This window comes from Mus caroli, unplaced genomic scaffold, assembly GCF_978045245.1.
Source record: "Mus caroli unplaced genomic scaffold, Mus_caroli_1 scaffold_5, whole genome shotgun sequence".
Classification (NCBI taxonomy): Eukaryota; Metazoa; Chordata; class Mammalia; order Rodentia; family Muridae; genus Mus; species Mus caroli.
Window position 1 is genome coordinate 11,018,016 of NW_028227260.1, and position 282,192 is coordinate 11,300,207.

At 40.0% G+C, this 282,192-nt stretch overlaps 3 protein-coding genes and 1 non-coding gene across 5 annotated transcripts; 2 read left to right on the top strand and 2 right to left on the bottom strand.

Annotated features, from left to right (window-relative positions):
- Nucleotides 1-34,748: 34,748 nt before the first annotated feature.
- Cdkl5 (cyclin dependent kinase like 5) lies at nucleotides 34,749-228,201 on the top strand. Of its 2 annotated transcripts, XM_085837929.1 has the most exons (19): nucleotides 34,749-34,845; nucleotides 107,040-107,270; nucleotides 110,646-110,680; nucleotides 159,895-159,940; nucleotides 170,327-170,463; nucleotides 175,372-175,492; nucleotides 177,541-177,600; nucleotides 179,944-180,034; nucleotides 184,077-184,266; nucleotides 189,465-189,545; nucleotides 192,985-193,136; nucleotides 198,459-199,425; nucleotides 203,222-203,323; nucleotides 204,779-204,884; nucleotides 210,347-210,470; nucleotides 219,583-219,682; nucleotides 223,370-223,492; nucleotides 224,699-224,818; nucleotides 227,800-228,201. In XM_085837929.1, the coding sequence occupies exons 2-19, from the start codon at nucleotides 107,207-107,209 to the stop codon at nucleotides 228,184-228,186; spliced, it is 3,006 nt and encodes a 1,001-aa protein (XP_085694055.1). In that variant the 5' UTR covers nucleotides 34,749-34,845; nucleotides 107,040-107,206; the 3' UTR covers nucleotides 228,187-228,201. The 2 variants fall into 2 exon arrangements, with proteins under 2 accessions (XP_085694055.1, XP_021009263.1); XM_021153604.3 differs by lacking the exon at nucleotides 223,370-223,492.
- On the top strand, nucleotides 130,924-132,172 carry LOC110286931 (gap junction alpha-6 protein). The gene has a single exon (XM_021153602.3). The coding sequence runs from the start codon at nucleotides 130,987-130,989 to the stop codon at nucleotides 131,836-131,838; it is 852 nt and encodes a 283-aa protein (XP_021009261.1). The 5' UTR covers nucleotides 130,924-130,986; the 3' UTR covers nucleotides 131,839-132,172.
- A 13,712-nt stretch (nucleotides 228,202-241,913) lies between the features above and the next one.
- Nucleotides 241,914-260,030, bottom strand: Rs1 (retinoschisin 1). Its single transcript, XM_085838336.1, has 6 exons — nucleotides 259,949-260,030; nucleotides 256,536-256,561; nucleotides 254,047-254,152; nucleotides 245,674-245,815; nucleotides 245,002-245,197; nucleotides 241,914-242,066 (listed from the first exon to the last, which is right to left on the bottom strand). Exons 1-6 carry the CDS (start codon nucleotides 260,028-260,030, stop codon nucleotides 241,914-241,916), a joined length of 705 nt encoding a protein of 234 aa, XP_085694462.1.
- A 9,696-nt stretch (nucleotides 260,031-269,726) lies between these two features.
- Nucleotides 269,727-269,799, bottom strand: Trnav-uac (transfer RNA valine (anticodon UAC)). The gene has a single exon. It is a non-coding gene; the product is annotated as a tRNA-Val (tRNA).
- Nucleotides 269,800-282,192: the final 12,393 nt, after the last annotated feature.

Genomic DNA, 282,192 nt, shown 5'->3' on the forward strand with positions numbered 1-282,192 from the left:
GTCCTAGGAATAAAACTCAGATCCTCTGGAAGAGCAGCAAGCACTCTTGATGGTGGAGCTATCTCTCCAGTTCCATCGGGTTTTCTTTGGTGAGGACTGTTTTTGCATTTGTTTGTTTGTTTGTCCTAGGCTGGTCTTGAACTCCTGATCCTTCTGACTCTGCCTCCCCAGTGTTGGGATTTATAGGCTTTTGCAATCTCACTCAGCCTGCCTTATACCCTTTGCAAGGTTGGTGGCTATATGAAAGCAGAATTCTTCTGTGTAACAGCAAAGCAAGACAAATGCAAAACAAATCTGACCTTAACCAAGGAAATACATGGTTTCTTTCCCCTTTAAGGAAGAAACAATTACCCTTGTAAACTACACTGAAAAACTTGAAGATGCCTGCTGCTTTATCAGTAGATGGCACTATGGAACAACTAAACACAGTTCTGCTGTGTTTGGGCAGTGTTGGCAGAAGCTGGAGAAATAGCTCAATCTAGACTTTTTAAAAAAATCTTCATCTCCAGTGAATTTTTCTGGATGATGAAAAATGATATAAGCTCTTGGGAACATGGATCCATGAAGAAAACAAATAATTCTCCGGAAGGAGAAGAAGTTGCATTTGCCTCTGTTAAGTGCTAGAAAGGTCTTTTGAGCTTTCTATTTAAAACAAAAATGATCCCCCAAAGCAACCTATTTCACCATCATTAGTGCCTTTCCAGGCATCTGTATCCTTGTATTTTACATCATCTGTAACCTTGCTTTGGAATGCCCTAACAGCCAAGAATCTGTCCCCAAATAGGCAAAACTTGCCAGGAGATCAAGTATGATGCTCCATGTGGGGTGAGGATAAGCCTCGGATGGAATCTTAAGCAAAGTCTCTAGGCACTGGATCCCAGGAGGGAGCTCTGGACAGGTAATCACTTGGATTCAAAAGGCAATTTTCCATTGAGAGGCTCAGAGGCATTTCCCACAGTTAGGATTCATTGAAGATGAGACACTGATATGCTGAGTTTGAGACTGGAACAAATTCCTCAAGCTCCTCTAGACATGCCTCTGGAACAGCTGCTAAGAGTCTCAGAAAATCAGTTTTTACATTGTCATCCCACAGCCAAGCCTTGGTCTTGACTGACTGTCCCAAGAGAGGTCACTGATGGCTGAAAACTAGATTGAGGGGCATCTTACAAAATGAAACTAGGATCTGGAGAGATGATTCAGAATTCAAGAGTACTGGACTCTTCTAGAACACCTAGGTTTTATTCCCAGAACCCACATGGTAGCTCACAACCATCTGTAACTCTAGTTTAAGAGGATCCAATGCGTTCTTCTGGATACCGGGCATATATGTAGTATACAAGCATACATGTAGGGCAAACACCCATATACATCAATTTAAATACAAAAAAAAAGAACATAAAACTAACTGGGCATGGTGGCACATGACTATAAACCCAGAACTTGAGAGGCAGAAGCAATAGTATTGACACAAGCTTGAGGCCATCCAGGGGGCTATGTAGTGAATGTCAAGCTAGCCATGGCCATATAATGAGGCCATGTCTTAAAAACACATTAACATGAAACCAAATTATCATGTAAAACTTACATTCTAACCAGGAATGGTGTCCTCCCCGTAGGAGCACTCCAGAGTAGAGGCTGGAAGATGGGGAGCTCAAAGTCAGTTTTGACCAAAGAGTTCACAGCCAACCTAGGCTATATGAAAACCTGTCTCAACAAACAAACAAACAAACAAACAACAGATAAACCAAATCACAGCATCCAAGATAAGACATGCTAGAGGCATGACTTTCATATCAGCAATGAATGAAAATTTAAATATAAATGTGTCTAATAAACATATACTTGAAACATCATTTACTGTTTATGTGAAACTCAAATTTGGTCACTTTGGCTACTGTCCTATCAGCAGGGCAATCATGCAAGTCTTCCAGCAATGACAGCAGGTCTGAATGCCACAAGTCACAGGAGCCTGGAAGTTGCAGTCTTTACGGTGTGAGATATATGTGTGTGTGTATATATATATATATATATATATATGTGTGTGTGTATATATATATATATGTATATATATATATATATATATATATATATCACCAAAATGACAGACAGCCCTAGTTCCAATTCCTACTTTAACAGAAACGAAATATTTAACTAAATTTGGCTTAGAAATCTGGAGGCTGGGCATAGTCTCAAATACCTTTTATCCCAGCACTTGGTAGGCAGAGAGGTAGGTAGATTTCTGTGAGTCTGATGCCAGACTGGTCTGCATAAAGAGTTCTAGATCATCCAGGACTGCATAGTGAGGCCTTGTTTAAAAACAGGACAAAACACACACACACTCACTCATGCACACACTAATTAACTAAAATAATAAAAACTAACAAATTTTGGTTAGAAATTTTTAAGAAAAGGAAAATAAAAGCATCACAGAAAGCAATTAAATACCATTTTTTATTTTTTAAATTTTTATTAGATAATCTCTTTATTTACAATTCAAGTGTTACCTCCTTCCCTCATTTCCCCTCTTAAAACCCCCTATCCCATCCCCCTCCCCCTGCTCCCCAAACCACCCACTCCTGCTTCCTGGCCCTGGCATTCTCCTACACTGGGGCATAGAGCCTTTACAGGACCAAGGGCCTCTCCTCCCATTGATGACCCACAAGGCCATCCTCTGCTACATATGCAGCTGGAACCATGGGTCCCACCATGTGTACTCTTTGGTTGGTGGTTTAGTCCCAAGGAGCTCTGGGGGTACTGGTCAGTTCATATTGTTGTTCCTCCTAGGGGGCTGCAAACCCTGTCAGATCCTTGGATACTTTCTCTAGCTCCTTCACTGGGGACCCTGTGCTCTGTCCAATGGATGGCTGCAAGCATCTGCCTCTGTTTTAGTCAGGCACTGGCAGAGCCTCTCAGGAGACAGCTATATCAGGCTCCTGTCAGAAAGCACTTGTTGACATCCACAATAGTGTCTGGGTTTGGTGGTTGTTTATGGGATTGATCCTCAGGTGGGACAGTCTCTGGATGGCCTTTCCTTCTGTCTCTGCTCCACACTTTGTCTCTGTACCTCCTGTATTTTGATCTAAAGTATCCACTCTGTGGTTTTCCTTCTTCTTGAGATTCATGTGGTTTGTGAATTGAATCTTGGGTATTCCAAACTTCTGGGCTAATAGCCACTTATCAGTGAGTACATATCATGTGAGTTCTTTTGTGATTGAGTTACCTCACTCAGGATGATACCCTCCAGGTCCATCCATTTGCCTAAGAGTTTCATGAATTCATCGTTTTTTTAATAGCTGAGTAGTACTCCATTGTGTAAATGTACCACATTTTCTGTATCCATTCCTCTGTTGAGGGGCATCTGGGTTCTTTCCAGCTTCTGGCTATTCTATGCCCCCAGCTAAAGTATCTAATTTGCTTTTTCCTATCTTTCTCCAGAGACCCCCGGCACATGGAGGAAGTTGACTCCCAAAGACTGCAACTTCCTGTGACTTGTGGCGTCCAGACCTGCTGTCATTGCAGGAAGACTTGCATGATTGCCCTGCTTACAGGACAGTAGCCAAAGTGGCCAAATTTGTGTGTGTGTGTACATATACATATATATCTGATATACAGATATACTGGATGTACAGAAATGTAGAGAAAACTGACAGTTTTACATAGTAGGACAAAATCTAGTGATAACACTAGAGTGGAACTTCTTAGATTTTTCTTATTCTCAGTACCTTTTATCCACGAAATATTCATGCTCCTCCTGGTGTATAATTATACAAAACAGAAATGCAAATCTAACACTGATTATATATCATAAATAAATGTATTTTGAAGCAAATATTTGGTTCTACACAACTGATCATTTATCAAAGATGAAAGGAAATTTATATACTAATCAGATGAATGTGCATATTTATTTTTATATAAAAATGAAATCGTGGCTGAATAGCTAATGCTGTAGGACATGGAGTATCTTCTATACTTTTCGGAGTTGGCTGATATTTTGATTTTATAATTGTTAATATGGAGAATGCTACTTCATATAAATACATAGTACAAGGTTACAGAAGTATGCTTAGGATATTTTCAAATATTGTTGGAAATTCTATCCTACTACCAAGGTAAAAATCACTTAAAGATTTTTAAAAACGGTTGAAGCTGGATGACGGTGGTGCACACCTTTAATCCAGGAAGCAGAGGTAGGAGGATCTCTGTGAGTTCGAGGCCAGTCTGGTCTACAGAGTAAGTTCTAGGACAGCCAGGGCTACACAGAGAAACCCTGTCTCAAAAAAAAAAAAAAAAAAAAAAGAGTGAAAGAAAGAAAGAAAGAAAGACCCCACCACCACCACCACCAAAAAAAAAAAAATCAACAAACAAAAAAGACTTTTGTTGCATTTCCATTTATTATTTTGGGGACCTGCTTATGGCTCTATGGCATCTGGTATATGTGTGTTGTGGTGCAAGTCAGCTCCCTCCTTCCTCCACCATGTGGGTTTCCAGGGACTGAACTCAGATAGGTCTTTGGCTTATAGAGGCAGAGGTGCCTTTACATGTTGAGCCATTTTGCCAGCCCATGATTTCATTTTTATTAAACTCAAGTCAGCAAATTAAATAGCATTTTTAAAATCAAACATTCTAACAATGTAGTACAAATATAGATTAATTTGATACTTTAATGTTGAAGAATGCCAATAGGAAAATACTAAAAGTCTTTCTTTTCTGCAAATTATGGGGGGTTTTAAATATAAAAGTAGAAAAGTTTGTGTATACAGTAATAACTGTATAACGTTCAACAACTTGGAGTCTGAGTCAAGGTATTTTAGGCAGGTTTATTGACGCTGTGTGTCATAATGGCATGTGCAGTACAAAGTGTGCATGTAGTTCTTTTAGAACCAAGTCTTCAGGAACATCATGCAATTTCTTCAAGGACTGCCAAGGTCACCTCAGATTCATTATGCTTTTGACTTGGAGTTAAGTGTTAGCCATTGCCCATTTAGAAACCTTTTTATCACTCACGCATTTTCAACAAACCCCACATTAGGACCCGGGGAGCTAGCTCAGTCATTAGTGGTTGCATCACAAGCATAAGGATCTGAATTCAATCCTCAGAACACACATAAAAATGCTGATTGTGTCAGCAAATATTTGAGCCAATACTTGGGGCTTATTGATCAACCTCATCTAATCGGAGAGTCCCAAGTCTCAGTTACTGACCCTTTCTCAAAATAAATAGGGATGAATGGCTCCTGGAGAATGACACACAAGGGCTGAAATATGGCCTCTACATCTACATTCTCTCTCTCTCTCTCTCTCTCTCTCTCTCTCTCTCTCTCTCTCTCTCTCTCTCTCTCTCTCTCTCCAATATATACATATGTACATACATACATACATACATACATACATACATACATACATACATAAAATGTTAAACTGGGCCTAATGGTACAGGCCTGTAATCTCAGAAAACTCAGACCAGAAAATCACAGGTTCAAAGCCAGCCTGGGTTACAGAGTGAGTAGAATGCCAGCCTGGGCAAGTTACTGAAGCCCTGATTTAAAATAAAAAGTTAAAAGTGGGCTGATGGCTAAAACTCAGAATAATTGGCTAGCATTTGTGAAGCCCTGTGCTCAACATCTGGAGAGAGAGAGAGAGAGAGAGAGAGAGAGAGAGAGAGAGAGAGAGAGAGAGAGAGAGAGAGAGAGAGAGAAGCAATCTATAAAGACATTCAGATCCAGAAGAGGGAGGGAACCCTGGATAAAGAGCTGAGAAAGACTCAAAGAAGAGTTGGGATAGAAGAGAGTCTTGAAAGCTGTCTAGAACTTGCATAGTGGCTGTGGAAGAGGTTTAGCATTCTATACATAAACAAATGTGAAACACAATAAAATCCACAGTGCAGGACCCTAAATGCTCAGCAGAGTATTTGAGGTCTACAGAAATGGCTAAGGATGGAGAAAAGGTTGGATCAGGAATCCATAAAAACTGAAACACCCTTCCCCAACCACCATCCAAGCTTATTCTGGCACATGCCTTGGTCTACTAGGCAAAAATTATCCCTTGAAAGTCCCTCAGAGTCCCATGAAGAGCCTGCATCTTTCTTTGTAGAGTGTGGGCAGTCATAAAGCTTTTCATAGCTAGGCAGTGGCACGATCCAATCTGTGATGTAGGCAGATTCACTTGGCAACTCCACACTTGAAAGACTGAAGAAGAGAGAGAACTAGAGATGGAAGAAACATTCAGAGACCAAAAAGCCTTTGTTGGAAGACACATGGAGGTAACAGTCTAAAGAAGACCAAGACCCCAGAACTGCAAATAAGAGAAGAAATGAAAAAAAAAAACCCAAAAACGGGAAATTGGTAGCAAAATTCAACAACTGTTACATCCAAAGGACTAAAAGAAATTAAGGAGGGATTCAAAGTTTCAGAGAACAGTGATGTTCTTAAGGACAATAGCCTTTAAACTGGCAAGTTGCTCTGAGATTAGAGGTGCATTTGAGTAGAGGATGGAGCACAGTTGGCGCACTGCTTGCTGAGCATAAATAAAGCTCGGCTTCAGTTCCCAGCACTGCATAAATCACAGGAACTGGACACGGATGGAATACACAGCTGGAGCTGTACACAGTTGGAAGGCAGAGGAAGTTTAAGACAACCATCTAGGGCTGGAGAGACGGCTCAGTGGTTAAGAGCACCGACTGCTCTTCTGAAGGTCCTGAGTTCAAATCTCAGCAACCACATGGTGGCTCACAACCATCCATAATGAGATCTGATGCCCTCTCCTAGGGTTTCTGAAGACAGCTACAGTGTACTTACATATAATAAATAAATCTTTTTAAATGACAATCATTTATCTACACAGTAAATTTGAAACCAGCCTGGTCAATGTAAGGAGATCCCATCCCAAAATAAAAGGATGGAGAAAAGGAAGGGTAAGAGAGAGAGAGAGAGAGAGAGAGAGAGAGAGAGAGAGAGAGAGAGAGAGAGAGAGAGAGATCATTAGGATACGTTTTGAGCCAAAAGACTAATAAATAGATTAGCTGAACTGGTTAGTCTAATCAGCTTTGAGACCATGGGATTGCAGGCAAATCAGAGCTGCCCATTCAGATTCACACTTGAGTGCTGGGTGCCTTTTTAGACAAGTAATTAAGAGAGAAAAAGGTATACTGTGGCCCTATTCTTGAGAATAAAGAGCAAGAAGCTAAAAGAAACCAAAGAAAAGAGAAAGCAGTAGATGTTGGGTGGCTTAGTGACTCACTCCTATAATCCCAGCACTTAGGAGATGAAGGCAGGAGGATCAGGAGATCAAGGTGGGGAACCAGAGAAGTTGCTCAGTGGTTAAGAGCTCTTGCTGCTTGAGGTGGTTTTTAAAGAAAATGGCCCCCACAGGCTTATAGGGAATGGCAGTACCAGGAAGTGTAGTCTTGTTGGAGTTGGTGTGGCCATGTTGGGGGAACTGTGTCATGTACAAGGCTTTGAGGTCTCTGGAGCTCAGCTAGGCTCAGTGGCTCACAGTCAGAGGAAGATCTGCTGCCTGGGGATCCAGATGTAGAACCCTCATCTTCCTTTCCAGCACCATGTCTGCCTGCATGCCACGAAGCTTCCAGCCATGGTGATAATGGACTAAACCTCTGAACTGTAAGCCAGCCCCAATTAAATGTTTCATTCTTGAGAGTTTCTGTGACCATGGTGTCTCTCGTAAGCAATAAAACCCTAATTAGGACACTGCTCTTCGGGAGGACCTGAATTTGATTTCCAGCACTATCATGGTGTCTCTTGAACATCTCTCACTCCAGTTCCATGCAACAAAATGCTGTTTTCTGGTCTCCATGGGCGCAAGACACAGTCAAGACACAGGTAGGGAAAATGCCCATGCATTTAAAATTAAAATTAAATTAAAAAAGAAGAAGAAGAATTTGAAGCTAAAGTTGATTAGATACTGAGTCAGCCTGGACTATAGGAGACTCTGTATTAAAAAAAAAATCCTGGCTTGGTGCAAATGCCATTAATCCCAGTTTATGCGACAGTGCTCCCACTGTTCATCTCTGAATTCAGGTTCAGCCTGATTCACTTGGTGAGTTCTAGATCAGCCAGAGCTACACAGTAATTTTTTTTCTCAAAACAAAACAAACAGACAAAAAGAACAATAACAAAACCCAAAGAGGCCTGTGGATGTGTCTCAGGTGACAAAGTGTTTTCCTAGCAAGTCTCAGCACTGCATAATCAAAACTTGAAGGTCATCCTTTGCTGCTGCATAGTGAATTTAAGGTCAGCCTGGATTATGAGAGACTCTGTCTCAAGAACAAAACCAAACTAGAGAGAGAAGGAGAGGGAAAGGGAGGCAGGAGAAGAAGGAAGGAGAGACAGAGACAGAGAGAAAAAGAGCAGAGAGAGAGAGAGAGAGAGAGAGATACAGAGAGAGAGAGAGAGAGAGACAGACAGACAGACAGAGACAGAGAGAGACAGAGAGAGAGAGATGGGAGGGGGCTACTAACTGCATGAACTGAGCCTATGCTGGCTCACACAGGAGAGCCAGCTTTCTATGGGCCACAGACAAGTGTTTGCCTACCCGATACCCCTTGAACAGAGCAGCATCGTGCCTTGAAGAATCCCTTTGTCTCATTTTAAATCACACTGTAAATATTATTCACTTGTGTGTGCACAGTGCTCAGTAACAGTGGGTGTGGTTCACACCAGTGCCATGGCCTACATGCAGAGACGAGAATCAACCCAGTGGGAATCAGTTCTCTCTTGCTACCTTTTACCTGGAGAGCAAACTCAGGTTGGCACATTTGCCAACAAGCACAGTTACTGAGCCATCGTACTTGCCCAGGACTGAAGAGCCTCTTCTCAGCTCCAGTCACTGTCACAGATACTCAGGGCTTGGCATGTTTGCCAGTCTTTGTCCCATGAAGCTCTCATTTTGCCGGTTGTCTCATTCCTCATTTGTCTTGAAGTGACTCAATTACACACATCCCGCTCTGCGCCCTCATAGGACACTTCTCGACCTTCCATTGGCCCTCCAATAATTCAGCCAAAGGACATTCTGATGTCACTGACTTTCAACAAAGGCTGTGCCATTTACTGTCTGTGACTTGAAGTTGATTAATGAACCTGCCACATTTGATTCAATTCGGCTAGCAGGGGCCTAGAACAGTGACAACTGGAATTCATAGTCACTCGGTTGAATCAGATTTTGCAAAGTGCCTGGGTGCTACATGTTACTAGTGTGTATTGTACTGCCTTCATGTTTTCATTTCGTCTGCACCATGATGTTTTTAGCTGAAAAGGAAGTATATACTGGCCATGTACTCAAGAGATGGGGCAGTGGAGAGCAGAGGAATAGCATGCTAATGGGGGGAAACAGTGAAAGGCTTTTCCCGAACAGTGAAGACCTTTGTGTAACTGAGGAACAATGGAAAGGACTGAAATCAGTTCAAAAGCAGGAGATGGACTTTGTAGGGTTGATGGGATCTGAAGCAGGCAGGAAGAACTTAAATCATGACTGCCAGGGACTAAAGAGAGGGCTCAGCAGTTAAAAGCATTGGCTGCTCTGGAGGACCCAGGTTTGATTCCCAGCACCCACATGGGATTTCACAACAGTTTGAAACTCTTGTCCCAGGAGAATCAGTCCTCTCTTCTGGATCTGTGCTGAACAGACATACTGGCACACTCTCATACATATAAAATAAATAAATAAAATACCCAAAAACAAATCACAAGCACCAAGACAAAGAAATTCTTGTCTCTGTTTCTCTCTCTCTCTCTCTCTCTCTCTCTCTCTCTCTCTCTCTCTCTCTCTCCCTCCCTCCCTCCCTTCCTTCTCTTTTGTGAGTACAGTCTCTCAGGCTGACCTTGAATTTCCTTTGTAACTAAGAAGGAGGATAGTCTTGAACTCGTGACTTCAATCCCCAGGTGCTAGGATTACTTGTATACCATCATACCCATTCTCCCTTTATTTTGCTTAAAAACCCATTTTCAAAGATTTATTTATTTATGTATTTTATGTATATGAGTGCTCTGTCTTTATGTACACCAGAACAGGGCAGCAGATCCCATTACAGATGGTTGTGAGCCACCATGTGTGCGCTGCAAATTGAACTCAGGACCTATAGAAGAGCAGTCGGTGCTCTTAACCACCGAGCCATCTCTCCAGTCCCCTAAAAATCCATTTTTAAAAACTTCTGTCAAAGCAATAAGAATCTCTCTAAATAGAAATTTATCAGTAGTTAGCTGAGAAAGCCATCATGCCAAATGTATCATTATTTATTCACTGAAATCTTGAAATTTTCATGCATGGACTGATAAAAACAATATGCAATATATTTAACAGTTTAAAAATCAATATGGTCAAATGTATTAAATAAAAATGGAGGTAAACAGTTATGGCACCAAATACAATCAAAATCCCCTATGCTACATGCTACCAATTAAAATTTGAACTAGGCCTAGGGATTATAACTCAGTGGTAGAGTGTTTGCCTATTATGCTCAAGACCCATGGGTTCTATCCCCAGCACCTAAGAAAATAATAAATAAATAAATAAATTAATTAATTAATTAATCTCAGGACTGAGGCTGTATATAGTTCTGTTGGCAGAGAACTTGCTAGGCGCCCTGGCTTTGAACCCCAGCACCAAATAAACTGGCAATAATAGCATATGACTATAATGCCAGTATTCTGAAGGTGGAGGTAGGAGGATCATGAATTCAAGGTCATTTCCAGCGGCATTGGAAGTTTGTTTGAGGCCAGTCTAGGATTCATGAGGCCCTATCTCAAATAATGGAAAATAAATAAATTAAGCTATATTGATCTCTATAGCTCAGGAACCTAGGTCAGACTACAACTTGTTTGTTCTCCCTTGCTTTAGCCTCCTGAGGCCTTCATCCTTAACCTCCCTCCACAGCTTTGCTCAATTCTCAATATGAGAGGTTATAAAAAGGCTCAGAAATGAGACACACTGCACCCCTGCTCCCCGCACACCATCACACACTCTGATGTGTAATAGACATTTTGTAGTCTTGGGGAACTGGTGTCCTGGAAGATGCAGGTTTCAACCAAAGCTAGTAGTTATAGATAAGGAGAAAGCAATAATTCAGTCCACACTAAACAGGAAGTGACCCAGAAAGACACAGGAACCCATGGAGCCACATAAGGTCACCTCAGGGACAAGAGTGGGGAGTGGACCAAGCTGAGTGAGGCCAAAGTTAGGATTAAAGCACAAGTAGTGACAAGAGGGAAAAGTCAAGTTAGGGAGCCCCATTCTTAGAAATGGTGGTGGATGACTGTGGTAGGCCTCAGGCCACTGCCTGCTTACAGGAGGTACTTGCCGTTCACTATTCTGGTGAACACAAGAGTCTTTTAGTCTCTTGAATAGAATGTACATCTCTAGGGAGGTATGGTCTCTTTGGAAATTGAGTGGAAAACATGTATTGCTCCCTAAAAGGCATAGGTGTACACAAAACCTCCACATTTTGCAAAGGGTTTGAGAGAATTGTGGACCCGTTGGGAATAAATACTCCCAGGATAAGAGAATAAACATCCTGGGATCAGAATTTCTACTCTAGATTGTTTTCCCTTTGTGATGCTGGGGACGGACCTCAGGGCTTTTGCACATGCTAAGCATGTGCTCTATCACTGAGCTATATACCTCTAGCACCTACTCTCGGATGTTTAGGTGCACTCTGGCCCATTACTGAAATGAAAGTATTTCATTCTCATACATTGAAGAAAGTTTGTCTTAAAGGTTCTTGGCAACCTACTCTCCCTAGCTCCTTCCCAGCACAATTGGGAAAGCTGAGCTGCAGGGCCAATGTGCCTGCAAATCCTTGGCATGGTGGCTCACACCTAGAATCCCAGCACTTGAGAAGTGGAGGCAAGAGAACCAGGAAGACCAGCCTAGGCTACAGGAGACGGTTTAAAACAAGCAAGCAAACAAAACCATAGTGAAACTGAGAAAAAATGCTGATCGTGACGGCTTACGCCTGTAATCCTAGCACATGGGAGCCTGAGACAAGCTCACCTCACCACAGATTTGATGCCTGGGCTCCATTACATTCTGAGATGAAGGCTAGACTTGGCTATGTGAGGCTTGAACAAAATAGAATACTCCAAAGTAACAGCAGCAAAATAAATGCTATGGCTTCTTTACCACTGTTTTTCTGCCCCACCCCCAACCCCCGTTTCATCTTCCTCTCCTGTGAAGGAACAGTGAGAAGCAGATGGGTTGAGAGTGCTCTGGGAACCTTTGAGTATATTTTTTGCATGAGGTGGGAGTTATGGGTTGAATTATGTTGCCTAAAATTCATAGACTGAAACCTTAGTCTCCACCCCCCTGGAAATGAAGAAATGGGGTCATTGCCGATGCAGTTATGTAGAATGAGATCATCAAGGAGTAGAGGGGATCCTAATTCAGTAGGACTGCTGCCTTTATTAAAAGGGGAAATTTGGACACAGGAACTCAGAGAGAACATCTTGTCAAGATGAAGGCAGAGGTAAAGTGCTCATATGCCAAGAACTGCTGGGTTGCCAGCAAGCCACCAGAAACTATGAGAGAGGCATAGAACAGGTTCTCCCCAATGACCTTGGAAGAAATCAATGCTGCCCTTCACCTTCATGCCAGAATTTGGCCTCCAGAACTGAAAGATAGTGTTAGGGTTTTATTTCTGTAGTACAGTGCTTGCCTGGTATACATGAACCCCAGGTTCAATTTTCAGCAACATAAAAGAGAAAACATTCCCAGGGGCTGTTGAGATGGTAAAGGGGAGTTCCATCAACACTAAGGATCTGAGTTCAATCCCTGGGGAGCCACATGATGGAAGAAGTCATCTGACTCCTACAACTTGTCCTCCAAACTCCACATGCTTACCCTGGTATGCGCTTTTACACACGTAATTTTTTTTAATTTACTTTAAAAGTACCCTGTGAGTAGTAGGTACTTTGCTACAGTAACCTAAAAGGGTAAGTAATATGGCGAGTGTTCCTACCCTTGTTTGGGCTGAGCACTGTCAGAACATAAAGAGGGATTGCTGAGTTTTACAGGGAAATGCCCTTCCTGTGCAAGTATTTCTTTGATGAAAGGCAGGAAACAAGAAGTGCATGGAAATAGAGCAGTTCAGGCCAGCTGGATCTGACCAAAGGGAGCAGGCAGTAGGTTTGTTTGGTTTTAGGACCGAGCAGGCTTCAGAGCAGGAAAAAGACGAGAAATGAGGTCAGAGAATGGAACAGGAAAGTAGCTTAAAGTAAATGAAACTGGCTTCACATGGATTTAGTTATGGAGAAAGGACTGTGGGGACAGAGAAGACTAGTGAATCGCATGTAACCTCATCAGCAATCGCCTCCCTAGCATCCACCTTCAATTGCCATGCATTGTAAGCAAAATCTTAATAGAAGAGTCAACTAGCTCGTTGCCCTAAGTCCCTTACACTCTTGGTCTGCTGGTGTCATGGAAAGAAAGTACCATGGACTGGGTACTTTCCAGCAAAAGTACATTTTCTCAAAGCTCTGGAAGCTTGAAACTTGAGATCAAGGTGTATCAAGTTTCATGTGTCTTGAGACCTCTACACTTGGTTTTTGGATGACTACTCTCTTACTACGTTCTTACATGGCCTTCTATATGATAGCACATCCCTGGGGCTGTCTGTCTATTGACAAGGATGCCAGTCATATCTGATGAGCAATCTACCATAAAAGACTCATTGAATCATTGTTACTTTCTTTGTAAAAAAAATTAGATTTATTTTATGTGTATGAATATTTTGCCTGAAACACATGTGCTGGTTCCCCCAGATGTCAGAAAAGAATATCAGATCCCCTGGAATTGGAGTTATAGATAGATGCCTGTAAATACCATGTGAATTCAGGGAATTCAGCCCAGGTTCCCTGTGAGAGCAAAAGGGGAGGATGGGAGGAAAGGATTGTGTGTGTGGTGGGTTGACTGGGGAGAGGGGCAGTGAGCAGGATATAAAATGAATTTTAAAAAGTACTTTTAAACCAATGTGCCATCTTGCCAGCTCCTTGGTTATTTTTAAAAAAGGCTCAGTCTCCACATTACATTGAGGATAAAGGCATCGACATATACATTTCAGGATAACACCATATGACCTAAAACCCCACCTTTGTAGTAAAGTATGGAAAATCAAGAGGAACATACCTGGTCTAATAGAAGAGCCAGGGAAGGAGAGCAAAAGCTACTACTGTGGGGTACAGTTTCAAAGGGAGAACACCAGGCAGAAGGGATGCTACTAAATTGGTGGAATGCTTGCCTAGCATGCACAAGGCTCACAAGTTGATCCACAGCCACATAGACTGTACACAGTGACTCATTCCTGTAAGTCTGGCACCAGGAGGTGGAGACAGTAGGATCATGTGGTCAAGCTCATCCATCCTTAGCTACATAGAGACCACCCTGAGCTGAAGAAAGAGGAGAGAGGGAGAGGGGAAGGGGGAGGGGAGGGGCAGATGGGGGGAAGGGGAGGGGAGGAGGGTAAAGGGAGAGGGAGATTAATTGAGAGCTTGTTACTGGTTGCAGTTTCTAAGAATGCAGACCCTAAGATATAAGCACAGGATGTTTATAATTAGAGGGACCCTTAGGGTCAACCCCTGTGGACCAATGATGAGTACTGCAGGGTGGGATGCTGCCCTGCAGGTCCAACTACAGCCACCAGGAAGTTAGCTTTTCCGCTTGAGTTGGCCTTTATGACCTTTATCACCGCTTATCTCAATTATCAAGGATACAGGTCTACTGGGTCCAGCTGCTCTCTGCAGCTAAGCCACCTCTTGAAAGGACTCCATGCTGGTGGAGAAACAAGCCTTTCCCCAAACATGGCTCAAAGTTGTGCATCAAAAAAATCTAAAAAAAAAACGCCTTAAGCTTATATATAGTAAGACTATGACTATTTAGTGAGGGCTTCTTTAAATTTTTATCCCTAGAATCTCTGATTCTTACTCAGCAGGATTTCAAAAAGTACCCCAAATTCATCACCGGTCACTGATCTCCCAACCCCAAGAAACTATCACTTCACTCTCTTATATTTGTTTTCATTGCCTAGTGGTATTTCATTGAAGGGATATACCACATTTTGTTTAGCTGTCCATTTATAGACATTTGAGTTGTTTCTGCTATTTTTTACTATCATGAATAAATGCTATTACTCTCAGTAATATTGGATTTTTATACTGGGATTTTGCTAGTTTTACTAATTGATTGGTCACTTTGCTGTTAAAGTGTCAACTGTCAGGGAAAAAATACACCTATCACATCAATACTATCAGATGGCTTCAAAGAATCTTTTAAGTGTTTTTCTGAGAACTACTTTTGAAAGGGAAAATAGCAAATCAAGAATGATATGAGGTCCAGGAAAGTGGATAGAAGGGGAGACTGGGATCCCCAAATAAACAGTATTGCCTAGACCTTCCCTAGTATCAGTGAATCCATGGGTAAGATTTCTAAAGGCTTCTAATATATTGCAATCATTTAGTCTTTGTTTCTAGTTAGGTATTCCTTTACTCGGTCGCTGGTGAATAAATATGAATCTCTGAAATCTATTATCCGAATTCTCCTTTGCTCTGTTTTGTGTTTTCTATTATTTGGGGTTGTTGTGACAGGCTTGTACTATGCAACCCTGACTGGCCTGGGCTTTTCTGTGTGAACCAGACTGTTGTCCAAATTTTGTTTATTTTCCTGTGCCTGCCTCCTCCAAAGTGCTAGGATTAAAGGCATGAGCCACCATGCCAGACTTGTATCCACAAAGTCTAGAAGTTATATATACACATACATATACATATACATACATATATATATATACACACACATATATACATACATACACATATATATGCATATATACATATATATGCATACACACATGTATATTGCCATTAATTTCTAAGAAATCAAACTTCTGTTTTTATTTGGTTAGTCTATATAATGTTTCATGAGATGATTGCCCTATTTACAAATTATAAAGTAACAGGGTTCCATCACCCCTTGGTGTTTCATGATTACTTTTTGATTATGTCTATGCATATGAGCAGTTTAGAAGAGAAATAATCAGGAAAATATAACTTAAGATGATTGGCTGCTCCTTTTATTTATCTCCACTGTGATAAATTCAATGTTTTCTATGTAAATAGTGCTCATTAGTCTTTGTTACACGGATGAACTCAAGCCAACCTGGCCATTTGCTAGAAATTCTTGTGGGAGATGAAACATTTAATATGCAAGAGACTAACAAAATTGGTTTTAGTTAAATGGTTATATTGTTGATGTCAATTGGTTTTAAATTCTTTGTTTCCTACTTGGACGATAAACATGGCTTTTCTTTTGATTTTGGAAACTGGCATGTGCAAATGAAAGGTTTTGTTCTAAAGACGGCTAGCAGTTACCTTTAAAAAACAATTCGTGTATGGGTGTATGCAAGTTCAACTGGGTAAGTGCAGGTGCCTTCCTGTGGAGGTGTGAGCACAATCCTGGGTTTCTGCCTTTGCTTTCCATCCTGTTTGAGACAGGGTGTCTTTGTTGTTCACTGATGCATATGCCAGACTAACTGGCCCATGAGCTTCCAGGAATTCTCACTTCTCATCTCACTATAGAAGCTCCAGCAGCAGGCACAAGGGGGTGGAATGAGGTGGGGGGTAGAGTACATATGTGTGCTACTGTGTCCAGTTTTACATGGGTTCCGGAGATCTGAGTACGGGTCCTCATTCTTGTGTAGCAAGTGCTTTATTCCCAGAACCAGCTCACCAGTCCTTGAAACAGTTATTACTGAATAATAAACTCCTCCTACAGCCACTACTTTACTAGTGGCTTCCAATTGTTTAATTAGGAACCTACCATTTGAACAGGGTGTATATATAGAGCTAATTCTATTCTAGGCAGTACCAGCTAGGGTGCCTTGACTAGGGCTGGAGGATACACTTCCAGAAGTGGCTCTCCTGCCTGGCTGGTAAGTTGGGAGGAGTAGTAGTAAGTTGACTCCTCTCTTTATGGTAGCTTGAGCTTCCTCAAAAAGGTGACTTCATAAACCATAGGGCACCGCAAGAGAAGCAAGTGAAAGTTAGGCTGTCTGTTAGAACTTAGACTTGAAAGCCAATGTTATTTTCACATCGGGCACAACATCATCTGATGCAAGACGAAGGAATATAGGTACTCATCAGTAGATGGAAGTGGTTTAGAAGTCATTGTACAAAGGACTTGTGTGATGAAATACATAGTTCTGGCTATTTTGGTGAAAATATAGTCTGTCCTAGGTCTTAACAATAATTTCCCCATGTCCTAATTTGCCTAGTTGGTCCTATAACGTGTTTTGTATTTTTTTGTTTGTTTGGTTGGTTTGGTTTGGCTTTGTTTTTGGTTTGTTTTTAGACAAGATTTCACATATTCCTGGCTGGCCTCAAACAACTTGTGGTCTTCCTGCCTCTATCACCCATGTGTTGGGATCGATCGCCAGTGTGTGCTACCATGTTGGGGTGATACAGCACTGGGGATCAAACCCAGGTCCTCATTTCTGCCAAACAAGCACTCTACCAACATTCCTCAGCCTCATAAAGATGTTGGCTTTCATTTTTGTGAGTTTTCTTTGCATTGGTCATTTAATTAGTTTTTTCTTAGCATATAAGGAAACTCATTTTGTTGTGATATTTTCATTAATATAATTGTCTTGGTGATAATTTTTCTAAGTTGTCCTAAAACTTGTTAGTTATAATATTTGAGAAGTATTTATTTATTGATGAATTTGTTTATTACAGAACTAGGGATTGGATATAGGGCCTGTGAATTGTAGGTAACTTCAATTACAGGGCTACCTCTCCAGCTCTGAAGCTAATGTTCTTTAAAATAATTTTTGTTTAGCAGATTGTTCTTACAGTGCACTAAAAAGGAGGGGGAAGTATGTCTTTCTAGGGTTATCTATTTATTTATACATCCACTAATTTATTTATGAAACAGAATCACATATATACTGGCTGGCCTCAAACTTACTATACAGTCATGTGACAAAGGATGATAATCCTAAACATTTGGTTCCACCTCTACCTCCCAAGTGCTGGGATTGAAGATATGTACCTCCATGCCCTGCACCTACTAGGTTTCTTAATCCATATATGTCTAGTTCCTCTGTGATATGGAAAAGAGAACAGCATATAGCTAAGCATAGATAGAAATAGAATACATGAGAAAAAGTCTGTAAGTATATACATATGCCTAGAGGTATCTTCAAGTTAGTTATGGGAAAATTCTATTTTATAGGTGATGATGAATACAATGGTGAAATCAGATAGGATACAAAGACTCAGAGCAAAGTATTACAGACATCTGGAGAATAGTAAGTTATTTCTATTCAGAATAAATTATCATGGTAAATTATAAAAATTTTCTAACTATTGGAAATTGTGTTATGGCCAGAGTAACCAGGAACTGCCCATCCAGGTCCTATGATTGTCATTTTATTTGCTGGATCATTTGTCTATTCATTCATCTAACTCTCTACCTGTCAATCAATCAGTATGTGTGTGTGTGTGTTTCAATGTATCTTGTAGTCATTGATAGGAGTGTATTTTTTTTTTTTGGTTTTACAATATGGAGAGTCTTTTATTACAACCTATGTCTTAAAAATATATTTAACAATTCATAAAGTCAGGTATCAGGTGGACTCAGTATTTTCTTATTATATTAAAAACAAACTGAGAACTTAGTGGAAAATTCCTGAAGAAGCTCATTTGGTCAAGATTATTCTGTTGTCATGCCTGATGTGCTTCAGACCACAGCTTTATGAGGATTTCTTTTTTATGATTTAAATAGATTTTTTCATATATTCTGATCACAGTTCCCTCTCCCCTACCCCTACTAAGATCTTCCTTATCCATCCAATTCCATGCCTTCCTACTCTCTCTTTTTAGAAAATAAACAGGCAAATAAAAACAGAATAAACTAGGGTAGAACAAAACAAACAAATGAACAAACAAAAAAGCCACGGAAATGAAAAACAAAGGCAAAGCAAGAGAAGCACATACACATGTAGAAACACATGCACACACAGATAGACAACCCATAAAACCACAAAACCAGAAGCCATCATATATAAGCAAAAGACAAGTAAGGTAAAAATGCTCAGATAAAGCATTATTTGACAAAAATATCTGCAAAAATACTATTGAGTTCATTTTGTATTGGTCACTACTACTGGACATTGGGTCTACTCTTAAGTGTGGTTTGCACCCAGTGAGACTGCTTTGGAGGGGTTGTCAATTTGAGATATCTTCTTGGTTAGGGATGGGAGATCATGTCTACTCCCTTCTCTCAGTTCTGGAACCCCATCTGGCAGGCCCTGTACATTCTGCCACAGTCTCTGTGAGTTCATATGATCTAAGTCCTGTTGTATCTGGAAGACACAAAAAAGACAAATATGGTATGTAGTCTCAGAGGTAGTTTATAGAGTGAGGGACTGGGAAGAAGGGAAGTTATTTCCCAGAGAAGGAGAAACAGAATGTATAGTTTTAAAGGAGTTCTTGATGTGCATGTTTGATGCCTGAGCAGGGGCTCCTCCTATCTGTATCTATTGAGAGACCACAGGAGGGTGACCATCCCTCCGGGTTGGAGTTACAGGCTTTTCCAAGACAGTTGGATTGTCACAGGGGTACTGAAATCTGAACTCTGACCCTCGTGATTGCACAGCAAGCAGTCAACTTCAGAGCCCTCTCTCCAACCCTACATCACATCTTGTGTATGTGTGTGTATACATAATTTCTGGAGATTATAACTATAACATTTACCCCTTCCTTTCCCTCCCTCTAATCCCTCCCATATACTCCCCTTTGCTCTCTTTCAAAAATCACAGCTTCTTTTTTTTCATTGCTTGTTTTTACATACCTATGTTTGTGCATATACATATATACTCCTAAATGCAACCTGCTTAGTCTGTATCATGTTACTTGTGTGTGTTCTCAGGGTTGATCATTTGGTATTGGATATCAATTGCTGTGCTTTTCCTCAGGAAAGCCATTTCTTTTGCTGTCAGCATTCCTTAGTTATCTGTGTTCCTCTGTGTAGGGTTGAGATCTCCTGGGTGTTCCCTTTATACTTTCCCATGCCTGTTGTTGATGTCCTTGTTCAATCCACGTTTAGGTAGTTATGTTGGTGAGACTTGATGAGTGTAGTTCTAGGAGAAACAATCTCAGAAAACTCCCTGATCCTCAGCTTCTTACAATCTTTCCATCCACACTTCCACAATGATCCCTGAGCTTCAGGTGTGGAAGTTGTAGTGCAGATGTATTTGTTGGGATTGGACTCCACACCTCTACATTTTCATTTGTTTTGGTTTTCTGTAGTGGTCTCTGCTGTCAAGTGAAGTTTCTGTGATCAGGGTTGAGGACTACACTTATCTGTGAGTATAAGGACAAATATTTAGAATGTACTTAGGGACCATGCTGGTTTAGTAAGGTGGAGGTGATAGATTTATTTATAGGTTTCTTTTTTTTTTTAAGTTTCCACACTGATTCCATAGAGACTGAAGTCGTTTTCAGTCCTACCAACAGTGAGTAAGTGTTGCCTTTCCCTACATCCATCCCAGTATTTGTTGTCAGTTGTTTTGTTGATCTTTGCCATTCTAAGTGGGTAAGATGAACCCCCAAAGATGTTTTAATTCTCATTTCCCTAAGCTATGGAGGATGAACAAATTTTTTGAGGTATTTCTTAGCCATTTTTTCTTCTTTTGAAGATACTCTCTTCAGGTCCCAAGATCATTTTCTTTTAAATGAGTCCTTTGCTTTTTTGAGATTCTTATACAGATATAAATATGAATCCTTACTCAGATATATACCTGGAAAAGATTGTCTCCCATTCTGTGGGCTTCCTCTTCACCCTGTTGATTGTTTCCATTTTCATGGACTGAAGAATTAAAAAGGATTTATTTATTTTATGTATGTGAGTCTTCAGACACACCAGAAGAGGGCATCAGATCCCATTACAGATGGCTGTGATTGCTGGGAATAGAACTCAGGACCTCTGGAAGAGCAATCAGTGTCCTTAACCACTGAGCCAACTCTCTGGCCCTTTCATCAGAGATTTAAAGGGTATTTTTTGTCTTTTCATAATTTATTGTGTAACAATAAATTCATAATAATCTATTGTCTTAACTAGAGCAGTTTTCCATATAATCTAGCTGAATGTGAATATTTGGCTGGGACAAATGAAGGCTAATCTCTCGCTCTTGCTCTCTCTCTCTCTCTCTCTCTCTCTCTCTGTTTCTTATTTTTATTCACTTTCCATCCCAATATCAGCTTCCCCTCTCCTCCCAGTACCCCTTTCACACAGATCCTCCCCCATTCCCCCATTCCTTTCTCCTCTGAGACAGTGGAGGACCCCCTGGCACATCAAGTCACTGCAGAACTAGGTGCATCCTCTCCCATTAAATCCAGACAACCTGGCCCAGTTAGGGGAACAGGAGCCACAGGCAGTCAACAGTCAGTAACAGGTCCTGCTTCAGTTGTTGGGGACCTGCATGAAGACTAAGCTGCACATCTGTGCACATGTGCGGAGAGGTCTAGTTCCAGCCCAGGCTCACTCTATGGTTGGTGGTTCAGTCTCTTGGAGTCCCCAAGGGTCCAGGTTAGTTGACTCTGTTGGTCTTCCCCTGGGGTTCCTTTCCCATTAGGGGCCTTCAATCCTTCCTTCAACTATTCCACAAGACTACTGGAGCTCCATCCAATGTTTGGCTGTGGGTGTCTGCATCTGTTTCCATTGGTAGCTGGGTGCAGCCTCTTAGAGGACAGTTATGCTAGGATACTGTCTGCAAGCGTAACAGAGTATCATTACTAGTGTGTCAGGGATTGGTGCTTGCCAATGGGATAGGTCTCAATTTGGAGCAGTCATTGGTTGGCCATTCTCTCTGTCTTTGTCCCTGTAAATCTTGTAGACAGGACACATTTTGGGTCAAAGATTTGTGGGTGAGTTGTGTTCCTTATCCTTCCCCTGGGAGTCTTGCCTGGCTACAGGAGGTGGCCACTTCAGGATCCATATTCCCCACTGCTAGGAGTCTCAGCTAGTGTTGTCCCATAGACACCCTAGGACCTCTTCCAGTCCCAGGTCTCTATCCTAGAGATGTTCCTCACCACCAATTTCTGTTATCTCCCCTCCTCTCGAGATTTAAAGGAGAAGCCCTTTACTCACTTGGTTGGACTTATTCATAGATATTTTATTTTCTTTGAGGCTATTGTGAATGGGGGCATGTCCAAGTCTCTTTCTCTGTATGTTTGTTTGTGGCATATAGAAAAGCTATTGATTCATGCAAGTTGATTCTGTATCCTACCACTTGGATGAAATTGTTGATCATTTCTAGAAGTTTCTGGGATCTCTATTGTATAATTTCATGTCTCTTTCCAAATAGGGATAGACTTCATCTTTATCTATATGAATCCCTTTAATTTCCTTCTCTTGCCATATTAATCCAGCTAGTGCCTCAAGCACAATATTGAAAAGTAGTGGGGATAGTGATTCTCCCTGTTTCATTCATCACTTCAGTGGGATTGCTTCAAGTTTTTCTCTGTTTCAGATGACGCTGGCTGCGCATTTCTCCTATATTACTTGTATTGTATTGAAGCACATTCCTTGTATTCCTACTCTATCTAGGACTCTTATTATGAAGACATGTTAGATTTTTGTCAATGTTTTTATTGTTCTGCATTGTTGAGATGATCATGTGATTAAGTTCATTCATGTGGTTTATTGCATTTATCGACTTTCATATGTTGCATTTTGGTCATGGTGGGAAATCTTTTTGATGCATGTCTGTATTGTGTTTATAAACATTTTATTGAGTATTTTTGAGTCTATGTTTATCAGAAATATTTGTCTATAACCTTCTTTTCTGATTGTTGTTGTATCTTTTCCTGGTTTTGGTATTAGAATAATACTGGTTTCATAGGAATTTGAAAGTGCTCCTTCCGTTTCTATTTTTCAAAATAGCTTTAAAAGGATTGGCTGTAGCACTTCTTTGAAAGTCTGGTAGAATTTTGCAGTGAATCCATCTGGCCCATCTGGCACTGGACTTTTTTTTTAGTTGGAAAGCTTTTTATTACTATTTCAATCTCCTCATTTGTTATGGGTCTGCTTAAGTTGTTGATTTCTTTTTGCTTTAGTTTTCATGGTTTGGCTAAATCTAGTTAGTTTTTGGGTTTTTTTTTTTTTTTTTTGCTAGTGGAATGGAGTTTTGTTTTTGTTTTTTAAATTCACTTATAATATTCTCAATTTCTTTGGGGTCTATTGTACTGATTTCCTATTTATTTCTGATTTGGTTAACTTGGGTTCTTTCTCTCTCTTTCTTTTCTTTCTTTCTTTCTTTCTTTCTTTCTTTCTTTCTTTCTTTCTTTCTTTCTTTCTTTCGGTTAGTTGGGCCAAGAGTCTGTCAATCTTATCATCTCAAAGAATCAGCTCTCAGATTTGTTGATATATCACACTGTTTTCTTTTTATTCTATTTCATTAATTTTGGCTCTGATTTTTATTATTTCTTGCTACCTACTGGGTGTGGATTTGTTCTGTTCTTGTTTTTCCACCTTTTAGATTTGCATCATTAAGTCATTTATTTGAGCTCTTTATGATTTGTTCATGTAGGCACTTAGTGCTGTACATCTCCTCATAGGGCTGCTTGCTGCTGTCTCAGAGGCTTTTTGTGTTGTCTTTTCATTTTCATTTAGTTCCAGGACATTTTTAAAAATTTTCTTTCTTGATTTCTTCTTGGACTCATTCATCATTCAATAGTGAGTTGTTTAATCTTCATATATTGGTATTTATTTGTTGTCAGTTCTGAGTTTTATTGCTTTGTGGTCAGGGAGGATATGAGGAGTTATTTCCATCTTTTTGTATTCATAAAGATTTGTTTTGTATCCCAGTATGTTGTATTTTTTAGGTAAACTTTTGTGTGCTGCTGAGTAGAATGTTTGTTCTTTGGTGTTTTTATTTTGTAGGTATCTGTTAAGTCCATTGGATGTATAATGCCAATTAATTCTGATGTTTGTCTGTTTGTCTTCTGTTTTTGCAGAGGACCTGTCTATTGGAAAAAGTGGTATGTTGAAATCACCTAGTATTAATAGCTTGATGTTGTTCTGTGTCTTTATATCCAGTAATATTAGTTCTAGAGAGATGACTCAGCAGTTAAGAAAATTGGCTACTTTTCCAGAGGACTTAGGTACAATTCTAAGCACCCACACATAGACACATAGCTTACACCTGCCTATAACTCTTGTTTTAGGGATCCAACACCCTCACACAAAATATATGCAGTCAAAAGATCAATACACATATAACAAAAATAAAAAGATTTGAAAACATAATAATTTAAAAATCCAGTAGTCCATTTTTAATGAAATTAGGTGCAACAAAGTTTGGTGCATATGTCTAGGATAGTTATGTCTTCTTAGTTAGCCATTCCCTTGATTAGAACTAAGTGATTCCTTTTTATGTCTTCTGATTAGTTTTAGTTTGAAATCTGTTTTGTCAAACGTTGAAATAGTGATACCTCCTTACTTTCTGGTTCCATTTGATTAAGTACTTCTGTACATCCTTTTACTCTAAGGTGGTGCTTATCTTTAATGCTAAGATGTGTTTCTTGTAGACACCAGATAGAGAGATTTTGATTCTTGATCTATTTAGTCAGCCTGTGTCTTTTGATGGCGAATTGAGTTTACGAATACTGTTATTGTTGAAATGTGTGTTTAGTGTGGTCATCATGTAGATTTTTGGTGCTGTTGTTAGTGTTCTCAGTGTTAATTTAGTAATTATAGCTTCTTATTTCTTTCCACAGTCTCCTGGCTATGCTCATTGTTTGTCTTCATCCTGATATATCGCTTCCTGTATTTTCTTTAGGTTTTGTTTGTTGGATACAAATAATTTTAGGTTGTTTGATAATGGGGAGTTTTTATTTCTCTTTTGATTATGGTGGCTAGTTTTTCTGGTATGTTCATCTAGATTGCCTGGTGTCTTCTGACTTTCCAAGTTTCTACTGAGAAACCAGCTGTTAGTTTCATGGCTTTTCCTTTAAATGTGACTTATGTTTATTGTGTCTTTCTTCTTGTAGCTATTGATATACTTTCGCTGTTCTGTATACTTGATGTTTTAACTAGGATATGCTGGGGGCAGTTCTTTTCTGGTATTGTCTATTTTGTGTTCTGTGTGCTTTTTGTATCTGAATGAGTATATCTTTCCTGAGTTTGGGGAAAGTCTTCAACGTACTTGTTGAAGATCTTGTCTGTACCATTGACTTAGGACTTTTCTCCCTTATGTATGCCTGTAATTCAAAGGTTTTGTCTTTTTATATTGTCCCATATTTCCTGTGGGTTTCTTTCCTGTGTGCTTTTAATTTTATATATTCCTGGATCATTTGGTCTATATTCTCTTGCTTATTTGGTCAGGAGTCCTGATACATTTTCTGCTTGATCGTTCTGCATTTGAGTTTTCCTTTGATTTTTCTAGTGAAGTTATTTGCTTTTTCAATTCCATTTTCACTTCTACTTGAATCCTCTTCAAGGTTTCTACCTTGATTTCAAGTCCTGGATTATCTGCATCATTTCCATCAGCCTTATGTTTGTTTTTTCTTGGTCATCAATCGGATATTTATTTTCCTTAAGTTCTTTCTCCTTAATTTAATTGAGCTTTCTGTTTGTGTCTTCTTTAAACTCCTTATATTTTTATGAAGTTTATGATTGTTCTTTTAAATCTGTGTCCTGGAGTTCATCTAGGTAATTCTTATAGACAATATTTCTACAGAATTGGTAGATTTGGGGTAGGAGATAGTGGCTTGATCTTCCACGTTGTTTGTATTTTTTCAATGAGATCTGGACGTGTGGAGTTCTTTTGTTACTTCTCAGTCGGATATGGACAAAACAGCCAAAAGGTCTGCCAAATGAATAAAAGTAAGCATCATTCTTTTTCATCCCTTTAAGCATTTTAGAGCATGCATTGGATTTTCTATCTGTAAACTTGGCCAAAAATTTATCTTCAAAGTCAGTGAAATAAAGCCTCTGGTCAGGGCTCTTGAGATAAACAGAAGTAAAAGGACAGCTATAGCTACAGGTAAATAAACGGGAACTTATGGAAATCAGTTCACCCAAATTTGGAAGCTGAGAATTTCTGACATATGCCATCTACAATGGGGAAGCAGGAATAGTGGCAGTGTAATTCAGTCAGGGCCAACGTGTGTGTGTGTGTGTGTGTGTGTGTGTGTAAGAGTCCACAGGACCAAGGTCCAGTATCTGAGAGCAAAACATGAGTGTTCCAACCAGGGACAGAGACAGCAAGTTCACCCTTCCTCTCTCACTGTATTTTATCTGGGTCCTCAACAGATTAGCTGTTCCCCACTCCCACTGGGGAGGATGGGCCTTCTTCATTCAGTCTGGTGATTCCAAATGCTAATCTTAGCTGGAAACACCCTTACAGACAGTCCCACAGATATTGTTTTCACCAACTATCTGGGCATTCCTTAGCCCATTCAAATTGACAAATGATAAAAGTCATCACACTTGAGGGAATTGCACAGAAGGGTCAGGAGCCTTCCACATCTCTCATCCCTTCTGTTAATAGTTTGCTTTCTGTTGCTGTGATAAACAAAGCGAGTACAAAGAATGTGAGGAGGAAAGAGTTTCTTTCGTTTTACACTTCTAGGTAACAGTTTATCATGGAGGGAAATCAGGGCAGGAACCTGGAATCAGGAACTGAGGCAGAGGCTGAGGAGGAATGCTGCTTCTGGGCTTGCTTCCAGGCCCCTATTCAGCTCTTAGACAGCCTGGGCTCGCCAGCTTAGGAATGGAACTGTGCACTTAACTGGTCCTTCCTACATCAATTAACAATCAAGAAAATGCCCCAAAGACATGTCCCCAGGAAACTATTCAAATTGAATTTCCCTTTCCCCCCTGGGGATGTCAAAGGTGACAAGCCAGTTCAGCCATTGCACCTTTTCATTCCAATCCACCTCAAATGGGATGACCCCCCCCTCCCGCCCCAAATTGTGTTCATCCTCTTTTTACAGTTCCAGTCTGTTAACATCTATTTCTCAGCCCATTGTCTGGATTCTTGATTTCCCTCTGTGTGTGTCAACAGAGCCTGCAATGAGGGAATGTGTGGGAATACAGATGAGCTAATTAATGGATTAATTCAGCAAATGCTTATTGATTGTCATGCCCCATGCTAGGCATCAGGAAAACAACTCAAAATGGATAAAGCTCAATCCATACTCCCCCCTTTCTCTTGTTGCTATTGGTTAGAAAGGATTTCCCTGACTGGCCCAGAACTCATGGACATTCCTCCTGCCTCTGCCTCTGCCTCTGCAAACTGGTATACAGGAGAGCACCACTATATAGGCTACAGGCTACTTTTTCTTTTATGTTGTTTTTCTTCTTTTTGTTTTATGTAGTCCAGGATGGCTTCTCACTTGTTATGTAGCTGAGAAGGATTTTTGAACTTCAGATCATTCTGCCCCCTACCTGCCCCTTCCTGAGGGTTAAAATTACAGGAGCATGGTACCATGTTCAGTTTGGGCAGTTCTGGAGATTGAACTAAGAGCTTTGTGTGTAGTAAGCAAACACTATACCAACCGAGCTACATTGCCAGCCCCACCCACTCTGTGTGCTTTTATATAACTGTCCTAGAATTCTAACATGCCTTGTAAAATTGCATTGAATCAGATCTGTTATTAAATCTAGAAAATGAAAAGCACAACCATTTTATTACTTTTAGCACTTATATTCTGTGAGCTCATTTATTTCTGTAAAAATTAAATGTTGTTTTAAAAATGTTTTCCCATTTTTAATTAAAATCTTGGGATATGATAAATATGTTATATATGGTCTATCTTCCATTACCTGTAAATATTCAGGGGAAAGGCATTATTTGGAATCACTTTACACTCTCAGAATCCCGTAAGAGACTGACATTAGTAGGGCGCTAATTAAGACACCTTGCATTTGAGCTAAGTAAGTAAGCAATGAAACGGAAATCAAACAGAAAGCTCGGGCACAGTGGAACATGCCTGTGATCTCAGTAGCCAGGAGGTTGAGTCAGGAGAATGCCAGACTTGGCGTCATAGTGAGACCTTGTCTGATGTGGGAGGATAAGAGTAATACAGAGGTCACTGACCCACCTTTACGCACATCATTATCATTTGACTTGATTTGGTAACTTGTAAAAGGCAGAAAGGAATTTTCCATGTACAGTTGTTTTGGGAGTAAAGGACACAATAGCATTTACATTGTATCTACTGACAATGGGGTATAGCCTAATGATTAAGGGGTTCAGCTCCTTGGGTCAGTCACTTGGGGCTTGTTTCAACTGCTTACTGTATTAGTAAGACTGGACAGGTTACTAAAACCTCACCTGTAAAATGAAGATAGGAACCATATACACGACTCAGGACTGTAGCATTACTAATTAGCACAAAATGGGTGGCTTCAAACAACAAATGTGTGTCATTTTGTAGTTTCTAAGGGTTACAAATTCTTAAGTGGCTTAGTGGAATGATTCTGGCCTGGGTGTTTCATCAGGTTGAAATCAGAATGTCAGCTAGGACTGAGACCATGAAGGAATAAACAGACTGGAACATCTGCTTCCAAGATGACTCTCACATCCTCTGGCAAAGGTCTTCAGTTTCTAACTCCATGGGTATCTTGAATGTCTTACATATACCTATATTCCCCCATGGTGAGCAATTTAGCAAAGAGAATGAAATGGAACACTATGACCTAATGTTACATCAGGACCACTTGTGATCATCACTTTTGCCCATGTTTTATTAGACGAGAGCAAGTGTATAGCCCGACCAAAGGTGTTTCCATGGATTACTTTTACAGTAATAAAACAGTGTGTGTGTGTGTGTGTGTGTGTGTGTGTGTGTGTGTGTGTGTGTAGGAAGGTAGGTTATAAGGGTATCTAGTGGAAATTGGTTCTTTTCTTCTACCATGTGGATCCTGGGGATTGAATTCAGGCTTCCTAGTCAATGCCTTACCAGCTGAGTCATTTTACCAAGACTTTTTTTGTGTTTTCTTAAGATAAAGGTCAATGAGTCTTTCTCCCTTATGCTTGTTACAAACTCTATGGTAAGAGACATTAGGTTTGGTGAGTGAACTGGTATACAAAGGAAGCACTTCGTTTGCCTTTATTCACATGCCTGATGGGATGGTGACAGTAACGCAAGAAAAGGAGAATTTTTGTTGTTTATTTGGGACTGTAAAAGTGTTTATACATACTTGATTTTTTGAAGCAGGGTCTCTTGTGTTATTATGCTCAAACTTGATGTGTAGCAAAGGATAAACTTGAATTTCTGATCCCCCTGCCTTCATTTCTGAGTAGTGGGATTACAGCTGTATGCCACTACACTCCAGTTGTGCTATACCATGCTAGGGATCAAATACAAGGTTTCACGAATTCTAGGCAAGTATTCCACCAAGTGAGGGATATCTCTGGCTCCTAAAGATTACTTTCACAACAATGACTTTATAAATGAATGGATTTTATTCATTATGGCATTTTTATAATATGTGTATAGTTTGTTCTAATGTCCCCTTCTCCAACTGTCTCCACCACCTTCATCTGCTACCATAAGCCCTGTCTTCCTCTAGCTGGTTCTCTTCCTTCCTCCAGATAACTCCAGATAGTTTCTCTTTCTGCATTCATGTCACATTCATTCAATTACCCTCTGGAATTGGGGATTTTGATCAAATGCAGCATTCTAGTATTAAACTGGATTAATTTTTAATAGCTGAAAAAGACCCCAAAGTCAGAAGCATCAGCCAAGATGTAAGAAAACATGAGAGGCAAACTTTCCATAAAATAGGACTCAAAGTATTGATCACAGGGAAAAAGTGCTTCAAGCTGCCGTTAGTCCACAGAATGGAGGCTGTTGAATAACAACTAAAGCTTCCAAAGTCCTGACTATAACAGGTCAGTCAGTCGGGTTTTTAGGGCACTTCCTAATCACCTACTTACCTGTGAGGTAAGCACTACTGAGGTTGTCTTCATTTTATATAAGAAGAAACGGAGGCACATGGAAGCTCAGCAATTTATGCAAGGCCATAATTGAAGCTAGCATTTGAACCTAGAGAGCTGCCCTTCCGTAGTTTTGGCTAGGGTAGCTTTCATGTGACACTCTACTCTGTGGTTTGCTGTCACTCTCTCCAGTCATTCCTTCCTTCCTTTTTGTTTTAATCAATGTAGTCCAGGCAGGCCTGAAACTAGCTATGTAGCCAAGGATGACTTTCAACTTCTGAACCTCTGGCCTTTACCTCCAGGGTGCTAGAATTACAGGTACTAATTTGTCTGGTGCTGAGGATTCAGCCCAGGACTTCATATATGACAGGCAAATGCACTATCAACTGCATCATATTCCCAGACATTTATTTATTTATTTATTTATTTATTTATTTATTTATTTATTTATCTGAGGCAAGCTCTCACTCTATAGCCCAGGTTGGCCTCAAATTATTACGTCCTGCCCAATCCTCATAAGGGAAGGTATTATAGGCATAAGTCAACAAGGGTCACTTTTCATGTTTCATTTTAGAATAGGTGACAATGTTTTTACTTCCTTTGATAGTAGGGTAACTCTCCTGTCAACTTTCATTGTCTACAGTGGTGTAGTTAAAACAGAGTATACAGACACGGCTCATGTGGTCAGCTCATGTGGTCAGAAAAACTGTAGTCCTTTTTTTTTTTCTGAGACAGGGTTTCTCTGTGTATCCTTGGCTGTCCAGGAACTCACTCTGTAGACCAGGCTGGCCTCAAACTGAGAGGTCCACCTGCCTCTGCCTCCTGAGATCCTGAGTGCTGGCATTAAAGGTGTGTGGCACCACTGTTCAGCTGGAAAAGCTGCATCTTAAAACAATTTTTGTTGTTGTTTTACTTTGGTTTTGGTTTCTTGAGCCAAGTGTCTTAACTATAGAGCTTTAGCTCTCCTGGTATTTACTATGTAGACTAGGCTGGCCTTAAAAAGCCTAGAGATCAGCCTGCTTCTGTCACTCAAGTTCTGTGATTAAAGGCATCCCTGCCTGTTTTGTTTTGGAAACAGAGCTGGAGTTTATTAAAAGAGGCTTTTTTTTAGTGTGAGTATGTGTGCATGTTTGCCTGTGCACAGAGAAAAGTGTTGGTACATGTATGTGCCCACATATGTAGTGGCCACAAGTATTGTTAATCAGGAGATATGTACTATTATTTGAGTCTGGAACTTGCTAATTAGGTTAGGCTGACTGGCCAATGAACCCAAAGATCCAGGGATTGCTGCCTCTCCAGCCCTGGATTACAAACCCTTAAGCAAACCTTTGTCAACAGGCTTGGCTTTTCATGTAGGCCCTGGGAAGTAACTCAGATCCTCATGCTTTAGCAGCTAGCACCTTAGCTACTGAGACACCTTCCCAGCCCCAAAAAGAGATTTGAAAGATGGATTTAAACACAGACTTTAACAGAAACAGAGAAAGAATAAGGCACACTACCAAATCATAGACTTGAGCTTCTCAGAGGAAAGTCACTTCTTGGCTTTTTAAAATTTTTTTTGAAGACATGACCACAGTTTAAGATACATTAAATGTGTAGAAAGAGCAGCAGTGTGCTAAGGAAGACACTATTTGTGCCTAAACTCAGGGCCTTGAAGAGTAAAGCACTGAACTTGAATTTGTAAAATAACATTTCCTCAAATAGCATAAACCTTACTGGTAGTTCTTGCTTTGTTTGTTGACAAGGTGTCATTAGGTAGCCATGGTTGGCCTGGACCTTGCTGTGTAGATGTGTGTGGCCTTGAAATTGTTGTGATCCTCCTACTTCTGCCTTTCAAGTGCTGGTGTTGCAAAGTGGTGCCACCACATCCTAATTGTTTATTTATTCATCTTCTTTTTTTGTTTTTGTTTTTTCTTTGTTTGTTTTCATGTGTCATAAACTTTGAATGAAGTCATGTAAGACGTGGCTTGATTTGAACTCTGAACAGGGCAAAACAATTACTGATGCTCCTGTCTGCCTACAAGCACTACCAATTCATTCATCAGGTTGATTCTTCTGCCTTGTCAAGGACCCAGGTTGTATCATGAAGTTAAGATCCAGATGGTTGTCAAGAACCTACTTTTTATTTTCTCTTTCTGTTTCTTTAAAATTTTAGTTAGTAGGTAGGCTTTGACTTAAGGCTGGCTTTCTTCTCAGTTACAAAGTGGCTGTCTGTGGCATTTGGGATATTTAACTTCTTGTTCATCCAGAAGGTGTGTGTGTGTGTGGGGGGGTCTTTCTTTCAAACCATGGAATGCTAAGTTTTTTCTTTTAGTCTAATCAAGCCACATAGGATTGACTGAGACTAAATTAGATTCAGCCTCTTGATGTGTGAAGGGCCTGGATATCTGAAAACAGTGGGGGGTTCCATTAGGGGAGAAGGAGGCTCTGAGGCTGGTTCTCCATCTGGAAGTGGCTAGACTCTTGCTGAGACATGTGAGGATTAGAGATAATGTGTGTAACAGTATCAGGTTGTGCAAAGAGGCAAATAAAAGCAGAGGACCCCCAGTTAAATGTGAATTTCACATAAATAGCAACTCATTTTTCAGTATGTGTATCTCTTTCTACAAATACTACAGATTTATTTAGTTTGCCCAGAAGGGCGGTTCATGAAATTCTTTTTAGACAGTGATTAAAAGACTTAATCAGTCTTCTAGCTTTGTCCTGAATGTATTTGGATACGACACATGTATTACAAGCTATTATTTGTTTATGTAAAACTCAAATTTATGGAGGAAACCTGTGTTTTCTCTGTCAGCCCTAAATATCTGTAGAATTGCTATGGAGTAGGCATTTGCAGGGAACTATTAGTGCTCTTTTTACAGAAGAAAGGACCTCAGGTAAATGAAAGCGTGGTATTTTTTTAAAACACTTAGAATGTCTTGTCTTCTCTCAAAAAGAGAATTAACTGAACTGGATGTGGCTCCAATAAACCAGTACTAAAAACCAGATCAAAGCAAACGTCCTTCAGTGAAAGGCTGTGCTTGTCCATGGTATGGCTCCTTGGAAAACATCTAATACAGCGACTTAAAACGACATTGAACTTACATCTGTGGCCATTCTGTTACTGTTTTTTTCCTTACCTTCTTCTCAGAGTGTTCAGATAAACCATCCTTCCTTTGACTCCAAGGCAATGCGGCTGAAATTTCTAGTACAAAGGCACTGACAGGGGGTGATAATGCAGCGATTGTCCCAGGAATTCTGGCTCCACGTGGGTGAAGCATGAGGTCACAGCACTGTGATTTTGCAACTGGAAGAGGCAGGAGCCTCTGCAAAGCCTGACTCCATTTTCCCTCACTGTTAATTCCCTGCTCCTACCTGGAAATTTCTCTAATATGCTTCCTGAGAAAGTGGGTGCCTTCAATTGCTTATGAAATACTCACCACGTTATGAAAAAGAATAATCTTATTAGCTTGGTTTCAAGTAGACAAACCCATTGTATAGCTATCAGATTGAAGACAGGAGTAGATTAAATGGATTTTATCCAAGATATCTATTTTCTATTACAAAAAAAATTAATTTCTGACTTGGTGGCATCTTCGATGTCATGCACTGCTTATTTTCTGTCCCTAAAACCAGAAAAAAAAAAACCAAAAAACCCTTTTCTTCCTCTCTGCTTTCTTTTTTAAGGTGGAAATCATGCAGCTTTTCATAGATTTGTCTGCAAGGTCTTTCATAAAAGATTTTTTTTTCTTAGTTAAAAAAAGTGCACTGGAACTATATTGTATGCACTAGTCATCCTCATTGGAAGCTCGATTCGCGCTGGGACTTAAGATCTTTTTATTTCTACTGGTGCGGCGATGACTTCATTGCTTTTTTTTTTTTTTTTTTTTAAACCAGCTGGGGAATCGTGTAAAGCAGAGCAGCGTCGGACTGGAGTAGAGTTGTGGTTTGCTGCTGCAGCCCCGGCCGCCGCGGTTTGCACGCGTCCAGCTGCTGTGTAAGGAATCCTCGGGCTGCCAGTTCTTTGCTCTTAAGTCACCCCAGGGAATCGCAGGCTGCGAGATGAACGTGCATATGAATGTGTTTGCGCGCTCGTGCACGCACAGCTGCAACAGTTAGGAGCAGCAATGGACTTCAATATCTTTAAAAAAAAAAAAAAAACCTACGACCGAGATGAGCCATCCTTCGTCCTTTATTTTCAAGTAGTGCCCGGGCTCCCGCCCGAAATGTGGTCCCCGCCCTCCACCCACTCCGCTCACTGGTCCCCAGAGAGGGAGGCTAGGATAGCTGCGTTGCAGGCAGGATTCCCCCCTTTTTTTTTCTACCGCAGTGACAGGTGGATTCCCGGGCCTCCTCACCCCCCTCAACCCCCGCATCCACCCCTCTCTCAGTCACGATCTCTCCCTCCCCTTATCCTACTCCTCCCTCACTTCCCCCTCCCCACGTAGGCTCGCAGCCTGAGCCCCGCCCCTCCCAGCCTAGCAGCCCAGGTTGCTAGGGCCTGGCAGGGCAACCAAACCTGGTGCCCCAGGAGGAGCATCGTGAGCGCGCATAAGCGCGTTCGTGTAGTAGAAGGCTAGTACAAGAAATCCTGGTTCTAGGATTTTGGGGGACTCGAGAACGAGCGGCGTGGGCGGGGCGCGCGAGCCCGAACTCGAGCACGAGCGCTTTCTCTTCATTGGCGCCTATTGGTGGGCGGGGCTAAGGCGGGACCTAGCGGAATGAGAGGAGTTTGCCGATTGGGCCAAATGGGCAGACGGGGGCGGTGCGATCATCAAATTAGGCTGCGCGTTCGCTCCGGCGAGAGGGCGGGGCCGGAGGTTTCGATTACTTGTCGCTGCCGCTAGGGAAGGTAAAGCGGTGACGGCGGCCGCGAGAGTGGAGGCTTCCCCGATAGAGGTGGGGGACTCGGCTGGGTGAGTAGTTGCGTCCGCCCGTCAGGCCGTCTCATGTTGGCCGTGTGTCCACTAGCTCGTCTTTAGAGAGGGAACCCAGTCGATCCACTTAGGAGGGAAACAGAAGGGGTAGCAGCGCCGGTCCCTGCACAACGGGGAGACACGGTGAGGGAGTCCCAAGCTGGAGTCTCCCTCGGCGACCCACCACGAGTCTCTAGGGTCTTCCCGGAAGGGCTGGGACTGGAATTTTTGGTGCCAGGAGACAGAGGGGGCTGTGCTAGACGTAAGGTAGGTCGAGGTCGGACCCCGCGGGGCTCCCCTTTGCTGCAGGTCTGCGGTGTCCCCACCCCGCTGCCCCCGTGGCCAGGGCTCTCCGGGCTTGCAGCAAGGGAAGCCCTTTTCCGCTAGCGCCGAGGAGGGCCCCCCGAAACCCCCGCCCAAGTTCCCAGAGAGCCCGGGACTCGCTGGCAGCTATGATTCTCAGCCCCGGTCCTTCTGACCTTGGCTGCCCGGGAGGGTGGGCGAGCGCCCCGCCTGCAACCCCGCAGGTTTCTGCCACCTTCCACAGGACAAGTTTCAGGCGTTACTGTGAAGTTCACGGCTGGCGTGCTGGCAGAGAAGCAGAAATTGACCTCTTCTCAGACCTTCCTACCCTTTGGACCTTCATAGAAATTGAATCCTGGGGTTTGGAACCATCTGCCAGAACGAACAGGTCCTTCTCGCACTGACACGTTTTTTTCTTTTCTCTTCTCTTCTCTTCTTTTCTTTCTTTCTTTCTTTTTCTTTTGTGCCCACGTTGGGGTAAAAAATAACCTGGGCATATTTCAGTGTAAAAGCAGATCTTTCTTGGGGGTTTTGATTTTTCGCTTCACTTGAGTTAGGCATGGCACAGATGCTTGGATAAGAAAAGCCTGACCTTAGTATCTCTATAGACAGACTAGAAGGATGCTGTGATATTTAAATAGTTGCAGATCAGTATTCTGTTAACACAATTATTTTTAATTGGCTGAAATTTAAGCTGATTTTAGAAAGTATTGACACAGAATAATTTCTTTCCGCGCATCTGATTTAGGCTTGTTTGAACGTAATGGTTATGTAGGCAGTATAAAAGATTACACAAATTAATTTGTCTGAGAGTATTTGACTGGAAAAAAGAGGCATAAATATGTATAGAATATAGGATTAGGGTTTTAGGTAACATCTGCTGGAACACTTCCAGCTTGTTTGTTTCTTGCTGTAGGGTTACAAAAAAGACATTTTGACTGAGAGACACTTTGGAATTTACAGACTGCATAACATTTAGATGTAAATTCGTTTTTAATTCCTTTAAGTGTATTAAAATGTTTCAGTAAAATGCAGAACGGGTGTGTTTTCTTATCCCTGTATATCTGGCTTTGAAGGGGGAGTATGATCTTACATTTAATAACCCAACTAGGATTCATTAATAATAAAAACGTAAAAGGCCTCCCTCCATCTTTCCGAGAATGAAGATTTAAGTACCCAACAAGCCTTTTCCTTATTAAAAGTACTATTTTGGGTTGGAGCTTTTTTGGCGTTGACGCTGAAATGGGAGTAAGGAAGCCTGCAGCAGTATTACCAGTTTGACACCACCAGTGGGTGTTTCTGTTGACAAATGCCTAGAGGAGAACAGTTGAAAAGGAAATCTTTTTTGGGTGGTGGGATGGGGTGGGGTAAGGAGGGGAGGTGAGGGGAGAAGGAGCCAGAAGAGAGAAGCTGTAAAACTAAAGCTGCCAACACTGTGTGTGCTGGGCTTTGCACAAGTACAGGGCAACCTAATTAGGGAGAAGAATACCATTTGGCTGCATTAAAGACTAGAACTCCAAAAGAGGCATACTAAATAAAGTTAACCATTCCAAGAGTGTTTACTAGTCCGCCATTTCTGAGTACTTGGGAAGAGGGCTTCTCTTTTTGGAAAGAGCATCAAATTCTTTGGAATTGGCTTGTCTTTTGAACATAGTCAGTGCAGTGGTTCATTTGTTAGGTAGAAATAGAAAGAGTTTACTGTCCTCATTGTATGGATTTAGCAGAGCTCCTAAGCCTATTTTTTTTTAAATATAATAAAAAAGAACTTAGTATGTTAGAAAAAATATTCAGAAATAAAATTTCTTCCCTAGGGAGGCATTACTTTTATCACTGCTTAGTCTTATATTAATGCCTTAGGGACTCCTTAAGCACCCCTGTCAGGGTTCTGATTTTGTTGTTTATGCAAGGGTCTTGGAGTTACTTAAATCAGAGATACAGCTAGTATGCTCCCTGAGGTGTTTTTTTTTTTTAAAGGTTTCCATTGAGAGAAATTGCAGGGCCATCTCATATAAATGAAGAATAGAAGGTTGACTGATTGAATTAAATGCATTCTGTTCCAGATAGTCTACATCTAAGAAGAACCAGACTTTACATGGCATTTTCTGTTTTGAAGGTGTAATATTCTTACACTACAAACCTTCAATACAGAGGTGGAAAAATCCCTCTAAGTATGCATTTTCCCCCAACCTGTTTCTCCACACTGGCTCGGAATCTATGAGAGACTCTCAGCCACAGTTGCATTGTTGAAAACGACAGCAGCTCCTTTTGCAGGATGGTTTACATTTCCATTTACTTTATAATAGAACATTGAGCTATAGCTAAGATATACGCTTGTAGGAAATTTGTACAGAAGTGAGCTGGGGAATATTTTCTTATCTGTTAACATTTTCACCCTTTTCTTCCATTTTCACAGCATTGGTGGTGATCTCCTTTATTTTAATAGGATTTTAATGTTTGGCTGTTTGAAAGTGTGCTAATATGAAATTTTATTTTTGGCAGTTAGTGTGAGAGTATGATACTCTAGTATAACAAATTGATGTCAAATAATAACATGAGTCATTTAAAGTGAGCAAAGCAGTCCACTTGCCTACATCTGAAATAGGAGGAAGATCTTTTATATAACTCTCTAGTACAACACCAGCAAGATTTGAGATATTTAGTTGTTTTCTGATTCAAAAAGATTTTTTTATTCAGAATCAGATAACTTTAGATCTTAAAGTTTTATTTTTGGCAACATCAAATTTCTTGACAGGAGGAGATAAAATGTCAAAGGTTGCACACCAGCTGATAATTGTGTCAGGACCACTTATTCAAATTAAAAAAATAAGGCAAAATCAAGACAATTAGAACTGGAGCTGTAACTCAGGCAGAGTACGTGGCTTTGAATTGGCTCCTTACAGAGGCGAGTGGGAGGGTAGTCTGCATTTAAGCTCTCTGTATGAGGATCCACTTTGCTTTCAATCTTAAAATCTTTCCTTTTTGTTTTTTTTTTTTCATTTTTTTGATAATTCATTTTTTTAGCATTCGGATTTTTGCTTTTTATTTTCTTGAGATAGGGTCTCATTTTTAATTCAGGCTTCCTTGGAACTAACAGTGTAGCCCAAGGTGGCCTGGAACTTGTGGCAATCCTCCTGCCTCGGCTTCCCAGGTGCTGGGATATGTTTGGTCTAGATTTAACATTTTGATATCATTTATTTTTAGAAATTTTCCTTTATATGGAGCAGTGCATGCATTAGTGAATTATTTAAATGTCGAGTCTCATTTCTCATTTAAGTTTATACACTTCTTCATATGGAGATATGAATTTGGGAAGCATTTCCATCAGTGGATATGAAAACTGAGACAGAGGATTTTCTACCTACAGAGATATTTAACATTTAAATATTTCAGATTTGGGAATTAACAGAAAGCTATTTATTAGATTAAAAGGACCAGGCTCTTGGAAATTTGTTGTCAATACATTGAATTAAGCCATTTCACTTAAAGATATTTGTTTTGGGGGTAGTTCTCATCAGACGTTTTAGGTACAGCCTCTCTTTTGTATATAGTCTGCTCTGTAATTTTCATAATCCATTGACCACTATTGAATACCAGATGCTATGGCAAATTATTTATTCACGTGCATGCATGTGTGCTCACAGCCTTTCTCCAAGGTAGATATTCCTTATATCTCATATACATGTCAGACGGGCTCAGAAATAATTTGCACATATTAGCTAGCTAGTCAGCAGAAGAGGCAAAATTGCCATACAAACCGGTCTGACTTGAAATTGTGCTTTTTCCAAGCCCTGCTTTCTGCTTCTTTTAAAGAGTGTGGTTCCTTAAGCCTGTTTTGAATTCATTGTGTACATTGTGCCTGGGGAGACCTGGAGGTATACATTTGCTTTCTGGGTTGATGGGCCTCATTGGCAAGGCTGCCTAGACTCTTGCGACATGGTGGACTAGACTAGATCCATCAAGACTGCTGGTTAGGACAACCAGAAGTATAGACTTTTTGCAAATACCTTGGTTTGAGTATTTCATAAATGAAAGTTGTACATATAATCATGTATGTCCAAAATGAGATAATTGTTTCAATCATGTGCGTCCAAAATGAGATAATTGTTTCTAGTTAAACACTTGGTGCTTCATGTTTCTGCATATTCATTATAGGCTTACATTGGCTGATTAAATTTACTAATAAAGATTATGTAGATAAAGTAATAAATAAAGATTATGAAGATATCCTTTGAATTCAGTTTTGTCTTTGTAGATATGTGTTGCTAGGGTATTGCACATTCTAGGCAAGTCCTCTACTATTAGTTACATTCCTAATAGTATCCTCCTAATCCCACTTTTCTTCCCCAGTAAAGGAACTCACCTTTTGTATTCCAGACAAGACTTGAGCAATCTTTTCCTGTCTTGATGAAGAATTCTGCCTGGAGCTGCAATTTACAGGCCTGAACTTCCAGGCCTGGCTAGGTATATGCTTGAAGTGGCAGCTATTACGATTTCCAGATGGATATCTTTTCAGTAATTATAATGACTTAAGTAAAATAAAACTGAGAGGTAAAGTTTAAAGAGGTACATTGTTCTTGTTTCTTTGTTAAAAAAATTATTTATCTTATGTATTTGAGTACACTGTAGCTGTCTTCAGACACACCAGAAGAGGGCATCGGATCCCATTACAGATGGTTGTGAGCCACCATGTGGTTGCTGGGAATTGAACTCAGGAGCTCTGGAAAAGCAGTCAGTGTTCTTAACCACTGAGCCATCTCTCCAGCCCTTGTTCTTATTCTTTAAATTTTTTTTTTTATTTTTGTGTATATGTGTGTAGGTATCCAAGAGGCTGGAAGAGGGCATCTAGTTAGTTTCTCTGGAGCTGAAGTTATAGGAAGTTTTAACTGCCTGGTATGGTGCTGGGAATTGAACTCTGGCCTTCTGGAAGAACAGCGCAGCAAGCCCTCCCACCCCCTGAGCCATTTCTCTGCCCCTCCCCCGTTCTGGTATCTTAATACATAGAGATTGACCTCTAATGAAATGTTTGCTCTTGAAAGCAGAATTGTGGGGCTGAGTTGTAGGCCTTTCAGTGGGGTGCTTGTCTAACTTCCACAAAGCCCTGAGTTGGATCCTTAGCACCACAGACACCGGAGGTGGAAGAGAGATCTGTAATCTCTAGCATTCAGGAGGCACCAAGCTCTAGCCCTCCGTAAACTGTGTGTGGTGGCATATGCCTAGAATCCTAGTACTTGGGAAGATTAGATAATCAAAGTCATTCTTGGCTACGCAGTGAGTTTAAAGCCAGCCCTAAGATGCTATTATTATTATTATTATTATTATTATTATTATTATTATAATTATAGAAAAGGTAGTTTTCTAGGTAATACTTTGTGGTGGTTGTCGTAGTAGTAGTGATGATGATGATGAAGAGGAGAAGGATGTTGATTTCTCTTCACATTTTTATTACATTTGTTTCTTTTGTGTGTAGGTGTGGCTGGTCATCCAATTGCCATGGCACTTGTGTGGAGGTCAGAGTATAAATGCAGGAGTCTGTTCTCTCCCTCCACCATATGGGGCTCAGGGATTGAACTCAGGTGATAAGGCTTGGCGGCCAGTATCTTTACAGGCTGAGCCATATTGCCAGCCATATTATTTTTAAAGCAAGACAGCCAAACTGTTAAAGATTAGTTTGAAAGAACACTTACAGGTTCCTGTGAAAGAAGAGAAGAAGAGAAGGACATGTCATCTTTGCTTTTCAGTTGATAAAAATCATTTTTGTCATTTAGTGATGGGTATTATAGAGCCTTGGGACCAGAAATCTTTTTGGCCAGATCAGAGAGATGTTGTGCATAGATGGAGCCTTGAAAATATTTGTTGATTTCTGTACAAAGTACAGCTTTCCAACATACAATTTAACACTTGTTTTAGAACAACCATCTCAATATGTAGCTCTGGTTTGCCTGGAATTCACTGTGCAGACCAGGCTGGCCTTGAACTCAAAAAGATCCACCTGCTTCTGCCTCTCTAGTCCTGGGATTAAAGATGTGCAGTTCCACCCCCCCCCCCCCAGCAAAAGTATCTCTTATTAAAAAAGTATGCTAATCATTCTTTAATAAATTTATGGAGATTTATAGCCACTACTGTCAATTTTCAGAATATTTCAATCATTTAAAAAAATTCTCCTTGAAACATAGTTTTTGAAACTCAGTTTATCTGTTACAACTAGGCCACAGACTCCAGTGATATCGTAAATGATGTATTTAAAATATAATTTCTTTTTTAAAAAAGATTTATCTATTTATTTCATGTATGTGGGTATACTGTCACTGTCTTCAAACATACCAGAATTTGGCATCAGATGCCCATTACAGATAGTTGTAGCCATCATGTGGTTGCTGGGAATTGAACTCAGGACTTCTGGAAGAGCGGTCAGTGCTCTTAACCACTGAGCCATCTCTCCAGCCCTAAGATATATTTTCTTTTCTTTTTCTTTCTTTCTTTCTTTCTTTTTTTTTTTTTTTTTTTTTTTTGAGACAGGGTTTCTCTGTATAGCCCTGGCTGTCCTGGAACTCACTTTGTAGACCAGGCTAGCCTTGAACTCAGAAATCCACCTGCCTCTGCCTCCTGAGTGCTGAGATTAAAGGTGTGCACTACCACCGCCCGGCTTAATATATAATTTCTTATACATGTCATAATGTTTGTGTCTCATTTTTATCTATCTGGTGTGTGTGCGTGCATCTGTGTGCCTGTGTGTCTGTGTCTGTCTCTACGTGGGTATGTGAACATGCAAATGAAGGGCAGAGGACAACTTTCAGGAATCAGTTCTCTCCTTCCACTATGTAGGACTTGAGGAATAAACTCATTAAGCTTACTGGCAAATACCTTTCTTACAGAGCCACCTTTCAGACCAGTTTCAAGTTTTTACCTAAGCACAATTCTTAGTAGACTATGAAGAATCATACTACAAATAGCTCAAGTTACCTTGTGTTTATGGTTTTATTTTATTTAATTAGTAATGTTTGGGGAATGAGTCTCATGTAGCCCAGGCTGATCAAAAACCTCTGTGTAGCCAAAGCTGGCCTTTAAGTCCATCTCTCCCCTGAGTGTTGGGAGTAGAATTGTGTGCCATCCTATTTATGTGGTGCTGGGGATCAAATCCTGGGCCTCAATCAAGCCAGGCAAGCCTTCTACCAAATGAGTCACATTCCCAGTCCTGGCTTCATCTTTTTGCAAAGCTAGCAAATAAAATAGCATCATTCTTTTTTTTAAAAATTTTAATATTTTTTATTACATATTTTCCTCAATTACATTTCCAATGCTATCCCAAAAGTCCCCCATAGCGCCCCCCACTTCCCTACCCACCCATTCCCATTCTTTTTGGCCCTGGCATTCCCCTATATTGGGGCATATAAAGTTTGCAAGTCCAATGGGCCTTAGTGATATGTGAGAAACGTATAGAAAAGAAATTGAGGGAAAAATTATACAATCATTGTATAAGGAAAACTCACTTTCTGATATAAGACTATGGGCAGAATAATTGGTTTTCTTTATACTGAACCAGTGCTGTTGTGCTGTTTACTCTTTGATCTCTTATTTGAGCTCTGATTGTCCTAGACAGATCATCTCTGCTGTGCATGTTATAGGACACCCTTCAATGTATTCAGATACCCAAATATTTTGAACTTTGTGTTGCTTCAGACTGGATGGTGGTGGGATTTAGACATGGTTTTCTTACATCATTTTTCTTCTTAGTTATCATTTATGTGGACTGGAGAATAAAGCAAAAATTCTGCCATATTACACTATCTTGGTCTTTGCCTAGTGTGTTGATGATGTAGGTAGGGAGTGCTTATAGTATATAGCTTGTACATGATATCCTTACATAATAAAGGATAATGATTTGGTTGGAAGTGATTGGAAAATTGTGCCTAAATTTTAGATAAACAATTCTTGTGGGAAAGTGACTCTTAAAAGTGCTAGGTAGAGGGCTGGAGAGATGGCTCCGTGGTTAAGAGCAGTGACTGCTCTTCTAGAGCTCCTGTGTTCAATTCCCAGCAGCCACATGGTGGCTCACAACCATCTGTAATAGCATCTGATGTCCTCTTCTGATGTGTGTCTGAAGACAGCTACAGTGTACGCATATACATAAAATAAATAAATCCTTTTTATTTTATTTTTTTTGTTTTTTTGTTTTTTTGTTTTTATTTGTTTTTTTAATTTTTAATATTTTTATTACATATTTTCCTCAATTACATTTCCAATGCTATCCCAAAAGTCCCCCATAGCGCCCCCCACTTCCCTACCCACCCATTCCCATTCTTTTGGCCCTGGCATTCCCCTATATTGGGGCATATAAAGTTTGCAAGTCCAATGGGCCTCTCTTTCCAGTGATGGCCGACTAGGCCATCTTTCGATACATATGCAGCTAGAGACAAGAGCTCCGGGGTTCTAGTTAGTACATCATGTTGTTCCAACAGTAGGGTTGCAGATCCCTTTAGCTCCTTGGGTACTTTCTCTAGCTTCTCCATTGGGAGCCCTGTGATACATCCAATAGCTGACTGTGAACATCCACTCCTGTGTTTGGTAGGCCCCTGCATCGTCTCACAAGAGACAGCTATATTTGGGTCCTTTCAGCAAAATCTTGCTAGTGTATGTAATGGTGTCAGCGTTTAGAAGCTGCTTATGGGATGGATCCCTGGATACGGCAGTCTCTAAATGGTCCATCCTTTCATCACAGCTACGAACTTTGTCTCTGTAACTCCTTCCCTGGGTGTTTTGTTCCCAATTCTAAGAAGGGGCACAGTGTCCACACTTTGGTCTTCATTCTTCTTGAGTTTCATGCGTTTAGCAAATTGTGTCTCATATCTTGGGTATCCTAAGTTTTGGGCTAATATCCATTTATCAGTGAATACATATTGTGTGAGTTCTTTTGTGATTGTGTTACTTCACTCAAGATGATGCCCTCCAGGTCCATCCATTTGGCTAGGAATTTCATAAATTCATTCTTTTTAATAGCTGAGTAGTACTCCATTGTGTAAATGTATCATAATTTCTGTATCCATTCCTCTGTTGAGGGACATCTGGGTTCTTTCCAGCTTCTGGCTATTATAAATAGGGCTGCTATGAACATAGTGGAGCATGTGTCCTTTTTACCGGTTGGGACATCTTCTGGGTATATGCCCAGGAGAGGTATTGCTGGATCCTCCGGTAGTACTATGTCCAATTTTCTGAGGAACCGCCAAACTGATTTCCAGAGTGGTTGTACAAGCTTGCAATCCCACCAACAATGGAGGAGTGTTCCTCTTTCTCCACATCCTCGCCAGCATCTGCTGTCACCTGAATTTTTGATCTTAGCCATTCTGACTGGTGTGAGGTGAAATCTCAGGGTTGTTTTGATTTGCATTTCCCTGATGATTAAGGATGTTGAACATTTTTTCAGGTGCTTCTCTGCCATTCGGTATTCCTCAGGTGAGAATTCTTTGTTCAGTTCTGAGCCCCATTTTTTAATGGGGTTATTTGACTTTCTGGAGTCCACCTTCTTGAGTTCTTTATATATATTGGATATTAGTCCCTTATCTGATTTAGGATAGGTGAAGATCCTTTCCCAATCTGTTGGTGGTTTTTTTGTCTTATTGATGGAGTCTTTAGCCTTGCAGAAGCTTTGCAGTTTCATGAGGTCCCACTTGTCAATTCTCGATCTTACAGCACAAGCCATTACTGTTCTATTCAGGAATTTTTCCCCTGTGCCCATATCTTCAAGGCTTTTCCCCACTTTCTCCTCTATAAATTTCACTGTCTCTGGTTTTATGTGAAGTTCCTTGATCCACTTAGACTTGACCTTAGTACAAGGAGATAGGAATGGATTGATTCGCATTCTTCTACATGTTAACAACCAGTTGTGCCAGCACCATTTGTTGAAAATGCTGTCTTTCTTCCACTGGATGTTTTTAGCTCCCTTGTTGAAGATCAAGTGACCGTAGGTGTGTGGGTTCATTTCTGGGTCTTCAATTCTATTCCATTGGTCTATTTGTCTGTCACTATACCAGTACCATGCAGTTTTTATCACAATTGCTCTGTAGTAAAGCTTTAGGTCCGGCATGGTGATTCCACCAGAGGTTCTTCTATCCTTGAGAAGAGTTTTTGCTATCCTAGGTTTTTTGTTATTCCAGATGAATTTGCAGATTGCACTTTCTAATTCGTTGAAGAATTGAGTTGGAATTTTGATGGGGATTGCATTGAATCTGTAGATTGCTTTTGGCAAGATAGCCATTTTTAAAATGTTGATCCTGCCAATCCATGAGCATGGGAGATCTTTCCATCTTCTGAGATCTTCTAGAATTTCTTTCTTCAGAGACTTGAAGTTTTTATTATACAGATCTTTCACTTCCTTAGTTAGAGTCACGCCAAGATATTTTATATTATTTGTGACTATTGAGAAGGGTGTTGTTTCCCTAATTTCTTTCTCAGCCTGTTTATTCTTTGTGTAGAGAAAGGCCATTGATTTGTTTGAGTTAATTTTATATCCAGCTACTTCACCGAAGCTGTTTATCAGGCTTAGGAGTTCTCTGGTGGAATTTTTAGGGTCACTTATATATACTATCATATCATCTGCAAAAAGTGATATTTTGACTTCATCTTTTCCAATTTGTATCCCTTTGATCTCCTTTTGTTGTCGAATTGCTCTGGCTAGGACTTCAAGTACAATGTTGAATAGGTATGGAGAAAGTGGACAGCCTTGTCTAGTCCCTGATTTTAGAGGGATTGCTTCAAGCTTCTCACCATTTACTTTGATGTTGGCTATTGGTTTGCTGTAGATTGCTTTTATCATGTTTAGGTATGGGCTTTGAATTCCTGATCTTTCCAAGACTTTTATCATGAATGGGTGTTGGATCTTGTCAAATGCTTTTTCCCCATCTAACGAGATGACCATGTGGTTTTTGTCTTTGAGTTTGTTTATATACTGGATTACGTTGATGGATTTCCGTATATTGAACCATCCCTGCATCCCTGGGATGAAACCTACTTGGTCAGGATGGATGATTGTTTTGATGTGTTCTTGGATTCGGTTAGCAAGAACTTTATTGAGGATTTTTGCATCAATATTCATAAGGGATATTGGTCTGAAGTTTTCTATCTTTGTTGGGTCTTTTTGTGGTTTAGGTATCAGAGTAATTGTGGCTTCATAGAATGAGTTGGGTAGAGTACCTTCTGTTTCTATTTTGTGGAATAGTTTGTGAAGAACTGGGATTAGATCTTCTTTGAAGGTCTGATAGAACTCTGCACTAAACCCATCTGGTCCTGGGCTTTTTTTAGTTGGGAGACTATTAATGACTGCTTCTATTTCTTTGGGGGATATAGGGCTGTTTAGATCATTAACCTGATCTTGATTCAACTTTGGTACCTGGTATCTGTCTAGGAACTTCTCCACTTCATCCAGGTTCTCCAGTTTTGTTGAGTATAGCCTTTGGTAGAAGGATCTGATGGTGTTTTGGATGTCTTCAGGATCTGTTGTTATGTCTCCTTTTTCATTTCTGATTTTGTTAATTAGGATGCTTTCCCTGTGCCCTCTAGTGAGTCTGGCTAAGGGTTTATCTATCTTGTTGATTTTCTCAAAGAACCAGCTCCTTGATTGGTTGATTCTTTGAATAGTTTTTCTTGTTTCCACTTGGTTGATTTCGCCCCTGAGTTTGATTATTTCCTGCCGTCTACTCCTCTTGGGTGAATTTGCTTCCTTTTGTTCTAGTGCTTTTAGGTATGTTGTCAAGCTGCTAATGTGTGCTCTCTCCAGTTTCCTTTTGGAGGCACTCAGAGCTATGAGTTTTCCTCTTAGAAATGCTTTCATTGCGTCCCATAAGTTTGGGTATGTTGTGGCTTCATTTTCATTGAACTCTAAAAAGTCCTTAATTTCTTTCTTTATTCCTTCCTTGACCAAGGTATCATTGAGAAGAGTGTTGTTCAGTTTCCACGTGAAGGTTGGCTTTCTATTATTTATTTTGTTATTGAAGATCAGCCTTAGTCCATGGTGATCTGATAGGATGCATGGGACAATTTCAATATTTTTGTATCTGTTGAGGCGTGTTTTGTGACCAATTATGTGGTCAATTTTGGAGAAGGTACCATGAGGTGCTGAGAAGAAGGTATATCCTTTTGTTTTTGGATAGAATGTTCTGTAGATATCTGCCAGATCCATTTGATTCATAATTTCTCTTAGTTTCTCTGTGTCCCTGTTTAGTTTCTGTTTCCATGATCTGTCCATTGGTGAAAGTGGTGTGTTGAAGTCTCCCACTATTATTGTATGAGGTGCAATGTGTGCTTTGAGATTTACTAAAGTTTCTTTAATGAATGTGGCTGCCTTTGTATTTGGAGCATAGATATTCAGGATTGATAGTTCCTCTTGGAGGATTTTACCTTTGATGAGTATGAAGTGTCCCTCCCTGTCTTTTTTAATGACTTTGGGTTGGAAGTCAATCTTATCAGATATTAGAATGGCTACTCCAGCTTGTTTCTTCATACCATTTGCTTGGAAAATTGTTTTCCAGCCTTTCATTCTGAGGTAGTGTCTATCTTTTTCTCTGAGATGAGTTTCCTGTAAACAGCAAAATGTTGGGTCTTGTTTGTGTAGCCAGTTTGTTAGTCTATGTCTTTTTATCGGGGAGTTGAGTCCATTGATATTAAGAGATATTAAGGAAAAGTAATTGTTGTTTCCTGTTATTTTTGTTGTTAAAGTTGGCATTCTGTTCTTGTGGCTGTCTTCTTTTAGGTTTGTTGATGGATTACCTTCTTGTAGTTTCTAGGGCGTGGTTCCTGTCCTTGTATTGGTTTTTTTCTGTTATTATCCTTTGAAGGGCTGGATTCGTGGAGAGATAATGTGTGAATTTGGTTTTGTTGTGGAATACTTTGGTTTCTCCATCTATGTTAATTGAGAGTTTGGCTGGGTATAGTAGCCTGAGCTGGAATTTGTGTTCTTTTAGTGTCTGTATAACATCCGTCCAGAATCTTCTGGCTTTCATAGTCTCTGGTGAAAAATCTGGTGTAATTCTGATAGGCTTGCCTTTATATGTTACTTGGCCTTTTTCTCTTACTGCTTTTAGTATTCTATCTTTATTTAGAGCATTTGTTGTTCTGATTATTATGTGTCGGGAGGTATTTCTTTTCTGGTCCAGTCTATTTGGAGTTCTGTAGGCTTCTTGTATGTTCATGGGCATCTCTTTCTTTAGATTTGGGAAGTTTTCTTCTATAATTTTGTTGAAGATGTTTGCTGGTCCTTTGAGTTGAAAATCTTCACTCTCATCCACTCCTATTATCCGTAGGTTTGGTCTTCTCATTGTGTCCTGTATTTCTTGGATGTTTTGAGTTAGGATCTTTTTGCATTTTACATTTTCCTTGATTGTTGTGCCGATGTTCTCTATGGAATCTTCTGCACCTGAGATTCTCTCTTCCATCTCTTGTATTCTGTTGCTGATGCTGGTATCTATGATTCCAGGATTTCTTTCCTAGGGTTTCTATCTCCAGTGTTGCCTCATTTTGGGTTTTCTTTATTGTGTCTACTTCCCTTTTTAGGTCTAGTATGGTTTTGTTCATTTCCACCATCTGTTTGGATGTGTTTTCCTGTTTTTCATTAAGGACTTCTACCTGTTTGATTAGGTTATCCTGTTTGTCTTTAAGGATTTGTAACTCTTTAGCAGTGTTCTCCTGCAATTCTTTAAGGGATTTTTGTGCTTCCTCTTTAATGTCTTCTACCTGTTTAGCAGTGTTCTCCTGTATTTCTTCAAGTGTGTTATTAAAGTCCTTCTTGAAGTCCTCTACCATCATCAGGAGATATGCTTTTAGATTCATGTCTAGCTTTTCCGGTGTGTTGGGGTGCCCTGGACTGGGCGAAGTGGGAGTGCTGGGTTCTGATGATGGTGAGTGGTCTTGGTTTCTGTTAGTAAGATTATTACGTTTACCTTTCGCCATCTGGTAATCTCTGGGGTTAGTTGTTGTCGTTGTCACTGTTTAAAGATTGGAGCAGAAGCTGTGTTCCACTCACCAGCAGTCTCAAAATCCTCTGGCGGGGGTCGTGGGTAGCTGGCGGTACCCCGGTGCTGGTCCAGCCGGAAGAGGCCTGTGGTCCTACTCAGACCGGTTTTCTGCTTCCCTAACTAACGCAGTCTCTGGTCCCGCGCACAATTGGATTGGAGCAGAAGCTGTGTTCCACTCACCAGAAGTCTTAAGATCCTGTGGCGGGTGTTGTGGGTAGCTGGCGAGTGTCAGCCGACCCTGCGCCCTAGCTACTCCGGTGCTTTTCTGACCGGAAGAGGCTTGTGGCCCTACCAAATAAATCCTTTTTAAAAAGTGCTAGGCAGGTAAATCATTTACTCTGTATGGTAGCTTGTATCTGGATTTGTAATAACAAATTAGACAAATACTGCTGGATCGATATTAATAAATTATTGTCAATTTAGTCATAATTCTTTGAAATAGTTTCTAATCTTTAACAGTTATGAATGTTTCTTTTGTTATTTTTATATCCTTTCTAAGAGAGAGACCTAATATCAAATAGTAATATCTGGAAATAACTTGTTTGTTTTGTGTATATGTGGGTTCTTAAGTGTACGCTATTTGTACAGTGGCTGCAGAATCCAGAAGAGGGCATCAGATCCCCTAGAACTAGAGTTGCAAGCAGCTGTGAGTTGCCTGATGTCGGTGGTGGAAATGGAACCTGGGTCCTCTGTAAGGGTATTAAATATTCTTAACCACTGAGCCATTTCTTCAGCACTGCAATAACTTTAGATAGATGGTGGGTTTTGACAGCAAGAAAACAGGTTTCTGGGAGCTAATAAAGCATGGATGAATACATTTAAATTTTAAAAACAATATTTATTTTTTAAAATTTATGTTTTACTTTTTAATTGTGTGTATGCAAGTGAGTGTGTGAGTGTGTGTGTGTTGGTATATGAGTATAGATGCCCAAGAAAACCAGAGGAATTGGATCCCTTAGAGCTAGAATGTAGGTGCAAGGAATTGAACTCATGTTCTGTGTAAGATTATACTCTCTCTTAGTGACTAAGCTGCCTCTCCAGGCCTTGTCTCTCTGTCTGTCTGTCTGTCTGTCTGTCTGTCTATCTATTATAAGTACATTAATATTTATAAATATTCTGTGTGCCTGTGTGTATTCATGTACATGTATATGGAATGAGTAAGAGATCAAAGGACAGTTTTTAGGGATTGGTTCTTCATTCTACTGTGTGGGTTCCTGGGATTGCAGTTAGGTTGTCAGACTTGGCCAAAAGCACTTTTTATCTACTGAACCATCTCATCGGGCCATTTTTTTTTAAAGATTGACTTAAATTATTTCATGTAAGTTGCAGTTACAGATCTTTGTACTATGTCTAGAGATTAGATTCTTGGCAAAATGAGATTAAGTTTCATATTAAACGTATAGGAAGATATGGCAAATAAAAACTGGTGCTAAGTAGGGCTAAGGAGCTGGGTTAGTTGGTAAAATACTTGCCATGTGTGCATGAGGACCTGAGATCAGTCCCTACCACTCATGTTTAAAAAAAAGAATGAATTCAATTGTATTTTTTTTGTTGTTCTCATAATGCTTTATGTGGGTTTATTTATATATGTATTTATTTGTTTTTACTATGCAGGTCTTGATTTCTGATTTTGTTCTTAGGGGTTTTCTGTGTGTTCAAGTGTGCATGTCTCTGTATGACTATGTGTGTGTGTGTCTATGTGACTATGTAGATGTTTTGGCTCTTTTTTTCTGTTTATTTTGCCCTACTCTGGATTTTATTTTATTGTTATTTTTACCTGCCTATTTTCTAATGCATGAGAGAAAGAAAGACGTCGAGTGGTTTAGAGTTGGAGAGGAGACTATAATCAGAATATATTGTGTGAAAACAAATCTGTTTTTCCTTTTCCCCTTTACTTATTACTTATTCACTCTACATCATGATTGCAGTCCCCTCCCTCCTCTCCTTTCAGTTTCACCCTCACACCCTCTCTCCTCATTCTCCTCTCCCCTTCTCAGAGATGATATGAACCCATCCTGGCACATCAAGAGCATCCTCTCCCACTGAGGCCCGACAAGGCAGCCCAGTTAGGAGAAAGGGATCCAAAGGGAGGCAACAGAGTCAAGTCCCTTCTCTAATAGTTAGGGGGCCCACATGGAGACCATGCTGCACATCTGTTACATATGTGTAGGGGGCCTAGGTCCAGCCCCTGCACACTCTTTGTTTGGTGGTTCAGTTACTGTGAGCCTGCATTGGTCTAGGTTAGTTTACTCTGTAGGTCTCCTTTTGGTGTCTTTGACCTCTCTAGCTCCCAAAATCCCTCCTCCCACTCTTCCACAAGCCTTCCGGAACTCCCGAGTAATGTTTGGCTGTGGGTTTCTGCATCTATTTCCATCTGTTGCTGCATGAAGCCTCTCAGAGGACAGTTCTGCTGGGCTCCTGTCTGCAAGCACAGCAGAGGATCATTAATAGTGTCACAGGTTGGCTCCTCCCATGGGATGGGCTTCAAGTTGGGCCAGGTATTGGTTGGCTGTTCCCTCAATCTCTGCTCCATCTTCATCCCTGTGCATCTTGTAGGCAGGACAGATTTGGGGTTGAAGGTTAGTGGATGGTTTGGTGTCCCCCTCCCTCTACTGGAAGTCCTCCTGGCTACAGGAGGTGGCCACATCAGCCTCTATATCCTAGGCTGCTAGTAGTCTCAATTGGGGACACCCACATAAACTCCCAGGAGCCTTCTGTCTCCCACATTTCAGTTTCATCCCAGAGGTGCCCCCCACTGATTTCCCTTCTCTCTCCCACCCTACACCTCCGATGTCTATTTTATTTCCCCTTCTGAGTGACATTAAAATAAAATACATTTAATGAAGAGTAGGGGTGACAAACACACACTTGTAACCCCAGAGGTGATGGTGGTGAGATGGAGACAGGTCAATCCCAGACGGTTTTGGGACAGCTAGTATGACTGAATCAGTGCCTCCAAGTTCCTTGAGAGACTTTGTTAAGTGCAGAATGGTAGAGAAAGTCACCAGATATTGACCTCTGGTTTCCATACAAATGTGAATACCCAAGTACACACATGTGCATATAAGAACATGTACATATGCATACATCCCACCCTCCACAACATGATGATGAATGATAGCTGAAGAAAACTTGTTGGATTGGATTTGCTGAATTACCCTGATGTTGGCCAGTTGTAGAAACTAGTTTCCTGAGAAGTAGAATCTTAAAGAGATCTTCAGAGTTGGTTCAGAAAGGAATACCCTAGAATTAATCCACATTCCCATTCTTGTGGGACATACAGACTTTAATTGCTAGTAATAATTAATAATATTTCAACTAAATTCAAATTTCAAGTCATACAATACATACACAGAAAAGGTTTTCTTTATTTTCTTTTGAAGCGGAGTTGGAGTTTATTAAAGGGGATTTATTTTTATGTGTAAGGTTGTTTTATTTACTGCTGTGTCTGTACACTGCATGCATATTTGTGGAGACCAGAAGAGGATGACAGATCTCCTGAAACTGGAGTTGCAGATGCCCTGAGGCAAGATGGGAGTTAGAGGCTTGTGAGAAACAAGACCTTTGGATTCTAGCTTGTGAGTGTGTGTGTGTGTGTGTGTGTGTGTGTGTGTGTGTGTCTATGTCTGTGTCTGTGTCTGTGTCTGTGTGTGTAATGGTTAAATGGGTAAAACTAGAAAGGAGACCCAGAGATCAAAAGAGGTGTTGAGGAACAGGCCATGGAAGGCAAAAGAACACATGTGACATGAGATCTGAAAGGAGAGTAGGGGAAATGTACGAAAAGGGGGAGAGGGACGAGAGAAGATAGAGGGAGAAGAGAATATCCTTTAAAAAACCACATTGCTTTGAAAATACCGTAAACTGAGGGACTGGAGAGATGGTTCAGTGGTTAAGAGTACACACTGCTCACATTCAGTCCCCAGCATCCATGCCAGGTGGCTCACAACAACCTGTGACTCTAGCTCCAGGGATCCCGTCTTTTCTTCTGGAGTCCCGGGGACTCATGTTCACACACCGCCTTGTACATAATTAAAAAATAAAATTAAAAACATCTCAAAAGAAAATGCCATAATGCTATCTAATGCCCTTGTATGGTAATTTTTGTTGGATTTATTTTATATGTATGTTTGTTTTTGCCTGCATGTCTGCCTGGTGCCAGCAGAGGTCAGAAAAGGGAGTCAGATCCCCTGGAACTGGACTTACAGATGGTTTTGAGCCACCATGTTGGTACTAGGGATAAAATCCAGGTCATCTGCAAGAAAACAGGTGCCCTTAACTGTTGTGTCATCTCTCCTGCCCCCTTGTATGCTATTTACAGATAAGGTTAAGAAGGAAGATTTTACAATGGCTAGAAAGGAGGAAAGACAAAGAAGAAGGCAGTGGTCAGTAGTAGCCCAGTAGCCCCACCTGGTTTCCCACCTGGCTCCTGGGGGACTGTTGGAGACTTTAAGCAGGAGTACACTGTGAAATGCAGGGCTGCAATCAAGCCAAGAGTTTCAGCTTAGTGGAATCTTGGTAGTTTGTCAAAAAGGTCATATTCTCTGCAAGGTAAAATATTCTTCTCATCACATTACAATTTTTGCAACTGCTTCCTGGATTGATTATAATCTGTAGTACTCTTCTCATTGTTTTCCTAGAAACTACCTTTACTTTTCCTAAGATTCCTTTTCTCTTTTACCATTCTGTTAACCTTATATAGCAATGCCATTTCTATTTATAACTGAATTAAAATATTTTTCTAATGGTTTCATTTTTTCTCTTCCTTATTTAAACTTAAAACTCTGCTGGTTCCCCCTCATCCCATTTATCTGCTGAAGTTATTTAATGTCTTGATAAAACATTTTATTAAATATCAACATTATGTTTGAATTATTCATTTGTCTCTCCAAATACATTTCAGATCTGGTCTAATATTTCTCAACATGTATGCTGTTTCTTTCCTGATTTCTAATCTTTTTTGTGTACTTACAGTGTCTTTAGGTAATTTTGCTAATACTGTTTAAGGGCATCAGACTCCAGGAAGTGTAGCATTTCAAATCTCATTTTTTGTGACCTTGTCTTTTATATTAAACTATTCTGTGTTAGACTTCTATTCTTCTTTTCTTTCTCATTGTATACACATGTGTCACTGTGTGATATAAGCCAGAGGAGAATGTCTTGAATCCTGCTCTGTCACTTTCTACCTTAACCTTGTGTGGCTGGCCAGTACCCCTAAACCAATCCTCTTGTCTGATCCCAGATCCCTATCGACAAGGAAGTTAGAGACAGGAAAGGTAACACCTGGCTTTTTTACACAAGTCCTGGGTTTCTGAACTTAGGCTTTATGCTCTTAACGCACTTAGCCCTCCAGCCCATGTGTTCAGATTAATTTACGTGTGCTCATGCTATGCAGAGGTGCCTATTTTAAATATCCAGGTTATTTATTTCATTCTCCTACAGTCCTATGCAGTCCACCTTTTGATGTAGCTTTTCACTTAGCTTACTTTCAGCATTGGTTCTTAGGCTTTATTGAACTGTCCCTGTATCTGTGCAGTTTGCCTGCCTGCCCTCACTCCCTTCCTCCCCACTTGATTGGTGGCTCTCCCTTGCTACCTTTCATGGTGGTTAAGAGTTTGAAAATGGTATATGTCAATTTTTTTTTTCAGTTTCATCCAGACCAGGGTATGTACTTGAAAATAATTGCCTCTCTTCCAAATTAAGAGCATGAAGCCAATACTTTTATCCTAGTGGTTTTCCAGTCTCCAGAGTTAATGCCCCTGATTTAGAGGTGTGTTTTTGAAGTCTGTCTGTCTCTATGTGTGCAGTGTTGGTAAAGGAAATCGACACTTTCTTGGCTAACCTTGTGCTAGGGTAACAGTTTGAGTAGTAGAGTGTCATTGTTATTTTTTTCAGGCAACTGAGAGAATGTTGACATCAATATAAGCAATGGTGATGTTCTGTAAGCCAGCAGAGAGGCCAAATGCAGGACTAAAGCACTGGGTAATAGCACATTCAACTGGGGAAGCAGGGGACAAGTGGCTGAGGCAGACTTAAGGCAAAAGAAGGGCAAAGAGTGCTTTGGGAGTGGGTGAAGAGAATCTTAAGAGAGGCCTAGAAATGTCAGGTAAAAGGAATGGGCCTTAAAAGGGTATTTTCAAGACATGGGTCCACAAATAGGCATGTAAACCTAGGAGAATTGTAAAACTAACAATAACAAAGAAGTGAATTTGTGTATTGTGTGCTTCACATTGTCCTGGGATTTTGGCTTTCCTTCATTATGGCCCATAAGAGTGTATGAATATCAAAACTAGTAGTTTAAATAGTGGTGTGTCTAGGGAAACGGACGAGTATATGGTATTTGTTATGAGCTATAAACTCTGTGATGGTATGGTGCAGGCTCAGCATGTGGCACATAGGAAATGCTCAGTAGACATTTCTCCGGTGAAAGGTGTCCCTTTTCTGCCACAAAAAAATTGGGAGTCTCGTGCCAGTACCTTCTTTTTGGGTGTTTGTCTATATTAGGTACCTATCTAGTGAATTCCCCTTTCAGTTCAGTCCTTGGCCCCACATTGGTACATGAATAGGTGGATGATTGAGCATGGGGGGACATACTGTTGGAGTAGGATAACGGGGAGGCAGGACAGCGATCAGGATGTAAAGTGAATATAAAAACTAATGTCGTATTTTCAGATGACCTGGATAGACAGCAAAGGAATCAAATTCCTTAAATAAAAATGTATTTACTTAATACAATAAATAATTTTATACATTAAAAAGAAAACCATTTACACAGTTTAAAAAAAAATATAGTATACGAGAAGGCCAAAGCTGAAATGAAGTTTTTTTTAAATAATGTATTCTAGTAGTTAATGTAATTGCAGAGTCATTGTTCATAATAATCTCTCTTTGACTTGATCTCTTTCTCTCTCTCTTTCTCTCCTTCCCTCCTTCCTCTGCCTTTATCGTCCATTACCTTCCCCTTCCTCCTCCTTTACCATCAAGCAAAACTGTCAGTTTTGGGACATGTTTCTTATTTATCATATGCCTTCACACACCCCTAGGCTACTACTTAGGTCTTTTAGACTGGCAAACTACCTTTAAATGTGTTACCACACTGAGGTAAAATAAATACTGTCACATAAAACCCTTCTGGGAATGCAGTAAGTTAACCAAAGAATTAATTTGCCATGATATAAATTAGGTAGATGACTTTTGCCATTTTTGGATTGTCCAGTAGTTTTAAACATCCTTTCTACCTTTGAATTAATTTATGGCCCCTACTTTACTGGAAGATGTGTACCCCAGCCTCTCTTACTGGGGTACCATGGTTGTGACATAAGTTTGACCAAGTACGTTACACAATAGAAACTTGGACCCAGAGTGAGCATTGTATAATGGTGATCATACTGAATAAATAATCTGTAAATCATGTTGATAGAGGGCTTTGCTTTTTAAAAAATACTGATTTTAAAAAGTTGTATGTATACATGTGTGCCGTGAAAGCCTGTGTGTATAGTGTGCCTGCAGGAGCCAGTGGAGGTCAGCAGAGTATATCAAATCCCTTGGCACTGGAATTATAGGCCACCATAAACTATCGTGTCTGTCCTGGCAACCCAACCCAGGTGGTTTGCAGGAGCAGCAAGTGCTTTTATAATCACTGAGCTGTCATCTCTCCAGTGCCAGGTTTTGAAGGAGTGGCAATGGCAGGGCCTTGGAAATGTAGCCTTTTGTGTTACTAAGCAATGATGGTAACAAAGAAGGAGTATGTGTTTTATTACAATTTTTTGTGGTTTATCTTCCTTTTTTTTGAATTATCTAGCATTTGTGGTTAGATGTCTTATGATCAATTGGGGGATAATTTTAGCCATTATTTCTTCAGGGTCTTTAGTCCTATTCTCTTTTCTTTTCATGGATCCTAATTATATCAGGACCTTTGATATTGCCCCACTGCCCCTTTGATACTGCCCTACTGCCCATTAGGCTCCCCCCACCACCGCCACCGTGTTACTCACCCACTTTCAAGGTCACTAGTTGCCTCCCTTGGTTGAATTGTGTCTACTGGGGAACCCGTTGAAGTGGCCATCTCTCTTAAATTATAACATTCCATTGGCGGCAGTTTGTTTTTGTTTTTGTTTTTGTTTTTTTGACAGGGTTTCTCTGTAAAGCCCTGACTGTCCTGGAACTCACTCTGTATGTAGACCAGGCTGGCCTTGAATTTAGCAATCTGCCTGTCTCTGCCTCCCAAGTGCTGGGATTAAAGGCGTGCGCTACCACTGCCCGGCCATTGGTGGCAGTTTTATTTGATTTGTCTTTACAGTTTCCATTTCTTTGCTGGAATTACCCATCTGATTTTTTATGCTGTTCTTTTTTGGGGTCAGAGCCACCAACATACTGCTTAACAGTATTTAAACTATTCTAGTATCTCTTTGTGTCTGACTCTTTTTTGGTTTTGTTTTTCTTTGAGCATTTGTTTCTTTGTGTTCTTGTTTGCCTTGTGGTTTAACTTTCTTACAGTCATTGGAAGGCTGACTTACTGTGTATGTGCTAGAGATGGAGGTACATAATTTCTATGATTTGCATGGGCATGCTTTTGTTTCTGCTAGGCCTTTCATGTTGGGATTTGAGTTAATCTATTTAAGAGTTGAGCTCCCCCCCCCGCCCCCCTGCCTGCCACCCCATCATTATAGTTTCTCTCAGACTACCTTAGGCTTCAAATTTTCTTAGTGATACTTTGTATTAGTGTGGTAGTTAGTACCAGTTCCATTCAAAAATTTTGAATCTCCCATTTGATTAATGCTTTGGTAAGTTGTTTTTGTTTTTATTGTTGTTGTTGTTTTTTAATAGGCTCTTGTTCTTTCTTTCTGTTGAATTTTGCGTTAGTGTTCCTAGAAGCTCTTTAGCTTGTTGAAATATGATCTCTGTTTTTTCTGATTAAACCTTGGATTTAGGTTGAAGTCCCAGGGCTCTGCCCCTCTGACTGGCCTCTTTGTGGAAGACTGTCCCACTCTCAGAAGAAGTATTCCTCCACCCTCTTTCATGGAGCTTTAACCCAGGTCCTAAGGATAGAAGTGGATAGGGGCAGTACCTGCTTTTCTTTCTTTGTTGGATATGGGAATGATAGGGAGGGGGGTGCCTTACTCCTCTAGCACTGCTGTTGTACAGACTACATCACAGGACTGCATCACAATGGGTACCCTCAAGGCTCTTTCCTTTGCCTCAGTGCCTATGGGGTATATGGGCAGGGGTTAGTGGCTGGAGGGGGAAGATCCTGCAGAAGATTGGGCTCCCCAAACTCTGTAGCCCCCAGAAGTTTCACAGTGCCCTTCACCAAGCTACGCCAAGCTCTCACCACTTTGCCACCTGTTTCAAACCGTCCCTTTTTTCCGTTGACTCATAGTCTATTCCAGGTAAGCACCAGATTGTCTCCTGTCTCTCTGCTTCTTTACTTTTTGAGCCAACTGTTTGCCCTCTGTTGGGTTAGAAATCTGGTTACTCTTAAGATTTTCACATACGTGTATTGTTAAACCTGAATTTAGTTATTATTCATATTCTCTTAAATGAGACTGAGATTTTAGAATGGTTATTCTTAGCCATGGTGGCCTTTTCCATGATAATGTTTCTTGTATGTTAATCTTGCTTTAATTAAACTACCTTAGCCTATAAAATAGTGAATATTTTCTTTAAATTTCTTTGCTCACCATTCTTCATTCACACCCTTTCTTCCTTGTTGTCTCAGTTCCCTTCTGTCAATACATACATGCCAACTCTGCTTTAAGGAAAAGAGCCAAATATGAGTAAGCATGACCTGAGACCATGAATCCAAGTTACTTTGAATGGTCTGTTCTGCCATGGGAGAAGACTCACGAGCTTTTATAGTCATAGAAAAGGAGCGTATGAATTGACTGCTTACAGAAACATGTAGGTGGGGGGGGGGTCCCCAGGTAAGTGGGGGGAAATTGTAAGCCTTGAATATCGGCGTTAGGGTTGAGGGGATGAGGCATGGCAAGCTTAGTGATGAATTCCAAGAGCTTTATCTGAAAGTCAAGACGTTTTAGATCACAAGCAGGCTATTAAAAAGGGACAACTAGTAACCCAAAATAATTTTGTTCTTGACCTGAAAGATCCAATTACACTATAATCCCAGTGTTCTCCTCAACCAAGGTCAAGCTGTCTGCAAGCTCCCTAATGCACATGCGGCTCCTTCAGAGAACTTTAGATTCTGTCTAAATAGTATTCTTAAGTAGTTCTTTCAGTAACTGTCCATTAGTAGTAAATCTGTTCTTAATGTGTCTGAAAATGTCCTGACTTAATGTTTCTCTTAAATGATTGCTAAATGGCACATAGAATTTCAGGTTGACTGTGACAAGCTTCGTTAATGAAAAGTTTGTAGTTAGTTCACTTGTAGTTTTCCTAGCAGACACATCAATATCTTCTCTTGGACCTCCTTTGAAGACCTTTTTTGCTTTTGGTTGGTAGTTTCTCTGCACTATCTTTCTTTTTGTTGTTGTTGGTTGGCTGGTTGGTTGGTTTTGAGACAGGGTTTCTCTGTAACATAACCCTGTAAACTCAGTCTGTAGACCAGGCTGGCCTTGAACTCACATAGATCTGTCTGCCCGGACCTCCGGAGTGCTGTGAGTAAAGACACGCCTGACTCTCTGCACTATCGTTAGCCGTGGATTTACTCTTATTTATCTTGCATTTATTTTGTATATTCCATCAGGAGACTCCTGATAGTCTCAGTTGTATTTGTGGTCTTTAGAAATATTGTTTCTCTTTCATTTTCACTTTCTGGAGCTATTACTTATATATTGGAACTTCATTGTTCTCTGTGTATGTGGGGGAGTGTATTTGGGTACAGTTGGGGATATGTGTAGAGGCAAGAGGACAATGTTGGATATCATTTCCTCATTACCTGTTCACCCTGACTTTTAAAATCAATTCTATTTATTTTATTTTAGCTATATAGTATGTGTGTGTGTATAAGCACATGTGTGCAATCAGCTGTGTGTGCAAGTACATGTCAGCCTGTACACATGTGGAGGTCAGAGGACAACTTTATGGAGGAAGTTTTCTCCATCTATCTTTATGTGTGTTCTGGGGTATTGAACTTAGATTGTCAGGCTTTGTGACAAGTAGTTTTACTCTTTTATCATTCCTCCTTCTCTCCCAGACACAGCTTTTTCATCCCCAAGATAGATTTCTTCTTGGCATGGAGCTTGGCTAGGCTGAGTGGCTAGATAGCCAGCAAGTCCTAAGGATCCATTCTAGGGCAAGCAACACCTATGTTTCTTTCAGTTGGGTTCTTGGGTTCTGGGGATTGAACTCAGTCCCTCATGCTTAGGAGGAAAGTGTTTTCCCAATTGAGCTATCACTGCAGCCAAGATATTCTTTACTATTTTAATATTTAAATTGTGGTATTTCTAATGACTTCTTGGCATCTTTTTAGAAATGAAAATAAAAGTTTATTTAGTGTATACTAAGAGGGGCAGTGGGATAGGCAGTCACAAGAGTACTGGCTGTAACAAATTTCTTTTACAACTCACCAATTTGTTTTCTTTTTTTTTTTTTTTTGTTTTTTTTTTTTTTGTTTTTCGAGACAGGGTTTCTCTGTGTAGCCCTGGCTGTCCTGGAACTCACTTTGTAGACCAGGCTGGCCTCGAACTCAGAAATCCGCCTGCCTCTGCCTCCCGAGTGCTGGGATTAAAGGCGCGCGCCACCACGCCCGGCTTGTTTTCTTTAACATATAGTTATCTTGATTCTTTTCTTAAGGGGTTCTTGAAGAAGGAAGACTCTCACTTCCTGTTTTCCCTTGAGCCCTTTTGCTTGTTTCTGTGTGTTCATTACTTAGAAAGCATCTGCCTATGCCTAGGTTCTGAAGTGTGATTAGTATTCCTTAACCATTCTTTTTTCTTTGGTTTGGTTTCGTTGTTTTGTTTTTTGAGTCAGGGTTTCTCTTTGTACCTTTGGCTGTCCTGGAGCCCAATCTGTGGGCCAAGCTGGCCTGAAACTCACAGAGATCTACTTGTCTCTGCCTTCTAAGTGCTGGAATTAAAGGTGTGTGCCACCACTGCCCAGGCTCCTTAATTGTTCTTCATATTGTTTGAGGTATTACTCAGAAGAATAAGTGTGAATTCAGATGGTATCTGAAGATCATCTTGCAGCCTTTTGGTCACTTGGGAGATTTGTTACTCGTAGCCAGTGAGAAGTATAAGTCAGGTTTTTAAGAGGAGGAGACTTTTTTTTTTTCATTGCCTAGTGCTTTGGTCACTTTTTCTTGGCACAGTCTCGGACTGATGTGTGAAGATATTCTTTTTCACCGATCTGTGTACTTATGGTGGTTCACATCCAGTTTCTCCCCATGCATAGACTTGAAACATTTTCAGCTTCTTGACTTTATAGTCATTTGAGTTGCAGTTCTTGGTTTAGGAGGTAGAAAGGAGCAGGTCTTTGTCCTGTGGTAAATTGTGTACAATATACTGTCTGTATTTTTATCACTTGTTCCAATTATTATTTTCTTCCCGTGCCACCAAGTAGTTCAGCCAGTTAAAAACCAGGAAGAATGTACAACCACAGACATTTTTAACTTTGCACTGGTTATATGATTGTTTAAATATAGCTCATGGCATCTGATAGTAATTTTTATTTTTTAAAGGGCTTTTTAAATTTTCCAAATTATAAAACTTAGGAGTCTGTTCTTTCTACTATATGGATCAAATTCATAGATTTTTTTTTGCAGACTACAATCGATAAATAAAGATAACTTCTGTTGGAAAATGAAATTTAAGATTCTCAGAAGGGAATATGTAGTGGTGCCCAACCCCACTCAGTCCATTTTATGCTGCTATAACACACTCCTATATTATTCAACTCATGTTTTTGAAGGCCAAAAAGTCTAAAAGCATGGTGCCAGTGTGTGTTGAGATCATTAATGTGATGTGACCCCATGGCAGAAGACAGGTAAACAAAATATTGAGACAGGAAATTGGGTCAAAGTAATCCTTTTTATCAGTAAGTACTCTCTTACTAATGATATCAATTCATTCTTGAAGGAGAGTCCTCATGACCTAATCAGTTCTTTAAGACTTCACATTAGTTTTTGAAACAGAATCTATGTAGGTGTGCTTGTCCCATAGCACACTATGTAAACCAGGCTAGCTTTGAACTCATAGAGTTCCACTGGCCTCTGTCTCCATAATGTTGGGAAGAAAGGCAGAGGCTACCATACTCAGCAAGGCTCCACCTATTAATGTTGCTATCATGCCAACTACATATTGACATGAATCTTGGAGTGGTCATTCAGACAATCCTGGTTGTTTCCCACTGGTTGTTACAAATCCTCCCCATTGGTTTCATTCTTGCTATGAAGGCGTTACCATTCATGATGAGTTAGTGGTAATCTTGCCTTCTCTCCACTGAGAAACTTCAGTGTTCTGATTTTCTCCAGCTCCTGGAACCGCCTGCAAATAAATCAGCTTCTAGCCTTAGACCTTTTCTTTTCATCTTTCCCAGATGACATACTGCTCAGTGCTTCAGTGCGGTTGGAAACTAGGCCCTTGCCGGAGAGCCTCGACTTCACTGCATCTATTTGAATAGTCTTCTTTCCATTGCCTATTCCCTCTTTTTCTCCCTAGCTTGTTCTCAGAGAGTTCTCAATGGGGAGGAACAGTTTTGTTTTTTGTTTTTTTTGGTTTTTTTTTGCTCTCAGGACATCTTGTGGGTAGAGACCAAGGAAGCTGGCAAGTATCCTAGGATGTACAAGCTCTCTGCCCATAACAGAATTACCTTGCCTTAAAAATGTCAGCAGTGCCGAGGTTGAGTAAACTTGTTGAATCCTTAGTTTTCCTTTTGCTTCTTCTGTTTGCTCTGTCTGTATTCTTTTTATTTTCATTTTTTTGAAAAAATATGTATTTTTACTTTATGTACATTGGTGTTTTGCCTGTATTTGTCTGTGTGAGGGTATCAGACCTTAGAGTTACAGACAGTTGTGAGCTGCCATGTGGGAACCTGAGTCCTGTGGAAGAACAGTCAGTGCTCTTAACTGCTGAGGCGTCTCTCCAGCCCCCTCCCCCTCCCATCCATATTCTTACTGCTAAGGTTCTCATCCTAGAAAACCTTTCTTGAGAGCTGTGGAGATGGTTCAGTAGTTACAAACACCTACTGCTCTTGGAGAGGTTTCCAGGGTCCACATGATTAACTTAAAACTGCCTGTAGCTCCAGCTCTGGGGAATCTGATGTCTTCTTCTGGCTTCTGTATATACCTATACTCATGTGAATGTAGACACACACACACACACACACACACACACACAAAATAGTTTTTTTAAAAGATTCTATTTCTTAAAAGAAAATAAAAACTTGTGTGAGCCACCTATCAACTTCTCTTCTAGCTTCCTAACCTTCTTATCTAAATGGCTTCAAGTGCTCAGGACACAGTCTGTCCATTTTTCATCACTCTTCAAGCTTGAACTGTTGCTTTCTATCTTCCCACCTTTATTACCACTTATATTATTTTTTTCTGAGCTCACTAGTGACTTCTTGTATGGTTCATTTAGTCAATGCATTTAATCCTAATTTTACTTGGCATTTCAGTTGCATTTGACTAGTGAATGTATACTCAAAAGACTGGCATCTGTGTTTTCTGTGTCCTTTTATATTTATTTTTCTGACTCCCATGTGAGTACTTATTCGACCCTTTCCCACGTTGTACTTTTTTGAAACAGGCTTTGAATGTGTTTCCTTGGCTGATCTGGAGCTCATAGTATAGACCAGGCTAGCCTCAAACTCACAGAGATTCACTTGCCTCCCTCTCCTTAGTGTTTGTCTGAAACAGAGTCTCATATGGTCTGTGTGGATCAGGCTAGTCTTAAAGTCATGAGTGCTAGGTTCATAGACAAGTACCACCATGCCTTGAGCAAAGTTGTTTCTCCTAGTAGTCTCCCTTGCTTGTTTCTGTTGAGTGTGTGGGTTGCTTCCTTGACTCCCATTCCTCAGGGCACGTACAGTTGATTGGTGCCTTGATCCATTTCTCAGGCATTACCATTACTGAGGATTCCTGGTCTCCATTGGCATTTTAGAGAAGCAGGCCTGGGTAGCATCAGTCCTACTGAAAGAGACTAGGGAAGGAAGGATACTGGCAATAGTGTTCCCTGCTCTGCAGTCATGTAGCTTGCTGGCATCTTTCCTTTTCTTATTTCCTACTGCTTCTAATTGTATTATTTTTCAAAGGTTCTTTTGGAAAAATATGTCTTTTGAGAGCATGCCTCTCTCCTCTCCTCTCCTCTCCTCTCCTCTCCTCTCCTCTCCTCTCCTCTCCTCTCCTCTCCTCTCCTCTCCTCTCCTCTCCTCTCCTCTCCTCTTCTCTTCTTTTCTTTTCTTTGCAACAAAGCTTTGGGTTCTTCAGATTTGTGGCCAAGGATGATGAGCTTCTAAGCTTCCAGCTTTCATGTCCTCAGTGCTCCGATTACAGGCTTGAGTTCCTATACCTGATTGCTAGTCAACCATTTTAAAGTACACCTTCTGGGCCCCATACCTCAATGAATTCCCTCATTTTCTCTGTTGTGGACGTCATGGCAGAAGATGCCTTTTAAAGCAAATTCTTGTGTATACTTATTTTTCTTGTTTATACTTTAATTTTTTAAAAAAAATCATGTCCTTGTGTCCTTCCTTAGTTTTGCTATGGGCAACAGTACATGATTCCTATGGGATTGTGCCACACCTATGAAAAGTCAGGGAGAAAAGTTCAGTCACCTGAACAAAAGTTGCTTGTTAAAAACGTGTGTCATAAGCTGGGCTTGGTGGCACACACCTTTAATCCCAGAACTCGGGAGGCAGAGGCAGGCGGATTTCTGAGTTTGAGGCCAGCCTGGTCTACAGAGTGAGTTCCAGGACAGCCAAGGCTACACAAAGAAACCCTGTCTCAAAAAACCAAAAGAAAAAAAATGTGTATGTCATGTTGGGCTGAATTGTTTTTGTTGTATTTTCAGAACTACTAAGAGGGAATGGGCATTTATAAGGTTCATTCATTGGCTGTTTATATATTTTCTTTTTGTATTTTCTCTTCATGTTAATGAAAGACTTTTCCTCTTTAGTACCCTTTTTCAGGGTTTTGTTAATTCTGTCAATAGAAAATAAGCAAGCATTTAAGTTATCAATCAGTTTACTTTTCAGTTTATCTTTATTATCTTATTTGTAAAAGATCATAAAGCACCAACAACCTTAAAAATAATGCATATTTCACTGGACATGATGGCACAGATCTATAATCTTAGTACTCAAGAAGCAGGGGATTGCTACAAGTTTGAGACTGTTTTTGTTTTCTTTCCAGCACTGGCTACACCCACTTTCCAGACCTGGTTCAAATCCTGTCTCTAGTGTAAAATATGGCCTTCCAGTCTGAAATAAACACTCTCCTTTGAGTATTCATAGTTATTTTATTTGTATAGCTCATTTGGTAATTATAAATCTGAATTATCTCATTTTGCTTGCTGTCCTCCATTATCCTAGGATCTTGAGATATTTCCGTGTTTGTTCAAGCCAGCAAAAATTTATTGAGTACTTGCATTGTCCTAATGGCAGAGTAAAGTTTTCAGATATTCCAATTCTTACAACTGGGCCATATGATAGTTTAAGGAAGACTTTTATGGATGTCTTGAGTTTAATGAATGAGTCTTTTATATGTAATAGAGTGTGACTGGTGATGTCTTGATGTGTCATTAATGTGAAAATCAACTTTAAACATTATTTCATCTTTATTATTTATCTTTCCTTAAACTGCTTAGCCTTTTCACAGATCTTTTAGAAAACTCTACCATTTCCAATGCTGGCTGTCTTTGTAAGTTGTATAGTTGCAGTGCTTTATTGATATCCTTGTGTTGTAGCCCCTTAACTTCATGGTGGCCATCAGACCCAGGGACCTGGACATTTACATGAGTGCGTATCCCTGAGGAACAATCTATAGGTCAGATTTGTTTGGGAATCAATATCAAAAGAAGAAAATAATAATAGACTTATTTTCTATAACGGATTTGTTTTCTAAAAGTGGTTTGAGCTTAAAAGCTGTTACAGTCTAGCATCAGCTGGGGGCTTTTCTTAGGAGAATAACCTTTGTGTATAGACTTGAAGGAATGAGCACAAGGATGTAGAATGGTTCTTGTGAGAATCCTGTTCATTTGATGGATTGTAGTCAATAATTGAATTTTTTTTAAAGAATGACAAGGTCTTGCCTTGTAGCCTACAAAGGCAAGTCTTCCGAGAACTGAGATTCAAGATGTGCACCCCCACACCTTGCTAAATTAATCTTTAAAGTTGGATATGTTCTATATAACTAAGAACACATGTATAACTGTATAACTATATTGCTATAAGCATGTGTTTTTATTTTTACTTATGTGACTGCGACTGTGATGGGAGAAGAAGGGAAAGGGAAGGGAGAAGGAGGAAGGGAGGGAGGGAGAAAGAAAGAGAGAAAGTGTGTGCATCTCACACACACACACACACACACACACACACACACACACACACACACACACACACAAATTGCAGGTTCCCTGGAGGCCAAAAGAGGGTATTGCATCCTCTGAACCTGGAATTACAGGTGATTGTGACCTGCCTGACTTGGGTTCTCGGGAATTAAATTCGGATCTTTAAGAACAGTGTATGCTTTTTATTGCCGAGCAATCTCCCCAGCCCCCTAAAACATGTTTCTTCACCAAAGCTCTGTGACATCTTTATTATATGAACTATGTTCATAATCTGTCCTGTTGCAGCAGTATACAGTTTTAATTTGTGAACATGAAACAGTAATTTAGACAGTTGGAAAAACCATCTAGTACAGAATGATGTTTCTATAGCTCTGTCTCTTTTTTTTAATATTATCTAACCCATATCTAATTTGACAGCAACATTTTCAAAGTGATTCATCACCTTTGTTGAATCTTGCCAAAGCATCCAATGTAAATTTTCCTTACAATGCAACTCTCTTTCAGTTGCTTTGTCATGGTACTTAATTGAAAACCATGCAATGATTAGTATAAGAAGCCGGAACCGTTTTAGGGAAGAAATGCAACTGACTTGGATGTTAACCATATAGCTCAATGTAAGGGACCAGAAATGTGAGGTGAAGCTGAGAGTTGTGGCTCAAGTTTGTAATCCCAGGACCAGTGAGGCTGAGGCAGGAGGATCACTGCAAGTTCCAGGCTAGCTTGAGCTACAAAGTGGGCTCCAGGACATTTTCTGCTACAGAGTGAGACTCTGACTCAAAGAACAAAGAAGGGTTCCAAATCGTCTGAGGGTCAGTTAACTTTTAGTGGAAACACATTGGTTATCTTGGTGTTAACCTGTCTGTTTTATAGAGGTTGGTGGGGGGTGGGAAGTAGTCAGGTTAGGTCTGTTAGACCTGCTGAACACCAGTATGGCTTGAATGCACAGTGTAAATTGGCGTTTGTAATGGACTTTATTCTTTTCAAAAGGTCCATTAACCATGAATAACATGCTTAAAAGAATCTTGCTGAAGATAACTGGAATTCAGACTGCCTGGAGAAAATCACTGTGTTCACTTGAGACTTCACCATGACGCCTTTCCCCCCGCAGAAAAGTTAGCTCTTCCTCAACCATGTATGCTTTCTTCCTTATCTAGATATGGGAAACAGCTTAGATAGTCCTTGATTTTTTAGCACTTTTCACAGAGGGTTCACTAAATCTTTGGTTCTTTTTGTGAATTCTTTCTTTCTGTAATTTTTATACCTAATGTTTCATACACAGTTGGTCTAGCCCAGTGAATGGAATGAAATATACTTTTGGGGGGAGGGGCATGTGTCACAACTTAACTTTGCTCAGATAGAGCTTTCATTGATGGGCTTTAGAAAAATTTGTTGCTACATATACAGTCAGGTCAAGAAATACTTTGATGTAGTTATACTTAATCGAATATATTCTGTATGTCTAAGATACCCCACTGCCTCTAAAGCCCTGACTTGGATCTTGTCTGCAAACACAGTTCTTACTAAGTCAGTGGGACTGTATGAAGAGGAGAGGTTAGAGCCTGGGGGAAAACAAAAGACTTAGCATGGATAGGACCTCAACTGGCCTGAGAAGAGTAATGGCACTTTTGGTAGGTAGCTGCTCAGATCCTGGCTGCTTTGTGACACTCAGGAGTTGCTATCTCTTTCAAAGGTGTTTTCCATTCCATCACACATTCCTACTATTGCACTATCCATTCCTAGCTTCCTTCCCCTGCCATGGTTCTCTTTTCTTTAACCTTATTCTTTCTGTTCTTGGTAGAGTACTTCATTGCTCTAACCTTATGCTTCTGGAAGTACACTTTTATCATTTTTGCATGGTACAACTCTTCATTGATAGACCTCTTACAATACTCTGGTCAAGCACATAACGTATCTTTACTGGACTGCAACTTTTGGAGGGCAAGTCCCATCTTTGTAGGTCTTAAAATAGTCTTTCATTTTCTAAGTAGCAGGATATCTATATCTATATCTATATCTATATCTATATCTATATCTATATCTATATCTATCTATCTTCATTCTCCAAATTTGGCTTATCTTCCAGACTTTCCACTTTCTGTTCATAGCACTAGAGCTTTTCCTCCAAGGCCATATTTTGTTGGCAAGTTTTGCTTTGTCTTGATAATGTATTTGTAGCCATACTGTTTTCTCCACCCTCATCAAACTCAAGGATTTAGTGCACAGTGTGTTCTCAGCATTCAATAGGGGTTAGAAATACAAATAATGAGATCCAAGCTCTTGTTCTAAGAACAATAGGTGAGGTGGGCAGAGATGGGGAAAGATTGAAAGACACCAAGACTGACGTATTTTGGCATTTTAGTGACTGATTTGTCTATGTGCTATCATAGGCAAGGACAAGCTATAGTCAGTCATTTCCTATAGGCTACTTACTTAGCTTTAGGAAGAAGCTTTAGAAAACAGATGCTGGGTTTCTTTTGTCTGAAGGAGTATTTTCTTCCCTATGTTTTTAGCATTTATGAAATCCAGAAGAATCCAAATCCTGGCATGTATGTTTTATGGAGTTTTCAATTCTCCCTTCAAGTGTTGTTAAATTAATTGTGCTTATAACTAGTAGAACCTCATAACTGGGGAGCTGTACTATATATTCAAACAAGTATTACAGTGGAAGTATGTATAATAATGCATTGTCAAATATGGTAGCTGTAGCCACATATGGCTGCGTAACATAACTAGACTTTAAATTTAAGCTTAAATTAAAGTTAAAAGATTTAATTCCTCGGAAAAATGAGGAACACTTCATGTTGCCAATTTGACTAGTGGTATTGGACAATATAGACAGTAAAGCACTTCCATTATTATAAAATGTCCTTTTGGAGCAGTGGTTCTCACTTTTCCTAATGCTGAGACCCTTTAATAACAGTTCCTCATGTTGCAGTGTCCCTCAACCATGCAATTATTTTCATTACTACTTCATAACTGTGATTTTGCTACTGTTACAAGTCATAATGTAAAAATCTAATATCCAGGATACCTGTCATGTAACCCCATGTGAAAATGTCATTTGACCCACCAAGGGGGTTGCAGCCCATAGGGGGAGAACCATGCTTTTAGATCATGCTTTATAATGTGGTTCTATAGTTGGATCTGGAGGGTTAGAAAAAGCGTTAGCTCTTTGTTCCCTGGTGTTATTACTACATGCATTTCTTCTTTTAAGCATACAAGGGACTTATTTTTGGTTTTAACAGTGCATAGAACAATGTGAGGGTACCAGGGGTGGGGAAGAAAGATGGAGTATAAATGAGCTCAGATGGAAGTGAGGAAATCTCATTTCATAGCTTAGCCAATATTTAGTCAATGTGTAACGGAGTGCCTTTTCCCCCCTTTGTTTCTTTTTTATAGTTTTTTTTTTGAAATTACAATATATCAGTCAAAGCACTCTTCCTTCCTTTCCCCCTTCCATCCCCTGCCATGTATCTACCTCTCTTTGTTCTGAATTTGTGAATTAAAAAAAAAAATGTTACTAACAGATGCAGGACTTGCGCACTCTGTATAATGTTACTTGTGCTTTTTCCAGTTTGTTTTGGAGACAGGTCTCTGTAGCATGAAGTCTTTGCCTCAGCTTTCTGAGTGTTGAGAATGCCAGTGTGTGCCAGAGGTTATTTTTAAACAACAAATTGGATTGCATTGACTATTTAAGTATTTTTGCATAGATTCTTATCATGTATGAAGTGTGGTTCAAGGAAGCTTTTTATGTTAGAAGGTTATGATTTAATGGGATGTATACCACAGTGGAAATTTCTGAATTAGATATTTGTAGTACTATTTGTATTTTCTCAGAGAAGATATAGTTGGGATTGATAGATGGAAATAATTACATAAACTATTAATTCCCATGGCTTTATTTTTGCATTTAGTGAGTCTGGTTTGCAAGGACTTGAGGCAAAGTGTTCCTAAATCTTTTTCTTGTTCCTATTTTATTACATGAAGGCAGTCTATACATCCTCCCATTAATGATCATCTAGATAGTTTCTTTCATTTGGCTAGCAAAACGTGGGCAGATGCTTTCATTTCTCCATGTTACATACCCTAGGGAAGTTGCTTAGCTATAACAAAGATGTAATAATGCCCAACAGTTTTCTAAGGTAGCTGGAGTAATTCATGTTGCTTTCTTTTTGATTCTAAGAGATTAAGGTTTAGTCATGTTTGGATTTTTATATCTATTTATTTCCATTTATTTCTATTTATGTCTCCAGCCTGTGAAATCACAAATAAACCTAAAAATAGTACAGATCTGTACTGCTGTCCAAATTACCTTTAAACAGTACAGGCACCAAGGACATTCTTTTTTCTATTGGCAATTGACTAATTTTGTTTTTTTTGTTTGTTTGTTTATTTGTTTTTTTTCATTTTTAAATTTTATTTTAATTAGGTGTTTTCTTCATTTACATTTCCAATGCTACCCCAAAAGTCCCCCATACCATACCCTCCCCCCACCACACACTCCCACTTCTTGGCCCTGGCATTCCCCTGTACTGAGGCATATAAAGTTTGCAAGACCAATGGGCCTCTCTTTCCAGTGATGGCCGACTAGGCCATCTTCTGATACATATGCAGCTAGAGTCAAGAGCTCTGGGGTACTGGTTAGTTCATATCGTTGTTCCACCTATAGGGTTGCAGACCCCTTTAGCTCCTTGGGTACTTTCTCTAGCTCCTCCATTGGGAGCCCTGTGATCCATCCAATAGCTGACTGTGAGCATCCACTTCTGTGTTTGCTAGGCCCCTGCATAGCCTCACAAGAGACAGCTATATCAGGGTCCTTTCAGCAAAATCTTCCTAGTGTGTGCAATGGTGTCAGCATTTGGAGGCTGATTATGGAATGGATCCCCGGGTATGGCAGTCTCTAGATGGTCCATCCTTTCATCTCAGCTCCAAACTTTGTCTCTGTAACTCCTTCCATGGGTGTTTTGTTCCCAATTCTAAGAAGGGACAAAGTGTCCACACTTTCATATTCGTTGTTCTTGAGTTTCATGTGTTTTGCAAATTGTATCTTGTATCTTGGGTATCCTAAGTTTTGGGCTAATATCCACTTATCAGTGAATACATATTGTGTGAGTTCCTTTGTGATTGTGTTACCTCACTCAAGATGATGCCCTCCAGGTCCATCCATTTGGCTAGGAATTTCATAAATTCATTCTTTTTAATAGCTGAGTAGTACTCCATTGTGTAAATGTACCATAATTTCTGTATCCATTCCTCTGTTGAGGGACATCTGGGTTCTTTCCAGCTTCTGGCTATTACAAATAGGGCTGCTATGAACATAGTGGAACATGTGTCCTTCTTACCAGTTGGAACATCATCTGGATATATGCCCTGGAGAGGTATTGCGGGATCCTCCGGTAGTACTATGTCCAATTTTCTGAGGAACCGCCAGACTGATTTCCAGAGTGCTTGTACAAGCTCGCAATCCCACCAACAATGGAGGAGTGTTCCTCTTTCTCCACATCCTCGCCAGCATCTGCTGTCACCTGAAGTTTTGATCTTAGCCATTCTGACTGGTGTGAGGTGGAATCTCAGGGTTGTTTTGATTTGCATTTCCCTGATGATTAAGGATGCTGAACATTCTTTTCAGGTGCTTCTCAGCCATTCTGTATTCCTCAGGTGAGAATTCTTTGTTTAACTCTGAGCCCCATTTTTAATGGGGTTATTTGATTTTCTGGAGTCCAACATCTTGAGTTCTTTATATATATTGGATATTAGTTCCCTGTCTGATTTAGGATAGGAAAATATCCTTTCCCAATCTGTTGGTGGTCTTTTTGTCTTATTGACAGTGTCTTTTGCAGTACAGAAGCTTTGCAATTTTATGAGGTCCCATTTGTTGATTTTTGACCTTACTGCACAAGCCATTGCTGTTCTATTCAGGAATTTTTTTTCCCTGTGCCCATATCTTCTAGGCTTTTCCCCACTTTCTCCTCTATAAGTTTCAGTGTCTCTGGTTTTATGTGAAGTTCCTTGATCCACTTAGACTTGACCTTAGTACAAGGAGATAGGAATGGATCGATTCGCATTCTTCTACATGTTAACAACCAGTTGTGCCAGCACCATTTGTTGAAAATGCTGTCTTTCTTCCACTGGATGTTTTTAGCTCCCTTGTCGAAGATCAAGTGACCATAGGTGTGTGGGTTCATTTCTGGGTCTTCAATTCTATTCCATTGGTCTATTTGTCTGTCACTATACCAGTACCATGCAGTTTTTATCACTATTGCTCTGTAGTACAGCTTTAGGTCAGGCATGGTGATTCCACCAGAGGTTCTTTTATCCTTGAGAAGAGTTTTTGCTATCCTAGGTTTTTTGTTATTCCAGATGAATTTGCAGACTGCCCTTTCTAATTTGTTGAAGAATTGAGTTGGAATTTTGATGGGGATTGCATTGAATGTGTAGATTGCTTTTGGCAAGATAGCCATTTTTACAATGTTGATCCTGCCAATCCATGAGCATGGGAGATCTTTCCATCTTCTGAGATCTTCTTTAATTTCTTTCTTCAGAGACTTGAATTTCTTATCATACAGGTCTTTCATTTCCTTAGAGTCATGCCAAGGTATTTTATATTATTTATGACTATTGAGAAGGGTGTTGTTTCCCTAATTTCTTTCTCAGCCTGTTTATCCTTTGTGTAGAGAAAGGCCATTGACTTGTTTGAGTTAATTTTATATCCAGCTACTTCACTGAAGCTGTTTATCAGGTTTAGGAGTTCTCTAGTGGAATTTTTAGGGTCACTTATATATACTATCATATCATGTGCAAAAAGTGATATTTTGACTTCTTCCTTTCCAATTTGTATCCCCTTGATCTCCTTTTGTTGTCAAATTGCTCTGTCTAGGACTTCAAGTACACTGTTGAATACGTAGGGAGAAAGTGGACAGCCTTGTCTAGTCCCTGATTTTAGTGGGATTTCTTCCAGCTTCTCACCATTTACTTTGATGTTGGCTACTGGTTTGCTGTAGATTGCTTTTATCATGTTTAGGTATGGGCCTTGAATTCCTGATCTTTCCAAGACTTTTATCATGAATGGGTGTTGGATCTTGTCAAATGCTTTTTCTGCATCTAACGAGATGACCATGTGGTTTTTGTCTTTGAGTTTGTTTATATAATGGATTACATTGATAGATTTCCATATCTTAAACCATCCCTGCATCCCTGGCATGAAACCTACTTGGTCAGGATGGATGATTGTTTTGATGTGTTCTTGGATTCTGTTAGCGAGAATTTTATTGAGTATTTTTGCATCGATATTCATAAGGGAAATTGGTCTGAAGTTCTCTATCTTTGTTGGATCTTTCTGTGGTTTAGGTATCAGAGTAATTGTGGCTTCATAGAATGAGTTGGGTAGAGTACCTTCTGCTTCTATTTTGTGGAATAGTTTGTGAAGAACTGTAATTAGATCTTCTTTGAAGGTCTGGTAGAACTCTGCACTAAACCCATCTGGTCCTGGACTTTTTTTGGCTGGGATACTATTAATGAATGCTTCTATTTCTTTAGGGGATATAGGACTGTTTAGACCATTAACCTGATCCTGATTTAACTTTGTTATCTGGTATCTGTCTAGAAATTTGTCCATTTCATCCAGGTTTTCCAGTTTTGTTGAGTATAGCCTTTTGTAGAAGGATCTGATGGTGTTTTGTTTTTCTTCATGATCTGTTGTTATGTCTCCCTTTTCATTTCTGATTTTGTTAATTAGGATGCTGGGCAATTGAGTAATTTTGAACCACATGCTCTTGTTCTTCCTTCCTTTGTAATTTGATTGCATTGAATGTTGAATTCCTATTGCTTTCTGTGATAGGAGGGAGTGATGTAATGAACTCTGTGTATCACTGGTATGACTGTTAAGTGTTTGGAAACTTATGAATTGAAGTATATAAGAAAACAAAGAAAAAAGTATTCTGAATTTTTTTAAAATTAATTTCGTGGTGTTAGGACCAAACCCAGAGTCTTACATATGCTAGGTAAGGGCTCTACCACTGAACTATTTCTTCAACCTGTTATGTATGTTTCATTCAGTCAAGTTCAGTATAGTAAATTGGTAAGCTTCAAGCTGAATTCTTGGTATTTGTGAGGTTCTGTTTTAGACATTTCCACATCTAAAGACTGATAAGAATAAGTCTCCTAACCTTATAATCTCATCTAATGAGGATAGACACATAATGCTTAGAAGAACAGCAATCATCGTCACTAGGATTACAAGTAAAGTGCCCTGTGGCATCTGTATTTTATCCGATTTGAGTTGTAGAGAGGGGATGGTATCCTGTAAGAATTCATGGGCGAGTAATAGTTTATGATGTGAAATTTGAGAGGATTTTGGTTAAGGCTGTGTTCTACGTGAGGTGAAGGGAATTGCTTGATGAAGTCATGAAACTAGAAAGTATGGTCTATACTAAGTTCTTCTCTCAAGATTGGAAGGATCAGCAACGCCCCACAGACTTATTAGAAAGGCAGATTCTTGGTACCTACCAAAAAAACCCAAAAAACCAAAAAAACCCAAAAAACAAAAAACCAAACAAACAAAACCAAAACCAAAAAGCCAGAATCTGGGTTCTAACAACTCCTTTTGTTAATTGTGATACACTAAAATTTGAGAACCATTACCATTGATCTGTACTTACCTGCTAAGAGAATAGTAAACTGCTTTTGGTTGGAGAGTAAAGATTGATGCAGGAAGAGATCAAAGGAAAGGGAAAAGCTTAACTGGGGGTTCCGAGTCTTAGGGTTTAAGTATATAGGTATCAGGAAAGGAAGGGCCAGTCCAGGAGATACTTTAGGAACAGTAAGCTGAGACTTTGCTAAATAGAGTCAGAACTAAAGGCTATTAAACTGGTCATGCCAGTGGTGCATGCCTATAATCCAGAGCTGAGGGAGCTGAGGCAGGGGTGACAGAGACAAATAAAATTGTCTCCCAAACCAACCCAACCAATGAAATAAACAGAACACCTGAGGCATATTGTGCGCAGTGAAGGTAAATTGGTGGCACAGGATATCTGGGACTTCTAAGGAGACCACTACAAAGGAGCAGCAAAGCTGGGATGGGCCAGCCTTGACACAATACTGGCTCAGTGGCAGGAAAACAAGGCAACTGAGAATCTTAGAAGTAGCTGAGGCCTTGGACCTGGGTGTTGACACAGGACTGTGGGACTTGCAGAAGCTACCCAGGCATAGGCCACATATTACATGGTTCAGAATGTGGGCTATGGAAGACAAAACTGTTTTCTATAAGTAAAGATACCTCCATGACACAACCTCAGTGTAGGAAATGTAGGGACTTGAAAGAAGGTGAAGAGGGAAGCAGAATTGCCTTAAATCCCACTTTACTGAGATAAGCAAAGCACGTTCTGTTTAAATATTTATGAGTTCACATTTGTTTATTTAAATTCAGTCGGTATGCATGGAATTATACAGTTCTACAACCAAAATTTCTTAGACAAGTGATCTTAAACGCATGTCAGTGTTCCACACGTGAGAGTATACCCAGGTCAATGTGTGTTTGAAAATTGGTGGATTTTATGTTTGAGAGACAGAATGTTTATACAAGCAGCTAATTGGTAAAGATTGCAATTTCATTTGGCATGATTACAAAAACGTCCTGTCTGCATCTATTTTACACAAAATCTGGAGCAAGACAGTCTGAGATGCATGGTGTGCTAGCTATTGGGCTGGAAAAAAACCCTCCCAACTGTAAAAAAGGAAGAGATTTATGTCTTTTATTAGAATTTCAAGGTTATTCTTCTGTTTTATAAGAACCAATTAAAGCAGGTGTGGTGGTCGAGTACACCTATAATCCCAGTACCAGGGAGGCAGAGGTGGAGATGTCGACAAATTTGAGGACATTCTGGTCTGTATATGAGTGCCAAACCAGCCAAGGTTTCGTAGAAAACCTGTTTTTTCTCCTTTGTTTTCTTTTGTCTTGTCTTCTCTTTTCTCTCCTTCCTTCCTTCCTTCCTTCCTTCCTTCCTTCCTTCCTTCCTTCCTTCCTTCCTTCCTTCCTCTCTCTTTTCCTTCCTTCCTGTGCTATGGGTTATTTGTTCTTGTTGTTGTTTTCACTTTTTGAGACAGGATTTCTGTGTGTACCCTGGCCGTCTTGGAACTCACTATGTAGTACCGGTTGGCCTCAAACTCATAGAGATTCACCTGCCTTTACCTCCCCAGTGCTCGGATTAAAGGTGTGTGCCACCACACCTGGCAGAGAAACCCTTTCTTAAAGGAAAGATGGAAAAAACAAAACAAACAAAAACCCAATTAATGCTGGGCTTAATACCATCTGCCAAGTTTTAAAACTCTGCATTTAAATAGGCAGTTGCTAGTGGGAATTATTATTTTTTTTTGTAAAAAAGAAAAACAGCAAAATGTGGAATAGTTTGTACATTTCTTAAGTTTTGTAAGACTTTTTATTCATTGATAGAATATATCATCTTCTGTAACAAGATTCCCCCCCCCCCTTTAAGATACAGGGCCACTTCTCTGTCCCTTCTTTTGAAACACTCTTCCTTCCTCAGCCTCTCAAGTGCTAGTATTGCTTACAGGCCTAGACTAGCTGTGGCCATTCTTCCATAGCAGTAAATACAGATTAATGCTTGTCTGGTGTTTGAGACAAGTTCTCACTCTGTAGCCCAGTCTGGCCTTGGTATTGACCAACTGTAATGATCCTCCTGTCTCTGCCTCAAATGGTGAGATTACAGAGGTAAGCCACCTGGTCAGGCTCAGTCATGAGAATGCATTTATTTCTATGACATTAATCAAGTTTATATTAACTGGTAATAGGTTCGTTTTTGTTGTTGATTTTATAAGCAGCACTGTACTATCAATCTTTGGCCATTTGTCAGATAATCTCCTAAGGACAAATCTCTAAAAGTACAAAAAATAGGATTTTTATCCAGGGGTGATGAAGCATACCTATAATTCCAGGTATAGGCAGGTGTAGCTCTGAGTTCAAGGCCAGCCTGGTGTACAGAGTGAGTTTTAGGACATCTAGGGCTACACAGCAACCCTGTCTTGAAAAACAAACAAAAATATCATTTTTAAATTAAAAATAAATCTATGTGTGTGGACATTTTGCCTATGTGTGTGTCTAAATCACAAGTGTTGGTGCTTGGGGAGACCAGAAAAGGGCATCAGATCTCCTGGAACTAGAGTTAACAGGCAGTTGTGGGCTATCATATGGGTGCTGGGAATTGAACCCAAGTCCTCTAGAAGAGCAGCCACTTCGCTTAACTGCTGAGCCATCTCTCTAGCCCAGTGGAAATGCACGGTTTAAAAAGCAGGTATACAGTTAAAATGCTTAATACCCGTTGCAGGGTTGTTCTTCAGGATCCTTTATATTTCTACTGTGAGTGTGAACTCAAGTTCTCTGGTACTTACAAGGGTACTAGATATTCTTCATTGAACTTTAATCATTATGTTTGATAAGTTAAGAAGGGTTTCTTTGAAAACTTATTTAGACAAGCATGGTAGCACACACCTTTAATCCTAACACCAGGAATGGGTGGGGCTGTGGGGGCAGAGGCAGGCAGATCTTTGTGAGTTTAAGGCTAGCTTGGTCCTCATACTAAATTCCAGGACAATTGTAATAAATAGTAAGTAGTAAAATAAATAGTAAATAGACAAGGTACATAGTAAAAGCCTGTCTCAAACATTACATGATATTTTTGCTATTGTGGGTAAGTGTGCAGGTATGCCACGGTGTCTATGTGTTATAGTGTACATGTGGAGGGCAGAGGGACATTTTGCGGGAGTCAGTTATGTCTTTGAACTCAATGTTCTACGAATTGGGTTCAGGTCATTTGTCAGGCTTTTGTTGCAAGCATTTTAGCAGCTGTGCCATCTTGTCTACCCAGGTTAAACACACCTTCTTATTTGTATCTTGTTTATTTTTCTTTTTATGAGGCAGTTTCATGTAGCCTGAGTGGGGTTTGAATCAGAGTTCGGATACTTGTACTTTACTCTCCTAAGTTCTCGGGTTATACCTTGTTGATCTTGTATATAAATGACTACTCGTGAGATTAGACAACTGTTCGTTCATTTCAAAGAAAACCATTGCTTTTTTAAGATAGGCCGGTTCCTATAGCTGTTCTTTACCTGCTTCCTTTTGGGTTGTTTAAATCATACTAATTTGTAAGGTGCTAACATGTTAAGGATATTCAGTCTGTCTCTTATTTCATAAATCATTTGTTGAATTTCTAAACTTCTTTATAGTGATATACGAGGAGAGGAAAACATCAAGCTATATGAGACATTAGTGAATTATCACAAAGCCAACACTAATGTCACTTTACCCACCTGAGACATAAACATTGGCAAACTTCCCAAATCTGTGGATGTGATTTTGAATGACCATTGATGGCTGAGATCACAGTAGATTCAGGTGACACGAGTACATTTTATAAATAGAATTAAAATCAATATAATTATTGAATAACAGTTGGTATTCTTTTTATTATTACCATCACCATATGGAGGTCATTTAAAAATATCATCATCCATAATGTCTACTTTCTTTGTGGCTTACCAATTCATTCTTTTGATAAACAAATGTTCATAATTAATGTCATTCAGTTTATCTATCTTTGATATTGTTGCTCATGGTATTACAATGAGTTATTCTTCTGTATTATCTTAAGAACTGCTTTTTCATTTACATTCAGAAAATTAATATTAATGCTTTGTACAAATTGGAAGTCGTTTAATTTCACTTTCCCTTATGGACATCCAAATGCTAGTATCGTTTATTGGAAAGATCTGCTCTGCAGTGCCAGCATCCATCTCATATGTGATCTATTTCTGGTCTTTCCTTTCTGTTCTTTCATCTGCTTGTCTCCATGACTGAGCTTCATAATACATCTTGATAATCTAGGGAGAAAAGTCTTTTTGTTCTTCTACAAGGGTGTCTTCTTTGCCATGACAATCTGTTCCCTGTATACATTTTCAATTTAACCTGTAAATTTCCATAACAAATTGTTACTGTTGATTGGGATTATATTGGGTCTGTAGGTCTCCTTTGACATCTTAAACATGGTAAGCTTTAGTATGGAAAATCCTTTTATTTTTAAGGCTCCTTTAATTTTTAAAACTTGTTTTCATTTTATTTACCTTTACTTACTTAATTTTAAAATTCATTTAGTTTGAAAAAATGTGTGGGTGTTTTGCTTGCCAATATGTATACCACTTGTGTGCTTCACATCCCTAGCTGTCAGAACAAGGAGTCAGAGCCCTTTGGACTGGAGTTACAGAAAGTTGTAAGCCACCATGTAGGTTCTGGGAATAGAACCTCTGGAAGAGCAGCCAATGTTCTTAATCACTGAGTCATCTCCCTAGCTCCTTGTTTAGTGTGTATGTGTGATGATCAAAGAGCAACTTGTAGGAGTCCTTTCCTTCCACCATGTAGGTCCCAGGGATCAAATTCAGGGTTTTTTGCTTGATGGCAAGATACCTGAGCCATCTCCACCCCCAAATAGTATTTAAGACTGAGCTTTACTGTGTATTCCTGACTGGCCTGGTATTTGATATGCAGCCCAGTCTAGCCTCAAGCTCGCAATTGTCCTTATGCTTCAGGTTAGATTACAGGCATGTGCCACCATAAATGGTGTGTTTGGTCTTTTAAAAAATTAATTGATTTTTTTCTTTGACAGTTTTATGCATATATATGATGAATTTTCGTCTTTTTTCACATGTAGCTCAGGCTGGCCTTGAACTTTTTGTATGGCTAAGAATGATTTTGAATTTCTAATTAGCCTGCCTTCCCTTCCAGAATTCTTAGATTGCAAATGTGTTTTACTTTGTCTACTTAAAATTCTAGTGTTGCTTAGCAGTGGTGGCGCATGCCTTTAATCCTAGCACTTGGGAGGCAGAGGCAGGTAGATTTCTGAGTTCGAGGCCAGCCTGGTCTACAAAGTGAGTTCCAGGACAACCAGAGCTACACAGAGAAACCCTGTCTCTAAAAACCAAAACAAAAAACAAAAAAGCAAAAAACCAAAACAACAACAAAAAACTATTGTTTAATGTTATCACTGGCTTATAGATATTTTATAGAAATTAATACTAACTTATATGTCCCTTATGTTGATAACATTCATTTTCCCCTAATTTGTAAACTAGGGAATTTTTTTTTTTTTAGTTTTTTTATCTGTATAATTTGTCAGTAATGATAGGATTTTTTTTTCTCCATAGTTTATATCTTTTATTTTCCTTCCAGGCATTATTCTAGAGGAAGGAAAATGTCTTTCTTATAATAAAAATGTACCCAGTTCATATCCTTTTCCTTTGCAAAGCAGACATTAAATAAATGAAGGTAAGAAAAATGTCAGCAATATTATGCTGACCCCATCCCCAAAAGGCATCCTGCTGGGGCTGCCACTTTCCTAGGACTCTTGAGGTGTTTTAACAGATCTAAGCATGGGGGAATGGTGTAGACTCCCAGTGAAGCTATGCCAGCCTGGGCTAAACCTCTCTGCATCTTGCTCAGTGGTTCCATGGTTAGCTGAACAACCAGAGGACACTGTCACCTCTCGAGATCTCTGGTATTGATTTTGTTTTGTTTTTTATGAGCCAAGGTGTTGACTATGCTTATATAACTAATACTGGCCTGGAACTTGCTATATGGCCCAGGCTGGCATTGAACATGTGCTCCTATTGCTAAATTCAGCCTCCTGAGTGCTGGGATTATAGGCCTCTGCTGCCATGCTCAGCTATGTAGCTTTTTCTTCATTCTGTGCACAGTCTTTTGCTTATCTGGATTACTTAGCATTAGTAGAAACTTAAATTCTTTCTGAATGAAAAACTAAAACTGCAATCTATTTTCATTTCTGAATTATTTCAGGTTATAAACCAAATTCTGTTGGGACCTCAGTGGCCATGAGACTCAGTTAAAACTCATAATGCCACCAATGTTAATAATAATGCCACAAATATTCCTAGAGGCTGTTTAAACAAATCACTTAAAATATTTTTAATGCTTGAAGTTTCATTTTGAGAGCAATGTGAAGGTAAAGGAGTTAGAGATAAAGGCTTGCTAGTGGTTACAAAACTTCCTCCAAATAATGGAGTCACTAGTGAAGCCACAGGGCATCCCTGGTGAATTCTTTCTTAGTCATTATTCTTAATACTCTCCCACAGGAGGTAGCCCAGGGAGGTTTCCATGTTTGCAGGAGACCTTGCCTTGCTCTTGTGATGCTGCATGCTGCCAATAGAGATAGGAATTTCGGGAACTCTAGAAACGGCACGGGAGAAAAGTAGTGAATGTGTATCCGTGTGGGCAATGTCAGGGTCTGTTAGCCGAGGAAAATTCCAAGTTGGCTAGTAATGTATTTAGTTACAGCTGAAGGATTAATTAAGTATTGCTATAGGTTGTCCTCTGGCAATGTCATAGTAGTGACAAAAGTGAGCAAAAGAAGTCTCCATTGTGGCCTGCCAAAGTCAAGTCAATGGAGCATGCATCCCATAACTGTAAATGTACAGTTGGAAGGCTGAAGTTGGAAAATTGCTGTGAGTTTCACACAAGCTTGGGCTATACAGTGAGTTACGGGCTAGCAAGGAGTTACAGAGGGAGAGGTAGAGAAAAATCAGTGGCTGTTAGGCAGCCTCAAGAACTAGATGGGAGCTGAAGAAATTATTGCTGCAGGGTCCCCTCCATGGGAAGAACTCCTGGTCATCATGACTGTGGCCTTTCAGCAAAAACCATAATGGACGTGGGTGGCACAAGTCATGAGACTGATGGGCTACTACTGCACTAAACGGTGCTTATGTGACAGTTTTATTTTGGGGTCATATGGCGCTTTTGATGAGTAAGGGTTTCATTCATTGGCTATTTGGGGGTTATAAGAGTGGGCAAGCCAAAACTAACCATAGGTTTGTGGAAGGACAATAATGTTTTTTCCCTTGTATTTTTCGTCTTTGCCAGCCTCTTTTACGTGGTAGGTGTTTGATGACTGTCAGAGGTATGTGTGTATCATCATTAAGACCTCAGATGAGCTCAGTTTAAAAAAAAAAAAAAAGGTTTATCTTTGACCAAACTAGCTGATTAAGTAATTTCATTCCCCTAGATTAAAATATTTTAATAACAAGTTTAGAGGAAAATCTTATTCTAATTTTAGAAAATGATATATTTGAATTCAATTTGCAGATTTCAAGTTTGAAGGAAAAAATAGTGATGGCTGTAATTATAATCAGCAGATGAATGGGATGTGAGACCCATTTAAGTACAAAATATGACCTTAAATTAATTAATTCAGAACGTTCTGGATGCTCTTCAGACTGTGATGATGTTTTAAGTAGAAATTTCCTTTATAGGAAATATAAATGGAATCTATGCTATAGTATAGTAAGGATTCTTAAGGAAGCCATGTGGAGTAAAGAGGTTTTTGTTTGCCCATCATGTCTTGCTGGACCATTTTTATGAGTTTGTGTGTGCCTTTCTTGAGTTTTGAATTTATGCGGTTAGTAAATGATTTTTCCCTGTCCTAAACATACATTTTCTGCTGTCTACAGGGAGGGATCTAGAAGTAGAACTTCAGAAAGCACAGCTGCCTGTACAATTTAAACATATTTCTATCGAATAGCATCATCTTTGAAAATGGTTTCTTCTTAGCTTCTCTATATGGAGTAAATTCAAATATATCACAGGACTGTTTCTTTTAAATAGAGCATGAAAGTAATTCTTCTGTTTATTTATTAGCATGAATAGCTTCCAATCTTCTTCTCCCCTACCCTGAACACATATTTTGGTCTTTATAGGGAGGGACTTTAATATATAATAAGTTTTTCAATTACAAGTAGTATGTTAGAGATTATTATCTGAATCTGGTACTTAATAATTGTTCGTAGTCTTGGTAGACTGTCTTTTCAATTTTGAATTGTTTTTTATGTTCTTGAATGTGATAATCTAACTATAGTATTCATACTGTCACAGTGATGGAAGAAATAGTTGATAATTTAATGTTTAGGGAGATATATTAGGCTGTTATGATTGTTAAATCACAAATAGAAGGACTGGGGAGATCACTGGAAGGAGCACTGGTGAGAGCACTGGAGGGAGCACTGGTGAGAGCACTGGAGGGAGCACTGGTGAGAGCACTGGAGGGAGCACTGGTGAGAGCACTGGAGGGAGGATTGGTGAGAGCATTTGCTGTTCTCCTTGAGGACCTGGGTTCAATCCCAGTACCCACGTGGTGCTCACAACCATTCATAACTCTGTCTACTAGGAATCCAATGGCTTCTTCTGTCCTTGGGCACCAGCATACATGTACACACACACACACACACACACACACACACACAGGCAAAACATTCATACACATAAAATAAAATCAGTAAATCTAAAAGAATCCAAATAGACATTGAGGAATTTTTGGAAAAGCTGAGGCTGTGGAAGGGGCTCAGTTGCTAAAGCACTTGCCATGGAAACCTGGAGTTGGGAGTTTGGATCCTGGGAACCCACATAAAGAGTGAGGCAGCTGTGGCAGCCACCTGTAATTCCAGCACTCGGGAGGCAGAGAAGGACTCCCTGGGGCAAGGTAGCTAGCTAAACTCTTATTGGCTAGTTCTGAGGTCGGTGAGAAACCCTGCCTTAAGGAGTTATCAAGCAAGACACTTGAGGTCAGCTTTAATCCTCTACAGATGATTACTCACACATACACCGTTTACATCCACACACATACATTTGGCTGTGCATAACACACACACACACACACACACACACCACACCTACCACACCACACCACACCTACCACACCACACTGAAAATAAGTGAAGCAGACATTTCAGTGTCTAGTTTGGATTTTGGTTCTTCAGTCGGTACTCATTTCATTTAGAGAGAGAAGATATTTCCTATGGCTTCATGTTTAACTGATCTTGAACTCATGATCTTCCTGCTTCAACCTTCTGAGTACTTCTGCATTTTTTATAATTTTAGAGTTAGAATTCATAAACTCACTTTAGGGAACACTTATTTATACCTATTAATTTTTAATCCATTTCTTGTAGCAAGTCCTTAAAAGAAAATTTGGTTAAAATATCACTTAAAAACTGAAATGTTAACACATTAGTTTTGTTAGGATAACTTAGATTAAATATGGTTAGATTATATAATAGGTATTTTATGTGCTATATGTGGAGAAATAATTAAAGATGATAATAGAGCAGGCATGATCTGATGGCACAGTGGGTAAGGATGCTTGCTACCAAACTTGATTACCCAAATTTGATCCTTGGAACACTCACTTATACAAGTAAATACATGTTAAAATGAAGTAAATGGATAAAGTGAAACTGGTTCTTTCTGAAAAAAATTCAGCTTAGTAGTAATAGAAAAGGGCCTTTCAGTGCTTAAACTCATTCTGTCAGTGTGGCTGGATTACAAATTAATTGCTAACTATTGAGTATATGGGGATCCAGTGAGATAAATGGAACGGCTGTGAGCATTGTGGGAGAAGGCTATTTATTACTGTAATCTGCCATTATCATCATCATTACCATCAATCGGCTAGGTTGGGAATAGATGGAAAACAGATAGTCACTAATAGATCCTCTAATAGCGCTGGTAAAGGTTGATAAGTGGTGGGTTACTCAGAAAATTTTTAGAAACCAAATGTGTACAGCCACGAAAGTGCTATTGCAATGTATCTTTTTACAGAGATGTCTGTGGGAGGTATTGCCTCTCTGAGTCCACAGCCCACAGCTAAGCATATGTTGTTGGGTGCTTGGCTTCTGTTGGCCAGCTCAGAGGAAGGACTCTGAGCTGGGACTCAGAGTGGGACAAGAGGGGAAATCAGGAGGATATGGAAGATGCTATGTACCTCTCCATTTGATTTTACTGTGTTTAATGATGAAGGTTTTCCAAGACTGGTTATTTGTCTCTCCATATATATCATATACTTTTGGAAATATTTGAGGAAATAGTTGACAGTTTGATAACCTTTCCATAAAATGATTCAATATGTTGAGCTTCTTATTTTGAGCATATCTTTTGGTTTCCTCTCATCAAAAGATGAAAATGGTTTCCATTTCTGGCTCCAGGGGCAGTTGGAACACTTGACTAGCATTGACTAAGCCATGAATTATATCCCCAGCAACATCCTAACTTTTTTTTTAATGTTGTTATTTGTTTGAGTAAATGTTCATAAACTGTCGTCATCACTGGAGAATTTAAAACGCTGTATTTTACATAGCTTTTCTTTCGTTTCTTTTTTTCCACCCCCCAAAAAACCCCCAAACCAAACCAACCAACCAACCAAACAACAACAAAAACCCCAACACTGATCTTTCTTTAACGCACTTCATTATATAATAATTTAATCCATTTATGTACTGATTTCCCTTTCATTGTTATTGAGGCTTTTCAGTGCCACCAAGGAATTTCCACACAGGTAATAACATTCTAATTTTGGAGAGAAATTGGGTACAAAATTGAAACACGATTATCTTTGCATAGTCTTTGGTGGGTTTGGGGTTAAAAATAACAAAGCAACCCTTCTATAATGTTAAACATTAGCAGTTGTGAATCAAAGGAGACGGCCTTTTGTAGAAGATTTTAATTTGAGGACATTGGGGCTCTCCGAATTACAGAATCATGTCATTTTTCACATTGTATGTATTTATATATTCAGCAAGCAAAATTAAGTACTTGTCGGTTATTGGATACTTACAATATGGTTCATGATCTGGGTCAGCCTTCTATCTTCTCCAGCATGAATATAATATACATTCCTACTAATTTTTTTAATTGGGTAGCTGATAAAGGAGTGGTAAGTGTAAGATAAAATAGAAAGCTCTGCCATTGCAGTCATTTATTACCTTCCTGCAGTGCATACTGGGTAAATATGTTTCCTTTTCATTTACTCTTATACCCCCTCCCCCTCCAGAAAATCCTTTCTAATTTTTAAAGGCTTGTTTATTGACACTGACTGAAATATTCTAGAGAGTTACATCTCAGGCATGGTTTTAGAATATTTAGTGTGTTTTAAGTTGGTTTCCAGGGTCTGTTTGCAGTAAGATATATAGTAACTGACAAGCAGACATTTGTCATCCAGGTTAAAAAACATCATTTCTTGCTTTACTTTGTGTTCAGGTACAGGTATAGGAGTAAATGTTAGCCAGTGGAATATGAATGGAAGTGTTGGGGACATCTTTTGTGTTTCCCCTAAAGAGAAATGAGTTTGGCTCTCCCTACATCCCACTTTCTCCTTTTTTTTCTGTGACTGGAATGCAGTCAAAATGGTGAATGTTTGTTTTTTTTTTATTATTATTATTATTATTTCCACTCTGAAGTGGAAAACTCTGGAACATGTTCCCCAGATATTTACATGAAAGAGATATAGATTTCTGTTTTATTTAAGCCACTGTTGTTTTGAGCTTAATATTAGATTACCTAAATTGATATCCCAATTCAAGTATTAGTATGCAGTGATTCATGGCTGTAATCACATCACCAAGTAGGCTCAGGCAGGATTGCTGCCAATTTGAGGCCAGCCTGGACTATTGTCTTAACTTCTTTCCTGTTGTTGTGACAAAATACCCTAAGAAAAAGCAATTTAAGAAAGGGTTTGTTTTAGCTTACAGTTCCAGAGAGATAACAGTCACTATGGCAGGGAAGAAAGGGATCAGGAGGGTAGATCAGCATGTCACATTGCATCAGGAAGCAGATGAATGCATGCTAATGCTCAGCTTGCTTTCTCTGTTCTGAGAATATTCTGTCTAGGCTCCTCTACTTGGGGGAACAGCCTTGCCCATAGTTAAGATGGATCTTCTCATAGCAGTCAGGATAATCCCCCATGGACAGGTCATTCTAGAGCTGCCAGATTGACTGTTAACACTAATTATCACAGCTGTATAGTGACCTTTAGGCCACCCTGAGCTACAATGTAAGACTCGCTCCCAAAAGCAAAACAAAACAACCCCTGTCAAATATCATATACTTCATAATATGATTAGGCATTGGCTGAAAGAATAGACATTTTCTCAAAAACAAAACAAAACAAAACAAAACTTAAGGGCAACAAGATTTTGTACTAACTCAGTTTATCATCTGAAAGCAATTCAGAAAATAACCAGGCAGCTTTTACCTTTAAGATTTGCCCTTCTCCAGGTAATTTCTAAGTTTCTAACTCAGCTAGTTGCAGGTCTTTTGTCACTACCTCCTCAAAATCACAACCCAAAGCCCCATATCTGTTGGATCTTCTAGTGAGCTCTCAAGATAATTACTGTCTTGGTCTAGGAGTTAAGTCCCCATCTCCCAGGAAGGAGAATATTCTCTTTCCATCTTTGGCCAGGGCTTTGTCTCTAGTCCGATAAATTATGGCCCAGGGCAGTGGCGTATGATATTGTTTAACTGGCATCTAAAGACTGTGACTGGCATCTTTGTGTTTTTCCTAAGTGTGACTAGGATGGAAATGATGGGTGTCTTCTCTGAGCAAAAGTTTATGACAAAGGTTTTTGAAACGTGTTAATATTTTCTTACTGTTAAAGTGGTTCTTTAAAATATGCAACAGTTGAAAAGCCAAAGGAGAGGCTGAGGATGCAGCTAAGTTGGAAAAATGCTTGCCTAACATGCACAAAGCGCTGTGCTCAAAGTCCAGAACTTCATAAAGCAAGTATTGTTGGCATACATGCCTATAATTGCAGAAGGCATGGAGGTGGAGGCAGGAGGATCAGAGGTTCACATAGAAAGCTCTGATATAGCAAGTCTTGACTGGCCTATGTCCTCTCACCAAACGTGTAAATTAAGAAAAGGCAAAACACTTGAAATATTTCAGGAGGTCTCTTTGTTTATGCTAGGTTGTAAGACCTAAAGTAAAATGCTAACATTACTCAGAACAACAACAACAACAACAAAAAAAGAGTATCGTGTAAATCTATAAATTAGAATATGTAATTTGGAAATTGTAAGTTTATTATTGGCTAAAAACCCAATAATACATACTGGAGGATGAGTAGTTCATTCTTTTAATAGTACTTATCTCATTATAAAATGTAGGTTTGTTCTGTTTGATACCTTAGTTTGAAGTCATTTGGATAGAGTTGCAATAATGTATGCTTCCATATTAAATTTGATATCTGAATTTTGGAATCTTATTTGGTCTATGGCTTTGTACATATTGACTAAGATTAAGGTTGTTTATTTGGAGGTATAGTTATTATAATAATGAATATTATTCATTTTTCTAGAAGATTTAAAAAATGCAGATTGAAATAGAATTGATGTTTTCATGATAAAATGAAAAAAAAAAACCTGAGGCATATATATAGTATACATAGACCTCTTTTGTGTGTGTATGATCAGACATGTGCTCCTCAACATACTCTAGCTCAATGGCAAGTTCCAGGCCAAATGAAAAATCTTGTTTCAAAAAACAAGGTCAGGCTGGGCATGGTGGTATAAGTCTTTAATCCCAATATTCAAGAATTAATGGCAGGTGTCTTTTTGAGTTTGAAGCTGGCCTGATCTACACAGCAGGTTCTAGGCCATCCAGGACTGCATAATGAAATCATGTCTTTAAAAAAAACTGAATGGCACACATGAAGAAAAACACAAGAGTTTGACTTCTGACCTCCCAATGCATGCAAGCCCACAAACATGCTCACACACACACACACACACACACATAGACATACACACAAAGAAGCAGAGAGAATAAAGTTTAAGTATATATTTGCATATACATGTATCTGTATTTATTGGTTTTGCCTTTCTTCATGTCTTCCTTTCTTTATTACAATACAGCTTTGCCCCTATCCACCTTCCTTGTGCTTTACTAGCCCTTTAATAAGTGTGTGGACTCAACATTACTGTCCTGTGCCATTTACTTGAGTACAATTTCTTAAATATGTCTTGTATGTTACATCATCTGAATGTCCATTACCTTGTTTTTACTTTTTAAAATACATTTATTTTGCCTTTATGCTTGAAACAGTAGACAGGTTTCAGTTTGTTTGTTTGTTTTTGTCAGTAGTTTGAATGTTGAATTGTCACGATGCTGCCTCCTTTGCTTCCCTTCCTCTCTGTCTCCCTACTTCTTTGTCTTGCTATGTGGCCTCAACTGGTTTGGAAGTCACTTATGTAGCCCAGGTTGGCCTTGCTCATGGAGTGGTTCCTGCTTTTAGCCTCCTGTAGTGCCAGCACTCTGCCTATATGCTACCAAGTCTTGATTTCTATCTTTTCTAACCAGAAACCCGCTATTGACCTGGCTAAGTCTGCCTTGTATGTGACAAGCTCATTTTACATCTTTTACCATTTTCCTAGTTTTCCAGTTTGAGTGTGTGTCTTAGCATGGATCTTCTTGTGTTTATTCTATTTGAGGTGTGCCGAGGTCCTTAGATGGTGTGCTAATTACTGTTCCATTGCTGAGAAGAGACACCATGACTAAAGGAACTCTTGTATAAGAGCATTTAACTGGGGGCTGGCTTAGAGTTCTAGAGGTTTCGTCATTATCATCATGGTCGGGAGCATGGTGACTTTCGTGGCTCTGGAGTAGTAGTTCACATGGCCAGAATGTTTGAACACATATCTAGAATTTTTGAAACATGGCCAGAATAATGTTTAAACAAATAGCTGGGATTTTTGTGGTCCAGTGAAGTTGACACATGCAATTAACTAATGCAGTATGCTCAAAGGTAGCTCCTGTTTTCCTGAGGACTGCATATTTCTCTTCATTCTGTTTTCTTCTTCAGATTGCATGATCTTTGTCAGTACAGTCTACAAGTTCATTGATTCTTCTGCCAGCTAAATATCTGGAGCCTCTTTAATGAGTTCTTCAAATAATTAAGTCCAAAGTTTAGGATACTTTTCAGTGTAGAGAAATATGTGAAGGTACTGGAGTTTCCATCGGCTTCTCCCTTTACCATCTTACTTTAGTAGTATATATTCATTACAGTTTATGAGTCGGTGATTCATAAATTATTGATTTATTGATTATTGATACTGCTAATAAAGTTTCCAGACTTCATTCAGGCCTCATTTGTAATCTGACGTGAGAATTCAGGAGAGGTAATAGCCAAATCCCATTAAGCAAAACGATTTTGCTAACATTTCTATAAAGCTCAACCTGTCTTTTTATTGAAGGAACCCATTGGAACTCTGTTCTGTGTTTTTCTTTTACTTTACACTCATTTAATGTGTGTGTGTGTGTGTGTGTGTGTGTGTGTGTGTGTGTGTGTGTGTGTGTGTAGGGGGACAGGGAGCACATGGATGCATGTAGAAGTCGAAGGACAACTTCTGGATATGGATTCTTCTCTTTGACCACGTGGGTTCCAGTGGTGGACTCAGGTTGCTAGGTGTGGCAAGCAAGAAATGCCTTTACCTGCTGGGTCATCTCACCATCTCTCCATTTTGTGTCATACATTGGATGTGGCCTAGGTCATAAATAACTAATAACTAAGTGACAGTGAAATAATAAGAGTAAATTATAATATCTCTGCTCTGTTCAATTATAAATGGTTCTCTCAAAACCTGATTTCTTTCTTTATTAAGTTTCTCAAGTTTTATTAATTCTGATGATTTTTAAGGGGGGACTATAAATTCTTACCCCCCACCCCGCTCTTACAGGGTTTCCCTCATATACTTACTTAACTGATTATTGCTTGTCTACATATCTGTTTCCTTTAGGCAAATTATAATTTCCTGAGAAATAGATATCATACCTCCGAACCTAGCGTATGCATATAACATAGGTACTACATTAATGAAAACACACAAAAAGATAAGAACTATATCAAGAATTTCTAAGATTTTGTCATAGGGTAGAGAGATCTGTTTCATTATCTTTCCTGTCAAAATTCTCTCTGAAGTACTAAAAAAAAATCATTTTAGCTTTTTTCTACCTGTTAACTGAAGAATTTAATAACAGCTCATATTTATGAAGGAAAGATAAAAATCAAAGAAAAGCAATGTGCTTGGAATAAGCTGTCCTAACAATTCATAAATAAGAATTGACCATGTATGTTTATAACAACTGTCAGGGAATGAATTCTTACTTGTTCTGTAGATTATCCATAATATGTTTTACAGTTCCACAAATTTAATTATTTGTGGGTTGGATTTTTGTTTTTTTTTGTTTTGTTTTGTTTTTTGTTTTTGTTTGTTTTGGTTTTTTTTTCAAGACAGGGTTTCTCTGTGTAGTCCTGAGTTTCCTGGAACTCGTTTTGTAGACCAGGCTGGCCTGGAACTCACAGAGATCTGCCTACCTCTGCCTCCCAGTGCTGGGATTAAAGACCCATGCCACCACTCCTGGCTATTATTTGTGTCTTTAATTCCATGCAGAAAACATTGTAAAGCCCTTTGAAATAGTAATCATCACATTCCTGTTTGGGGACTAACAGAATCTGAAAGCTGGAACAAATCTTATATGTTCATTGCAGAAGAGAGAACATTCCTATGCAGGTCCTGTGAGCAGCTTTTGAAAGGGTGCTTCACAGCAGAGTAGGTGAAGAGTGGCGTAGCTTCCCGATGACCATGGAGCCAGTCTCATGGGATCATCATTTATTTCAAAATAACTACTACTTAACTTTAGGTGCAAGATCCAGTCCTTTAAAAAGACCCACACTCAATGTAAATATTATCTTATCCGCTGTTTCGGTTAGTCAGGTTAGCATAGCCTAATTTTAAATATCACAAGTGACTTTTTAGTTCCTGGCATTGATATGTCTTTCCTTCGAAGATGAGACATCATTATCTCAACAATTGAAGCCCTATTAAAATGACGAACAGTCAGTTCCCACGCACTTCTTGTTGGCACAAACTCTTCCTGCCAGAACTCCAATTTCTATTTTTCAGAGAATACTGATAAATTTGAGCGCCATGTTTCACTAAATATGTGACCAAAACCAAGTCATTTTTACATCTTTCAGCCTGTGTTTTCATTCATTAAGAGGAAATAATACTATCTAAACAAAAATAGGCTAATAAGGAAGGCTGGATATATATATAAAGAACAATCATCACTAATTGTATAATGACAGCAGTATAACAGTAAATGACAGAAATAAAGCAAATACTTCTACTAAGTGGAATTTATCATCTTAATTAGAAACTTGTACTTAAAGGGGTTCCCCAAATGACACAAGCAATTTATGTCAATTTACCAAAAGAAATGGTAAATTCATAAAATATCATTAGCACTTTTTAGGGGATGCAGGCAGGAGCCAGTCTTGCTATGTAACCCCCAGGCTGTCCTCGAACTTTGTGCTAAATGTGGGGATTGCAGACTTATATGACCCTGTCAATCTCATTTTAGTCTTGCCACTTGTTACTCATTAAGTTGTTTACAAAGCACGGTTATTAAATTGAACAATATTATTGAAAAATTTGAGGCTGGAGAGATGATAGCTTAGTGGTTAAGAAACTTGCTGTTCTTCCAGGGGACCTGGCTTCAATTCCCAGCACCCACACAGTGTGTCACAATTTAGTATAATGATTAATGCTTCATTCATCATTTCTGTATCATTTCTCCACACTTGTGTGTGTGTGTGTCTGTGTGTGTGTGTAGGCCAGAGGCCAACCTCAAGTGTCATTAGTGCCATCCACATTTTTTTGATTGAGACAGAATCTCTCATTGGCCTGGAACTGGTGCGATTTCTACGATCTTGTAGATTTTACATTTCCAAGGCAAGTGGTTTACTGACTAGACCTCACCTGAGTTTACAATGAACATACAGATAAGCATTACTTTGATGTATACAGAGGTGTTTTGCCCACTTGTGTGCCTGTGCATAAGTGTGCAGTGCTCTCGGAGGCTAGAACAGGAATTGCATCTCCCTGGAATTGGAGTTGCTGATTGTTTCGAACGACCATGTAGGTGCTGGGAATTGAACCCAAGTCCTCTGCAAGAGCAGCCAATGCTTTTAAATTCCTAAATGACATGCTTGGAAGTTTCTAGCTTGGTAACCACACAGAAGTTCTAAGAAGAAGCGTGCCATGAGAAGTCGTTAGAGAACCTGAGTCGTGGGAAACGTGCAGTTCCCCACCCCACATTCTTTGCCTCGTGAAGACCTTCCTTCAAGCTGTTTCATCACTATAGAACCTCTAATAAGGAAGCAGTGACTATAAGTAGCATTTTCTCATGATCTGGAGCAAAGTTTGAACCTGAGGAGACCGTATGGAAACCCCTGAATTTGTCCTCATGGCATATAACTACTCTGGGGCTAGAGCTTTGTGGCTAATGTTTTAAATGGGGCAGTCTTGTTGGACTAAGCCCTTCAATCTGTGTGGATTGAATCATAGGGCAGCCAGCTGGGGTGTAGTATCAGAGAACTGTTATTGGAAGGAGCAGGGCAGGGGTTGAGATGCCCTGCAGATACAAACTGTCAGGGAAACCCCACAGGTCCTCACAGGTATTTCCAGTTTACAAAAGAAAACAAATGCAATCTTTCAGAGACTGCACTGCTCCGCATCAAGTTAATATGTGGTAAGATGGGAACTCCAAGCTGCTCTTAGCCATTTTGTCCTTTCTTGAAATTGTAATCTGCTTAAGGGAAAGAGCCAATCATTTCTCTTACTTAGGTTTTATCTTTTCAATTTGATTACTTACATCATTTATTGATCTTAAAGAAACTGTAAGTTTTACTATTTGCCCTTCAAAAGTTAGTAGCACAGACAGCTGAGAAAGTGTAAGGGTTTTTTTGTTTTGTTTTGTTTTTTCTTGATTTTCTTCTAAAATTTTTAAATTTTTTTTAAAATAGGACACACGAATCTTTAAGTAAAAATAACTCAGTCAATTTGGAAACTACCCCCAGGCTTCCTTTGATGCCTTACAGAGTTGCTGCTGTCTAGTTATTACCACTTGGTTTTCATCTTTAACATAACTCTCACAGGGCTCGAGCTTAACCACCAGCTATTTGGCAGGCAGTGTTCTATTTGTTCTGGTTTTGCTATTTTTTGGAAACCTTCTGAATTGTACTCATTCACTCCATAGACTTACCTTTCAAGTGATTTGGAATCATAATGAGAAAATGGGATAGACTTTACAGATTTCATATTGATCCCCTGTGAACTGATCTTTATTATTGAGAATTTTAGCATCCATTCTCAGTTTGCAAGGCTTCGAGTGCTTAGAAATGAATTTGTGGACTTGAAAATAATAAGGAACCTCAGAGATCATCTAGCAGAGGGATCTCAGAGTTCAGCTAAGAGGTTAAAATGAGTCAAGGTCAGGCATCTACCGGGACATTTCTCTTGGTGAGAGAAATCTAGGTTTCAGGGTGTATTATACTTTCCAGTGTGGGACTATGAGGACCAGGAGTCTGGAGATCAGATGACAATGTCAGTTTGTCAATGTATTAACACTGTAGTCTGGAAGCTTTTGGAATTTTCTATGTTGTTGACTTTGAGATTTTATGGTGCCTTCAAGACTAGTAACTTCTACTATGTTGTTTTAAAAGATGTGTGTGTGTGTGTGTGTGTGTGTGTGTGTGTATAGGTGCCTGTCAAGGCCAAGTGATCAGATCCCATGTAGCTGGAGTTACAGACAGTTGTGAACTACTGGATGTGGGTGATCCAAACTTAAGTGTCCTCTATAAGAACAGCAAGCTATCCCAGACATCTGTCCAGCCCTCTTCATCTTCCACTATGTAGGTTTTTTTGCTTGTTGGTTAGTAGATTTTGAGAGATTTAAAATCAGCAATAATATCATAATATGATTGCTATTATGTTCTTAGGTAGAACTGTACAAAACAAAAATGGCATTTAATTAGAACACAGCTTTTTACATTTATTGTTGTGTATGTGTGCAGGGCACATGCATGTTATAGCAAGCAAGTCTAGATCAGAGGTCAGCTTATAAGAGTTGGCTCTTTCCTTTTGCTGTGTGAGTCTGGGGGATCAGATTCAGGTTTTTAGGCTTGGTGACAGGACCCTTTACTCACTAAGCCTTCTTATTTGCCCTAGAATAGAGTATTGAGTATAATTCAAGATTATTCAAAACTAAGATAAAACATTATGAAATATTTTCTTAGCGTATGTATGTATTTCACTTTTGACTCTCACTTAAAATAATTGAATGACTGTAGACAGGCTCCTATGGTGTGTTTAGGCTGCTTGCTCTGTGTGAGTGGGGGAGGGGTAGATGCTGCTGATGGAATGCAGGGCCTCCATGCATGGTAAACAAGTGCTTCTACTGAGCTAGACTCCCAACCTCATTCTCTTGTTCTTGCTAACAGTACTGTGATGGTTAATTTGTGTGTGCATCATATGTGTGTCTTTGTGTACAGATTCCTAAAAATGTTATTCCTGTGTCAAAATGTTTGTCTTTAATTTTGGTTTTGTCAAAAATTGTGTCAATATGATTTCCTACTAGCATTGAATGAGCAGGCTTAATTTCCTCAGGTTCTCAATATGGTATGTTTACTCTTGGGTGTTGCCAATCTGAAAAATCGTATCTCAGTATGATTATTTTTACATCTCTCTGTCTATTGTGAGTGTACGTGTGTGTGTGTGTGTGTGTCCCTCTGCCTGTGCACATGCATGCACATTGAATGGTTAGAGGACAACTATTGGGTTTCGTCTCCAGGACTCACTCAGTTTGTCAGCCTTGGCAGCAAGCACCTTTACCCACTTATTTTTCTGGCCCCAATTTTCAGTCTTTAATATATGTATAGCCAAGTAACATTGTATATTCTTTCCATTTATTTATTTAACATCCCAATCACTGCCCCTCTCTCGGTCTCCCATCACAGTCCCTACCCCCATCCTCCCTTTCCTCCTCTGAGAGAGTGGAGGGCCCCCTCCTGGGTATCTCCCCACCCTGGCCCATCAAGTCATTACAGAAAGAGCTCCATCCTCTTCTACTGAGGCCAGACAAGGCCTAGCACAGTTGGAGGAATGGATGGATTCCACAGACAGGCTACAGCTTTAGGGATAGCCCCCATTTCAGTTGTTGGGGGACCTACATGAAGATCTAGCTGCACATCTGCTACATATGTGCAGAGGGCCTAGGTCCAGCCCATGTATGTTATTTGGTTGGTGGTTCTGTCTCTAGGATCCAGGATCCAGGTTAGTTGATTCTGTTGGTCTTACTGTGGAGTTCATATCTTATATATCCAAGAGTCAATTTTGTTTTTCTTTCTATGACTTTGGGTTTTTTTAAATTATTTTAACTGATCTTAAACATTTATTTTGTGTGTGTGTATGCATGAATATGCATGTAAAAAAAAAACAAAGGAAAACTTTGAGTAGTTGTTTCTATCCTTCTACTATGTGGGTTGAATTTAGGTCATCAGACTTAACAACTAGTGCCTTTACCTGAAGAGCCTTCTCACAGGCTCCACACTAGTTGCACACTAATTGGTTATCCAATACCAAATGGTGAGCGCTGAAAACATACATACAAGTAACATTATACAGCCTAAAAACACAAACACAAGTAACATTATACGGCCTGAAAACATACATACAGGTAACATTATACAGCCTGAAAGCAGGCGTACAGGTAATTTTATACAGCCTGAGCAGATTTTACAAGTGTGTGTGAGTGTCTGTGTGGTGTGTGTGTGTGTGTGTGTGTGTGTGTGTGTGTGAGTGAGAGAGAGAGAGAGAGAGAACAGTTAATGAAAAAGGGGCCATGAATTTGAACGAGAGCAAGGGAAAATACATGGGAGGACTTGGAGGGAGGAGGAAAGGGAAGGGGAAATGATATAATTATATGAATTGAAAAAAATTGGGCTTCTACTCTTAATTGAACAGAAGGATTGGGGACTTTTTGTTAGAATGTTGACTCTCTGTAATATAAATAGATTTTTTTCCTCAGGTTTTTATTTCTATTTTTCTCCTTTTCATTTGTATGGATATCTAAACTCAGAACATGAGTAAAATGGTGTTCTGGATTGTCTTTCTTTTAAAAATATGAATAATAACATTTTCATGTCATCTTTGTGTCTCTGCCATACCTTTTGACCCTCTAGTAGTTCCTTGTGTCCCACGATAAAAATTGTAGCATTTAAAATACATAGTCTTGGGCCAGTGAGTAAAGGTGCTTATCACCAAACCTGATGATCTCAGAACTCCAATGGTGGAAAGAACCTGCTCCTCCTGGAGGTTGCCCTCTGACCTCTACACACTGCCCCACCCCCCACCCCCCCCACACACCTAGGGAAGCTAGGGGCTGGAGCTGGAGGTAGAAGAAATGTAAGCCTCCGGAAAAACAGCAAGTTTTCTTAAGCACCTCTCTAGCTCCTTAGCTCAGTATTCCTTAGTCTTGAACTCCAGTTCCTTCCATCATGTTATAATCTTTTTTTTCATATTCTTTGAATATTTATTATTATTTTTTCTTTTTTATTTTTTTAGGTATTTTCCTCATTTACATTTCCAATGCTATCCCAAAAGTCCCCCATACCCAACCCCCCACTTCCCTACCCACCCATTCCCATTTTTTTGGCCCTGGCATTCCCCTGTACTGGGGCATATAAAGTTTGCATGACTGATGGTCCTCTCTTTCTAGTGATGGCCAACTAGGCTGTCTTTGGATACACATGCAGCTAGAGACAAGAGCTCCGGAATACTGGTTAGTTCATATTGTTGTTCCACCTATAGGGTTGCAGACCCCTTTAGCTCCTTGGGTACTTTCTCTAGCTCCTCCATTGGGGGCCCTGTGTTCCATCCTATAGATGACTGTGAGCATCCACTTCTGAGTTTGCTAGGCCCCGGCATAGTCTCACAAGAGACAGCTATATTTGGGTCCTTTCAGCAAAATCTTGCTAGTGTATGCAATGGTGTCTGTATTTGGCGGCTGATTATGGGATGGATCCCTGGATATAGCAGTCTCTAGATGGTCCATCCTTTTGTCTCAGCTCCAGACTTTGTCTCTGTAACTCCTTCCATGGGTGTTTTGTTCCCAATCATATTATAATCTTAAGTATGTTGTTGTTGTTGTTTCTTGGAGTAGGGGACACAGTAACTTGCATCCCATTTTGTGGTGCATGTCAGTGTACCAAAATCTAGGAAGTTCCAAGCTTTGTAAGTTTATTTTAAAGTTAGTTATTTAGGATTTGGGGTTCAAAATAGGTTAGTTTTGAATTGGTTAGTTTGAACTTTTCACAGTAGCAAGTTCTGTGTAACTCATGCTTACCAAGTAGGTGTTTGATTTAATGATAGGAACTGAAGTTTAGAGGCTAGATTAATAAATCAAATTACTGTCTGCTATTGAGAGAGTAAAACAGAATGAAGACCCTATTATGTGAGGGTCAGATGGTCCTATGCAGGAAGAAGACTAAAATAGAGTGTACTATCTTTTTCCCATTTGACGGTGGAAAAGTCTCCACAAGAAGGTAATTAAGATGGTTTGCACAGAGCTGTGCTTTCTGCAGAACTGGTTTCCTTCTATCCATGGATCCTGAGTTTTTAAGATGCTTTCAAATTGTTTAAATTCTTCTATTATTGCAAATTTAGTCATGTACCAAATTTATTCCTGTGCAGTCTTCAGTGACAAAATGGTCTCCTCATTTGTATGTATAAAAACAATGCCAGGAACAAAAACAAAACTCATGATTCAACTGATTTTGTTCTCTCTTTGAACAGAAGAAAAGATCTGTTGAGATGAAGATTATAATTTCAGCAATGAAGAGAACATTCTAGGCCCAGGCAGCTTTTAAATTTGGTGCTCAAAATTTATGAAATAAACTCTAAGCCTTATCTTTCTGTCAGTTCTTATAGCTACCTGCTTACTTACATATGCAGAAACAAGATTAATTCTAGAGCTGATGAGATTGCTCAGTGTAGATAAAGGCACTTGTCACACAAGCCTGACTGTTTTTTGATCCCCAGAACCCACTCTGTGGAGGGAGAGAACAGAATTCAGTGAGTTGCACTCTAATCGTCACATCTGTGTCTGTTTGTCTGTCTGTCTGTCTGTCTGTCTCTGTCTCTCTGTCTCTCTCTCTCTTAGTCTCTCTGTCTCTCCATAAATAAATGTAATAATTTTTAAATTCTCCTAATTCTAGGTGTTATTTATTACTGTGAGACATTTGGTTATTTGTTTATGAAGTTGATGACTAGTAACCTTAAATCTTGTCTTTGGAAGGTACTGTAGAGGACATCTAGTTCAGTACAAGACTGGTTTCAATCAGGGACAAACTGTTTCCAGCCACCCCTTCCTGCCACCTGCTGGTCTTCTCTGTGTTTGTTCTGCTTTAGAGATACAGGCCTTCTCTGTTCCTGAGCTCATCAAGTTCTTCTTTGTATTGCCTTGAATGCTCTTCTCATGACCCTGTGCCATGGCTTACTTCTTTCCATAGAACAGAATGTGGTTTCTCTGACAGATTACTCTCAGACCACCTATCTAAAGGACCCTTTCCTGTCATCTGCCATGGCTTAATTTTTTATAGTAATTGTCACTGTAAATTTATCATGCTTGTTTGTTGCCCACATACCCCTAGTGTTATGAAAACAAGAGGCAGGCTGGTATTTACCAGCTTATCCCAAAGCCTTTCTACCATCAGATGGCCTGTTGGAGGCATCTGACAAATACGACCAATGTGAACAGAATAAATATGACTGGTCCTTGCCTAATCACTACTGTGCTGAAATCTTTCTCTTTCTCTTTCTCTTTCTCTTTCTCTTTCTCTTTCTCTTTCTCTTTCTCTTTCTCTTTCTCTTTCTCTTTCTCTTTCTCTTTCCTTCTCTTCCTTCCTCTCTCTCTCTCTCTCTCTCTCTCTCTCTCTCTCTCTCTCTCTCTCTCTCTCTCTCTCTCTCTCTCTCTCTCTCTCTCTTCTACCAGTAATCTTAATTCTACTCCATGAAAAAAACCTTCACTTTGGCTTCCTTTTTCTCAACAAGTTGAGATGGGATGTCAGTTATTTTTCATAGAAGAAAAATTCCATTTCTTCATTAGCTTTCTCACTGGGTGTGATAAACGCTGGTTTATCTGTCCCTAAGAATATTTTGGCTTTGTTAATGGTATCTAGCAATAGACATAGTAAACTGTGTGGAACCTAAGCCTCAGTGACAGAAAGGACATAGCATTTTTGTTTATGTCATTAATGCAGTGCTCAATGTTTTATCTTCAATAAGAATTCTCATTTGCATCCAAATAAATGGTGAAGAAACTAAATATATATGGTATCTTAGGGTCATTGTCAATTCTTAAGAACATGTTTTATGATTGAATATAGCAGCATAGAAATTCCAAAAACACAAATATACAATAGGGAATAATTACAAGTAAATCGTTAGTTAAGCCAGTAATTAAATAGAAATGACATCTCTGAAAGACTATATTAGTATGTGTCTCTTCTCCATTTCGCTGCTCCCTAGAGGTAATTAATATACTGATTTTTGTAACAAACATATAATCACATATATGACTACATGTTATGGTTTGTGGCTTAGTTTTTCTGTTTTAACATTGTAATAAAAGAATGAAGTTGTTTTTATTAGTTTTCTGTTGTACAGGAAGTTGCCACTATTGTTCATCTAAAAATTGCCCGTATGCTTTAGCTCACAGTTCTGTGGGGGCAGAAATGCACCCTGGCATGATTGAATTTTCTATTCAGGACATGATGAGGCTGACACTCTGCCTCTTGTATTTTTTTTCTTTTAGTTAATAGGTTCTCTCTGTATAGTCCCAGACTACCCTCTTCAGACTCAGTTCTCCTGCCTCACCTTTCCAAATGCTGGGGTTACAAGTGTGTTCATAGTCTACCATATCTAGCTTAAAACAAATACACAAATAAAAACAAAAAACCAAGAAAAATGTAAATTGTAACTTTGATTTCCAAGGCCCAACTTTGCCCTTTTTTTAAACCCACTTAAATATGTTTCCTATCTTTGGAATTTCTGGCATGAATGATTTTTCTATATCATATATATTCATTTTAACCTTGAGATTGGTGCTTGGTTCATTTGCTTTAAGTTTTTGCATTTTTTGATGTATGTATATCAGATTCTTAGTTTTCGTTCTTCTTTAAAAACAAACACACACTTGTTTTCTATAGGTGTATCTCACATATGTGGGGATCAGGGGTCAAGGCATTCTATAAAAGTGGTTCTTTCTTTCCATGATGTGGGTCCTGGGGATTGAACTCAGGGTGTCAAGCTTGGTGCCAAATGCCTTTACCTGCAAAGGCATAGCATCCTCTGGCCCCTCGCAGTTTCCTTTTCTAAGTATTGATTTAGCTTCTTGCCATAAATTTATGGCATTGTAATTTTTAAATGTTAAAACTTCTTGTTTGACTTACTAATGGGATGTTTGGGGGATTATTAACTTCCAAACATATTAATATTTTTTCAATTACTTCTTTTGTGTTTGACTCCCTCCATATTTTAGGTATGGAGAGAGAATATCCTCTGATTTCAGCCCTTGTAATTTGGTTTGAATGACATTATGGCCAAGCATGCCATCCGTTATAAATGTGTATGTGCTAGAGAATTAGAGAAAACATATTGTGTAGGTAATTTGGTGGTTTTAGAAACCGTCTAGGATCTCCTGAATGCTGACACTTTTCTTTCTCATTGAGTTCTTCTTGCATTATTCTCTTGTTTTGCTATTCTAACTCACTGAGTTTTGTCTCTCACCCTTTGAACCAACCAGTCATCAAAATGCTTGCTCTCCCCCACCTTTTTTCTACCTTAATCCTGCAGTTATTTCCTGGGCTTTCCTGATCATCTGACTCTTTGTGACCCCTGTGAGTTCCTTGCTGTCTCAGCAATCTGTTTACCTCTTGCTTGTGGGCTCTCACCTTGTATTTCTTTCTGCCTGGTGGTGTTTCCAGTCTGTCCACTGTAAATGAGAAATGATTTGTGACACTAATATCAGGTCTAGATTGGTACTATTTTCCCCTAAGATGAGCAGTGACACCCCCGATCTTAATATAGAATAATTTTAGTCTAAGGTACATTTAGAGATTTTATCTGGATCACTGGAATGCCATAAAGCCACAGTTCTGCTCTGTCCAAAGGCTGACGTATTGCTCTTTCCCTTTGTCTAGAGATGGTAGCTAGCTCTTTTGGACTTTTATGACTAGTGATGTACCACGCTCTGTCCTTTTGAAACACCCTTGACTTTGATATCTGTGCCCCTATATCAGTAAGGATTTCATAAGCAACCTGTTTTTCTTTCATTTTCCCAGATTTCTTCAACTTCCAAAAAGGATCAAAACAGTTTAGAGTGGTTTGGGCTACCTCTCCAGATTCTATTCTTTTGCATTGATTTGAACCAGATACTTCTGTATAATCTTAACTATCATAGCTTTCAAGTTCTTTCAAAAAGTATTTCCCAGCATTTGTATTTGTCCTCAAAGACACATTTCATCCAAGTTACATAATTTGCCATTAACAGAAGCTAAAGTGTCTTTGTCTTCATTCCATTTTTTCTCTTTTAAGATTAATCAGTGTTATTCAGCTAAATTTGGCAGCTTTTTTTTTTTTTGCCTCAGTATGAATACTAGTAGTTAAAACACAGATTTTGACACCTATGTATGTACTGGCGTATTTAAATCGGGATTCTTAGTTTACCTTGTTTGGCTTGCTCCAGAGACTAGGTGGCAACACATCTCCTGTATCTCTTGCGGTGGACCAGGATTCGGTGCTGGGTCATCTTAGTGGAGATCATTTACTTGTTACCTCCGTTCCCTTGAAATAAATTATACTGTAATTTTCAGAAGAAAGGATATTTAGCTGTTTCCTGGATCTTTCAAATCAGCCGTAGGAAGTGAAGATTAACTCTCCAAAATAGTCTGAGCATCTTTTTTTATTTTTCTTTTGGTTTTTTGAGACAGGGTTTCTCTGTATAGCCCTGGCTGTCCTGGAACTCACTCTGTAGACCAGGCTGGCCTCGAACTCAGAAATCCACCTGCCTCTGCCTCCCGAGTGCTGGAATTAAAGGCGTGCACCACCACACCTGGCTTTATTCTGAGCATCTTTTAACTAGACACGCGTCTTCACTGCAGTCTCAAACATCCCACTTTTTCCTCCCTCGGTACAGTGAGAAGCAGTATGGGAGTGAGAGCCTGGACTACTTAATTCACCACAGCCTTGTGTGTCTTTTCAACCAGTTAGTCTGTATGTATGATGCATATTGTGTGTGTTTATCATGGGACGTGAGAGTAGAGGTCAGAGGTCAGGTCTTTCCTTCACTGGGTTCCAGGGGTCTGAACTTGGGTTGTCAAGCTTGTGTGGCAAGTGCTTTCCAGGTGATCCGTCTCCCCAAGATCCTTGTGGGTCTTATTTACCATTTCCCTGAAACATGGGAGATAGTTTCAAAATGAGATTTTAAATAAATAATAGAATGTTTGACCTTTTTTTCCCCAAACTGTAACATTGTAAGACAGGCATCTGAACATATGCCTGTGATCCCAGCACTTGAGAGACTGAGGAAGGATGATGGGCATGAGTTTGACGCCAGCTTAGGCTATAGATTTTGTGACACCCCCATCTCAAAAACAACAACAAAGGATTGTAACATAATTTTTACTGAATATGATAGTAACCCATTAAAGCCGTGGTTTCAATCTGTGGGTCAGGACCCCTTTGACAAACCTATCTCCAAAAATATTTACATTACAATTCATAACAGTAGCAAAATTACAGATATGAAGTAGCAACGAAAAGAATGTTACAGTTGGAGTCACTAAACCATGAGGAGCTAAAGAGTCACAGCATTAGGGAGGCTGAGAACCACTCACTGCACTAGAGAATTGTGTGTAGATGGAAGAAACATGTTTTAGTTTTCTGAAGAAAGTATAATGAAAGGTGGTCAGTGTGATTGGAGCCAGGATAACCACATTGGGAACTAGCAGATGCTCTCAGAGGATCGATGCATGTGGCTTACAGATGGACTTCAGCTTGTACCTTTGATGATGTGGGAAGTCATTCTATAGTTTTCAGTGAGATGTAACATGATCCAACGTACTGAATGTTACTCCAAGTCCTATCAGGATTGTAAGAAGTTGGAGAGATATTATAACATTGATATTACTTATTCTTTGGGTTCATATCTGTCTGTTCCACTGTCTTTATTTGCCTCTGGTGACACAGCTCTGTTAGAACTCTCAGTATATTCTGTAGAGTATTCAGTAAACTCCTGTCCCTAGCCTGACTTCCATTCTTTTTCTTTTTTTATCCTTATAAAGGAGTATTACTTCTACTTGTAACTCTACTCTTCCATGCAGATTTTGTGCACATGAGTGCAGTACCCTCAGGCTGCCAGAAGAGGGCAGTGGATCTCTGGAAATGAACTTGTAAGCATTTGTGAGCATATGTAGGTGCTAGGAACCAAACATGGATCCTTTGCAAGAACAAAGTTCTCTGAACTACTGAGCCATCTCTTTAGACCCAATATATTTATTTAAAACCAAACAAAGCTGTATCTGATGACTTACATTATTACCTGGCTGCAGGTATTCCTTTTTTTCTTCTTCTTCTTTTTAAGCATCTCACTGTGTAGACCTGGCTGGCATTGAGCACACAGAGATCTGCCTCCTGGAGAAGGCTGGGATTGAAGGGGTTGTTCGCTATGCCTGGTTGTTGCAGGCTTTGTATGGTTGCAAATCTTCATCAGGATAAGAACATTTAAATATCATTCAATTATGCATATTCTAATTGTTTGGAGGTCTTATCCTAGTTTACATTTCCACCATCATGTTGGTAAGAACACTTCCTCTTTACATATCACGTGAAGTACCTTTTAAAAAGAAATTTGAGATTCCACAGGCAACAAACAATTTTCTTTGTTTAAATTTATTTCTTCCTTTTAAAACATTGTTTTTAAAAATCTGTTGTATATAGAAGTAGGGCAAGTTTTTTTTTTAAATAAAAGAACTAGAACAAAAAAACCTAGAGCATAGTTTTCTATAACCTCGGTATTATAAAAATCAATACTGTTTAATCTGTAAGCATTTAAATTTTGTTTTTCTTTGACCTTGAACTCATAATCTGACCAAAGCTAGATTTGAATTTCTGATCCCAAGGGCTGAAATTACAGTCATGTACTAACATACCTGGCTCGATTTAGGCTTTACATTTCTGGTAGAATTGCCACAGAGATAGTTATATAGTATGTTCTATCAAGAAACATGTAATGTTGGTTTCTTTCATTCTTGACCATGTTAACTTTGATCACTTAATTATGGTTGTATCAGCCAGAATTCTTCACTTTAAAATTATACTTTGTTCTTTTGTAATTAATAGGTACCTACCTTGTGGGTAGATAGTTTGAGATAAGATAGTATTTTTCCTGTGACTTTCAAGTATAAATTTTAGCACATATTGATGACACTTGCTAAAGTAATTGTTTCTAGAGTGATTGCTATGTGGAGATTTTGTAATTCCATCACTAACTTTATTATTTGTTATAGAACTTCATAAAAAGCTTTGTCTATATTTATTTATAGATATGATTTTATTTCATTCTGCAAATTATAATTTATTAATACCTTTATATATATATTTTTTTTCCTGTTGCCAGTATGAGTCAGTTGAGCTTGGCTCCTAAGATCATTTGACATGCTGTGGTTGTTCTTCATTTCCTTACTTTCTGGCTCTGTACTTTTTCTGCCCTAGTCTTAAATTAGTCACTTCTTCAAAGAACTGGGAGTCTTTTCACTAGAGTATGCAGTGTGCTCAGAGCTGTTGGTATGCCATTACTTGTATGCTCTCTTAGGGCATAGATCTAGGGAACATGTATATGTGAGAACATAAACATTTACATCTTTTTCTAGCCCTTTCATATTGCATTTCCCTTTTGTGGGACTAAGAAAGGATGGTCTAATTCCTGCCTGGAGAAGGTAGGGCTTATAAGGCTCCACCCCAAGCAGAGGAGCCATTGGCAGTTGATAGACACCATCAGTTTTCTTCAGGGATGTGGCCCATGGTAGGTTGTCCATGTTCCAGTGGATAGCACCCTACACCCATGTATCTACTGGCTAAACTAATTGGACTCTAGGTCATTAAAAAGAAAAGATAGGAAATCGGGAAGGGGAAGTGGTAGAGGTTTCATTATCCAGTGTATACTTACCTGTTTGGTCCAAAATATAGATAAGGAAGTTTCTTGTCATCTGGGTATAATGACACACACCTTTAGCCCCAGAACTTGAGTATACTGGAGTCAGAGACATGTGAACGTCTGAGTTCCAGCCAGGGCTATATAGATAGTGAGACTCTATCTTTAAATAAAATGGTTCTATCACTATTAAAGAAAAAATGTCTAAGATCTAAGTGTGCTTGAGTACAATGTTTGTTCTTAGTTTTAGAATGAGGATACTAGGTAAATTCCTATTTTCAAAAGTTAACTGGAACCTCTTTCCTTAATCGTGGTATTAATTTTAAACTAAGAGGTTCACTTCATTTGAGGTTCTTTCTTCCTACTTTCATTTACAGCATATGAAGCATTAACACAGATAAAGAAAACATTTTAAGAAGGATAAGATAGGCTGAGTATTGTAACATAACAGTAATGGTGCTTCATTGTGTTTGCTCTTCCAGGGGCTCAGTTAATACTGCACAGTTGAACAAATGTATGAAGGTTCCTTGCCAACCATTGAGAATTTCTTCGTTGGGACATTATTTCCCTGCTTACTGAATAACTTGTTTAGAAGTTTCTTTGTTGGTGCCATGTTCTGTGGCTCGCATCAAAAGAGGAGTTTGTCTTCATGAAGATTCCTAACATTGGTAATGTGATGAATAAATTTGAGATCCTTGGGGTTGTCGGTGAAGGTAAGTTAAAATTTCACGTTTGGAGTACTGTATCATTTTATACATCACCAAAAATTTTATTCAGATCCTTTTAGTTTATCAATTCAGATATGCACCTAAATGCACAGTAGTTTTAAAAACCCGGTTCTTCAACTATGTGGGTCTTATTCTCCAAGTGAAAAATATTTTAAAACCCTTTAAAGTTAAATAGATATTTTTTGAGACCAAGTATCTTTGTGTCACTTTTCCTGTTCTGCAACTTGTTCTATAGACCAGGTTGGCCTTGAACTCAGAGATCCACTAGCCTCTGCCTCTGGAGTGCTAGGATTAAAGGCATGTGCCACTATGGCAATCAGGTATATTTTAAAACTGACCTGATTTCATTCTCTTCACTAACATGGTTTCCTTAGTCTATGTATTTTTGTTATTGTTATATTTTTTATCATCTGAGCTACTTTTAAATACCTGAAAATTCATTTGTATATGCGAACTTAAATTACTATGTAGTAGACAAATGGATAAATAACTTTTTTTCCCCTTTGAGAATGACAGACCATAGTTTTTGAGTTTTCAAGTACATGGTTTGGTTATATTTTTAATCTCTTAAATTAGTATGCATGGAATGGTTTTAATGCCATTTATTTTTCTTTCCCTGTAGTATATAACATGATGCTTTTATGACCAAAGCTACTATTGATTAGATAAAATACAATTTGGTTTTCGAAAATTGACTCCTAGAAAAAAAATGACCCTTTTTTTCTTGCTTAGTCATTTGAGATAGCTTTACAGAAATTTGTAAACATGATTTTAGTTGAGTATCCGGGAATACATGGGTTCTTAGCATTTTAAAAAACAGATGTTACAAAAATTTTGGATTTTAGGTTTTTAAAATAAATTTAGAATTTCAAGTATTGAAAATTTTTTACAGGGCTCTTTAAGATTTTAATATTAGGTTGACAAATTTTTCTAAATAAATAGAAATAATGAGAATCTGATTATTCATTAGGTGCTTGTTACAAGGTCTGGTTCAAACCACACCAAAAAGTGGTTCTCCTCCCTTCACTAGTTGACTCCTTTTCATCTCATCATTGATATTACACAGCAGCAAGTTATTCTCAGTCTTTTACCTATTTTGTAAAATTTGCCTTTTGGGGCCAGCAAGATGGCTTAGCCAGTAAGGTGCTTGCTGCAAATCCTGAGAACCTGAGTTCTAGTCCAGGACCCTGAATGTAGAAGGAAAACATGGACTCCACAGACTTGGTTTTTAATCTTCACACACACTGTGGCATGCCTACACTTCCCTATTTTTTTTAAGTTTTTACTTAATTTTTTGAGACAGGGTTTCTCTGTGTAGCTTTGGCTATACTGGAACTTACTCTGTAGAGCAGGCTGGCCTCAGAGTCACAGAGATCTTCCTGCCTCTGCCTCCTGAGTGCTGGGATTGAAGGCATGTGTCACCACCTTGCTGTAAAAAATAATTTTTAAACACTGCTTTTTCAGAATTTATTTTTCAAAGCTGTTGCAATTAAAAGCTCCTGCAATAAAGGGAAGAGAGTAGGTAGAGTGTACCAAAGTTGGAATGTTCCAAAGTTTGCATTTGACTGTCTAGATTATAACCTTGTTTTGTTTTTTTGTTTTTGGTTTGTTTTAAGTATGTGTTAATGAAAATCTTAGATATTGGTTCAGATTAGCCAAAATTGCAATCCTATCATTTATAAATTAGAATCTGTTGATTTGTAACTATAGTCTGTCATTCTCAAAGAAAAGAAAAGTTATTTATAGCCAAACATTGTCGTTTTACTTTTTCTTTGTAGATTAACTCAGTCGGTTGAGTTTAGGAAATGTATCTGTCAAGCATGCATTCCTGTAGCCTACACGATGCATTTTGACCACCTAGAAAAGTGGTTGTGGACTGTTTCCTGGTGATTGTGAGTGAGTTAGAATGGTTCTAATCGCTGGTTTCATCTTAGCTATGATTATTAGACTCATGCCTCTCGACAAAAAATAAAGGAGCAACTTTAAGGTATCCTCACCCCTTAGAGACATAGCTCCCAATTTTGTCTCACTCAAGTCCACCTTCTACTTATAGTAGCATGTGGGATTTGCCTGTCTGCTAATAACCATGTTTGTAGTGTTTCTTCAGAGATCCACCATTGCATATATGTTATGTCTTGATTCTTTTAGTTAGCTGTTTCACATTGTAACTTTAACCTCCGTATCCTGGGTACTTTCCTGCCAAGGTACTGTTTCCTAGTTCTTCCTCTAGCCAGGTGAGCTTCCCACTTACATAACAGGATAAGTAACTCAAGAGATCCTGTCAGAATAAAACAAAGTGGCAGTGCTTGGGACCTATGGAATTTGTACTGGTTTTTTAAACATTTATTTATTATATGTAAGTACACTATAGCTGTCTTCAGACACATCAGAAGAGGGTATCAGATCTCGTTACGGATGGTTGTGAGCCACCATATGGTTGCTGGAATTTGAACTCAGACCTTTGGAAGAACAGTCAATGTTCTTAACCTCTGAGCCATCTCTCCAACAGGCATCTTGTTCTGTTTAACGGAATTACTGAGGCTGGTAGTTTTGGTGTGTGTGTGTGTGTGTGTTTGTGTGTGTGTGTGTGTGTGTGTGTGAGAGAGAGAGAGAGAGAGAGAGAGAGAGAGAGAGAGAGAGAGACAGACAGACAGACACAGAGAGAGAGAGAGAGACAGAGAGAGGCAGGGGACTGGACATAGAACCAATGACCATGGAAGAAAAGCACTCTACCACTGAACTTCACCCCTAGCTCCAACCTATAATACTTTTCCTGTTAGTATATTACAGTGTTCTAGAAAAGGCTATACTTGGCTCCTGGGATAGAGATCGTATTTGAGTAGGCTTTGTGTTTGACTTTACTCTTGTGAAATTATTAGCTTTTAAGTTTTAAGTTCCTTAGGATCTATTGAGTTGATTTTTATTTGCTTCAAAACATGCATTTTTTGAGATGTCTTGCTGTGTACCCCTGTTTGGCTTGGCACTCACTATGTAGTTGGACTGAGCCTCACACTGATGGCAGTCCTCTTGTCTCAACCTGGTAAGTGCTATAATTGCAGTGTGTACCACTGTGCCCAGTTCACATAGCCTCACAGCCTTATGGTGTGTGTGTTTTGTTCGATCCCATTTTGCTTAAAATAACAAATGTGTGTAGTTTTTTTCTTAGCCATGATTTGTCTATACTCTGGGTTTATATAAAAACACATGAGACCCCTGCTCTATTTGTATGTGGCTTATGATGCTCTCACTCTAGAATATTGCCATAGATGTTGTTATTCTAACATATGCTCATAAGCAATATAAATATAGAACTATAGTTCAAATGCATATCTCTGATTGCTTACTTCTTTTTAATTATAGGAGCCTATGGAGTTGTACTTAAATGCAGACACAAGGCAAGTACATGATTTTTTACAAGGAAAAATATGTATGTATTTCAGCTGTTTTGAAACTGAAGCAATGTTCTTTGTATGTGGGCATATAATTAAAGTTGTCTGGTTCTGGTAGTGAGGGTTAGTAAAATAGAATTGATATGTAAACATGGAGAAAAGGCAACTTTGGGGATAAACGTGATCATGGTAAGTGACCATTACATTTTAATTTTTATTTTCATACTGTTTTTAAGTCAATCTATTTATGTATAGGTGAAAGTTGTATAGTGGGAAGAAAGAGGTTGGATGGAAGGAAGCAAGACAGTGTCATATTAAATTTGTATGCAGATACACATGAACAAGGGAGGAACTTTATTGTGTGGTTTTCATGCAGACTAGTTGATTACTTGATGGAGTCCTATCTAGGTTTTGAAAGGTGGTGAATGGATAGATGTTTGGCTGTGTACAAGGGCTTGGGATAATAATGTATGATTATGGGTATTGGCTCTAGTTGATCACTCTCAAAGTCAATCATACAGGTTTTTGACTACAGCAACCATAAATTATTCATAGTCACCTGAGGTTTCATAGCTGCTACTTGGTGACTGCATCTTGCTCGGAGAATACATTTCTATTAGAATGTACCCAGTTAAGGTATTCTTATTTAGCCTCATGTTATTTTGTATTAACTTTAAGATCAAGGCTTTAATATTTTGTAATTTTTTTCCTTTTTAGTGATGTAGTTTGAATCCGAAATGAGTTCAACTATTGGACTCAAGATATTATCATCCATCAATAGTAATTAATATATATGTAAATAATGAAAGCTTTTCCTCATACATACCTGCTACCTTTTGATTTTAGAATCCATTACCATACGGGTTTGTGTTTTACATCATGGGTCTATTTTAATACAATGATTTCTTAATTCTTGAATTTAGATATTTGAATTACTTTTATGTTGAAAATATCTGCAGATCTTTGTCAGTAACTAAATCTCAAAAGTTGCTTGAATGCTACTGGCTCTTGATTAAGGATGATTAAGGATTCAAAATACATGTAATCAAAATAAATTTAGTACACTGAATACCTCGTTAAGAAGTATTACTGTAGTTTGAAATTAAACAAATGGAAAGTTCCCTAATGAAATGCTCTTCTTTTAATGAGTTTCCTTGAGTTATAATAAATTTCCAAAGCTTAAAAAAAAAAAAAAAGCATTCCTGGGTGGGTATTACTTGTGAAGTATAGGGTGATAGTTTCTAAGTGAAAGTTGACTTTTTTGAGAATGTAATACTCCCCTTTCTGTGATGGCTCTGTTATGTACAGCATTGCAAATAGAAGCATCAGTGTTTAATTGTGGGTCTTACTTTATCATGATTTTTTGAGACAGGGCCTCAAAAATCCCAGGCTGACCTCAAAACTCACTATGTAGCCAGGAATGATGGCCTTGAACTTCTGATCTCTTGCCTCTAGCACTAGAGTGCTGGGATTCCCATTATGTGCCATCACAGCCTGGTTAGGCAGGGTTGGGGATTGAGCTTGGACTCTATGACTATGAAGTAAGCTACATCTGTGCTCAGTCCTAGGAGATCCAGACATGTCTAGAACACACACACATCTATTATTTGCTTATGATTTTTATATTTATATGGTTTAAATAGTTTCTGCTAGTCTTTGTCATTTATTAACCTAAATTTAGTCATTTGTTTGCTTGTTTTTTTGGGGGGAGGAGTGGTTTGAGAGAGGGTCTCATGTAGGCTGTCATCAAACTTCCTATATAGCTAAGGATGACCTGGAACACCTCATTCTCTTGCCTCTACCTTCTAAGAAGTGAACTTATAAAGTATGCATCATCATACCTAGCAAGGTGTGATTTCATTTGCAGAAACCTCAAGCACTAGATTTTAAACTATTTGGCTACAAGGCCAAGAAAACTATCATATATTCATCCTTGTAATTCAAAGGGTTGTATATAATAGTCAGTAGACATTACATTTCACATTCAAAATGGGTTTCCCAAAACCAAAGGATGCCCACTCCTGTCCAATTTCCTTTAGTCCCATATTGCTGGTACTATATATTAGCCAAACCAAGTATATATTAAAACAATATTCTAACAAGTAAATGGAAAGATAAAAACCAAATATTCCACTTAGAGGTGTAGCTCATTTGGTAGAGTACTTACCTGGTGTATAGGAACCCTAGGGTTTATCCACAGTACAGCATAAAAGAGCCTGGTGGCTCATACCGGTGATCCCAGCACTTGGGAGATGGAGGCAGGAGGATAAGGAGTTCCTGGTTCAAGCCAGTCAGCCTGAGCTTGTATCTAAAAATTATCTTTTCCTGCTTTTCACTAAATGAGAGGTTCAGATCAGCATTCAGAGTATTGTTGCTTTTCCCTTTTAGTGCATCAAAAAAGATTGTTACAGGATGGAAAATTTAAAGCATAAATTAGGCCATAACTCAGAATAATATGAAACTCGTTTTAGCATCGGCAGCTGTTTAGCCATTTGACTTGTTAGAGTATATCCTTTTCCCAACTAAAATCAGACCTTCAAATCTATGCTCCAATATATAAAAATAGGGAATCCGGTGTGCCTCATGGGGTTTATGCTTTAGAATCAAATGAACAGATTGCTATGGAGTTCATGTTATACGTAAAATATATGTGATCCTGCTTATTGTGTTCATTATATAAAAAAGAATTGTGCCAATATATTTGTATATCAACATTTTAGTAAGATGCTTAAAATTTTAGGTATTATTGTCTCTATTTATATAGTAGGTTTATTTTTTAAGCATAGATCAACTATTGTTAGGTATTAATTATATAATAATAAATATTATAGTATACTTAAATATTATATAATTAAGTGGTTCATAATATATGATGTCTCTAAGCACGTATGAAAAAAAGCCACTTTAGGTCTGTATACTGATAAGAGGTTTAGAGGTCAAGTATGTTTTGTCTTTTCTGAACATAGTATGATGAGCTATTCCAGGGCAAAACTATACTTTCTTTTTAACTATTTTTTATGAAGGTGGGCAGATAGCTGGCAGGAGAATGAAGGTTCCCCCTGGGATTGCAGGCTACTCTGGGTAGGCTACTCTGGGCAGAGGACTCAACAAGTAGGGAAGATGGGTTGGGGAAGGAAGCTAATCTGTATGGTTCAGGCTCTGCACATCTGATGACAGGGATAGCAGGATGCTTAGGGCAGCTTGGGATGCCCCAGAGGACTCAGAGAGCAGAGAAGATGGATGGAGGGAAGCTTACCTGTGTGGTTCAGGGTCCTCAGGTCTGATGAAAGTTGGCAGAGAGGTGGCAGGAAAATGGAAGTCCTAGACCGTCCCCCACACATATGTAGCAGCCGTGCAGCTTGGTCTTCATGTGGGTCCTGAACAACTGAACCCCAATAGTTGTTGCCTGTCTGTGGGATATGTTCTTTCTGCTGGGCTGCCTTGTCTGGCCCCAGTGGGAAAGGATGTGCCTAGCCCCACAGAGACTTGATGTACCAGGGTGTGTGTGGGGATACCCAGAGAGGACCCACCCTCTCAAAGGAGAAGGAGATGGGGAAGGATTATGGGAAGGGATGACTGGGAGGGGCAGTGAGTGGAATGTAAAGTTAGTAGGTGAAAAAAAATGATTTAAAAAGCAATCATTTGAGATTATAATTACATCATTTCCCACATTCCTTTTCCTCCCTTCTAACCCACCCATATGCCTTTGTTTTATTTCAAATTTATTGTCTCTTTTTTCATTAGTTGTGTGTGTGTGTGTGTGTGTGCATGTGTGTGTGTACTCCTAAATACATAAATACAACCTTCTTAGTCTGTATCATGCTTATAGTATGTATTGTATGTTTTTAGTGCTCATCATTTAGTATTGAATAACCAATTGGTGTGTTCTTCTTTAGACTTCAGTACCTAAGGTTTATAGGTGACTTACCGGAGACTTTGTTTGCTTGCTTGTGTTGTGGTACATCATAATGTGCATGTAGAAGTCAGAGAGCTATCTTCAGGAGTGAGTTCTCCCCTTCCACCACAGGTTCTGGAGTTTGAAGGCAAGTGTTTTTGCATCCTGTGCTAGTTCACTCTCTAAAGACTCTTCTTTTTAGCTTAGCGGTTGAAATGTTGCCCAAGTGAAAAATACAGCTTGTGCTTTTTTTGTTTTTTGTTTTTTTTGATAACTTCTGTTTTTTGTTATGTGTACACATTGACATGTATATGAAAAAGTCTTAATGATAATGCTTAATTATAATGCTTATAATGACTTAAAAGTACTAATATTTGAAAGATGCACCTTTTTAAAAATTTATTTTTATTAGATATTTTCTTTATATACATTTCAAATGCTATCCTGAAAATCCCCTATACCCTCCCTCTGCCGTGCTCCACTACCCACCCACTCCTGCTTCTTGGCCCTGGCATTCCGAGGGGCCTCTCTTCCCAGTGATGGCCGACTAGGCCATCTTCTGCTACATAAGATGCACCATTTTTTACCTTTACCCTACAGAGATACCTTGGTGGTTTTCTTTTTATTGATATATATGTGATTCCTCCTGCCACTCCTCTTTTCCTGAGAGCCAGAGTTGAAAATGTTAAAAGCATAAACCCACACCACATATTGAGCACTGTCATATGCTAGACACTGCAGAGGTTTCAGTGTCCTCAACAGTTCTGGTTGTGTCCCCATTTTCAAGATAAGAAACCATTAAGTAGAGAAACCAGGCTTTGTTCTGCTTCTAGAAGTAGATAACTTGAGGAGGAAATGGAGTTTTGAAATGATAGGGTGCTTACAAGAGGAATATAGAGCTGAATGAATGGGCTACTGAAATTGCTGCATCTAAAGAAGACTAGGAGGGAGGAAGAACTTGAAAGATAGTATTTATCAGTAGTCTAAAAATTATAGAAGGACGTATGATGAGGATTGAGAGGTGAACAAATCCATGTGCTACAATGAGCCATGTATCAAATTGCCTGTAAGTGAAATGGGCACATGATATTTTTAAATAAGTAGACATTCTAAAATGTGCTGTTTTCCTCTTTCACGTGTTAAAAATGTGATTGTAATAGGTAGTATAAAATTGATTAAATATTCACTAGTTGTGCTCACTAGTTTTACATCAACTTTACACAGCTAGAATCATCAGAGAGGAATGAACCTCAGGGCATTTTCTCAACTCATGACCAATGGAGGAGGGCCCAGCCCATTGTGGGTGGTGCCATCTCTGGGCTGGTGGTCCTGGGTTCTATAAGAAAGTAGGCTGAGCAAGTAATGGTGAGCAGGTCAGTAAGCAGCACTCCTCCATGACCTCTGCATCAGCGCCTGCCTCTGAGTTCCTACCCATAATGATGGTGAACTAAGTTGCTTTTGGTCATGATGCCTCATTGTAGCAATAGCAACCCTAAGACACTAGTAACAAATACCTTTGTCTGTACCAAGAAGACATTCTTAGTTGTTCATACTCAATTGTCACACTTTCTCCTTTATCATAAGGCTTCCTGGTTGGCTTTTAAAGTCTTTTTTTTTTTTTTTTTTTTTTTTGGAGATAAGGGGTGTGGTGGTTTGAATGAAAATGGTCCCCATAGACTCATACTGAGTGGCATGATTAGGAGGTGTGTCCTTGTTGAAGTAGGTGCAGCCTTGTTGGAAGAAGTATGTCACTGGGGGTGCACTTTGAAGTCTCATGTGATTAAGCCAGGCCCAGAGGATGTAGAACTCTCAGCTGCTCTCCAGCACCATGTCTACCTGTGGTCTCCAGCACCATGTCTACCTGTGGGCCACCATGCTTCCGGCCATGAGGACAATCTACTAAACCTCTGAACCTATAAGCCAGCCCAAATTAAATGTTATCTTTTACAAGAGTTGCCTTGGGCATGGTGTCTCTTCACAATAGAAACCCTAAGACAGTGTGTGTACTCATAATATACTCCAGGTTTCCCTGAAACTCACTATGAAACCCAGGCTAGCCTTGGTCTTCCTGTCTTAGCCACTTGAGTGCTGGTAGTACAGGCTTGAGCCATCTTGCGTGGCTAGACTTCATTGTTAGTAGCATACTTTTTCCTTCCTTCTTTTATTCTTTCCTCTTCCTTTTCTCCATCTCTCCCTCCCTCCTTCCTTTCCTTCTTTCTCTCTTTCTTTCTTCTTCCCTTCTCTCTCTCTCTCTCTCTCTCTCTCTCTCTCTCTCTCTCTCTCTCTCTCTCTCTCTCTCTTTCTCTCTGACTAATGTCTCATACTATAGCGCAGGATATCCTAGAATTCACTGTGTAGCTTAAGTTGTCATCAAAGATATAGCGATCCTTCTACTTCATCCTTCCAAGAGCTAGGATTTAGAAATGAGCCATCACACCTGACAGGAGCATATACAGGAATTTATTTTGATTTTCTCCAAAACAATTTGTAGGCTTTTTAAACATCAAACTATATAAAGGCCATATTTGAGGAAAATTGGTGATTTTTCTTTTTATAGTTTTGAGCAATATATTTACTTTGGGCAAACTGCCATCTAAAACTGTGCAGTATTTTCTACTAAAACAAAACTAACTTGTTTCCCTCCCTCCCTCCCTCCCTCCCTTCCTCCCTCCCTCTCTCCCTCCCTTTCTTTTGAGACTGTGTTAATCTGTGTGGCCCTGACTGTCCTGGAACTTGCTCTGTAGAACAGGCTGGCCTGGAACTCACAGAGATCCACAGGCCTCTGCCTCTGAGTGCTGGCATTAAAGGTGTGCATCATCATGCCTGGCTAACTAACTTAGTTTTTAAAACTACATTAAATAAAGCAAATATTTTTTTCTTTAATTTTTAGTTTTAAGCTTCATATATAAATTACAATTTTAAGACAAAGATCAGTAGAATAGAAGTTTGTTATATCATTTTCTCCATCATTGCTTTCTTTTTCTTTAAGTAAATATCAAGGTTTCTGCTTTGTGTGTATAAATTTTATTACTTAAAATCACAGAGAAGCTTAGGGTTTAATAAATATTGTAAAAAAAACTGGAAAAAGTTTGCAGTTTTAATTATAATCCATTTTAAGTGATTTAATTTACTGAAGGTTAGGGAGATTAATGAGATGTCACTAGACTTCAGGTTTAGAGCAAAGATAATAGGAATCATTAATAAAGAAAATATCTTTTGTCCTTGTTTTATAGAGGCACTCATACAGAACAATTAGTTCACTTGCTTTCTGCTCTTGACCTGTTTTTTTGTAGTTGTTGCTGTTGCTGATCTAATTAGTTTTCTGAAATACTGTAAGACTTTCATTAAAATGTTACTTCTCTGTAGTTATGTTTTACTTTATTTTTGAGACAATGTAATATACTGGAACTCACTATGTAGTAGAGGTTAGCCTTGAACTTGTGGCATTCCTTCTGCTCCAGTCTCTGCTTTATGAGAGTTTCAGAAATGAGCTGTCAAGCCCATCCCATAACCAATTGATAGGAAGATCTGCCCATATTTGTACATCAACAAAAGAAATGGATGTTATTTTCCATGCAGATCTGAATTCTTTAGGGAAGTAGAAGAATTTGGATCTTTTTTTGCTTCCTGATTGCTTGAATCCTCATCATCCTCATCTAGCTTTGGTTTTATGTTTGTTTCTTAGTTAATGGAACAAAGAAGTACTCATTAGAATTACTTTTACTAGCTCTGTCTACGCTGAAGACTACCTCATCCTATCTCAGTTTTTTTGTTTGTTTGTTTGCTGGCTTACTTTATCTTTTCTTCTCTCTCTTCTGTCTGTCCTTCTTTCTCTCTACCCCTCCCTCCCTCCCTTCCTTCTTTCATTCCTTTTTTTTTTTCTTTTTATTAGATAGGGACTTGCTATTTAGTCTTGACTCGCCTGGAATTGCTTGCTCCTGCTTCTCAAGTGCTGGTATTAAGGCTTATACCTTATATGCCTGGCTCTGACTCAGTTTCTAAAGCATCTTTTTTACCCTTTGTAGAGGTTCCCCAGGCTGCTTTTCCAGTTTACCACATTCAAATGGCCAGGAACATCTTGGATTCCTTGTAAGGGACCAAGTCCAGCTTTTTGGTACCACCTCTCTTCTATATGTTTCTTTTCAGGTTCCTCATTTCAATCAATGTCATTATTTATTGAACATTATAGGTGAACTTTAAATCCCTTTTATGCAAATTATGCTATAATTAGTACTAAGACACGAACATTCTCCATCTTCTTAAGATGAGTGATTTCAAGCTAGGCGGTAGTGTGGCGCACACCTTTAATTCCCAGCACTGGGGAGGCAGAGGCAGAGGCAGACAGATCTCTGAGTTCAAGGCCAATCTGGTCTATAGAGCAAGTTCTAGGATGGACAGGGCTACACAGTGAAACCTTGTCACGGGGGAAAAGAAGGGGTGATTTCTTATCTCTGACAAAGATCTGTGGTTAAGTAATCTATAATGTCACCTTAATGCAACTTTTCTTTAAAACTTCAATAGTAAAAAGCTAATTAACCAATGCCCTTTTAATGGATACTGTTAAATAATAAATATAGTCTATGTGTTATTGAAACCAGTGACTGGAAAGTAGTGCAGTGTGGTCTATTTCTGAAAAAAAAATGTCTAGCTCCAAAGTACATATGATTAGTAGCTATCATTCATAGCTTAGATATTTTTGAATTTTAGTATCTCTTAATTTAAGGATTTATTTTATATGTTAAAGTATTTTCATTTAGAAAAAAATCAAGAACTTAAAACATACCCTTTACACATGTACACATGGATACACATGTTGGGGGTGTCATGTGTCACATGCATGTGTGAGGGTCAGCGGGCAACTTTGGGGAGTCAGTTCTTTCCTACCACCTTTGTGTAGGTTGTAAGAATTAAACTCAAGTTGCTAGGCTTGATTGGAAAGCACTTTCACCTGCTGAGCCAACTTTTTTTTTCTTTAAAGCAATGTTTTCCAGGCCTAACATTACAAACAAAATTGAACACATAACTGCTTAAGAAAAAAAAAAATTAAGGAGTGCTGACAAAATATCAGCCACTTAGCTAGGACAGTGCTCTTCTAATTCAATAAGAATGAATTCTTTTGAGAAAGTTAGTTCAGCCTAGCTCAACCAACACATGTAAGGTTACATTTTTCCTTTGTCAAGGAGCTTAAAATGTAGTTAAGTCGTCAGTCTGAATACTGTAGAAGATGGCAATTGAAAGGAAAATGTGAAACCTTGTTTTCCTGCTAAGTTCCTTATTTAAGCCTATTTATGAAAAACGCTTGTCAGTAATAAAGCCATAGGAAAGTACAGTATTTTCTAGCGCTTCTTAAGACAAATGCACAAAGCTGAGAATGAAAGCAGCACCATTAGTTGCTGGCATAACAAATGAGAATGGGGTAGTAGGAAGCTCTTTTACAAACTCCTGAGGTCTACAATTATTATTCAGATGACACAGTACAAACTTGACCATAGGCCCTGGTCATTTCCTTTAAGTGTAAGGCCATCATATTAGGATGGGTAGGAGAAATGAGCCCAAGAATGTAGATCTGAAGGTTGAAGAATAAAGTTTTTTCTTGAATAAAGTTTTGATGGAACAGTCATACTCACTCATGTGTGCTATTTCTGTGGCTGCTTTGTGTGATAGAGTTAGAGAGCTGTATCGTTTTATTATATAACCCACTGAGGCTAAAGTACTTATCATCTGGCTTTTGCAAAGAAATTTGCTTATCTTTATTGTTAAGCAAACCCCAACTAGGAGAATGTGGCAGAAATGGTATAGTAGTCTCAGTAGAGCAAGAATCCGTTTTCTGTTTCTTGGAGCCTAAGGAATTAAAAGCCAGAAGTAGGAGATTTTCCCTGAGAATCACTTTTCCTTGTATTTCACTTTGAGTAAATTCTTTAAACGGTTCCGTGGGAAGTTGTGTATGGTGAGCAGTAGAATATTCTGGGAGTCATACATACAGAAACATACTAATCAGTGGCTTGAATAGCTGTTGTTCCACCCAAAGATGAACCAAAGCACAATGCACTCTTCTTGAGAATGAAGAACACAGTCTTTGGATTAAAAGAAGGACATTCTTGCAATGTGAAGAATAAAATTCTTTTGAGAAAAAAAAACAATTGAATATCTTTCTTGTATAAGTCAAGGAAAGATAAATACATTAATAAGTCACAACAATAACTTCCACTTAAAGTCTCTCAGTCATGTATTGTGTTAGCTGCTTTGCCTCCTAACTTTAGGTTAGAAGGAATTATCCTTCTGTTATGTGAGGGACGCTGCTGCTTAACTAGTTTAAGTTCCTAAGGCCCAATAAATGGATTTTTTGAAGTGATAGTTAAGACATAACTTTGCCCCCCACATTAATATGAAATTTACATTCCATAAATTAACCATTTTCAAATGTACACTTCAGTGACATTTAGTACATTCACAGTCTTTAAGTTTTAAAGTATTCTTGTATTCTCCCAAACACAGCTCCATATTTATTAAGTATAAACTCCGTTTTTCATCTCTCCTTTTAGCACTTGGATTTGCTTTTTGTGTTTCTTGGTTTAGATATTCTGAATATTTGATATATGTGAAATTATATGACATGTGACTTTTGAATTTGGTTTTCTTTGCTTAGCATAAAGTTTTTTTTTTTTTTTGAGGCTCACCAACATTATACCATGTATCAATGCTGCATTCTTTACCAGGCCAGAGTGACATTTAGCTGTATTGCTTGCATCTGTTATAGATGGTTTATGTATTTTTAGTGGCTGGATGTCTGGCTGTTTCTACCTTTTGACTATTGTGAATAGAGCTGCTATGAACATTCATGTGCAAGTATTGGAGTTCTGTTTTCAGTTCTGTAGGGTGCATACTGAGGATGGGGAGACTATCATATGGAAATTCTATGTTTAACTGGTTTCCATAGCAGCAGCACCACTCTATATTCCCACCAGCAATGTACCAGTTTTTCCACATCTTTACTTTATTTTCCTTTTGAAACATTATAGCCATCTCAGTGGATGTAAAGTCGCACCTCGTTTTCATTTACACACCCCTACGATTGGTAATGTTGAACCTTTTTTAAAGAATTTATTATCTGTTATTGGCCCTTTGTATATTTTCTTTGTAAAAAAAAGATTAATGTTGATTCATTTGTATGTGAATGTATGTATATATGTGTGTGCATATGCACATGTGCACATACAGGTGTTCATGCATATAGACACATGGAAGCCCAAAGAAGACATTAGGTATCCTCTTTAATAACCATTTCCTATCTGTTTCTTTGAGGCAGGATCCTCTCTTGAACTTGGCATTTGTGTCTTAGCTAGGCTGAAAGTCAGCAAGCACCAGTGATCCTGCTGTTTCTCTTTCCCTTGAAGCTGGAGTGCTGTATGCCTGTTTGTTACATGGTTGTAGGGATCTGAACTCTAGTTCTTATGATTGCACAGCAAGTGTTTTTAACCACAGAGACAACTGTCCAGCTGTAGGTTAATAGTAGTGTCCTGCGTCCGACCAGCCACAGGGCTAGGGCCACTCATAGAGGAGGATGCGGGAAGATTGACTGTGCACACCCCACACCTCCGGTCAGGCTTTGGGCTGTGAGAAGCCCAGGATCCCACTCTGGGGGTGGGGAAGTGCAGTCTGAGGTCCCCATGGACCTGTTGGAGTTGACTGGGGGACCCCAGGCCTGCATGGAGGCTGAGGACGACAGGTTTTCAGGCTCTTGGACACCACAGATAACTGCTGGATGCCATGGAAGAGCTGAGAACAGAGTGGGGGCCCGATGGCTGGATTTAGCCCAGGCTGAAGGGAAAAGGGCAGGAGGAGAGCTCCGGCTGATTCCCATGGAGAGGAGAGTCTCTGGTTTGCTTGGGCTGCTGGGATTGGTGGAAGCCATGTCTGGAAGTACAGGGAGGCCTCCCAGCATGTGCAGCTCTTTAGAGGAAGACCTGCTCCATTGCTCCAGCACGGCAGGTCCCAATGAGAAGAGATAGTCCATGGTTTTAAGGAGTTTATTGTCATGGTAGAGGGCTGTGATGAGTGAAACCTTACCCCCTTTTCTCAGGGTGGGCCTGAGGTTAGGAAAGGAGAGCTAAGAGAGGCAGAGAAAGGCAGAGAGATGGAGACAGTAGAGAAGTAGAGGCTGGCTATGGCCAAGTGAAGAGAGGGGGAAGGGAATTCAGAGAGAGGGGTAGCAAGGGGCAAGAGAGAGAGGCAAGAGTAAGAGAGGGAGGAGGGGGCAAGTAGCCCCTTTAATAATGGGCCAGACCTACCTGCCAAGTAACTGTGGGGAGGAGCATACCTGGATGTTGCCAGGCAACTGTGGGGGTGGAGTCCAGACAGAATACCAGAGACTTGGGGCATTGCCCTAAGTGACTGATGGCCACATAATTATGGAGCTGAAGCCACATGTCAGGAGCCTGGTATCTGTGGGCGTGACAAACTTCCTTTTGTTCCTTGCAGAGTTATCTGCTGGGTCTCTGGGGTTTTAACCTTGCTCAACCAGAAAACAGGCTGCCTTTCATGGTCCCACATCCAGCCATTTGTATATTTTATTTAGGGAATTGTCTAATTCTTCTGCCCATTTTTAAATTTTGTCTAGTTTGAATACAAGTTTCTTGTCAGATATGTGGTTTGCAAGTATTCCTCTCGTTCTTTAGATGGCCTTTTCATATTGTTATTGTTGTTGATGCACAAAACCTTTTAATTTTGATGATATATTATTTAGTTTTTCTTTATTATGTACCTTTAAAAGACACTGAAATCCAAGTATGTGAAAGTTTAAATGTACTTATCTGGATTTAATAGAATACTAGTATAATTTTAGCTTTTATATTTATTGGGCTCCTCACCTATTTTAAGTTGATGTTCATATGATTTTCATAGTGTGATACAGAGGCCTAACCTCTTCAGTTTTTAACTAATTAGTTAATTAATTTAATGTGCATGTGTCTCTGCACCACATGCATGTAGTCCCCACAGAGGCCTGAAGGGAGTGTTGAATCCTCTGGAATAGGAGATACAGGTTGTTGCAAGCTACCATGTGGGTCCTAGAACTCCAACTCTGGACTTCTGGAAGAGCTCTGCTAGTGTTCCTAACTAGTGAGCCATCCCTCTGGTCCCTGGTTTTTTTATTTTTGTTTGTTTTTTGGTGTGTGTATGTGTAATGCATGTGTTTTTATATTCATGTGTGCGTGTGCCGGTGGAAGGCAGGTGTCTTCTATTAATATCTACCTTACTTTTTTTTTTTTTTTTTCTTTGTTGTTGTTGTGGTTTGTTTTTTGGTTTTTTGTTGTTGTTGTTTTGTTTTTTTTGAGACAGGGTTACACTATATAGCCCTGGCTGTCCTGAAACTCACTCTGTAGACCAGGCTACCCTAGAATTTACAGAGATTTGCCTGTTACTGCTTTCTTATTTCTGAAATTAAAGGTATACACAACCGTGCCTGGTTCTGCCTTACTTCTTGAAGAATTGTCTCTTATTGAACTTGGTGCACATCAGTTGGTCAACTTCATGGATGTCCCATTTCCCTTGTACATGTTTATGTGCAGCTATGCTTGGCTTTTATGTGGGCGTTGAGAATCTAAACTCCTGCCCTTAAGCTTCCATGACAGGCGGTTTATTCACAGAGCGAAGCCTCCAGTCCCTGCTTTTGGTTTCTTTTAAACTGAGTCTCACATAGTTCAGGCTGCTCTCCAAGTCAATTTGTGGCTAAGGATGACCTTGAACTTCTGACCATCCTGCGTCTGCCTCCCAAGTGTTAGGATTGCGGTCATGAGCCACCACATCTAGCTTTTATCTTCTTTTCATAACTTTGTATGTGAATATCCAGTTGAGCTAGTACCTTCTATTGAACATATAATTCTTTCTTGCATTTACTTGTTGTGCCACTTTTGTTGGAAATCACTTGGCCAAAGTTGTGGGGGATTACATACCATTGATTTTTGTTCACTGGGCTCTGTTCCTGTCTTCATACCAATACCAGTTGTCTTGATTATTACAATTGTGAAATGAAATTAAAAATCAGGAAGTCTGAGCCCTCTGAGTCTTTTCATTTCAATGCTTTTTCGTATATTGAAGTACCTTGTTCTACCGTATGAATTTTAAGGTCAGCTTTTCCACTCCTGGAGGTAGGGAAGCCATTGGAATTTTGATCAGGGTTGTATAGAATCTGAAATTTAATCCCCAAATATTTTATTCACTTATTCACTTATTCATTTTCATGCTTTTATAACTGTAACTGATCTCTTAATTTCCTTTTAAGATGATTTGTTTGTAGTATAGAGCAGTGTTCCTGTTTAGTTTTAATTGTGATGAAAGTTTTACAGTTCAGTAATATGTATTCATAGTAATATGAAAACACTACTACCATCTGTTTTCATTAGCCAAATAGAAGCCTGGAACTAAGTAAGCAGTACCTCACAAAGTTTCCCTACTCCATCCTGGTACTTAGTAGCTTTAAGCCTCTTTCCTTTTTTGTGCTGTTTACCTATTGTTTGTGTTGCCGGAATAGTCCAAGACTTTGTCCTTTTGTATCTGCCTTCTTCCATTTCTATGGTTTCAGGGTTCATCCATGTTGTACATATGAAAACTTCATTCTTGTAGTGTTCCATTGTGTGTATATATATGTATGATGTATGCCTCACATTTTCCAATCTATTCATCTGCTGATGGAAACTTGTTTACATCTTTAAGCCATTATGAATGCTGCTTTATACACAAGGATCCAAGTACTTGTTCTCAGTACTTGGGAACTGAGTATACCTAGTAGCAGAACTCCTGGCTCATATGGTAAGTACATGTTTAACACCTTGAGGCTTACTGGACTTTGTGGTTTGATCTTATTTTCTGCACCTTTCCTAACTTTATTAGTTCTAGTAGATTGGTTGTTTTTTTTTTGTTTTTTTTTTTGAGGGGGGGTATAATCTTTAGAATCTCCATCTTTGGAAATGGAAACTTTTCCTTTTTCCTGTCCATGTTAGACATTCTTTACTTCTTTGTGTAGCATAATTGATGTAGCTGTGACTTGACTGTTGTCAAAGTGACCAAAATAGGTCTCATTTTGTTCCTGCTGCTTAAAGGAAGGCTTTCAGTTACCATTTCCTTTCCAGTACATGATGTTAGCTATGGTGTTCAAAAACATCCTTAAGTAGGAATGGCGGTAAATACTTGTAGTCCAATTTACTTGAGGGCCAGCTACTCTGTAGGCTAATCTTTTTGAGTTTCAGACCAAACTGAGCAACATAGCAAGCTTCTTCTTTAAAAAAAGGAAGGAAAGAAAACAAAGCAAAGCAAGAAAGGGGGAAAGAAGCCTTTTATCAGGCTGAAGAAATTGTGTTCCGTTTCTCTTTGTGAGCTCTAGTGGGGGGTACAGGAGGTGGAAGCAAGGTGCCTTTTTATCACAAGCAGCTCTTTCGACAAGCCTCTTCTTGCTTCTCTAAGCTTTTTGAATAGTTGTAGGATTGTGGGAAAGTTGATTTCTCCCCCCCCCTCTTTCTTTCTTACATTCTTTTTTCTTTTTGAGGTATAGGGTCTTACTGTGTATCCCTGGCTGGCCACAAACCCAGAGATCCATCTGACGATCTTTCCCCCTTGAGTGTTGGGATTAAAGGAATACTTTGAGTTCTTAATACATTAATCATAATTTTGGTTTTGTTTGATATAGTGTCTTACTATGTTCCTTTGGTTGGCTTTAAACTAGAGGTCCTCCTACATCACCCTCTGAGTCCTGAGATTGCAGGCAAGAACCATAATGCCTTGTTTATTCATAGGTATTTTAAATTCTTTCTTTCTTTATTTTTTTATTACGTATTTTCCTCAATTACATTTCCAATGCTATCCCAAAAGTCCCCCATACCCTCCCCCCCCCACTCCCCTACCCACCCATTTCCACTTTTTGGCCCTGGCGTTCCCCTGTACTGGGGCATATAAAGTTTGCGTGTCCAATGGGCCTCTCTTCCCAGTGATGGCCCAAGTCTGTGCCATATCTTTATCTGGTTCTGATACTTCTTTTGTCAAGTTAGATGGTTTTCTTGCCCTTTTGCATGCCTTGTGTGTGTGCACACTGGGTATGATATGGGGAGATACTAACTGAAAAAGTAGGCCTTTAGTAAGGGATTTTTTTTTTTTATGTTCCTCGGCCAGGAACCGAACCATTAAACTTTTTTTTATTCATTCATTCAGTTTGTATGCATTCATGCAAGTGTGTGGCTGCACATATGTGGTTTGGGGACGATTTGCAGAGATTAGTTCCTCGCTGCCACAATGTGAGTTCTTGGAATTTAACTTAGGTTCTCAGCATTGGCAAGCAAATACCGTTACATGCTAAACTATGTCACCTCACTGGCCCATTTCTAATGTTAGGAGTGACTGCCCTCAGTGTCATCTAATGCAGTGGTTCGCAACCTTTTTAATGCTGTGACTCTTTAATACAGTTCCTTATGTTGTGGTGACCACCCCCCAGCATAAGATTATTTTATTGCTATTTCATAACTAACTGTGTCATTCTTATGAACTGTAATGTAAACATGTAATATGCAACCCCCAAAGGGATCAAGATACACAGGTTGAGAACTACTGCTTTATGTCTTTGTTTGTTTGTTTTCTACTTTTTGGTCCTTTCCTTTCCCTGAGACTGTCTTGCCAGCATCACTTTTCGGTGGTGATCTGTACTGGAACCCTGTTGAAATGGTGGGAAAGAGTGAGATGGGGAAGTGTTTGTCACCTATGGCTTCAGCTGGGCACCAGTCCTTGGCTATGTCCTTCCCAAACATTTTTAGTGCTGCTGTGTCTCTCTCCTCCTTTTGCTAAGTAAAACAGGAATAACAACTTGGACTGGAGCTAATTAATTCCCCTTCTTCCAAAATATATAAGCTTCTGATACATTTTGTTTGAGAGTGTTATGTTAGCCTTTGTTATTGAAGAACATTCTAAACTTATTTGCACTGGGCCAGATGGTACAGACTTGTAATCCTAGCTATTTGGGAGGCTGAGGCAGGAGATTCCAGGTGTAAGGTGGGCCTGGTTTACAAAAATGAGTTTATTTGAAAATTATACTTTGCATTTCAAAAGTACTTACATTCTCCATCCCTGAAGGTTTTTTATTGTTTGTTTTTGTTTCTGTTGTTGTTTAATTTGAGACAGGGTCTCTGTGTAGCTCTGGGTGTCCTTGAACTCCCCCTGACCGTCTGGCCTCAACATTGCATCTATGTCTCAAATGCTGGCATTAAAGGCAAGCTCCACCATGCCTAGCAAGGAAGAGATTCTTATTGGCTCTTACGTCCTGGGGATATTTCAGAATGGTTACTTTTCCTCTCCTACAAAGGGGAGGAGATTTCAGAATCCCGGAGAGTAGGAGGGTCTCTTCTCCTTGGAGCGCTCATTCCACAAGCTGGTCTCACTTAGCACGTGGCAGATTTATTTTCATTACTAATATTTTTACTCTTGTGCCTTCTGCCTCAGGTAAGTGTCTTGGGTGTGATTTCATGCATTTGTCCATGTAGAGATAGCAGACTCTCTTGCCCTGTGTCCTCGCTGACTTGAGAGTTGTTAGGGTCTCTCTTGCTGTAATGACAGGAATGATGATGTCTAAGCTCCGCATGTGTTGGAGCTGAAACTGGAAGTCCTACGTTTATAGTTTAAAATTAGAAAGATCTTGTCCAGTTTAAAAATAATGTTCTGCAAGAGGGTTTTAAACTTTCCTGTGAACCATTTGCTTAACAAAGATGACTCATTCTCAGTTATTTCCATCCTTTTGAATCTTAGATCTCTATTTTCATATGGTTAGTAAGAACTTTTTCAGAAGAAAAAAAATTTTGAAAAGCTTAAGAACTTCATCTAGTTCTTGAAAATTGCTAAGAACTGTATCCTGAATTAACTAAAAATATTATGACTCTTGCTCTGCCAGCATTGTTTTTTGACTTGTCAGCTACCTATTATAGACTTTGCTAAAGTAGTTCTGGGCGTTTGTCTTTACTATTTCACCCTATTTGTGTTTGCAAAACTATCTCTTCCTAAGGCACTTTCAAATTCTAGAGATGAAGCTCTTCGGAACGTGAAAAAATGAATGAGAATAAACATGGAAGTCTTATACTGCCATTGACCTGTACTCAATTAGCCTTGAGGAAGGAGCTAATTATAAACTCTAGATCTTGGTGACTTTTGTTTAATAGGACTACTTTTATAATCTGTGCGACAGAGGACAGTTCATCTAAAATGTGTTATTTATCTAGCTGAGAAAGTACACTGTACTTTGAAGCCTTGTAAGTTGATAACTTGCTAAAAAATTTAATTTGGGGAAGCTTCTGTTCTTACCCTTGGATAAGAGTTGCAAACGATCTCAGGTGATTGACACATTGTAAATTTTGTTAACCTTCCCCTTTTTCTAGGGTTCATTTTAAATTGTGTTTTTCTCACAGAAAGTACCGTGAGGAATGGCCATTAAAATGAAGAAACAAAATAGTATTTAGATATTTCAAATTGATTATTAATTGGCAAACACTTAATGTGTTTGTGTTAAGAAATACTATTTTTTCTGTTTTATTATACCCAATTATTTCCAATGACTATTTTTATGAAAATGTTTTTGAAGAAGGCAAATTCAAATATTAAGTATGATGAATATGATTTTAACTCAGTAGATGAAAATTACTTTATAAATGATTTGCTGCATTGAAAATATTTAAGTAAAAATATTAGTTGTTTGTTATGTAAAAATTATCAGTGGTCCACTCATGGCGAAACACACTTGTCTTGCTCTGAATTAGAGGCAGAAAGCCCTTCATTCTGCTTTTGCTTTGAGGACTTTGTCTCAAAAAATAGAGGCTCTTGGAAGGAAATGGATGAAGACTAGCAGGTGTTCAGAGCTGTTTGGCTCACATTTTGCATCATAGGCGCTTCCACCCACACTCAGTAGGCTAGAGGATGGTAGCCATGCTCCTCCTGAAAATGTTTTCATCTTAAGCCCTTTGTGTATCCTAATTATCTCCTCCTAACTGCTGGGCCATCTCTCCAGGTCTCCATCACTCTTGATAGCCTCTTCACATTTAGTTTCCATCAAAACTCGCTTGCTATCCATTAGCACAGACTTCCCATCCTCTTGCTGATCTATTTGTCCCTGCTCTAATCCTGTGCTGTCAGCCCTCTCACTCACCCTGCAAAACCTCAGATAACCATTTGTAATGTCTTCCAATGCCTCAGTCTTGTCCTAGTTTCACAATCTTTGTTTCTGCACCCAGGCCTTCTCCTCCTACTAAGTGTTGTCTGTCATAGCTCTCTCTCCTGTGACCTTCACCTTTAACACTGCCCACTGTGTCAACCTTTACACTTCCTGCCTTTTAGTGCTTTGAATACAGAGAGTTCTTTACCTTTAATTTGTTTGCTCTTTCTCTCTCATCAAGCAATAATTTTCTTGCTTCTTGTGTGGCTATCTTTAATCAGTCTGGCTGGGGTTTTCTTACCTTATTCTCTGTCAGTGCCTCCTGGTTGTTATCTTCTCAGCATCTACTTACATGTGTAATTATGTATATTTACTTGTTCACTGAGCCTTCCTTTAATTATAACACATGCACACACACACACACACACACACACACACACACATTTTTGAAATTAAGATTTAGGACGTGTCTTATACTGGATTTCTTGATTCCTCTCAGAATTGAAAAAAAATTTATCTGTTAATCAATTATATTGTAGATTTAATAAAATGCTGTAGTTTTTAAAGACAAGATCTCACTATGTAGCTCAGGATAACTCAATAGGTAGCCCTGACTGGCCTAGAACTCTCGGTGATACTTCTCCCTAGGCCTTCTAAGGGCTTGAGGTTACTGGCTTGTACCAGCAAAACACCATATTTGAAATGATCTATTTTTTCCAGTTGATTTTGAGTTTCACCAGTATATTCTATTTTACTCACCAGTAAGAGCCCATGCCTATTATAGTACATTTCACCTAGTAGACACTGAATAAATAATGGATGAATGAATATCGCTGTCTTTTGGGGAACTGTTGGCCCAACCGCTGCAGCTGCATCAATCAGTGTATGAGTATGAATTGTTAATATGCCAAACAAACAGTTGACTCATTATTTTTGGCGATTGTTTTATACTGAGAAAGAGACCTTTAAATTTATCTGTTCTCCCATTTATGTAACTTGTTTCAGTATAGGTACACATATGTAGGAGCACTTACCATTTATGAAAATGAATTCACATAAGCTTTCACCTGGTGTCAGCAATTTTCTTTTATTAGGGGGAATAGGGAAGGAACTAAACAGCAGCAGGCTTTTAAACTTTAGGCAGGTGAGCCTCTTGAACTTACTGTCTTATTTCACTTCATCCTCTAAGGTGTGCACTCACTTGGTGTGCCCACCTTTTAAGTGCAAGAACAGCAAACAGGCAACATGAGTGATTGGAGTGCCTTACACCAGCTCCTAGAAAAGGTTCAACCCTACTCCACAGCTGGAGGAAAGGTATGGATCAAGGTTCTTTTCATTTTCCGCATCCTGCTCCTGGGCACTGCTATCGAGTCGGCTTGGAGTGACGAGCAGTTTGAGTTCCATTGCGACACTCAGCAGCCTGGTTGTGAAAATGTCTGCTATGACCATGCCTTCCCAATCTCTCACATGCGCCTCTGGGTCCTCCAGGTCATTTTTGTATCTGTGCCTACTCTCTTATACCTGGCACATGTGTACTATGTGGTTCGACAGAATAAGAAGTTGAACAAGCAAGAGGAAGAACTGGAAGGTGCTCATTTTAATGGGGCCAGCGTGGAAAGGCACTTGGAGACAATTGCAGGAGAGCAGTTCAAGTGTGGCGGTGAAGAACAGAGTAAGGTGAAAATGAGAGGCAGATTGCTGCTAACCTACATGGCCAGCATCTTCTTCAAGTCTGTCTTCGAGGTGGCCTTCCTCCTGATCCAGTGGTACATTTATGGATTTACTCTGAGTGCCCTTTACATCTGTGAGCAGTCTCCTTGCCCACATCGGGTAGACTGCTTCCTCTCTCGCCCCACAGAGAAAACCATCTTCATCCTCTTCATGTTTGTGGTGTCAGTGGTGTCTTTTGTCTTGGATATCATTGAGCTGTTCTATGTCTTATTTAAGGCTATTAAGAATCGTATGAGAAAAGAGGAGGATGAGGTTTACTGTGATGAGCTACAATGCCCTTCCCATGTCTCTTCGTCAACTCTTCTCTCCACCATGGATTCTAGTGATCAGGTGGTTCCAGTGGAACTTTCTTCAGTCTGTATTTAAAGTGAACAGAACCATGTCAGTTACAATGCATGGTCAAGAGGGGGAGGGCAGGCAGGAAGTATTCTTTCTGGCTTGTACTCAGCATTTTCCCCCCATTGTGATGATAAACAGAATTCTCAGAGGGTTTTAGGTAGAAAAGCAAAGCAAAGCTAGTGGACATTAACATTGTAGAGCTATCTAACAGTAGCCGTGACCCTACTTGAACAGCAGCTTCATAACCTAGACATTGTGACTTGTGCTTGAAAGCATTGTGAAAGCAAATTATCTTTTCCCCTAAAATATATCTTCCAATTTATTGAATAATACATAATAGTTTTGTTAATTGCGATGAGTTTTATTTTTCTCTTATATACGTTAGCAGTAATCCTATTGCTATGTATTTTTTGTAATCCTCTTGCTATGTAGACCATGTGTTTTCCTTCTCCAAGGTAGACGTATATTTAACTAAATGAATTGTACTGAAAACAGCACTCGGGAACACTATACACTTAAAGGAGTGCTTAGAGGTAAACTACGAAATGTGCCTACAGGAACTTGGCAGTAATAGGCATTCTTGGCTTTGTTCTATGTAATGCATATTAATTCAGATCTTACATTCTGCAGTGAGTTTTACAGTCTTATGGGATGACTGGCATTTTTCATGTTCATAATTAAGATTTTATTTGGAGAGCAGAAGAAGGTGAAGGGGGTTGCCTAATTCCTGTGTAATTGACAAAACATGTACAAGAAAAGGTACCCATTTCTTCTAATGCCTTTTAAAATATTCCACAGGTGATTGAAAGTGCTGAGCTGCAGACTTTTCACTCTTGCATGACAGCTCCACATACCATTTTATACAAGAAATAGTCATTTGTTTACCATGTGATGTTAAGCTACTGTTATGTTCAGCTTCATTTCATGCAATGCAGGCTTAATATATCTTGTTCTAGACAATTCTTTATTCAATAAAGCCTTTTGAGAGTGGTCCATATGTATTTCTTCTCCGAGATCCTCTGAGTGATCTTTGGAACTCTTCATTGGGACATCTTAATTTAAGTAAACTAAGGTGGGTGTGGTGGTTTGTGGAGGCCAAGGCAATTGCAGAGTGTCCTAGGCTCTAGGCTAGCTCGGCCTGCAGTGTGAGACACATCCCCATCTCCTGCCCACAAAACACAATGCACTGTAATCACAGGTTTTGGACTTCGGGTTGAATGACTGACACTGTTCCAGGAACAGCATCCTTCATTTCATGTAACAGAATCCATGACTTTCAGATATGCAAGAAGAATGTACTTAGGTTTTTTCCCTTCCCTTTTAAGGGATGCACTCTTCATCATTAAGTATCTTCCCACTCCAGGGAACTCAGGGGAATGGAGAACACAGGAACAAATCATCAAAGCTGCAGTTTATAACATCTTGTTCTGACAGTTGGTACAGTCTCATTTGGAAAACCCAGTCTCTTAGTTAAATGATGAGTTCTATTTTTTCTTTTAGAATTACATTGTGAAGATTAATCAGTTATTTAGTAATGGGGCACTTGTACCTTTTGGACACTGCAAAAGTTCTAAAGCGTTTGAATCGGGGCACTCCCTAGTCCTGTTTCATAGTCATTTTCACGTGTAGCTTGCTTGTTTTAGTTACACATTTACCCTGAGATAATTACACATTGGAACATAATAGTAAGGAATAATAGACTCTGCAATCCCTCACCACGTTTCAAGAGTAACCTTTTTTGAGATAGGGTCTCTCTATGTAGCCCTATTTGGTTTGGAACTTGCCTTAAGGAATTTACTATGTAGATAAAGCTGGCTTTGAATTCAGAGAGATTCACTGGACTTTGCCCCTGTAGTGTAAGGATTAAAAGTGTGTACAACCATACCTGGCCAAATACATGGTTTTTTTGTTTGTTTGTCTTTGGGTTTTTTTGGTTTTGCATTTATTTATTTATTTATTTTTACTTATTCACTTTACATCCCACTCACAGCCCCCACGTTCCTCCCTCCCTCCCCAACCCCTTCTCCTCTGGGTGGGTGGAGGGCCCCTTGGGTATCCCCCACACTCTGGCACTTTAAGACTTTGTGAGGCTAGGTGCTTTCTCTCCCACTGAGGCCAGACAAGGCAGCCCAACTACAAGAACACATCTCACATATAGGCAACAGTTTTTGGGATAGTTCCTGCTCCAGTTGTTCAGGACCCACATGAAGGCCAAGCTGCACATGTTCTACATCTGAGTGGGGAGGCCGAGGACCAGCCCATGTGTGTTCTTTGGTTGGTGCGTTCAGACTCTGAGAGCCCCAAGGGTCCAGGTTAGTTGACTCTGTTGGTCTTTCTGTGGAAACCCAGAAGGAAGTCATAGAACCAAGTATTATATATCCCAATCTGGTCTTGAAGCTGCGGTGCTTTACTGTGAAACCGAAGATGACCTCCAACTTCTGATCCTCCTATGTGCTGGGATTACAAGTGTATGCCTCCATGCCTGCCTTATACTATGCTGGGAATTTGATCCATAGCTTTTACAGATTCGACAAACCACTGAGCTACACCCCCAACTTTTTTTTTTTTTAAGATTTATTTATTTATTATTATATGTAAGTACACTGTAGCTGTCTTCAGACACTCCAGAAGAGGGCGTCAGATCTCATTACGGATGGTTATGAGCCACCATGTGGTTGCTGGGATTTGAACTCTGGACCTTCAGAAGAGCAGTCGGGTGCTCTTACCCACTGAGCCATCTCACCAGCCCCACACCCCCAACTTTTACTGTTTGTTTTATTGTTTTTTTTTTTTTTTAATAGGATCTCTTGTAACCCATGCTGGTCTTGAACTCAATATGTAGCCAAGGTGATTGTCTTCCTGTTTCTACCTACTATTTATTAGAATTAGAAGTGCGCACCATCATGACCTTCAGATTTCATCAATTTTATATGCACTCATTGCATTTAGTTATGTATAGCTTTATAATTTGTGTACAGTTGTGTGCCCACTACAGTCTAAATACACAGCAGTTTTAGCAATATTATCTTTTTTAGTTGTGTCCTTTCCTTCTTTCTAACCCTCGGTAACTCCTAATCTTTACTTCACGTGTATAATTCTTTCATTTCAAGAATGCTATTTAAACAAAATATATAGGCTATAATGCCTTTTATGATGGTTCTTTTGGCATTTGTTGTTGTTTGCGTATAATATGTGTAGCATTCCATGGTATGCCTGCCTGTGGAAGCCAGAGGTTGAAACCAGCTGGGGAATTTGAGTGGAATGAGGGTATCCTTTCTGGACCACAGATAGAAGTCTCTCTCTCTCTCTCTCTCTCTCTCTCTCTCTCTCTCTCTCTGTGTGTGTGTGTGTGTGTGTTATAGTGTAGATTCCCTAATAAAGTCTGTAAGTAGCACTTTAAAAATTATTTTTGAAAGAGGATCTTGCTGTACATCTGTCTGAAAGAGTTCTTAGTTTTGTGAAGTTTCCAGACCTATGATATAAGTGCACCATGTTTGTGACTCTAATGAACAACTTTTGTTTCCTTCTTTTTGGGTTTTGTGTTGTTCTGGTGATTGAATTGAGGGCCTCATGGACAGTTAATTGATTGCTTGTGACTGAGTCTTGCTGGTGTGGGGACATACTTTTTTGGCTACTTTATTGGGCTTTTACATATGCTACCTTTCCCCATCCCAATCCCTTCCAATCCCCAACACTAGGTAGGCATGAAAGAAGGTTAGAGGGGAGAGGGGGCTCCAGTCTTGTTAGACTACCTCCTGCTGATTGGGGTGTCAAGTTCCTTGGGATAAGTCCTATCTTAGTCATCAGGATATCTCCAACAGGCAATCCAGCAACCAGCAATCTAGAAATAGCAGAAGCAGCAAAAGCAACAGCAGGAAGCAGCAGCAGCAGGAGCAGCAGCAGGGGCAGCAGCTGCATCCACAGGCCCACTTGAGGCTCTCACGTTTGTTCCATGTTAAGAGTTCCCAAAATTCCAAATGTAAACCATCTGCAGCTGGCAGAAATCATTCCCCTACTAGAGCATGGGACAAATCATAGCAGCTCTGGGAAATCTGAAGCAGCCCCAATCCCATACCTGGGATTAAAACAAAAACATAACTGGATTTTAAAAGAAACCAAAATTCTCACTACACTTGTGTCCAGAACTGATAATTAAACTTTCAATCTCCTTTCTCACTTTTCCAAGTGCTAGGATTCCAAGTGCACTGCCAAGTACAGCTTACAATTCTGTATTTTGAAAATAAAACTAACTTTACATCCCCTGACTTGTGATCCTATTGAAACTCTTTCCATTCTTATTGCCTGTCAAGCCGTGTGACCCATGCTAAGAGGCCTTGTGCTTAGTGCCTTGTAGTTATCTTGGTTCTCATGTTTTACTTGGGTTATCCTTAAGCCTTTTGCTGTCTAACAGGCAGAACATACCTGGCTGGCTTCAGCTCCCCAGGCCATGTGCTTTGTGATCAGATGGAAAAAAAATCTCTGCAAGAAACCCCCAGTCAGAAGTCCTGGAGCCCTGCATGCCATGCAAGTATAGCATGCAAGTATCATAGCCCCGTGGCCTGCCCAGTCCTAGTGGTGACTCTGTGGTTTGTTGGACAAGGATATTCCGTTCCACTGCTGTCCTAAGGCTTAACTTAGAAATAGCAGTAAGAACTGGCATTCTTCCTAAGGGGAAGAAGAGCCAGGCCTTAGAATTAGACCTAGGTCCTCTGAACTTACTTGGGAAAATACTTAAGATGTTTAGGAATACCTACAAGCAGAACGTTTTCTTTAACTTAGATCAACACTGAACTTTTCTTTTGTCTTTTCATTTAATCCTAATAACTATCCCAGGAATATGAGCTCTTCTTAGGCCCAGTTTTCCTAACAAGGAGGCTGAGATACCAAGAAGTAAGTAATGCCCTTCAGGCCACTCACTTGGGTAGTATGTGCTGGAGGCAAAGTTTAAATCTCTGCAGTCTGGCTCTCAAGCTGATGATCTCATCCTTCTTAGATAGCATCCTTTTGGAAGTGTGATGGCCTTTGAGTTTTATGTCACCATCTTCAGTTGCTTGGCATCAGGAGAGGCAGATATGTCTGAAAGAAGATGCCACACAATTGAATATTACTAAAGAAGGTTTCCAATGAGAAAGCTGGGTTTGTTTCCCCCTAACTGCCTAGGAAGCCATATAGGTAGACTTGGTAGCATTGTTATGAGAAAGGACCCAGGACATAACTTACATTTTTTTTTTACTGTTTGGAATATAGCCCTCTATATGGAGAGTTTTCTTTTTTGACTTATTTTTGTAAATAGGAGACAAAATCTTCTTAGTAAACTGATTTAGTGCTTCATAGAAATTTTAACAGTTTCTGACAATGTGTATTTGTTCTGCATCATTTTCTTTCTACTTTCTGATCGATCCTGCTGTAGCTTTAGTTTTGTTTAAATACAGCTGGTAGAATAGCTAGACGGACAAAATTCAAAGCCAGTATGTCAATATTATTCATAGATTTAGATTTTAGCTCAAGGACTTCTGTAAAGCAGTTAGAAGTCATCCATGTTCCTCTGTTAGAAAAGACCCATGCTTCCCTTTACCTTGCCTTTTCAGCAAAAAATACTTCCCACCCCCCACTTTTTGTAATGTAAACTCAAGTCCCATTTATATACATATTCCATGGACTTGGTCCAATGTCTTAAATGTTTGTTCTATGCCACATAAATACAGAGAATTAGATATAAAATTTCTGCTGTTAAGAAATAATATAATTTCTCCTATAATCATCTGTTACTTTACATTTTTCCAAAATTTCTCATTTTTCTCTTAAATTTCTTGAAGCACTTAGCCAACCATGATGTTTGTAAAGCAGATATTTTCAGATTTATACGGCTTCATTTTTCATGCAATTTGAATATAATTTATTGATGTAAGGAGAGTCTTTGTCCTAGTTAGAGACAAACCACAAGGATAAACTTTAAAACTTCAGATTAATTTGTTAAGCAGCCATTTGGCTGTGGATTTAGGACAAATGGCATGAAAGGCATGCCCAGCATCTATAGAAAGCTTACTAGATAGAATGAAAGGGCTCACAGCAATATAGTAATGGAGTTTGCCCTGTGTCCTTCAGTTCAGTCTGTCAGAGAGTGAACAAAAAGAAGTCACTGTTTTTGAAGCTTAGATAGTTGATCCTTTTAACAAAAATGTATTTCAAGTCTTTATTTTTGGTAGTGTTTTTAGTTACAATTAATTTTTTTGTATTAATTAATTAATTAATTAATTAATGTATTTATTCATTATATGTGAGTACACTATAGTGGTCTCAGACACCCCAGAAGAGGGCATCAGATCTCATTACAGATGGTTGTAAGCCACCATGTGGTTGCTGGGAATTGAACTCAGGCCCTTCGACGAAAGAGCAGTCAGTGCTCTTAACCACTAAGCCATCTCTCCACCCCCTACAACTAAATCTTATCCCATTCCCTTGTCCAGGATGTCCTCTGTCTCATTGCTTCATGATTACTGAAAATTTCATCAGGGTTACTTAAAATGTGTGGACTGGTTAGTCAGTCACAGTGGCTCACACCTACATTCCCAGCACTTGAGAGGCTGAGGCTGGATGCAATCATGCCACAAAGCAGAGGCCATTATGAACTACACAGTGGGGCCTTGCTTCAAAAAAAACCAAAACATCAATGAAACTGGCATGTCCATCTGGTCTAGCTCATCCTTTTGGAGGGCCTTTCTGCTAGGTATTGCAGTACAGAGTCAAGATAGGGCCACGGTTCTTACCACTGTTAGTTGTTATCTTGCTTGGGAAGTGAGGCAGTCATATGGATGCTCTTTGTCAGAGGTACAGATAGAATGCTAGGGACCCTAGGGACTGTAAAAAGAGGAGTCACAGAACAAGCCGGAAGGCCCTGTAAATGCTTCTCAAAGGAGGGGACTGAAGGGCAAAGAGAAATGAGAAATGAACTTGCTGGCTTAGTATCATTTAAGTAAAGCTAAAATGTGGTACTTCTTTGAAATTTCCTATCAGCACAGATACCCTGGAGTTGTCTCACCTTGTTTTCCCATAAGCTGTTAACATCACCTTATTGTATTGTATTGTATTGTATTGTATTAGGGATCAAATTCTAGACAAGCATTCTACTACTGAGCCACATGCCCACACCTATTCTTGCTTTGTTTCTTGCTCTTCCTTCCAGAATGTAACCTCCATGAGAAAAGAGCCCCCTTTGCAATGTTGGTTCCTATCACACAGTAGAAGCTTGAAAAAATTGTCAGTGAAATGAATGAATGAAGAATGAATGCAAAGTATGCACAGTTGAGAAACTGCAAGTAATTAGATGTGGCAGAAAAGGCACTTTTCTTTAAAAGATAAAAAATCCTGATCTCATGGAGGCCTTTGATAATGGTATTTGAACAGGATTTCTAACATTATTACCCACTAATATTGTTTTCTATATAAGGTCCACATTTTATATCCAAATATAAATGAAATTGTATGGTGCTTTCTATGCCTCTCTTATTTTACTTAGCACAATGACTTGTAATTCCTTCAATGTTGTCCCAAATGGCAAGATTTCTTCTCTTTATGGCTACATAGTATTTCATTATGTATATGTACATATTTTTTGTCTATCCATCCTTTGATGTACATTTACCTTCACTATTGTGAATAGTGTTACATTACATCTGAGAATGCAGATGTCTATATTCCATATTGATTTCATTTCTTTCCCATATGTAGCTAGTAGTGAGGCTGCTAGACAGTGTGGAAGATATGTTTTTAAGATTTTTTTTTGAGGAATCTTCATTCAGTTTTCCATGCTACCTATACTAATATACATTTCTATCAACATTGTATATGTTTTCTTTTTTCTCCAGGTTGCCTCCAGTACTTCGTGTCCTTTGTCTATTTGATGATAGGGGTTCTTATTTGAGTAAGGTGATAATTTCATTGTAGATTTTACATTTTATAAAATAATTTTATGTGTATGGATGGTTGTCTGTATGTCTTTGGATCACATCCATTCCTGGTACCTGTGGAAACCTTAAAAAAGCAATGGATTCCACTGGGACTGGAGTTTTAGACAATTGTGAGCCACCATGTGGGGGCTGAGAATCAAACCTGGATTCTCTAGAAGAGCAGTCAGTATTCTTAACCAAAGAGCCATCTTTCCAGCCCCATCAGTGTAGATTTGATTGCCGTTTCTCTGGGAAATAGTACTGTTGAGCATTTTTCATATTCATTTTTGTCTTTTGAGAGATGTTTGTCAAAGTCTATTGCCCATGTTTAAAAATTCAGTTGTTGGAGTTTGTTATTGTTTTGCTGTTGGGTTGAACTCCTAATATTCAGTGGTATTTGGTAACCAGACACAGAACTTTGATTCAAAATGTATACTATTATCTGGCTATTTCTCTGACATCATTGAACTTCTGAAGACTTTCATGTCAGTGTTGTTCCATTAGTATCACCATGTTGGGGAATTTGTCTTTCTTCTTCCTCTTTTTATCTTTAGCACTTATGCGACATGATTTACAATCATTAAGCTTCCATGTGTGGCTATGGTAAATAGTGCATCTTCCAGATTCTTCATATGATGTAGTACATATGTAAGATAAAATGATGGGGAATTGGATATGAAGACCACACACAGACTGCTGCTTTGTTTCATATTCTTTTTGTGGTAAGAGAATGCAAGGCTGAAGTTTTCTAGTTTATTTTTCCATGATGCATAATGAAGTATGAAGAGTTTTCACTAAGACACTTTGAAAGGGTATTTATGTATTTCACATTTACTTGTTTTATTTTATGTGTATGAATGTTTGGCCTGCATGTATATATGTGTACCACATGAGTGCCTAGTGCCTGAGAAGAGCAGAAGGGACTTGAGGAGATCAGAAGAGAGTGTGGGGTCTAGAACTGGAAATTAGCCACTGTGGGAGCGCTGGGAATCTAACCCCAGTCCTCTACAAGAGCAGGGGGTGCTCTTAACCACTGAACAATCTCTCAAACCCCCTGGAAAGTTTTAGGAAAAGAAAAAAACTGTTAATGTTAATTATAACTTTTGTGTGTGCACAGCTGTGGTGAAGATCAGTGGCTTTGTACTTTGATCAGACTTGGGTTACCCCATTTTGTGATCATGTGTGCTTTCTGTGTTTAAACACATCCATCTGAGCACAGGGTCATACTACCCTTAGAGAATGTACTGCATTGTTCCAGGATGACTTTCCACATTTCTCTTGCTATACTTCACAGTCTTTCTCATCTTGACAGTGTCAATGGCACTTGTACCTGAGGACTGGACCCTATACCCAGGTTGCCTGTTTCTTTTGAACTTAGGAGTTTCATTAAGCATACATAATTTTTAAAAGATGTATTATTATTGTTATTATTACTATTACTATTATTATTATTATTATATATGTAAGTACACTGTAGCTGTCTTCAGACGTACCAAAAAAGGGTGTCAGATCCCATTATGGATGGTTGTGAGCCACCATGTGGTTGCTGGGTTTTGAACTCAGGACCTTCAGAAGAGCAGTCAGTACTCTTACCCACTGAGCCATCTCTCCAGCCCATACATAAATTTTTATTTGAATATATTATATATAAGAATGGGCTTCATCATCATCAGAGATGATCCCTCCTGCAACAGATGGGGAGAAATACAGAGATCCACAGTCAGACATTAATACATAGAGTGAAAGACCTTGAAACACTCAGGCCTAAATGTGATTTCCCCCTCAATTCCCTCCCTCAGGCCTCAGGAAACCCTGTGGAAAAGGAGGCAGAAAGAGTATAAGATCCAGAGGGGTGGAGGACACCAGAGGAACAAATCCCTCTAAATTAACATGATCAAAGCTCATATGAACTCAGATACTGAGGCACATATATGCACAGGCCTGCACAGGTCTGCACCAGGTCCTCTGCATATATCACATGGCTTCCAGTTTAGTGTCTTTGTGGGATTCCTGTGAATGAGTACGTCTCTGATTCTTGTGCCTTCTCTTGGGTTCATCTCCTTCTGTTGGTTTGTTCTGTCCTACTTCAATGTGATAATCTTTGTTTTATCCTATTTTATTTTATTATGTTTTATCTCCTAAGAGTATATTTCATTTCTAATGAGAGACAGAAAGATCTGGGTGGGAGGGTGAGGAACTGAGAGGAGTAGAGGGAGGGGAAGCCACAATCAGGATACATTATGATAGAAAAAAATCTATTTTCAATATAAAGGGTGGGAGGAATGAGCTTTGTAATGACATTTTCATATGTGTATAGATTGTTATCATTCACCTTCCCATTATCCTTTCTTGTTCACCTTCAATTCCCAGTTGATATCCTTCACAGCTCATCTTCTCTCTGTTTTCCTTTTCTTTTTGACCCATTGTTCTTAGGGTTTCTTATAAGATTCCAGGTAAAGGGCTATGTATAAGAACATTAACTCTCTACCAGTGATTGTGCCACCTAAGAATATGTCTCTCCCTCCCCCAGATACTCAAGTGGAGATGAGTCTTCTTGACACCCTGCCCCACCCCCATTCCCTACTAGCTATCATTATCTGCCTTTAGGTTCTCTTCTAAGCTCTACGTGTTTGCTTCCTGTGGCAGGATACTGGCAGGCCTAGTCTTGCACAGGTAAACACAACTGTCGTGAGATGAAGAACATTGCTGTACTCCAAAGATGGCATCTACCTCATCCCATCCCTTTCTTTAGCTTTTTAATTTCTGCCCTCTTCTTGCGACATTCCTTGAGCCTTGGAGTGAGTATTGTTGATGTCACTTATGGCTGACTCCTTTGTCAGCCTTATGATTGCTTACTTATTACTTTGACCACTTATAAGTCTTTGCAGTTACCACTGCCCATTGTAAATGGAGCTTCTCTGACCAGTGTTGATGGCAGTACTGCTATATGGGTATAAATATAATTGTTTAGAGGGTAATTTCATGGCCACAGCTTGTTTATTTTGTGAAACAACAGCAATAGCTTCCCACTTAAGGCCTGTGACCTCCCAAGCCACCCATAATTCCAAAGAATTGGAGGAAAATAATCATTGACATATTGGCCTTATTTAAGAAAGTTCAGTATTCATATTGTCATATTTTTATAGAGTATAAACCTAGACTAGTATGGTATTTCCCAAAATCCAGAATGAATAGATCACACACACCGTATACACAGGATTTATCAGGGTGTTGATGAACAATTACAAAACAGACATTAATTAATTAACTTTAGGTTTTTGTCTCTAACTTCAGCAGAAGGTGTGAATGTGTGGGTACCCCTGGATATTTTTGTTGTTAGTATTCCCTCAGAAACTGTGAGCCACTTATTCCATGCTAACTACCTTTTGTTATTGCCAGCTCTTTATACATTGTTTATTTACAAATAACTGCAAACATAAAGACATCAGTGTTATCTTCACAGTGCACAGGCAAGTTAGACAGTTTTAGTCCTTATAAAGGAATCTGTACAAAGCTACTCTCACTATTTAGCAGAGAAATAATGTTTTCTCTTTAGCTGAACCATTTTAATTTTATGATTTATTTTTTATTATTTTAAATTATGTGTATGGGTATCTATCTGTCTAGGTAAAATATATACATGAGTACAGTACATGGCCACATAGGTCAGGAGGAGCATCAAATCCCCGGGAGCAGTTTTGAATGGACCTTGGGTCCTTTGCAAGAGGAGTATGAGCTCTTATCCACTGAATCATATCTTCAGCCCCAAGGAGCATATATATATTTTTTAATCATTTGTCCACAGTTTTAAGATTACTTTGGTTGTTGTTCTAAATTTTTCAAATTTAATAGGGATAATAATTTTGAAATACCTGCTGCTGTATCTGTGGTCAGTATATGGGAATTTCTCTCCTTAAATTTGCTTTTTATCATAGCCCCAGGAGAGGGCTATGGGGAGAGAAGCAAGGATGCTACTTTCTAGGAGAATTTTCTTTGAGAATTAAAGCAGTGAAAGACTGTCATTTTGAGTGATAAAACCACATAGGAAGAAGAGGGCAAGTTAGAGTGGGTAACTATATGCTGACATTTCCAACATTCCCGCTTCAGAAAAATGGATGTGTTGAAGTTATTGCCAAAAGTGAAGGAAGCTCATTTCTCATTCCCTTCTTTGAAAGATGCTCCTTCCAAGTTTACCTCATTACCGCTGGAGCAGCAACAGCAGAAAAAAAAAAAAAAAAGTCTAGGGTGGTTAAGTGGCTAGAGGCCTCCTGCTCTTCCTTTAGCTTGTGATTAGTTCCTAAGGATAGCAAAAGAACATTTATCTTAGGTAGCTGGGTTGACAGCCAGTGGAACTATCAATGGGGACATTGTGTTGAGGCAGAGGCTGATAACAATATAGCAGTCAGTGACCAAGGGGAGTCGTAAATGAGATTACAGTCTAGATGTCTTTAGCACCAGGAAGCCAAGAGGGAACTAATCAGTTGGACCAAACTCCCATGTTCTGAGCTAAGAGAGCTCTCCAGAGTTGATTATATTTCTTGGGACTTAACAGAGGCACCAGGGGTTCAAGACCAGAGAACCCCTGCCTTACTAGAGTGAGCTTCTTTCTGCCTCACCTACTCCATATAATGCAGCCCTTGTCTTGGCAGAAGCAGGGAGAAAGATCTGAAAAATGTGCACATTTCTCTGAAAGAATCTATAAACTAGGAAAGACCAAGTCACTACCACATCATGCAAGTTCAAGGTGAAGTGAGCACTTTAAAGATCCAACTTGAATTACTTAACAGAAAATTGAAAAACTACCTTTTCTCAGTGCAACTTAGATTTAATGTGATGTAAGTTAGTGTTGCTGCCACAGCAAGATAATCTTTGCTGAGATATAGTCTGCATTTAATTTTAAATTTTGTATTCTCCCATCAGAGTTGAGTGTCCCATAAGCCTGGTGATTGTCTGATTGAGGTTGTAGATTGCCTGCATTTGGCATGCCTAATTAATGCCATCTTTATTTTTAATTATTTGATCAATCCCAGTGGAACTTTCATTTTTCTCATTACATCCTTATTGTTTTAAAATAAGGGTGCAATGAAATAGTCACACAATTTGCACAATAACTGCAGTGCAGGCAGAGACGGTTAATACCACTTAACTGAAGTACATCCTGACAGCCATCACTACTGTATAATCTCTGAAATTTTCATTTCTTTCCTGACTCCAAAGTCTGAATTTGCTATATACGAGGCCTCTTGAGGACATCTGTAGATATGTGTATAAAGGTGTGGACAGTATACAAATTGAATATTTCATTTTACACAATCTTTTACTAAAGAGCTATTTTGAAAGGTTGTTTGTTTCTCCACATCACCATCCTTTTCTCAGAAAATAAGGTCTTAAGTCACACTGACCTCAAGCTATCATCCTTCCTCCTCATCCTCCTGACTAGCTGGGATTCCAGGCTATCACACCTAGCTTGTCTCTCCCCTTTCTATTTAAAGAGATGCTCTTTGCTGTATGAGAGGAATTAGGGAAACTTGTTTGGGCATCTTATTTTTTATCTTGATAACTGGATTTCCGTTTTTGAACATTTTATTAATTACCTTCCCTGCATAGCCATAATTTAGTAAATTTGTATTAATCTCTATGAGATAAATTCGTTTTAAAAGTGGTTTTTTTAAATGATACTAGAGATTGGACCTAGAGCCTTGTGTATGCTGGGAAAGCATGAGCTGCTCTCTCTAACCTTAAATCTACTTTCCTGAGGTTTTATATATATATATATATACACACACACACAAAAGTGTAAAAGTGACCTACAATACACTATAGGTATATAGGGCTATAGGTGTGTCTCAGTGGTAGAACACTTGCCTAGCTTGTGAATGACCCCAAGTCTTATCTCTAACCCATGAAACCAACAAAAGGCATGCCTCTTTCCTTGCACACAACACAATGAGCCCATTTTCAGTGCATTGTTTCCCTATAGACATTTCTCCTTGCATCATCTTTTGACATTGTCAGCCAGTGTCTGATCTCATTGAACACTGTCACATACTAATGCTCACAGTAGCTTACTTTGTTGTGTGGGTTTGTGTTCATCTTTCAATTAGGCAGTCCAAGACTTTTGTCTTCCATTCTGATATTCTTAGCACCAAAATATCAACCTTCAGCTTTCTCAGAAACTTTGATTTTTATTGTAGAAATAAAAATAGTTCAACTTCATTCTAAGTACTCTGAGATGCCCACTGCCCTAAGAACTTAGAGAGGCCATACTATACAAGCTCCATAGCTGTTAGCCAGCTACCAAACTTATGACGGCGCAAGTGTGTGATAGCAGTAGTTAGAGGTTTATCATTTTCGCTGGACTAAAGCATATTGCACAACTTTGCCACAGACTAGAACACAGGTGACTGTGGAAGAAAACCTTTTATTTTTTAATTAATTAATTAATTAATTTTTACACTCCATATTCCATTCCCGCTCCTTCTTTTTTTCCAATTTTTATTAGATATTTTCTTCATTTACATTTCAAATGTTATCCTAAAAGTCCCCTACACCCTCCCCCCACCCTGCTCCCCAACCCACCCACTCCCACTTCTTGGCCCTGGCATTCCTCTGTACTGGGGCATATGATCTTCGAAAGACCAAGGGCTCCTCCTCCCATTGATGGCCGACTAGGCCATTTTCTGCTACATATGCAACTAGAGACACAGTTCTGTGGGGTACTGGTTAGCTCATATTGTTGATCTTCCTATAGGGTTGCAGACCCCTTCAGCTCCTTGGGTACTTTCTATAGCTCCTACATTGGGGGCCCTGTGTTCCATCCAATAGATGACTGTGAATATCCACTTCTGTATTTGCCAGGCACTGGCAGAGCCTCACAAGAGAGAGCTATATCAGGTTCCTATCAGCAAAATCTTGCTGGTGTATGCAATAGAGTCTGGGTTTGGTAGTTGTATATGGGATGGATTTCCGGGTCCCCACCCCTTCTATCCACCCTCTGACTGCTCCACATCCCACACCTCCTCCCAACCCCACCCCATCTCCATGTGGATTCCCCACCCCTGACCCCACCTGATCTCTAAACTCCCTGGAGCCTCCAGTCTCTTGAGGGTTTGGTGCACCATGTCTGAATGAACACAGACCTGGAAGTCCTCTACTGTATGTGTGCTGGGGGCCTCATATCAGCTGGTGTATGCTGCCTTTTTGGTGGTTCAGTGTTTGAGAGAGCTCGGGGGTCTGGGGCATGATGATACACACCCTTGACCCCAGTACTCTGGAGGCAGAGGTTGGCAGATCTATGTGAGTTCCAGGACAGCCATAGGATATCTACATGGCAAAACCATGTCCTTAAAAATAGTGTAAGCTGGGCAGGGGTGGCACACGCCTTTAATCCCAGCACTTGGGGAGGCAGAGGCAGGCAGATTTCTGAGTTTGAAGCCAGCCTGGTCTACAAAGTGAGTTCCAGGACAGCCAGGGTTATACAGAGAAACCCTGTCTCAAAAAACCAAAATAAAAAAAAAATAGTGTGTGTGTGTGTGTGTGTGTGTGTGTGTACGTGTATATGAGGGTGAGAAGGGCCACTTTGTGGAGTTGGTTTTCTATTTTCACCTTTTCTTGCATACTGAGGATTGAACTCCAGTCACTAGGCTTGTGTAGCAAGCGTGTTTACTCAGCCAGCTCACTGGCCCAAAAACGAACCATGTGATTGTTTCAGGGAGAGAAGCACAAGATACACACACACACACACTCACACACACATACACAAAACCTAGCACATTCAGTCATTTCACAGCCTTGTTATGAAAGCAGAGGAAAGCAACCTCAGTTTCGCAGTGCATGTGGAAGACCTTCCCGGGGTCAGGGCAGTCAAGTAGCAAGGCAGGTGTTTACTGAGGCAGGATCATTTTTTTCTGCACTTTAAGAGCTAATTTAAATTCCTGGTGAGGGCCAGGGCCAGAGATGAGGGATCTTATGTCTCTTTGAATTGTCATTTTTGTAAATATTCTAAAGGCCAGAAGAACAAATCTATTCAACTGTGTTTCCTAGGGAATACTGTGTCCTTTTTTTTTTCTTTTTCTTTTTCTTTCTTTTTTTTTTTTAAAGATGTATTTATTGTCTTAGTCAGGGTTTCTGTTGCTGCGACAAAACACATTGATCAAAAAGCAAGTTGGGGAGGAACGGGTTTATTTGGCTTACACTTCCATATTGCTGTTCATCATTGAAGAAAGTCAGGACAGGATAGGGACTCAAACAGGACAGGAATCTGGAAGCAGGAGCTGATGCAGAGGCCATGGAAGGATGCTACTTCCTCGCTTATTTTTCCTGGCTTGCTCAGCCTGCTTTCTTATAGAACCCAGGACCAGCAGCCCAGGTATGGCACTGCCTACCATGGACTGGTCCCTCCCTCACTGATCACTAATTGAGAAAATGCCTCACAGCTGGATCTCATGGAGACATTTCTTCAACTGAAGCTCCTTCCTCTATGATGACTCTAGCTTGTTTCAAAACCAGCCAGTACAATTGACCCCTTGTCAACTTGACTCAAAACAGTCTTTTCTTATTCACCCCAAATGTCTCACAGTAAAAGCATAAATAACTTTAAAAGTCTCACAGTCTTTCCAAATTCAAACATGTTAAAATTTCAGTCCCTTTCTTTTTCCTATTAATGTAGTCATTCACTTCACATCCTGGTCACAGTCCCCTATACTACTAGTCCCACCTCACAGATCCTTCCCCCATTATCTCCTCCCCTTCTTCTTAGAGAAGGGGAAGCCCCACCCTCTTGGGTACCACCCCATCCTAGGACATCAAATTGCATCTGAACTAAGCACATTCTCTCCATCTGAGGTCTTATCAAGCATTCCAGCTAGGGGGAGGGGATCCAATGGCAGACAACAGAGTCATGAAACAGCCCCTGCTCCAATTGTTAGGGAACCCACACGAGTACGAAGCTGCATATCTGCTTCACATGTGCAGGAAGCCTACATCCAGTCCTTACATGCTCTTTGGTTGGTGGTCCAGTCTCTGAGAGCCTCCTTGGGCCCAGGTTAGTTGACTCTTGTAGGTCTTCTTGTGGTGTCCTTGACCTCTCCGTCTGGCTCAATACTATCCTCCACTCTTACACACAACTCCCTGAGCTCAACCTGATGTTGGCTGTGGGTGTCTGCATCTGTTTTGGTCAGCTGCTGGGTGGAGCAGAGAATAGTTATGAGAATAGTTATGAGTCTCAGAGAATAGTTATGCTAGGCTCCTGTCTGCAAGCAAAGCAGAGTATTGTTAATAGTGTCAGGGATTGTCTTTCTCACATGGGATGGGTCTCAAGTTGGGCCAGTCATTGGATGGCTATTCCCTCAAACTCTGCTCCATCTTGATCCTTACACATCTTATAGGCAGGACAGATTTTGGGTTGAAGGTTTTGTAGGTGGGTTGATGTCCCTCCTTCCCTCCACTGGAAGTCCTGCCTGGTTACAGGAGGTGGCCTCTTCAGTCTACACACACACACACACACACACACACACACACACCTACTAGTAGTGTCGGCTAGGGCTAACTCATTGACTCCCAGGGGCCTCCCCTCTCCTGGGACTATGGCTAGTCTCAGAGATGCCCCACACAGATTTCTGTTCTCCCTCCTGCCTCCTGTCCTCACACCTGATTCCTCCCCTCCCTACCCCCAGTTCTCTCCCTACATTCACCTCCAATGTATTTTATTTCCCCTTCTGAATGACAGTCACAAATCCTCCGGTGATCCCCTCCTTATTGTGTAGTTTCTTTGGATATGTGGATTATAACATGGTTATCCAGTACTTTACGGCTAATGTCTACTTATAAGAGAGTACATACCATGCATGTCCTTTTGGGTCTGGGTTACCTCACTAAGGATGATATTTTTACTATCCATCCATTTAAAATAGCCGATTTCCTTTAAAAGCCCACATCTCTCAATTGTGGGATCCAATAAAATAAAAAATAAACCAACTACTTACTTTAAGAGGGAGAATCAGGGAACAGTCACAAGCAAATCCAATCAAAACCAAACTCCAATTATGCAATGTCTGAGATCTAGTCACGATCTCTGGACTTCTCCAAGGGGCTTGGATCACTTTTCCAGCCCTGCCCTCCGCAGCAAACACAGCTTGTCTTCTAGCCTCCAGCTGGCTCCATTGTTGCTGTTCTTGGCAGTCAGCCCATGGTATTGGCATCTCCAGAACTTCTGGGGTCTCTTGTTATAATTGGGCTGTACTTTTACCAATACCCTCTCATGGGTTTTCTTCCTGCCTTAACTTTTCTGCATGACCTCTTCAGTCCTGAATCTTCAATTCTCACTGAGGCTGCACCTTCACCAGTGGCATCTCCTGGCCTCTTACAGTGCCAAATCTCAGCTGCTTTCTATGACCCCATCATGCCTTCAAAACCAGTACTACTGGGGTAATTCTTACACATTACCAAGTCTGGGTGCCAATAGGAGGTAGAACCATGGCAGCCACTGGAACACAATTTTTCTGTGCTCTCAGGAAACACTTCCCAGATTTCACTACAGTGATGCTGTTCTCCCTCTTAATCACTGCTAAATTCTCAGCTCCAGCTGCCCCGACTATCCCAGCAACACAAAGGTTTTGTGCTAGTAGTTCTGGTATCTTGCTAATCACAGCTGATTCTTTAGCTGCAGCTAACCAGAACCACAGAATCTCAATTCAAAATAGCAAACATCCCTGATAGCATCTTTAAACTTCCCTCTGAAACTCTTCACACCAGGTCTCTCCATCTTCTGCACTGCTCTAAACTTTCTCATCTTCCAAACTTCTAAAGAATATCCCACTGAGCTGTTAACACTCAGTGGTTTTTCTAGCTCAAAGTTCCAAGGGCCTTCCACAATCTTTCCAAAAACATGGCCAAGTCAGTCACAGCAATACCCAACCATGCTGATACCAACTTCTGTCTTAGTTTGGGTTTTATTGCTGTGAAGAGACGCCATGACTAAGGCAACTTTTATAAAGGAAAATAGTTTCTTAGGGTTGGCTTACAGTTTCAAAGGTTTTAGTCCATTATTGTCATCATGGGACAGATGGTAGAGTGCAGGCAGACATGGTGCTGGAGAAAGGGCTTAGAGTTCTACAACCTGATCCACAGGCATCAGGGTAAGAATGCCACACCTAGCTCAAGCCCACCTCTACACACCTCTTCCAACAAGACCATACAGACTCCAAGAAGGTAACACCTCTTAATAGTACCACCCTCTATGTGCCAAGCATCCAAATACATGAGTCTATCTATGGGTGTATGTGGGGGAGGTCATTCCTATTTAAGCCACAACATTATATAACAGTACTCTGTTGTGAGCCACCATGTGGTTACTGGGAATTGAACTCAGAACCTCTGAAAGAGCAATCAAATGCTCATAACCACTAAACTATCTCTCCACCCCCTAGGGATACTGTGTATTAAAAAAGAAAGCCAGAAATGGTAGAAAATGTATTTAGTATTTTCAAGGCCTTGGGCTTGATGTTCAGCACAAAAAAAAAAAAAAAAAAAAAGAAAGAAAAAAAAAAAAGAAAAAAGAAAAGAAAAGAAAAAAAGAAAAAGAAATGAAAAAACAACCTGGAATAAAAACAAGTTTAGTGTTCTTGCTTGGTTGATTTGCTTTTCTGGTGTGCCAAGACATGGTAGCTCTTTTTCTTCTTATTTTTTAAATTACTGCAGGAAAGTAGAGGGTTTTTTTTTGTTGTAGTTGTTGTTATTGTTAAACTAGTAATTGAAGCCCAATGAGAAACATGGCATGGGTTTTCAATAGACTTGGTACAGATAAGCATTTGCAATCCTTCACCATTTTCCAGTTTTGCTGAATGTCGGTGCAGAGTGGTCAGAGCTTGATGGTGCACTGTAACCCTGGTGAACATTTCATATGGATTATAACTTTCCAGAGGCTATGAACCATGCATGGGAAACTGAGTTGGGTGGGGGCAAGATGAATAGCCCTGCAGGGGGAGGTTGAGTCTAAAAAGTGGCCTCAGCTTGACAAACACATGAGACCTGGAGAGAGGAAGAGAGTAAAGGGCTGTCCTGTGTTCTGATCACCCAGTGGTCTTGCCAACCACCTGGGGTAGGGCTGTGATATAGTTTTTAAGTCAGTGGAGTCTGGGGACTATTTTAGGGGGTCATTACATTAGATTTCTAGTTCCAAAGAGGATCCTGTTGGTTGGGGGCAAACATGCTAGAGTAGGGGTGCTAAAGACTTGACCCGTGATGGGAGCATTCATATATATTTGGAAAAACTCAGATGATATAAGCCTCTATCACTTGATGCTAAAGTAGATATATTTGGAGGTGCAGATGTAGGAGATTGGAAGAGGAATCCTAAATTTCTGGCTACCATTCACTGAGATTGAGAATTGGGAACAGGCCCAAGTTTAGTAGAGGAACACTGAGAATGATTAGGCATTCTGTCTGAAGAAATAATACTTTTATACTCCCATTTTATGTCTCAACTAAATATTCACAGAGGGCAGATTTGCATTACTGAGAGAAGAAGGTATTCGATGTTTTATGGAACTAAAGAAAAAATAAGAATATGTTATATAGGATTTATCACTGACTTGGCTTGAAGACCGTTTTCTCCATAGGAAGCGCCACTTTAAAATGCCATTCCTTGGCTAGAGATGTGGTTCAATTGGTAGAGTACTTGCTTAGCATGCACAAAGCTCAAGGTTCCATCACTTGTACCACATTTAACAAAAGAACTTGAGTGTGGAGATGGTATAGTTGGTAAGTTGATAATGGTACTTGCCATACAGTCATAAAAACCGGAGTTTGGATCCTCAGCACCTACATAAAAAAGACTTAATGACTGTGCCCATAACCTCAGCACTGAGGGTAGGTTTGGGGAAGCAGAGACAGTTGTATCCCTGAAGCATATTGGCCAATCAGCCTAGCCAAATTGATGAGTTTCAAGTTCTATAACAGACCCTGTGTAAAAAGGTGAGGGCTAGAATGATGGCTATGCAGGTAAGAACACTTGCTCTGCAGAGGACAGTTCCATTACTAGCACTCACATGGTAGCTTACAACTGTGTATGACTTCATTTCCGGGGGATCTGGTGCCTTCTTGTGTTGTCTATAGGCACTTCACACATGTAGTCTACTTACATGCATGTAGGCAAATCACAAGTATTTTTTTTAAATCTTGTATTTTTAAAGGTAGAATATTATTGAGGTAAGACACCCATTATCCAATTCTTATGTCAGTTTTCACCCTTGCACACCAACAAGCACACATATATACACCCACAGGAGCATATACATATAACACATGCCCTCAAAACACTGCCCAAAACTTCAGGGTAATGGTACCTATCAATGATCCTTGCACTTTGAGGATAGAGGCAGGAGGTACAAAGTCATCCTCAGCTACATAGTATGTTTGAGGGCAGCCTACACTATGTGAGACAGCCTGCAGGGGTCGCAAAGCAAAGCAAAGCAAAGCAAAGCAAAGCAAAGCAAAGCAAAGCAAAGCAAAGCAAAGCAAAGCAAACAAAAAACCTAAGAAGAAACAGAAAACATTCTTCATATCTATTTTGGCTACATGCTGTTAATAAAGTATTAATATTTTCATAAAACTACTCATTTTAAAGTCTGAACATGAAGTAGTAAATACGAAAAAGTTGTCTTATTATTCCTTACTATATATTAAGGTTTTCCTGAAATTACAAAATATACCAAAGATATAAAAGTAAAATTAGATAAAAGTAAATTGAAACTGAGTGCAGTTCTGAGTTTATACCAGTGCTTGTTGTGGTACTATCTCAACAACATGAGTCTTAGTAGCAGTTCTCTTGGCTTTTGGTGTAGATGATGGTTCTTAGCTAAATTGATTGGGCCAAATGGAAAGTGTTACTGAATTTTTAACAGAAAAGTAAATAATATGTTTTAATAGATTTTAATATGTGTGTGTGTGTTTCCATAATGTGTATCTGTGTTCTTGAGTAGTATGTATGCTCCAAGTTTGTGTATGTGCACCACATGTCTGCAGTGCCCATGGAGACCAGAAGGCAGCTGTGAGTCCCCTGGAACTAGTGTTATAGGCCATTGGGGGACACCTGTGTGGATGGATGCTGGGAGCCAAGCTCCCATCCTCTGGAAGAGTTCTCACCCACTGAAGCCTCTCTCCAGCTTCCCTTTTGGTATATTTTGTCATATAAAATTTTACTGGAGTCATTGTAAAAATAACCATTATTTTGTTAAAATGAGTGTAAATATTTTAATGCCACAAGTAATAGTTTTAATACTTTTTTGAGACTTGATCTTTTAACTTTTGCATTTGCAATTAAAATTTCACTGAGTCCTATCCCTTATCAGGCAACTATTGACTGCCTGGAGAAGGAGAAGGAGCCAGACAAGATATGGTTTGCTGCTAAGTATGAAAGGAGTATACATTTTTTTTCTGTATATTTGCATGACTAAACTGTTTTGAGCTCCTGTGGTATATCATACAACATCTGTGGTATTTTTCAACGTCTGTCATGCATTTTCAACTTACTATCATACAGTGTTAAACAGCATCTGATAGATAGGCTTCAGTGTACAGGAGCCAGCTTCATTGATTCCCTCATGTCAAACACAGCAGCAGAAACCCTTAGCCATGGCAGAGACCCAGCAGGCATTTGTTAATTGACAGATTGAGATGTCTTCCTTCCTGCCTACACTCGATTGTTCCCTTTCTGATTTGGTATCACATATTTAAATTTAGAAGTAACTAGCTTTTAATATAGACAAACTATAGTAGTTTTCAAGTAATCCAATGTAGGTCACATACTCTAACATTTATCATTGTATATAATGGGTAATAGTTTGTATTTCTATGGAAAGGGCATTACATATGTATCCTACCTGCTGTGAAATATATCTCATGCTTCAGTTTGCTTTCATTTTATAGTTTTACTCATAATGTAAAAAGTAATTTCAGTCTAAGTTATTTTTGAAGGTGTTTATAAAAATAAGAGTAATGATAGAAATAAGTAAATATTTATGTATTTACTTTAATAATAACATCCTTTAATATTGATACTAGCATCTATGATTAAAAAACTATCTAGAAATACCTGATGATGCTAAGATACATTTCAGAAAATCAAGGAATAGAAATAGTGATCCTGGCTGGGCGTGGTGGTGCACGCCTTTAATCCCAGCACTTGGGAGGCAGAGGCAGGCGGATTTTTGAGTTTGAGGCCAGCCTGGTCTACAGAGTGAGTTCCAGGACAGCCAGGGCTACACAGAGAAACCCTGTCTCGAAAAACCAAAAAAAAAAAAAAAAAAAAAAAAAAAAAACCAAAAAAACAAACAAACAAAAAAATCAGGAGATCAAGGGGATACAAATTGGAAAGGAAGTGTGTGATTATGTGTGATTGTGGCGGAGAAGTGCTCACACACACACATACATATGCGAACATGTTAGAACTTACATTTTCTTATAATGTATATTCATTTATTGCTTGCAAAAGCCATATTACACTACAATGCTTGAGAAATGACACCCAGAATCAATTTGGGTTTGAAATCTCAGTTCTACTATTGCTTAGCTATGGTTTTGTGGTGATTTTAGCTTATACTTTTGTACCTGGAAACTCAGCATCCTTATCTCTGCTTTAGGCTAACACATATAATAATGGACTTCTGTATGACCTCTTCAAACCTATGTTGTATTATTTTTCTTCCATTTTTTCATTATCTTCAGCATCCTCATCTCTAAAGTGTACATGACAAGATCCTTAGTGTAGTAATTTGAGGATTGCCTGAAATAATCCGTGGGAAATACTTAGTATGAGACTTGTCATAAAAATTATTTTTAAAATGGTAATCTAAAATAAAGTTTATATAAATAAAGCCTTGTATAATTTGAGAAGTGAAAGCAGGATGATTAGAAGTCAAGGCTAGCCTTAGCTACATGAGATTCAACGTTAAAAATGAAAACAAAGTAAGTTTGCCGTTTTGGATCCCATACTGGCCAATAAAGTTTGTCTGTGACTAAAATTTTGTTTCGACTGAGGGGGCATGGGGATGTGTGAACACTGACTGTTGGAGATCTTTGCATATAAAATGTAGAATGACTTAAAATACTTTGGTTATCAAGATGTAGCCTTTATGTAGATGAAGAAAAGCATTTCTCAAAAAAAGAGGGGGTTTCCTCCGAGAATAATCAGAAAATGAATTATTGAGTATAATCTTTGAAATAGCTTAGTCTGTGACTAGAAGACTAAGATAGAAACAGTGCTTTCTTTTTCCTGTTGTTTCCTGCTGCATGCTGCATATTTTAACATAGAAAGCAAAATGACTTAGGGGCTTTCAACATTGAGCAATAGGAGTGAATCTGTAGTCTCTGTCCAGTATGATTAGAGGCTTGTTTGCTTGTTTGTAATGGAGTTGAGAACTTGTCGTAAGAATAACTATAAGCCTTACAAATCTTCTACTGTTAGGTACTACTCATAACACAGTTTTCAATTGTCTTCTCCCATCACCTCCCCTTTTTCTTTTTTGAGACAGTGTCTCATATGAACCAGATTGGTCTCCAAACTCTCACCTTCTGCTTCTATGTTCTAAATGCTGAAATTACAAGCCTATAGCACCACAGCCTGCTTAATCTTTTTTCCTTTCACTGAAAAAAAAAAAAAAAGAAAACCTTATTCTTGGAAATGTTGAATGCTTCAATATAGAGATGGTAAAATCCAGAAAGCTTTATCTAAAAATTATTTCATCCTCCTTTTGTGTATTCTGAAGTAATCTTGAATCCAATTTGGAGGTAAAATGAAGGATGAGGTAGACTGAAGGATGAGATCTGTAATGACCATTAATGAATTGTGGATATGTTTTATCTCATTCTTATTTTGCTGGTTAAAATGTCTTCTTTGGACAGCCTCATTTTAAAAATAAAGCAGGACACTGAGACAAGACAGGATGATGTCTATCATGCTAACTGCAGCTAGTGACATTCTGTTGTAGACATTGTGGGGGCAATGGCATGCTTTGGGAAATAAACTGAATTTAAAGCCCAGGTTCTTTAGTTATTTTCATGTAGTTTCTTCTTATCCCACACCTATATTATGAGTAGCATCCCAGGATAGTGGTAGAACTAGTAATAGTGTTTGGCATGTCACCTCCTGCCTCTCTATTAAGTACCTATGAAGATTTTAAACAGAAAAACAGAAACTTTTAATAGTTCCGTGAATTTAAAGGAAATTCAAAGACTGGTGACAAACTCTAGGGAGAATTTCATTAGCAAGAGAAGATTAAAAAGCACCCTTGAATGTCATGTTATTTATTACACTTTCTGAAACCAGCTGAGGCAAAAATAGCCAAAGGGAGCAGGGAAAGACTTGCACCCATGTGTAAAGTGGCTGTCAGGCAGACAGTCATCTTCACCAAGGAGCTTGAGTTCTTGGTTTCCTACTAGCTCACTTAGCATCCATATTTCCAGATCATTTCAGACATAAAGTAAGGCAAGAAATAGCGAAGGCTTGGAAGAGGCAGAGTATCCACAGAGAATTGTGGCTGTCACCAATACCAAGGTAATGTGTTCTACAGCCAGTACAGGAAGGAGCAAATGACATGTACTCATTTGGCTTCTTGTATAGAGAACCCTTCCCACATAGTCCAAGGTCAAACTAGCCAAGCCCAGTGAGGACAAGGATGTTCAATTGAAAGCAGGCTCTGAGAACTCAATCTTTATTTGAACTTCATGTGGCTGAAAAATCTATCTACCCAGTTTGCTGCCAGGTTCCAATCTTGTTGAATTTCTTTCCATCTTGGTAATAAGTATAAGTTTTATAAGGGCTGTGGGCAGAGGAGGACTACAAAGAGAGGAGTCCAGATAAAATGTTGCCTTGAGATTTCAAAGCAACAGCTTGTCTTGAAAATGACTTTTGTGTACCAAGAAAGTGAAGTCAAGACATCTATGCTATCTCCTGAAAGGAAACAGTAGAGATTTGCCCTGTATAGAGTGGAACAGACTGGACAACAAATTCAGGACTTTTATTGAGATAGAGAAGGATGAAGAAATCTAAAGTGGAACAAATGAACAGAATTGATAGCAGTGCTTTTGAATAGTTCACTCATTGAGTGGTCACTAAATATTAATTGCCTACCTGTTACACTAGGGATTGGTGCTGTAATACTGAGCAAAACAGATTAAGCAGTTATGGGAGACATACCAGGTTTATAGTGAATATTACTAGAAAATTTTGAGTAGATACAATCTTTAAAGCCTTCAGAAAAAAGCCCTCCTGAATATCAATAATTTTCATATTAGTTTCAGAACACAAACATGGATTTTTTCTACAATATAGGCATATGATTTCAATTTTTTCTTATATCAAGGAAAAGAAATGACCTAAGAGAATCTAGATGTAAAATTAATAATAATAAGGTATCCACTTTGGAACAAAAACCTAATCAGACTTAGACATTTTTCTAAAAACTAGAGACCATCATGGCAGATGGAACAGAGGAAAGAACTCTGTTTAGAGCCTTCTATGCTATCACTATAATTTATGTTAGAAAGCAGCAGGCCTTTGTGGGATGATGTTGGAGGCACACATGTGTGGGTGATACCTGAGAGAGAGAGAGAGAGAGAGAGAGAGAGAGAGGGAGAGGGAGGGGGGAGGGGAAGGAGGGAGGGAGGGAGGGAGGGAGGGAGGGAGGGAGGGAGGGAGGGAGGGAGGGAGGGAGGGAGGGGAGAGATCTGTCAGGTGCCATCCACCTTGTTTCTTTTGGACAGGGTCTCTCTTACTGGCATGGAGCTCATCAAGTAGGCTAGGCTAGTCAATGGGCCTCAGAAATATGCCTGTCTGTACCTCCCCAGAGCTGAGCTTACAAACTCATGCCACAACACCTTCCTTTATGACATGGATTCTGGGGATTGAGTTCAAGGACTCATGTTTGCATGACACAGCACTTTACCAATTTAGCTATTTCCTCAGCAGGAACAAGCCTAAAGACTTTAACCTTTTTTCTCTTGAAAAAAAAATAGCTACTATGTGAATTTCTTGCAAAGCATTTCATTCTTAGTAAGAATATGGCTTTCTTATATTGGTGATGTGAATGGTACTTTTCAGGGTTTTTTGTAAGCATACAGAAAATCTGTGAATGCAGGTTTTTCTTCCTCCAGATTGATCTAACCTCCTTCCCTCTTTCTCTCCCTTCTTCCTTTCCCTCATTCTCTCTTTCCCTCTTTCTCTCTTTCCTGTTTTCTCCAGTTTTTCGTTTTAGCCTCATACATGCTATCTACCACTATAGAAATAGAGGATCAACCCTCATAAATTGTTCTCTGACCTCTACACATGCAGTGTGGCAAGCATGCTCAACCCCACAATAAATAAACAAATGTAATTAATGAAAAAAATTCTCTAATATATAGTTGAAAAATATTCTCTTAAGTGATGCCATTTCTTTTGGCACTGCTTGTGGACTAGATAGTATATACTGCTGGAGGAGGCTGAAAAGAGGTATACTTGGGTATGCCAGCTTAGTTGTGTGTATCAGGAACGTTGAGCACTTGTGGCCTTTGAACCATCTGTGCGACTACAGCATTAGACCTGGAAATGAAGATGCTCTTGGAGTATGTTGATTGACAGACTATTTAAATAACCATCTATTACAAATGGAGCTTTAAGCAGTTTTTTACCATCAGGTATAAATGTTACTTATATAATGGAAAGTGACATGCACAACCATATACATATATATATATACATATATATGTATATATATATGTATGTATATTAAAAAAACAAGGTATACAATATTATGATTCCAAGTTGAGAAAAAATACTGAAGAAAATATACCAAACTGGTAAGAGTTATATGAATATTTCTGGATGTCTTCTTGATTTTGGTTCTTTTATGTCCTGTACTTTTGAAGACATTGATCGTGAAGAATTATGTTTCACACATAGCACGTCAGTGTGTGTTCTTTGCCCCCTTGCTAGCCTCTTTCTTAGCCTTCCTGGGCAATGTCTCTAGGGTGGTAAGAGGATTGTGAAACAGCGCAGTGGGTGGATGGAGATGCTCGGCCTTAGCTCCTCTGCCCACCGATAATTGTGATTCCCAGTTGGGACTAGAGAATGATTTTCCCTCTGCCTCTCTTTCCTTTTCAGGAAACACATGAAATTGTGGCAATCAAGAAATTCAAGGACAGCGAAGGTATATGTACATTTTTACTTCTGTATTTTTTTGTAAGTAAAATGTATTAGAGGTACGTTGTAGTTGTTAGACCTCTAGCCCTGTGATTTTAAAATTATAACCTTGGGGAGGGAGTGCAACTTGTTTATTATCATGCTAATTTACTTTTAAAAATATTTCCTATCTCATGCTATTAAAACATCTATTTTAATTTACAATCAAGGGTGGAATTTTTGCTCCAAAAGGCCAGATAGAAGTTTTCTTAACTACATGTTTCCACATAGATGACAATGGAAGAGATGATTAAAAGCAAATGCATGTGTAGCTCCCATAAGTGTGAGTGCTGTTGTAAAAGATGCAGCATTTGATCATGGAGGTCTCTAGCCCCTAGTCACAGCAAGGAATACAAGGATAAGCAGGATAGAGAGGGGACATTTTTATATTTAGGACCATTTTTTTTTTGAGCGAATAAGATTTTCAATAAGAGATACCATATTGGGGGGGGGGGGCTTGGTCACACCTTTAGAGCATTAAAATTCTCTGCTGGGCAAGAAAGTTTCAAACAGCCTTAGCTGTTAACTCTTACCTAACCAAAGACAAAGAAAGACTGATAATAGAAGTCTACATGGCTTTTGAGATTTAGGCAGCAGTACAGAGACCTCAGTAAAGAGACTTTCTAAATTGTAGCCCAGTTCCGATATAGACACTATACTATGATGAAGCAAGTCTTACAAACCCATGTGTTAGTGAGGTACTCCATCTTCTATGTTCACTGCTTTATGTCAAATCTTAAAAAATACTCCAGTGTGACATTGAGTTGCAAGTGACCATATGAAAAATCGGTAAGAAGGTATCAGCATCAGCCTCTGGATCGAATGTGAAGCCTGAAGATACACAATGTAGCCTGGCTTCATTGGTGCACATTTCCTAAGCACTTGAAGGCAGTAGCTTCTATATTTATGAACAGTCTCATCCCCCTAACCTCAGATATTTAGAAAGCATAAAATAACAGAAGGCTTGTAAACAAAAGGTTCCTAGGATAGCTTCCATAGCGTTTGATGTAACTAAACTATGAAGTAACTAAACTACTTATGTGGAGCTCTTGCAGATTACCTAGGGCCCTGAGCAGCCTTGTGAGGACAGTCGCTGAGGACAGTCTAAAAGGAAGGCACTGGGAAATGCTTTATAGCTTATTCTGGGAGACAGTGTGCTTAAAACCATGCCTATGTGCCTTTGATCTAATGGAAGCCGTTACCCCTGGGTAACCTACTGTGAAACCATTGGAAATAGGCTCTTTGAGCAGTGACTCTAGACTAATGACAGATGGTCCAGAGACAAATGGTGATCTAAAAGGAGTGATTGCAACATAAAATCAAAGCAGCACTCTTGTATGTGTATGGAGACATCTGACTCTGTCTTCACCTTTAAGGTCACATTGGCAAGCTGCAAAGTAATGACGACCAGCAGATCTTCAAAAAACTTTTTTTTGGGGGGGCACAGGGTCTTATGTAGACTAAGCTTGCTTAAAACCCTGTTATCTAGTCTTCTATGTCTTTACCCTGCTCCTCTGGCAAGAATACTCTTCATAGAAAGGAATGGTTCATGTCTGATGATCAACTCTTTTACAATAGGATTTATGTATAATAGCTTCATATAGGTGAAGTTGTCTACTAAACTACTATGTAAACTATGATATATAAAATCTGTTTTATTAGCAGGGCATGGTAGCACATGCCTTTAATCCCAGCACTTGGGAGGCAGAGGCAGGTGGATTTCTGAGTTCGAGGCCAGCCTGGTCTACAGAGTGAGTTCCAGGACAGGCTGGGCTACTCAGAGAAACCCTGTCTTGAAAAAAACAACAACAAAAAATATGCTTTATTATCTAAATTTCAACCAGTGTATTATAATAAAAAAATAGGAGTATTCTGATATTGTTCTCATTGTGTAGTAGCTCTCAAACATTCTTTTTATTAGTTGCCATAAAAATTCATATTATAGTAGTGAATATTCTAAATCATACATGTCTAAATTTTTGTGAAAGTAAATGAAATGATTCTATAAAAGCATTGATAAACTTAGGCTGAAATGGAAATTGTGCTTGGTCTGACTGACATTCGCATTAATGTCCCTAAATATTCTCTCAGTGATGATGTGCAGGGAGGGCATGAGAATATATACCACCTTTTGGTAGCTTTAAAAGATTATAATAACATCCTGCTGTCCTGTTAACTTGATAACGGTCCAAAAATTGTATGAAATATTTTATTTTCAATTTAAATAAAAATGTATTTGCTTTTAAATTGAAATAAAATGTGATTTAAATTTGAATTATATTTTATGTAATTTTAAATTTAAATAAAATTGTATTTAATTTAAATAAAATATATTACTATTTTATTTAAAATATATTTTTAGGTAAACTACTTTTTAGTGCAAAATATCAAATATCCTTACTATCCCAGAATAACTGATTAGTTTAAAAGACCCAAATTTTCATAGTAAATAAAAGGGTTGTTACTTTAACTGGAAAAATTAAAACTGAAATTCTGAAAATAAGTTTATTTTATAGTAAATACAAATTTCTATTATAATAGCAACTGTGTGGTAATTTAGTTTTTAGCACAATTGGGTATTATCTTTTAAGCAGGAAAGTGAATTTTTACAGTAAAGTTTCATAATTAGCTCAATAAAAACATAGCAAAAGGCTTTGTCAGTTTTCACTGTCTTAATATGTGTGTCTTCATGTTCTAGAATTAATGTATTTTGTATGTATGAGTGTTTTGCTACAAGTGTGTACAGGTCTGGTGCCCGTGGAGGTAAGGACTTTGGATCCCATTTGTGCTGAGAATCAAACTAGGGTTCTTCAAGAACAAAAACTCTTAACCTCTGAGCCATCTCTCCACTCTGTTCCACATTTTTAAGCTTTTTATTCCCTGGTTGTTAGTGGATACAACTCTGCCAGATCATTTATCAGTATCTTTGCCTATGCATTTCCCTGCAAGATTTTAATACTCTAGGGGAGGACAGAAACTTCTGTTAGGAGAAAAAGTATATAGGCAGGGGATGGGGCTCAGTGGTTGCTTTAATTCCCAGCTGCCAGCCCCACCCCCAAACAAAAAGGCATGTTTAAGTGATAACAAATTTTTATCAAAGACGATTTCCTTTGTTGGTTTTTCTTTTATTATTTTAACAGCTTCCACTTTTGGCATATCATCATAAATCTGTCATCTCAGAATTCATAGCAACACTCTGAATGACGATATAAATTTCTCTATGTATGCTTCCACAGAGAAAATTAAATATCAAATACCTAACAAGTTAGTGGTCTCTACTGAATTATTTCTGTTCATTATTTGGATCTTCTATGAATGACCACAGACTCCAAAGATACAGGGGATTCTTTGGTTAAAAGAAGTTTTGAGATTGTATATAGTAAATATTTTAGCCAGATTCTCTTTAATTTTCCTATAGCTGTAGTCTTGAACATTAATATTTAATAATCAGATGGTCATGGTGTTTTGTTTGTTTGTTTGTTTTATTGGATATTTTATTTATTTACATTTCAAATGTTATCCCCTTTACCCATCCCACCACCCTGTTTCTATGAGGGTGTTGCCCCACCCACCCACCCACTCCCACCTCCCTGCCCTAGCATTCTCCTACACTGGGGCATTGAGCCTTCACTGGACCAAGGGACTGTCCTCCCATTGAAGCCCAACAAGGCCATCCTCTGCTACATATAGGGCTGGAGCCATGGGTCCCTCCATGTGCACTCCTTGGTGGTTTAGACCCTGGGAGCTCTGATTGCTTGATATTGTTGTTCTTCCTATGGAGTTGCAAACCTCTTCAGCTCCTTCAGACCTTTTTCTAACTCCTCCATTGGGAACCCCGTGCTCAGTCCAGTGGTTGGTTGTGTATTAATAACAGATCATCATTATTAGTTATATTTGTTTGTTTATTGTATGTGTTGTTGTACAAGTGTCATATCCGGTATCTGGAGATGAGAGAACAGCTGTGGGCATCAGTTCTCTCCTTCCAGCTTGTGGGTTCTGGGGATCAAATTCAGGTTGCCAAATCTCAGAGGCAACCCCTTAACCTTCTGAGCCATCTTACTGGCCCTGGATCATCATTCTTAGATAAAGACATAAACCAAATTTATTGAAAAATCCAGGAGTGCCAATTTAAACTAGGTAGTTGTTTAATAGTAACAATGAAAAATACTGTCTATTAAACATTTATATTAGGGAAACATGTAGTCAGAAATTTTTAATTAATACTCCTTTTAATTCTTTGTACCATTACCTTTCTTTGATGAATGAAAAATTCTCTCTGCTTCCCACTGAGCCTTAGTACATGGCTACCTCCAGTGAGCTGTGCACTCATCTCTGTGTCATTGGGGTGACACAGAGATGCTTTTATATCAAAAAAATGGGTAGCATTTTATCTCCTGTTGTTTGTTTCCTATAAATGTTTTTCTCTTGAAATGGACATATTTATGTCTTTAATTCTTATGAAATGTTTAGTAATTGTATAGTCTTTCCTACAGTTGATTCCACTCTTATTTTTACCTAGAGACTAGCAAACTCTGTATTGATCTCTTAGTTTGCATGATGCTGTAAAACAAGAATTCGTGAATTGTAAACTTTAAGAGCCTAGATTCTGTATAAGAGAGGCCTTGAAACAAAATTTCCGGCCTTGATTATCTAAAGAATCTGATTATCTGAGCTGCAGCACCAGCTGCTCCTGTTACTATCATACTTCTTTCCTTTCCTGCCCAAACCAGATCTCTTTCAAACCTCAGGGATTCTTATAAGATTTGGCAACATTTTGCACTTTTTGTGATTTCATAAATTTTCTCTGTTCTTTAACTTGTACTTCATCTCTAAAGACTGAAGAGTCCTCATCTTTTTTTGGTACATAAAACAGTAAGTAACATCACCATTCCAACCTCTGGCCACATTGATTGTCCTGCTGCTGCTGTCCTGTCTTCAATCAGAGCATGGTACCCTATGGTTTCGTTCAAGGATGGATTGACTTCTCTTTTTCATTCTATCTGTTTAAAGGTCTGTTTGGGGGGCCTCTTTGGCTATACAAAGATGTCAGATTTGTGGCTTCATAAAGTAGGTTACAGCTATTCCTGGATTTCTTTTCTAAGCCCACGGCTCTTTAAAAATAGGGTTACAATAGTTTCTGCTGATCTTTAGATTTTTCTTTTCATCACTGACTTATCTTTGAATTTATTTTGCTCCTGTGAGCTTTCTTCTTAAAAAGCTGCTATCTTTTATTTTAGTGAATCTCTTGATTTTTTTTTTAGGTGTGTTAACTTGACTCAGTGGTAAGCCTGCAGAAGTAGGCCAGAGTTTTGTTTGTTCTTACTTTGCATCCTTTTGGTTACTGTTGCTTTGTCCTGGGTAGGGTGGATTGTATACTGACTGCATAGAACTTTAACAACCAGTCCAGTACTGCTTTTGTTTTGTTTGAGATAGGATATTGGTATGTAGCCCAAGATAGCCTGAAATTAAAGTTTCATATATTCATTCAGTCAGTCTTCCTACTCTCCCCCTCTCCCTCTTCCTCTTCCCTTCCACCCCTGCTCTCCTCCTTTCCTTCTTTCCCTCTCCCTCCCTCTTCCCTCTTCTCTCTTTTTTTTTAAACCACCATGTGGTTGCTGGGATTTGAACTCAGGACCTTTGGAAGAGCAGTCGATGGTCTTAACCACTGAGCCATCTCTCCAGCCCCCCTCTTCTCTTTATTTTGAAAAATTATCTTCTGTGTAGCCTAGGCTAGCCCAGAACTCATAGTTTAGCCAAAGATGGCTTTGAACTTGTAGCAATCCTCCTGCCTCAGCCTTTTTGAATGCTAAGATTACAGCTGTGAACCATCATGCTTGGCTTTCTTCAGCAGTGCCTAAGATGAGATTGGTTAGCATGGTCTTAAACAAGTATAGAAACATTGACTTTTATAAGTAGAAGATGCCTTTAGAATAAACCACTCTAACTCCAGTCAGTCTCAGTTTATAGGTGAGGATCTGGTATGTGTTCAATGTGACTAAAATGCAGACCTTCACTGACAAGTCATGTTATGCTCTTTGGCTATGTGGTGATAGCAACAAGCCAGATAGCTGGATCTAACGTTACAAAGTCTAGGCATCAATCTAGGATTGTGACTCACTCTCCAAAGCTCACTGTAATACACCATACCACCTAAATCCCTCTGTTCAACTTAGGTTGAATGTGACTCTGAGTCCATGTCCCCTGAGAAAATTAGCTATCCATTTTAGATGTCAGTTATTTATGAACAGAAGAAATTAGCACAGATAGCACACAAGGATTATCTCAACTCATGGTGATTTGGGGAGGGGGGAGTGGAGGATGCTTGTTTTCATGCTATGGCTCCTAATGCTTTGCTCCTTTTTGCTTGTTTTAGAAGCACGTGTGTCGGTGGAGTGTGTGTTACTTTTCTCCATCATCTCATTATTTACTACCACACTTTTCACTGTCTAGGGTAGGCTAGAAACCTTAAAAGGACTCACAGAAACAAAACTATAGCATGTTCCAAGTAATGGTGAGTGCTTAGTGTGCTTGCACTTTGGGAATTAAGCACTTCACTTCTTGCCTGTTCCCAGTCATTACAGTCTTAATGCATAAGGTTATTACTTATGGCTGGCATAAAGAACCTCATTTTCATAAAAGGCAGCTCAAATGAGGTTGTGTTGGCACACTACACCCTAAGTGATGTTATTGTGTGTACCTCCAACCCCCAGCCTGTTTGTGTGTGTATGTGTGTTCCTGACAATTGAACTTAGGACTTGCACTTGCTCAGAAAGCACTCTACCACGTAGGTATAGTCCAGGCCCTCTTTTTAATTTTTTCTATTTTTTGTTTGGAGACAGCATTTCAGGACATTGTCCAGGCTGGCCTTGGACTTGGAATCCTCCTGCTATAGCCATCTAAGTAGCCACGATTACAAGGTGCCACCAACCTGGTTCACTGTATGCTTCCTTTTAAAGAATTACTTATCTTCTTTCTCTATTTATAAACATTCAGAATCCATTATGATTTTATAACTCCACTGTTAGGTGGAGCTAGTATATATGAATGGTATATCTTATCAGCTACCAAAAATCAGTGAGGCTTAGGTTTATAATCAGAAAGACTTTGGCTAGAGAGATGGCTCAGTTGTTAAAGTCTAGACTCAAACCAGAAAGACTTCAGTGAAAAAAAATTACAGATTATTAGATGTATTTACTGATGAAAAGTTTATAATCAGAAATACTTTACTGAAAAAAAATCATAAATTATTAGGTTTTGTTACTGATGAAAGTGTAATTGCTTTGCCTAGAGTTGCATGTTGCAGCAGGAATTGCTTAAAAGACAGAATCCAAAGTCTAGATCTCCAGTTCTTTTCTGGTGTTCCTTCCATAATTGCTATTTTAATTTGGACATACCAAGGCCACTTTATCTATTAGCACAATGAAACTGTCCCAACTTGCTAATTATACACAACACTGTATTTTTGTTTGCTTTTTAAATGCCCAGTGTGCCCAAGCATTTGATTAGAGAAGAAATAGCCAGCTGTATCTACTTAGTAACCTTGTCCTCCACTCCAGTATAGCTAGTGATCCTGTTATGGATCTTATATGTAGACATATATACTGTTGGCCCTAAGTACTATTAGTTTTCTGGATTCCCCATTTTCATATTCTAGAAACATTCAGGGTCAGACATGAGTAAGGGGAAATAAATTGAAATTACTCAGAATTGAGAAGACAGAGTTTATTTGTTGGGCATATTGTTGGGCATCTCTTACCCACATCTGAAGTTGGGGAGAGCTAGGCATATAGCTCTCTTCCTGGGCCCAGCTCAAGCATTCATAACAGGAAGTTGTGAGTATTCCCAGTTCTGCCAAGTTGAACGTATGTTGGACAGAAGAGCTTAATCAGTAAGCAGCCTCAATCCCAATCCAAAGGTCCAAAGTGTGAAATGTATCCAGATTTACTTGTTGAGGGCTTGTCTGATTCTATAAGTAGGAAATTTCATACTTGACTTTATGTAATATGTTGGAGTCAGAAAAATAAGCACATTGAAAACATTGTATAAAGTTGTCTTCCATGATATGGATATATGAAATGTAAATGAATTTTGTATTTGAATTTGAATCCAAATCCCAGGAGATTATTATTACACACAGCTCGCTCTCTCTCTCTCTCTCTCTCTCTCTCTCTCTCTCTCTCTCTCTCTCTCTCTCCCTCCCTCCCTCTCTCTGTCTCTGTGTATGTGTGTGTGTGCTCTCTCACTGTCTCTCTCATGTCCTTACTTATTTCATAATCGAATTTCTAAAATGTTAGACACTCCTTGCTCACAGGCCTTTCAGTTCAGGGACACTCCACTGTAGCAAGAAAGCTGACGAGCTGTCTGTGAGAAGAGAGCCCTGTGTATTGTGGTCAGGAATGGGATGGGAAGGAGTTGTCTTCTTATAGGGTTGGGTAAATCCCCTTGCGGCATGAAATTTTACAACAAAACAGTGAAAACCTGAAAGAACTAGTGCCATCAAGAGCCAGGGTAGAAGACTGAAGGTACTGAGCTGAGAAAACAGGTGAGATGGCCCTCTGCTGACAAAGGTTAGCCCTGTTATTGCAACTAAAAGACTAAGATGAGAGAGACATGAAATTGGCATCCTGATGTAGTTTCTGATGGAGGTTGGTGCCTTAGTGGCTGGACCACTGTAGTAGTCAAGAGCAGCATTTCTGCACAGCAACATCCACAACCTTTCTAACCTGTGTTCCAGCAACCTCCAATGCTTTTCTGGCTGAAGAGTGCCTCATTCGTGTAACCAGGTCACAAAGAAGTAGTGACTTTATGTTTCCTGGTTGTCATCGATCCACCAGTTCCACAAAGCCCTGTTTCTACCAACCTCTTCTTTAAACTCATTTTGAAGGGGGCTGAATGTGGGGGCTGGATAGAAAATCAGCTAATAAGCAGTCCTTACTCTGCATTAGAATCTTTCCCTTCCCTCCTCATGACCCCCAGCCAGCTTTTCCCCTTTTGGGTGCCTTTGGTAGAAAGCATGTTTTCTTCAAAGCCATAGGTGTTGTTGTCTTTGTCCCAGAACTTCCTTTTTTTTTTTCTCTTCAGACTTAAAGGCATGCCTGTATTTGAGGTCCCCACAACATAATCTCAACAAGCCTGGATTCTGGCCCCTAACCAAAGCCTGAGACCAAATGTGTTTTAGAATTCATCATTTTGAAGTTTTAGAATGGAAATATGGCACTCTACATAGCACTCTGTAATCAAGGCATTTTTCTATAGCCTAGACTATGAATATTCATATTAAGTGGGTTAAACAAAGAGCATAAATAGTCTCATATCAATTCCATGTTCCCTCTGAATGAATTTGTCACAAACTTAGAAGGGGTTTAGTTTTCCAACTAGGGATTTTAGAATTATGTGCCTGTACTCTTGGGCATACATATTAAAAACGCACTACTGAGAATTTCTCAGTTACCTCTTAAGCTATCATAAGTAGATGATTAAAGGGAAATCCTAGCTTCTTGCTTGTCTGCCCATTAATGTAGCTTCTGTCTCACCTCCCTGTCCATGGAAGATATCACAAGTGAAATTGATGGTATGGAAGGACAGATACTGGTACAGCACAGAATCTCCATCCCAGAACAGCTATACCATCTGTGATAAACAGATGGAGATGCAATGGGAAGGCAGCAGGAACCCACAGCAGCTTCTGTTCAGAGAAATAAGGCACTCTTAAGAATTTCCTATGATTTGACCATGAACTGCGTCACAGATACCTGATGCACAGCCTGTGCTCACTGAAGCAATTTGCAAGAAGCCTGAAAAATGAAATCTTCTTTTTAAGACAAAACTTGAAGCTAACCTTAGGACATGAACTGCTACACATACTGGACACAAAGCTTCCACCGCACATTGATGGGGTTGGCTCTCATAACCCTTTTAAACATTTTCCTCCCCAACACAGAATGTTAGAACCAAAATGATGATGAATTCATGTGCTATGTCTATAAATCTGTGGTTTGATACAACAAAAAGGAAAATAAAATGCAAGCAAAAAATGGATTTGATGTGTTCAAGGAAACCTTTTCTTTGTTGTGTGTTTTGTTTGGAGTTCTTTGGGTACCTTATAGCATAGGCTGGCCTGGAACTTACCATCCCCAGCCTCAACCTCCTAAGTGCTGGAATTATTATAAGCCTGCACTAAGTCTTTTCTTTAAATTTTGTTTGTTTGTTTTCTTTCTCTTACCATGAAAATGTGTTAATATTCTATCTGTGGACATATTAAGTAGAAGATGTTGTCAGTGGTCTTAAAATTCTTTGAACGGTACTTTTGAAAGCTTTCATTTATTTTCTTTCTTCACTGCTGCCTGTATTCTAGAAAATGAAGAAGTCAAGGAGACGACTTTACGAGAGCTTAAAATGCTTCGCACTCTCAAGCAGGAAAACATTGTGGAGCTGAAGGAAGCTTTTCGTCGGAGAGGGAAATTATACCTTGTGTTTGAATATGTTGAGAAGGTAAGTCCTGAATGAATAGCCAGCATGCAACCTCACCTGATTTTTCTGTTGTTTCTGACATGAGTGAGGAATGTAGTATTATTTAGTATGCCCTATCGGTGTACTCATAACCTGAGGGTATTAAATATGAAATTATCTTCCGTAGTCATTAGATGTCCTGAAATCGATTTAGGGATTTTATACAAGTTCAATGCATTCAGATGCTCTTGTTTAAACAGCTTCTGAAGTCTTAGACTCTATGTACAACAAGTGGTTTTCAGATTAGATTTACTTCAATTAAACATGAACAATATCTCTGTGGGAGAAATAGGTGAATGGACATGATGATAAAGGACGGCAGGGGTACACATCAGTCCAGGCAAGCAGGAGCTAGGTCCTTCAGTCAGACTTAGGATGCTGAATGAAGAAAGCAGACGCAGTCTTTTAAGAACGGCCAGCATTCTAGCTTTCGTGGGGGAATTGTAAGGCAAGGCCTGAAGCTGCTGTTAAGAATACTAGAAAGCACTTTTAAAAGGATAACTCATTAATGAACATTTTAATATTGTGACCTAGGGGCAAAAGGTTAACTGCCTCAGAATTCCTTAAAGAACAGCTGACTGTGAGCAGCTGCTTTTAGCTGCTTACATTAGGAGAAACTGGAATCAGAGGAGCCTGTTGAAGGCTTTGTTGCTCTGTTAATAGGGGACTTCTGAAGTGCGCGTGCGCAACCCAGATTAAGCCGGAGAGGCTTCAGTTTGCTGTGGGTCAGTCCCCTGGTGTTTCTTATGACATACGGGGCAAGAAAGCAATGGTTTTAAGAACACTGGCTGGTCATGTGACTTTGATTTCATTCACCATTTACCCAGTATTTTTTAAATGAACAACACAAAATAATGCCTACAAACAATATTTAAAATATATAAGACTCTTATTTTATTTCTATTATTTCTTTATTAAAAATAATTTGATATAAAATGTTCTGATTGTGAGTTTTTTCTCCTTCAACTCCTCCCAGCTCCTCCCCTCCTCTTCATCCACCCAACTCCATGCCCTCTTTCCCTCTCTTTAAGAAACAAACGGGCAAGCACTAACAAGAGCAACAGAATTTTAAAAGGAAGGAATGTACACATATACACACATACACAAAACCAAGAGCCATAAAAATATAAAATCAGAAACCATAATTTACAATCAAAAGACCAGTAAGACCAAAAAAATGGCTAAACAAAGCAATATAGAGTAAAAAGTCTACAAAAATACATTGAGTTCATTGGTGTTGGCAATCTACTGCTGGGCCTGGGGCCTACCCTTAAATGTGATTAATATACCCAAAAAAGGCTCTGTCATTGTAAATCAGTTATTATATGCTACTTCTCCAAAATCTGTTTCTCTGTGTTTGTTTTGGTATTTCCCTATCAAAATAAAACCTTAAAAAAATGGTTGTTTTAAGAAAAATATTGCTGTACTAAGGTTACGGAAAGAAATCAGATTATGTTTATTTTTTAGTTATCACAAATATGTGTGCAGTTTTCAGCTCTCCCTGACAATGAAATTTGTCACATCTAGTATTTCACTTTGTCTTTTTTATTTCTGTTGTGTTCGTGGTGGTGGTTTGTGATAAATAACACTTTAGTATATCAACTAGAGATATCTCCTCTGTATATCCATGTTCTCTGAGAGAAGCAATTTGACATGCCTGAGTTCTCTCTGCTCACAAATGGCTGTGCTGCAGCCAGTATTATAATCTTCTGACACTGAGGCCTGGGCCGCTTTCTCTGCCCCTGTAATTCTTGAATGGAAGTTAACCATCACACATGCCCACCAGTGGCAGTGCCTGGCAATCTACAGTGAGTCCCAGGAGTATAAGGAGAAAGATGCTCAAACAAAATTGGGAGTTGTTAACTGAGACCCACAATGGCAATGCCTTAAACAAAATAGGAATTTCTTTCTTCCTCACAAACATAGACAACAGGAGCTAGCACAGGACTGAAAGGCAGCTCTCTGCTCCCTTGTCTGTAGTGTCAACCCAAGCTGTCACATCCAGTTAGCTAGTATATAGTGACATGGTCACACTTGGCTGCAAGACAGAGAGGAAATGTACCCGTCATTCTGAGTATTTAAATCTGTGGTTGAAAATTGTATTCCCTATAGAATAAGAAAAGGTGGCTGGAGGGTAATAGTCTCTCTGCCACTTAGGAACCTGGAGTAGAACATGAGCTGAGAGCATCATCTTTTCTGGACCATTCAGCTCTCTGCGCTCCCTTGTTCTTGGCATCTCCTGCATATCTGTTCATTGAAAAAGTGCAATTAGCATAGCAATTTTTTAAAGCTGAAAACATTCTTTCAACATTTTATTTTAACTGAAACCATAAATATACATCGAATCCTCTCTAGAGATTGGTTGAGGTGTTTTGCATATTGATCTTCTGATTAACGCTCTTATTGGCCTTTGTTGCATATGCCATGCCCATAAATGCATCTTTAAATGGAAGCAAAGGCTCCGAAACCTGGAGAGCAGTCTCCGTGCAAAACCTGTCAGGATTTATGCTTATCAGTGCCAGCACCTGTTCCTTACCACTGCTGTATGTATGCCTCTCACTGTTGGCATGCATTTTATGCCTCTCTTTTGTTGTGTATTTCCAAACTATTAAATACGATTTACATGTGCACAGCAACTCTCTTTTTAAAGAAACCTTATTTCAGTGGTTGATAATGATACTTAATTATATTGATTGTTGGGAGCCTTCACAACTTCTATGGTGGGTTTTATCTAGTAGTGTTTCTCATATTAGACAAAGTTGAGCAGCGTAAAAAAAATCCTTGTTTGGAGCTAGAGTTGTAGCTCAGTGGTAGAATGCTTCCCTAGCGATGCGAAACTAAAACAACAAATAACAGCAAGCCCAATAAGGGTAACATAAATGAATTGCGCCTCAGTTCTTTAACAACGAAAATGAAACAGCACAGAGTGGCTAGGACAGCCTGCATCTCTGCATCCAGTGAGCACAGCAGCAGCAGACCATGGTTCAGATGCCATATATGCAATAGAAGGACTCTGTAGATTCTTCAATTGACTTGTAGATTTCTTAAAACAAAACAAAACAAACAAAAACACATGTATCCTAGTTTCATTCATGTTGCTGTGACAACATATCCTCACAAAAAGCAACTTAGAGGACAAAGGGGTTTATTTTACCTTGCAAGTGTAGGTTATACTCTGTCAGTGCAGGGAAATCACGGAGCAAAGAGCTTGAAGCAACTAGTCCTACCATATCCACCATCAGGAGCAGAGAGAAGTGAATGCATGAATGGCAAGTGCTCAGCTAGCTCGCTGCTCTTTTTGTACCGTTTAGAGCCCCAAACCCAGGACTAAGGCCACACATTCAAGCTAGGTCTTTTTTCCACATCAATGAAGGCCATCATGACAATCCCCCACAGACCTGCTCACAGGCCAACCAGATCAGCAATCCCTCATTGAGACTCCTTTCCCATTATTATGTCAACTTGACAATTAAAACTTAACTATTACAACATGTACAACAAAATTTCATAAACATAATTCTTTCTGCCATTTCATCAAATGCATCTTTAACTGCTGTTTTGTTCTCTCTCTCTCTCTCTCTCTCTCTCTCTCTCTCTCTCTCTCTCTCTCTCTCTCTTTTTATGGAATTTCAAGGATCAGTAGGCTTAAAGATTCCATTACCTTGATTCATGTTAATGTTCCAGCAATTTGGCCATTGTTGCTGTGCACCATTGGTGTAAATGCCAGTAGTGAAAAAGGCAAACAGCTGAGCATTGTGCTTAAGGTGGTGTGACTTCTTGAGGCTGTGAGCAGCATCTGAGCCTCTGTTTATCCCCAGGTTATACTTAAGATCGTTCTCTATGTGGGTACCTTCAAACAAGCTAAGGTTGTACTGTGAGCCTTATAGATTGGGCTTTGCAAAAAAAGATGGAGAATCTTTGGTTAACTTGGTAATGCAATGGAGACCGAGTAAGGGACTAACCTAGCATTTCTTTTAAATATATATTTATTCTTATGTATGTGAGTGATCTGTCTTCATGCTCACCAGAAGACAGAATTGGATCCCATTGCAGATGATTGTGAGCCACATGTAGGTGTTGGGTATTGAACTCAGGACCTCTGGAAGAACAGCTGGTAACTGCTGAGCCAACTCTCCATCCTCTTAACTTAGTTAGCATTTCTGTTAAGTTTATAGCTGGGTCTCACTATGTAATGTCTTCTAAGTTCTGGAATGACAGACATGCATCATGGTACCTGACTTATGAGAAAAATTTGCATGAACTTTGTGCAAAAATGGTCTCTGACTCCAGATGGACTGTTTGAATTGTTTAGGGTTTGTGTATTTCTTTAACAATATTTTCTTTAATTTTTTAGTGTGTATGTGTGTGTAGACATGTGTGTTGCTCCAGTGCACATGTGGCAGTCAAAGGACAAATTTGTTGAGTTAGTTATCACCTTCCACCTTTACATGAGTTTCAGGATCACACTCCTGTTGGGAGGTTTGTGTCATTAGACAGCAAGTGTCTTTACCCGCTGAGCTATCTCACTGGTCCTCAATATTTTCTAGCCTGTTTTAATTTTTACAGCAAATGTAAAAATTAACCATAGAGAGATCTCCCTTCTTCCCTCCTCTCCTCTTCCTTTCCTTCCCTTTTCTCCTCCCTCTCCACCCTCTCAGTATTAGAGGCAGCAGTAAGGAGTAATAACAATATAATTTCTCATAAAGTAAAATTTTTGTTTGATGCACTCTCCTGATCTACCATAAGCTAAGTTATAGATTAAATTCAAACCATAAAAACAATGCATGTTGTCTGTCAGCTGAATCCTTATCTAAGGTGCTAATGATTAGTAGTTCATAAGTGATGGCCTTGCCTACTCTTAGAGATGAATGTCTTTGCATTTGCTTTTAGAATATGCTCGAATTGCTGGAAGAAATGCCAAATGGAGTTCCACCTGAAAAAGTTAAGAGCTATATCTACCAACTAATCAAAGCTATCCACTGGTGCCACAAGAACGACATCGTCCACAGAGGTGAGTATAGACTTTTGAAATGGAAAAAAAAAACCCTAAATCAATTGGCTAAAATTAAAGATTTACTGTTTTAAGAATATTTCTATCTAAGTTAAGCATATTTTGAAAGTAAATAGATATAAAAAGCCCTTTGCTCTTCAGGTCTCCTATAACCAACCAAGGGTACCATATTTGGCTATTGTGTTGATATCTCTATTAGTATGACCAAGTATTCTATAAGCTGCAGCAATAACTAATGAGTTAGCAGATACAAATTTTGAAGCTTATTCTTGGTGGAATTGAGTGGCAAAAGGACAATTTCCATAGCCTTTGGATCTTATGAACCATCTCAAAACCAGGCCTTATAATGGCCTTAAAGTCTAGTATATATATAGCTCCACTTCCTGAGTTTGGCTCCCTGTTGGCGAAAAGTAGCCCTCTCCTGTAGTTTGAAGGGATAATCAGCCTTGTATGGGCCATGACTATAATTCTCTAAACTATATTACTTTTTCTTGAGTATCACAAAGTCAATGGTTTCAGCAATAAGGAAAATTATTTGCTCTGTGTTATTTTGACTCTGATATTTGTTTTCGAATAATCTTACACTGTGAAGTTTTACAGCAATGGGTCACAATTTGATACAATAATAAAGCTAAAATTTTTATCAGAAAATATTGATAATATTTTTGTCTAAAAGTAGATATGTCAATATTATCTTTGTACTATGCTGTTGTACAGCTAATGCTGTTGATTGTTATTATTACTACTACTACTACTATTATTATTATACTAAATTCATCTGTACAAATGTTCAAGAATAATCACCTTTAAACTAGTCTTACTTTTCAGAATAGCTGAAAGGTATTATGAAGATTTTGAACACTTACTATTTGACTTTCATAGTTACCATGTTATCAGATTGTAAATGTCATAAATAAATCCCCAGGTTAACTAGCTATCTAGTGGCTTAGGTGCTAGCTCTAAAAATAGCCCATGTTACACTTTAGCATGTTAATGAGGAGCTGTGTTGGGTGTGTTTCCATTATGAGACTGTGTTTTGTTTCAATGTATAGCTGATTAATGGTAGGAAAATAGGATTCTAGGCTGGGGCTGCAAATGGTAGAGTCCTTGACTAGCATGTGTAAGACCTTTGATTCAGTCTACCTGATTAGAAAACATAATTCTGTGACTGGGAGATCTGTAGATTCCACTGTACTCTCTTCACTTTCCCCTCCACCATAGAATAGAGAGACTAAGTACGGAACTCAGAAAATAAAGTTGGAGTTGTTCTCTGGGCATTTGGGAGCTAGAGGCTGGAGGATTGGGAATTCAGGGTCATCTTTGACTACATAAGAGTTGAAGGTAGTTTCATATACATGAGACCCTATCTCAACAAATACAATTAAAAGGTTCCTCTCAGTGGAATAGCTCAACTTTATTTTTTGTAAATTTCTGCTCCTAAGTTCCTATCACATCTTTCCATGATCTATTGGAAAATAATGGGAATCTTAACTTGATTTGTTAGCATAACTTCAGCATTAAATGTTGTTTTAGTTGTAAACTACATGGAAAAGCTAAGTAGGTATGTGAATATAGGAATTATACAGAGCAACTTTTACTTTCTTGTTAAAAAATAAAATATATTATGCTGTTCAACTACTGATGTGTGTATTTTTAAAGATAGCATGTAGATATAAAAATTTGAGGTTTAGTCTCCAAAATTTTGTATTATCAGTGTTTTATGCAGCAAAAGTAACTCCTTGAAATATATTGATCTAAATTTAATCATTTAAAAATTCCTTACCGAGTGTCCTCTATGTGTTGTATGTTCTAGCCTTAGCAGAGGAAGGGAAAGAGCAAGGTTTGGGAGGCCTTAGGGCTCTTCTTGGTAAGAAGTTAATTGAAAGTTTTATGTAGCAGCCTAGCATGTCTTGCTCTTCTGTACACTGCACAGTTTCCTAGGCAGCCTACTCAGATGAGTTTACCCAGAAGCCATTGCAGTGCTACAAGTGTCAATCAGCGGACCACAGAACATTCTTACTTACTAATTTTTAATCTTGGTATTCTAGATATAAAGCCTGAAAATCTCTTAATCAGCCACAATGATGTCCTGAAACTATGTGACTTTGGTGAGTTAAAAAGAAGTTGAGAGTATTAATTTAATAAAACCCGTGGGTATCTTTTAAAGGTATATTAAAACCAATCTTGTTTTGATTTAAATTAGCAGAAAAGCATTCAGTTGGGTCATATGCTGCCAGGTGGTGGCTGGGGATAGCTTTGCTTCCTCTTTGTTGTATGGTGTATTATCTACAATTTTAACAAATTATTCAGGTACTTGTCTAACAGAAAAGAGTTTGAAGCAAATAATTGCTTGCCGTATAAGAGTAATGTACCAAATTACCTCAGAATTGGAGCTTCCTGGGTTTAGTAGGATAAAATATTTTAAATATTGACAGAAAATATTCTACATTTAGTCATAACTACTAGATCTATGCTCATATATATTCACAGTTATGTATGGTATGCATACAGTAGTTACATCTATGAGGTCAAAGCCATTTTTAAAGTACTTCTATTCTCCCATTTGTTTCTGTTAAATAATAAATGAAAATGGTAATTTGTGTATAATGCTCTTATTTCTTGAATATATAGAAAAACTTATAAAATTATACTCCTAGTGAAAGCCTGTATTGTTTCTCATGTAGGTAATTCTATTTTAAATAATTTAGAAAAGTTCTAAAATCTTGAGTTAAGAGTGTTTAGGCCATGGTTCATCAAAATATGTCAGAAAGGAGCATTTATGAAATGAAGCAGATAACTAGATAACTATAATCAAATTTTGAGTTATCTTTAGTACTTAACAGTTGATTTAATTATTTAAATTATTTTATTTTAAAATAGGAGCTCATGTATCCCAGGTTGACCTCTAAGTCACTATGTAGCTAAAGATGTCTTGAAACTTCTGATCCTCCTGCCTCCACTTCTTGAGTGTTGGAGTTATGATCATGTGCTACCACACCCCTTTTATATAATGTTAGAGGTAGAACCTACAGATACCTGGGTCCTAGGCAGAGACCACCAACTGGGTGTATTCCCAGGCATCAGTATGACAATTCTTTAGAATATTATTGGAAACTGGAGAGAGATGGCTCGGTGCTTAAAAGTACTTGTTGCTCTTGAAAAAGACCTGGGTTCAGTTCCCAGACCCACTGGGCAGCTCAGAACTGCCTGTAACTAACTCCATTTCCAGGGGATCTGACTTCTGTTTTTTGGCCCCCACTAGTTTCCAGGAATCTTTTCTACTTATGAACTCCTCTCTGTAATTATGATATGTCCCAATGTTTCAGTAGACTCTGTGTCCCTAGAACTCTATTTACTATGCCTCCATGATCCTCTGTTAAGATCCAAGGTGACTAACAAGTATAAAACAGATAAAATACAAAGGAAATGCCTGCAAAATGATTCATAGTAAGAGGAAAAGAGCACTGCTTCTCCAGAACTCTTTCTGTCTTTGGTCAGGAAGTTCCTCCTGGTAGCACTACATGTGGCGTTCTGTGTCCTGTGGGTCCATCCTATCAAGGACTTCCTAATTGCCTTCCCTGGCAGAGAGGCAAACTCCTTTGTCTGACTTGAAGAGCCCTATTCAGAAGTGCACATCGTTATTCAACAAATGCTTCAATAAGAAGACTTGATTAGCTGAAGTTAGGGGTTTTGTCTTTTTGCTGTTGTTTTTTTAAATTGATTCACTTTAAGAAACACAAATTTGGGCTGGAGAGATGGCTCAGCCATTAAAGACTCGGCTCACAACCAAGGAAGACAAAAAACGCTAATTTCTCTTCTCACAGGACCTTAATTTTCACTCCAGTTTTAATGTTTCAGTTCTATATAACCCTGATGGTGAACCTCTATGACAGTTGATGAGTCAGATGGGGAATTAATTTATCTTACTGCTGCATTTTGTAGTCCTAAACCTTTGGAAAGAGTGAGAGACAAAAATAATGCTAGTGTCTCTAAGATAATTAAGATGCCCCTAAGCTGCTTCTACAACAGTAAGGGCTAAGAAGAATTTTCAGCCCACTTGTTCCTATCAGTGCCAACTGTGAATTGTTTACATAATGACTGGAACTGCTCAGCAACAGAAATACACAAATACAATGTAAGTCTCACTTAGCAGAGCGAATGCAGGTGTGACTGACTTCTGGCCTGAGTGGGCACTTAATTTTACTCCTAAAAAGAGCCACTTTGAAAATATGGTCTGAATGCTTCCAAAAACACAGGGTGAATTTGAAAACATGGATGGGTTCGTAGCAAATTCATTCTGTGCTTTAACATATGAACACAATTAACTATTTCAAATAAAGTTGTTCTTAATAAACAGTCCTTTCAATATTAGTCATTATGTTCTGTTGGTATCTCTTTAAATATAGCTATACGTGAAATATTTGGCCAACAGGAGCTTGCTATTCTTTCAGGTTTTGCTCGCAATCTCTCAGAGGGTAACAATGCTAATTATACAGAGTATGTGGCTACAAGGTGGTACCGGTCTCCAGAACTCCTACTTGGGTGAGTTCTCTTTCTCAAATAGAGTGACCTCTACACATTTAGTGTGTGTGTGTGTGTGTGTGTGTGTGTGTGTGTGTGTATTCACTTATGGAAAATAAGAACTCTGGTTACTTACACATATTAGTTGCATATCCACTATAAAAGAAAAAAAAAGACACCCAAGAACTTGATGCTATGAAACAAGCTTCATTTCATTTATCATAGTTCTGAGTGACTGTAACTTGAGTTCAGTGGAGTGGCCTTTCTTGGAGTCACTGTGATGGTAGCTAGTGGGCCAGAAGATTGACTGGGAGTTAATTGATGAAGTGTACTTCAGCTGGTGTCTGATAGATTCCTTTTGTTTTTCTCTGCATGTATGTGTGGTTTTACCGGGAGTGGGAAGCTGTGTGTATGTGCATATAGAAGCCAGATCGTCATTCCTCGACTACAATCCATCAGTTAGGCTAGGTGCCCTGGACAGTGAAACCGGGGGAGGCTGTTCTCTCTGCCTCTCCAGTGCTGGGATTACAAGTGGGTGCCACCATGCCTGATATTTTTATGTGGATTCTAGGGACTGAATGAATTTGGGTCCTTATTTTTTGTAAGTCATGCATTTCCACCAATGGATCCATTCTCTTAGCCCCTGGCAGACCGTCGTGAATCCATCAGGACTTACCTTTAGTAAGCTAGTCTGTTTCCAAAACTGATAGGAGAATTCTGTGCATCAGGAAGTTTAGCCCTAAAACAAAGGTGCTTTCCAAGGTCCTATTCCTATGGCATTTGTCTTATTGATCACAGCATGTCTCATGACCAAAGCATAATTCAAAGTATGGAGAAAAAAAAAATCTTACCTCTTTTTTTTTTTTTTTTTTTTGCTTTTTGAGACCGGGTTTCTCTGTGTAGTCCTAGCTGTCCTGGAACTCACTTTGTAGATCAGACTGGCCTTGAACTCAGAAATCCACCTGCCTCTGCCTCCCAAGTGCTGGGATTAAAGATGTGCACCTCCACTGCCCAGCAAAATCTTACCTCTTGATAAAGAGAAGTATTAAAGATGAATTACAAGGGGACAGTTTGACATTCTGGCTTATCTGTTGCTACATTAAATACATACTTAAGTTTCTGTTCAGCCACTTTGCTAGACACAGGGTAAATACTGAACCAATTATCAGCTTTCTTCTGAACAATGTAAATCTTGTCGGATGATAAATGGCTATTCCTATTAAGCCTACATTGCTGATTTTTTCAGCAACATCTCCACACTCACCCCCTTTGCTCACCTCACCACTTTCAGAGCCCTGTCACTCATCTGTTAATACCAGAAACTCTTGCAATAATGTTCTTTTTTAATGCAGCCCAAGAAGGAGCCTGAAGTCTGCATCTCCATCACATGCTCCCATTAATAACTTTCTACCTATTCTAGGTTTTTCTCATTTCTACCTATCCTAGTATTTTCTCATTTTTTTTTTCAGTCGTAGTTCCTTCCTTGGAACCCAATAACAGAGAAAGAAAACATACTCAAATAAAGAAATAAAAGTAGTCATGTTGATAAATAATGAAAAGTACACAAATTGTTGGGTTTGCCATATTTTGCTTATGTAACATGCACACGTATCTGGGAAAGTAGGATACCCTTTATGTAACAGCAATGTAAATTTCTGTAGTTCTTATACCATTAAGGACTACAGGTATTACCCATTGAGAGTTTATTGGATGTTAAGTATTCATTTTCTAATGTTGCCAGCCACCATCTGATGTAATTCTTGATTTATTGATAATCTAGAGTCAATAAAAATTATTGATGTTTTAAAAATCTTTATTCTCTTAAATCAAAAATTTGCTTTATCCTGCAAAGTAAATTATGATTAGTCACTATCATTTAAATGGATCAAGTTTTAGATTTCTGTACTCATTTGTGTGTGTGCACCCACATACCACCATGAGTGCATATGGAGAGGTCAGAAGTTGATACTGTGTGTCTTCCTCTATTGTTCTCCTTATTTCTTTGAGATGGGGTCTTTTGGTCAACCTGGAGCTCATTTGGTTGGCTAGACTGACTGGCCAGTGAGTCCTCCAAGATCCTTTTGTCCCTGCTTCCCAGTGCTGGCATTAGAAGTACCCACTACAAGACCCAAATTTATATGTGGGTACTGGGGAGCCCAACTCATGTTCTCATGCTTACGTAGCAACCACTTTATTCACTGAACCATCTCCCCAGCTTCTTGTTCTAATTTCTGATCTTGGTCTTAGGGTTGGTATTCTTTATTTTCATCTGCATTTCTCCTGAGTACCTTTGTAGATTCATTGCACTGTATTATATTTCTCTGAGGGGTTTGAAATTTGAATTTACTGGACACTGTTTGCCAATGAAGAAATGAGTAGGAAGTAAATCATTCTTAGCACTGCAACCAAGAGCCCAAGTATGGTAGAAGGACTCGTTAAGATGTGTTTTTGTTTTTGTTTTGTTTGCTTTTGAGATGGTTTTACTATGTAGAAGCCCTGGCTGTCCTAGAATTCACTTTGTAGAGCAGGCTGGCCTCGAACTCACAGAGATTGCATGTTTCTGCCTCTCAAGTGCTGGGATTAAAGGTGTGCGCCACCCCCCAACCTCTGGCTAAAATATGGGTTTTTTTTTCCTATAAGATAGTCCCATGGAGGATATTGTGAGAGTGGCTTTATTATGAATCTTTAGAGAACATTTATTCTCTAATGGTTCCCATTAGAAAACTGAGGTTTTGGAAAACTGAGGTTATGTTTAGATATGTGTGACAGTTCCCCAAAATAGAACTCAGCACAGCCAACTTGAGCTAATTGTCATGGTCTACTTTAAGTACCATATTATGTGTGTAAAAATTTTACTGAAACTGGTTGATATTTGGTTTTATATTAAAAGTCTACATGTTTATACATTCCAAGGACTTTGCCCTTGATATTCAAAAATAGTTCCAGCTGCATAAAATATTCAAATTAGATGATAGGATTAAAATAGCTTGTCATGAATGTGTGAGGTTTTTCCATAGGTTTCTCAATCCAGTACCATAGGACAAAATTTTCTTTATCTCAAATATTTTTGAAATCAATATGCTTCATTGCCCAGAAAGCTACCAAAGATGTCTAAATGAACTTTCAATGTGGTTTTAGATTTTTGTGTGTGTGAGAAGGAAATGAGATAAATGAAATACTGATTTATTGTTGCAGTAACTTATTAACCTAAATATATTCTGTTATGGTAGCAGTGCTTAGTTTAAAATTTTTATTATCATAATTGCATTCTAGAATTTCATTTGAGATAATTTTTATATGTTTTATTTCAGATTTATTTTTAAGGCTTACATTATTTATTTTTGAAACTGTATATATAGTTTTTGTTTAAAAACTGTCATACATAATTTTATTCTAGGCTTTAGGTACTAAGCTATAAGGCTCTTTGGGGAGCCTTAGATTTTTCATTTATGGCCTCCATTTGTAGCAAACTCTTTGTAGCAGCCTCTCTAAAACTCTCTACTGATTCAGGTCCTGGAAGAGAACTACAAAGTCCTAAATATATTAAAACATGATTTGAGAGAAATAGCTATCAGAATGCCTCATATAATGTACAGTTATAATTAACTCCGCTGTTGGAAATTATGATACTAAACAATCAGAAGTTAAGTAATATTCAGTATTTGTTCAAAGTACACAAAGCAATGGCACATTCTACCAGACTAAAGCTCAAAAATGGATATAAATTTTGACACTTAGCAAGCTAAAAGGATAATTATTTGAAAATACACTTACTGGAAACATTCCATTCCATAAGTGAGGTGCTCTTATCCAATGTGTACACTACATTAGGGTTTATTAAAACCATTCATGTTCTAGATATATATTGATTTCTTTATGAGTGTGGGTTATGGACTTGTGTGCTGAATGTTTGCTTAGATGGCTCTAATTCTTTATTTGCAGTCTTACTTTTTCTTTAAGTGCATTCATGCTTTACATCATGAATTGGTCCAAAATAAGCTAGTAATTGTTAAACCCTTTTGTGTCTTTAGTTGCTAAGACCATTTCTTCTTTTGCTTTTCAGAGCCCCCTATGGGAAGTCAGTGGATATGTGGTCAGTGGGCTGTATTCTTGGAGAGCTTAGTGATGGCCAGCCCTTATTTCCTGGAGAAAGTGAAATTGACCAACTCTTTACTATTCAGAAGGTGCTAGGACCACTTCCATCTGAGCAAATGAAGCTCTTCTACAGTAACCCTCGTTTCCATGGGCTCCGGGTAAGAGGCTTTGCTAAAATCCAAAATGGAATCAATCTGGCAGCATTTCACTTGCTGTTCATTGCACAATGGCATCCTAAGCTATGCATTGCACATTCCTCCCTTCCCATCACAGCAGTTTTAATCCTCACTATACTGACTCTTATACAGTATTTGTGAAATTAAAAAAAAATAGTCACAATTCTCAAGTAGGAGTTGCTAATGCTTCTTTTCTAATATGTAAAGTTTGAGTTTTCAAAATCATTTTATCATGTACATCATTATATTCCAAACTTTCATTTTACACTCTTTATTCAAACTATTAAGCATCTCCAAAGTATAGAAATGTGCGAGTAGCTGCTGTTTACTTAGGAAACTTGGTTTGTGCTGACTTGAAGGCAGCCATGAATTCTTGTATTCTGCAGATATTTCCTGTGCATTGACAGTGAAACATTAAATCTTTGTAGAAGTCAGAAGCCTTGTTACCTTTGTGTAAGACTTGTTTGCTGAGAATATAATGAAAAACATTTTTGAAGTCATAAACTTTGCTTAAATGAGGAGTGTGTAAGTGCCAGAGGTACATCATCGGAATGACGAGTGATGTATAGAATTCTCCTTATTTCCATCTACCCACAAAAGCAGTTTTAAAGTTTTGAGCCAACACATCAATTTGTAGTCATTGTAGAAACTATCAAATAATTTCATCATCCCATCTTTTATTTTCTTTTCCAATGCAAGTGTATGATTCTTAAACTATGCTCCTATCTTTTTAAATCTATTTTTTTATTCTTTAAAAATGTTGGATATTCATATACTGTATTTCAATCATGTCCAACTCCAACTCCTTCTAGCGTCCCCTCACCTCACCTTCCTCTAAGCTTTCTGTCCTCCATTATTTTTATCCCTGTTGTTATTAAAAAACCAGCGTCTAGTAAGTGCTCCCCATGTATGTATGAGTGACCTACCAGCAGCTATGTCGGCAAAGGAAAATGACTTTTCTTTCCTAAGCAACCATCAACTAACATGGTATGACAAAGTCAAGGTGTTGTCTTGCCATTTGCAAAGCCCTTTGGTTTTTATCTTTGACTTTCTGGACCTCAGTTAGCTTTTGTTTGAGAGCACTACTGCTTACATGCACATGCGTAACACAGTCTCGGCTCCTGCTGAGCCCAGCCCACTTGGAAGAAATGAACCCACTGAGACACACACAGTTCTTCACACCCCTCTCTCCTTTATGCTCTCATGTCCTCTTCCAAATGTGCCTAAGTTGCTTCAGATTTGTTTTTCCTTTTATCTTTGCTTCTATTACCCAAAAAAAAAAAAAAAAAAAGCCAAAACCAAACCAAAACAAAAAACAACCATTGATTGGGTTATAAATAGCATGTAATTCAACAAATTAATTTGACAGTTATGGAACATTTCTCATCCTAGATGCTGAAAATGTGGCAACAAATAGAATTTGCTCTTGGTCTATCAGATAGACAAATATATTCACAAGTAAAATAAAGATAGTCCTAATTACTGAATTTCTGTTTCACTGAGAATCATTCCGTACTCCCTGCCATCACCTGTGAGGCCCTGCATGGCTGGGGCCCTTCTGTTACCTGACCTTGTCTCATACCTGTCTCCATACACCTGCCTTCAGAGTCTCACCACGCTTGCTTGTTCTTTGACCTCTATAGGCATCCCAAGGTTTTCATACTTTCTGAACTTAGGACTAAGGTTTCTTCTCCCGGGAGCATTCTTACCTTGCATGATCTTTCCTTCTACTGTAATATCAACCCAAGGAGAATCTCCTCTCATACAGCTCCTTCTTACCCACCCCGACTTTGTTTTCTATGCTTTTAGTTAGCATATAGAATAATTTTCATTACATTCATACATGCATATTATTGTATCTAACTTTTATTCACAGTCCTCATTGCCCTCATTCCTCCTTCCCTCTCTTGCCAGTCCCTTTGACATCCCCCTAAAAATAGTCTCTCTCTTTCTCTCTCTCTCTCTCTCTCTCTCTCTCTCTCTCTCTCTCTCAGACACACACTCACTCACACACATCTAGATACTGCATCGGAGACAAAAGCATGTGATATATCCTTTCTTTGTTCACTACTTTGGCTCAACTCATCTCCCCCTCTATCCAGACGGCTTCCTTCTGCCTCAGAGGGAAATCTGCATTGCATGTATGAGAGGAAAGCTTGTACTTACTTTCTTCAGTGTGGCTTATTTTGTTTCACATAGTTATCTTCAGCTCATCTATTTCTCTCCAGCTGACGTGGTTTCCTTTCTATTGATGACTGAATGAGATTCCATTGTGCTTTTATGTCACCTTCTCTTTATCTGTTCATCTTTGTTAGGCATCCAGGCTGGATCCATATCTTAGCTATTGTGAATACTGGATGTTCAAATAAGTCTGTGGTATGCCATTGTCAATTCCTTTTGGGCATATACATGTTTTTTTAAGTTAGGAGTTTGCCTTGTCTTCTTTCTTTCGTTCGTTCTTTCTTTCTTTCTTTCTTTTTTTCTGGTTTTTCAAGACAGGGTTTTCTTTGTGTACCCCTAGCTGTCCTGGAACTTACTCTATAGACCAGGCTGGCCTCAAACTCAGAAATCTGCCTCTGCCTCCCAAGTGCTGGGATTAAAGGCATGCACCACCACTGCCCAGCTGGTCATTTCTTTTTATTTAATTTTTTTTTTTTTTTTTTTTTTGGTTTTTCGAGACAGGGTTTCTCTGTGTAGCCCTGGCTGTCCTGGAACTCACTTTGTAGACCAGGCTGGCCTCGAACTCAGAAATCCGCCTGCCTCTGCCTCCCGAGTGCTGGGATTAAAGGCGTGCGCCACCACGCCCGGCTATTTAATTTTTTATATTTTTTAAAATTATAATGTGATTGCATGGTTTACCCCTTCCCATTCTTCCTTCCAAATCCTCCCATGTAGGTGTCCTTCTGAGCTTTCTCTCTCTCTTCTCACTCTCTCCCCTCCCTCTTTCTCTTTTTGCTTTTCAAGCAGGGTTTCTCTGTGTGTCCTGGAACTCACTCTGTAGAGCAGGCTGGCCTTGAACTCAGAGACCTGCCTGCCTCTGCCTCCCAAGTGCCGAGATTAAAGGTGTGCACCACCACTGCTCAGTCAAAAAATATTCCATCTATGACCTGCTCACTCTATATACTCTTACTTGTATGTATTATGTTTTCTAGGCTGGCTGTTAGGTGTTAGATAACCAATTATGTGTGCTTATCTGGGTAAAACTATTTCTCCTACTCTCAGCATTCCTTAGTTACCTATAGTTCCTTGTGTAGGGTTGAGGTGATAAAAGCTTTTCATGTCCAATTTAGCATGTCTGTTGGTGTCCTCCTTATTCACCTTATGTTTGGACAGTCATGTTGATGAGGGTTTGTGTGTGTAGCTTCTGACATTCCTAAGAGACACAATCTCACAGCAAACTCCCTGTCCTGGTCCATTTTGTTTATTGTGGTTTTTCTAAGAGTTTTTAGCTTTCAGGATTAACTCTTCAATAAAATGTTCTTCCTGAGGAAAGAAAAGAAGGATATGTAGTACAATAATATAAAACAGTGATTCTTAGCCACCCTAATGCTGTGGCCCTTTAATACAGTTCCTTATGTTGTGGTGACCTCCATTCAGAAATTTACTGTTGTTGCTACTTCATAATTGAAATTGTGTTACTATTATGAATCACAATGTTAATATCCGATATGGATACCTTATATATGACCCCCTTAAAAGGGTCACTCAATCCCCAAGGGGGTTGTGAGCCACAGGTTGAGACACTGATATACAAACAAAGTCTTAATTAAAATTTATTGGTGGAGGGTCTTTTATCATGGTATGACAGGTGTCGCTCCCTCTCCGCTGATAGGTAACGCTTCAGTAGCATCAAAGGGAACTTCTGCAGCTCCCGTGAGAGAGGTACTTTGTTTTGGAAAGAGTGTGCCTTTGGATCACAGGCTTAGATGCAAATAGTACTCTACTCCTTAATTATGTAGCTTTCCTTGAACCACTTATTTGAACTTTCTGATCATTTTCCTTATCTCTTTAATGGAAAGATAATAATACTTAAAATGCCTTGCACAGCATTGCATCGCTGTTTTTCTTTCAAAGTTGAGTTCAAGATCCCCATAGGTTCTTCTGGGGCCACAGAGTCTGGCTGTGTCCTCATACCCAAGCCCTTCCTGCCTCATCCTCTTCAGTGCCACCTTGCCAGGCTTTAGCTTCTCATTTGTAGATGCACCGTTCATCAATTCCTTTTCAACCAGACAGCACATTTCTCAAGTTTGTTTCTTGCCTGACCCAATATAATGTGGGGATGGTAACACAAATATTTATTAATATCTTGTTTGATGTTACTACATAATTAGTCCTTCAGTCCCTTTATTCGGCATATTTAAGGATTTCCATACTTTGAAATGTTTCTATGTTAGCCTAAAAGAAATATGCATTGCAAGCAACCAGCACTGAACATTTGGGAGGTGTATGAGTGAATATGTTCTGCCAGCATCTTACTCAGTGCTCCAGTACACTCAAGATCCTGTCAAATAGACTGGTACAAAGGACACAACATCAAAATAAGCTTCAACCCCTCTTTACTTAAAAATGAATTTGTTGGTCTAGGTGTCTATATTTGCCCTTGGTTACAACTTTAAGACTTGATAAACATATCATTAGAAGAGTATATTAAAAAACAATAATAGAACAAAGGCCTAAATTTAGTATTTCAAATAGTCTTTCAGGTTCTGGCCCCTTGCTGCCTTTTTTCTTTCTTATGTCTCAATTTCAGGAGTAAGTTACAAATTCTTATGGAAAAGCCAAGACATTTTTATATAATATAATATCATGGCCCTTCTGTTAGTTCTTCAGTCTGGCAGTATTTGTCTATAAATTATTTCAGAACAACTTTGTGTAAGCATACATGATTCAAGTTATATAGACTCAGACTTTTATTCATTTTACAAGCTTCAGTGTTCTCTGTCTAACTTTAGGTATCATTTTTCACCTGTGTGTTTTCCCACTATTTAATACTTAGTCAATCCTATTAATCGATAACCTAAAATATATAGACACCAAAAGTTATGTATAAATAGTAATTTAATTTGGATTGACACTAGGGCAATGATTTCTGTCCAGATGTTGTCTTGTTTAACTCTCACAAACATATGTACACATATCCTTCCTCAAATGCTAACATTCATGCTATGTTGTTCTTACAGTTCCCAGCTGTTAACCATCCTCAGTCATTAGAGAGAAGATACCTTGGAATTTTAAATAGTGTTTTACTTGACCTAATGAAGGTAAGAAAAGTATGCTTGTAAAAAAAGAGTCCTTTGGTTTATGGATGCTCCTCTGCAGACTTCTTAGCATGCTTTTATGAATTAAATGTCTTCTTAGTACATGATTAATGGGGAGTATGTCATGTTAAAAGGCATGTAATTTGTTTATAATTGCAACAGGAATCTGGTTTTGTCTCAGACCATCTAGAGAGGAGCATGTAATCCCTAAATTACTTTCCTAAAATGGGCAGAATAATGAATATCTGTTGGTACTCAAGAACTACTCAGGCATAGGTTTTAAAACAAATCTTAAAGTGAATGTTATAAGACAAAAGACTGTATAATTATTTCTATATAACATTGACTCTATATTGTCTATACAGTTTGAATCAGTGAACCTTTTGTTTTTTGTTGTCTGACTCTGCCTCTTCTCCACAAGGCAGGTTGCTGTTTCTGACTTTTCTTTAGATGTATCAGGATCACCACTAACATCCTGATACATCTGAGTGTTCCTCCTCATGTTAACCTTTCTGTCAAAAGATATTCTACTCCAAACTACTAGAAATATCCCTTAAATTCTTTTTGTAAAAGATTTGTGTGTGTGCGTGTGTGTGTGTTTTCTGCGTGTCTGCCTGTACACCATATCATGCAGTACTCATGGAAGCCAAAAGAAGGCATCAAGTGTCCTGAAACTGGAGCTACAGGCTGTTGTGAGCTATCATGTGGGTGCTGGGAATCAAACCCAGATCCTCTGGAAAAGCAGCCAGTGCTTTAACTGCTGAGTTCTCTCTCTAGCCTCAAAATTCTATTTTAAAGATTTTCTTGCTGGGCATGGTGATACATGCTTATAATGTCAGCATTTGAGAGGCTGAAATGGGAGGACTGCTCTAAGTTTGAGGGTAGCTAAAGGTACCAAGACTCTGTCTAAAAAATTAAGCAAGGAAACAAAGATTCTCTACCTCAGTAGACAATGGTCCCTTGAGTCAAAACTATTTTTTTACATTCTCCCAGTTTTCATTTCAGGAAGTAAATGTACAGGCAAGTATTGATTGTTTCAGGATGGAACATCAATGGTTGCTTATGGATTAGTTTGCTTTATGTCCATTTGTTAAGCTGTCATATGTACAAAGGCTATACTGTTTGTAGAAAGTTTAAAAGACAGATTTAGCACAGTGGCAAGTTTACTGAGCTGCGTTCTTAAAACTTTGCTGTGTTTTAGGGTATGTTCACCTGTGTCCCAGGGAACAGTGTAAATAGGTGTGGAGGAGGGTCTCTGACATTAGGGAAAGATACTGTGAGATTTCAGAAATCTCAGTAAAGCCTCAACATTTCCCTAATTTAATTAAAATCAAACCCTACGTTGTATGAAACTCTAATGAAGCGCTGATGTTATTAGCACAGATTGAGAACTGCCATTTTTTTTAATGAACCCTCAACACTCTTTAGGTTTAATTAGACAGAAATTACTAGGTAAATCAGTTGGGTTTTGCCAGTACCTTCTTTCATGTAGTCAATACTTAATCAATCTGGGCCTTACTCATATAGTAATTTTAAAAATGCTTAAGTTAAATTGCAAAAGTTTTTTTCATAAAGTGAAAAGAATGGGATATAAAAACATGTATATATCATGAGCCAGGTATTATAGAAGAAAGACTATATATGGTATTCACAAGCAGAGCTAGAAAACCTCCTACCAAGAGGACTATGATTATGAGATTGTGGGTGTTTTTATTAAGTTATTTATTTACTTTACATCCCCTACTGATGCTTCCCCTCTATCCCTCTCCTTCCTGTCCATCCCTCTAACCTCCCTCCCTTCTCTTCAGAAAAAGGAAGGCCTCCCATGGATTTTAACCAGCCCTGGCATATCAAGTTTCAGTAAGACTAGACACATCTTCTATTGAAGCTAGACAGGGCATCCTAGTTAGGGGAAAGGGATCCAAAGGCAGGCAGGATATTTAGAGACAGCCCCTGCCCCTGTTTTAGGAGTTCCATATGAAGACCCAGCTTTACCGCTCTTACATATTTGCAGAGGTCCTATGCTGTGGACTGGACTCAGTTGGTCCCTCAACCTGAAATCAGGGTCCCAGTACTCAGTTGGGCAGGGAGTTGGAGAATGACAAACAGACATAGACACAAGGGAGTATTGTATCTGAATGTAATTTCTCAAAATGAGCATCAAACTTATATTACAGAAGAAAACAAAGAAGTTAGATGACACATCAGCCAAGGTACATTGAAGTTATCCTATGTATAATGACACAAAACAGAGAAATGCATATATAAAGGACTAGCAGGAACCAGGCAGTGACTACAACTGAGATAAAAACTGGCCCTATCTAAAGTCAGCTATTCTAGGAGCCGGGTGAGGATTTCACACCCTAGTCACAATTTATGCTATTCCTCTGAGCCTTGTGAAAGCTTGCACTAGGGGGTTTTGCTCTCACTAACTTTTTCATGAATAATGCAATACTCTAGTTCCTCCTTAAACCACAACCCTCCCTCTTCCTAGGCCATTTTAAATTCCTGCATATGGGAGTGACTTGGCTGCTATTTTAAGTATTGTAGGGAACCTCCAGGAGACCAGTTTCCATGAAACTTTTTTGCTTCAGGACTGTGACCAAACTTTTGGACTTGTCATTTAGACTCCACTGGAGTGGGTGTGGCAGTCCTAGGTCTATTCCATATATAATCTCTGGCAATTCAGTCTCTATGAGCTCCTATGAGCTCAGGTTAGTAGATTCTATAGGTTTCCTTGTGATGTCCTTGACCCCTTTGGTTTCTTCAATCCCTCTGCTCCCTCTTCCACAAGATTCCCCAAGTTCCACATAATGTTTGGCTGTGGGTCTCTGCATCAGTTGCTGGGTGAAGCCTCTCTGATGACAGTTATGCTAGGCAGAATATCATTAAAAGTGTCAGGGTTTGGCTCTCTCCCATGGCATGGGTCTCAATCTGGCCCAATCATTGTTTGGCTCTTCCCTCAAATTCTGCTCCATCTTGTAGGCAGCACAAATTGTGGGTCTAAAGTTTTGTGTCTGGGTTGATGTCCTAGTCCCTCCATTGAAGTCTTGCCTGATTACAGGAGATGGTCAGTTCAGGCTCTGTATCCCCCACTGCTAAGAGTTTTAGCTAGGGTCAACCTTATAGATTCCTAAGAGTTTCCATTTTCCTAGGTTTCCATTATCCCAGAGATGCCTCCCAAAACCAGTTGTCTCTCCCATTACTCTCTCCTCCATCCTCCCCCAACCTTATCCTCCCTGTTCTCATCCCCATCCCCTCCCCTTCCCTCCCTCCAGCCACCCTAATTGTGATTTTGATGTTTTTTTTTTTCCCCCTGAGCTATTGTTGCTAGGTATTTTGCAGTGACTGTATATTTCTCTTCTAGGAAGTAAAGATAAGATTTTTGGTAGAGTTTAAATTCAACTTTGTTCTTTCCATTCCTAAATTTTTATTTCTCAAGAATTTACTGAAGTTGGACCCAGCTGACAGATACTTGACAGAGCAGTGTTTAAATCATCCTACATTTCAGACTCAGAGACTTTTGGACCGGTCTCCTTCAAGATCAACAAAAAGGAAACCTTATCATGTGGAAAGCAGCACCCTGTCTAATAGGTAAATATTCCTTCCCTTCTAAGGTGATACAAATGCACGCTTGGTCTCAGAAGTGGGTGGAGGAGGCGGCTGCTAAAATTATGCAATTAAAGAAAAGAAGGAAAGCCCTCATTATTCAAAAATATCTTCCTCATACTTATTACATGATTCAGAACTATAATTAATGAGTTGTGTGGGACTATTAAAGACTTTATTATTTAACAGTATATGATGAAAACCTATGTATTCCCTTGGAAAGGTAGCATTGAGTTAGCAACTCTGGAGGTTTCCAGCATCACAGACAACATTAAGACCTAGCAGATTTTGTGTAAATGACTAGAGGAAGAGAGTTCCTGGAAGGAAAAGAAGATACTGAATGTGTATGTGGGGAACTGAGCCAAGGCAGCCTTTTTAGAAGGGTTTTGTGATTGTATTGATCTTTCCCTTCAATCACTGAGTTCAGAACTGACCTTCTTTTATAAAAATAAGCATAGGGAAATAGTGGTCAATAATTAAAAGTAGTACATTTTAAAATAGGTTTTTGAACATAATATTTTACAATATTTGTTTCTTGCCTGAGCATACCTATAATCCTAGCATTGAAAAACTCCATTGGGTAGTCAAACAGGCTTCAGGGTTTACTCAGTTCCTCCTGAGTGCCAATCATAGGCCCATCTGGCTGAAAACTTTTCTTGAATCAATCACTCAATCTCTGTCTCTGTCTCTCTTTCCTTTCCTCTCTCTCTCCCTCCCTCCCTTTCTCCCCTTTATCTCCCTTTTACCCTTGTTCTTCCTCCTCCCCTCTATTGGATTTATTGTGTCCTGACATTCCCCAATTCTATTGCTGCATTTATAGGAGAATGGTGTTCCTTCATCTTCCACAACACAGCTTTGGCATCTGATGATTTTTATATATGGGATTTAGAAATAGTTTATTTCACTGAGGAAATGAAAAGCAATGAACCTTTTAAAATTTTAATACTACCCCCCATACACACACACACACACACACACACACACACACACACAATTTTCCCTTCTGTATGTGGAAAATTAGATTCCAATTTTGAAAGGTCAGGACCTAGCACTTTTCTGCTTACTCCTTGGCACTTGGCTGGCTGACATTTTTCTCGTATCTTTGCTGGGGTTACACCAAGCTTGGTTCATGAGTTTTAGTCTCCCTTCTACTTGAATTGCCACATGACTTCTCTAATTTAGCTTTACAAAGTAAATTATCCTAATGATGTAAAAAGTTTGGTAGACCAATGATAAATCTGTGAGTTGTACTGTAGTCATCAGTGATATAACCTGTAGTCTGAAAGGAGGCCTATGGTGAGTCTCACAGAGACTAACTTGATAGGAATTGTGAGTAAATAAAAATTTCTGAAAGGATTCATTTTTAGGTCTTGGTGATATTTTAAATATATCAAAGGGAAAGTCCTAAGAGTTTGTAATTTTTAGTAATCTTCTATCATCTGAGGCCTTTACCCCACTATTGCCTTGTCCAGTATTTACTCCACAGAAGCCTATCTTGCCAGGGATGTGAATTCTAGCTGGTATCTCCCCACAGGGTTTCTAAGACAATTTTTTATATGTTTACAACACCATATCTGTTGGTTCCTACTCACATACTCCTGTGCCTTGTCCCTGGAGAGCACACTGTCACCCCACATCATTTTCTCTCCAGAAGCCAGTGAACTCAGTCATTACTTCAGGCTTGTCACCTTCAGACTCCTCTGAGGTTACTTTCATGGTATGGTGTGATGCCATTTTGACTGTGCTGGCCCCTCTCAATGATCCTGCTTTACCACTCGCCACATATGAAAATAGTTTTGTGCCTGTCTCCATTTATTCATTGGTTTATGGAATGTTCCAGGCTGGCCATGCCCTCTTCAGCCTCCAGCTGAATTATCTTTCAGCTAGGATTATAGGGTTGTGCCTGGCTATTTTCACTTTTAAACTTATTTTGAGTATATGTATTAACTGTCTATCCATTTATCTACTCTGACAACCATATGAAAGTGGTTCTTAGCCATACAGTCATGTCCACATGAAATCCCAGCCCTCAGGAAGTGGAGGCAGGAAAATCTGGAATCCAAGGCCAGCCTTGAGCAAGTTTGAGGCTAATGTAGACTACATGAGGCCCTCTCTCTAAAACAAGCAAGTGATTGAGTGATTCATACATTAATTTGTTTTCAATGGTTAGCAGCTTAACACAGATTCTTGGGAGTTGTGTGTCAAAGAGATCTATGAAATTTTCAAAGCTGCTTTTTATTGTGCTCTGGCAGAGCTCCAATGTGAAGATGATGTGATGCCCTTTCTACATATGAATTATTATATGTCTAAATCTCAGTAGCTTGCAGTTAACCCTCAGATGGAAACACAGAGAGGAACTGCTTAGGATACACATAAATACATATTATATAATGCATACATACATGATGAATCTGAACCTTTATCAGCTGTTTCCACCTTAACTTTATAGCTTCCTTTCTCTTCTATTGCTGTGACTAGATAAGATCACAGTAGGTTTGTGTAACAGTAATTCCAATGGTTCTAGAAGCTCTAGCAACTTCCTTCACTCTTTTCTATCCCCTCCTGGTCCTTATTTATGGCTAAAGCATTTCTGTCATTGCTATACCTTCATCTGCAGAGGAAAGGGAGAAAATATGATATCAGGGAAAACTAGAGTTTGGCACAAGAAGCCCTGTGGAAGAATTGAACTAGGACCTGAGTCAGGGCATGTGGCCAGGAAGAAACAGGGAAGTCTACCTCCACCCCCCACCCCCAACCTTCTTCTCCCTTTTCCTGTGCTACTTCTTTCTCCTGTTCAACTCTACCAGAAGATAGCCAGCTAGAAACCTGAGGGACATAGTCTCCTGTGGTCTTAAGGCCCATGACTGGAGACAGTATTGAGAGTAGCCAACATATTTACTCAGAGCTATCTGATCTATCTGTGTATACGATTATATATCATAATTGAGTTTTTGAAAAGTGCTGACATATTTTGGTTGCCAAGATATAAATAATCAGGCAGCTCTGATGCCTATGGGGTAGGTAGACTGGCTGGATGCTGTTGTTGGATGGAGACCACTGCTAAGCCGTTCTAGCATTAGAGCAGGTGGAGCTCAGAAAAAGGTTGTTGTCTACAAGCAGGACCATTATCTTGTCAGTTATAACTAGTCAGCCCTAGTTATACTCTGTTTGAGATCAAAGTATCCAGAGCCTGGTGCCTAGTAACTCATGATGTTTTATACAGGTTACCAATCTTAAGGAGAAAGAACAGCTGGGCTGGAGAGATAGCTTGACTGTTAAGGTCTAGGTTCAAAAATCAAAAACATAATTTATTTCTTAGCCAATTAGGGAAATGTCCACTAGTTATCTAGTTAGGACATACAGAAGGATCATCCAATAAGACCTAGCCACTTTCCTTTGACTACTACAAAAAGAACTTCTCCTTCATCTGAACACTAGATTCTCTCTGCCCAGGAGTTTGCCCAGTATACTCTATGCAATATATCTCAATAAACCACCCTTTCTTTCTACCCCCTACTGTGTATGTATGTGTCTGATAAATTATTTTACCATCTTTGTAATCAGTGTCACAGATCCTATCATGCATGCACTGCACTTTATTGATCTGGACATATGTTCTGTATAACATTTAACAAAACAAATGTAATTTACCTTTGTAATTCCTTTCTAAATCTGGGGAAATGAGGAGGCATAGTTTTGTTGCCATTTTTATTAAATAGCAATAACAGCCCAAAAGGACTTTTCTTCCAAATAGTCTGTGATGGAAAAAAAAATCTTCAAATCAATTGATTTTCAATAGTAGCAATACTTGCAATGTTTTCTAAATTCACAGTAAAAACAATTGGATAGATCATTCCTAACTCTGAAACCTATGTCAAGCCACAATCTCATCCTTTGTTAAAACAAGCTGTCTTTTCTAGAATGCCATTTGTGGCTTTCAAACTGAAGACAAGGTTTCTCTCTGGGCAACTATTTGTATATTACACTAGGGTAGGAAATGAAGCTTCGAGTCCTAAAGAAGTGCTCAGTCACTTTGGAATAATGAAGTGTGAAATGAAGAAGTGACTAAAGTGTGCCTTTTACCAAGCAATTAGCACTTAAGACTCTGTGTTCCAGTATAGGATTCCTGTTTAGTTTACACAGAAATATCTAAACAGTTAGTGATGCATTTCTGTTTAATGTACAAGGAGCTATCTCAAGAGGCCAACGTAATTGCCACTTCTCTAAGGCATAAACACAGATCATCATGTTTTCCAACAAACCTCACTAGTCAGTTCACATTTTTCTCAGAGTGTCATTTTCTTTACATCACTAGAATTCTCCCTCATTGACTCTACAGGCTAAAGAGATGTTGGCATGTGTGTGTAACTACTGTGAATGTGTATCTGAAGCAGCCTATAGGTTTTACAAAGAATGTGAAGTTCAAGGAACACAGTAACCTTCAAATCTAAGTGTTGCCTCCTGACATTCAAACAGAAAAAGGGATTGTCAGCGTCAGCAGTCTGCTAGCTCTCTTACTCGTACTAGCTATTCTGTACCAGGCAGTCGTAGCCAAAGCATACTTTACCTGACTCTGCATCAGCGACTGTGTTGGCAGCCAGCAAGTTAGACAAGCATTTAAGGATGCCAAAACATCTTCATCAGGAAGTGATTTATCTCATTCAGTGACTTAGTCTGAGAAACATGCCTCTTATTGAGAGGGACACATTTGAGTTAGTGATTTTGTCATTTGAGTGCCTGCTTTTTTTGCTTTTTAGAAAAGTCTCACTCTCTCTCTCTCTCTCCCTCTCTCTCCTTTAATCAAAACACTGCTATTATTTCATCCTTTTATTCCTTCCAACAAATTTCTTCCCAAGTCCTGAGCCTAGCCTAGTGCATATAACTAGGGTTGCCTTCATGAACACATAAGAGGTTGTTGAGTGGAAGCAATGTATCAGTGGCTACACCACTAAAGAATATGACTACCTCTCTCTCTCTCTCTCTCTGCAACTTTTAAGTTTCTGTATAGCTCCTCTGGGAGGGTAGAGCCTTGGGTCTCCTGAATTCAGGATAGAGCATTGATGGGCCCAGTCTTGTGCAAGGAACCACTCCTGCGGTGAAGATAACAACCGTGTCAGATCCAGACAACAGCAGCCCTTCCCATTCTCCAGCTCTTAAATTCTTTATACTCCTTCCTTCCCTGAGCCATACAGGTGTTTTAAGAATGGTCTCGTTTAGTTTACTGTGGGTTTGCTTACCTGTTTTAAACATTATACTGTTTGCCTCCTATTGAAGGGAACTGATCTGCATCTTTTGTTTGAAACATAGAAACCAATCCACCAAGGGTGCTGCCTTACAGACTCACCACAGATCCAACAGCAAGGACATTCAGAACTTAAGTGTGGGTCTGCCCAGGGCTGAGGAAGGCCTGCCTGCAAACGAAAGCTTCCTCAATGGAAACCTTGCTGGAGCAACTCTCAGCCCAATGCACACCAAAACCTACCAAGCAAGCACCCAGCCCGGGTCTTCTAGCAAAGATCTCACAAACAACAACATACCACACCTTCTCAGTCCAAAAGAAGCCAAGTCCAAAACAGAGTTTGACTTCAATATTGACACAAAGCCTTCAGAAGGTCCAGGCACAAAGTACCTCAAGTCCAGCACCAGATCTCAGCAGAACAGGCACTCATTCATGGAAAGCTCCCAGAGCAAAGCTGGGACCCTGCAGCCCAGTGAGAAGCAGAGTCGGCACAGCTATATTGACACCATTCCCCAGTCCTCCCGGAGTCCATCCTACAGGACCAAGGCCAAAAGCCATGGGGCGTTGAGTGACTCCAAGTCTGTGAGCAACCTTTCTGAAGCCAGAGCCCAAATCACAGAGACTAATACCAGTAGATACTTCCCATCCAGTTGTTTGGACTTGAACTCTCCCACCAGCCCAACCCCCACCAGGCACACTGATACGAGAACTTTGCTCAGCCCTTCCGGTCGAAATAATCGAAATGAAGGCACTCTGGACTCACGGCGAACCACCACCAGACACTCAAAAACCATGGAGGAGTTGAAGCTGCCTGAACACATGGACAGCAGCCATTCACATTCACTGTCTGCACCTCATGAATCATTTTCTTATGGGCTAGGCTACACCAGCCCCTTCTCCTCTCAGCAGCGTCCTCACAGGCATTCCATGTACGTGACCCGGGACAAAGTGAGAGCAAAAGGCCTTGATGGAAGCTTGAGCATAGGACAAGGAATGGCAGCCAGAGCCAACAGTTTGCAGCTCTTATCACCCCAGGTACCGCTTGGCATTTTGGTCTATCTATCGGCTTATCTTGGGAAAGGGTTACAAGGAATATTTATAAGGTTGCTATACAGTTCTCCCTACTACAATCAGCCTGACATTCATTGGACAGTGAAGGAAAGCACTCTTTGGATTATTTCTGTTAAAAATAATCACAATTTAGCTGTGTGTGGTGACATAGATACAGGCATGTCCTAGCACTTGGGAAGCAGAGACAGGTAGATCTTTGTGGGCTCCAGGCTAGCCAGGGCTATACAGTGAAACCCTGTTTCAAAAAATAATATTTGTAGTAATTTAATATTTGTAGTATTTTTAAATGTTCATTTCTGACATATTTTTGATGACTGACCATTTATTGAAATTAGCAATATGGACTAGCTCTTACTTATTTCAAAATGTTTTTGTCTGATCTTCCTAAACCACATTTGTTTAAACTTTTTTTCCAATACCAAGCATTTTTCTATTAATCACTTTACTTGTTTACATTTCAAATGATACCCCCTTCCCAGTTACCCCTCCATAAACCCCCATCCCATCCCTCCTCTCCCTCTCCCCTTTGCTTCTATGAGGGTGCTCCTCCACTCATTCACCACTCCAGCATCCCCCCATGCTGGGGCACCAAGGGCCAGACAAGGCCATCCTCTGCTACACTTGTATCTGGAGCTATGAATCCCTCCATGTATACTCCTCGGTGGGTGGTCCAGTCCCTGGTTCTCCAGGTAGTCCAGCCTTTTATTACTGTTCTTGCTATGGGGCTGCAATCCCCTTCAGCTCCTTGGGTCTTTCCCCTAACTCCTACATTAGGGTCCCCAGGCTCAATCCCATGGTTGGCTGTAAGTATCTACATCTGTATTGGTCAGGTGCTGGTAGAAGCTCTCAGGGAACAGCCATACCAGGACCCTGTCAGGAAGCACTTCTGATACCAAGTATCTTAACTGAATTTAATGCTTTAAAATTTTTTTGTAAACTAGATAAGTTTAACTTCAGGCTAGAGTAAATGATACTTGCCCACCCAGTCTCTAATATTTTTAAAGATTTTTAAAATTATGTACATATCTGTCTGTATCTTAAGTATGAGCACATAAGTATAGGTACCTAAAGAAGCTACATACCTTTGAAGCTAGAGCTATAGGAATTGTGAGCTGCCTGACATGGGTTCTAGGAACCAAATGCAGGTCCTCTGCAAGGACAGTACATGCTTTTAACTGCTGAGTGACCTCTCTGGCCCCTTGGGTTTTTAAATTAAGTATGTATGTTATGTATGAATAACATGAGGCAAGGGGTGTACATAGACATGCACATGAAAGGGTGACTTTGTGCAACTGGCTCTCTCCAGTCATCTTTATGAGGGTTTTAGAGATCTAACTCAGGTCATCAGGTTTGCATGCTAAGCAGTTTACCTGCTAACCTACAAAATCATTAAGGCCTACATTACTAGAGCACTGGCTATGAATAGGCATAGAGAACAGGGAGAGGTCACCATGAGCAGGAATAGTCTGAAATGGCTTCGGTGCAGCTAACAGCCTGACCTGTGCAGACAGATGAAGAATGAAGCTGGGCTAAGCACCACAAGAAACCTTGATTGGGAAGATGAAATTAAAGTGTCCCTGTCGTTTTGAAGTATGTTAAACTGAGAGGGGACACTTGGCAACAAATGATTTGTTCTAATTCTGTAAACCTGGACACTGGTAACCATGCAGAGGTGTGCTTGCGTGTTGAAAGAAAGATAATGGAAGCAATCCTGTCAGTCCAGCATAGGCCCTGTTGGAGGCTCTCAGAGGAGGGAGAGTCTGAGCAGATCCTTATGGGAAGGTTGAGATTTCCCTTGGGGAGGAAAGTGAGAGCAGCAGGAAAGAGGACTAAAAAGAGGGAAAGTATTCCAGGAAGACATGATGCTCCATGGGTCCCAACTGGCTTCCCATTGGTGGAATGAAAATGTAAGAGCTGAGCAATTCTCACATGAGCTGAGGACCATATTCCGAGTGGATCCCAAGGACTGTGCAGTAGATGCAACCAGACTTGCCAATTGCACTGTTGAAGGATTTCTTTCCGAGAGTTTCTTTCCTAAGAGGTCCATTTTGGAATTGGGATGGGGATTTTTAAGCTCCATAATTCAACATTATCTCTCTCTGTTGGGACTCATAGGAGATAGGTAATCTGCCCAACTTTCCCCAGCTGCTAGTTTAACGTAGAACTGGGATTCTAAGGCAATCTATAGATCCCCAAGTATAAAATGGTGGCAAGATGGCCTGGTCCCCAGTTAAAGATGGGGCAGGAGGTATTTGCAGGGGCTTTAAATGGAGTTATAGGAATGGTTGGAAGGAGTCCTGAGAACTCACTATAGAGATAAGAGAACCCAGAGTGTCTAGAAACATCTCTAGGGCCTGCTCACTGCCTGTAGAAGAGAGTTGGAGATCAAAACCAAGCAGATTGTTGTTGGCATTGAGGCAAGGGTTAAACAAAAGAAAAACGAAAGGCAGCCTCCCTTGGAAAATGGACAAATGACTTGCTCTCAGAGAATTCAGAAAATAAATATCTCTGAACACTGTAGTCCTAAACTAATTATAAACAATTACTGGAGCTTAGCACATATCCAGCTGTTACTTCAGTCCAGTTCAGGAGTGCAGCGCTGAGCCTTAAGAAAGGCCACAATTAAAGGCTAGAAGGTGGCTGGAAGGCTTGAAAGAGTTGTGAGTAAACCACGGTGCTCATTCTCATGGGAAGCATTGTAGCCATTTTCAAAAGCACGGGACCGCTCACTGAGTTGAGTTTAAATGTAAATAACTCATTTCCTTTAAAAAAAAATCTTGCTCTGGGCCTTTGTCAACAGTACAGGTTGGCAACTTGGAAAGAAGAAAGGCTGCACCAAATTAATTTCTTTCCAAAATTCTCCAAATAATGGTGGTGGGGAGGAAGGTGGTGGGGTACCAGATCTTATTTGAGTTTTTAAATTAAATCATTTTATGTATATCACCTAGGCTTTAAGATAATACATTTTAAGTATAATGTGTAGATGCTGAAAGCAGCCAGCTCCTAATTGTGCTCTTAACCCTCATAGCCCAGGAAAGCAAATGTGATCTCTTTTTCTCACTTGGACACTGTTAAGGATCCACTGCTGTGCTGAGGTTATGACTCAGCCTACTTGAGAGGGATCTAGGTAGCGGGACCATCTCTAGATATAAGCACCATCATGACCATGCATTGAACAGGTGAGCTACTAACTGTCCTGGAGAAGATGAAGAGAGCAAGAAACACCAGAGACTAGAGGAGTTGGGGACTCTTACGACAAAAATCATTAACAGGGATTATTCTATTCCTCTTTGTATTCACAAAGCATTTCTTTTCATCTGCATCTGCTGTGCTAAGTCTCCTGGAAAAAATGCTTTTGCCTCTGAATATTTCTTTTCAGGGAACTCAGCCTAAAATCTGTAAGAGCACGTTTGGATTGACTGATAGACTCTCTAAGTATAGTGCTGCTTAGAGCTGTTACTGTCTAGATAGAAAGGTGATTTCTTTTGTGGTTTTAAATAATTAATTGAACTATTTTCAGACTAATGTAGTCCTTACTGGCCTTAACTTTAATGAGAATCTCGCTATGTGTTAAAATTTGTGGGGCTTATTTTACATTCATCAGATACTTTTAGTCTTTTATGGAATGAGTTATGTTGAAGTCATCCTATGATTTTCATTTCAGCTGGTTAAGGTCCTAGCTGTATTAAATGAAGACAGTGATGAATTTCATCCCCAGAGACAGGAAGTTTCTATAAATCTGTTTGAATTTGACTTGCAGCCTGGAGAACAGCTCCCTCCAGAGATGACTGTGGCAAGACCTTCTGTTAAAGAGTCCTCCCGAGAAGGCGCCTCTTCATTCCACACCCGTCAGAAGTCTGAGGTCTGAGCTCTTCCAAGTTGCTACATCTTTGAGTGTGGTCTGTAAGGGCCATTCACTCGGCAGCATTACAACCTAGCTTTTATTTTATTTTTTTTTTTTTAATATATTTTTATTACATAATTTCCTCAATTACATTTCCAATACTATCCCAAAAGTCCCCCATAGCGCCCCCCACTTCCCTACCCACCCATTCCCATTCTTTTGGCCCTGGCATTCCCCTATATTGGGGCATATAAAGTTTGCAAGTCCAATGGGCCTCTCTTTCCATTGATGGCCGCCTAGGCCATCTTTCGATACATATGCAGCTAGAGACAAGAGCTCCAGGGTTCCGGTTAGTACATCATGTTGTTCCAACAATAGGGTTGCAGATCCCTTTAGCTCCTTGGGTACTTTCTCTAGCTTCTCCATTGGGAGCCCTGTGATACATCCAATAGCTGACTGTGAACATCCACTCCTGTGTTTGCTAGGCCCCGGCATCGTCTCACAAGAGACAGCTATATTTGGGTCCTTTCAGCAAGATCTTGCTAGTGTATGCAATGGTGTCAGCGTTTAGAAGCTGATTATGGGACGGATCCCTGGATACAGCAGTCTCTAAATGGTCCATCCTTTCATCACAGCTACGAACTTTGTCTCTGTAGCTCCTTCCCTGGATGTTTTGTTCCCAATTCTAAGAAGGTGCACAGTGTCCACACTTTGGTCTTCATTCTTCTTGAGTTTCATGCGTTTAGCAAATTGTATCTTATATCTTGGGTATCCTAAGTTTTGGGCTAATATCCACTTATCAATGAATACATATTGTGTGAGTTCTTTTGTGATTGTGTTACTTCACTCAAGATGATGCCCTCCAGGTCCATCCATTTGGCTAGGAATTTCATAAATTCATTCTTTTTAATAGCTGAGTAGTACTCCATTGTGTAAATGTACCATAATTTCTGTATCCATTCCTCTGTTGAGGGACATCTGGGTTCTTTCCAGCTTCTGGCTATTATAAATAGGGCTGCTATGAACATAGTGGAGCATGTGTCCTTTTTACCGGTTGGGACATCTTCTGGATATATGCCCAGGAGAGGTATTGCTGGATCCTCCGGTAGTACTATGTCCAATTTTCTGAGGAACCGCCAGACTGATTTCCAGAGTGGTTGTACAAGCTTGCAATCCCACCAACAATGGAGGAGTGTTCCTCTTTCTCCACATCCTCGCCAGCATCTGCTGTCACCTGAATTTTTGATCTTAGCCATTCTGACTGGTGTGAACAACCTAGCTTTTAAACGGTCTCCATACCCAATCTTCCATAAATTAATTGAACTGACTTAGAAAATAAGTACTTTTATTTGTAACATAAGCCTGAGTTTTCATTTTAAAAATCAAAAAAATAAGGCACTGGCTGGGCTTTGTTGTAAGCTGCACTGTCATCAAGCCATGGTTTAACTTTCATAACCTTGTTTCCTGCCTCAGGGTGGAGTATACCATGACCCACACTCTGACGACGGCACAGCTCCCAAAGAAAATCGGCATCTATACAATGACCCTGTCCCAAGGAGAGTTGGTAGCTTTTATAGAGGTAAGTCACCCCACCCCTGTGTTTGCTGTTGAGTCTATCTCCTTTCCTTATCCACCACTATTTCTTCATTACTCCAGTGGACCTCAGACCAACAGCATCGCCTGTGTTCCCATCATCTGGCAGTTCTCCTTGCCCCTAGTCACCATTGTCATTTAGTCCCTTGTCTCTTCTGGCTGGGACCCTGATTAGTCTCTGTCTCCAAGGCACCCATCCAAACAATCCTCAGAATGATCCTGAAGCTAGATATTGACCATGCCATTCATTCGACATTTACCTATGTCACTTTGTGCCCAGAAGAGTTTAGCCTATAAAAATCGTGGCTACATGATAGCTATGAAGACAGATCCACACCAAATTATAAACATCCATAAAACATGAGGACTTTTAAAATTATATATATATCTATTTTCAGGCCGTGGACACACAGGCCATGGTATACCTGTAGAGAGAGGTCAGAGGATAGCTTATAGGACTCAGTTCTTTTTGTCTACAATGTAGGTACAGGAGATCAGTCTCAGGCCATGATACCTGATGGCAATCTTTCCCCTGATGAGCTATATGAAATTATAAATATATATACATATACATATATACACACACATATGTGTATATACATACATATACATATGCATGTATATATATATATATATATATTCATGTGTGTATACACACATGTGTGTGTATGTATATAATTTTTATTTTGGAACAACATCTCACTGTGTAGACCTAGGCTGCCCTAGAACTACAGGTGTAACTAGACTGGTCTAAAACTTAAAAATATTTACCTATCTCTGCCTCCTGAGTGTTATGTGTAAAGGTGTGTGCCAACACACCCAGTTTAAGATTTTTAAAAATATTTTGATTGTGTATTTGTATTGTGTGAACATTACTCATGGCAATGTGACATTATAATACCAGAAACTCAGACATGCCTAGAATATGTTAGTAGATAATACAGATAAAAATATCCACCCTCATTCTTGCCTTTACAAAGGAGATTGCCAGCAAGTATAATAATTCTCTAGGGCAGTCAGAGAATGGTACTATAGGAGAAAGAAATAGAGCAGGCATCCATTGTCCCTAGTACATTGTCCACAATTGTACCCCAATACCTTAGCTCTAATTTGTTGATAGGCCTTTGGATGCTTGATAACAGACTGTTTATGATCAAATCCTTGTGGTCCACTCTTTCTGTTCCCCGCCCACTTCTACCCACAAGTCTCAAGCACACCTGGCTCTTTCATGTCCTGGAACACACTGCTTTCCTAATGGCACCAGTTGTTTTCATGGGACAGTTTTCCCTTTCCTACGCCAGAAGTATCTCTTCTTTGTTCTATTCAATGGTGCCTTGTCTTTGTCCCTGATACAAGGCAGAGCACACTGCACTGGATCTAGTGTTTCTCTGCAAGGTTTTTGAGCCTCTTGAATATTCTGAGTTTGAAGGATGGAGATGGAGTTCAGTGATAAGAGTGTCTGCTTGGTGTGTGTGAAACCTTGAATTTGATCCTGGAAGAGAGAGATGGAGGAAAGGAAAGAAAGAGGCAGGAACTGGCTGACACAGCTTCATAAATAGTTATTAATTGAATTAAAGAAAACTTTCAAGAGTAGTTTAAAAATAGACTTTGTTGTTGAACAGATGACTAAAGCATGTTTTTTGGGTTCTGTTAATTTAGCAGAGAACTATTAAAGAAAGACAACCCTTTGAGGTTGCACCTGATGGTAAAGTGCCAAATATTTGAGAATCCCAGTGCTTTGGTGGCAACATGAACAGGAGGCTGGGGTATATAAAGTCCATAAGACTTAGCACAGCCTTGACTTGTATGTCCACATTGTCTGACTTCCTGCTCTTTTTGATGTTATAGACAGCTGGAGAGGTTCAGTCAGGGTCAGAGGGGACACAAAATACTGTTTGGTAATTAAAATTAGGAATCTGAGCTAAATAAATGCATACAAGTGTTATTCGGGAAGAGATGTGCATTGAATAATTAGGCTACTATGTGGTCTTTCCCACCTCTACCTTTTAGAAAAGGACTAGGCATCAAATATGCTTCTTAATGACCCCCCACCCAATTCTATGGTAACTGTAGAATCTTATAAGGCTAAACCTTTTTATTCATTTAATATATATATATATATATATATATATATATATATATATATATATGTGTGTGTGTGTGTGTGTGTGTGTGTGTGTGTGTGTGTGTGTGTGTGTGTATGAATGAATGAGTGGTCTGTCTTCATGCACACCAGAAGAGGGAATCAGATCCCATAACAGATGGTTGTGAGCCACAATCTGGCTGCTGAAAATAAATTCTGGACCTCTAAGCCATCTCTCCAGCCCAAGGCTAAACTTTTAATTTAGACTAACATTAATTAGTTTTCTTGTCTTGTGCATGAGTGAAAACATCTTCAGTGTAAGTTTTTCTTTTAAAATCATCTAAATTTTGTTGTTTGCACATATGATTGGAGAAAATATCCTTCTTTTGGGGAAAGGGTCTATCCATGTAGACCAGGTTAGCCTCCAGCTGACTTGTATCCTTCTGTTTCTATATTTCAATTCTGGAATTCTAGGTGTGTGCTATCATGCCCAGTAGAGGAATGTTTTAATATAAAATGGAAGTGGAGTTTTAAATTAATAAAATAGTCTTTTGGCTACACTATTTGGGTTACAAATAGATTGAATTAGTTACTGTGGGAAAAACATTTCCTTTATCTATTTCATAATCTACTTTGAGATTTGGCAAGTAGAACATTTTAATTTTTAAAAATTCGGTAATAGGAAGGAAAGTTTAAACTAAATGAACCACTTGGAGACATCTGTCATTTCAATGATACTGCTAAGTCCTAGAGAAAAAGGGTGGTTTTTTAAAACTGACAAATGTTTCCAGATATATCTAGAGAGATGTTTCTAGAATAGGTTCATCCTATTTTTTTTAATCCAGGTTTCTTATCCAGAGGCAAGTGAAATGGTGTCATTTTGTTGTTGTTGTTGTGTTGTGGTTTTAATTTTATGTTTGAGATTATAATTGCATTTCTTCCTTCCCTTTCCTCCCTCCAGAGTCTCCCATATGCCCCCACCTTGCTCTCATTCAAATTCATGGCTTCTTTTTTCACTAATTTTTATTGCATACATATATGTGTACTTACATATCTATTCCTATCTATAACCTTCTCGCTCCTTATGTGACTGTATGTGTGTTTTCAGGGCTGATATTTTGGCACCTTTCCTGCTCTCAGCTTTCCTCAGTTGCCTATAGTTCTTTGTAGAGATTCAGGCCTCCCGGGTTTTTTTTTTTTTTTCCCTGTCCACTTTGACATATCCTTTGGTATTATCCTTGTTCAACTCATATTTGGAAATGTTGCTAAGACTATGGGTGTAGCTTCTTATATTCCTCAGAGACACAGTCTCATAGCAGATTTCCTGATTCTTTGGCTCTTAAAATCTGTTCATTCCTTCCCTTTTCCACAATGTTCCCTGAGCACTAGGTGCAGGGCGTATTATAAATGTATCCATTAGGACTAGGCACCACGACTCTGTATTTCGATTAGATGTTGTTTCCTGTAATGGTCTCCATCTATTGCTGAGGAGTGAAGACTACACTTACCTATGAGTATAAGAACAATGTTTATAGATTGTTGTTAGGGGTTATGATGACTTAGTACATCAGTGGTTGTAGATTCTCCTCCAAGAACCATGCTTTCACTAGCACTGAGTAGTTAGCTAGGCTTCTAGTATCAGACATGGTTTCCCTATTGTTGAGCAGGTCTTCGGTGTAATTAGAAATCTGTTGGCTACTGGCAAGATATACATGCCACTCCTGTACCCTTGGAATTATTGTGCCTGGTCCCTGATGTGGTTCCATCAGCATTATAGCTGGGTAGGTGTCTTAGTTGGGGTTTTACTGCTGTGGAGAGACACCATGATCACAGCAACTCTCATAAAGGAAAATATTTCATTGGGGCTAGATTACAGTTCAAACATTTTGTCTATTTATGGTCATGGCTGGAAGGATGGCCGTACACAGACTGACATGGTACTGGAGAGGTAGCTGAGAGTTCTACATCCAGATCAGCAGGCAACAGGAAGAGAGAGAAACTTGGCCTGGCTTGAGCATCTGAAAAACCTCAAAACCCACCCCCAGTGACACAGCTCCTCCAACAAAAATAGTGCCTCCTAATAGTGCCACTCCCTGGTGACCAAGCATTCCAATCTATGAGTCTGTGGGGGCATCCTCATTCAAAACCCCCACAGGAGGACCTCCCTCCTTGATGCCTCCCTCCTTTGGAAACTTGGATGGCACCTTCTGGCACCATGAAAGCAAGTCCTCAGAGAGGGGGCATGTAGGTCAGTTCCAGTTCAGGGATCTCTGGGCTCTGTAGAGCAAACAGGAAATTAAAATGGAATCATTGCCAAGATAGGGGGTTAGGGAATAGTAGAGAGGGGAATAGCAGGGGATAAGTGATCTGATCAGAGAAATGTGAAAGGAGGGGAGGCGAGGTAAGTACAGAAGCAGGTGGGAGATGGATTAAATAACATTAGGAATGTCTGAGAAGTGACAAGTAATCATACTATTAACTGTTTACCTAAAAAACTCTAACACGGAGATGCAGTTCTGTGTATGAATATGTAGGTTTTGTTTCAACATCAGTATAAGATAATATCTTATACTATAACCCAGTCAGGATGACCTGGAACTCACTCTAACCTAGTCTGTCCTTGATCTCATTCAGTCCTCCCACCTGAGCCTCTTGAACAGTGGAATTACATCTAGCAAGCACTTCTTGCTTGATGTCACTGATCTTGATATACAATGTACATATTACTTTTGTGATGAAATTTGTAGAGCGGCCAAGTTTAGAAATTGATGAAAACATGGTTACCCCTTCCCCCAAAGCAGAATCACTCAATACATCATAGTCTATATTTCTGTTCATTTTTTGCTCTGAGAATATATAGAAAATTAATATTTTGTGCAAATGGCCAAATTTCCTTAGAGTTTAAAGATCTAAGTGGCACACCCTTACATTGCCAAATCTTAAACTGTAATTTGTGTGTTCCAGTACACATATTGTTAAGTATGCTATTGGACTAAGAATGGATTTTGCCTAATTAGACCTGTAATGAGAAAGCCTCAACTTCAAAGAATGCCAAAAACATGGTATTTGGCAGTGGTTGCTACAGTAGTCATATTTTCAATGCTGTCCAATCTAATAGTGTCCTCAAATATTCTGCAGCCAATCAGCTGATATCCCAGGTTTCTGTTTTGAAATCTTTATTACTTACCCTTGTAACCATGTAAGCGGTTGAGGAGGGAAATTTGCCTAGACCACCTCCATACTCAGGAAACAAAGGTTCTGGAAAGGCAGAGGAAGACGTTTTGTTTGTGTTCAAGAAATGCAGTAGAATACTATCAGAACTATGCAACAAAGCACTTCAGTAATGTTTTTTCTCCTTCATTTAGTGCCATCTCCACGACCAGACAATTCTTTCCATGAAAATAATGTGTCCACTCGAGTTTCTTCTCTGCCATCTGATAGCAGTTCTGGTACAAATCATTCAAAAAGACAACCAGGATTTGATCCATGGTGAGTGTTTTGGTTTGGTCTCACTCTTCCTTTTGCTAATTGTAGATTTGGGAATTCAAAGATATGCAAGGTAAACTTTTTCTTTTCTTTTCCCCGCTCTCGGCCATTCTTTCTTTAAGAATAAGAAAAACATGTTATGTTGGAGGGTTTTGTACCTTTTTTCAAGATCAGAATTTATATTAAATAACATAGCAGAAAAGTCTCTCATCATATTCATTCATTCGTTTATTGACAGTGAACTTGGTCCTGACACTCTGCATAGCCCTCTGTATCCACTGCCGTAGTTCTCATAGTTGCCCTTTGAGGGACGAGTTACTCCCATTCCATACACAGTGAAGCTTGAAAGTCAGAGGATGTACCTGGTGCTAAACACCTGTAACATAGAGCAGGGACACAGGACACTAGCACTTCCCTCTAGAATTGTTAGGATATTTAAGTGATACAATATTAAGAAAGCACCTAAAATGGTACCTGGCACTGTAATGGCTCATTGTGTTGGTAGCTATGGTTATTATATTTATGTTTCCATGGATTGTTGACCATTTTGCTTTTAACCTAGCTCATAAACTTCCATACCTCTTTGTGACTGTGTTTTCCTCCCTAGAGTGTAGAAAACATAAGAAAACAGACTTAGCTTTTGTTGGTTTTCAGTGTTGACCATTTTTAGATGTTGCATGGACAAGCCCTGAGAATAATGTCAAAGTGTCAAATACAGATGCATAGAATGGACTGTCTTTTCTTGGTTGTTTGCATAACACAGTGGGAACAATCTAAAACAGTATCAATTTGAGACTTGCATAATCGTTTGAGAATTAGGTTAGTCAGGTACAAATTAAATGAAAGTATGAACTGGTCGGCATAGTGGTACTAGACTGTAATTCCAGCATTTGGGACACTGAGACAGGAGGATTGCCAGTTCAAAGCTAGCCTGAGAAATGTAGTGAGATTCTATCTCAATGCCTTGCCCAGGGAGTTGGGGGGATCCAAAAGTAGGATACACACTGTTAGCATGGTGCTGTTTCTAGAGGGCAGGGTGTGCATGTTTTAGGGGTTTGATTTAGTTTGGTTGCAGAGACTGAATGTAGGATCTAGTATATAATAACCATGTGGTCTAATCTCTCTGAATAGAACTTTAGATGAGTGTGTGTGTGTGTGTGTGTGTGTGTGTCCGTCCATGAAATTGGTTGTTTTCAAAACAATCAAAAGTACAGTTGAGCTGTTCATCTTTAGCCAAGACATCATCAAGTCATCCTTGTTCTAATGCTGCTATTATGTGGTTTACGAAGGTTCCAGAATCCCTAGCTGTAAATGAGTTCTCTTCTTTTATTCTCTACGCCACCATTATGTTTCTATGGTGTATCTTATTCATGTATCATATCTAACATAATTTAATCTTTAATTAACCTTGACTCGTCTTGATTTGTTTCTTGACCAAGATCTTTGTTTTGCTGTATTCTTTATATCTAAGAGAACTATGCATTTGCTAACACAAACATAAAAGAAAGTCTTGCTAAATTCTGTAATAGTACCACTTTACATTTCTTTGGGGAAGAGAATGTTTGTACACTGTACATATTTTCTGCAATGGAAAGATCAAGTTGCAATATCATATTTAAAACCAATGAATAGATATTGTAGTTTAACACCCAGAGCTGTTATTCTGGCCATCTTAGTTGTATTGAATCCACCTAAGAAACTGGAGATAAGCCAAAATATTTCAGAACAAGAAAAATAGACTTAATACAGCCAGACTCATCTTTTACTAATAGGCTCTTCATTTGTAAGCTATTTATTCCTCCTAGTGTCCAGTTTTAGTGGGTTAGTACTGAGGTCAATAGGATAAGATGTGGTTTCAGCCCATAACACAGTGTCCAAAGGGGAGGGGAATCACAGGCAATAGCTATGGAGCAAAGCATGGGTGTGGTTTATCTTTTCACAGACCTGTGAGAATTCCATGTGTCAATTTAGATAGGTATCAGTTTAGAGTGTGTGCCTATAAAATGAATAGCAATTCCTTTACAATAGATAAACAAATGACAAAGTATGGAACTAGTTTAGAAAAACTTCCATCAAAATTGGGCTAAAATTGGAGGAAAGGACTCTGAAACTCATTTGAAAAATTAGGGTTTTTTTTCCACAGCATTATGAATATATTGTGTCCATTACAGCTTGTCAGTCTGTCTTGCAGTTCTTCTCATAGAATCCTTCACTGACTTTCATGAGGCAGGGGAATGACAGCGCAGTGCCCCCCACCCCTCCCACACACCCTCCATGCAGCTCCCAGAGGGCTTGTGCTAAAGTTCAAGAGGCTATCTGTACAGTCCTCCACTGCTCTTCATTGTGAGCCTGGGAGCAGTTTTGAGTGAGAGGCCAGGCTCTTTGGTTGATTTCTCTCTTTATCTCTAATACCTAATATGCTACTCAGTAAATGCTGATTAACTGTAAGTCAGTTTTTGTTTTCATTTCTTCCTTCCTTGATTACAGTGAGTTTTTAAACTTCCCTCATTCTTCTTGACTCCCTTGGGAAGAGTTGTTAGTCTAGATGACAGGAGTCTCAGTTTTGTGTGAGACCCTGCCTATTTATCCTTTATCTAAAAGTGTGTCTGTCCTCCTTCAACCTTGTAGCCATACTATTTTGATCAATGCTGGTCCCCAAGGTGATGGACTGGGTCACACTAGATGCATAACCCTTCTCAAAGCTTCCTTGTCTGAAATTTATGTAACACCCAAAGCTGCCCACTATACCACATGAAATTATAGAAGCCATAAATCCACATAGGGCAATAGTTGCCACACATATGCCTGGTGGTCTCAATGCTCCATGTTCAAGGCTCCTTCTTCCTTTGTGTAACACACAGCTTTTCAAGTACTTGAGTTCCAGGCAGCTGCTCTCTCTTCCTTTCTCTTCCAGGCTTTTTTCTCTTTGTGTTTTCTCTGTGTGTTTCTGTATAGCTCTGCTTAGTTCTTTCCTTTTCTCTCCCCTTCTTTGTTCAGGCTTGCTTTCTTCTGGCTTTTTTTTTTGGGGGGGGGGCGTGTTGAGACAGGGTTTCTCTGTGTAGCCCTGGCTGTCCTGGAACTCACTTTGTAGACCAGGCTGGCCTCGAACTCAGAAATCCACCTGCCTCTGCCTCCCAAGTGCTGGGATTAAAGGTGTGCGCTACCACTGCCTGGCTCTTCTGCCTTTTATGATGCAAACATACTCATAATTTCTTTCCCCTTTCCTTTTGGCCCCTAGACTCTTTCCCTGCCTACATCTCAACCCTACCACCTGGTCTGCTTCAGCTTAGAAATGTTGAACTTAGTCATTCCTCCTGCCCCACCTATACTGTAGTTTCTCCAGTGCCTTAAAGATCTTAGGGAGGAGTCCACCTTCTTGAGTTCTTTATATATATTGGATATTAGTCCCCTATCTGATTTAGGATAGGTAAAGATCCTTTCCCAATCTGTTGGTGGTCTTTTTGTCTTATTGATGGTGTCTTTTGCCTTGCAGAAGCTTTGCAGTTTCATGAGGTCCCATTTGTCAATTCTCGATCTTACAGCACAAGCCATTGCTGTTCTATTCAGGAATCTTTCCCCTGTGCCCATATCTTCAAGGCTTTTCCCCCACTTTCTCCTTTATAAGTTTCAGTGTCTCTGGTTTTATGTGAAGTTCCTTGATCCACTTAGATCTGACCTTAGTACAAGGAGATAGGAATGGATCAATTCGCATTCTTCTACATGATAACAACCAGTTGTGCCAGCACCATTTGTTGAAAATGCTGTCTTTCTTCCACTGGATGGTTTTAGCTCCCTTGTCGAAGATCAAGTGACCATAGGTGTGTGGGTTCATTTCTGGGTCTTCAATTCTATTCCATTGGTCTACTTGTCTGTCACTATACCAGTACCATGCAGTTTTGATCACAATTGCTCTGTAGTAAAGCTTTAGGTCAGGCATGGTGATTCCACCAGAGGTTCTTTTATCCTTGAGAAGAGTTTTTGCTATCCTAGGTTTTTTGTTATTCCAGGTGAATTTGCAGATTGCTCTTTCTAATTTGTTGAAGAATTGAGATGGAATTTTGATGGGGATTGCATTGAATCTGTAGATTGCTTTTGGCAAGATAGCCATTTTTACAATATTGATCCTGCCAATCCATGAGCATGGGAGATCTTTCCATCTTCTGAGATCTTCTTTAATTTCTTTCTACAGAGACTTGAAGTTTTTATTATACAGATCTTTCACTTCCTTAGTTAGAGTCACGCCAAGATATTTTATATTATTTGTGACTATTGAGAAGGGTGTTTCCCTAATTTCTTTCTCAACCTGCTTATTCTTTGTGTAGAGAAAGGCCATTGACTTGTTTGAGTTAATTTTATATCCAGCTACTTCACTGAAGCTGTTTATCAGGTTTAGGAGTTCTCTGGTGGAATTTTTAGGGTCACTTATATATACTATCATATCATCTGCAAAAAGTGATATTTTGACTTCATCTCTTCCAATTTGTATCCCCTTGATCTCCTTTTGTTGTCGAATTGCTCTGGCTAGGACTTCTAGTACAATGTTGAATAATTATGGGGAGAGTGGACAGCCTGCTGGCGAGGATGTGGAGAAAGAGGAACACTCCTCCATTGTTGGTGGGATTGCAAGCTTGTACAACCACTCTGGAAATCAGTCTGGCGGTTCCTTAGAAAATTGAACATAGTACTATTCGAGGATCCCACAATACCTCTCCTGGGCATATATCCAGAAGATGTCCCAACCGGTAAGAAGGACACATGCTCGACTATGTTCATAGCAGCCTTATTTATAATAGCCAGAAGCTGGAAAGAACCCAGATGCCCCTCAACAGAGGAATGGATACAGAAAATGTGGTACATTTACACAATGGAGTACTACTCAGCTATTAAAAAGAATGAATTTATGAAATTCCTAGGCAAATGGATGGACCTGGAGGGCATCATCCTGAGTGAGGTAACACAATCACAAAGGATCTCACACAATATGTACTCACTGATAAGTGGGTATTAGCCCAAAACTTAGGATACCCAAGATATAAGATACAGTTTGCTAAACACATGAAACTCAAGAAGAATGAAGACTGAAGTGTGGACACTATGCCCCTCCTTAGAATTGGGAACAGAACACCCATGGAAGGAGTTACAGAGACAAAGTTTGGAGCTGAGACAAAAGGATGGACCATCTAGAGACTGCTGTATCCAGGGATCCATCCCATAATCAGCTTCCAAACGCTGACACCATTGCATACACTAGCAAGATTTTGCTGAAAGGACCCAGATATAGCTGTCTCTTGTGAGACTATGCTGGGGCCTAGCAAATACAGAAGTGGATGCTTACAGTCATCTATTGGATGGATCACAGGGCTCCCAAGGGAGGAGCTGGAGAAAGTACCCAAGGAGCTGAAGGGATCCGCAACCCTATGGGTGGAACAACATTATGAACTAACCAGTACCCCAGAGCTCTTGACTCTAGCTGCATATGTATCAAAAGATGGCCTAGTCGGCCATCACTGGAAAGAGAGGCCCATTGGACATGCAAACTTTATATGCCCCCGTACAGGGGAACGCCAGGGACAAAAGAAACTGGGAATGGGTGGGTAGGGAAGTGGCGGGGAAGGTATGGGGGACTTTTGGGAGAGCATTGGAAATGTAATTGGGGGAAAAATGTAATAAAAAATATTAAAAAAAGAAAAGATCCTAGGGAGGGTCTTTGATCCTTCATCTTCCCAGTTTCCCAGGACGAACTCTGCAATGGCAAATGCTGAACTGTTCTCCTGCCCCCCTCTCTTCTAACCTTCCACTTCTCCAGTTGCTACCTCATCCTGGTGGAACTTCTATCTTCCCAGGCAGAATTCTGCTTCCTCCAAGGAGTGGTGTCCCCTTCTTTCCTTTCCTGCTAGCACTAAAATTCTGTTCTAAAGCCAGTTTGCCTTGTAACGCATCCCCTCGCCCCACCCTTGACTGCATTCATAAAGCTATGAAGGTCATATTTTCCCCAGCAGTACAGCACTGCATCCACAGACTTGTAACTTGCCACCAACCCATTTGTACCTATGCAACCACATCTTAAGCTTCTAGCTTTCAAAGTGATGAAGGCACTGCTCTGGGTTTCCAGACTGAATCACAGAACTTGTACTTCAGAACTTAGAACTTAAGTGGTGCTTAACTAGCAAGTTCTAATGGATTTCAAGAATGCCTGGGGTGCTCATGTCAGGTTTATGTGGGATTGAGGTCAGAGGCTTTGTGCATGCCAGGTGCACATTCCACCAGCTGAGTTTCATCAGCACCAACTATATCTCTAACCCCAAAGTACTCTGGGCTGTATAACACCTTTTTGATGACCTATAGCATACTATTGGTATGTGTTCTCAAAAATTAAAAAGGATATCAGAAATTCTGCTACCTAGATAAAGCTTGTAAAGCCGTTTTTGGGGTGGGATGAGGATTCTATTTTGAGAAGAAGTAAAATTTAAAACAAGAATATCAATAATTCTATTACCTACATAGAGCTTTTAAGTTTTTTGTTTGTTTGGTTGGTTGGTTGGTTTTATGAGACAGGGTTTCTCTGTGTAGCTCTGGCTGTCCTGGAACTCACTTTGTAGACCAGACTGGCCTCAAACTCAGAAATCCACCTGTCTCTGCCTCCCAAGTGCTGAGATTAAAGGCGTGCGCCACCACCATCACCACCGCCTGGCTAAGGTTTTTTTTGGGGGGGTGGGGGTGGAGGTTCCTTTTTGAGAAGTAGTAATCTACCCACTGTTAACCACTGTTCTCAAACACGTGTGCTAAAGCGATCCTCCCACTGTAGTCACATACCTAGGACTACAAGCATATGCCATGAGGCTTTGCTTATTTTTTTCCCCTAGTGCATTCAATGGAACCCAGGGTCTTGTCAATATTGTACAAGTGCCCTTCCACTGAGCTGCATCTCCAGCCAAGATTTCTGTTGCAATTTCTTCCTGCATTTTTAAAAAAGTGAATATAGCAGCTAGAGGAATGGTTCAGGAGTTAAGAGCACTTATTGTTCCTACAAAGGATCCAGGTTTGGTTCCCAGTACAAATAGTGGCTCACACCCATCCATAAGCCCAGTTCCAAGGAATCCCACACCCTCTTCTGACCCCCATGGGCTCCAGGCACACAAGTGGTACACACACAGAGACTAATTGCTAAAACATAAGATAAATAAATCTTTAAAAAATAAATAAATGAATATTAAAATGCATTGTATAACCTATATGCCTTCTTGCCATATATTTGGATTTATCTGTTATGAAAAAAAACTTGAAATCATTATATTTTCACTTACTACTGTCATTTAAATATTCTTTTATGTCAGTAGATATTCTTTGAAGCTGTGATTTATTTTTAATAGCTTCATTGTGTTTTCTGCCGTGCAACCAATAATGGTTTATTTAGAATTTTCCTGGCTTACATATTTTAATGAAAAAAGCTGGGTGCTGCTTTCTTCATATTTTCTTAGATATTATAATCACTTCATCGCTGTTTGGTATTCTGAAACCATAAATATAAATTAACTGTTAATTTTAATGATTCTACCACTTTTACTTTAGGGAATATGTAAATATTTGAGGTTTTTTTTTTCAAGAATAATAGCAGTTGAGTTGCTTTTTGAAGAGTGTAAGTCCAAAACCAAGGTGTCCCCCAACCCCTCTTTTTATGAAAAGTGGGTTTTTGTTTCATGGTCAGTCTTGGAAGACAATCTGACTGGCCTTCAACTCAAACATTCTGTGTCAGCCTCCTGAATGCTGGGATTATAGGCATATGCCACCACACGTGGCTTATTTCCTATTTTTGAACATCCTCTATTTTTATTAAAATACCTAGTGTTATCTGTGGTATCAGTCTTTTAAATTTTTTATTCTACTTATTCTTCTTTCATTTATTACATCCTAAATGCAGTTTACTTTCCTCCCAACCCTTCCTCTAAACTCCACCCCTGATCCCCTACCACCAAAGTCATTCCTGTTTTGTTTCTCTTCAGAAAAGGACAGACCTCCCATGGATATCAAACAAATTTGACATATTAAGTTGCAGTCAAGACTAGGCATGTTGTATCAATCTTTCTTTCTTTTCTAAATTTTAAAATTACATTTTTTTTACATCCCAATCACTGTCTCCCCTCCCATCGTCCTTCCTCCCAAACTCCCTCCCCTTCTCTGAGATAGAGGCCCCCCTAGGTATCTCCATATCCTTGGGAGCTCTCAGAGACTGAGCCACTAACCAAAGAACATACATGGGCTGGACCTAGGCCCTCTGCACATATGTATCAGATGTGCAGCTTGACCTTCATGTGGGTTCTGAACAACTGGAGCAGAAGCTATCCCAAAAAGCTGTTCCCCATATTGGGGTATGTTCAACCAGCTGGGCTGCCTTGTCTAGCCTCTGTGGGAGATGAGACCTAACCTTGCAGAGACTTGGTGTGGTATCAATCCTAATGTCAGTATTTTCAGCTAGAATTATTCTTTAACACACACACACACCTTGAGCATACTGTGTTAGAGCATACATCATGTCTACATTTTTTCCTTGAGTATTTTTTTATTTAGGTGTAATAGATTAAAGGTTTAATAAGTAGGAATTTTCCAGTTTGGGGCAATTTTTACTTCCATTAATAATGTTTCTATAGCAGCATTGATTTTTTTTTTAAGTTTTGTAACTTGGCAAGCTACTAATAATAAACTTGTTGAGCTGGTTTTTAGAAGGTAAATAGAAAAATGAAGGTATTGGAGATGTTTCTGTTCTTTCCCTTGGAGAGTTACAGAGGAAGCATCCTCTAAGCCATGCATTTTACAGAATTTCTAATTCAGAGATTTTCAGCAGCAGGAAAATGGTCCCAAAGAGCCGTTACAGATCATTTATAACAGTGCTCAAATTGCTAGTGTGATCAAGCCTGTGCCAAAGACCAGCCATTCCCTATGCTGATTAGATTTGGTTCCCTCTGTGCTTTTTAGAGGACCTTTACCTGTGGGCTCAATTCTTCATGGCTGATTGAATCTGGTATCACACATTTTCAGCCTTCATTATGTTTGTCACACTGTAGCAAGAGAACGATTCAAAGATCTATATGATTAAAAAAAAAAATGCCTTCTCGTTTAGGAAAAGTCCTGAAAACATTAGTCATGCCGATCAACTCAAAGAAAAGGAGAAGCAAGGGTTTTTCAGGTCAATGAAAAAGAAAAAGAAGAAAACTCAAACAGTAAGTACACGACTAATGTCTGTCTCTGTCACGGGGTTCTATGTTATTCTGTGGATACATGTTACCCTCTACACGGGGCAATCAGACTTAATTTCTTAGTGTGGATATATTGTAGACAGCTCTTTCTGAAGTCTTTCATTACCATTCTCTCACAAAGCTTTTCTAGATTCAGCAGAATCTCAAGGAGTAAAAGAAACTTAAATTGGATGAGAAAATACTTTTAAGCCCCTCTCAATAAACCACTTATCCATGTGACTTTAGATTGCTGTAAAAACTATGAAGACACGGGATTTGTTTTTCTCTGGGAGCATAGAGATATGCAAAAACTTCGGGAATGGTTGTGGTTTACATTTAAATCCTGAAATTCATAAATAACTATCACGTCTCATTCTTCCCTGGCTTCTAGGCACAGAGGTACAATTTCATCTGACATTTCAGGGCTGGCTTTGATAAGTAAAGCTATTTCACTTATGGTGGCGTTGTGGGGCAGGCTGCACCTCAGCTCCTAGGAGCTTTGCATCTGAACAATGGGCCAGCCCCACTTGACTGGACTCATCAGTTTGTGGAACCGCTCAAGTGGAAATTCTAATCTAGCTAGTAACAAGAGAAAATGGGGAAGAAAGACAAGCCTCCAAGACAGCAGTAGGGGCAGTTCACTCAGAAAGAGCCTGCCTTCCTTCATTTTATTTTACCCTGATATCTAAGTGATGTTGAATTAGCCACTTTCAATAGTTTTGGGTTTTGACTTTAGTTTTATTTCACACAAGATTTATTCTCGTTCATGGCCTAACCCCATTGGCTTTATCTATACTATTAGTAGAGTTGTGTTTTTGTGTTGATTTTAACAAATATATAAACAAACACTGTGTATAGTGGCTTTGCCTGCATATGTTTGTTCACTACTTGTGTGCCTGGTGCCCACAGAGACCAGAAGAGGGCATTGGGCATTGGGATCCCTAGAACTAGAGACATTTGTGAGCTGCTATGTGCGTGCTGGGACTAAAAACTGTATCCTCTGGAAGAACAGCTAGTCCTCTTAAAAGCTGAGCCATTTCTCCAACCCCTAAGTGTATTTTTAAGGCCCCTTTACATCTAGACATGTGGAAAGCATTCTTTCCCTTGCATATTAGATGCAAGTATTTCATTCCAAATAAATGACTTCAAGCTCTGAGTTGGTGTAGAGCATGGTATTGTAGGCGTTTCCTTCCAGTACTCAGGAGACAGAAGCAGGGAGATCTCTGTGTTCATGACCAGCCTGCTCTACAAAGTGAGTTTCAGAGTAACCAGAGCTCCATGAGAAAACCTTGCCTCACACCGCCACCAAAACATTTCATTATCAAAAAGAAAATATAAAAAAAGAAAACATTGTTCTTGATCTTGCCCAACCTACCACAGACAGGAGCTTTGTAGTCTATGTATATGTGTGTGGAGGAAAGTGTGTGTGTGTGTGTGTGTGTGTATGCGCGAGCGCACACATATACTTGTCTCTGTTTTCTGCTTTATTTTAATGGTTACATGGTATTTCTGAAATGTTCGTGGGGGTGGAAAAGGGTACCTATATATCTCTTACTGAAACTTGCCTAGACTGAAATGTCAAATCAAAATGCCACTCAACTATATTTGTTGCTGAAACTGTATTAAAAAGTGAAGAAATAGGATTGACTTGGCTTTAGGATGTTTAAAATAATTTAAGTGCTAAAACATTAAACTCTGCCCGCTGTCTATAGAATGTATTACCTATCATAAGCATTATCCTTCCAACACCTCTTCCTGGCCACTGTTATAAAATTTTCGGGATTTTGTTAACTACATGCCTACCACCCTGTGATATGATTGAGTTATAGAAAGCAGTAAGGGTAGAAGAATTGAGGCTGTCTTGTACATAAATTTAGATTTTAATACATGTCTGCCTCAGATGAACAGTAAACCTAAAGCCCTTGCCTCACTGTGGCTAAACGAAGTACACACATCTTGCCTCACCGGATTTTTCAAGATTTGGATAAAATTCTAGATATTTAAATAGTATACGTTAGGGTAATAAAAATTACTGTTCTCTAGCATCCTCTCTCTTAAATGTTTTATTAAATATTTATACTAACCTCAGAAAAGCTTTCCACAGATCATGGTGCCTTCAGTTTTCCAAACTGAATTTTTTTTGTACCTCTGCATTTTTAAATTAAGAATAAAATGTAAGTGTTTTGAAATCTAGAGTCAGATTTCCAAAGAATACTATAGAGTGCCAGCCCCCAGGCCCTGAGGCCTGGCATTAACTTAACTCTGCTTTCTTTGAATGAATACTCAAAAGGGAACTTGCTTTTACTTTCTAAAATTCAATAAATGGAAAGCTAAGTAAGACAAACCAAGAAATTGATGGTGTTGAAACTTTTACACAAGATTCCAAGAAACTTAAATCTGCTGCAAGATGTAGGTACTATAGCTAACCCTATATCTCTTTTACTAGATTAGGTGCTGAGCCAGGCAAGTGGTTGACCTGTCCAAAGTCGCACAGAGTTAGAAGAACTAAAACTGGCTTTCCCTGTAAAAGGCCTCTGAGTCAGGGTTTCTCTCATTAGAACAGGAAACCTCAGATATTTACACAGATGTCTTCACACTTGCAGCAATGAAGAGATGATCTTACTGCATTTGTATACACTTTTATTCTCTGACCACTGAGGTAGCCAACAGAGAGAAAAGAGGTGCCAAAAATCATTCTGTACTGTAAAGGTGCCTTCTCTGACTCCAGCAAGTCTGCAAGCTGCCTTGGGGAATCTGGCTTTGTCTACCCAGGGAATTACATAAGTCCCCAGAGCATATGGTGACTTTGCCAGCTTGGTAATTGGATCTTACTTAGTATCTCAACTTGAAATGATACTTCAATATAAAGATTGAACTTTTAAAAACTATTGTGTGTACATGATCTGGGGAAGGAGTGCACGGGGGCCATGGTATATAGAGGTCAGAGGGTAACTTTGTTGACTTTTATGTGAGTTCTTGGAATTCAGTCTCTGGTTGCAAAGTACTCCACTGATCCATCTTACCAGCCCTGAAGATTAAACTTGTATCTCTTTGCTTGAAACCCAGAAATCTGAATTGTACCAAACATTTTAAATGAGGTATATATTTCTAACAGTGTAATGTAGTTCTGCTCACCTAGCCTTAGTATCCCACAACACTGCTAGTCATCTCTCAAGTGATATTTACTGGCTCTAGGTAATTGACCAAAAAGATCAAAAGGACTTAAAGTATATTTTCTTTTATAAAAAAAATAATCCATGTGGTAGAATCTCTTCATTACTGAGATCCTAACAGTTAGTAATGGCTGGAGTTCATCAGCAACTCATCAAACACAATTCTTCAAAACAGTCTTATTTTTGACAATGAATAAATTCCTAATTGAGCATAATGTAAGCAGATGCCTAGAGGCCTTAGGCATTCCTAGACTATTGCTCATAATCATTGTATAGACTCTGAAAAATTGTGTACTTGTGTGAACTTACATTATTGTTTCCAGGTGAAAATAATAAATAATCTCTCTAGATGCATAGCACAGAAATTCTTTCCATGATTGCTAATATTTAATCATTTGAGGGCTCCCAAGGGCTAGTAGTTTCAATTAAAGCACCTATTTATTTTGCTTAATATTTTTTTTTATTTTTGCAATTAGCTCATTTGTATCTTATATTACAGACAGACTCCACCAACGGGGAGAATCCAAGCATCAAGAAATCCCTCTTTCCTCTTTTTAATTCAAAGAATCATTTAAAGCATAGTTCTTCTTTGAAAAAGCTTCCTGTAGTCACTCCACCCATGGTACCCGTTTTTACATATCGTAGCCCTGAAAACTGCTCCAGTAAACTTGTTTTACTGATGATGATGATGATGATGACAGCATGTCTTATTTTCATGGGGTCATAATCTTTGTGCTAGTTAAGTACCTGGGCCAGTTCCATAAATTCACTGGGATATATGGATATATATAATACATATACTTTATATATATATATTATATATCTATTCTGGGTTTTCTGCATCAGTTAAAGATGTTGTCGCATAAGCCTACTAAACAAACTAGTAAGGCTGGTTTGGCTGGGCTGATTAGCCAATTGTTGGCAGACGGCATTCTTGAAATCTTTTCATTCCTGTTAAGAATCTGATTAACATTTACAGTCCACAAATGTCTTTTCACTTGGCTCACTGCATGGATTTTGTTACTATTCGGTTGGCAGTTTGTTTCTTTAAAACCAACTTTAAATTGACCAAATTATTTGAGCTAGCAGGCTCCATGAGAAAAGCAGCTTGTACTAGTTGATAACTTGCTTTTGCTAGTCACTAGGTGTAAAGCCATGGCTTTTGCTTGGCATTTGGCATAACTCTCCTTTTGTCCACTAAAGCCATTGAAGAGACCAATTGCATTCATTTGGAATTTGTGGCATAAATTTCAAGCAGTTTCTAAGCCTACAATGGCAGACCCAGATTTACTGGGCAGTGGTTTGGGACTATGATTCAAACCATACTTCCCTACTTTTTCTCTCCTTGAAAGCTCCCTAGACTTCTTTGGCAGCATCAAATACAGATTTTGCATCATATTCCCAGCATGAGATTTTGGTTTTGTTTTTGTTTTATTGAACTGGTTCATAACCTAACTACAATATGAAATGAGGATGCCACAGCAGTTCCTGGTCCAGCCCACTTTAACTGCTCTCTTTTACAGATACTGAAACTAACAGCATGGGAATGCTTTAAGGGTTAAGGTTTTAACCAAGCTGCATGAATCTGCCAATTTTTCCTAACGCAGGGAAAATTACTAAGAAGGCAGCAGGCTTTAACTAGCACTACTTGCATCATGAACATTTGGAGAATTTTGGTTTACTTACTGGGTCTTTTTTTTTCTCTCTCTTTTGAAATTTGGTTTAGTTCAGTTTACTTTTCAGTTTGGGTCTCCTCTTGGGTGTGGTTGTCTATGTTCATTAAGGTTATTGGTGTGCTTGTTGAATCCTTCTCCATCTTTCCCTCTAGGTGCCCAACACTGATGGTCCTGATCTATTGACCTTACAGAAAGCCATTCATTCTTCTAGCACTGCAAGCAGCAGACCAAAGGAGTGGCGACCTGAGAAGCTCTCAGATCTACAGACCCAGGTGAGTGTAGCTTACATCACTCCCAGATTTTCAGGATGGGAATCAAGGAAGAAAAAAAAAATAGCTTCCCCCAAATCGACCGTAATAAATAGCCTTGGTGCTATTTGCAAGTCAGGATGATTTTCACAGTGATTCCCACTGTGAAAAAAAGCAAGCCTCCACTACCCTTCACCTAGCTGGGGAAAGCAGTGGAGCAATGTGGAGAGATGAACAAGAAGGAGTCCTAGCCCACAAGTAGGCTGCAGCTCAGGAGACAAAGATTCACGAAGACCATACTACAAAGTAAGTTATGCTAGGAAATATTGGTGAGGATAAACTGAGATTGTGAGAAGAATAAGGTTACCTTAAAGATGATAGCATATAAATCAGGCCTTGAAAGCCAGATATTAGAAGCTTTCTTGAAAGAATATTATAACTTTTGAAATCTAAGCCATTTTTATAAAGAAAGGCAAACACTTTTAATAGGAACTGCATATAGTACAGTAACGGGATTATATTTACCTGCCATATGGAGAGTTTTAGTCTCTTTCAAGTAATTAACATATATGTTTAAAACACTTATCCTTTTTGTATTTCTTCACAGTGACATAATCTACCATGTTTATTTTAACAAAATTTGGGGAGTTTAGAAGCAGTGGCTCTAATTTTTATAGGTTTTCTGTTTTGTTCTTTTTTTTTTCCCCTAAGAATGCATTTTACCAGTTAGTCCAGATAACCAGTTAGTCCTACAATTTTCTATGTAATCCAAACTGACCTAAAACTAGCAATCCTTATGGCTTTATATCCCACATGCTAGGACTATAGATCTGGCTTCTTTCACTATAATCTGTTACTTGGAGGTATAAGCAGAAGTTCTCCAAAATTGCCATTCTTTTTGCCTGGCCATTCATATTTTGTACTTATAGCATAATCTCTTCTAAGGGTAAAGGGAGCATAGCGAATGAGATATCCTAACTTGGCGAGGGGGGGAAATACTTATTCAAAATAGGAACACAAAGATCTGAGAGCCTGATGCTAAGGGGCCCCTTTCTAGTAACTTCATGTCTCCAGCTAATTCTGGATTATTATAATTGCTTGATAATTTTCTCGAGTTGACAAGGAAGAACTTGTTTATATCATTTTAATAAAAGTGAAAAAGTAGTCAAGAATGATGCCTCAGACCTATAATCTCAACACTTGAGAATTGGAGGTAGGAGTATGAATAATTTGAAACTATACTGGGCTATATAAACAGAGATCCAGGCCAGCCTGGGCTACATAAAGGCAAGGAGCAAGGAGGATTAAGAGTTGGAGGCCACCCTGGGATACATAAAAGGAATGAGGGTAGAGAAAGACACCCTTTGAATACCTCCTGTGCATAGAACACTTTGCCACCTCCTATAGAGACCCCACAGCTTTCTTTGGGGAAAATGTCATAGAGCTAGTGGCGGGTGCTTTCCTTGAAGCTATTTCTCCTTTAGTTGTTTCTCAGCTCATTTACCGTGGTGGTTAGCACCCTGTTTCTTCAAATCTTACAGTTTTCCTAGCGATTATCAATGTGATTCAAAGTTGACCAATAGCTGGAATGCATGTGGCTTATACCATGGCACTCAGGATAAAAGTACTCTTGAGTTTTGCCAGCCTGTGTTGCTTCAGTAGTAGATTGGTTTGTTTATGGTGTGTGTGTGTGTGTGTGTGTGTGTGTGTGTGTGTGTGTGTGTGTTGCTTTGGTTTTTTGAGAGAATCTTGAAAAGTTTCCTAAACTATCCTCAAATTTGTGATTCCCACACATCTATCTAGGATTAAATTCATATACTGCCATACTTGGCTTTCTGTGCCTCTTCTGGTAGTGATTCTCCTGCATGTTGTGCTTAAGGTAGAGGAAGAAGTGTTGCCTTACACCACGGAGAAACTTGAGTCTCAGGAGTTAACTGAAAATAGTTGGCCAGTGAGGGACAGATCTCATCTAGGTCTTGGCCTTCTCTTTCCACACCAGTCTCCCTTCCACAGTGCTGTGCTCTGTAGGGTCTTTGACCAGCAGCCATTCTGTAGGCAAGAAGTCCACTAACCAGGGTTTCTGTGAGCAGTTGAAATGCTTTGTATTTTTAGTACCCAAACTGTACCATTCTCACATCAAAAAGATGAAAATGAGTCAGTAAAATACAGCATAGAGCATGAAGATGTAGTATCAAAAAGGGAAACTGCTATCCAATAATTCACTGCCTCAATACCTAAAACTACATTTTTTTCCAGCTACCCTTGCAGCTAGGTATGGTTAGATGTTCAAGTTCTATCCAGTTGTATCAATTACTTCTGCCATTGCTGTGGCAAAATATCTTTACAGATGTAGGGTACAGTCCACCACAATGGGGAAGGCATGGCAGCAGGTCACACTGTATCCACAGTCAGGAAAAAGAGAGATGCGTACCAGTGTTCAGCTTACTTTCTTCTTTCATTTAGCAGGACACCAGCTTCTGGAATGTTGCTCCCACATTCAGAGTGGGTCTTCCCACCTTAGTAAAATCTCTTTAGAAACACCATCACAAACACACCCAGAGGTATATTTCCACAGGGATTCTAAACCCAGCCATTCCACAGTTAAGATTATCCATAGCACTGGCGAAATCGAAGTGAAGACTTATTTGGGATGTCTTCTCAAAAAGGAGAGGCACACCCACGTCTGCTGTTGTTTCTCCTTTCTAGGTCTGAAGCTCGAGAAACATGGTAAAGACAGAATGCAGCCAGATCAAAGGAGCCCTGACCTTCATGTGCTACCTTTGGGGCCCTATAGTTATTTTTCCCCTAGATTTCTAGGCCTTTCGTTTAAAAGGCAGTGACTAAAATCTTATTTGAGAAAACTGGGAGACCAGATAGAGCTGGACTGGCCCACCCAGCCATGTGGCCTCCCTTCCTGCCTCTCTTTAGCACCTGATCTCCGTGGCCTTCCATCTCCTTCACCTACTCTAAATTAAATCTTGTGCATATCTGAATCTTTCTTTCAGAGCCAACCACTAAAATCTCTTCGAAAGCTGTTGCATCTGTCTTCATCAACCAATCATCCAGCTTCTTCAGATCCTCGGTTCCAGCCCTTAACAGCTCAACAAGCCAAAAATTCCTTCTCAGAAATTCGGATTCACCCTCTGAGTCAGGCCTCTGGTGGGAGCAGCAACATCCGGCAGGAGCCTACACCAAAAGGCAGACCAGCCCTTCAGTTGCCAGGTCAGATGGATCCTGGTTGGCACGTGTCCTCTGTGACCAGGAGTGCCACAGAGGGGCCTTCCTATTCTGAACAGCTGGGTGCCAAGAGTGGGCCAAACGGGCATCCTTATAACAGAACAAATCGCTCACGAATGCCAAATCTGAATGATTTGAAAGAGACAGCCTTGTAATTTATGCTGGGATGGAGGGTGTTTATGGGGGGGGGGACAAGCCAGTTGGAAGGGGAGGGTTCAGGGTGGGTTGGGAAATGGGTTGGGCCAGGGTAATAAGCCAGTATTTTCAGCTTTATGAAGGTGTGTGCAATATTGTGTGTGAGGGGGGCCATCTGGCTCCTCGCAGCCACAAATGCTAGTCAGGGATCTTAGAGCCACGGGAGTTCCTTAGGGATCACCACTCCCCACAGGTCTTGTGTGAGAATGGATAGAGTGTGCCATTGAGGAAGAAGAAATTCTTGCCAGTTTCTCCCCATTACATTCCAGCTTTAGTGCAATCTCTGTTGAACTTGGGGAAGCCAGGGTGTGTCCTGGATGTGAGGGATAGAAGAATTCATGTTGACCGATGCCCTTACCACATATTTTTTCTGACTAGACTAAATGTGGGGTTTATTGTAATCTAGGAGTATCCCTTTGAAGGGTTAGCAGATGAACTGTATGTCTTAAATTGTTTTCTAAGCTTCCATATTTGATAGGATTTGTAACATTTATTTATAATTAATATTGTACTGTTATAATCATACCTTTTATGTTATAATGTAAAGTTATTTTGAGCTGTTTGGAACATTGTGAAGCAGTGGGACAGCTACAGTAGTTTCTATAAAAACTAAACAGTAACATTTATATATTGCATCAGGAGTATTTTATTCTATATAACTATAAATATATATGGTAAAGAACTGTCTGTTTTATAAATATATTCATTTAAAGAAAGTATCGTTATGACACTATCTGCCATATTTTTATACATTTGTGATATGAAGTGAGTATTATACTTATAATAAAGGGAGTTGAATTGTGGCTACATGTGATTGTAACAGTATAAACTTTGCTGAACTTTTTGGCCCTAGCAGTAGCCTCTAGACATGATCCTTGGTAGCAGACAAATACAGCGTCTCTTTCCAGGCCCACAGGAGAAGAAGGTTGGCTAAGTCAGTAAGGAGCCCAACAGGCCTCATTTCTGTTCTCAGACACTTGGCTCTCATTTGTGTCCAGGGACATTAACTGGCACACACACGAGAGAAGGGCGGACAGAAGTGGTGTGCATGGGTCTTTACAGAGAATGTGCTCTTCCACTTAGCACTAGTGTTAGAGTATAGACCAAAGATTTGCCAGTGAACATTCCTTGTTGTGAGGTTGTAAGAGGCACCTGTCTGGGGATCTTGCAAACCAGCTCTATGCTCCTGAATGCTGTCCGCCCTCCTGGAGACTCTTGCCTTCAGGTGGGATCTGAGCTACGTGAATGGCATTTCTTCTTCTAACTGCTTTGTTGTTGTTGTTGTTGTTGCTGTTGTTGTTATTGTTGTTGCTCTTCTAATATATTTATAAGGCTCCTGAAGCAATTCCAGATGTAGAGAAAATTGCTATGTCCTTTTTTCCTTCCTGGGACTGTCCATTTATAACAAGGTCATCATGTATACCTGTATATACATACACTCCATCCATCAGAACAGGACTACATCCTTCTCTCATTTGATCACTCTCAACTCCCGAGTTACTATCAAGTATCATCAAAGTATTATAAGGCCTCTGGCCAGCAAGCATTATACCCACCTGTCTCTGGACCATCTTTGACAAAAAAACAAAAACAAAAACAAAAAACAAAACAACAAAAAACAAACAAAAAAATCAAACACCTCATCATCTATCAATAGTCACAGAGTTTTGAAAGTAGTCTCTTAGCAATAAGACTTTTAGAGATCACTCCCATCCCTCAAAGAGGTAACTTTTCAGTATTTACTACTTATTTCAGAATTCTGAGTGTCAGTCCCCAAATAAAGTCAGCTATCACTGAAATCTGCTGCGTAACTGTTAACCCTTCCCTGAGATTTTGAGAATCATAGCACTGATGATAATGAAGATTATAAAGGTCTTAGATTCTTTGAAGCTTAAATTGTGTGCATATTGCATATTTATATAAATACTATTAATGATGTGTATTGATTATATATAGAGGTCATTTTAAGGTGCTTTTTATTTAATTTTAATAAGTATAATAGGCACTAAAATGAAACTCAACTGGGTACTATCATGGAAACAATTTGATTCATTTGCATGCTCTTGCGTTCTTTTCCTATCTTGTTTCTGTTACCAGTTCAGTACTGTCTGGGTAGCTCTGAATTCTGGCTTTTCCCAGGCAAACTGTTCAATTATCCAAGTGAGGTAGACCCTCAGCAGTTTTTGCCTGGATATAATGACACTAAAAAGGTGTATATTTAACTCTTCTTTTTCATACTAGATCTGTACCTTTGTATCCCCTGCCCGCCACCCCGCCATGTCCCCTGCAAACCAGAAACTACATTTTGTTTTCTCTGGAAAGACTTCTCACTGTGCTGTGTGCTTAGGAACTGCGAGGTCCCATTGCCATGTTGTGGCATTCGTGACTCGTCGTCACCAAGGGGCTGGTTTCCCATGTTGTCATCTTTGCTAACACTGGGATCTCAGATGTTTGCCGAACATTTATATTCGTGATGGTTCTTTAAAGAAGGGCTAGAACAATTGCCTTCTACCTAGAGCAAACTAATCCTAACTGATGAAGTCAACACTTAACTTTTCCTACATTCCCAGATTTGAGCCAGAAAATAGCTACAATGTTTTCAACTAGTGTTTCTGAGCTAGCTCTTTTATCCTCTTCTTAGCTCTTGTCGGTTCTGACTTTCCCTTGATCCTCAATAAGCTATAAGTGAATCTACAATCCCATGCATTCTCTTCCTGCTCACAGATGGGGGCAGTAACATTTTCTCTCAGATCTAATGAGCCCTCTCTTAGCTTTTAACTGTCACTTCCCCTTCTGATTGGTCATTCAGTGGCCTCAAAAAGATGTCATCCACTGCAGGAAGGAGTTGACTGAAAGTCACAAACCCCCCACATTTTCTTTAGGAGGGGGAATTGGTGATATCCATGTTCTGTTCTCTGTGCTGACATCCTAAAGGACACAAAGGTTGGATTGAAGGTCTTTGTGTTCTATTGCTGATCACCTTCCAAAAAGAACCTTGGTTTCACTGTCTCTCTAATTTGACTTCTCTATCATCTTTTTCTTTTCTGAAGTTCTAAGTAAACTTTAACTGATCTTTGTTCAGTCTTAACTTGGACTCTCTCCAGAGCCCAAGACCAGAAGAGAGTGCCCGATGCCAAGAAGTTTAAGTGAGCTATCTCTGCAGCAGCACTTCTCAGCCAAGGGCAGTTTTGTCCACCAGGGCACATTTGACAATGTCTGCAGACATTTGGTTGTGATAGTGGGTAGAGGCCAGGGATGTTGCTAGGCAACCTCCAGAGTGTTCGGGCCCATTACTAGTACCAAGGTTAAGAAGTCCTGCCTGAGACCATTCCAGGCCAACCACTCTGCAGAATTTGCCTTCTGGCCTTGGCCTTTCCAGGCTCCATAACTGCAAGAGTGAATTCCTCAGCATTGTATTCTCTTTACGAATCCTCTACCACTGTTCTCAAATCCTTGCTATCCTATTGTTTGTTTCCATTGTCTTGGACCTGCTAAAAGGTGCACACTTTGGGAGGAAACCAGAGTTCCTTTGTATATGTTTGAGAACTTAAATTCTAGGTTAGCATCCTTAGAAGATCTTCCTTAGCCATGAGGCTTATACTTAGAAGCAAGCAGCAGCCTGGCAGATTGGCATGATTTTTACCAACTGCTCAAAGGCATCATAGCTTTCAGCTGTGTCTACCGAAAGAAAATGTCTTTGTTTTTTTATTCAAGTCGTTTAATAGCTCTTTAAAAATATTAGCATATGGCAGACTGATTAGAAGCAAAACTCTTTCTTGGTGGTTGTGATGTGGCTATTCTAGAAGTATTGTGCTGTATGCTTTGGTTAAATCTGTTTTAAAACATGCTTTAAGACTCACCATATGCAGTTGTATACTTTAATTCTAAGCAAACCTCTGCTGGTCAGTCTCTAGTCATGCTGTGTATTATAAAAGTATGTTGTGGTTGTAGAGTTAGCCAGTTTAGCATGTTCCTAATCAGAAAATTAGTGGACTCCACTAGGAAATGCTATCCCATTTTCCCTTCCCAGTACCTCTTAGTTGATATCTTAGTATCCTCACTTAAACTAGTCTTTAGAGTAAATAAGGAAAAAAAGCCATTTATTTTCTTCTAGCCATGTATTGAGAGTAACTCATATGTGTATAATTTTTTCAAAGGCCAGAGGATTACTTTTCCAGTGTGTAGAAGGCTGTGTCCATTCTGCTCAGCTAGGTTTCAGTGGTCACAGAACTTTTGGCAAGGATGCTAAGTAGCTCATTGGAAGTCACTGCTGGGGCTCAGCTGGGATTCAGCAAAACTGCATATCTCTTGTGCTCAGAACCTGTGTTCTGGATGACGTTGCTTTTTCATTTGGGAGTTCATTGCCTACTGTATCGGAGTGCGCTATTGAACCCCACTATGTGAGTGCATATGAAGCTGCACAGCTGCCTCCTTCTGTGAACCGGGACTACGCTAGCTTTCACTCCTCCACGGCAGAAAGCAGGGCGATATTTCTTCCCTTAAAACTCACTTAGGGCTTAAGAAATAACAGTCCTGCTTCCTTTAAAAGAGATTGTAGACAAGACAATACAAATGGCACTCATCCCCAGGACTGGAATCTTAAGGAGAAGGCCCCTACTAAATTGTAAAAGGCCAGATTACCAGGAAAATAAACAGACAAACAAATCCAGACTTGTAAATGGTTGTGGTTTCCTCTTTTGCTTCTTGGCCAGCTGAAGTCTAGAATATCTTAAGGATCTGGTTCAACTGATTAAAAAAGTCAGTCTTAGAAGCCATGTGTGAGGAGCCATGCAGGAAAGGGAAAGCCCTGGATCTGTTTGCATACACCTGAAGGAAAAAGCCAAGTGGCTAGGAAACTCTGGGCCTATTGCCCATGCGATTCTTTTCTTTTCTCTTCTTCTCTCCTCTTTTCTTTTCTTTCTTTTTCTTTTTATTTTAAATTTAATATACTATACAAGATGGTAGACTTTGTGCACACCAGTTTCTTACATAAACCATCGTTGCCCACAGTGCTTTGTTCATTCATCATCATTTGGCCTGGTCCCTACTGCACTTTTTTCCTCTCTGGGCATGACCCACCTTTCTTTCTATTTGCTGTAGGCTGTTAAATACGATCCTGACCTGCCTTGTATTTTCATTCAACTGTTTGCTCCCACATTTAAGGGAGGGTTGTCTCTTGTTTTGCCAGAAAAATAAATAAAGTGTCATAGTCTGAACTGCTGGAGTGAAACTGGTTTCACTTCTAAGGCCCTTCCTTTCTCACAAGGGTAAGCTCTCTACACCCCCTTTGATCCTCGGTCCAATTGGTCCTCCTTGGGAATCTGAAATCAGTCTCCGTGTTGTATGCAGATTAGAAGTTGCCTTGTTTGCTGCTCTTCCCAGGCAGAGTATCAGGAAGAAAGAGGCCTTATCTGTCCCTCCATGTCCCCTCCTGTTTGGCACACCTGCTGAGAATCCCTCAGGACTTCCTTTGGCTGGGGATTTCCCTTCATTTCAGGCATAGCCATGCTTGTCCTAGTGCTGTGCTTCAGGTCTCATCAGAAGAAACCCAGGAATTGAAAAGGTAGATGCCTTGACTTCTGTCCCTGTTGGGTGATTAAAGTGTTTATTGCCAGAATCATCAAAGGCTCTGGTTAAACTCAGTCGAGTTTCAGAGAAAAGACTCTGCTTTTCCTTGTGGAGAATGTATACTTTCCACACTGGCTTCCTTTTTCCAAAAGTGGAAAGTAAAGCTTGCAGAAAATCCATTTTCCCTCTTGATGACCAGTGGGTTCTAGTCACCAGTCTCTCTCCCTCTCCTTCTTTACTCTTTTTGGTCAGTGATGGAGTTGGGCTGGGAGAGGAGCAGGCTATGTGGTGATAGAAAGAAGTGGATTCTCACCGTAAACTTGCATTGATGAACAGAGACAATTAAGCCCAACAAAACAGTTACCCCAGAGTTCAAGAATTGCTTTGTGCCACTCTGAATTCAGGTCGTTATTCTGTATATATTTAGATAATTCTCAGAGTGTCTTCAGTCTTTACTAAGTTTGAAGGGTACCGTAGTCTGGGAAGACACAGGGCAGGGTGACACTGAGACCCCTGTTCATTCTTAAAAACAAAAATTGGGATAAGCCAGAGGGATATGCCATCCAATGTGTGGTAGATGAAAATCAGTGGACATTCTTAATTGCATAGACTTTATAATCTACTATATAAAGTGTAATCCATACTTTTTACTGTGGCCAGGGTGTGATGTGGTTGTTAATCTTTTTAATTTTTAAATCCAAACTGAATTTAAAGTGTTGAATACTTAAAATTCCTCACAAGCTAATTATGAACCATTTCTAAAGTGTTTCTATAACTCTTTGTATCATGTGTTGGTACATCTTATCAAGTTTTTTCTGGCATGTATTCCATTGTAAACTTCTGTAAACTTTCTATTGTTGCTGTACATATTCTACAAATACCTACTCTGTGGTTCCCTTCATTAGCAGCATGAGGTGGTTAATTTTTACTGAGCACAATGTATTTTTGAATGGATCTTCCACATGTCTTTAATAAAATGCAGATTTTGCACTGACTGATGTGACTGCCGGGCTTTCCCAATCTTGAGCACTGTGGTCCTTCTTGCCTTTGAACAGCAAGCAGCTCCATTTTAATTCTTTCTTTGTAAACAAGAATATGTTCGAATTCAAATGAGGGGCAGTGGGCCTTTGAAGTTGTAATCAGTTTAAAGGAGTGAAATTAATGTAAAACAAAGCAAATCCTGTTACTTAATGATTTTTTTTCTACTTATAAAGTTCTTTTCCCCTTATGGCATTGTGGAAACTTTGGTTTCTTTCACAGAGTGTTGTCATTTATATAGCTTGTTTGCTGCTCACTTGTTAATTTAAGGCTAAGGGAGATGCTGTAGTGCTTAGTACTACAGAGAAAGAAAAGGTCAGCTGTGGAAGATTGCTTCTTGTTCTGGAGCAGGGGTTGCCATACGCTTTCAGAAAAGTCCAATAGTAAATGTGCTTTGTGGGCCATAAGGGCTCTGTCACCTCCACAGAACTCTATGCATACATCACAGAAACAATTAGATAATATACATAGGCATAACCAACTGATGGCTGATTTGGGCCAACTGTGCATACTATCCTGAGCCAAAGGGAATACTACTGGACTACTCTGAGCCAAAAGGGATGTTACTGGACACAGGAAAAATCCAGGGCACAATGGCTGTACCTCCTCACTTTATAGTCCATGTGAAGGTATGGCTGTGCACTGCTCTGTGGAAGACAGTACTTCAAATTTGAGGTACTTTATCTGTCAATTATTTTCCAGTTTTATATACCTTTCTGTAAGAGCTGAAGCTCAGAACTTTACAGTCTATGTGTCTGTCTCTGTGTGAGTGTATGTGCCACAGCAAGTGGGTGGAGGTCAGAGGACCCTGTTTCATAAGAGATGAAAGCTGATTGGTTGGTTGGTTGGTTTTGTTTCACTTTAGAATGATCTTGAACTCCTGGGCATCTTGCCTCCACTTCCCATGTTTATAGGCATTCGCCACCGTGCCCAGTTTAACAGTCTTTTCTAAAAGCCCACACTAATCCACGTGCTGTCTTCCATCACATCTCCAGCTGGTAGTGACTGAATTGATTAAAGAATGAAGCAGTTCAATGAAACAACTTATTGGACATCCAGGGATGCAGGCTAAGGGGTTAGATGGCCTTAGTGGATTTATCACTAACTCTGACAGGACCTAAGGCAACATACTTATTTAGCATTCCAGTACCTCAGTTTCTTTGCCTTTCAATGCTAACACTGCTAGCATTTATGACATAGGGTTGTTGTGAGCATCTACTAGGATGCTGCCAAACCTTTTACAGAATTTCAGTAAATATCAGCTAATATAACTTTATGCTTTGTATTGTGTCTCAGTTGAGAGTTCCAAGAAGTTGGGAAGGGAGGCTGGAGAGATGGATTGCTCACTAAGAACACTTGCTCCTTCCTCCTCCAGAGCACATGGGTCAGTCCTCAGTACACACATTGGGTAGCTCACAACTACCTGTACCTCCAGCTCCACTAGATCAGATGTCCTCTTTTTTTTGGCCTCCACAGGTGTTCTCCCTGCCCTCCCTCTCTCTCAGAAAAATGGGAAGAAATTTCACTGAATGATGAAAGCCTGCTATAGAGAGATTTGTGGTTCGTACATTAAGTAGGTACATGCATTCTACCTGATCTTCATATCAGCCCTGTTGTAGAAAAAAAAAAGTCCAACTTGGGGCTGTTCTTAGGTTCCTCCAGCAAGCATCAGCCCTTATAAGGTATCCTTATAAGCTGTCCTCTACCACTGTGCCTCTTGTGGTCAGGTCAAAGAGGTATACTTCCCTCTGCATTCATGCAGTCATTCAAAACCTTACTTGTGGACAGTCTTCTTGGCAGTGAGACCTGATTCGTAGCAGTTTCTCTACTCTGAAACATCTTCGCTTTATCCATATGTCTTAGTTTGGGTTTTATTGCTGCTGTGAAAAGACACTATAACCAAAGCAACTCTTAAAAAGGCAACATTTAATTGGGGCTGGCTTACAGTTTCAGATGTTTAGTCAATTATCATCCTAGCCAATAGCATGCAGGCACACATGGTGCTGGAGAAGGAGCCAAGAGTTCTATATCTTGATCCAAAGGTAGCCAGAATACTGTCTTTCAGGCAGGGAGGAAGAGGGTGTCAAAGCCCACTCCCACAGTGATGCACTTCTTCCTACAAGGCCACACCTACTCCAACAAGGCCACACCTCCTAATAGGCCAAGCATATCTAAACCACCACACTATATAACCTCCCACATCAAGGACCAGGATTACTTCCATTTTTTTTTTCTTAATATCATTAGTTCATGCTTCACAGTTAACTAAAAGTATGTAAATTGGTATGCTTTACCATAATGTTTTGTTTTGTTTTCATCTGCAGGTTGCAGAGAGAACTCAATGGAAGAGTATTTGCCTACCATGTATGAAAAACCTGGGTTATGTCCTCAAACCCATAAAAAACAAATCCTTAATAACCCAAAGTCTAGTGTTAAAAATAAACAAAATGTGTTAAGATAGGAATGACTTTCCTCTGTTATATAATTTTTATTGAATTAGTTGCCCCCTAAAAGAAATAATATTGCAAACATATTTTTTGTTTAATAGGAAGATTCTTTTTCAGGTTTACTTTAATAATAGGGTTTCTTTTATATATACATCCTGACACAAAAGGAAGAAAATGCTAACATTTTCATTAACTATTGAAAGAAAATTAACTACAGATAAATATCTTGCAGATCTTAATATCTCATTGTTTATTTAATTTTAAAATTGAAAGCATTTTCCATTGTGAGACCCCTGGCTGGCTTATTTACAGATATACTTACTTAGAAGTTTAAGGAACCCAGAATAGTTAGTTCAGTCTTGAAACATAACCAGAATTGGAAGATTTATATGTCCTAATTCCACAACTCACTACAATGCTACAGTAATGAAGACTATGTGGTAATAGAATTATGAGGCCTGGCATATACTCTGATATTCTTGGTCAGTTGTTTTTAGAAGAATAAAGACCATCGACTGTGGTGAAGACAACACAAGCTACCAAGACAGCTGCATATTGGTATCCAAAGAATGAAATTACACCCTTTACTTTATAACTGTTCACAAAGTAAGAGTTAAAACTTTTTAAAAATTTTTTTCAAAACATTTAGAAGAAAACACGAGTAAATCTTCTTGACCATGGTTTGACAGTAGTTTCTCAGATAAGACACCAAAGAAGGACACAGGAAGGTTGGACTTCATTAAAATTTGGTATTTGTTGTGCTTCAGAGTAGTTCATCAAGAGAAAGGCCAGGCGTGGTGGCAGATGCCCAGGATCTCAGAACTGGGGAGGCAGAGACAGAAGGCCAGCCTGAGCCACATAGTGAAATCCTGGTGCAAAACTAAACCAAGACAATGACAAGAAGAAAAACAGGATGGAAGAAATGTTTGCATAAGAGAATTGTATGTAGAATACCCAAAGAACTCTTAATGAATCCGTGAAATGAAATTTTTAAATGGGCAAGGGTCTGAATAGAACTTTCTCCAAAAATATGTAATTGGTGACTTGAAAAGATGCTCAAAAAACATTGGTTATTAGAGAAATGAAAATCAAATTCATCATCGAATGCTACTTCATACATACTAGGACAGATCTAATGAAATACAAGAAGCGTTGCTAAAGATGTGGAGAGGCTGGAAGCATTAGACATTGCTGGTGGGAACAGAAGATGGTACAGCCACCTGGGGAAGTAGTTCCCAAGAGACCCAACAATTCTCTATTCTCAGTGTGAGTATGCCCAAGATAAAACATGTCCATGCAAAAACTTACATATAAATTTTCATGAAGCAGCATTATTCACAATAGCCCCACCCAAATGCATGGATAAATAATAATATAATACCCTACACAGAATGTTAATAACAAAAATGGAGGAAGTACTTCTCCAACACATGGACTTTAAAAACACTATGATAAGTACAAGAAACAAGTCATAAACTACTATATATTCTAAGATTCCATTTGTGTGGAGAAATGCCCAGAATGGAAAAAAAAATCCACACACAAATAGAAAATGGATGACGAGTAATCTAGAGCTGTGGTGGCTGATGGCTCATTGCCAGAGGATTCTCTTGGGGGTGATAAGAATAATCTAAAGTTACTTGTAGTGATGATTGGTCAAATTTGAATATACTATATTGAATTACACACCTTAAATGAATAAGGACTGTTTATGTGAAGTTAATAAAACTATTAGAAAACAAATTTATGGCATGATTTTTTAATTTGATGACTATTTATCCATGCCTTGTAACATTTGTTTGTTTTTTTTTTTTCTCCCTGATCAGTAGTCTTAAGTTATTGCCATTTTTCTTTAACAATTACTCAGTGTGGGGAGAAAGGTAACTCAATTTTCCAAATAAAGGTCTGCTTTCACGAATATTATCCAAAATGAATTTGTACATATGTAGTCATACCAGGGATATTGTTGTACATTGCCCCCCCCCCCCACACACACACCTAGGTAGGAAATTTGAGGCTATTAAAATGTTGTTCTAGTCACTGAGAAGAATATGACATCCAAGATCATTTGATTGATGGATTGATTTTTGAGACAGTCTCACTACATAGCCTTGGCTGGCCTGGAGCTTTCTATGCAGACCTGGCCTTGAACTCACAGAGATCCACCTGTCTGTGTTTTCCCAGTGCTAGGATTAAAGATGGAAGATACTATGTCTGGCTATCCAAAGTCATTTTGGTGTGAATCCATGTAATCTCCTTTAATACCTGGAAATAGAAAATAGCTCAGAGAAAAGTACTAGCCAAGGCTGTAGTGTGTGTGTGTGTGTGAGGCCAAGACCCTGTCTCTGGACAGTTCTCATTCTCAGCTTCTCCCCACATGCCTTTTGGACCCTCACCCCAGTTAACAGTCTCTCCCAAAGAAGAGCCTCCAACCCAGCCCGAGCTACAGATGGAAATGAGATAGAGGCCAGTAGTCATTCTCTCAGGCTCCAAAGCTCCTGACTAAATGAGCTGTTCCTGCCAGAGAATGACTACCAAAAGAGGTTTCAAATGTCATGTCTCAGTAAGCATGTTTGGGTGGGCAGGACGGGAGGAAGCCGCTCGGAGAGAAGGCTTTTGTGGTTTTATTTTTGTTTGTTGTTGTATTTTGTTTTTCCTACTTATATGTTTGAATGAAAAAAAAAAAAGGGAAAAGGAAAGGAACATGACTTGTCCTAGGTATGGTAGAGGAGAGAATTTATGGTAGATATGTGGGAGAGCAGAGGCAGGGGCATCCGGGAGAGAGTCCAGAATAGATATGAACAGTCTAAGCTGGGCCTTGTGAGGAGAGGAGGGAAGAAAAGAGAGAAGGGAGAACAGAGGAACCAGATGCAGCAACCAGGAGGCCCAAAGGTACAAAGAGAAAGGGTGACCAAAAGAGTTGGATTATATAGGGAAGAAGCCCAACCCCCTGGGCTGAAGAGTTTCAGGGTAGGGGGCGGGGTATGCCAACTAGGAGGACCTGGTAGGGGCTGAGGGATTCTGGGAGAACCTTAACTAGGCACCTCTGCCATTTGCCCCAGGTTTGAAACCTAACAGTGTATGTGTATGTGTATGTGTATGTGTATGTGTATGTGTATGTGTGCATGTTGGACAGAGGTTGACATCTGGTATCTTCCTCAATAGCTCTTCACTTCAGTTTTGAGACAGGGTCTGACCATGAACCTGGAGTGTACTGATTGGCGAACAAGCTCTAGGCATCATCCTGTCTCTGCCTGTTTCCTAGTCCTGGATTTGCAGGTGTGCCCCTCCATGCCTGGTCTTTTTTTTTTTTTCTTGAAATAGGGCCTTACTGTGTAGCCTTGGCTACCTTGGAACTGCTATGTAGACCAGGCTGGCCCTGAACTCAGATATGCTTGCTTCTGTCTTCCAAATACTAAGACTAATGGCATGTTCCACCATACCTGTCCATACCTAGCTTTTTACATGCATTCTAGAAATATAATCTCAAGTTCCTATGCTGTACAGCAAGCCCTTTACTGACTGATCCATCTGTGTACAGTCCTCTATGATAGGAGTCCTAACCCCTTCCCCCAAAGCATGATCTCCTCCCAGTAGATAGAGATATGGTTTATCTCAGCTGTTTGCTAAGCCTGTTCAATTTCTGGGAAACTGTAGCCATGGATAAAGAAGGTGTGATGTATTCTAGTTGTTTGGGCTTCCTCGGTTTCAGGGAAACCTCACTATCCACACACACATATAGCCTGCCCCTTGCATTCATCTCCAGGCAATCACAGAAGGACACATTGCCAAAAGGGCTGTAGAATGGAGTTTCTGCACAAGGAGCTCCACCTGGCTCACATTCCCTCGGTCCTGTGGCTAAAAGCCCAAACCCCTTCAAGGCAAAAGCAATTCCAGAAGGGGGAAGCCTTGACTGGTTGGTTAGTTGGTTGATTGGTTGGTTGGTTGGTTACTGGTTCCAGACTCTTGGACCATACACCAGGCTTCCTTCTGCTTTCTTCACACCTATGTACTTGTCACCAGGCCTCTATAGTGAGGATTTTATGCAAGTGTTCATGTGAAGCTTTGCAAAAGAGTACGCTCCTCTTCCGAATGTGCTAAGAGCCAAAAAGAATTTTCAAATTCTCAGAGCTGCTTTGTGTTCCCCTGGGCCTGCACCTTTGACGGTGTCACTGAGACAAAGAGAAAAAGATGGGGAGCCAGAGCAGCAAATTACCCCTGCTATTTGGGTTTGTGTAAGAAAATTGGTTTGAGAGATGCTTTCTTTGTTCTTATTTTCTTTGGCCCTGAGTTGAAGAAAAGCTTCTCTCTCTCTCTCTCTCTCTCTCTCTCTCTCTCTCTCTCTCTCTCTCTCTCTCTCTCTCTCTCTCTCTCTCTCTCTCCTCTCTCCTCTCTCCTCTCTCCTCTCTCTCTTCTCTCTCTCTCTCTCTCTCCTCTCTCTCTTCTCTCTCTCTCTCTCTCTCTCTCTCTCTCTCTCTCTCTCTCTCTCTCTCTCCCTTTGAAATTTGAAACTATCTTTTAAAAAGTGAAATATTCTCTACCCAGATCTACATTGTAAAGTGCTTATAAGATATAGCCCCATTCATCCCAGTGGTATTTCAGGGTGCCCTTCCCCCAAAGCTCTGAAATAGACATCAGGCACACTTGCTGGCACACTCAAGCAGCTCCATCCGGATGGCAATTCGGACATGCCAGCCTAGAGGGATCAGTCGGATGAAGCGGGAAATGATGGGGGGCCTGAGTAAGTTCTGAACTGTAGAACTCCGGTCTGAGTTTCCATAGAAGACCTAAAGAGAAAGAGGAAGCCTGGTCATTATCACAATAGAGAAAGGAAAAGGACAAATGACTCCTGACTAGAGCTAGTGTGTGTGTGTGTGTGTGTGTGTGTGTGTGTGTTTGTGTGTTTTCTCTCCTACCATGTGAGTTCTGGGCCTTGAACTCAGGATACCATGCTTGGTGGAAAGTACCTTTACCTGTTGAGCACTATCTAACTTGATCTAGCCTCAATTTTGAACAATGGAGAAACGTAGAAAGTATATTGACTACAGAAAACTTGCAGCACCCCATAAAACCCGAATGGATGTTGCAAGCAGCTCTGAGGATGTCTGAGTATGCATGGGGACATTGCACTATGCAAAATAGTAGCAAGTAGCCATGTGTGCCCAGTTACATTTATGTGAAGTAATAGTAGCTGAAATTTTAGTTTACCTGTGTGTGTGTTTCTGTGTGTATGTATGTGTTGCCATGTCCTTGTATGTGCTAAGCAACCAGTCTCCCACAGCACCACATGCCCAGCTCACATTTAAAGTTACTCATTAGCTGTTTTCCATCTTCACAGATAGCCCTATTGGATGGTTGCTACAATATGCCTCTTGACTCTTTTCTTTTTTTTTTTTTAACAATTTTCCATTTCTATCCTTTGTACTTTGACAGAAAGTTTTGAATGGGCCCACAGCATACAAGAGAGTTCATATATCCCAAAGATTTCCAAGATGCACTCAAGTCAAATCTTGTGCCTGGCTATGGAGTTGAAAGCCAAAGCATAAATGTGTATTTTTTTTGTCTTTGATACAAGTGACAAGTGCCTTTTGGGCCTGGAGAAAACAGATTTTAATAAACAGACAAAAAAAAAATAGAGGGAAAATTCTGGAAAGGAGAAGGTGGTGTTGACATAAAGAGATAAAAGGCTTTAATGTTTTTCAGGAGGCCACGTTAAGATGTTGCAGACACTTGACAGTAGTTCTGAAGAAATCAGTCTTCACACTCTTTCCAGGGTCACAGTGTTCTGCTCTGTGACGTAAGAGCATTTCATTTCCTCTTCTAACTTTCTCCTAAAAAGATTTAATGGCTGCACTTAGCTTTATCCATCCACAAAACAGGCGCACCTTGTTTACATCCATTTTGCCTTTCTTCCTAGCAACAAGGCATGAGCTGCCCTCTCATGCTGTTTGTCCTTGAGTGTATTCAACTCGGAAGCAGGTGAAGAGGGGCTTCCTGAAATCCGACCCAAGACTTTGTGAATGGAGTGGAGTGCCTCCTCTAGAGCACCATCAAGGCCTTCCAAGCACAAGACTGAAAAATGAATTCTAATGTCTTTTGTAAAATACAGCTAGTAAAGGCCAGAAAGTGAAAGTCTGAGGAGCTGGAGGTATGGTCCAGTTGGTAGTGTGCTTGACTGACAAGCAGACAAGGCTGGATTCTGATTCCCAGCAGCACGGAAACTGATGATAGTACACACCTCCAGTCCCAGCACTCAGGATGGATAGAGGATCAGAAATTCAAGGTTATCTTGAGCCACATAGCAAATTGGAGACCAGCATGGGATACATGAAAAATGTCTCAAAAAAAAAAAAAGCATCAAAATGGTATTCCCATTGTGTCAAACTCCTCAAAACCTCAAGCCTCAACCCATGAATGTCTTACTGTGCAAATTGTTACCATGGACTATAAGGTTTTCTGATTATTAGTCACATATGTCTACTCAACCTGATTAAATGTCAAGAATAGACTTAGGAGAACTGGAAGTGGTGGAATGTGCCCGTAATCCCAGCATTCTGGAGAGTGAGGCAAAAGGATCAAGACCAGCTTAGGCTAGAGATAGGAAATAGCCTGAAGAATTCCTTGCTATTGTCCAAAAAAAAAAAAAAAAATGTGTTTTCAAGCAGCTAAGTGAGTTTTCAATTCAATTTTTATTGATCACAAAGACATCCAGGAGTTTAATGGGTTAGTTCATAATGAAGATCTAGATAGAACTCAGTCCTCAAAGGTTAATTAAGTGTGTCTGAACTGGCACCATCTTTTAAAGGCCCATTTAGGCTATTTATATTAATTCATCTTGCTATTACCCATTACTAGCATTTTCAAATTTGGTTTTAGTCTTTCTTTTATTATTACGCATAGCTATGTGCGTCAGTGTATGGCGATATGCAAGGGAATGCAGAAGTCCTTGGAAGCCAGAGCATCTGACCCCCTGGGACTAGGGTTAGAGAATGTTATGATCTGAGTGCTGGGAACTGGACTCTGGCTCCTTTTTTGAAATTTTTTAATTTATTTATTATACTTATTTATTATAAGTGAGTTTATTTATTATAAGTGAGTACACTGTAGCTGTCTTCAGACACCCTAGAAGAGGGCATCAGATCTCATTAGAGATGGTTGTGAGCCACCATGTGGTTGCTGGGATTTGAACTTAGGACCTTCGGAAGAGCAGTCAATGAATGCTCTTAACCACTGAGCCATCTCTCCAGCCCTCTGGACTCTGGTTCTTAACCACAGAGACATCTCTCTAGCCTCAAAGGGGCCCACTTGCTGCACTTCCAAAGGTTTGAAGGTGTCAGTCTCAGTCAATAGTAAGAAGCAACCATAACTATACAAGTAAGTGATAATGGGTGAGCCAGGCCCATGGAGCCCCACAGTCATTGTTGGAGTGAGTTTGAAACAGTCCAAATTGCCAGGGTAGTATTTTCAAGAGACTATATGCTGATAGTGAGAACTAGAAAAATACTTTTTTTTCTTTTTTTCAAAAAAGACCCACATTCATTTACAAACTGCTAGTCTCCCAGATCACATCTGGAAAAAAGAGAGATTGTACAGTGGAGAAGGAACACAGATGACCCAGCATGTAGAGGGGTCAATGCTCAGAGACATGGACAGCAGGAACATAGGGATGGGGTGTGTCTCCGCAGTGTGAGCTGAAGCTGACTTGGAGTGACCCCCACTTACCCGATTGTTTCCGGTCTGATCCTTATAGTAGATCCAGTTCAGGCGCTCATCAGTCCTATACTGCACACTGTACTTGGTCACCCACTCGTCTATGTCACAGCGTCCTTGGGTAAGGATTCCCGAAATCACCTTGATCTCCTTCAAATCTATCTGTAACCACTGGCTGCTGTCCTGATACTTGGAAAGCCAAGCACACCTGCCAGGAACACACCAAATTACCAGGAGCCATCCTCTTATCTATGTCTGTAAAAAGCCAGCAGGTGCTGAGTTTTGAAGGGTTACCTAGCATCAAGAGGTATCATCCCAAATCCGGGCCTTCAGATATAGCCCGATTCTTAATTCTTTTCCTTAGGAAAGACTTCCCTGGCATGTTTAACAAATGAGCTCTTCCTTCCTCCCTCATCTTCCCAACCATGTTCATCCCATGACCAGGGATGCAGGGATGTGTTTCCAGTCTGTCTCTCCCCCTCTTCACTGTGTGCCTTGGCTTTGGCCAAGGGACTCACCCACCCTGCCACCGCTGTACACCCAGTCCTCAGCACAACAAGGCACTCAGTCAGAGGCTGTTGAATAAATGCTTTCTGTGCTATCCATTTAGGAGACAGACCTACTTTTTCAAAGCACATCTTTAAAAATATAAGAATGACCACCTGGGCTTCCTGCCCTACTTACCCAAAACCTTGACTGTTGAGTCTGGCCTTGTTTGCTGTCCATGAAGAATACCAGCCCACATACTGCTCTGGGTTGGAGCAAGTGATCTGATCTGGCATGACCTCCCCTGACTCGAAACCCAGGGGCTTGTGATATGGGCATTCTGGGGAGGAAAAACAGCACACGCTCAAACACCCAAATCTCCAGGCAGAGTGGTAGCATATGTTCGTGTGGAGTCCCAGCTCCTCTGGGCTGTCCGGAGAAAGTATTGAGACCTCATCCCGAAATACAAAAGAAGGAATGAACCCCTCCTTATCCCAGAACTTCAACATGAAATAGCTTAAAGAATGAAGCAAGAAACATAGGCACTTTGGAGGTAGCAGACTTTTCATTTCTCAGCAAGGTACGGGATACAGAGAGCCGGACCTGCCGCTATTAAGTGCTCACACGGGATGAAGGTAGAGGGATTGCCATAGAGACATTCACTCAACATTTATAAAAGCGGAGAATTGGGGGAGCTGGTTCTATGGCAACCTCATGGGGGGAGGTGAAAAATGCATCCACCTCCCTCATCAACTTAGAGACCTAAATGCTAAGAGGTTTGTAGTGAAATAGCATATTGAAATGCCAGGCGTCCAGTTTTAGTTCCCTCATTATCACAGGTTGAACTGTGCTGCATAGGAACATTAGGGTCTCTAATTGCTCTTGGGTAGCAGATGATGCCAATTAGAGGAATAAAACAATGGTGAGCAGCAAAAAATGGCAATTATATACTGAGACTGACTTCTTGCTTGTAAATTGTCGTTTTTCTCACTGTGTGAAGAAACATAAAGGATGACTGAAGAGGTAACTGTTGAAGGAGGCTGCCTTCTTCGAAACTGGGACAGCCAAAGTGGTCCTTATAGGCTAGTTGCCTGCTGTTTCCTTCCTTTCATAACTAAGTACTCTCATTGAAACCAGCACTGTGCGGTCGGGGCATCTCTAGAAAGAGACAGAGACCTGGGATAAGGGAGGTGTCCAAGAATTGATGGGGGACGTGACCTTAGCTGTGACTCACAGCATTGGGGATATGGAACCTGAAGAGGCCACCTCCTGTAGCCAGGCAGGAACCCCAGTGATGTGATAGGTATTCCAACCCACCCACAAAACTTTAGACCTAAAATTTATCCTTTCTACAAGAAATTCAGGGGCTTGTGCATTGAGCAAAAAACTGAGGGAATGACCAACCAATAACCGGCCCAACTTGAGACCTATTCCATGGGCAAGCACCAATCCTTGACACTACTAATAATACTATGTTAGGCTTACAGACAGGAGTCTAGTGTGGTTGTTCTCTGAGAGGTTCCACCCAGCACCTGACTCAGACAGATGCAGACACCCACAGCCAAACAATGGATGGAGCTTGGGGAACCTTATCGAAGAATAGGAAGGATTGCTAGCCCCAAAGGGGATTGGAACTCCACAGGAAAACCAACAGAATCAACAGACCCTTGGGGCTCTCAGAGACTGAACCACCAACCAAAGAGCATACACAGCTGGACCTAGGCCTTCCCTTTACATATGTAGCAGATATGTGGCTTGGTCTTCGTGTGGGTCCCGAACAACTGGAGTGGGGGATATCCTGAAAACTCTTACCTGGATGTGGGATATGTTCTTTTAGCTGGACTACCTTGTCTAGTGTGTGTGGGAGAGGATGAGCCTAACCTCACTTGATGTGCCAGGGGAGAAGGGGAGGGGGGATAGGGGGAATGGTTATGGTAGGGGGTGACATGTAATGTGAATAAATAAAAAAATAAATAAATAGACAGGCAGACAGACAGATACATAGTTACATAGATAATAAAGCCGGCTGAACCCTGCTATAGAGGAATTAAGCTGACTTGTTTAAGCCAAAAACCAAAAAACATTGGGTATCTTGCCAATTGACAGCCTAGTTTAAAACACAACACCACACACACACACACACACACACACACAGACATTTTAAAATCTTTCCCAGAGTTTCTCAGAGTTAGAAGTGACTATGTGACATAATTTCTGACCAGGAAGATCTAAGAGGACATAAGTGTTGTCTGGTCAAGTTTTCTCTTTGTCTCGTCTTTGTTCCTGTTGTCTAGACTGAAGGAAGTTGTAATAGCTGGTGCAACTGCATGCAGGTCACTTGCACTATGGGGGACCTTTAGGGTCCTCAGCTCTCCTGTCTTAAGGTAACAGTCTAACCTCTAGCCCTTTTACTGTATGTCAGTGCAGACATAATCCAATGAGCCCTCTCTTTCTTGAATCCTAACCCAGTCCCTAACTGAAATTCTATACAAAACGAAAATTAACACTCTATACATCCACTCACCTACATTCCTATTTGAGAATGATAAATTCCAAACGAGGCAAATGAAATTATGTTCTCTCTGTGTGTAAATCTGAATTCAAGTAAAAGAGGTGTGTTTGTTGTGGCATCATTACCTGGAACACTGACTAACAGGGAATGTTTAAGCCTTCTTTGAGGTTGAGGTTCCCAAATTCAGGAAAACAAATCGGGGGGCCATAGATCAGTGGTAGTGTGTTTGTGCAGCATGCACACTGTTCCATCTTCAAAACACACACACACACACACACACACACACATCACCTTCAGAAATTGCCATGCCCTGGCCCTGTCTGAGATTAAACATAGACAGGATGGCCACAGGCTTCAGGATATGATGGCTCAGCTTCCTTTCTACCTGTAAGTGCATGTCAGTGTGGCCAAGCTTGAGAGGACAGCATTTGTAGTTTATCAAGTGCTCGAGGCCTTGAAGTCTATTAAAATCATGCCAGTTCTCAGGAGAGAGTATGGGCGCTTTTCTGAGCCAAGCAATCACACCTGGTGTGGCTGAATCATTAGGGAAGCTTATTAAGAATGCAGTGTCTGGGAGTCCACTCCTGGAGTGGAGTATTTTTAACAAGCATACTTTCCAAGTGCATTTTCAAAGCTTTGGCCTGCCAGGGAAGGCATTTCGTGGGCTGGTTGACTGAGACATCCAAACCCCCAACCCCCAACTCCCTTCCAGCCTGAGGCAGGACAGAGGAATTCAAAGACATCCTTGGCTACATAGTAAGTTCAAGGCCAGCATGGAATACCTGAGAGTCTGTTTCAGAAAAGAAAGAGAAAAGGAGAGAGACAGAGGCAGAGATGGACAGAGACAGACAGAGAGACAGAGACAGAGAGAGACAGAAAGACAGAGACAGAGACAGGGAAAGAGAGACAGAGAGGCAGAGAGAGAGAGAGAGAGAGAGAGAGAGAGAGAGAGAGAGAGAGAGAGATTAAATAATGCCACCTGAATGGCCCAAAGAAGTTTGATGTCCTTTATAATCCAAGCTGGCTCTGCGTCATCCTATCTCCTGTCTAATTCTGTGGGTCTCTGACCTTGACACTTTCCATCTAGTCACCCAGGGAGCTCCAGGCACACCAGTACTCTGACACATTCTCCAGAAAAACTTCTGGGATAGGACTGGAGTAGGGCTCCAGAACCACAGATGACTATAATGGGCAGTTAGGAATAAAAGGGCTACCCAGTGCCAGTGAGCTTAGTTCTTAATGCCTTCTTAAAACCCATTTCCTCACTTGTGAATGGGCATCATAGTAATATTGCCTTGAGATGTTTGCAAAGATATCTAGTGAAATCATGTTGTGACAGTTGTAGACTTAGAAGAGTATAGTTGCCTAGCTAAAAAGGAGCAGGCTGTAATAGGGTTGGTTCTTTCTTTGACTTTGCATGTTTTCTCTTTGGATTTACCATAGGAGAAATCTAACACCCTGTGCTCGTCTCTCCTCCCCTCCACCTACCCTACTGGCAGCATCTGCCAGGACTAGAATATTAGATGATCTATACAGCACCAGAAGAATAGGTGATAGCCACAGCTAAAGCAGGAGGGACCTTGTAGATGTCTGAGCTCACTGAAGATATGGTTTCACTGAGGAATGAGACCAAGGATGAGTTAGCCCTCTGGACACCCTCAAAAAACCATCTGGGGATTCTAAGGAAGTGTGGCCTAGAGAGAGCTTCCACCATAAACAGCTGTACACCCTCTCGGTGGCCAAGACCTTACCCCCAAGCAGTACTTGCAAGCTTCAAAGGGCAGACCCTGGTCAGCCCCACAGACATTATCTTATCAAGTTTTTGCCCAGCGATTCTATTATAAACAGCTACTATGCTGTTTATAATGTGTGTGTGCTGCATATAAGTGCACAAATGTGCACATGTCCACGTGGAGGACCCACGACGAGGATGCTGGGTGAATTCCTCTGTCACTCTGCCTTATTCCCTTAAGACAGGATCTCTTACTGAACTGACGAAGTTCTGTGTTTTGGCTGGGCATACTGGCCACCAAGGTGATAGAATTCACCTGCCTTCACCCACCAATGCTGAGATTACAGACACAATAATACCTAGGTTTTGTTTGTTTGTTTCTTTGGGTTGCTTGTTCAGTTTGTTTTGATAAGGTTTCATTTTGCAGTACAGGCTAACCTGGGATTCACTATGTATACCAGGCTGGCCCCAAGCTTATAAATTGCCTGCTTCTGCCTCACAAGTATTTAGATTAAAGGTGTGTGTCTGTATACCTCGTGAAGCCTAGTGTTTTATGTGGATGCTGGGAACTGAAACCCAGGCCCTCAAGCTTGCATTCTTAGCCACGGACCTATCTCAACTCACCAGCTCCATTACAGTTTTTTTTTTTTAATAGTCATTTCACTCATAAAGGAAAAACTCACATCTTTTTTATGGCTCACGTGACACTTGATAAATAGATTGATAAGGGTATATGTGTGAAACGTGTTGCTAAGGTACTTTAAATGTTAGCTTGTTTATTTGGGCTATATTTTGTGGATCTGTAAGGTGAAAACTCCAGACTTGTTTATAAAGAATATTCAGGGTTAAAGGAAAAGGTCAGGATGTTACTCAATGGTAGAGTATTTTTCTAACATGTTCAAGGTCTTGGTGTGTAGCTCTCTGATTTAGCACTTGCCTAGCATGTGTGAGGTTCTAGGTTCAAATCCCAGCACCACAGAAGAAAAACATGCCCTAAAGAAACCCAAAGAAAACTAAGCCTAGTGGGCCATGCCTACAATCCCAGTTCTCAGGGCAATCCGGAGTTCAAGGTCATGCTTGGCTCTATGAGGTTCTGTCTGCAAAACAAAGGGAGGATGGGACAGCTCGGGAACATTTCTGATAAGAAACAGCTAAAAGCTGTGACTAGTACTTATGTGTGTGTGTGTGTGCTGTAGAATAATAAAAAGACTAATATTTATAAAAGTTAGATGTGCAGATAACAGAATATTAATGTGGAATAAAAGGAGAGTACTAAGGAGCTATTGTATTACCTTTGTCCTTTTTTTTTCTTTTTGGAGTGCTGAGAATTGAACCTGAGGCTTCACACAGGTGAGGCAAGTGCTCTACCACTGAGCTACATCCCCAGCCTGAACACCTGGGTTTCTTAGGCTTTTGCATGTCCCCACCCTGCCACACCCCATTCTCAGGAGGCCAGGCCAATCTTAGGTCAACTGTGGAAAAGGCAAAATTGGTCTTTGTGATAGTTTTAACTGATGGTAAAGAAGGTCCCTGGCCTTCTGCTCTGTGGGCAGAACACCTAGACTTTATCCTCCATATCCCTGTGGGCTTTTTCAGCAGCTCTGAGTAACACCTGTACTTCTGTGCTTCCTAGGATCTTCCCTCTTAAGGTAGAACTGATGGAAACACTCAAGATCAAGATCCAGCCAGCCAAACGAAGTGATCTTCTTGGTATCCCATGAGAAACAGAAACAGTGACCAACAAACGCCTTCCAGAACTTTGAGCCTAGTCCTGCTACTGTGAATCTTTCACAAAACAGCCAGTTACCATGAGGAACCGACCATTTCACACTGACATGGTTTTCTTCCTTTCTACCTGAAAATATCTGTGTTGCTAGAAGAAATAGACTATAAAAAGTACGCTTATGCTAAGATACTGTTTCATGTTGGAATCTCAAGTTCACTTATATGAGTAAACTTTATTCATATAAATATTTATAGATATGTTATACTACTATGAAATAGAAATATTTATAAACACATTTACTTATTTGGGGGTGTGGTTGTAGGGAGTGTGCACATGTGGGAGATCAGTGCAGGAATGGAGGTTGGAAGACAACTTTAAGCAGTCACAGTCTCCTTCCATGGTGTGGGTCTGCTCATTAGGCACCTTGGCCTCCTGAGCCATGCCACTGGCCCTATCCATTCATCTTTGACATAGTGTATTATGTAATCTAGGACTGCTTCAAACTCCCTTTGTAGCACTGAGTATGACCTTGAAATAATGATCTTCCTTCTTGAACCTTCAGAGTTCGGCGATGATGGGCCCAGCAATGGTATGTGCTGGGCTGGCACTCTGGAACCAGAGCTCCATTCTTGGCCCTCTGTCTACTTTTCACGAAGCCTCTTTGGAGTGAAATTCCAGTATATATGATGTCCCTACTGGAAATATTTCATTTAAAACCAATGTTAGGCTTAAAATGGTGAGGTCAGACACACTGAGGAGAGAGTAAGAGTTCATACAGCGGAGAATGTGATTGGCAAGCTGACCAGATAAGAGTAGTGACAGGGCTCTGAGGAAACCATGAAGCTAGGTCTCAGCATGCTGCAGCTGGCTTCCAACAAAACCCTTTACCCAAGTCAGCTTCTCACTTTATAGGTGGTTATAGGAAGTCCTGCAAACTCTTAACCGATTGAATTGTGGAGAAAGACTACTTCTAATAAAGCTTCCATCTGTATTGCAGGAAAAGGACCACCTCCGACTGCCCCCAAGGGTGAGCAAGGGCAGGAAAATGGTAGACCAAGACAGAAGCCTAGACAATAGAGACCACCCTTTGTCATTGCAGGAGATTTTGTTTTGTTTTGTTTTTTGTTTTTTGAGACAGGGTTTCTCTGTGTAACCCTGGCTGTCCTGGAACTCACTCTGTAGACCAGGCTGGCCTCGAACTCAGAAATCCACCTGCCTCTGCCTCCCGAGTGCTGGGATTAAAGGCGTGCGCCACCACGACCAGCATCGCAGGAGATTCTTGAGGGTTAGACTCACTTTCTGTTTTGTTACCTCCCCCGCTAAACTCCTTTTGCTTGCTATAAGAAACCATGGCCACTTGCATCCTTTACCTGTGCCCCAGTGTGATTCTTCCCCATCCAAGGCACAAAAATGGAGAAGACTGTGGCTGTGGTTAGGATTAGACGGTCTTCTTCCAGAAGGAGGCATATCTCCCCATTCGTAGCAGAAAAGAAATGTTCATTTCCATTGAATGATAAACCTCAGTATGATGGAGCCAAAGCCTTTGTTCCGGCCTTCCTAACAGTGCCCAGCACAGGGTTAAAGTCCTTGAACAGATTTACACATGCATTACTCGAGAAGACCCTTTAAGTTGGGCAGGTCACACCAGCATTTAAAAGCTGCACGAGTACTTGCCACCAAGCATAATCGGACGTCCTTGAGGAAACGCCACTTCACCAAACCTCCTTTCTGTTCCCCAACTCCCCACCCCAGTTTCCTAAAGAAGAGACTGAGTTTCTGTTGAGAAACAAAGATTGAGGCACTCTGAGAACCAGGAGAGGCATGGCTTTCATGCACCATCGGCCCTGGGCCATGGAAAGGATAAAGCCTTGCAAATATTTACAGAGATGTGCAAGCCTCTGCAAGTCTGCTCTAATTCCTCACTGTAAACTCCAGGAGGCAACAAAACAAAAGAACTAATGTCTACTAAAAGGCCATAGTTGGCCAAGTCCAACACAATGACGCCTTGTCCCATTTATTCCTCCTAACAGCCCCATAGAGCTGGGTCACCAAACTGCCAGCAGTTCTCAACTTGTGGGTCACGACCCCCTTGGTAAACATCTGTCTTCAAAAATATTTACGTTATGATTCATAACTGACAAAAATCATGGTTATGAAGTAGCAACAAAAATAATTTTATGGAACTATAGAGTTCCTCCATGTTGGCTGTATGAAATGAAATGACAGTAATTTAGCTTCTAGAAGCGACTTGTTTTACTAAATTCTTGCCCTCCATATCCTCATTACTGATTTAGAGACAGCCTGACTCCACAGGATATAGACACACACACACACACACACACACACACACACACACACATTTCCTCTGATACCTAAAAGGAAGGGACTTCCCTCACGCTGAGTTATTTTCAGATAGCATTGACAGTTGGGTCTTACCTGACCATCTCAGGCAAGCCAGGGAGGAGAGAGAGCCTGGCAGTTGATAATGAACAGAATCTTGGAGCAGTGGCCACGGTGAGATGTGAAGCTCACAAGCCAATTTGAGAGAAAGCAGAGGGTTAAGAGTTGGAAGGAGGAACGCTAGGGCGTTGAGCCACTCACCTGGAATACAGTCTAAGGAGGTAGCTCCAGCAGACCACAGAGCATTGGCTCCTACCTGGCAATCACACTTGCATGCCTTCTGGTACCAGGGGTCCTCACCCTCATCCTGCAAGCAGCCAGAGGAGCACAAGTCACAAAAGTCGTAGTCAAAGGCAACTGACCAGAGCATCACAAGAAGCTTACTTGCAAAGGTCAGAGCCATTCATTACAGTGTGTGGTTGGCTGGCTCTACGCACACAGTGGCCCTTCGTCTTACACTGCATGTTCCTTTTTAGCTTGAGTTCTTGCTGCTGCTGCTCTTACACAGGGTCTCTCTCGTGTATCCCAGGCCGATTTTAAACTCACTGTGTAGCAGAGAATGACCTTGTTGAACTCCTGACCTCCTGTCTCCACCTCTGAGTGCTGGGCTTCTAGATGGGTGCCCAGTTTACATGGTGTTTAGGATCAAATCAAGACCTTCACGAATCCTAAACAAGTGTTCTGTCAACAAAGGTACACTCCAGCTCTATATTACTTTTTTAAAATGTGTGTGTGTGTGTGTGTGTGTGTGTGCGCGCGCACATGTTACATTCAGGTGCTCGTGTTCTTGTATGCTCATGTGAGGATGCTAGAGGACACCTTCGGGTGGCATTCTCAGGAATCCCATCTGCCTTCTTTGAAGCAGGGTCTCTTACTGTCCTGGAGCTCACCAATTAGGCTAGACTAGTTAGTTGGCCAGCATGCCCTGGGGATTCTCTTGTCTTCACCTCCCCGACACTGGGATTACAAAGTCCTGCCACCATGCCCAGCATTTTTTATGAGTTCTCTGGATTTACCACATGAGCCATCCTTCTATCTCCTCCATCCCCCTTTTTGTTTCAGGCTGGGTCTCATTCAGTACAGGCTGGCTGACCTCCAACTCTCTGTGTAGCCAAGGATGCCTTCCGATCCTCCTGCCTCTATGTCCCAAATGCTAGAATTAAAGACATGTTCCACCATGCCCTGCTCATCTAAATAAAAAAATTGCCTCTCACTATAGGCACCAACTGATTATCCCCAGGGCTACCTATGTACACAAGGATAATGTTTACCTTCTTGGAGATGGAGTTCCAGTACAAGATTGTACTCTTTATGCTCCCTGGAGGATCCTATCTAAGGCATCCAATTTTAAAACTACAGTAGTACATGACTGTAATCCCAGCACTTGGAAGATAGGGATAGGAGGATCAAGAGTTTAAAGTTATCATCAGCTACCTATCAAGTTCCAGAGTTCCAGGCAAGCCTGGGCTACAGAAGAACTTGCAAAAAAAAAATGACATCAAAAAAGCAATAACAATAGCAAAACAAATGCCAATGTAACTGGGTCTGGTATCTGGGCTACATACAAAACTCCTGTCCCCAAAACAAAGAAGCCCAGCAAGCTTCCTATGGGTGCAGCTAAGTGTTAAATCACTTGCCTAGCATGGACAAAAAAGGTACCTAAAATAGGTCTGGGTGGGTGTTTTTTAGATTTTTGTTTTTATTTCCTTGTTTTGAGACACAGTCTCTTGTGTCCCAAGCTGGCCTTAAACTCTATGTAGTCAAAGTAAAACCTTGGAATGATGCCTCTAGAGTTCTGAGATTATAGGCATTCACTATCATGTATGCTAGATAGCACTCTGCCAACCGAGCCATATCCCTAGCTTCTCCACTGAACTCCCCCCTCTTTCTCTCCCTCCCTCCATCCATCCCTCTTTCCCTTCTTCTTTGTCCTCTTTCTCTCTCTCTCTCCCCCTTCCTTCCTCCCTCCCTCCCTCCCTCCCTCCCTCCCTCCTTCCTTCCTTCCTTCCTTCCTTCCTTCCTTCCTTCCTTCCTTCCTTCCTTCCTTCCTTCCTTTCTCCCTCCCTCCTTCCCTTCCTTTTCTCTTTTTCCTTTTAGTCAATGTCTCACTTTGTAGCCCAGGCTAGCTAGCCTTGAGTGCCTCAGTTTACTGCATGCTGGAGTAATAGGCCTAAGTTCAGTGTAAAACTTTTTTAAAAAGTACATTTGAAAGGGACTGGGGAGAGGGCTAAGTGGGTAAGAGCCCTTGCTGTGCAAATATGAGGACCTGAGCTCAAATCTCCAGAGCCCAGGCAGAAAGCTGGGCATGGCTGCTTGATGTGGCCATAACCCCAGTTTAGGGGGAGGGGATAGAGAAGGGTGATTTGGGTGGCTCATGGCTAGCCCACCTAACCACAAAATCAAGCTTCCAGTTTAGTGAGAGAGCCTGAATTAAGGCAAGGAGGGGTAGAACAATAGGAAGACCTGCCTTTCCACTCATGCCCACACCCAACACACAACTAAAACAACAGACATTTGAAAAAGGCGCTCAGGCTTCAGGAGTAGGTATCAGTGTGGATCACTTGCTTAGCATGCCCAAGGCCCTTGGCTTCACCCTCAGCATTCTTCCCCCCAATAGTGCTAGACTCATACATTAGTTTTACTTCAAAAGCAACACCGATGAAAATTCCACCCTTCTTACTGTAACTTACCTCTGTCGATGACAATCCCAATGTGGCTGAGCAAAAGAACAAGAGAGGGAAAAAATGAAATTAAGAAAGGAAAGAAGGCAAAATGAAAACAATGCCATGGAGGTTAAGGAGCTCATTGTGGAAAAAGTCCAGCTGGGGCCTGCATCCAACGCGAGAACAGATGCTGGAAAAGGAGGCAGGAAAAGGATGGCAATGACTATTGTTTTTTCTTATAGAATTATGGAAAATATATTAATATAGCAAAGCAGGGTGCAGTACAAGCTTTCTTTTTTCTTTCTTTTTTTTTTCTTTTGGTTTTTCAAGACAGGGTTTCTCTGTACAGCCCTGGCTGTCCTGGAACTCACTTTGTAGACCAGGCTGGCCTCAAACTCAGAAATCCTCCTGCCTCTGCCTCCCAAGTGCTGGGACTAAAGGCGTGTGCCACCACGCCCGGCTACAGCTTTCTTTTTTAAACTACATTTATTTACGTATTTGTTTGTTTGTTGTTTTGTTTTTGTTATTTTTATTTTTGTAAGGGGTTGGGTGAAGTGGGAGAGTGATGTGACGGCACCATTGCTCCAGTGTGGGGATCAGAGGAAACTTTGCGGAAGTCTCATTCTCTCCTACCATGTAGGTTCCAAGGACTGAGCTCAGCCTTTTTCCTTTACTGATTAAGTACTCCTCCTCCTCCTCCTCCTCTTCCTACACCACTATCACCCTTTTCTCCTCCTCCTTTTTCTTCTCCTCCTGCCACTTTTCCTCTCCTTCCTCCCCTTCCTTTTACTCCTCCTTCCTGTATGATTCCCAGTTGCCTCCCTGTGCCACATTCTTGTTAGGAGAAGTCTGCTGGTGGCACACGACTGTAGTCTCAGCACTCCACGAGGAAAAGGCAGGAGGGTTGTTACTCTAAAGCCATCCTCAGCTGCATGGAAGTCTGAGCAAGCCGGGGATGCACGAGACCCTGTTTCTTAAAGCCAGACTGGACTACCAAGCAAAATCTTCATAGACAAACAATGGGGACTGGAATTAAAAATACTGGACACTCTTCCAGCTAACCAAGGTTCAATTCCCAGCGTCCACTTGGTGGCTTACAGTCATCTATAACTCCTATAACTCTTATCCCAGGAAACCCTATGATCTGTTCTGTCCTCTGAGGGCACCAAGCATACAAGTGGTACACAGACATACATACAGACAGACACCCATACACATAAAATCTTAAAAATAATTAAAACAACAAAAAAGGTTATTTTTCACAGGACGGTGGTGGTGCACTCCTTTAATCCCAGCACTGGGGAGGCAGAGGCAGGCAGATTTCTGAGTTCGAGGCCAGTCTGGTCTACAAAGTGAGTTCCAGGACAGCCAGGGCTATACAGAGAAACCCTGTTTCGAAAAACCAGAAAAAAAAAAGTTATTTTTGCCTGGACTATTGGTTGAAAAATTTTCTTGAGGTCTGTCTATAATGTACAAGAGCTATTAAATCATAATAACATATAAACTCCATGTAAGTAATCTGGGAGCATTGAAAGTGCAAAAGTAGCAGGAACAGGTTTAACTCATTCAGCTGTGTGGTGGCTAAAGTAAACTATAAGCATCAATATCCCTCGCCGGCCACTTTCTCTGACCCAGGGTCTCATTATGTAGCCATTGGCTATCCTGGAACTGACTATGCAGAGGGGGCTGACCTTGAACTCACAGGGCTCTGTCCCCTCCTCGCAAGTGCTGGAATTAATAGTGTGTACCTCCACCTCCTCCTCCTTTACTCCTTTCCCTTGCATTCTCTTCCCCTCATCCTCCTGGGTCCCTCCCTGCCTTCCAATAACTAACCCCCTTCTGCTTTCATGTCATGTATGCTGTTATCCCCACCCAAAGATCTCTCCTTTTCCATTCATTTTTCCTATGAAAGAAGACAGTGTATAATAATTCCAATTCATTTAATAATTCTCTCAAGAACATTCATACTCTATGCTCACAATCCCCCTACTCCATATGGCTATATGGTCTCATGGCTGTACTGGAACTCGCTATGTAGACCAAACTGGCCTCGAACTCACAGAGATCTACCTGACTCTGCCTCCTGAGGGGTGGGATTAATGGCACGTGCCATCACGCCCTGCTTGTATATGATGCCTCAGTCACAGGTTGAAGTAGAGTCCTTTGAGTAAATACTCAGGAGTGGTAAACCTGGATCACGCAGTAGTTCTAGTTCTAGTTCTAGTTCTAGTTCTAGTTCTAGTTCTAGTTCTAGTTCTAGAGGGGTTTTGTTTTGTTTTGTTTTGTTTTGTTGGAGTGGGAAGGGAACCTCTGTGCTGATTTCCATAGTGGCTACGTATGCCAGTTTACATACCCACCAACAGTGAATAAAGTGTTCTTTTTTTTTGGTAAAACTTGATAGGTAAATCTGCATGCTTGTATGTGTTCCTGTGTATACAGTGTATGTGCACGTTGAGTTAAAGGATATCCTTAGATGCTCCTCAGGAACCAGTTACCTTTTTATTTATTATTATTGTTATTTTTTTAAGGTACCATCCCTTAGTGGCCTGGAAATAGATGAATAGGCTAGGCTAGCTGTCCAGCCAGCCACAGGAATCCTCCTATCTCCTCTTCCTCACTATGCCCAGCTTTTTTATTTGATTTCTGGGGATTGAACAGAGATCTTCATACTTGCATATCAGGTACTCCGCCAGCTGAGCTCCCGCATTTGCATGCTTTTATTAATCTATCATTTGTCATAAGGAGTCTCAGCCATGAACCTGAGAATGAATAAGTAACATAAATCAATTTCCCCTCATCAGTACCAAACCCCCCACTTCTTTTCAACAAAACAAATCCTTTTATTTCTGTGTTGACTAGAAAACAATACATACCTACTGTAAAATTCTCAAAAGAAACCTGAGTGTAGACAATGAAAGCTGTAGGTCCCTCCTCTAACCACTTTGTCATTTAGTAAGAGAATCAGATGCCCGTGAAAAGCTTTCAGCTTGAGAGTAGACACTCATCTTTTTATCATGATTATAAAAGCTACTAGTTAAAGAACACACATTTCCCCGTTCTGTGGCCACATTGCTGCACTCATTGTGAGACTGTCACTGTACTGGGGCATCAGCCCTATGCAAGCAGAAGCCTTGTTCTCTACCCAGGGAGACCTGAAGACCTAAAAGAAGATAGACTACTGGGCAGTGCCCATGGTGATGCTGGGGTTGTGATGGAAGTCAGGACCATAGCTCCTAAATCTACTAAGACTTCAGCAACTTCATTGGCAGCCAGCATACGGGTAGCTCTTCCGGGACCTTGTTCCTCTGTTAGTCATCTGTTACAAGCAGAACTGACCTTCTAGGGTAGCAGTGAACATGAAGGACTGCCATTTTTTATTGTTTATATTTGGGGGTTTTGGAAACAGGATCTCATATAGCCCAGGATGGCATCAAACTTACTATGTAGCCAAGTCTGGCCTTGAAATCTTAATTCCCCAACATCCACCTGCTGGATATTGAGATTACAGATATTCAGCTCCATGCTGGGTTTGGGTGTTCACCAAAGTACTGGCTTCCTTTCCTCCTGCTCAATTGCTATGTTGAAATCTGTTCACCAATGGGAGAGCATCCGGAGATGGAGGGTTTTGGAGGTGCTTAAATCACTTTGGGGCTCTGACTAAGCTATCTACTCACATCAATGGAATGCGTGCTTTAATATAAGGTCCAAGAAAGCTGGATACCTTCCACCTGTAAGGACACTGAGAAAAAGCACCACCTATGAACCATTAGCCCTCATCAGACACAGAACCTGCTAGGGCATTTGATCAGGGACATTTGATCCTCTAGAACTGTTGTCATATGCAAGCCAGTCTGTGGTGTTTTGGTTAAGTTGAGCAAGTGAACCAATGTCTTAGTTTCTTAGCTATTGATATCCTAAAGTACCATGACCAAAGTAATTTATAAAAAAGTATTTAATTAGGCTATATGGTTTTGGGTGATTAGAATTCTGGATGGCAGAGCAAAGGCATGACAGCTGAGGGCTCATTTTTCAATCAATAAGTAGGAGACAGAGAGAGGCACACTGGGAAACTTCAAAGCCTTCCCCCCCGTTGACAGACCTCATCCAGCAAGGCCACACCTCCTAATCCTTTCCAAACAGTTTCACCAACTGGGGATCAAGTTTTCAAAAATAGCCTGTGGGGACCATTTTCATTCAAACCACCACAAGCAAGTACTACAGTGAAAAGGCCTGCATTAGCAAAAGAAATCGCAGAGGGCTTCTTCTTCCCAAATGCAATGGATTCTCCCCAGCACTGCCCTTCCATCTGCACACTGCACACTAGGTATTGTCAGTCTTTCCTGTCTACTTTCAGTGTCCACCATTCGGATAAATCTTGGTTTTCTTTGAGAGCTTAGCTTACTCCAAGTACCACACAGACATTGCTAAAGCCAAGGTTTAGACTCCTGCATTGAATGGCTTACTAGAGCTCTACATGTAGATGCCTCTTATTATTCTAAACAGGACCCAACCACAAGTTGGTAGAGTAGAGAACAGTGCCAACTCTTATATTCTTCTGTTGATTGGTAGAAAGGAGTCTGGCCTCTTTGGTTTTGGTAATTTATTCCAAGGCTGAGCATATGTGTTCCCCATAAACCACCCATTCCATTCATAATTAGAAATGCTTTCATATATTTTTCCCAGAATAAAAATGTGCCCTAGAATATTCATGGAAGCAGACCTTGTAATGCCTACTCTTCAACTGGAAGTACTTGTGTGGCCGTCAAGAGGCAAGATACATAGTGATAAATTCACAAACTAGAACACTAAATCACAATGAAGACAATCAAAAGTAAAAGGACGTGGTAATAAGAAGGATGGGTTTCTCCTCTCCATTCCACAGACCCTGCCTGCTCTTAGCACTCCCTAACATACCTCACTGCTAAAGATAGTTGCATACATCTATCCTCCATCTGCCAATGCAGAGAAATGAAACCCACTTGCTCAAAGCCCCTCAGATGGGTGCTCCTCAGGATATTTCCTTATCTCTATGATGAGTCTCGAGACCATGGTCTGCCTCCTGCCCACCTCTCTTTATGAACATTTGCTCTCTGCGTTTCTTGCCATGCTCTGGTCCACAGATTTTTTTTTCTTTTTGTCTCAAATTCCCCTACTTACCTGTCAACTTCTCTTCTTCTACATCCCCTTTGCTGTGAAAAGGACTTTCCTAATCCCAAGTCACCTGTTGGCCCCTCCCTCTCTTCCTTCCTTCCTTCCTTCCTTCCTTCCTTCCTTCCTTCCTTCCTTCCTTCCTTCCTTCCTCCCCCCTACTCTTTTGAGTCAGGGTCAGGGCTAGAGCTATAGCTCAGTTAGTAGAGTGCTTGTCTTAACATGCACAAAGCCTCGGGGTTGATCCCTAGCACCACATGAACTAGACATGGTGGCATTCATTCTTGTAATCGCAGCACTTGGAAGATGAACGCAGGCAAACCAAGAAGTTCAGGGTCATCCTTTGCTTCGTAGTGAGTTCAAAACTAGCTTCCAGCCAGCCTAAGCTACATGAGATCACTGAGCTATATATAACCATAGTCCGGGAGAATTCAAGAGATTAGCACCTCTCGGATTTGTTAATCAGGAGGTACTATGTTCCACCTTCTAGTCTCAAGAGAATCTGGGATACCTAAGAGACAATGAAATAAGGACCTAACCACAAGGCAGACATAGGGTAGGAGCTTATTCCTATGCTTCCTTAAATTTGGGGCGGATTTCTTGCAGGTTCCGCCACCCACTGGCTTCCCACCCCTCAGCCCCAGAGGGCTTACTGGTTGCATAAACATCAGTTTGCCAAGACTTTTGTGGAGAGATAAAAGAGAGAGGACCAAAGCCCAAATATGTCCCTAAGAAGTTCAGGTGAGCCAACCCACAGTTCACAAGAGGCTCAGCAAATACCTTTCAGGGACTTCTGCAACCTTCCTTATTCCTGGAGGGGTAAGGATGAGACCTAGCTGCTAATCAGGCATGGTGTAGGAGCTTATTCCTATTAAATTTGGAGTTGATTTCTTGCAGGTTCTGCCACCCACTGGCTCCCCTCCCTAGCAAGCATTTGACTGCAGGCAGCCTGGGATTCTAAGGTGCCAGATTCCTATGAAAATGAGCAGAGACAGAGGGAACAGCAGGCGCTTTTTACAGAAAAAAACACTGTCACCAAGGGAGCAGTGAATGAAAGTCACTGTTGCAGTTCCCCCAAAATGATTTAATCACCAAAACAACTGGGGAATAAAAGCTTTAGAGCTTTTTTTGTCTACAACATATCACACCAGAATATAATGTTGTTGGAAAGTGAGAAAGGTGGGGGAAATGGCAACCTTTAAAAGAAAAATCATAAATTACTTCCATCTTTTTCTGCCTACTCAGGTCGTTCCGTGCTCCGGGCACATGTTTACAGGTGACACTGCCACTTGCTCATCTTAGATTTGTGCAAAATGGGCTCATGTGTCCTTTTTATTCAAATGGTTGAGCCGCTGGGGAGGTCCTTGTTACCACTGGAGGTTGGGGTGGGGTGAGGGTCAATCAAGGCATGCTTATTTCTCTGCATGGCCCAAGTGAAAAAGGATACCTTAGTGATACAGAGACGAGATTATTTTAAATTATTTTGGTCTTTCTGATTGGGGATCACCAAATACAGTATTCACTCATTTAGAAACTGACAAAGCAGGGGAGAAAAGTATAAAAGTATGAATGATTTAAAAAAAAAAGTAACCAGTCCCTTCATCTACTTGAGAAACACACACACACACACAAAAGACACAGGAGAAAACTAGCAGGCTGCAATAATGTCCCTCTTGGGAAGAAGAAAGAAGGAAATTGCTTCTAGTGTGAAAGTGTTGCTATTTTAGGCGACAGGCATATTCATGGGTAAATCTGTTATCCTTTCATGCTCAACACAGATGAACCTCACAGACACACGGCAAGCAAAAGACAAAAGACCACATGTTGTGTAATACCATTTCAGTGTAAAGTCTAGAAGAGGTGAATCTATAGATGACAGGAAGGGGATTTGTGGATGCCAGGGACTGGGGCTGGGGGCTGGGGAGAATAGGGAGTAAGTATTTAATATCTGTAGTGCTGAAAGGGTTCTAATATTGGACCATATGTGCCCACAGATCTGTAAGCATATTTAAAAAAAAAAAAAGCTATTGAAGTGTACCCTCTAAGTGGATGAATTAAATGCCACAGAAACCACAGCTTTTAAAGGTTGCGTTTGGCTGCAGAGATGGCTCACAGATTAATAAGATATACTGCTTTTGCAGGAGACTCTATTCTCAGCACCAATGTCTGGTGGCATAAAACTGCCTGAAACTCCAGCTTCAGGTGATGTGATGTCTCCACAGGCTTCCACAGGCACCTGCATGCAGATGTGCATACTGCTCCCCCAGACACATAATCAAAAATAAAATAAGTCTTTAAAAAAAAAACAGTTGCTTTTTTACAAAAATAAAATTGCAGTATCTGATGGTTTTTATACCCACAAAAGGGACACAGTTACCCGTAAGATGGGGCCAGATAACCCCCTCCACCTTTATATAATAAACATAACCCAAAAAGTGGACTAACACATTTTAATAGGATGGATGCTTTAATCATCATGAATGGCCTAAGATCCACAATGCACAGTGCTCTGACTTTGTTCTAGGCCATCAGAGGCTGTCTTAGTGTGATCTCATGTGTGTTCCTAAATGAATTCTCACCCAGGGCAGAAACAAAGCCTGTCTACTGATCTTATTTCCCAATAATAAGAAACTGCTGTCATCAAAGAATAGAAACAGCATAGAATAAATGAGCCAAAGAAGCTTTGTGCATGGGCCCCCACTGTCCAGTGGAAGGTATCTTTCCTATGTGTGTTGGTTTATGTCTCCATCTGAACTAGAAACTGAGAGAGCAGCGAAGCCTTTGTGTCCTATCACTGTCCTCTGTTTCCCACTGTATCCACAGTTGCTCTGGGTAAAGTACACAGGAACTTTCTGAGTCATGCTATCCATTTTTGGATGGCTTGTTTCCTTCTAAGTATGGTGCGGGATACACACACATACACACACACACACACACACACACACACACATTAGTAACCGTTTAGAGGACTTCTGCCCATGGGGCAGTGTACTGAGTACTTACTTGAATGAGACTGCTCCCCCGAGGCTCATATGAATGCTTGTTTCCCAGTTGGTAGAACTGTTTCGGAAGGGTTAAGAGGTGTGGCCTTGTTGACGGAGGCGTGTCACTGGGGACAGCTTTGAGGTGTCAAAAGCTCACACCAGGCCCACTTAGCTATCTCTCAGCTTTGTGACTGTGTCTCAAGATACAAGCTCCCGGCTACTACACCAGCACCATGCCTGCCTGCCTGCCTGCTACCAAGTCCTTACCTCACCCTCTAGAACTATAAACCCTCAATAAACTGTTTCTTCTTCTCTAAGTTGCCTTGGTCATGGTGCCTTAGCACACCAATAGAAAACTAAGACAGATGGGAGGGCCAAAGCACAGCTTTACTAGATGAGGGGATCTAGTCTAATTCTGAACATCAAACTCTAATGTTTACCCTGTTGCAAATATTCAGACATGGGTTTGTATTGCACACGGAGACCAGAGGACAATTGTGGGTATCTGTGGATATCATTCCTCAGGAGACATCCATTTTGTCTTTTCTTTCTACCCCTTTTTTTTTGAGACAAGGTCTCTCATTTGGCTGGAGCACACCTACTAGGCTAGGCTAGGTTAGACTGACTGGCTGGCTGACTGACTGGCCGACAAGGTCCAGACATTTGCCTCCCTAGCACTGGGATTATAGCATGTGTCACTATGTTTGACCTTTTTATAGACTTTTATTTTTCATTTAATGTGTATGAGTGTTTGACCTACATGCAATATGGACCATGTCTGATGCATGAAGAGGCTACAGGAGGCTGTCTGAGGCCCTGGAACTGGAGTTATAGAGCCCTGGGAACCAAGCTGAGGTCCTCTTTAACAAGTGCTGTTAATTGCTAAGCCACCTCTCCAGCTGTCATGCCTAGTTTTGTTTGTTGTTCGTTTGTTTATTGTTTTTTAAACAAGAAAAGTTCTGGGGATCGAACTCAAGTTTCTGTGTGTAAGCTATAAGCACTTTCCAGACTAACCTATCTCTCTGACCCCAGACAAGGGTTCTTGCTTAGATCTTTTTGTGAGAAAAGAGCAAGGAACCAAAGAGAAGCAACATCGATAGCAAACATCAGAAAGCCTGAGAAAGATCTTGGGATAAGCTGGGTATATATAACTTAGGGGTAGAGCCATTGTTTAGCAAGCACACAGCCCTGGGCTCCATCTCCAGGCCCGACAACTGAAAAAAAAAAAAAAAGGCACAAATTCCTGACACGTAATCGAAAGGGCTAAGGTGGAATACCAATAACCCGGCTTAAAAACATAGAAATTGCCGGGCGTGGTGGCGCACGCCTTTAATCCCAGCACTCGGGAGGCAGAGGCAGGCGGATTTCTGAGTTCGAGGCCAGCCTAGTCTACAAAGTGAGTTCCAGGACAGCCAGAGATATACAGAGAAACCCTGTCTCGAAAAACCAAAAAAAAAAAAAAAAAAAAAAAAAAAAAAAAAAAAAAAAAAAACATAGAAATTAGAAATTGGCTGTGGTGGCTCGGGCTTGAAATCTTAGCGCTCAGAAGGTGGAAACTGGCTGACTGCTATGAGGTCAAATCCATAGGAAACTGAAGGCTAGCCCGAGTTTCAGTGTGGGATCCTGTCTCAAAATAATAACAATAATAACAACTAAGGAAAAAAAAAAAAACCCTGTTTCTTTGAGTTTGCCGTATGACCTTGAGATTTTATTTTCACAAGGCTTTCCAGACACTAGAAATACTATTAGATAATAAAAGACACAAGACTGCTGGTTCATGAATATAGAAAAAAAACAGAGGAATTCTGACTCTTGTGTGTATTCGTCTTATCTGAGTGGCAGGTCATTTGCAGAGCAGAGAGGCCTCCTTTTCCCTGAACACTCTAAACACACAGTGTCACCCACAAGTCATTCAACCAATGTCCTTCCTTCCTTTTTCCCTCCTTCTCAGACAGAGGCTTACTGTATGGCTCAGCTTAGCCTAGGCTCTCCTCCAATGTTAAGAAAGGGTCTCAGATAGCCCAAACCTAAGTAGCTGAGGTTGGCATTGAACGCTCCTGCTTGAATTTGTCCAGAACTAGGATTGCAGGTATGTGTAGCTATGCCAGAAAATGGGTGAAGTAAGTTTTCGTTTGTTTGTCTTATACTACTTCTGGGAATTTAACTCAGGGACTCATGAAGGCTGGGCAGGGGCTGTACCACTGAGCCACATCCCCAACCCTTCAACCAATTTTTAATATTTGGAAGTATAAGCTTTAAAAGGAATTCTGAATTGATGGGCACTAGAGAGGTAAGAGAGGCATGAGAGAGTATTATGTCTAAGATGGAAAGAGATTTAAAGTTTATTTGATTGACATTTTAGAGATTTAGCTTTAATCTGTCCTTATTTAAGCATATTATGCCTGCCAGGGCCACATTTAGAAGTTTAAAAGTGATGGAATATATTGAGTCTTTAGGGTTTATTGACTTTCTTTGGATTATTTTATTAGACTTCTATTAGACTGCAGTGGTACTTGGCCTTATGCTAATCCATATTTAAACTAGGGTGACCCTTTGTCCTGATTTGCCTGGGACAGTCCTCATTTACACTTGTCCCAGCAGAGCTATTAATAGCTTCATCCTTAACCCTCAGTAATAGTCAGGTTTAGAATATTAAATTCTACAATTGCTTCAACTTTGCCTCCTAAAATTTCCAAGAAACATGACTTCTCATTAATTGTTGCAATTTAAAGTTGTTTTATAGAAACTCTGAGGCCCTTCCTTCTTTCTGTTGGGTTTCAATATCATTTGAACTTTAGAAGGTTCCTCATGAAACCAGGAAGCCAGGAGCAAGACAGTGGCAAAGAGCCACACAACGGTGACCTTTTAAATTAATAACCTGTGAACTAATTGACATGTTGTCATCGAACAATTTTTATTACTCAGGTTGCATTTCTATTTATCAACTATTTTCTATATTAAATCACATTATTAAATACATTAATAAATGCCAATAGTAGAATAGTACATACCTTCATAGCCAAAAAGAAGTAACAAGAAGAAACCTTCAATCTTGCGTGGCATTTTCTCCTTGTCCTTGGTCACAGCAAGATCTAAGTGAAGTGGAGAGCTGGCATAGGAGCAGGCGATTAACTTGAGGCTCTGGCCTCGCTAAGCATCTTATTTCATTTAGTTCTTAGGTCTTTCACTCAGCCCCCGTCCAATTAACCCACATAGTCCCCTGCCTCAACAAGCAGTCTGGGGAGGTATTGTTGACATAGGTTGGTTTAGCAAGGGAGGTGCTGATGTTCTACCATCTTTAACTGTAAGGCGAGTAATAGAAGGAAATAGAAAGTAGAGTTGGAAGATGTGGGCCCCTAATTCTTTCTCCAACATCATTTTCTAGGGAGTGACCTTGAACAGGTTCCTGCTGAGTAAATGACCTCTATTTGTAGGGGAATGGCACGGAGTGTTTTCTCCCAGAAGAACTTGTCATGTTTTCATCTGCCTGCTCTGGAAAACATGTACTTTGGTAGTGGTGGCTCAGTTATAAGCAAGGATGTGCAGTGTTCACGTTACTTATGATAATGACAATACAGAAATAATCAGAATGTCCAATGTTAGGGAGCTGGCTAAGTGAGCAGATTCCAGAGGTCATCAGGGGAGAAACATACCGCTTGCAATGGGGCCAACTCTAGGCAAATTTTCTGACTGTAAAACAATGATAATAATGTTTACTTCATAGAATTCTGTTGAGATTGAAATGGCATGATACTGTAAAACACATAGTAAGTCTAGAGGTGTAGCTTAGCTCAAGATGGAGAAACTTGCTTTGAGATAGAGAGTGTGTGTGTGTCTCACATTTGATTCCCATCATTTAAAAAAAAGTACTTATGTCAATGTCTGGCGTACTCTGCTATCATTATTACATGGACATTAAAAATAAAGTTGATGGGATGAACGGGGTCATTGGACGTCGAGTTTCAGTTTTGCAAGAAAAAATTCTGGAAATGTGTCCACAGCAACGTGAGTGTATTTACAGTACCTAACTGTGCATTTGGATAGCTGAAGTTTTAAAAAGAGTAAATTGATTGTTAATAGGAAAAATCACATTTTATTTGTATTTTTTTTTAGTTACAAAAGATGTATATTTATATACTGCATAAGCAAAACGGGGGTGGAGATGGGGGAGAGGGCTGGGGTGGGGGAAGAAGCCAAGAAAAATAAATTAGTTTTTCGTTCCAAACCAAGAAAAAGAAAATCTAGTTTCTCATTCCCCGGGTAGTTCTCTGTTCCCACCATCTCACCCTTGACCCTGAGGACCCCCCCCCAAAACCTTTTGCTCATTCTTCTTGTGAAAGATAAATACATTTCTTCACTCCTCCTCCCAGGAAATTCTCTTCCCTGAACAAAATTGTAATAATGTGACCAACAACTAAAACGAACTAGAGAAACATTTAGTTATCAGGCAGCACGTACTGGATGTGTTTGTAAAGCCTGGCATGAGTAGGAAGCGAGAGTAATCGGGGATGAATTATATACAAGTATGAAATTGTCAAGGACTACATTTAATTAATAAACTTAAAAGCACGCCATGTATTCTAAACTATATATAAATTCTTCCTTCACTAACCCTCCAGCTACACTGAAAGGAAAAGAACTATGCTTTTGTTCTTGTTATGCATTTTAGAGTCGAATAAGCTATTAAAGAGTTGAATACGGTGTTTTTAAATCTTTAATCACAATCAACTTTTTAAAACGGCGGCTTCAGTTAAAGCATGGCTACGTTGATGTACTTTCGTGGGAAGTTCAGGGGATCAGCTTGTGCTGGCTCAGGAGAAGGGGCTGCTGCGGCCGCTCCTGGTAAAGTATGGTGGAGCTTCTCGAAGTGGGGTAAACAGCGGCTAAGGATCTGACTCGCTCTGCTTCCACTCGGGGGGTTCTGATGACAATGGCTGGGACCTTGGTGGAGACGAGGTGTCTGTGGTTTCGTCTCTGAGATATAAAGATGTTAGGGGAAAAAATGTAGGTAGAAAAACAAAAATAAAAGTTTTCCGGTTTTTTATCTAGGGTACTTTGGAAAAAATGTCAGCTGGCTTTGCAGCTATGGTTCCACTGGGGCTCGAACCCAGGACCTTCTGCGTGTAAAGCAGACGTGATAACCGCTACACTATGGAACCACCACGCGAGAAGGCATGATTAGTCGGCCTTTTGAGAGTGCGTCAGACTCAGCGTCTCCGCCCTCTGCCGTGGCCCCGCCCCTTCTTAGAGGCGGGGAGTTTAAAGCTGAATTTTGAGCCGGGGTTCAGGAGTTCTTCCAGTACTCTACCTGAAGTCAGGGTTGAGCCGGTGCCCGGGTCCTTCTAAGTTCGTGACTCTAAACTTTCCCTCAGCAGCGGCCAGGCCGTTAGAGTTTACCCCAAGGCCAGTTACAGTTTAACCGCTGCCTCTGGCACATCCCTCAGCTGTGCCTTCCTTCCCACACTTACAGGGACTGGACTGCCTTGCTCTGGCAGAAGGTATGAGGGCATCTGCTTTGGCAGGGTTGGAAATGGTTCAAGGTTGCAGCCATCTCACTCTCCTCCCGCCTTTCCCAACATTGTTCCCCCCATGAAGTCATCAAGGGGATACAATTCTCAGGGCTTTTCCTTCTGTCCCATTTATCTAGTGTAGTAAAAAAAAAATTAAAAATAATCTAGGCGTGTTTTTTTTCTGCCTTAGGCCATTTATGTTCTCGGATGAAACACACACACAGCCTTGTGTTTTTAGATATGCCTTAGGCAGCACAATAGCTGGGCAACTGCCTACCCTTCATGTTGTTAGAATCTATTTCCCTATCGATAACACCGATAATAACGAATAATAACGAATTATTGCTTATTATTTACTATGTTTCATCTACGCTGTTCTTGGCTCCAATTGGCCAGCCTATATGGTTATGTTTTTATGGCTTAGTTAACCTATGGCGGCTCTCCTTTCTCCTCTCCTGACATAGTTCAAAACATAAGGCTATGTATATCTTTCATCCAGGAACATAAAGGGTCTGTGTCGGGTAGAAACCCCGCGTCAGGTTAATGCAATCTCTTCTTTTACTATGGTCTAGGACTAGACTAAGTAGTGGTTGTATACAGGTCAGCTCTTCCTGGTTGTCACAGAGGAAATAGCACCAGCTTTGTCACTTAACTTGAGAGGCCTGGTGCAAAATGAAAGTGATTGTCCTGTGTTTGGTTTGGTAGGTTATGAAGAATTCAAATGGTGGTCACAGACAGAGCCTTACACCCAGCGGCTTGACCCTGCTTCAAGGAAGGCAAGGTTATGGGGACTCTCTGTTACCAAAGGCTCTCAGGTGTGTTTCTCTCTTTTTATTGTGTTAGTTTGCCTTCTCTGGGGCTTCTGGATGGGTCTTTATCACCATCCTAGGACTGCTCACCACCTTCAAGCTCGAAAACGTACTAAAAACCATCTGGAGGCATCTTTAAGCATCCTAGTGGAGGTGACCTAGGGGTGGTAGTTGTTCTTTTTCCTAGCATCTTCCTCTGAGGCTGGCAGGATAATGGAGATATGATACTGGTTAGAAATAACATCCATCCACCAAACCCTGTTTTTCTGATAATGCAGAGGGAAGAAATGGGGCAGGTTGGGGATAGGGTGGCATGGACACAGATGTGGAGGGAAGTGGAATTTTAGTCATGGTATGACTATTCACCAGCTATGCACTCAAGCTATTCCATTCAACATGCTAACTCCCATCTCCTTCCTAAAATATAAGGGGTGGACTAGACATCTATCTCTCTTTCCTCTGGGTCTGAATGTTAGGTTCATAAAAATGAAGGCAGTTGTTAGTTTTTGTTTCTTTAAAGGCCTACTAAAAAACAAGCTTTCAGTTAGTGATATTATCTGAAACTTTTCATTGTTGGTTTATAAGAGCAGATTTTATGTAGTCCAGACTGCCTTCAAACTGACTGTGTAGGCAAGAAGGACTTCAAATCCTCTTGCCTCTACCTTCTGAGCTCTATGATTCCAGGAACATGCCACCATGTGCAGCTTTATGAGATCTGGAGATGAAACCCAGGGCTTTAAATACAATAGGCAAACATTCTTCCAACTGAGCTACCAGCCTCAGCTCCAGCCTGCCATTTCCTTGATATGTTTTTGAGAAGCCTTTGGAGTACTTTGCCTAGTTTGTTAGCTATGAAATAGTCTTGAGTAGCTAGCCATCAGCAAGAATGAATTCACAAAAGCCTTGTTTCCTACTCGCCAGTGGCTATAACCCACCTATTTCCAAACGGTCTAGTTTTTCAAAATAGGACAGTCAATAATCCCATATACAGTCACCAATACCTGACACTATTGTAGATGCCAACAATTGCTTGCTGAAAGGAGCCTGATATAGCTGTCTCCTGTGAGGGCCTGCCAGAGCCTTACAAATATAGAGGGGATGCTCTCAGCCATCCATTGGACTGATTGCAGGATTCCCAGTGGAGGAGTTAGAGAAAGGACTGAAGGAGCTGAAGGGGTTTGCAACCCCATAGGAAGAACAACAATATCAACCAACCAGGAGTTAGCTCCCAAGGACTAAGCCACCAACCAAGGAGTACACATAGAGGGACCCATGGCTCCAGCTGCATATGTAGCAGAGGATGGCCTTGTTGGGCATCAATGGAAGGAGAGGCCCTTGGTCCTGTGAAGGCTCGATAGATGCCCCAGTGTAGGGGAATCGAGGGAAGGGAGGTAGGAGTAGGTGGGTGGGTGGGTGGAGGAACACTCTCATAGAAGCAGAGGGAGGGGGGGAAACAGGAAAGGGGATAATATTTGAGATATAAATAAAGAAAAATCCAATTAAAAAAAAAGATAGCCGGGCGTGGTGGCGCACGCCTTTAATCCCAGCACTTGGGAGGCAGAGGCAGGTGGATTTCTGAGTTCGAGGCCAGCCTGGTCTACAAAGTGAGTTCCAGGACAGCAGGGGCTACACAGAAAAACTCTGTCTCGAAAAACCAAAAAAAAAAAAAAAGATAGTCAAGAATTGACCCTAAGGTGGATTTCTGAGTTCGAGGATGGCCTGGTCTACAGAGTGAGTTCCAAGACAGCCAGGGATACACAGAGAAACCCTGTCTCGAAAAACCAAAAAAACCAAAAAACAACAACAAAAAAAGAATTGACCCTAAAATTATACCTACCAGTTAGTTGTGCTTTGGTCTTTGTCTCTAGGGAATGCTTTGCTTTCCCTACAGATTTCCAATCAGCCCTTGGCTGAAAGGGTCATTTGCCCAGTTTCAGTTTTAGCCAAGGCCCTACATTTACACTTCATGTAGAAATGAGGTGGGGCTCCAGTAATGCATGCAACAGAGATTTCTCTTCCTTTTCTTCATTAAGAAAGGAAGACTCTCCAAGTCTCTCTCAAAACATGGTCACAATGACTAGACCATATATTAGAAAGTACACGTTAGCTCACTCTCACCTTCATCCCTGGGTAAGGTAGCCATACATCACCATCTCCATTTTTTTTTTGTCTTTTCATTATGTTTCTGATGATTTATTCACTAACAAGAAAGAAGTTGGTGATCATAACCATAGATTCTTCAAGGACAAACAACTGACAGTTCATACTTATTTTGATTTCTGAGATTTGGCTAGCTTTTCTTTTAGAGCTCTCTCTCTCTCAGTCCAAGGACCTCAAGATGGGAAATCTTCTTGTTGACATTTTTAAGTTGAAGGAATGAAAGCAAGGTACCTTGCCCATGGCCTCTCAGCTGATGAGTATTAGGACTGGGCTGGAACTCACGCTGCTGATGCTTAAGAGACTTGCAAGGCTCATGTCCATAAAGATACAAGTTGTTCTTCTAAGAGTGGCTTGGCCTCTTGTCTATTTTCTCTGTTCAAAAGTGGATACACATATTTTCATATTTCTTTTTGCATCTGAACAACGATAGGAATATATATGTATAATATATGTGTATAATATATATGTATAATATATGTATTATATAATATAATATATGATATATATATATATATACAACTCAGAATCTGTAGCCATTTTTATTACTTCTTGTCTGCTTCATTGCTTCCGTGTGTGTGTGTGTGTGTGTGTGTGTGTGTGTGTGTGTGTGTGTGTGTGATTTCATTTGAGACTAGGTTTCTCTATGTAACTTGGCTGGCCTGAAACTTGCTGTGTAGACCAGGTGGCCTTGAACTCAGAGATCACCTGACTCTGACTCTGAGAACTGGGATTAAAGGCATGTACCACCGTGCCTGTCTGTTTTTATTTTTCGAGACAGGGTCTCACTGTGAAGCTGTGGCTGGCCCGAAACTTGACATGAAAAGCAGGCTGGCCTCGAACTTGCATTGGTACACCTTCCTCTGCCCCCAGAATATTGAGATTAGAGGTGGGATGCTTCCTTATACTCGTTGGCAAAAGCACAGGGACTTCAATTCAACTCAATGCTCTGCCTCTGGCCCGAGAAAAACATACACCTAGGCTCAGTGGTTTTATATTAAACTCATTACTACATGCCCCACGTAGCATGGTGACCACTTTTGGCCACCTCCCTGTGGTGGTTTGAATGAGAATGGTTCCCATGGGCTCATATGACTGAATGCTTAGTCCCCAGCTGATGAACTGTTTGAGAAGAATTGGGTGTGGCCTTGTTGGAGGAAGTGCATCACTAGAGGTGGGCTTTGAGACTTCAGAAGCCCACATCAGGCCTAGTGTCTCCCTCTTTCAGCCTGCTGCCTGTAGATTAGGATGCAAAGCTCTCAGCTACGGTCCAGTGCTATGCCTGCCTGCTTCCTAATATTATGATCATGAACTAACCCTCCGAAACTATAAGCAAGTGCCCAGTTAAATGCTTCCTTTGTAGGAGTTGCCTTGGTCAGGGCATCTCTTTATAGCAATAGAACTCTAATTAAGACAGTCTCTTACAAGATAGTTTCAGTCTCTTCTCCCTGCACCACCTGAATCTCCTTCCCAAATCTGGTGAAAAACAAACAAACAACCAAACAACCAAAAGCAATCTACCAAAAGAGAACTACAGGGACCATCTGCTCTTGTCTTTGGTTTCATATACTTCTTTTCTTTTTCTTCTTCTTCTTCTTCTTTTTTTTTTTTTTTTTTTTTTTTTTTTTTGGTTTTTCGAGACAGGGTTTCTCTGTGTAGCCCTGGCTGTCCTGGAACTCACTTTGTGGACCAGGCTGGCCTCGAACTCAGAAATCTGCCTGCCTCTGCCTCCCGAGTGCTTATTGCAGGAGTTTTTAACTACAATAGCTTTGAAAAATAAATTCTGAAAAAGCAGTGTTTAAAAATTATTTTTTTCCAGCAAGGTGGTGTCTTGTCTTTGGTCTCATACACTTCTTGTTTTCCCACCATAGCCCTGTGGATTGGACTGGGTAACCCTGTCACAGTTACGGCCCGTGTATGATAGCATGAGTGTGGTTGCAGCCTTCCTGGCCTCTAGTCACGAAATGCCTCTAGCACCCATCCCCAGCACCTGGTTGTGACCATTCAGAATGCCCTGGGGGGAGGGCTGTCCTAGAAGACTTCTTGGGATCCTTCTGTTTGTCATGACTGGGAGGGGAATGCTGTTGGCATCTAGTGGACAAGGGGCAAGGGTGCTGATCCTACAAAGCACAGAAGAGCTCCTCACAAGAAATACTTACCTGGCCTCAGTGACGGAACTGTCACAGTTGGAAAACCCAGCCCTAGATAAATTGTATTAATTTCCTTTTTTTGAAAACATTTTTTTTTTATTGAGAGGGGGTAGAGGTCAGAGGACATAGTAACTCCTTTAATCCACACAACAGCCCTAAGGGGGAAAACTATTATGTTTGGTTTACAGGGGAGAAAACGAAAGCACAGAATAATCAGGTAACTCAGCAACACAGCTAATAAATAAAGGAACAGGGTTTTAAACCTAGGCCATATTGAAACTTCATAAGCTATGTTTAACTTCTGCATTACACAGCTCAATTTCGATTTTGTAGTGTTTCACTAAAACAGTTTGATTTCCCATGTCCCTCACAGCTGGGAGAGATGATATGACATCTTTCCAACTGATCAGAGGTCTGTAGGCTTCCAAAACAGTTTCTTTAAAGGGAGTAGACTGTTGGCATATGCCATTTTCACATTAGTTCTGCACATTGACCTTGCTGTATTTGAGAACTGCTGTGAACTAAAGCATTATCTTAGTACAAGTGGCCATTCTTATTCTGTCCAGAATTTGTGTGTCTTGCTTGCAGTAGATGAGATATTGTGATCATGTATGGACATGTACATGGTTTGATTGGGGAAAAAAAAGGAAAGTAGCTACATTTCCTCATAGCAGATTTTATTTTTTGTTATATGGCGAAACATAAAACCTGATCATTTGAAATTTCACTGTTTGGTGGGAGTGTCAGTTAGATGAGGGAAAATACAAACCCTACTGACTGACAGTTCCCACATTGCCCACTGGTAGCTGTTTTCTATATCACTTTGCCAGTGTCTTTAATTTGCTTAACAGCTGCTGACGGATTGATTGTTTTGTGTCCCAGCTTCTATGTGCTATATGTCTTGGATCATCATGTTGGATGGCATGGGAGGGTTTTTTGGTGGTCTGTTTGTTTGTTTTGTTGTTGTTTTTAAGCCTAAGGCATAGTCCATCTGAAGAAGTTTGAAGAACATTAGTTAATCCAAAGGACTAATTTGTTCTAAGATGTTAATGTAAGATAATGGCTTGTACTCGGGAGGCAGAGGCAGGCGGATTTCTGAGTTCGAGGCCAGCCTGGTCTACAAAGTGAGTTCCAGGACAGCCAGGGCTACACAGAGAAACCCTGTCTCGAAAAACCAAAAAAAAAAAAAAAAAAAAAAAAAAGGAAACCAAAGATAATGGCTTGTATGGGTTTCCTAAATTAGGATAATAATTGAATTTTTTAAAAATAAGTAGGAACGTGTATCCTTTATCTCAAAGAAGAAATGCAAAGATAAGTTCGATGGGACAGGGACAGGGACAGGAACAGGAGACAGAGTGATTGATAGGCAAGAGACTACCTAGCTATAATGTTCAAAATTTACAGTCAAATTCAATGAGATGATATTTTATATAAACAGTCATTCTAGAAATAGATTAGCCCAAAATACTTTGTCACCTCCTTTCTCACTTGTCTTGAGCTACCCTTAACTCCTAAGGTCACTCCCCTGGGACCTTGTAAGTAGACACAAGACAAATTGGCTACTCTCTACTTCCATAGTGCATGCCTTAAAGGGCACCAGCTGAAAGCAACCAGTGAAATGTGCTTGTCCATCTACTTCGTGAAAGCTTTCTGTTCAAGTGTCTATATGATTTCAACTGTGCACACAGTCAAACCTGCTGCTAAGCTGTTCTCCATAGCCCAATGGAAAGATTTCAAAAGTGGTGCAGGTAGGTGTTCTTAAACCTAAATCATATGTATATTTTTATTAATGATTTAAAATATTTGGGATTAAAAATACAATTAGAGTATAGTATGAAGGCTATGTACAGCAACAAAACTAAGATCGTGAATAGATTAAAAGCAAAGAAAAACAACAACAACAACAACAAAACCAAAACCAACTCCGTTAAAGACTGTCTTCAGGGTAGCAGCTTTCCTCTGCTAACTCCTGCTAAAATGCAGTGGGTTCTATTTTGTGCAAAATGAGCTGGCTGCCATGGCAACTGTCTGTGAATATTATTTTACTATTAGTCATTAGTTTTCAGTAGCTGCCTCTGGGTCCAATGTTCATTCTAAAACCCAGACACATATCTATTCTGAGTGGAATTGTCCTGGACATGTTTAGGAAAACCAAGAGCATACTTTCAACTGGTTGACTCTGTCTTTTTAAGAGAAATGTGAATTAATATATACATTTGCAACTTGATTGTACATTTTATTGCTGATTTTTACTTTTCTTCTGGAAAGGATGATCTAGACATGGATTTATCTATATCATGGTCAACTGTAGGTTTCATTGAATGGATGTGCTAGGTCAGAGTTAAGGAAGGTTCCTTTTAAGTAAGTAGCTCATGCATTTAAAAATTTATTTGGGGGATAAGGAGATGGCTCAGTTGATAAAGTATTTGCTAAGCAGGCATGGAGTAGGGGCTGAGTTTGGATTCCTAGGACCTGTGTAAAATGTTTGATATAGTGGTTGGCACCTGTAATCTCAGTGCTAGGGAGGTAGAGAGACACTGTCTCAAAAGATAAGGTGGATGGTGACATAACTCAACTAGTAAAACTACGTGTCATGTGAGCCTGACAAATTGAGTTTGACCCCTGGGGCCCATATAAAGATAGAAGGAGAACAACATAGTTGTTCTTCTCTAATCTCTACAAAGGCACCATGACACATGGAAGCCCCCCCCCATGTATTCACCACATGCACACACACACACACACACACACACACACACACACACGAAGATGTTTTAGAAAAATCATAAGGAGGAAGACACCCAGTGTTTGACTTTGGCCCTGTGTCCACATATACACACACAGGACCATATATAGCAACTAGTGTGATTTCTGTGGCTGCAAGTGATACTGTTGGTCTAAGTCTTGTGCACTGTATATTCAGAAGCCGAGTTCTGTACCCCTGTCCAGACTATAGTCTGATCTTGAGGCACGGTATTAGCCAGTGTTCTGGAAAGAATGCTTCCCGACAGTCCCTGATTGCTTACCAAAAGGCTTAGAGCCTGTGACTGGGCAGGAGAGAGAGGAAGGCGGGAGCAGAGATCAAGTTGGAGGTCTGAAGTAGAGACCACAAGGAGGATAGAGGAGGTGGAAGAAGAAGGTCACCATGAGGCAGGATAGACCAAGGCCAAGAGAAGCTTGCTGTGGTGATACATATGGAGCTGAGCAAGAGTCAGTTGGCAAGTGATGGGGCATGTATCTGGTTAATTTCATTGTTGAGTTAGAACAGTTCAGCTTAGAACCTGCTCAGGACAATGCCAGCAGCTTATAAATAAAATACCAAGTGTTTGTCTCTTTTATTTGGGAGCTAAGTTGAAAAGAGTGGGGTAGGAACACCCCCCCCCCCATAAAAATACGAAGATAGGACAGGGCATCCCATCCAAACTGACTTTGTGAAGGAAGTTTCAAACAAATTCAATTTGAAATTCCAAAGATACAATGTTGATACAGAAATCTGTGATCCTGCTCCATTTTTCTGATCTTCTTCTGGTCTTCCTTCCTCATGTATCAAGTTCAGCCTCTCAGCAGACTGTCCTATCACCATTGCTCAGGCACCACACTTGGGAGGTATGCTGACTCCCCATTCTCTTCCTGGGAACCCTGAGATTTACTCATGTTCCCTCTTTAGTTATGTGTTCTTTCCCTCATCCTCTAGCAGAAGAGAATATACAGACTCTGGTCTGAGAGATATACCCATCCCTGAACAATCACTGCTACTTGGGAAGTGGATTATATTAATTGGCTTAAGTCAATCAGAACCCAGTTGGTGTGGAGTGGTATTAATCTCATGCAAAAACACACATCTGAGAATCTGGGAAAGGTAGACTTCAAAAAGGAAAATAGAAGTTCTATTGCAAGAAGGTCAAAGGAATATTACTGGCCTTATAACAATAGTTGTAAGTATTTATTGAATACTATAAATCATGTACCACTTATATCATTTTACAAGTATTAGATTAGAGGAAGTCTATGACTTCAAATAATGAAATAACAAAAGTCGAACAATGAGGGGTTTTGTTTTTAATCCTTTGTGGTATAAAGTCAAGAAATATCCAGCTTCTCTTTGTCCTTCACATCTCAGACATATGTATCACTTTGTAACCTGCAATAAATTTCCACTGAAAGTTTTTCTCTTTAAATATTATCTTCATTTAAAAAAATTTTTTTTTTTGAGACAGGGTTTCTCTGTATAGCCCTGGCTGTCCTGGAACTCACTTTGTAAACCAGGCTGGCCTCGAACTCAGAAATCCGCCTGCCTCTGCCTCCCAAGTGCTGGGATTAAAGGCGTGCGCCACCTCCGCCCAGCATAAAAATGTTTTTATTTTGTGCATATGGGAGTTTTGCCTACATGGATGTCTGTGCGCCATGTGCATGCAGTGCTCTGAGAGGCCAGAAGAGGGCGATGGATCCTTTGGAATTGGAGTTCCAGGTGGTCGTGAATTGCCATGTGGTTGCTGGGACTAGAACCCAGGTCCTCTGCATGGATGGCCAGTGCTCATTTTTAAAATGGGGAAGCTGAGGCAGGGTCAAAGGGGATTATATAGGTTGCATAACTGATAGCTTTTTGAACTTGTAAGAACTTAATCTTGGTTCTCTTTTGTAATGTTCCTATTTGTCTACGTGCTAAGAACTTAATTTTTAACTTAAAAAAAAAACCCCACAAACCAACTATAGTATTTTGCTCTAGGCCCTATATTAACTTCACAATCTTGTTAGAAAAAAAAGACAATGAAGAAAACTCTGACGCTCTCACCAACTGGATTGCATAGTGTTCTTTTCTTATTGCCCACAATAGTAGGAACATGGTGTAGCAGCAGGAGCTGCGTTCTGTAGTGAGCAACAAGGATTTCAAAGGAAGGTGGAAGGTCAAGGGCCCAAGGGCCCAAGAGATGGCTCAGTGGGTCAGGGTGCCACCCTACAAAGCTGATCACCTGAGTTTGATCCCAGGCAAGCACACTGTAGAAGGAGAGAAGCCTCTGGCCTCATGCTGTAGCATATGCCTATTTCCCTAAATAGTGTAATGAGCTAGAGGGAGCCAAGCATTGTGGCTCACATTGTAATTCCAGTACCCAAAAAGGCTGAAGCAGGAGGACTGTAATGAATCTCAGGTAGCCCAGGCCACAGAGTGAATTTCAGGATATCCAGACCTACATAGAAAGAGCCTATATTAAACAAAACAACTTAAAAGGTCTTTTTTTTTTTTTTTTTTTTTTTAGCTCACATGCTATAAAATCAGAGCTTCATTCCAAAAATGAAAGTGCTAGTTACAAATAGCCTCTCTTGACCTGTAAAAGGAAAGAGTCATTAAGCAAAAGGAACTTTCTAGCAGTTAATGACATCAGATTACTTTATATTACATTTCCTTAAAACCATTTTGTAAATTGGGCCTTTCACTGAATAGGAATGACTGCCTACTTCACTGGGACAATTTTTTTCTTTTTTTTCCCCTTTAACAAAATAATTTATTCACTTTACATCATGATTTCTGTTCCCGTTCCCAGTCTTTCCCTCTCACAGTCCCTCCCCCATCCCCCATCCCCTTCTCTGAGAGAATGGAGGCTTTCTTTGGGTATCTTCCACCCTGGCACATCAATTCTCTATAGGGCTAGGCTTCTCCCATTGAGGCCAGACAAGATAGCTGAGTTAGGGGAACAGACAGGCTACAGCTTTAAGGATAGCCTGTGCTCTAGTGGTTTGGGACCCATGTGGAGACCGTGGAAATTGAGCTGCACATCTGCTACATATGTGTGTGTGGGTGCTCAGTGCAGCCAGAGCATATACTCTTTGGTTGGTGGTTTAGTCTCTGGGAGCCCCTAAAGGTCCAGGTTAGTTAACTTCGTTGGTCTTCCTGTGGAGTTCCCTCAATTTCCCCCCAACTCTTCCATAAGAGTCCCCAAGCTCCAACCAATGTTTGGCTGTGGGTCTCTGCATCTCTGTATCTAGTCAGCTGCTGGGTGGAGCCTCTCAGAGGGCAGCCATTGCAGACTCCTGTCTGTAAGCATAATAGAGTATCATCAATAGTGTCAGGAATTGGTACTTACCCATGGGATGGGTCTCAAGTTGGGCCAGTTATTGGTTGGCTATTCTTTCAGTCTCTGCTCTCTCCCCTGTCCCTGCATTTCTGGATACATTTTGGGTCGAAAGTTTTGTGAGTGAGCTGGTGTCCCTATCACTCCTGCCAGGCTACAGGAGGTTGCCCTTCAGGTTCATTATCCCCAATGCTGTGAGTCACAGCTAAGGTCACCTCCATTAAATCTCGGATGCCTCCCTTATCCCAGGTCTCTTTGTTGTCCTGGAGATGTGCCCCCCACCTCCCCACCCCTATCAGTTACAGTTTTCCATTCATTTTCATGGCCATCTTGCCCTCCCTCCTGTCCCTCCCTATATCTGATCCCGAACTCCTCCATTTCCCTCCCCATCCCCTCCTTCCCAGTTCCCTCTCTCCATCTGACTCTTGTGACTATTTTATTCCCCCTTCTAAGTGAGATTCAAGGATCTTCACATGTGCCTTCCTTCGTGTTTAGCTTCTTTGAATCTGGAGAATGTAGTATGGTTATCCTGTGTTTTATGGCTGATATCCACTTATAAGTGAGCACATACCGCACATGTCCTTTTGGGACTGGGTTACCTTACTCAGGATGATATTCTCAAGTTCCATCCATTTGCCTGCAAAATTCATGATGTCTTTGTTTTAAATACCGGAATAGTATTCCGTTGTGTAGATGTACTACATTTTCTGTATCCATTCTTCAGTTGACATCTAGGTTGTTTCTAACTCCTGGCTATTACAAATAAAGCTGCTATGAACATAGTGGAGTATGTGTTCAATACTCTGAAAACCACAGAGCCAGTGGGGAGGGGAGAGTGTAAGCAAGCACTGGCTGCAG

Excerpts from the sequence above, each read along its gene's own strand:
- Cdkl5 (XM_085837929.1), top strand. The coding sequence starts at position 107,207 with ATGAAGATTCCTAACATTGGTAATGTGATGAATAAATTTGAGATCCTT. Across the intron at positions 180,035-184,076 it reads TCTCCAGAACTCCTACTTGG|AGCCCCCTATGGGAAGTCAG; the intron begins GTGAGTTCTCTT and ends TTTGCTTTTCAG. Across the intron at positions 193,137-198,458 it reads AGCAGCACCCTGTCTAATAG|AAACCAATCCACCAAGGGTG; the intron begins GTAAATATTCCT and ends TTTGAAACATAG.
- Rs1 (XM_085838336.1), bottom strand. The coding sequence starts at position 260,030 with ATGGAGCTGAATATCTGTAATCTCAATATCCAGCAGGTGGATGTTGGG. Across the intron at positions 245,198-245,673 it reads CTCAACAGTCAAGGTTTTGG|GTGTGCTTGGCTTTCCAAGT; the intron begins GTAAGTAGGGCA and ends TGTTCCTGGCAG. Across the intron at positions 242,067-245,001 it reads ATCAGACCGGAAACAATCGG|GTCTTCTATGGAAACTCAGA; the intron begins GTAAGTGGGGGT and ends CTTTCTCTTTAG.
- LOC110286931 (XM_021153602.3), top strand. The coding sequence starts at position 130,987 with ATGAGTGATTGGAGTGCCTTACACCAGCTCCTAGAAAAGGTTCAACCC.